The sequence below is a fragment of the Panthera pardus genome, unplaced genomic scaffold (assembly GCF_024362965.1).
Source record: "Panthera pardus isolate Hobbes unplaced genomic scaffold, ASM2436296v1 HiC_scaffold_2, whole genome shotgun sequence".
Lineage (NCBI taxonomy): Eukaryota > Metazoa > Chordata > Mammalia > Carnivora > Felidae > Panthera > Panthera pardus.
In genome coordinates, this window is record NW_026526765.1 from 39,657,983 (window position 1) to 39,939,459 (window position 281,477).

The following is a 281,477-nucleotide window of genomic DNA, read 5'->3' on the forward strand; positions in this document are numbered from 1 at the left end:
TTTTATAGACAGGTATGGTAAGAGCTAGAAATGTTACAGTTCTGTAAGCTTTTGGCTCCCAAAGGATTGAGACTGGCCAAAAATGCAGGCAAACAAAACACCAGCTGAAAACTCCTCTACAAGAATGCTTTGGAATATCACACCTGGATTTTGGCTCCAAGCCACCACAAACAGAGTATGTGGGCTTACTGGCATTGAAACAAGAATATCCGTGAGAGAAATCAGGGCAGTCAATGGCTTAGGGGCCTGATAATGGGATATGTTTTGCCTCTTATCTTCTGGCTCATATTCAGCCCAGGTGGAAAGTAACTAAAAATGGCTACCTCATTGTGGCCCCTGGGCTTAGGCGTCTCCACTCAGGTCCTAGTAAACAAGGATCCACCTCCCTCAAACAAAAGGCCCAAAATTAGAAACTAGAAGCAAATGTCTAACAGATCTGCCAAGAATTCAATGGGCCATAAATAACAACAACAACAACAACAACAATAATAATAATATATAATCAAGAGAAAAAAGAAAGAATGGGGATAAAAAGCCTCCTCATCCTAACAGGTGATTCGAAACTGGCAAAAAGCTATCCTTACGGTAAATCCATCTGGGGTATTGAAGAAAGGCTTGTGTAGAGAAGCACAATTAAGGCATGAGGTCAGTTACCACATTACAAGGTAGTCAGCAACATGTCAGCCTCAAATAACTCTCAGGTGGAAGGAGATGAAACATAGACTTAACTGGACACCTGACTAATACATGAATGTTTGGAGCCACTTACTTCATCACCTCACCCATAAAGTTGTCCTTCATTTCCAAATTCCTAAGCTACTACCATGCTTCTAGGTCAAGTTTTCTCAACCTCAACACTAGCACCATTTTGAGGTGGATAATTCTTTATGGCTGTTCTGTGCATTGTTGAGCAGCGTTGCTGGCCTCACCCCACTAGACAGCAGTAGCAGTCCCAACCTATCTTGAAATTGTGACAACCCAAAACATCTCCAGACGTTGCCAGATGTCCCTGAAGGGGAAAATGTGCTCAGTAAAGAACCGCTGCTCTCAGATAAAAGACCAAATGAGGTAGTAAAAAGAGCATGAGCTCTGGAGCCAGCAGATATAGGTGTAAGTCCATATCTCACTTTCTGTCTATGTGACATAGGGCAAGTTAGTGACCATTGTGGGCCTCAGCCCCCCGTATGTGCCACTACTACCCTGTCAGGAGATTGCTAAGATTAAATGAGATACAGCCTGGTGCATGGCAGGTGTTCAGTTTTCAGTTTCTTTCCCTCCTGCTAAGGCCCTCTCAACATACAGACACCTTCCATATTATTCTAACTTCTCTCCCACTCCAGCTGTCCAACAAATTTCTTAATTCTTTCTCCAGTCTGCCCCAGTGCATAAACACTGACCTGAAATCAAAGACTTGGGAATTATTCCTTAGCTTTGCACTTACTGACCAGATGAACTAAGAAGTTATTTAACCTTTTTTGGATTCTCTAATATTAGATCAGTATTATCATCTTGGTACCTACAAAACCGCAGGAGGTTATTGTTCCCCTGCTCAGAAGCCCAACCTGGCCTACTATTGCTGTGTGAGTCATGGAAAACATGGATTGCAGGCTACCTTTACTCAACCAAGTTTACGTCTTATTTAATTGATTCACAAACATCTCTATGCATTAAGATGTCTTGAGAAGATTTTCAAAACAAAACAGAGGCTCCAGGCACCACCCCCAGAGAGACTTACATAGGACTGAAGCAACTATGGTTTTTTTAAACTTCTCAGATGAGGCTGCCAAATGGTGAGGATTGAGACCTATAGTCCTAGACTCAGACTCTCCAATCTAGTTAAGTGCACCTGCTCACCATCCCTAATTCATGAGTAACTCCCTCCCACCTCCAAGCTTTACACAAATTATTGTTATTATTATTATTAGCACCTGCACTGCTTCCCAACTTTTCTCAGCCAGTCCTTGGCTTTTCCCTCTTTCAAAACTAACTCCCTCGGGGAATGTCTAGTTGGCTCAGTCAGAAGAGCACACAACTCCTGATCCCAGGGTTGTGAGTTCAAGCCCCATGTTGGGTGCAGAAGTTACTAATAAATAAAATTCTTTTAAAACGAAAAATCTAACTTCCTTCAGAAGGCTTCTCTAGTAGTAGGGCCTGCTCACCCATGAAAACTCTTCGTACATCCATGATATGTGGTTCTTAGAAAATGGAAGTTTACTTTTGATCAAAAATAAGCATTATAAAGTATTGTTATATATTACTGTACTTCAGAAGAGAAATTCTGTAAGGGCTTCTGCAAAGGACATCAAACATTAGTTTGAACCCTTCTTGTTGAATGGTTGTTAAAGACAGTTTAGGAGTCATACAAGAAAAGACCATGTCGTTAAAATCTACAGTTTATCAACACACCTTGCTCACCAGACATGGCTCTAAATATATTGTTGGAATAAATCAGAGTTCCAAGTCGATTGATTACTTGGATAGAAACATTCATTTGAATAAATAAATTATGATATGTTTGTTTTGAAAAAAGTGTCACTATCAATCAAAACATCTTATTACTTTAAGTTTAATTACTATTACTAGCTTGAAGGCTGTTTGATTAGTGATTCTCAATGAGGGGACATTTGGCAATGTCTGGAAATATTTTTTATTGTCACATCTGGAAAAGGGGTTGCTACTGGTCAAAAGTGCCATGGTCAAGAACAACGGATTCGATTTTTCCATGGCTCTATGGCATGCTTTATTGTATATTTTGATCTGTTCTCTCTTTAGAAGACATTTCTTCCTCATCATACCACTCAGTACAGAGCTGTACAGATGAAGGCACCAGGGGAAATGCTATGTGACTGACTAGCAATTTTTTTTCTGATAATCGGAAATCCCCATTAATCAGAGGTCACTGTCCCAAGAAGAAGGTGTGACAGACAACAGCAAAATGTTGTGGTTTGGAATGTGGGCTCTGAAGTTAGCCTGCCTGGGTGTGAATCTCAGCTCTGTCATTTACCAGCTATGTAACTTCATATGATTTACTTAACCTCCCTATGCCTAGATTTCTTCTTCTGTAAAATGGGAGTAATACCATTTCTTACCTCTTATTATTTTTGTGAAAGTAAAATAAATTGTAAAGTGTTCAGTGCCTAGCATATAAGAAGCACTCAATAACTTTCAGTGGTTGTTATGGTCATCACCACCACCACCAACATCATCATCATCATCAAAATTAAAGAGTTACATATTTGCGGAGAGTACAAAGCCAAATAAACTCATGTCTGAAATTGATAGGGCACTAGAGCAGTGCCCCTTAACCTTGACTGGATATTAGAATCACCTAGGGAGCTTTTAGAAAACCGCAAAACCCAGGGCCACACTACAGACCAATCAAATCAAAATTCCTAAGGGACCCAGGTATCAGTGCTTTTATAAAGCTCTCCATGTGATCCTAAGCTTGAGGACCACTGCACTAAAGTTATTAACAAAGTATATCTCTCAATGGGATGACAAAAGAGCGTATTAAGAAAAGAAACAAAGGTTTGTGAAAGAAGTAAGAGATGGGGAATAATCTTGAGTTAATAAATGCACTCAGATTAACAGAGATACAAAGATAAGTATGCCACAGTCCTTAACCTTTGAATAATTTAGAATCCCTTTACCAACAAAATATATACGGTGTTATGGAAGCAGGAAGAAAAAAGCACTGAAATATGGCTATATGAGAAAGTGACAGCAAAGCAATTTATATTGCGTCGAGTGACACAAGAAAAGTCCTGTAGAAAGTTGGGGAGGTAGGAACACCCAAGATCGTTTAAGACTGGAGATATGTCACCTAGAATAAGGTGACAAAACTTTCAAAATTAAAAAGCAATCACACTGATAGTTCAAAAAGGAGTTCCAAATAACAAGGAAAAGGGATTTGTTGTTATTTTTCTAATTAATTTCACAGAAATGAAGTACTTTATTTCCTCATCCCAGAAGTGCAGCAAACCAAACATACAATCTTAAAAACTGGCCTAGTCCGTTGAGCCCCATGTTTCAAAATATTGTGCCAACGCTGTACAGGATAACAACCCCCAAGGAAACCCATACTCACCAGTTTAAACGCAGACCACTAAATGACCAGTGCTCAATCAAGTGAATCCATTAATGAAAACAAATGGACACTTTCTATTCTTACCCCCAGAATCAAATACAGTGGATAACATTTTGCATACAAAAGACTTACTAACAACCAGGACCTAACCACCTTTTAAGGGCAATAATACCAAAAAACACTGGTAACAGAAACTTACAACCTGTTGACCTGGGTGTTAGTCTCTGGAACACTAGAGTTCTTTTTCTTTAATTTTGCCTTCCACTTTAACTTAAAATAAAAGCATGTGGAATCTTTACTTGGTAACCACTAAAACAAGTGGTTCTATATACTGGAAGAAATTTTCAATTTGTACATTTGCCTCTCCAAAGCCCTATTAAACAACAGCTAACTGTGGGAGCAAAGCCACCCCCGCTCACTGGAACCAGACACAGCCTTGATATCTTGTTTTATGTCTCTATGTGCATCCTATTATGGACCTATGTAACAATGCAAGACCACCACACGGGGTGGGGAGGGGCTTGAATTATAACAGCTGTGGTCACAATGCAGGAACTGCAGCTCACTGTGAAATTCTCCATAACTCTGGATCACAATTAGAGTAGCACCTGTGCAAAACAGGTTTTTTCTGATCCCCTAGAAAGCCCTCTATTTTATGCAGGCCCAAATTGTGTTTGTTGTTCTTAAGCCAGTTCCCTGCCTTGGAATTTAGACAGTGGTTCCACTGCTCAACTTCATCCCTCTAAAGCAATCCAAAGAGTTCATGGGAGATATATCAATGAGTCAGTTCATTCCTGCCTCACCCAACCTTTCTCTATGTGACTCCCTGGGAAAGAGAACTTTTCCAGGGATGAAAAAGAATATCCTTTGTCTATGACACAGAAAGGCTTTTCATGAAGTCAAATCTTCTACAGAATTGATGGCATGGAGGAAAACTGGGGGAAGGGTGCAACCCCTCCATGCCAGTAGGACCTACTCCACAAGTGAAAGAGGCACAACTGCATGCCCCAAAGGAAATGGTCACCAAAATTGAGTCTATCACTTAATGCTGAAAAAATGTATGTGGTTTCTGCTTAAAAATCATCAGAAGAATGTCATTCTTGGACACCACTGAAAACATGATTAAGACAACTCTTCAGAGGTCTATAATAAGGACAGGAAATGTCAGAATCAAATCTTCAGGCTCAATTATTCATCTCATAAATAAATTTTGAAGATGGGTTTATCTTATGAAAGTTGAGAAGTATAGTGTTTAGCAATTATGCAAACCCTGAACACTTGGCTCCCTGAAACCATTTCTGTTAGTCTTGGAATGCTCTCTGGATCCAAGTAGCTGACAACGTTTTTTATTATTATTATTAATAACACAAGGCTTTAAGGAAGGTATGAGCTCTTTAAGTGAGGAAAGAGACTCTGGCTTAATTCCATTTTCCAGTCTTACTATGGACCAATGGTTGCTAATTTTCCACTTATGCTTTGCTCTTGTCTCTTTTCTAGTAATAATAATTCATTATTCAGTGCAGATGAATGCAAAGTCAAAATATTGGGTCCTTTAAGAAGCCTTACAAAAATATTTGCACAAAGGAAAATCAGTTAAAATCTCAGTAGGTAATAATTGTAATAATTGTTCTCCTGGCATGCTTGGCCACTGAGAGTACAGCTACAAAACAGTTCATTGCTATTTCATATCCATCATAAATTATCAGAGCAAGCATGCGTCCCATGGAGAGTTTTGATGAGGTTTCCAGTACTTTCACGGTCCTCATTGTTCAATATAGTCAAATAGACCAAAATATATAAAGCTCTGTGAAAAACAACAACAAACAAAAAAATAAACACAAAAAAACACCTGCAAGCGCTAGGCCCCGCCCTCTAGGGGCTTACATTTGCACATAGCTAGCAATACATGTTTAAATGAAATGCTTACTTTGCACTCAGCATTGTGCTAGGTACAGTGGAGGTTCCAGAAGTATGAAACATGCTTCATCCTCAAAGAAGAGTGCAGTGGAGTTAGAGACAGGAAAAATGCTGAGAAGCAGATCAGCAAGAACTGGAAGAAAAAAGTTCAGGCAGAGGTGTGCCTTTAGGTAGGCCTTGAAGGATAGATAAGATTTGAATGGAAGAAAGGCATTTAGGCAGGCAAAGATAAAAATGTAAGGCAGAAATGAGTATGGCAGTCACATGGAACTTACAAGTGGATTCCCTGCTCCCTTTTTTTTCTGGTCTTATTAGAACCATCTGATGGGGACAAGGTTAAAATTATTTGAAAGAATTTTGCCTCATCTACATGAACTTCCTATGGAAACAGAAAGAGAAGGGAGCCTTTGAATGGGGGGAACACTGATCGCTTGGTGGATTAGAGATATCTGTGTCTGGGGAAAAAAAAGTTGAAAGGATTGTAATTATAATATTGTACATAAAGTGCTGCCGTGGAAACATACAGTCCTGGAGCAGGAAGATTCCCAGGAAGACATGACTCCTTTTACTCAGCTAGGTGACCACACACACACACACACATATCTATCACAGATCTGGTTAAACCTGGCTGTCAATTATACAGACTATGAAAGTGCAGAATTCTGGGTAATGTCCAAGTTTCTCTCCTCTCTGGCTTCATTCATATATATTCCCACTGATTCCACACGGAACCTCTTCATTGGCTTCCACCAAAAATCTGTTCATGCTCAAGCGTTTCTCGAATTTATTACCTTGATTACAACTTTAAAGTCATGAAGAAACTGCATTATACAACATGTGACCCTCTGTCATTGGCAGGGAGTCCATCAGTACCAGTCTCTCCTTTCCTCCCCTCTAAGAAGTGAGCAAGTTCTTTGCTTGTCTAGCTCAAAAGAGTTCCATCCATATCCCTGGAATCTCCTTCTATACACCCCAAGCACTTTCCCTAAATGGGACGTTTACCCATCTAAATGAATTCTAGTGAATGTACTTTTCTCCATCTTATTAAAGTTTCCCCTAAGTGAAGGTGAGAAGGGGAATATTAGCAGCCTTTATGACTTTACCAAGTTCTCCCCCAGAGGAAAAGGTGAGGAGAAGACAAAGCATGTTGATTACCTGGTTCACAGTTTCCCTCAGTAGCACAGACCTTCTTCGCTCCAAGCCTCAGCATCCTCCATTCTTCTCCTCTGGCCTTAGAGGAGAAAGTCCAGTTTCCAGTCTCTTAAGATCCTGTTGGAATCCTTTTCTGGCTTCACCTCTTCATTAACTTGAGGGGTCTCTCCCACTCAGCCCAATCACACAAGGCCCCTTCTGGTAGCAAAGGTGAAAGAAGTCTATGAATGCAGCACTATTGTTAATACAGTCAACAGCGCCACGCTTAAGGGAGCCCCAGGAAGGTGGTAAAATTCCCAATCTAAACCGTATGCCACATTTTCTTCACCCTCAGAGTCAGAGACCACCCTGTAAGGGATATTGTTAAATGGGCACCCCACTCTCTGCAGCTTTTCCTTCTAGGGCCTCATCAACATACAAAAAATGTTAAGTGTTCATATGAGCACCTTTATTCATGGTGCTGGAGTAGTCGACCTCTCTGGCTTCTTTCATATTTCCTGAACTTGATTCCTGGAACAGCAATGGTTTTTCCTGCTGGTAGAAGTTTGCCACAAAATGTCTCTTTTCTCCATTAACAAAACCACACTGCATACCAGGAAGTCCTATGTATGTTCTTATGTCTCTTATACTGACAGAAGTTACCACCCATCTTGTTTGTAATTCAGCATATACCTGGCTTCTTTCCGAAATAGCCAATATTAAACAGTGTACTTTCCCTGAAGGCTATATTGCTTATCTCAGAATGGTTTCCACAACTTTGCTCTAAATTTAAATGGAATCTCCAAAATCATCAAAATTTTAGCCAACCCAACAAACCCCTAATCTCCCTATACAATGCACCCTACAGTTTAGACGTCAATTTAAGGCTGTACTCTTGGTTCAGGTCTGCCCCTAATTCAATGATACTGGACAGGACTCCAAAATGAAACAGATGTCAAATAGGGAACTTAGAGATGTATTTAAACTTGGAGAAAGCCAAATTCTATAGGACTGTGAAAAGCAGAGTCCTCCTTGTGATTCTTGTGAGTGCTTCAGACTGGTTTCCTTGGGCTTCTGCTTCTATACTCCCACACTAGACTAGGCAGGAAGCCCAGTCTATTTACTGGTTTCTACCAAAACCTACTCCTAACACCTTTGTGAGAATTTGGGAACAGTTTCGTGGGGCAGGATCATGTGCCACTGTTCTCCTTCTCTATTCTCCCTCTCTCTCTTGCTCTCTCCTACTCTCTCCCCAGAAACAATAGAAGGAAAAGAATATGAAGGCAGAGAAAATGTGCCCCTTGAAGAGAAAACAAGGGCACATAGTAAATTAGTGGGACAAAGCTAAATCCCTCCAATGGAAGTGCAAAGGGGAAAGATTTCTGATATAAATATTTTTAGAACCAGCAAAAGGAAATACTGAATAGTGATTGGTGACTGAAACTGAATCTATTAAGCTGAACCATATGACATTGCTAACATTCAATTGTTTTTGTCCTGTGGAAATAACAATGCCATATGATTCAACCCAACCTAAATAACCAGGCAATTCAGTAGATGATTACTCAATTTGAGGAGGATGGTGGGAAATAATTGTTTGATATGTGATTCATTTATTTTTTTGCCTAGCAGTTTTAAGTTAATAAAAATACAAGCAGAGATTGAAGTTACCACTAAACCATAACAAGACCAACCGTTTGTATTTATTTGTTTCCATCCTTAGTATTTATCAAATATATATTAAATTATATTTATAATTATATGTAAATTATATAAAGTATATATTAAATTATATTTTATATTACATATATTATGTATTAAATGTACTATAAGTTTATATTATATAATTTATATTAAATTTTAAATTATGAAGCCAAGTGTACTATATTACAATCTCATTAACAGTCAAGCAAGTAGCCACTTGGAGGACCAGGTAGTTTTTTCATTTTAATTTGTATATAATAACATGTCCAAGTTCTATGGAGAGTAGAGTAGAAAAGACGTCACAGTTGTCATTCAGCAAAGGCCAGGGAATAAAATGACAGATGAGTCCTATGTTGGATTTTTTCCTTGTTCTAAAATGAAAATAAGATGGGGGAGGGGAATTGCTAGAATTGGGTGTAGGAAAACTAGTATATTGAATCTATATCCAAATAGAAACACAACTCTTATCAGAGGAAAATATTGCCCATGGAAGCACAGACATCGCTATTCTTCAACGCAGCCCACTAATGGAAGAGGATTCTGTGCCAGTGAGTATAAAGTATAATAATACCATAACTATGTATATGGCTAGCTTGAGAATTTCTGTTTTGCAACTTTACTTGCTCCAAGAAATGATAAGTTGAAGTTTAACAAATACAATAATTTTTGGTCTTTGTTTATTTCCTTTTAAAAGAAAAAGAAAGAACAGAAACTTCACAGTTGGGAATAGAAAATACCTTATGGATATGGATTTTACTGCAAGCTATGCATCTGAGTTAAAGATGTTAATGCCGAATTCGCCCACCAAGATCAAAACTCCTACAAAACTCTTCCAGCTGCAGCATTTATGGCTCCAGGTTTTGTTTCAGAAAGTGAGGAATATGTTCCAGCATTATGATCTTATTTCTCTTTCTTGCCTGTTGTAAGCATAGCCACAGTCTGCTCTTTTAATGCTATGGAAATGTTCAGTTGGCATTGTTTTTCTCACAACCATGGAAACACCTGCTTCCAAATTAATTTATAATCTATTTTACACCTATGGCTGCAAGCCACATCTAGTTGTGTTTTATTTTTTTTAAGAATTTTGGTATAAAGCATACAAGAAAGTTTGTAATGTCTGCTTCTTCTCTTTTCTGCTCTTCATGACATAATGTTGGCTTTTACACATTTCATTTTATGTCCAGCTTTTTAAGATGTTAATAATATGTAAAGATATGTGATATGTTAAAATGTATGTAAAGTTTTTTTCAGTCTTTCAAAGCATATCCCAACACAGATATTGTACACTACACATACTTTTCTTGAATCTTGGTCCCAATTTCTCTTTTTATTTGGCCAGACTAAACCATGCTTTAAAGTATCTTTGGAGTTACTTTAACAAAGAAAGAAATCTGAATGTGCCCTCAATTTCACTAACTTCAAATATGAATGATTCGCTTCTGTAAAAATATTTATTTCCCCTTAGATTTTACGGTAAGGTAAAGGGAAGATGTGTTTAACATATTCCAGATGATCTGATGGAAGAAGGATTATGAAAATCAATTTAACTACTGTTTCCTTGACTTTACAGAACTCTGTATCTAAAACAATATTTAAGCTATTTTAAATCTTATACTAAGACTGGTATTGAGTTGATATATGTTAATTTTTTAATATTTTTAAATGCTTTATAAAAGTAAGTATTCCTTTTTCACAACCAAGGAAACGACAAAAAAATACAAAAGCGAATCAACTTTAGTTAAACAGAAATATCTAGTCTGACCAAAAAAAAAAAACAAAACAAAACCCAGGCAACTAAAATCAACGACGTCACGTTGTCTTCAAACATCTGTCATTATTACATCAAGAATGGTAATATTATGATTACTATCCACAGAAAAGCAAAAATTAAAAATGTTCAAGTTTAAAATGTTTACTCCTTTTAGTCCTGAACTGTATAAAGAAAAGAGCAGAGAGGAATGTGGGAATGGAAGCACTTGCTTCCGATAGCAAAACCTGAGCTTATAAGTCAAGGATAACACTATTTAACAATTATAGGTTCCCAAAATGGGGATGACTCATAATTCACGAACATCAAAACTAAAGATGATCATTTATTTTTTTCCATTACTGAAAGATGGTCTGTGTAACTTAAGAATAGAAACAAATATGTTTAGCCTCTAAGGATTTCACAGGGCATTATTATAAGAGGAGACATTTTTGTTGCAGTCATTGCCATCATTTCCCTACAGGTTAATAAATAGAACAAAGAGGTAAGAAATTAACTTTTTAAGCTAGTGTCTTAGGGGCTTTTGGCCAATATTGAATGGTATTCATGTCTTTCTTATTAAATTTCCATTGCAGACGAATACATACTGAGTTACAAGAGATCGTTGATATTTAAGTTTCTGTAATGTGAGATGTGGGTCATAATCACTTCAAGTCTCCTGAGTTATGTTCTTGTTGCTTCACCATTGTTTATCATACCAGCCTGCAAGTTCACACAAGAGTGTCAGCAGAGGATGCCTTTACGATTCATAGACCAAGACTCATGGTTCAATCCCACAGAGTCTCAGAGCATTCTTTGCTTCATTTGTCTAGCTTAGTAACCCTTTTAAATGAAGAAGAAAAGGATTCTAATGTGGAAAAAACAAATATCAGGTACATCAGCAACCCTGACTTTATGAGAAGGGATTAGTAACGTTGCCTTGTAAAATGATGAGGAGCCATTGCCTAATTAATAAGCCATTCCCTCCAGATCACAGTATTAGTCATCTATTTGTTTACTTTTCGTTTCATGTATTATATTTGCTTACTGGTTTTTCCCTGTCTAAAGGGCCTTCATGCCCTGCCACACTGGTCTTGTTCATGCTAGAGTATAAAACCTCAAGATCAGGGGCTGTGGCAATAGAGGGACACAACAGCTTTACACAGGGTGAGTAGATGCGTTCGTTGTGAAATAAACACTTCTACAAAGTCTTTGGTACTCATAAGGTACTCATTATTTGGGGCACTGTAATTTTAATGGCTCATTTGGTGTGGTGAGAAAAATAAATTTTACTTTGGTTATTCATTTCTGGGCAACAAAGTTGGTTCTTTGCTCTTTCAATTAGCAAGCTTCCAGATACTTGTAGAAACTGTCTTAAGATATTGCCAGAGAAGGGGTGCCTGGGTGGCTCAGTCAGTTAAGCTTCCAACTTTGGCTCAGGTCATGATCTCGCAATCTGTGAGTTTGAGCCCCGCATCATGCTCTGTGTTGACAACTCCTCCTTAACCCAGCTCCAAGGTTAAGACCTCAGGCTTTCATCAATTCCTACGTCTTTAAGGGTTAAATAAAAGCTTCAATTACTAGAGTTATGCTGGTGACTCCCCAATATACATTCCCAATCCTAATTTCTCATAAGAATTATTTGCCTACATTTCTCAGAAAATAATGCCACTGTAGTGTCCAAATCCCATATTTCCCTGACAACTAGTTCTTTTTCCAACACCCCCCACTTCAATTACTTATTATTGTAACCTCTTTACCTAATCGCAACCCATTCTCCTTCTCTGCTTCATTTTTCTTTAAAGAACTTACCACCAGCTCATATGCTATAAGTTTTACTTTTTACATTTTTATTATGGGTCTCCCTCTCTTGAATGTAAGCTCCATAAAGTCAAGATGTTTTCAATGTTTTTGTTCACTGTATCCCAGTATGAAAAACATGGTAGGTACTCAATAAATATTTGTTCAATAAGTGAAAAAAATAAGTGGATAAATGAAAGAATGAAGCCATAATTATTCAAAACCTCTAGACCAAAAAAATTAGAATTATATTTGAATCTGATCTCTCATCTGTCCTGAACATCTAATTAGTTGCAAGTCCTATGATTTGTCCTTTTTACATTTCCTATCCACTAAATCTAAACCCTAAATGCCTAACACACACATGGATTTAAAACAAAAAGTCTCTAGGCTCCCTCCATTTCAATCACTTTCTCCAGATGAGTCTTTTTAAAACTTGTTTTCATCACTCTACAGAATACATGTTATCGTTTATAAATTTCATACAGCCTCCTTGGTATAATCTCTAAAACCCTCCATAACCTGACCCCACTTTACTGACACATTCAAATTCCCAATTACTACTCATTGCTCTTGTTTCTCTTCCTCTTAGGCTGAACTTTTGACCAGCCCCTCTTAGATACAATGCTCATTCATACTTTCTGCCTTTACTTAGGTATACTGCCACTAGCTAAAAATGGCCTTCCTTCTCTCTATCTGTGCAAATCCTGTCCATTTCTTGAGATCTGACTCCCAGCTATGTTCCATTAAACTCTTTGAAACCTTCACCAACAACCACAGTCCATATTAATTCCTGCTTTGTCTGGTCTCTGGAAATACATATTGTCTGCACCTCACAGTCCATCGTTCTGTTTGCCAGTGGTTTAATGGCTTCATTGTGGCTCCCCAGTAAGATGGTGAAAGAAAGCTGAACTGTTCTCATGACCAGTCTTAGTACTGTATCCAACCGAAACAGAAGTCCAAAACTCAAAGATATACTTTAAAATATCTTAAATTTTTACTGAGATTTTTCAAAGAGACAGCAAATATCCTTAAGATCCTTTTTTCACATCATTGTCTCTTGTCTTCATCACAGCTGCTCAGTAATCACTCTTCTCTCTTCCTCTCACTTATCGTCTCTACCCTTACAACTCTAGCCTGTACTCCTGCTTTATTTCTCTCAGGGTCCCTTCTTCTTCCTGAATAGCTCTCTGCTCTGTGTCTTGGATATCAATTTAGACTTTGGGGCTCCTTCAAATAGTACACCCCAGACATTAATCAGAACAAAACCCCAGTTCCTGGGACAATTGAAGCAAAAACAAACAAACAAAGAAACAAACAAAAACTCTTTTCCCTTCAAAGGCAGAGAAAAGAGGAAAAGGCTAACAGTATCTAGCAGGTAAATTTTTTTGTTCCTGCCATACTTTCTACCTTGGTAGTTATTTACAAATAAGAACATACTGCATGTTCCCCCAGGGGCATTTTCCATCAGATCCCAAATCTCTCTTACCTCTCTCCTACTCCTGAAGAGTTGGAAGACTTATCTTAACAGAAAACACTGAGCCAGACAGTGAACTCTCTCCCGAAGCTCCAGCTACACTCCCTCTACTAGCAGCACAGCAGTAATTTCCATGCCTCTGATTTCCAAACCACATGTAAGAGCACATCAGATGAGTGCCGTGCTCTAAATCAGCCCTTCCCTCCAGATGCTTTATCCTCTGCTGGAGAGAGATAATCTAGACACCCAGTTGTTTTTCTCAAAGATCAATGGCACTGTTGCATCTGTGGACAAACCAGGTCATGATGTGACAATGGAATAGCCTCAGTGCCATGGAGTATTGCAAGCCCAACCCCTAGAGACATGGGGAGGTGTAAACATCCACAGCAGTAGGCTGGTTGCGGGGGAGGGAGGAGAAAATGGTAGACACAATGTGGCAAATGGAAGGGCAGTGGCAAATGCAAGATGATTTTCATGAGTACTAGGGGATACCCCCATTTTCCATAAAACCGGGGCGGGGCGGGGGGGTTGGAAGAACTAAAGTCTGTCAAGAGAGGCAGTTTAAGTACAGAACTAAGAATACAATGATACTGTTTATATGATTCATATTTTACCCCTTAGCTCTGTAACTGGGAAAACAAGGGATAAATGAAAAATAAAATAAGCACATCCATGTCGAAGAGTTCTTGTAAAACTCATAATGTGTGGCAAGTGTGAACACAGGGCCTGGCATCTCACAGGAGCATAATGGATAATCCTCTCCCTCTCTTCTTCCCAACCCCTCCATAAACAGAATCCGTATTTTCCAAATGTTATTCATTAAAAAAATATTCATCAAGCATTTACTAGATATTGGAAATACGGTGGAGAATAGAACAGAAATAATTGTACCTTACTAGAGAGATGGGCACAGAGCACATGCTTAATAAATAATTGTTCATTGACAAGATTAATCCCTAGTAGTCCCATCTCAGAAATCCTTCCACTAGAATCCCCGGACCCCAGAGAGCTCTAACCAGGGTCTGTTGTCACAGAAAGTAGTTAACGTTGACTTTATGCTGAAGGATAACCAAGAGACGGAAATAAAAATATGTGTCCAGGGAAAAAGAGATGACTGACAGAACTAGCTTAAAAATGACTTACTAAAATTTCTATCCCCATCAGTAGGAATAAAATCTGACAAATTGAATAAGGGGTAATATCAACATTTACCAGTAAATCAATCATAAACCAAAGTAGGAAAGGGTCAAACAAAAATTTTTACTAATGAGATTTGTCAGAGTTTTGTGTGTATCATTCGAGTTATGCAAGTTAATTATCATAGTTTATAATAAGCTTTATAAGAGGTCAGTTTATAATTGGATTCCATTTAAACAAAGAATACTGAATAAAATGGAGCCTTATATTTTAAAATATACTAAGTTTTAAAATATACCAATAAATTATGATTTCTTAGTAACTTGAATCTGTTTGGCACAGAAGGACCCATAATATATACCATATCTTCTTGGGTCCCACATTCCAAGGAGACATTTTCTCAGTCAACAAACTATTAACTTCCACTTAACAGGTACCCTTCTATTCTCTGGAGAGATGATGATGACTAAAACAAAATATCATGTGATGTGGCATTTATAGACTAGTGTGGAGAAAGCTAAAGAAATACAATGTAACCAATACTCTGATAGAGTATGGAAAGAACAGTAAAACCTGGGGGACAAAAAGAAATCAGACAAAGTGTCACAAGAAAAATCGTTCTTAAATTAAGCCCTGAAAAATAAATAGGAATTTTTCAGGTAGATGTGAGTAAAGGTGAGGAACAGAAGGGGCACCCAAGCCATGATAAAGAAATATGAGGATGTTCCAGATGGCCAAAAGGCACATGAAAAGATGCTCAACATCGCTCCTCATCAGGGAAATACAAATCAAAACCACACTGAGATACCACCTCATGCCAGTCAGAATGACTAAAATGAACAAATCAGGAGACTATAGATGCTAGCGAGGATGTGGAGAAACGGGAACTCTCTTGCACTGTTGGTGGGAATCCAAACTGGTGCAGCCGCTCTGGAAAACAGTGTGGAGATTCCTCAAAAAATTAAAAATAGATCTACCCTATGACCCAGCAATAGCACTGCTAGGAATTTACCCAAGGGATACAGGAGTACTGATGCATAGGGACACTTGTACCCCAATGATTATAGCAGCACTTTCAACAATAGCCAAATTATGGAAAGAGCCTAACTGTCCATCAACTGACAAATGGATAAAGAAGATGTGGTTTATATATACAATGGAATACCACTTGGCAATGAGAATGAATGAAATCTGGCCATTTGTAGCAACATGGATGGAACTAGTGAGTATTATGCTAAGTGAAATAAGTCAGGCAGAGAAAGACAGATGCCATATGTTTTCACTCTTATGTGGATCCTGAGAAACTTAACAGAGGATCAGGGGAGAGAGGAAGTGGGGGGGGGGGAGTTACAGAGGGGGAAGGAGGCAAATCATAAGAGACTCTTAAACACTGAGAACAAACTGAGGGTTGATGGGTGGTGGGGGAGAGGGGAAAGTGGGTAATGGGCATTGAGGAAGGCACCTGTTGGGATGAGGACTGGGTGTTATATGGAAACCAATTTGACAATAAATGATATTAAAAAAAAGAAATATGAGGATGTAGCAGAAACCACAAACTGAGAAACTACAAATATTAGCTATATATGGTTGTTTCAAAGGGTGAACCTACCAGTAGAGAGTATTATCAATAAGGGCAAAGAAAGTACAACCTTATTCACTATGTTTCCAAAAGATCCCGTCATATAGTAGGTGTTCAATAACTATTTATTAAATGAACAATATCTCAAAGCATAGAGAAGTCCCAAATTACAAAGGATTTTATATGTTGTGCTATAACTTGATCCTCTGTAGGGTACCTTGAAGAATTTTAAGGCAAGAGAATTACATGACTAGATTTGGATTTTAGACATCTAGTCACTAAAGGGGAATAAGAAAGAAAGTAGGGAGATCAGGTTGAAAGTAACTGTAAGAACTGATGAGACCTGGACCAGAGAATAGCAAAGGGCTGAAGAGAAGGGGAATATTGGGAGAATCTTTGGGAAATAGAACTATAGTGCCACAGGACTATTTAGTTGGGGGTATGGCAGAAGAAGGCAGACTAGAATAGCTCTCACATGTCCAACATCCATCACTAGGAAAATACTATTGCAGTTCAACAATATAAGAAATATGGACAAGAATCCTCTATAATACTATTTATTAAAAACATATTCAGGGGCACCTGGGTGGCTCTGTGAGTTAAGCATCTGACTCAGTTCAGGTCATGATTTCCCAGTTTGTGAGGTTGAGCCACAAAGCCTGCTTTGGATCCTGTCTCCCTCCCCCCTTGCACTCTCTCCCCGCCCCCTCAAAAATAAATAGACATTTAAACACACACACACACACACACACACACACACACACATTCACACATACGTACAAAAATTCCTGGACTAGATATGAAGATACATGTTGGAAAAGTTGGATTGTTTCATGATTTATTTATTCATTCAAGGAATATTTAATGAGCTCCTGCTTTGTGCAAGGTACTGTACTATGTAGTAGCTGGGGCAACACTTGTGAGGAAAAAGCAAATATGGTCCCTACTCTCATAGAGTTTACAGTTTTGTGTGGAAAATAAGCTATCAATTATATTACAGGCAGACAGGTGACAAATCATGTGAGGCTTTAAAGACCATATTAAGGAGGTTATCTTTATCCTAAGAGCTATGGAGGGCCATGGAAGAGTCTTAGGAAGTGAAAGGAGAGAGATGCCCAGATAAGATTTGCACTTGAAAAGACTACTCTGGCTATTGTGCAATGAATTAGGGTGCACTGCAGTGTTAGGAGGCCCTTACAGGGTCCAGGCCAGAGGCAATTGGACCTTAGATTCCAAATTAAAGAACTGACAGTATAACTATTTTGATTGCTTAAAACCAGCTTCCATTCTGATAGGTCAGTGCCTTGTGCCACCTATTAAATATTTTGAATATAAATCCACTGCTAAGGAGGTAGTGGTAAAGATGAAAAGAGGTAGATGGATTGAAGAAGTTCCTAGTAGAGCTGATACCCATTCAGCATGCCAACAGGTTTTACCACTGGTCACCAGCTTCCTCTGGCTATTGACCATCAGCGGTTGGAAAGTAGTAAGGACACAGGAGAAAGAAGAAAGAGCACACCCATATGGCAGCAGTAAACAGTCACACTCTTTCTTATTTCTATTCCCCACACTGGCACTTGGCCATCTCCATTGCCAGGGATAGCAACACTTAGCCTTTGGTTTATACATGAGGAAAATTAGGTGTTAGAAAGTAACATTTCCCCAGGGCACCTGGGTGGCTCGGTTGGTTGGTTAAGCATCTGACTTCGGCTCAGGTCATGATCTCATGGTTCCTGAGTTGAAGCCCCACATCAGGCTCACTGCTGTCAGTGCAGAGCCTGCTTCAACTCCTCTGTCTCCCTTTCTTTCTGCCCCTCCCCTACGTTCTCTCTCTCTCTCTCTCTCTCTCTCAAAAGTAATAAACATTTAAAAGAAGAAGAAGAAAGAAAGAAAGTAACATTCCCAGGCTAGTTCTAGCCTATCCTGAAACAAATTGTTCGATGCTTGTTTCCCCACACAGAAAGGTCAAATACGTATTCAATGATACACCTCACATGTGTTGCTCTTTGGCCAACATGACTAAACAAAAGCTACCTGTCCTGTGCAGGTTCTTTGCTTCTCCTTCACTCTGACTTGTGTTCCTTGCGCTATTCACAGTAGCCAAAGTAAGCAGAGCAAATGAAACTCACCAATTTGTTGCTTATTGCAACTCAGCTCACATAAAAGGCTCAGTTGATAGGGGGATAATTAAACCTTTGTTCTAAATGAGCTTATAGGATTATCTCTAGGTTTTAGTTCCCCAAGCCATCTTTGTCTCCAGGTGCCATACATAATCCCACATTGGCCAGAAGCAGGACTGGGGAAGCAGGAAAATTGTGAAGCATAACTAAGGCAAAAATCAATAACCAGACAATATGTTTTTATTGAGCAGATGCTCTTTGGAAGTCATTATTCTAGCTTCTCTAGAGGGTATAACCTATAGTACCGTCAAGAAGCAAACAGTCTTACTAATTAAACACACACACACACACACACACACACACACACACACACACACACATCTACTAAGCAGCATCAAATGAAGCACAAACAGTAACTGCTTGAGGATCCTGAGGAGATTGAAGTTTGGGAAGTGGCCAGAAACAGGGACAGAGCTGTCAGTGATGGGAAAGGTGACATAAAAAGGAAGTTGAAGGTAAACATAGTCCAAAATCGGTGAACAGAATCTGGAAGGACAGGAAAGGGGTGGGGGGAAACTGGCTTTTGGAAAGATTCAGAGATTTGGGGGAGAGGGTTTTTTTTGTTTTTTGTTTTTTTTTTGGTTAGTTGGTTGGTTGATCGTTTTTCAGATATATTTTATCTATATAACTGTAATGTTGGGAGAGGAGTAAGAAGCAGAAAGAAAAGGCCTATATTGTCTACTCTGACAGATAACTTAGTGTTTAAGAAATTTTTTTTCTCAGGGCACCTGGGTGGCTCAGTCGTTTGAGCATCCTCCTCTTGATTTCAGTTCAGGTCATGATCTCACAGTTCATGGGTTCAAGCCCCACATTGGGCTCTGCACTGACAGTGTAGAGCCTGCTTAGAATTCTCTCTCTCCCCCTCTCTCTGCAACTCTCCTGCTCACTCACTGTCTCTCTCAAAAGAAATAAATAACCATTAAAAAAAGAAATATTTTTCTTATTTTTGCTCTTTTTGCCTGTGCTTTTGGTGTCACATCCAAATTATCATTGCCAAGACCAATGTCAAGGAGCTTTTCCCCCTATTTTTTTAGGACTTTTATGGTTTCAGATCTTATGCTTTAAGTCTTTAATCCATTTCAAGTTAATTTTTGTGAGTGGTAGAAGATAGGAATCCAATATCATTCTTCTGCATGTAATTATCTAGTTTTCCCAACACCATTTATTGAAGAGACTATCCCTACCCCCTGAGTATTGCTGGCTCCCTAGTCATATATTGGTCAACTGTACAGGCGCCTCATTTTATTGTGTTCCACTTTACTGCACTTCACAGATACTGTGTTTTTTTACAAATTGAAGGTCTGTGGCAACTCTGTGTCAAGCACCTATTGGCACCATTTTTCCAACAGCATTTTCTCATTTCTTGTCTCCATGTCATGTTTTGGTGATTCTTGCAGTAAGCTTTGATGTAAATATTGTAATTATTTGGGGACGCCACAAATCATGCCCAGAAAAGACAGCAGACTTAATCAATAAACGTGTGTGTTCTGATTGCGCCACCAATCAGCTGCTCCCCATTCCTCTCTCTCTCTCTCTCTCTCTCTCTCTCTCTCTCTCTCTCTCTCTCTCTTCAGGCACTCCTATTTCCTAAGACATAACAATATTGAAATTAGGTCAGTTAATAACCCTACAATGGCCTCTACATGTTCAAGTAAAACAGTCACATGCCACATGCCTCTTACTTTCTTTTCTTTTTTTTTTTTGAGAGAAAGAGAAAGACAGGGGAAGGGGCTGAGAGACGAGGAGACAGATTCCCAAGCAAGCTTTACGCTGTCAGCACAGAGCCCAACACAAGGCTTGGTCCCACGAACTGTGAGATCATGACCTGAGCCAAAATCAAGATTTGGATGTTCAACCAACTGAACCACCTAGGTGGCTCTTAGTTTAAATCAAAAGCTAGAAATGATTAAGCTTAGTGAAGAAAGCATGTTGAAAGCTCATATAGGCCAAAACATAGGCTCTTATAACAGTTGATCTGCAAAGCAAAAGTTCTTAAACAGAATTAAAAGTGCTACTCCATGGGGCCCCTGGGTGGCTCAATCAGCTAAGCATCTGACTCTTGATCTTGGCTCAGGTCATGATCTCACAGGTCGGTTCATGAGATGGAACCCCACATCAGGCTCCAGGCGCTGACAGCACAGAGCCTGCAGGGAATTCGCTCTCTCCCTTCTCTGTGCCCCTCCCCTGCTCACACACTCTCTCTCTCAAAATGAATAAATAAACTTTTAAAATAGTAATAAAAGATAAAAGTGCTACGCCAGTGAACACACAAATAAGAAAGTAAAACAGCCTTATTGCTGATATGGAGAAAGTTTTAGCGGTCTGGATAGAAGATCAAACCAGCCACACACTTCCTTAAACCAAAGCCTAATACAGAACAAAGCCCTAACTCTCTTCAATTCTATGAAGGTTGACAGAGGGAAAAACCTGCAGAAGAAAAGTCTGAAGCTAGCAGAGGTTGTTTCATGAGGGTTAAAGGGAAAAGCCACCTCCATCACATAGAAGTGCAAGGTAAAGCAGCAAGTGCTGATGTATGAGCTGTAGCAAGTTATCCAGAGAATCTAGCTAAGATCATTAATGAAGGTGAATACAATGAACAACAGATTTCCAACACAGACAAAACAGACTTTAATGGAAGAAGATGCCATCTAGGACTCATCTAACAAGAGGGGAGAAGTCAATGCCTGGCTTCACAGCTTCAAATGACAGGCTGACTCTCTTGTTAGGGGCTAATGCAACTGATGAGTTTACATTGAAGCCAATGTTCATTTACCATTCCAAAACTCCTAGAGCCCTTAAGAATTATGGTAAATTTACTGCCTGTGCTCTATAAACAGAACAACAAAGCCTGGATGACAGCACATCTGTTTACAGCAAAGTTTACTGAATGTTTTAAGTCCCCTGTTGAGACTTACTGCTCAAATAAAATGATTCCTTTCAAAATATTACTATTCACTGACAATGCACCTAGTCATCCAAGAGCTCTGATGGAGACATACAGTAAGATTAATGTTGCTTTCATACCTGCTAACACAACATCCATTTTACAGCCCATGGATGAAGGAGTAATTTTGTCTCTCAAGTCTTCTTAGTTAAAAAATACACTTTGGGGGTGCCTGGGTGGCTCAGTTGGTTAAGTGTCCGACTCCAACTCAGGTCATGATCTCATGGTTCAAGAGTTCAAGCCCCACAGTGGTCTCTGTGCTGACAGTTCAGAACCTGGAGGTTGCTTTGGATTCTGTGACTCCCTCTGTCTCTGCCCCTCCCCTGCTTGTTCTCTCTCTCTCTCTCTCTCTCTCTCTCTCTCTCTCTCAAATAAATAAACATGAAAAAAAGAGGGGTGCCTGGGTGGCTCAGTCGGTTGAGTGACTGACTTCAGCTCAGGTCATGATCTCAGGGTTTGTCGGTTCGAGCCCCACATCACGCTCTGTGCTGATGGCTCAGAGCCTGGAGCCTGCTTCAGATTCTGTGTCTCCCTCTCTCTCTGCCCCTCCCCAACTTGTGCTCTCTCTCTCTCTCTCTCTCTCAAAAATAAACATTAAAAATAAATAAACATTTAAAAAATTAAAAAATAAATAAATACGCTTTGTAAGGCTATAGTTGCCATAGATAGTGATTCCTCTAATAAATCTGGGCAGAGTAAAGTGAAAACCTTCTAGAAAGGATTGACCACCATTCTAGATGCCACTCAGAACAGTCGTGATTCATAGAAAGAGATCAAAATAACAGGAGTTTAAAAGAAGTTGATCCCAACCCTCGTGGATGATTTTGAGAAATTCAAGACTTCAGAGAAGAAAGTAAGTGCAGGTGTGGTGGAAATAGCAAAAGAATTAGAATTAGAAATGGAGCCTGAGGATGTGACTGCCATCTCATAATAAAACTTTTAGAGATGAGGAATTGCTTCTCATGGATGAGCAAAAAAAGTCGTTTCTTGAGATGGAATCTACTCCTGGAAGATGCTATAAAGATTGTTGAAATGACAACAAAGGATTTAGAACATAAACTTAGTTGATAAATCAATGGCAGAGTTTGAGAGGATTGACTCCAATTTTGAAAGAAGTTCTATGAGTGAAATGCTATCAAACAGCATCACATGCTACAAAGAAATCATTCATGAAAGGAAGAGTCAATGAGTTAAACTCCATTGTTGTCTTATTTTAAGCAATTGCCATGGCCACCCCCAACCTTCAGCAGCCAGCACCCTGATCAGTTAGCAGCCATCCACACTGAGACAACACCCTCTACCAACAAAAAGATTAAGACTCCCTGAAAGCTCAGATGATGGTTAGCATTCTTTAGCAATAAAGTATTTTTAACTAAGAAGTATACATTCTTTAAACATAATGCTATCACATTTAATAGACTATAGCATAGTGTAAACATAACTTTTATAGGCACTGAGAAACCAAAAAATTCATTTGACTCACTTTACTGCAATATTCACTTTATTGGGATAGTCTGTAACCAAACCTGCAATATGTCCAGGGTATGCATGGATTTATTTCAACAAATGGGACTACATCAAACTAAAAAGCTTCTGGATAGGAAAAGAAACAATCAACAAAATGAAAAGGTAATCTATGAAATGAGAGAAAAGAGTTGCAAACCATCTATCTAACAAGGAGTTAATATCCAAAATACATAAGGAACTCATACAACTCAACAGCAAAAAAACAAACAGTCCAATTAAAAAATGAGCAGAGGATCTGAAAAGACATTTTTCCAATGGAAACATACAAATGGCCAAAAAATACATGAAAAGATGCTCAACACCATTAATCATAAGAGAAATGCAAATCAAAACCATAAGGATATGTCACTTCACAACGGTTAGAATGGCTATTACTAAAACGATAGATAACAATACCGAAGAGATGTGAAGACAAAGGGACTTTTGTGCACTGTTTGTGGGAATGTAAATTGGTGCAGCCACTATGGAAAACAGTATGAAGGTTCCTCAAAAAATTGAAAATAGAATGACCATATGATCCAGTAATAACACCTCTGAGTACATAACCAAAGGAAATGAAATCAGGATCTTGAAGAGGTATCTGCACTCTCATGTTCACTGCAGCATTATTTAGAACAAACCAAGACATAGAAACAATTTAAGTGTCTATCTACAGATGAATGGATATAGAAAATGTGGAATATATACATACAATAGACTTTATTGAGCCATGAGGAGAAAAAAGGATATTTTGCCATTTCTAACAACATGGATAAAACTTGAGGGCATTATGCTAAGTGAAATAAGTCAGACAGAGAATGTCAAATGGCATATATCACTTATATGTGAAATATTTAAAAAGCCAAAGTCATAGAAACAGAGAGTAGAATGGTGGTTATCAGGAGATGGGAGTTGGGGAGATAGGGAGATGTTCATCAAAGGGTAAAAACTTCCAGGTATAAGATTAATAAGTTCTGTGGATCTAATGTATAGCATGGTGACTACAGTTAATATATAACTATAATAATAATACTGTATTATATATCTAAAAGTTGCTAAGAGACTAAATTTTAAATGTTCTCACAACATACACACACACACAAAGGTATTTATGTGAGGTGATGTAGGTGTTAACTAACCTTACTCTGACAATCATTTCATAATATTTACAAGTATCAAATCATCATTTTGTACACCTTAAGTTTATACAACGTTATATGTCAATTATATTTCAACAAAACTGGAAAAATAAGAAACTTTTTTCTCACTCTATCAAAGAGTTCTAATCAATCTGTGTTCCTTCTCAACATTCTTAAAGTCTATTGGGGTTCCCAATAGTAACCTTTAACAGAGAGAGTGTGAAAGGTAGGATATAGAAGAATTTCATGGAAAAAGCTCCCCTGTATGGTAACACTTTGAGAACCCCTGGGTTAGAACATATGTGAGAGGCTGTGGCTTGTAGAGTGACACCAATCAGAGATTCCTAGGTGTAAGTATTTATGCTCATGTTATAGTTTGGAAGTTGAAAAGGGAAGAGTAGACTATACCAGAAGTTCATTCCTGGGGGATCTCAGAAATTAACAGGGGCACCTGGGTGGCTCAGTCGGTTAAGCGTCTGACTTCGGCTCAGGTCATGATCTTGTGGTCCGTGGGTTCGAGCCCCACATCGGGCTCTGTGCTGACAGCTCAGAGCCTGGAGCCTGTTTCAGATTCTGTGTCTCCCTCTTTCTCAGACCCTCCCCTGTTCATGCTCTCTGTCTCAAAAATAAATAAATGTTAAAAAAAAAAAAAAAAAGAAAAGAAAAGAAAAAGAAAAAAAAAAGAAATTAACAAACCAGGAGCATAATTATCAACAGACTCCTCAATCTAGAGAATTCTTGTGCAGAACAGCAGAAATTAGCAGCAATGGAATAGCATATCAGAAAGCTGGAGAATTATGTTGGCATCAGGTCCAAGACATAGCAAAAACCCATAATATGGTAGAAGCTCCATGGTCCCACCAGGTAGGACATTCTGAGCTGGTCCAATTGAGACTTCAAAGCTTTAAACCAACAAAGTGGAACTGAAGGAACCATGTGCCTTCCAGCAAGAAAATGTCTCTGGGGATGGTTTGGGCTCAAAGAGGGAACCACTTCAACACTCAGGTAAAGATCACTAGGGGCCTGATCCTGAGAGAAACCCCCTCCTGAGTAGGCAGTGGATAGCATATTTATAGATCACAGCTCCTCTTCTTGCTCATGGTCCCCTTATTCTAGGGTCACATGAGTAAGGGCTGTATCTTAATCTCCCACCTCTCTTGGAACCCTAAATCCAAGAAAATCCACACAAATACAAAGGCAGAAAAGCATTGTGGGCTATAGTATCATGGAACATTTTCATGCAAAAATAATATAAATAATAATAGCTACTCTGTGTTGAACATCTATGGTTATGGGGGTTGTGCTTGGCATATTTCCATATTATCCAATCCATTTTTTTACAACTCTATGACAGAATGAGTATTTTCAGGGCTACTAATAAGTAAGATTCCAATCCCAGCCTGCCTGAAACCTACTGTCTTCTACTGAACTCTAAAGTTTCAGTTCAGAGAAGCTGTTGAAGGGCTTGGTATGACTTGATGCAGAAAACAACAGGAAGAAGAAAAGAAAGGGAATGGCCAAAGTGACCCAGTGGAAAAGCACAAGGCAAGTCTAAATGAAGTGAAAACACAGAGGAGGTGAGGTTACAAGGGTAACTGGCAGTTTTTGAGCACCCACATTAAGGAGAATAGGACATGTAGGTGACCACATGAATGGACTGGTAGGCTTTAGGAAGATAAGGAAGAGTGGAAACATAGTCAAGAGAGATACTAACACAAAGAGAAGTTGGTGAGTGTCCCAGGGCTGGGTTCCAACATGACAGGCATACTTGGCTTGACAAACCGGAAAGTGTCTGAAAGAAGAAAGCCTGGATGGAGATGAAAGGAAAGAAACAGACACACCCACCTGCTGGAAAACAGAAATGGACCTACAGCAACAGCAGCTGATACCCAGCATTTTCAAACGGACTGAGCCCTAACAAAGGAGTGACAGATTGTCAGCAACTGTTTTCAAAAGAAAGACTGCAATCACAAGGCACAGGACATATCTGGATCTACACCACATGTCACTAGAGCGAGCACAAATGAAACCCCTATGGGCTCAGTTAAGAGAGTTTATCTCTGAGAATTCTTTGTTTTTCAATGCATTCTAATGGGCTAGTACTGCCATTTCCAAAAGGTTTTCATGTCTCTCATTTTCTTGATGAGGGAAACTAGTCATAGAGTCATTAACCATAATAACACTAACTCTTCTAGGGACTGACCTTGGGGAGAATCATGAAAAGCCTGAAGTTCAGCTTGATATCTCCCATTTACCCAATCTCTGCTCTCCTTCATCACGGAATATTCTTTTGTCCTCCTCAGGTGCCTATCCTGTATTCTAAAGGGTTTTGTTCTCAGAGGGCTCTCATTGTATCATTTCAGAGATTCTAGAACTTCACTGGGTAAAAGAATCACTATGGTTTATTCATCTCCCCACCCTGAGATTCTGTCCAAAGTAGTCTAGACAACTACAGACAAAATCAAACATCAAAACCAGTCACCACATAGTAAATGACCATACCTCTATTCTTCATAAGATTAATTACCTACACCTTTTTCTATTTTATTAATTTTATTTTGAGTTATAACATCTTTTTTACACATTTATAACCACTTGTATAACATAGGTCTTAACCAACATGAGCTGATAACAAAAAAGAAAGGATAATAAAATGTTAAATGCATATTCTATGGGTCACATTTGACCTTTACTCTTTCTACTTTTTCTTTAAGTTTATTTATTTTTGAGAGAGAGAGAGAGCAGAGGAGGGACAGAGTGGAGAGGGGGACAGATGATCTGAAGCAGGCTCTGCACTGACAGCTACAAGCCTGATGGGCGCTTGAACTCACAGCTCAAACTCACCTGTGACAAGCTCTGACCTGACAAGCTCTAGGTCATGATCTGAGCTGAAGTTGGACACTCAACAAAGTGAGCCACCTAGGCACCCCTATTCTTTCTGCCATTTCCATCACTGCTTTAGAGAAATCTGAGAAAAGATACGGAATTTTATCGAACCCTTGACTGTAAGACAAATCTCTATTAGAACCTCTAGGCCTAAATTTCAATAAACTCCACTAGAGGGCAGTTTTCCAGGTTCGTGCCCCATTAGATTTAATCAGCCAAGACTACTTTCAGTTGGCTAGTTGTTCTTTTTTAAACATATCCCTTTAGTTGGGGAAGGGATGGCAGAGGGGAGGGGTCATAATTCCAAAGGGCATATTTTCAATCCTACCTGTCATTGATCAAATTACCATTTCCAAATTTGGAAATTTTGTTTATTTTCCCAAAACCTCTAAAGATCAAGTATATGACATTCCTATCACATTCTCCTCTGAACCAGAATGCACTTTCTTTAAAAGTGTACTTTATAAAACCAATCATGAATCACTTGTGAATCACATTGTGAACACAGTTAATTTATACAAAGTAAGGCTACTAGTTATCATTTAAAAATAATTAGTAGAGTTCATTTCAAATAAATAACCTTTATATTCTAAGACCTACCTCTTACCTTTTAGAAAAGTTATTAATAGAACATATTGCTAGAACATCCTGAGAATGAATTTTTACAAATTCAGAGAGTTAGGCTTCTAGTTGGGAAAGCTGTGGGAAGAGCAAAAGGGTAAAGACTCTCTAGAACTTCTCTGTTACTCCTTTTTAGAGACTCCACAGAATCTGAATATGTACAAGTCATAAAAGATGCTGGGATTCTCTAACAGTGTTTTCATCTGAGAAGGGAAACTGTGAGTAGCCTCCACCTGCCAACTGTTATTACCAAGAAATCTTCCAACATCTCTCTGAATTGAATCAGGTTCATTCACTCATTCAACAAATATTTATTCAATACTTTCTAGTGCCAGAATGGTGTAAAAGAATCAACAATGCATTAATCAAACAAAATTGACCTCATCTTCATCTTCAATTGGTTGGGATTTTGGGAATGTGATCAAACTAATTCTAAGACTAAGTATTCATAGGTTAAAAAACATATTTTTTTAAATTTTATCCTTTTAGAAGTGAAATTCTGTAACATGACTTTGTTTAGATATTGAAAGTTTATCAAATCATGACCTAAAACTTCTCATCTTCAAGCCATTCGCTCCAGGAGAGATCCATTCATCTATCCCTGGAAATGCTGCAAAAATGAACTAAGGGGCACCTGGATGGCTTAGTAGGTTAAACATCTGACTCTTGATTTCGGTTCAGGTCATGATCTCATGGCTCGTGATTTCCAGCTCGCATCAGGCTCTGCACTGACAGCCAGAGACTGCTTGGGATTCTCTGTCTCCTGTCCCTCTCTCTCTCTTACCCCTCCCCTGCTCACAAGCTCTCTCTCTCAAAAATAAATAAATAAATAAATAAACATTTTTAAAAAAACAAATTAGAATAGGGATTCTAACATATTTAAAAAGAACTATAAAATATTATATAATTATTCCTCCCAATTCTCAGCGCCTAGCTCAAATATCATCTCATTGTTAAAATCTTTCTCAAATTCCGCTAAACTCCTACAAACCAGAAATAACCTTTACCTTTGGGGGCTGCAAAGTACTTATCACATGCTGCCTTATATCATGATCTAGGTGTGCAGCTGTACATTTACTTACCTTGTACTGAGTAGCCAATGTTAGAAGTAGTGCAGAGCAGTGCAGTGGTTCAGAGTCAGGGCTCTGGCCCACATTTCCAGAGTTGACTCCCTTTACCGTATGACCCTAGCCTCAGCTTTCTTATCTGTAAAAAAAATAAATGAATAACAGTCCTACCACATGGAATTATTGTGATGATTAAGAACACTACCATAAATCGTCAGAGCCAAGAGCAGCCTAAGGAAATGTGATGACTAAACGTATTGTGGTATCCTGGGTGGGTACTAGAATAGAAAAAAGAAATTAGATAAAAACTAAGGAAATTCAGGGGCCCCTGGGTGGCTCAGTTGGTTAAGCATCTGATTCTTCAGCTCAGGTCATGATCTCATGGTTTGTGAGTTTGAGCCCTGTGTTGGGCCCCTCACTGACAGTGTGGAGCCTGCTTGGGATTCTCTCTTCTTCTCTTTCTGTCCCTCCCCCACTTATTCTCTCTCTCAAAAATAAATAAATAAACTTAAATTTTTTTTAAAAAACTAAGGCAATTCAAATAAAGTATGGACTTTTGTTAATAATAACATATCAGTATTGATTCATTAACTGTGACAAATGCACCATACTAATGTTAAGATGTTAATAATAGGGGAAATTAAATGTCAGGTAAGTGGAACTTTTTGTACTATCTTTATGACTTTTATGTAAATCTTAACTACTCTACAATAAACAGTTTATTTAAAAAATAAAAACTAGAATTAGAAAAAATTTTAAACAGTACTATAGGTAAAGCATTTGGAATAGTATATGGACTTACTTTACTTACTCTAATATTGTTAAAATGTCCAAACTATTCAAAGTGATCTACAGATTCTATGTAATTCTTATCAAAATCCCAATGTCAGTTTCTTTTTATGTTTTATTTTTTATATTTGAGAGAGAGACAGAGAGTGAGTAGGGGAGGGGCAGGGATACAGAGACAGAATATGAAACAGGCTCTAGGCTCTGAGCTGTCAGTACAGAGCCCAACGCAGGGCTCGAACTCACAAACCATGAGATCATGACCTGAGCCTAAGTTGGACACTTAACCGACTGAGCCACCCAGACGCCCTTCCAATGTCAGTTGTTACAGAAATAGAAAAAACAATTCTACAATTCATATGGAACCACACAAGACCACAAATAGCCAAATGAATCTTGAGAAAAAACAACAAAGTTGGAGGTATCACACTTCCTGATTTCAAAATACATTATAAAGTACAGTAATGGTATCATCATAAAGACAGGCATACAGACCGACAGAATAGACAAAAGAATTCAGAAATAAATGCATGCATATATTGTCAACTGATATGCAACATGAGTGCCAAGAATACATAAAGGGGAAAGAACAGTCTTTCAACAAGTGTTGGGAAAACTAGATATCCACATGCAAAAGAATGAAACTGGATCCTTATCTTATACCATACACAAAATATCAACTCAAAATAAAGACTTAAATGTAAGACCCGAAACTGTAAAACCCCTAGAAAAAAACATAAAGGAAAAGCTTTATGACATTGGTCTTGGCAATGATTTGACACCAAAAGCACAGGCATAAATAAATAAATAAATAAATAAATAAGTGGGACTACATCAAACTAAAAAGCCTTTGCACAACAAAGAAAACAATTAATAGAATAAAAAGACAACATATAGGATGAGAGAAAATATGTGCAAACTATCAAGCTGCTAAGGGGCTAATAACAAAAATATATAAGGAATTTTCACAACTCAATAGTAAAAAAAGAACTAATAACCCAACTTAAAAATGGGATAAGAGCTTACATCATTATTTATTCAAAGAAGGCCTACAAATAGCCAATAGGTATATGACAAATGCTCACTGTCACTAATGGTCAGGAAAATGCAAATCAAAACCATAATGAGATACAACATCACACCTGTCAGGATGGCTATTATCAGAAAAATGAAAGATAACAAGTACTGGCAAGGATGTGGAGAAAGTGGAATCCTTGTACACTGCTGGGAGAAATGCAAAAATGGTGCAGCCACTATGGAAAACAGTAAAGAAGTTCCTCAAAAAAATTAAAACAGAACTACCATATGATGCAGTAATCCCACCTCTGGGTATTTATCCAAAAAAATTGAAATCAGGATCTCAAGGAAATATTAGCACGCTTATGTTCATTGCAGCACTGTTTACAATAGCCAAGATGTAGAAACAACCTAAATGTCAGATGAATGGACAAAGAAACTATAGTATATATATATATATATATATATATATATATATATATATATATACACACACATATATATATATACACATATATATATATACACACACACATATATATATATACACACATACACACACACACACACACACACACACACACACACACACACACATATATATATATATACACACACACACAATGGAATACTATTCAGCCTTTTAAAAAAAAGGAAATTCTGCAATATGCAGCAACATGAACTTTGAGGACATTATACTAAATGTAATAAGGCCACAGAAAGGCACATACTACATGAATCCATTTACATAGGATCTAAAAGAGTCAAATTCATAGAATCAAAGAGCAGAATGGTGTTTGCCAGAAGATGGTAGGGAGGAGGAAATAGGGAGTTACTAATCAACTGGCATAAAGTTTCATCAAGCAAAATAAAAAAGCTCTAGAGATCTGCTGTACAACATTGCGCCTATAGTCAACTATATTATACATTTAAACGTTTGTTTAAAAGGTAGATCTTTACATTTTAGTGTTCTCTCTAGAGTAAAACATTTTCAAAAGATAGATATATAACCCATTAGCAGGAACTCAATAAAAGCTAAGGAGCAACTGGTAGTAGTAGTAGTAATAATAATAATAATAATAATAATAATAGAAGCCAGCAAAAGCTTTTATGTAAAATCGCGAACTTCTTGTTCCTTATGCCTTTTGTTTCGTTTTTATGTTTCTTTTGGGGGTTTTCTTTTTTGTACAACATTTAGCAAAAAGCTGTGACTGTAAATAAAACTACTATTTAAGCTATTATTTTTCAGATTTATGGTTTCAGCATTATATAGGAAAGGGTTTGGCGTGCCAAAAACTGTGTAATGTCTTTTGGTCAGAATGATCTGCGGTGTGATTAAATAGGCATGCCTGAAATGTCAACAGCAACTGTTTGAGAAGCTATGAGTTTATTCCATAGGCTTTCTTTAACTGGGCTTTTTTTTCTGTTTGTTTTGTTTTGCCTTTTTTTTTTTTTTAATCGTATGATTCCATTTACATAAAACGTCCAGAATCAGCAAATCCATAGAAACAAAAAGTAGATTAGTGGTTGCCTCGGGTTGGAGAGAAGAGAGACTAGGAACTGACTACTAAAAGGTACGGGGTTGGAAATGCTCTGGAATTAGATATCCGTGATGGTTACACAACATTATGAATATACTAAAGCCCACTGAATTGTACACTGTAAAATGGTGAATTCTTTGTTATATTAATTGTGTCTTAATTACCCCTGTAGGTGGACAGATTTGCCTGCAGTCTAAGAGAAAACTGTCCAGGGGCTGGTCTGCAGCTGGGCTATGGCTTCCTTACCTAGTCTCAAAAGGGGGTTCCCCTCCCTTTGCCTAACTCGGAGATGGCCTGGCTCACCTGTGAACGGCGTGTACCTTTATAGACAATGCCCTAGTCACCCGGTCTGGAGGAATCCCAGCTTCCAGTGCTGTCCACACTTCTCCATCAGCACCATCCCGATAGGCAAAACCTCAAGCCAGGTGGTCATCAGGCTCCTGTTCTGCGTCTGAGGGGCTTCGCCTGCTCATCTGCAGGCTGCTTTTCGAGTTGGGGAGTCTGCTCCCAGAGGAATCTCTCGGTGTGTCCCACAGGGACTGAAGAAGGTATCTTCAGAGTCAGAACTGTCACTGTCTCAAAAGAGGGATGATGGGAGAACGGTGACAGAGCTGGTCCATTTCATCGTCTTGTTAGAAATTTCAGAAATAGCGTTAAGCTCTCTCCTTGAGCCTCGAAAGATGACTCCAGCAGTGTGTCAAAGGTCTGGGAAGCTCCACCATCTCCGAAGGCAAAGTTCCGCCATGGGGGCGGAATTTGAATGCTGCTTCAATACTTTTGCCAGTCTAGACAGAAGGTGATCGTGTTTGACCAGGTGATGGTCTGGCCCTCAGATTTACAGGGCTGGAAATTCCATCATGACCGAGAAGCGTGTTTCTCAGTAGCCCTTCGGAAACTTCCGTGGCGGCCAAAAACGCTGCGCGCACATCCTGTACCTTGAGGCAGGACTGCGCCTGCGCCTGCCGGAACTGCTGTTTTAATTTGCGATTTACAATTTTTGTATGTACTTCATAGTAACCATTACAGATGTAGTCGTGTTTCATGGCCTTTAATGACTTTAAGGATCTGGGTCTAAATCTCTTAATATGTCATTCTAGTACCTGCACGATTTAATCTTCCCAAACTCCAATCAACGACCTACGCCGCAATCCAGTGCTCTTCATACATTTATACTGCTTATTATTGTGCTTTTGCCCGGAATATTCACGTAGCCATTCTTCTCGTAATGAAGTAATTCCCATCTTTTGAGGTCTTTTCCATGTGTTACGACACTTGAAAGTCTTCAGAAAAAATTAATTACTGATCCCTCCATCCTCCCATAGCATTTTATCTCTAGAGACTATAAAAATTATAATCTTCTGGGGAACACTATGATTTATTCATCTTTATGTTTATTTTTTAATTAGATTTGTTGATTTCAAATGATCCTTTCTTGGAAACTTGATGACCATGATTAATAAAGCTAACAGATCCACACCAAGTGTTTTCCTATCTTGAATTCCTTTGAATTATGTGTATCATGTTCACCACATTGTTATGCACTCGGCTTTAGGTTGCTTTGGGAGAAGTCCATTGCTGTTCAGGTCTGTGCTCTCTACCTTAATTAGATAATCCTTAAGGGATGAGATCACATCTATGTCTTCTTTTGTTTCCTTGTGGGTCAAAGGCCTGAGTCACAATAGATGTGTATAATAAAATGAATAGCCACATATTTGTGAGCATAGGCAACCTTCATTTTTTATTTAAATATGTTAACTCTTAGTGTTTATTCTCTTCAATTCTGTTTCCGAGGATTGATGAACCCCAATACTCAGGGTTCTCTCATCTGACCAAGAGTCTGCCTAAAAGTGTCTTGTATCCTTAGGCACCTGAGCATCCATAAAATATGCTGCTTCACTTTATATAGGGCTTGGGGTTTCCTCAAAGATAACCAAAGATAATTGATAAACATATGTATTTTTTCTTTACAAAATTAATATATTGATTACAAAAATTCAAATAATACCTAAAAGTAGGGAGGCATATCCCTCTTTAATTTCCTAATATTGCAATTTATTGCAAAATGTATAAGACATTTCATTTCTATATACACTGAATGTTTCATATTTATTCAATATATACTTTTTCTAATTTTTACACTCATATCAACCACTCTACTTAATAAGTAATAGAAATCTTCCTTTATCTATACTTCATCTCTTTTATTTTTATTTTGACCAAGCCATATAAACCTATATGGAAACTTACAGTTTCAATTAAAAATTACAGTTCATTTAAAGCAGAATATGGAATATGGTAAAGAAAACAAATATCCAAATGTCACATGTGTCTTATAGACATGTTCTTTTCCTCAGTGAAGCAAGAGGACCAAGTTCTGTGGTATCAGAGATGATCCTAAAAAATCGCAGAACTTAATTCTTAAACTTAATCCTAACCCACTTTATTTCAATATCTTTGATACTATCGGTTCAAGGTATTCTGTTAGCCTAACTCGGATTCTTACACCAGATTCTTAACAAGTAGGTATCCTGACAAGAAAATTTCCCTAAACTCCTAAAATAATAATGAAGCCAGCATGTTAGATTTGGTGGCAGACTTTACACCAGCTATGAAATCTGCTCTCCACCACCAGTTGAATTTGGGTACATCTATTTGTGCAGTGTGCTAGACAAAACCATGTTTCTAAAAGCCAGAATCAGACTATGCCCAGCATCCTCTTAAATATCAAGCCAGCACAGAAGGCAGTATCATACAACATTGGTGCATTCAGGAACTTCTATATATTCAGTGACTATACTTCTAAACCCAATGTGCAAGAAAATACATTCAATTCCATGGAATTTTGTCCTAGATGATGCAAAATCATACCAATGTAAAAATGTAATCTGAAGCCTGAGGTGATGTTACCATCCTCATGAAGGAAATTTCCAGAAATCCACGGGAAGAATTAAATGCAAATTTCATCTCCTAGGCAACTTTTTCAGAGATGCATGGGTAGCCTTTAAAAAAACAAACAAACAAACAAAAAAAGACACCTTCAAAAAATTCCTTTCTGTAGACATCACCTCAAAAGGACCAAGGCATGGCACCAAGCTGTCAACTATAAAGTAAACCTGTGCACAGTAAGCATCCCTCCAAAGGAAGGGCAGTAACTTGGACTCTCACTTGTTTCCCACAGCAATCTCCACAGCATCACTCATGGGACGTAATTAACATCAGTGGAAACACATGAGTGCCAAAAACAAAGATCCAGAATGTAGTCACTCCATCAGGGTCTAAGCTGTGCTCATTGAATCTCTGTCCCTGGACATATGCATTAACCACAGCAGCTGCACCCACCACAAGCCAAAGAAGCTTGATTAGAAGCAGGGTCAACAAAAGAGAAGTGAGAAGAATGTGTAGAAGTTCAACAGTTAGCGATGCCGAATATCCTCCGACTCCCGGGAGCCATAGCAGGCAACAGATAAATGATGCCGCACACTTCAAACGTACAGAAGCTTTTGTCAACCAAGATTTCATGCAGCCCCACAGGTGAAGAGGCAAAGCCACCGCTGGTGATAGACAGACTGTCTACATGTGTACTTAGACAAGATGTGACTATGTGTCATTAATGGAGCGGCTTTGAGCCCCATTCACACACATGAATAGTAATGCTGTCAGTGGCAGCATCTTCTAATACTAAGAACAAAAATAAATACTTCAACATGAAGTATAGACACAAGCCAAGACAGGTCTCTCTAGAGTTGAATTTTCATCATGGACTAAAGATGATTGATGGCGATGGTGCTGTGGTTAATGGACACATTACTGTATTTCCCATCACTTTTCCAGTACATGTTCCTGATCCCCTTGATTGTTTTCAGCCTTCACAAATGTTCTTTTTCCTGAAATCCCCACTCCACTTTCTCAACTGCTTCAGCTAACCAGTGGTTTCACTGAGCCATCTGTGTGCTTCCTTTCATTTCTGTCCACGTAGCATGTAAGCTTTCATTGTTCAGCTACCTGAGCATTTTTCTTTGCCCCAGCACCCTCCCCCAACCATTTCACCCAGACTGTGCTAGTCTATCAAGATGAAAGCAACACTATGACACTCGGAACAAACTTCTCCTGTCAGATGCACACAGGGGCCCTCTGTTGCACAATCTGCACTTGTCCTGCATGCAATAGAGATTCAACTGGCAGATATGAGATCCAGACTGCAGATCAGAAGGGAGACTGACTTCTGCCCTTCATTTGGGCCAAAGAATACTTATCTCCTTATTTCCAACTTCTTCTCAAGTTGCAGCTAGACCTGGGGAGATGTAAATATGTAAGTAAAACCCAAGACTATATTCACAGGTTATCCCTTTCAAAATGCCAGCACTTCTCAGTTGCCTTATCACAGGCTGATTCAACTGCTTATTCATAAAAGGCCAATAGCAAGAAAAGGCAGCTCAGTGTGTCAGGAGGACTGCGGGAGTTACTGCCATATACTAATCTTTTGTTCTGACACATTGGTGTGTGGGATTAGGCTGTGGGCAAAGTTTCTATGTCTCTCTTTCTTGCAGTTCCAGGCTATCCATAATCCATAGTTCTGCTAAAGAAGTCCTTTCTGGAGCAGACATAACATAGGAAACTTCAACGATTGTTGTTGGTGTTTAATATTTATTGAACACCCACCACTGGACCAGGCTCTCCACTGATGTATAGCTTGCATCTTATTAGAATTTTCTGGGGCGGAGGGAGGGGGGAGGGGGGACACTTTGGCTGAAACCTAAAAGCTCTTTAGCTATTATAAGGGCAACAAGAACACACATTCCTCAAATATCTCCAATTGCTTCCCATAACACAATGCAATTTTCTGCTTCTACCATTAAAAATAGTCATTAACATACTCAACTAGGCCCACTAATAGCTTGAGATGAAAAAAATCACCATGTTAGTACATACTTTTAAAGATTTTTTTTCCAGAAAAAGTGTAATATAATTAGAAATACTCATTTTCAACCTGCACAATGTTAGCCCTTGTTTTAGTTGCCTGTCTCTCTTCCTCAGAATCCAAGGTTGGAACCTCTGATGAGCTCCATGGGTAGAGGCCAAGTCTGTCTGCTTTCCTGAGATAGCCCTATCAGGAAAAAGATGCACATAGAAGCCATAACCCTACCATTCTTGTAGAGCTTGGCAATACATCAGTTTCCTCAGACCCACGAGCCTTCCATCCTGTCCTCCATATTTTCTTTGTTGATAGACAGACCTGGAACCCTGCTCAAAACTCAATCTGCAGGCTGAGAACCTTCCCTGAACACTACTTCCTACCAGCCTTCCTTCTCAGAGCTAGACCTTGCATATTGATAGGAATCTTGGGAAGTTAGAAGTATTTCCAGAATGCCTAGATCTTTGTTGGCAAAGTTCTGCCTGCCTGATTGGACTGGTATTGGTGATGCTCTGAATTATTGCTTTTATACTTGGAAAAACTCTGGATGAACATACACCAAAGCATTAATAATCAGTATCTCTGGGTGGTAAGGAAACATATGATTTTAATTTTCTCCTTTACTATATTTCCACATGTTCTGCTGTAAAACATATTATTTTGTACTGAGGGGGAAAAATGTGTTTTGCTTAAAACTACCAAGATATACCATTACCCTTCTCCTGTGTTTCTGCTTCAGTAAATTCTCCTTTCTCTTTTCCAAATCTAGCCTGGTGAAAAAGAACTTTCTCTCCACAACAAAAAAGGCCAAAATCTAAGAACCAATTCTAAAAGAAACATTGATTGATTTATTTTTAATGTTTATTTATTTTTGAAGGAGAGAGAGACAGAGCGTGAGCAGGGGGAGGGACAGAGAGAGAGAGAGAGAGGGAGACACAGAATCCAAAGCAGGCTCCAGGCTCTGAGCTATCAGCACAGAGCCCGATGTGGGGCTCAAACCAACCAGCTGTGAGATCATGATCTGAGCTGAAGTCAGACACTTAACCAACTGAACCACCCAAGTGCCCTGAAAACTTTTTTTAAAAAAGGTTTTAGAATCTTTTGTAACATAAAAAAGTAAGACTTTGAAAATTTTTTATAACATAGGAAATGGAAGATAAGTGATTTATTAACAATATAAAGAATCAAGATTTTCATGGTACCATGAACATTATAAAATAAAAATTTAAGTTAAAATTTACAAAACAATAAATTAATGTAATGTGATTTTTAATGTTAATTTTTTTGAGAGAGAGCATGAGTTGAGGAGGGGCAAAGAAAGAAGGGGACAGGGGATCCCAAGTGGGCTTCCCACTAACAGCACAGAGCTGGATACAGGGCTCAAACCCACAAACCGTGAGATCATGACCCAAGTCAAAGTCAGACTAAACCACCCAAGCACCCCTAATGTAATGTAATTTGAAAACTGAATGAGAAAATGTAAATCAAAGCCACAAAGATGAGAAAGCAGGACACAAAACCAAATGACCTTCAACTTCAGAAATCACCCCCTCCCAACCTATGCACTCATTCTTCCAATGCTTTAGTTGCAAGACTTGGATATTTCTGTATTGATAGGAGGTTACCTTCTTGTAATCTCACAGCTTTTCACTCTACCTGAAAAATATATTTCTTCCTGAAATGGATTATTTATGCTGTGCTGCAAGTTCTACAAGCTACTTTTCCCAGCTGCATCCACCAGTACCAAAGTTCACTCTTGTGCATTTAAATTGTTTTACTTTGAAATTTGTAGATTGCTGTCATTTGTTTCCTCACTACAAAACGTCTTTACATGACTTTAGCTTCAAAAGGAATTTATTATTGAGGGGAGGGGGGACATAGATATTACTTCACACTTATTAAGATGGCTATATTCCAAAAGACAGTTAATAACAAATGTTGGGGAACATGTAGAGAAATTGGGACATTCATACTTTGCTGGTGGAATATAAAATGGTATGAACAGTTTCCAAAATACTCGGGGGCTCAGTTGGTTGAACGTCGGGCTCTTGATTTCGGCTCAGGTCATGATTTTCACCGTTGGTGAGTTTGAGTCCCTGGGTCAGGCTCTGCGCTGACAGCACTGAGCCTGTTTGGGGTTCTCTCTCTCCCTCTCTCTCTGCCAATCTCTCTCTCATAACAAATAAACAAACATTAAAAAAATACTGTTTGGAAAATGATTTGGTAGCATCTTAAAAGTTAAGCATAATGTTATCGTATGATCCAGTAATTCCACTCCAAGATATATAAACTCAAGATAAATGAAAACATGTGTCACACTAAAACTTGTATGAGTATGTTCATAGAAGTAACAGCTAAAAAGCAGAAACAACCCAAATGTCTATCAACCGATGCATAGAAAAGCAAAATATGGCATATCCACACAATGACATATTATTCAACCATAAAAAAGTAATGGAATACTAGTACAGGCTACAATATGAACCTTGAAAACATTATGCTAAGTAAAAGAATCTAGATACAAAAGGCTATAGTATGACTCCATTTACATGAAATGTCTAGAATAGGCAAATCCACAGAGACAGTAAGTAGAATACTTATTGCCAAGGGCCAGGGGAAAAGACGAAAAAGAGTGACTGCTAATGGGTACAGAGTTTCTTCTTAGAATAATAAAAACATTTGGGAATTAGATGATAGTAACATTTGTGAATATTCTACAAACCACAAAATTGTACCCTTTGAGAGTGAATTTCATAATAAGTGAATTATACCACAATGAAACCATTATTTTTTTTAAACTGCATAGGAAATATCAAAATAAAGGTATTCTTTTAACTTATAAATTTTTTTCTCTAGCTCTATCCATTGAAATCTCCTAGAAATTTTCCAATGTCACTGTCATAGCAATGAGCACATCTAGCACCCAGATTTTCACCCCTAGTAACGTTATCGATTGAAAACAAAACAAACAGATGAACATAAGGGAAGGGAAGCAAAAATAGTATAAAAACAAGGAGGGGGACAAAACATAAGAAACTTTTAAATACAGACAACAAACTGAGCATTGCTGGAGGGAGTGTGGGTGGGATCATGGGCTAAATGGGCAAGGGGCATTAAAGAAGACTTTTGGGATGAGCACTGAGTGTTATACATAGGGGGTGAATCACTGGATTCTACTCTTGAAATCATTATTGCACCATATGCTAACTAACTTGGATGTAAATTTAAAAAATAATTAATAAATATATTTAAAAAACAAAACAGGGCTCCTTAAAGAAAGACTGATTCCATGCCTACACAACAGCAAAGATATAAGGTCTAGGACAATGTGTGCCATAAAGCAAATAAATTTTTCAAGATTAATAGGATTGCATGAAAAGGAAACAGAGGCTACCTACCTTGAAGGGACTTCCACTGGCCAAAATTAAGATGACTTAAGCTGTAAAAAACCAATGATTGTAGTTGATGGAAAATCACCAAATCTATGACTATTCATGAGCTCATAAATATATTCTTTGAGAACTAATCTTTTAGAAAGAAAAAAAAATTCAAAAAAAAAAACCCTGAAATCATCAACATCACTTGAAATAGCCATTTGAACAACACCTTACTTTGAAAAAAATGTAAAGGAGGAAAACATAAGCATTTATTCTGCCTCTGCAGTATAAACTAGGTTTCAAAATAATCAATAGCCCTGCTTATAAATACATATAATTTATCATCAACTTTTGTTATATATCATAGATGGATAGATAGATAGATATCCTCCCTAATATTTGAGCAGAAACCAGAAGGGAGTAAGGGAGCAAGCCATGCACATCTCTACAGTAAAAGGTAGAAGGAGCAACAAATGTAAAGATTGTAGGAGAGGAGCATGTTTGGAAACCAGTAAGATTGCGGAGAAATAAAGAACATTAGATGATGGGGTCAAAGAGGCTGTGGGGGGAAATGCCCATTAAACACTGTCTATATCACCTGAAAACAGTGACCCTTCCCCCCCTCTCTCAGTGTATGTAATTACCTCTCATCCCAGTGGATTTGTATGACACCTTAATCACCTTTATCTTTTAGTCTAAGGATGACAAACATGGGTAAATGACACACTTCCATGTGGTAGCCAAAATAGATATTGCTAATTGTTTATAGCCTTAGAATCCTTTTCAGCTCTCGTTAAATCAAATTTACCTAGTTGTCATCTTTGTCCTATAATCTTAGGAAGTGTATATGTGTAAACATCATCCAAACTAAGCCAAAAAGTTGAATACATAAAAAAATACTATATAATCTAATGGCCTCATTGGTTCCTTAAACCTGTTAGCAGTGTCTCACTTGTTCTCAGTTTTAGTGTGGGACCCCTAGAAAGCAAAACCTGAAAGAAGGCTTAAGTCCAAGGTCTTTAGTGGATAGTGTGGTTCAGGAGTGAATTGTGAGGGATAGAAGAGAGAGGGAAAGGAGAGTTTATACAAAGATGCATTATCCAGCTGACATCCCTTTACTGTGACTAGTTGCTCAGTCCCACAGAATAATCTGAAATCTTTCTCAGGACCAGCTATCTGGGGGATGGAAGGCGGGTATTTATCTGTAATCTTCCATTATTGATATCATGTCAGTTGTTCTGTAGAACGACTCACCTTCTGAATTTGATAGTATCCTGGAGGTATAGTTCTTCTAGCTCCTGAATCTCCTATAAATGACGATTTAGAGCCAATATCTTGATCACATTTGATTTACACATTTTGGACTATAATTCAACATAGGTGATGTTATTTCTTTGCATTCCATTACATCAGGATACACCTATAGCTGATTGCCCTACCTTTGTGATACAAAGATTCACAAGGGGATTTGGATGACAGCAGCCTGATCCTCCATTCTGCTGTGGTTTCTCTCTTAAATTAGGAACTTGTCTGATTTCCTTGGCACCATATAAATGTCAATTCCCCATCAATCATACATCTAATGATTTCACTGTCAATTGGTACTCAGTTATACTCAGTTAATTCTTTACACACAACAAATACTGTTTAATGTGTGAATAAATGTCAGAGATAGCTGGAGATGGATTTCTCATCTTCCATTCTCTACATCCCCACGCCAGGCACTGCATCCGAGATGGTAATGCCTACTGGAGACTGAGATCACTTCACACAGGACAAAGATTCCCACACAGTTGTATATCTTGAGAGGGTGCTTGGTCCCCTTTCATCCTATCCTTGTGTAAGTCTTGTATCTTGAGTTGCTGCTACCCTTTAAAGTTAGTACTTAAAAAGGGCAAAGAGGTGGGCGTTTGGGGGAGGGGCTGGCTGGCTCACTCAGTTGAGCATCCAACTCTCGATTTTAGCTCAGGTCATGATCCCAGGGTCGTGGGATCAAGCCCCACATTGGGCTCTGTGATGACAGTGGGAACCGTGCTTGGAATTCTCTCTCCCGCTCTCTCTCTGCCCCTCCCCTGCTTGCACTCTCTTTCTCTCAAAAATAAATAAACATTTTTTAAAAATGGTTTTTAAAAAAAGTGCAAAGGGGAATATGTATTTTCTTGGGTATTGGTCTATGAAACAACCACCCATTCTCATTCATTTGTTTGGTTAGTTCATCCCAAAATGCTTTATATTCTTGGTTGTAATTAGTCACATCTAGGTAGATCTGGCTGTTTCCAGGGTGAGAAAAGAAAACTAATCTTTGTTACCCATAATAGATTTATTCATAAAGATAAGCTTGGCGGGGCACTTGGGTGGCTCAGTCAGTTAGGCATTCAACACTTGGTTTCAGCTCGGGTCATGATCTCATGGTTTGTGGGGTCAAGCGCCACATTGGGCTCAGCACTGACAGAGCAGAGCTTGCTTGGGATTCTGCATCCCCTCCCTCTGTCTCTCTCTGTCCCTCCTCTGTTTGTGCTTTCTCTTTCTCTCTCTCAAAATAAATAAACTTAAAAAAAAAAGATAAGCTTGGCAATCTAGAGCATTCAAAATTTCTTGAGTCCCATAGGATCCTTAAACACAGTACCAAATAAAAACCTGCCCCTTCTCCATTATCATCTATCTCCGGAAATGATACCACCACTCACTCATTTATTCATACTGGAAACCCTAGAGTCATCCTTGTCTCCTCCTTTTCTTTTATCCCCCACATTCAGTCAATCAATAGAACCTATGGATTCTACCTTTTAATCATGTCATGAATCTTTGTCTTTAACCCAAGTCTCACCACCTAATAGAGTTCTGCTACTGGGATGTCATTCTAAAAGTTGGCCTTTCTCCATGGCTAGTGCCTTCTAAATCTATCTCTATAGTTCACACAGAGAGAGCATTTTTAAGTGAAAAATGGCACTTACTTAAATATTCCTTACTTAAAATATTCCCATAGATTTCCTCTGGAAAACCAATAAACTCAAGGTTTTTACAATAGTTTACGTAATCTGTGCCATCAACTTCTTCCATCTCCTCAATTTCCACTCTTCCTCTCAAAGTATGTGCTTTGGTCATCACCAAATTTCTTTTAGTTCTTCAAATGATTCCTCTCTTTCCTCCTGAACTTTATAAATATTATTCCACTATCTCCCTCAAGCACCACCTTCTCCTGGCCAACCCCTCCTCAAATGTAAGGTCTCAGCTAAATGTCACTTCATCAGGAAGATCTTCCCTGCCATCTTCTTCACAATTTATTACACATACTGATTTAATATCTGCCTTTTCTGTTATTCCAAAATTCCAAGAAAGCTGCAACTAGATTTATCATATTTGCTTCTCTATCCGCATCACAGGATCTGGAGAATATAACAGATATTTAATAAATATGTGTTGAAATTATATTGGAAACTAAGCCACAAAAATGTTTGGGGCTATTTTTGTTAACATATTTTGTGTGCTTCAAGTGCAGATTTTATGAGTAATCTAGGTATAAAAAAATTATCTGTAAAATTATGTTAAATTGCTTAGAATACAGTAGTAATCACAGAGCAATTTCTTTTTCTCATTACTCCTTGGAAATCCTACAGTAATAATCCCTCCCTAAATGCTGGGCTATAGAGTTTTCCTGACTCAGCCTTTTTTTATGTTTTCTGGAGGGATCTAGGAAATGGTGATAATAATACCTACCTGGTATAAAATACATGGGCAAAACACTTGGGCAGACATTTTACAACAGAATCGATGTAAGTGGCCGGTAAACACGTAAAAAGGTACTCACCTAGTCATTTAGGGAAATGCAAAGTAAAACCAGAATGTTGGGGAGCCTAAGTGGCCCAGTTGGTTAAGCATCCAATTCTTGATTTCGGCTCAAGTCACGATCTCACAGTCATGAGACTGAGCCCCGTATTGGGCTCTGCACTGACAGCGGAAAGCCTGCTTGAGATTCACTCTCTCCCTCTCTCTTTGCCCCTCCACTGCTCATGCACACACTCTTTCTCCCTCAAAATAAATCAATAAACATTTTTTTAAATGTAAAAAAACCCACAATGATATATCATTTCACACTCACTCAAATGTTTAAAACTGGGAAAACTGAGGATATTGGTGGGGAGGCACAGCGACTAAAATCTTCCTACTTTTCTGGTAAGAGTATAAAATAGTATAGCTACTTTAGAAAACATTTGACAGTTTCTTATAAAGTTAACTACATGGTTATTTTATGATCCAGCAATTCCACTCCTAGATATTCCACAGCCACCCAAGAGAAATGAAAATATATGTTCTTTTTTTTGCAATAGTCCTAAATTGGAAATGACTCAAATGTCCATCAAAAAGTAAACAAACAAATTGCAGTATTTTCACAAAAATGGAATACTGTTTAGCAATAAAAAGGAATAAACTACTGGCTCACAACAACATGGATGAACCTCTGACTCAACAATCCACTCTTAGGCATAGACCTAATTGTATATACTTCAGTGTTTATATGTGCACCAAATATAGTACAAGAATATTTATATCAACATTATCATAATAGTCAAAACTGAATCAACTCAAATGAACTTCAAGAACAGAATGAATAAATGGTGATACATTCATTTAATGAAAAAGTATAAACTGTTACAACAGTATGAATGAGTCTCATAGCAGTGTTGAAATATATATATATATATATATATATCTGAACAGATAGTTAAGAAAATTGAGATGATATATTGCACGTGCCTGGCATGGAATAGGCACTTAATACATATTATTAAAGAACGAAATAATAGACAGATGTATTTTGGAGTATGTGTCTCTGTTTTGAACTCTCTCAAGACAGTTGCTATAATGGTGACATTGGTTAATTTTTTAAGACACTCTAATACATGGAATTGTTCCAGAGAAGGAACACTGACTGAGGTCTGAAGTGTTCTTGAAAAGCAAGTAGACTGATTAGGGTATACTGGCAGAATAATCAGCCCATTTAGCAGTTGAATCTTTCAAAAGCAGGGTTTGTGACCTGGAGTTCATGGAACCCTAGAGGATCTATGCATGGACTTTTAAATGTTTATGGCCTCCTTAAAAATGAAGGCAAAATTTTGGGTGGGTGTATATGTGTTTGTGTCTGTGCACTGTTCTGGGGAGATGGTTCATATCTTCCAATAGCTTCTCAGAGGGACTGTGAATAAGAAAAAGTTAGGAATCACTGCCTAAACATTTCTTCAGGAAATCTGGTGCTCTGGCAAAAATAAAAATGTTGACAGTGTGATGGTTGTGTCATCTGGCTGGCCAAAGCAATGTTTTCTGCTAAAGCAAAGATTAGAAGTCTTGAGGCCAAAATGATCTCAACTAAATGGTTCTTCTACACTGTGTTTCCATCTGCCCAGCATGTGAGCCATTAACACATGGTTCCTGTTGATGATTTTCATATCCTTATTTGCAAGGAAAATGCACGAGACCAGTTCAGAATAATCATTTATCTTATGTATTGGAAAACCAAATAAATGAGTCTCCTTTACATACTAACAATTTTATATTGCTAAAGAGTGGCCATTGGTGGGAGATTATTAAGCACACATTGACCAAGACTGTCTCTAAGTCATTCCTTTACAAATGTTCATAATATATATATTCATATTCTAATCCAAAAAATAGCAAGTCTCGCCATGTGTTGAAATAATTTATTTCAACACTTAATGCATCATCTGTCCTGTATTTCCACATGTTGTGTCATCACCATTTGACCTCAACCCATTGTTAAATATTTAATAGTACGGTTGGATAAACAATACAAAGTATAGTTTACTTTTAAATGTAACATTTACATGAAAAAAAAATAAACCAATACATGCTGCAAAAGGTACAATTTTAGGTTATAGTACTACTTCTTCTGGTGGATGGAAAATGAGATATAAGAGGAAAGGAAACTATGGGGAGGATGAATGAATCAGGGAGAGCAATGACAAATGAAAAGATGCCATAACACTCCAATAAAAAAATAAAGGCAGAAAGTAACTGCTACCCAAATGTTGCCTCAATGGGAACTGCATGTTTCCACTGCTTAAACTTAAGAATAATGATACTTTTTTTCGCATAAAAATGATAAAATAATATTCAACAAAACACTAACCATTAAAGGATCATTTTTAACACTCATTTTATTTTTTTAATGTTTTATTTATTTTTGAGAGACAGAGCAAGAGCAGGGGAAGGGCAGACAGACAGGGAGAATAGAATCTGAAGCAGGCTCCAGGCTCCAGGCTGGCAACACAGAGCCCGATGTGGAGCTTGAACTCACAACCCATGAGATCGTGACCTGAGCCGAAGACAGACACTTAACCACAGAGCCACCCAGGCACCCTGATTTCTAACACTCTTTAAGTGTAAATGTCATTGTGACAGAAATTGGTCATTTAAAGAAGTGACTATAATCTAAGAGAAACACTAAAAGAATCCATGCAACAGATTTTAATGAGTTAGCATACCACTCCTGGGAAGTATGCTAGATACATTTTTGACTGGCCATAGACAATCAACTTTAGGAAATGAGACAAGCATAACCCTGCACCAGAAAATCTTTGTAACCCATTGAGCTATTTTGAGGTAAAGAGCTGAAAACTGCATTTATCATCCTTCAGCATGTTTTTCAATGACAGCCAAAATACAAAACAGATCTACAAATCATAGTTGAGAGAAATGAAAGAAAACATAAGTAAATGGAAAGATACACCATGCTCATGGTTTTGAAGACTCAATATTGTCAAAATTTCATTTCTCCCCAAATTGATGTATCCCCGTCATAATTCCATCAAGCTTTTTTTTGTAGAATTCAACAAGCAGATTCTAAAATATATATGAAAATGTAGCCAGAATATCCAAAGCAATCTTGAAAAAAAACAAAGTTGGAGGAACCATACTACCTGACTTCATTACTTACTATAAAGTCACAATAATCAAGACAATGTGGTATGCCATAAAATCAACAAACAGATCAATGGAACAGAATAAAGAGCGCAGAAATAGATCCACACATATGAGATCATTTCATTTTTTACAAAGGTGCAAAGGCAAAACACAAAATGGATTTGGAATTAATTCCCCTTTGAGGAAAGATGACTAACTAAAAATTTATATAAAGACGCAATAGGATGTCTAAAGTCATGTATAAACTGCCTTGTGAACTCTGGACCTTTCATAAACATAATATTTACTTTTGGGGCAAATTCGACATCGGAAATGAGATAGGATTCATGTTAAATAAAAAATAAGCAGAGATGACAACATGGATGATCAGACAGCAATCATCAACTACTGACTGCAATATTAAATAGGCAAACACTTAAAAAAAACCTAATTATTGGGGCGCCTGGGTGGCTTAGTCAGTTGAGCATCCAACTCTTGGTTTTGGCTCAGGTCATGATCTCACAGTTTATGGGTTCAGGCCCCACATCAGGCTCCACAGTGTGCAGAGCCTGCTTGGGATTCTCTCTCTCTCTCTCTCTCTCTCTTTCTCTCTCTCTCTCTCTGCCCCTCCCCTGCTCTATCTATCTATCTATCATCTATCTATCTATCTCTCAGGATGGAGGAATAAACTTTAAAAAAAAAAACAAAGACATTTATAAAAACAAAACAAAACAAAACACCTAATTATTAAATGTGCAAACCACTGCCACTCTATGGAAACTTAAATGAGGTAACAGAAACCAAAATATACATAACTACAGCATGCCAACTCACCCTCAGCCAATGAAGAATCCAGGAAAGTGGCTCCTAACTTTGATTGATATGTTGTTTCAATCATAAAGTAAGAAAACAAAACAGCAAGTACTGATTTGCTCTCCTCCTCCCCTGTAAATGGTATCAGGGGTTAAAAGTGCTAAACATTAGGGGCCCCTGGGTAGCTCAGTCAGTTAAGCGTTGGACTCTTGATTTTGGCTCAGGTCATGATCTCAAGGTCATGGGATCAAGCCCCATGTTGGGTTCCACACTGAGCATGGAGCCTACTTGGGATTCTCTCTCTCTCTCTCTCTCTCTCTGTCCCCCACTGCACCTCCCCTTAGTCATGCTCTCTCTCAAAAATATAAACAAAATCTTTTTTAAAAAATGTTTAAATAAAAATAATATAAAAATTTTTTAAATCTTTAAAAATAAAGTGCTAGAGACACGCCTGGGTGGCTCAGTCATTTATTCGTCCGACTTTGGTTCGGGTCATGATCTCACAGTTCATGGGTTCAAGCCCCATGTCAGGCCCTGTGCTGACAGCTCAGAGCCTGGAGCATGCTTCTGATTCTCTCTCTCTCTTTCTCTCAAAAATAAATAAACATTAAAAAAAATTTTTTTAAAGTGCTAGGGGCTCCTGGGTGGCTCATTTGGTTAAGCATGACTCTTGATCTCAGTTCAGGTCATGATCTCATGGTTGGTCAGTTCAAGCCCCACATGGGTCTCTGTGCTGACACTGCAGAGCCTGCTTGGGATTCTCTCTCTCCCTTTCTCTCTGCCCCTCCCTCACCCATGCATGCACTCCCTCACTCTCTCTCTCTTTCTCTCTCAAAATAAACAAATAAACTTTTTAAAAAATGTCATACAAAGGGGTGTCTGGCTGGCTTAGTGGGTAGAGTTTGCAACTCTTGATCTCAGGGTTGTGAGTTCAGGCTCCATGTTGGGTATAGAGATTACTTACAAAAAAAAAATCTTTAAAAAAAATGTTATACAGAGACAGGTAGTATCAGAAAGAACGAGATGTCCATGATGACTGGCTCTACATAACATCAATGCAATAGTGAAAAGAGAAAAGTTCAGGTAATCAATTGTTTTCTCAGTACTATATTAAAAACATATATTCTAATGACTTTTTTAAAAACTTAATCAATTGGTTTGGACATCTTGGATAAACATTGCTTTTATGTACTCACATTTCTTAACTTTTTAGTTCTGCAACAATTCAGCTAATACAGAACTATTATCCCCCACCCTACCTCAAATCCTCATTCTAGCCTATGAAGTTGCACAATTTCAAACCATGACGCATTAAGTAGATGTTTATGTACCTAGAAGAACAAAATCTGATTTTAAAATCACTTCAGCCTACTTATCAAGTGTTTAAATTCTACAAGATTATTTCTTTGCATTTGAAATTTTAATATTCATTTTGCCAAACACCTAATTTCAAAAAAATCGAACACTTAACTTTAAGGCAAAAAATAAAAGCTACACAGTTTATGACTTTCAAATTTTCCATACATAACTTCATCCCACCCCCTCCATACATATTCCCTTATTAGAGATTGAAATTTAACCAGGTCAGTTCTGGTCTCAAACAACAATCATATGATTTCAAGTAGATATCTTCAGAGCTAGATTGAATCATTTGCTAAACTCTAATATTTTAAATTTATAAACTTCAGAAGGAAGACAGCTTTTGAAGCTGACAAAAAAACAATCAGAGAACAGCAGTCTTTTTGTGTGCTGCCCAGAAAGTCAGTTACAAAGTGGTCCTATTGTGTTTCTCATAATTTACATTTACTTTTTTGGCAGAGCAGAAAGGAAAAAAATAAGAAGTCAAACTTAGAGGCATACAACAAAAATGAAAGAAGGCATTTTTATTTTAAAATGTCCCCTTGACATTTAGACATCCACAAACCCAATATTTAACATTTACAGGAAATAAAACAGCAAAAAAAAAAAAAATAGCAGCTGTTTTTCTGTGATGGCATTGAACAGGTGTGATAGCATTTCATACCACAGAAATTGGATGGGTCTCTTGTTGATGCCCATAGGAGGCCCATATGGAACCAGTATTGACCTATGTCTCATTTCCTTGAATTGGCCAGAAGATAACCCAGACCAACAAGAGTTCTGATGACTGATCTGTGCCGATTCAGAGCAGACATTCTCCCAAACAGATCAATACTATCCAAGGTGCAGCTGAAAAACAGGATGAGCTTGTATCATTAAACAAACACCAAGCTGCTTATTCACAAGGGCAAAAGCAACACAGCATTTGTGTTTTCCACAGTGTGTTTGCTAGTGACCTCAACCCTGACCTGCAGGGCCACCCTCACTGGGGCGAGAAGTAATCCTGTATTGGGTCTGCCTCTAGTACTGGAGCACTCTTATGAGAGGTGACATTTTTTTTTTTTTTTTACAAGGAGAGCTCCTGTGTCTGTTTGGGCCAGCCTAGACAATTACATGATGCCAAAGCAACTAGTCAATGCACTTGATTTTGTCAAATGACCAGTCCGAGTATTTGGCATTACGTAGACAAAAAATAAAATGGAAACAGAATTTTTACTTCTTATCCATCATACAGAATTGTGTAGACACACCTTGGATTAAATGAATTTAGAAAGTGTTTACTACACCAGTTGCCTCTCTACGTGTAAATTAACTACCTACATAAACCAAATACTTTTGCTCAAAAATCCAGATAAATATTTTTATTAAACCCCCCAAAACTGACTCTATTACAAGTTTTATTTAATCACATAGATCCCCCCCAAAAAAGCCATATTGCATATAACTGTTATGCTCTCTTTATATTAACATACTGTATATGTACATGTAATTGAACAAGTTAAATCTAATAAGAACATGCAAGCTACATCACCATTTTCATTGTTATATGTTATAAAATATGAAGAAATGATGGTCTCTAGAATCATCTTTCCAAAAGGATTGGGAAAATAAACCATGGATTAAAATGTTGTCTTATACTCCTCTAAGCAAGATGACTTCATATATGACCAACCACAAGTAAAATTTTAATGTTTTGTATGGTCCTAGGCTGTAAAATCTAACTGCAATTAGATTTTCCAAACTTTAAGGGACTACAGTAGATTTGGGAACAATAAATGTCTTTAAACAGGGGACAAATACAAGTTCATATAATTACTTTTGGGTCTTAAAGTTTTTCAATGGCTATTGGTAGCACTGCCATAAGATCCAACCATCTACCAGCCAAGATCTTTTATGTATTTAGAATATCTAACTTATTTTCCAATTCTAGATACATGGTTTGATAAGCCTAGCTAAAACAAAAGCTGTGTCTCTTGCTGCTATTAAGACAAATTTTTACACACACACAAAAGTCAAATAACAGTAATTGTTAGCTTTCCTCTTTCTTCCGGCTGTTATCCTGGGGAAAAAAGACTTGAAGGGAAGCAAGCAAAGTTTCCCTCCAGCACTTTACTATATATAAGCACTATATCCACCTCCCTGAATAAAGAAGAAATAAATTCAACTTTGGAACTCTGCCATTGAGGGGCAGCTCCTGCAATGGGGACAGTTTGCTATTAATTGTTAATGTCGTCTGCCATTAGAGGGCACTAAACAACTCTACATTAATGCTGCGTTGGAGGGAAGAAAGAAAGGAAGACGGGAAAGAAAGAGGGGAGGGGGGAGTTTGAGCAGACTCGGGGACGAGGGAGGGAAAGAGAAAAGAGAAGGAGTGGGCGGACGGGAGGGAAAGAGAAGAGGGAGGAGAGAGAGAGAGAGAAAGAATAAATCTGGAAATATTAAGAAGGATGTGGAGACCCCAGAGCCGTCTGAAGTCAGCAGAAAGCCAGCCCCCCACCCCCAGACCGCCCGCACCCCTCCTCTCCCGTCCTCAGGACGGTAATTATAAAGCGAAAAGCAGCGGCGAGGTCACCCGTTTTTACCAGCCTGCTGCACCGAATGCGCGCGGTGCAGGTGCGGCGGCCGCGGGGCTTTGTGATTCATGCCCACTTTCAAAGGGGGGCTTGGGCCCGTCTGAGAGGCACCCAAACAACTGTCTTCTAATATTAGCACGGCTGTATTTCGGGATCTATTATAGTCTGTCCAGACAGATCCCATTGTAATGGGATCTTTTATTAAAAGATTAGCACTATCTCCTGCAGTTGGTGGAAAAAAATCTGTTATCACTGAGTTATTTGCAGTTGTGGAAAGGGGGGGGGGGGGTGATGTTGGGTGGGGGGAGGGCGAAAGCAGGAATGGGGGGGGCAGTCTGGCGGGGGGAGGCTTGAGGGAGGGCGAAGAGGGGCGGATTTGAAATCCGTGGAAGAACAAATCCCAGTGACCTGCGAATGTCCAAGAATTTTGTCTGCATACTTCGCTGTCTGTTGTCCTTCGGGCTCCAGAAGCGAAAAGAATGGAAATTTAAAAGGCAGCTTTGGAATAAACAATATAGCATTTTCCGTGAAGTAATCGTTTTATATAAAAGGAAATATCGCCTCCTCAGTTTCATTCAGCAGTGCCAAAAATGTTATAAATGAGAGACCCGCCAACTTTCAGCGAAGAATGCCAGGCACTGTGCTTAATAAACTGAGGCTACAGAAGTTCATTATCGATGTTGCAATCTTTTTTATTCCGCGAACCGAGAGAGACAGAGAGAGAGACAGACAGACAGAGAGAGGGAGAGAGAGAGAGGGAGAGCGAGCGAGCTGAGAAGGAGACTGAGAGACAGACAGGCACACAGGACAGAAACTGGGGAGTCTCCGAGCCGGGGAGGGGGGGCAGACCGCCTACGTCGGCGCCCCCGCTCCAGGCTCCGACTCCAGACGCCGCGAAGTGAAAGGGGAGAAAAGAAAGGGAGAGGGCGAGACTGTGACGGGGGGGAGGCCGGGCCCGAGGTGTTAAACATTTTTGTTTGCTTGTGACTCGTCGAGACCGAGGGCCGCGTCTCGGCCCCGCTCAGCCAAGGTGGAAGGCGCCGGCGCTGGGGTTCTTAGCCCCAACTCCGGACGGGGGGTGGCCGCACAGTCAGGCACGCACAGACCCAGACACAAAACCTCGCCGGTCCCGCGCCCAGGCTGCGGGGGCCTAAAACTGCCGCGCGCCCCGGCGGAGCGGCGGGGCCAGCGCGCTCCGACCCGGCCGCCACCCGGGTATTTCAGCAGCTCCGGGCTCTCTGGGCGTTTGCAAAGTCTTTCTGGAGCGGAGGAGCGGGAGGAGAGACAAACTCCCGGGTTCCCCCCCACCACCACCACAGCTCCGCTCCGCCCGCCGCCGCCGCCGCCGCCTCCTCCTCCAGCGCCCCCACCGCGCCCCCCTGCGCGCACACACACACACACACACACACACACACACACTCTCTCTCACACACTCACACTCACACAGACACGCCACCCCGGACGCGCCGGCGTTGCCTGCGAGCGGCGGCGTGCAGGACTTGAAGTGGGTGTTCTTCCCCACTCCCCACCCCCGAAGCGTCGCCCCCACCCCCCGCCCGGCCGCCTTCCCCCTCCCTCTCCCTCCTACGCAAATAAGAACTCGGCGATTCCCCTCCTGCCGCTTTGATTTCGGGCACCTCCAACAGATAATTGGGAAGGGTTTCCAGAAGGTGGGAAATGTCACCTGATTCACACTGAACTTTTAAAAGCTCCCCACCCCCAAGGAGCCGCGCACACCCTTGCTCGCGGCCGCCCTCCCACTGCCCCACACACTGGGAGACCGCCCACCGCAAACCGCGGAGACCCCCGTCTAGATTTAAAGCGCGGCTGCGCCCGGCTTCTGACGTCCATTGAATCGCGCGGGCGGCCGGCGGCGAGCGCGGGGCTGCGCCGGGATCGCTGCGCCCTCCGCCGCTCGCCTTTGCGACGCGCGCCGCTCGCCCGAGCCACCCGCCGCCGCGCCCGCTCCCCGCGCCGCCGCACTCCTCGCCCCGCGTCTGCCCCCACGATGGTCGGTCCCAGGCACCAGCCCGGCGGGCTGTGCCTCCTGCTGCTGCTGCTCTGCCAGTTCATGGAGGACCGCAGCGCCCAGGGTAAGCGAGGGGGGATGCGCTGGGAGGCTCGGCTGCGGGCAGGGGTTTGTACTTTACTGTCGTCTGCACCGGGTCTGTTCTAAGCAACGCTGCTCTCGGAAGATTTTGGACCAACTTAGCGACTCCGGGATGGAGTGAAGTGGGAAAACTGAAGGCAGTGACACTTTCGGACTGCCAGCCGAGTTGGGAGCGCGGTTATCCTTTAAAAGGAAAGGGAGTAAGCTGGAGCCTCTCTCAGTAGTTAGGGTTAGATGCTCCAAGTTCTGGACATAATGAGTTTAGATGTTATCTCCCCTATTTTGGCTCTGAAGAAGGGGACAGGCATCAGTAGCCTGGAGATTTCAGTCGATCCATTTGCACTGTAACCTCTTTCCCTCCCACATCTTTTGGATACTTTAAAAAATGACTGGGGGTTGGGGGTAGATACTGAAATTTCTTCAGTGGCCGGGGGACGTGGTTTCAGCAACTTTGCCCAAACTTGGAGATGTGGGTGCTGAAAATTTTAGAGGGAAGTAGTTTTCTGCCTAGTGGATGCTTCTTCCAACCCCTTCCCCCCAACCCCGCAAAAAAAAAAAAAAAAAAAAAAAAAAAAAAAAAATTTACCCCGGAGTGTTTTGAGTAGTTCACAATTTTTTTTTCTCTGTGCCTCATTCCTCCGACTAACTTTATGGAGAACAGCGAGGAAGGACCTCACAACTTCTTTAATTTCTGAGATGCATTAAGAGCAAATTTCTAAAGTTTGGGTTTTTTTTTTTTTAATCAAATTTATTGCAGTGAGTCTTCGGACACAATTTTTAAAAATAATAATAATAGCAGCTTGCGGTCCAATGATTGTTCAAATTGTATTGATGGTTCCTAAGAAGACTTCCTGACCCAAACGCGAACCTGGGAAGGCGGGGGGAGGGGGGGGAGGGGAAAGTACTTGCAAAGATTTCTCTCGGTAGGTATGAGCTAGGTATATGTTGCCGTGAAATAGTAGGAAGCCGCCCCTTCCCCTGTTCTTTTTTCCCCTACACTTTCCTGGAGACAGACGTGTAACTTTCCTTCTTTAGCGTTACCGTTTTGAGTGTGTTGTGAGCTGTCCCCCTGGGCACTGCCCCCTCGCCGCCCTCACCTTTCGGGGCGAGGCGCTGCCTGGGTGCCGCGGACGTGGGCGCCGAGAAAAGCTGCCCTCGGAGATTTCGAAAGACCGCGGTGGCCGCGGGCGTCCTCTGGGTCTGGCGGATTGCAAAACGGGCCGGGCGGGCGGGCTGCGCCTCGAGGCCGCGCGGGGCAGCTCCGGGCAGGGCCCGGCTGCTTTTTTGCTTTCATTTTTCACAAGTGCCTTTTGCTTGATCTGTTCCTGTTGTGTGTGTCTGTCGGTCTCTCCCTCTCTCAAGTTCTCCTACTCTCTTAACCTCTGTCACAAATAATACTCGTACCGCCTACATGAAACCAACATGTAAAAACATCCGTCGCATCCTGTTTTTGTCAGGTTCTTTAATCTGCTCTTCGAGTCGCTGCAGGTTATGAAATGGGACGAATAAAAGTAAACAGTCTAGTAAAAGTCAATGCAAGCTGCACGTGTTGTGTCTGGGTCACTGGTAACTGACATTGATATGGCTGGGGCGCTCTGGCTTCTCGCTCTCCTTCCCCCTCACCCACCTCCCACCTCTTCAACCGTCTCCTCCGCCCCCCTTTCCCCACCCCTTCACTCCCTTCCATTTATTTTCTGCTTTTCTCTCCCATGTCTCTCTACTCCTCCACAGTCACTCCCGCCCCATCCCCGCTGGGTCTCCTCCTTCCCTCGCAAGCTCGCCACCTCGCCCCCTCCCTCCCCCTACTCCGCCTCTCCTCTCGCTCACCCACCTCCCCACCCCTGTCTCCTCGCAGCTGGGAATTGCTGGCTCCGCCAAGCGAAGAACGGCCGCTGCCAGGTCCTGTACAAGACCGAACTGAGCAAGGAGGAGTGCTGCAGCACCGGCCGCCTGAGCACCTCGTGGACCGAGGAGGATGTAAATGACAACACTCTCTTCAAGTGGATGATTTTCAACGGGGGCGCCCCCAACTGCATCCCCTGTAAAGGTAGGACTCTTCCTCCCCAGTTTCCAGGCCCTCAGTAGAGGGCGTCTTATCCTCACCTTCCCCGTTGCCCAGCTGGGGTGCGTTCGTGGGTTCCCTCTATCTTCCCGCAGTCCCGGTAAGACTTTCGGGTTGAATCTTGCCTGGTACACACTGCCGGCAAAACATGGTTGCCAGAGGTTCCTGGACTCACTGGCCAAGTGTGGTGGTGGAGCCAACCAACTCGCACTCTTTGAGAGAGATTTGAGTATAGGGTGCAGACCACTGACCCCACCCCCATCCCCACCCCCTCCTCAACTACTAGGAGAGAGCTGGACCCCTCTGGCGGGAACTCTTGGCCACAGGGTGGGTCCTGCAAGGCCTCCACAGCCCTCCTGGCTGACTTGCATACTGCCTGGCCCTGGCTTTGATCCATCCCTCTTTCCAACCCTTAGAGACATGTGAGAACGTGGACTGTGGACCCGGGAAAAAGTGCCGAATGAACAAGAAGAACAAACCCCGCTGCGTCTGTGCCCCAGACTGTTCCAACATCACCTGGAAAGGGCCAGTCTGCGGGCTGGATGGGAAAACCTACCGCAACGAATGTGCACTCCTCAAGGCCAGATGTAAAGAGCAGCCGGAACTGGAAGTCCAGTACCAGGGCAAATGTAAAAGTAGGTCCTCCCTGGTTCCCCCCCCTCCAGCTTTCCACCTGAGGTGGACCCACTGGAAGACCCCTGGGGTGTGGTATTGTCCACCCTAAGAGCCTAATAATGATGATGATGCAAAACAAAGCAGACTTTTTTAATGTTCTGAAGACTTCTTAAGAACTCAGACGGGACCAACCTAGGGTCATAGATTTTCTCTTGAAACCACTGGGTTCCCAAAGTGCTTGTTGAAAAGCTGGGTGCTTCCTTTTATGATTTCCTTGATAATATCAAATGCTCACTCCCGAGCAGCCAGGAAGTGCCTATTGTTAATGTGTATTTCTTTCCTTCTTTATTTCAGAGACATGTCGGGATGTTTTCTGTCCAGGCAGCTCCACATGTGTGGTGGACCAGACTAACAATGCTTACTGTGTGACGTGTAACCGGATTTGCCCAGAGCCCACCTCCTCTGAACAGTATCTCTGTGGGAATGATGGAGTGACCTACTCCAGTGCCTGTCACCTGAGGAAGGCTACCTGCCTACTGGGCAGATCGATTGGATTAGCCTATGAGGGAAAGTGTATCAGTAGGTATTCTGGATTAAGGAAGGAAAAGTGGAAACATGGTCAGAAAGGCTAGTTCTACTGGTAAAGCTGTGAGGTCAATCAAATAAGCCCAGATTTGCCCCGTAAGGCATAGTTTCACCAAAGGGGGAACTAGTCTCCAGTTTGGGTAAACTGTGGTAACCACAGCATTCCTCAAGGAAACAGTTATCTTCTGGAAGCATTGGCATATATGTTGAAATGCCAGCAAGAAATGGGAAACAACTTTCTGTCTTGGAAAACTTAGAATTCACTCAATTTTACACATTTTTTAGGTGCTAGACTTGCTGTAAGCAAGAAATAATTGCTTAACAGTTACTGAAAATCTGTTATCAGATTCTAATACTGATGGAATTCTTTATTTTTCAAAAGATTTCACTTGAGGGAAATAATGAAATCCTTATTAATTCCAGGATACTGTGGTAACCTGTTCCCCCAAAATACTATTTTTGTGTACTAGTAGGGAGTGTAGGGACCGTGTGTGTTTAAGTTTCAGTTTTATTGTCAAGCATTTTTGCATGAGATCTCCATTATCCTGTTAGCAAATCATAAGCTATATGTTTGTCTTTACTGACAGAGGACTAAAGAAAGGGAAAAACAGGGAGAGGAGGGAAAGCAATTTACTCATCACAGGTGTATTATATCCTAGAAGCAAAGTCCTGTGAAGATATCCAGTGCACTGGTGGAAAAAAGTGTTTATGGGATTTCAAGGTTGGCAGAGGCCGGTGTTCCCTCTGCGATGAGCTGTGCCCCGAGAGTAAGTCCGAGGAGCCTGTCTGTGCCAGTGACAATGCCACTTACGCCAGTGAGTGTGCCATGAAGGAGGCTGCCTGCTCCTCAGGTGTGCTGCTGGAAGTCAAGCACTCCGGATCTTGCAACTGTAAGTACAGTTTCTAACCTTCGCCGCAATGTGAGGCCTTCCCAGGCAAGCCCTAGGGAACGGAGACCTCAAAAGCACGAAAACCTTCCAATATAAGCCCATTTCTGTTTAAATTGGGTAGCTGCTAGGGGCACCTGGGTGGCTCAGTCGGTTAAGTGACTGACTTTGGCTCAGGTCATGATCTCACAGCTCGTGGGTTCGTGGGTTCGAGCCCCGCATGGGGCTCTAACAGCTCAGAGCCTGGAGCCTGCTTCCGAATCTGTGTCTCCCTCACTCTCTGCCCCTCCCCCGCTCACACTCTGTCTCTGTCTCTCAAAAATAAACGTTAAAAAAAAAATTTAAATTAGGTAGCTGCTAAATTTCACCAGCAATTCAGTGGTCCACAGAAAAATTCCCTGGAATGTTTCCCAGCATTAGGACTTGTCCAATGATCATCAACGGGCTTGCCTCTAAAAACCTAGCTCTAGTCATTTGCCCTTAATTCTTTTGCTGTAGTAATGTGCTTGGCCGTTTGCTTTATTAACACTTGAATCTAAACTAACTGCTTCAAAAGTTTTTTGTTTTTTTTTTTTTTCTTTTTCAAAGACAGCTGTATATGATCACACATGGGCTGCTGCTTTTCGCAGTTGCCTCTACTAACTCTGAATTAAGGACCCAAAGCAGTTATACCTAGAACACGAGCGCTTTTTATCTAATTTCAGGAATCTGCCCGTAAAACCTGAGCCATTGATTCTTCAGAACTTTCTGCAGTTTTTGACTTCATAGATAATGTTTACAAACAAAATGCTTTTTAAACTTATTGCATAACAGCAGATGCCAAAAACAAAGCATCTCACTGCAAGTCCCATAAAAATGCAACGCTGTAATATGGCTGTCTCAGAGGGCTTTGAAAACATACACTGAGCTGCTTCTGCGCTGTTGTTGTCCGTATTTAAACAACAGCTCCCCTGTATTCCCCCATCTAGCCATTTCGGAAGACACCGAGGAGGAAGAGGAAGATGAAGACCAGGACTACAGCTTTCCTATATCTTCCATTCTAGAGTGGTAAACCCTCCACCAATGTTCAGTGTTGATATAGCCTTTGGGCAAAAAAAAAAAAAAAAAAAAAAAAAAGAAAGAAAAAAGAAAAGAAAAGAAAAAATATATTGTCCATACTGTAAATAAGTGTATGCTTATTTATTTGGGGGGAAAACTATACATAAAGGACGTTTGTCCTAGAGCTCTCTCCCAGGCCACCTTGTTACTCATTGGACACGGAGAGGCAGTCATTGTGAGGTCTACTGGATGAGGCCCATAGTTGAGACTTGTAGACATTTATTTATACTGTGTCATGTTTTATAATTTATACATAAAATGTCTGGTTGACTGTACACCTTGTTTTTGAAGAAATTTATTCGTGAAAGGAAGAGCAGTTGTTATTTATTGTGAGGTCTCTTGCTTGTAAAGTAAAAGCTTTTTTTTTTTTCCTTGTAAACCATTTAAGTCCATTCCTTACTATTCACTCACTCATCTGTCTCCCTTCATCTCACTGTTGTTAGACTCTTTTCCACTTTAACAAACTTGCATGTCAGTTTCTGTCATGTTTTTTTATTTATTGGATTCTCTGCTGCCTGTTCTGTACATACATGATCCCTCGGGTTTTGTTTACAAGGAATCTTGACTGACCAAAAGGCATTATAACTGACTCAAATAGAAGGTACAGAGGATACATCTTTGAGGAAACTCCTAGTTCAGTTCTCTTGTCATGATTTGGGAGAGAAGGGGTGATAGAAATGTTAGAATTCTAATAATGTACTTTTAAGATGTTACAAATCCAAAGAAATTGATATGGGTACCCGGAGACTGAAGGAAGGGAATGCTATACATTCAACCTTTTGTTAGGTGTTTCCTGTAAGCTACTCTGCTGTACCTTTTAAATTAGTTCCTTTTCAAACAACGTGTCGCTAAAAGTTATATCAAAGCTTTATCAGTTCAAGTTTCTTGCTTTTCATAATACTTTTTTCTGATGCAATTTTATATTTTCAAACATGGCAAGTTAAATATAAATTCATTTAAATATATAGTTTTGTACTTTTCTACCATGTAAATGTGCAATGTATATAAAAGTTATAATGTGTATTTGTAAATAAATGATGAGTGAAAAAATAAAAAAATTTTAAAAAGCCAATGGTCTCAATTGTTGATGTTAGAGAAGTCGTTTGGGCTTTTGAGTTAAAGTGCATATGATATATTTGCTAAGAAATAGAGTGAGCCAGGACAATACAAGCTCCAAAGCAAGGTAAATTGCAAATCACCTCAGTGGAGTCTGACACATAAAGGGATCTGAGGTCCAGCAACCCCTTGACAGGAGTTACTACATACCTAAAAGCACCATCATCTTGCCTGTCCATTTATATGGTCTTCTCCATAGCAGGGGAACCCTTTCTTTATCTTCCTTCATCTAAATAAAATGGATCATAGATCTTTAAAAAACAAAGTGCATCCCAAGGAAAAACGAAAATAGCCTAATATTTGACAAGCACATTTTAGAAATCAGAATATCAACTACAGAACTAGGCATTAATGTTGGAGTTCTTGGGACTCGGGGTGAGGATGAGGCAGAGGTGGATTTCCACAACCACATGCATGGTTCATCAGGATTAAGTGATGACACTCGACTGTGTGTCAATATTTTGCAGGTTACTTTAAGACAGACGAGTCCCACTATTAGAGCCTAAGATTTCATACTGGCATCAATTAGTGGTCCTTACACATAATACATAACAAGGTAATACAATTTTTCAATCCATTGAGTGCTAATTCATTGCCTAAGTGTATTAAAAATATCAAAGGAATGCAAGATGCAAAGAAGTGAGGACTGGGTCTGTGGGAGGGAAAGAGCAAAGAACAGTCAATATTGCCAACATTGCTCAACAAGTAGATAACGATCTTTCTTTCAAAAACCATGACCCAAGATCCTTTTAAGTTTGGATCTTTTAGGGTACCTGGGTGGCTCAATCTGTTAAGCGTCCAACTTCGGCTCAGGTCATGATCTCCCAGCTCGTGGTTTCGAGCTCTGTGTTGGGCTCTGTGCTGACAGCTTGGAGCCCGGAGCCAACTTTGGATTCTGTGTTTCCATCTCTCTCTACCCCTACCCTGCTTGTGCTCTGTCTCTCTCTCAAAAATAAATAAAAATTAAAAACAAAAAAATTTTTTAAATGTCCCTTTTGTGAAAACCCTCCTTAATATAACTATTAAAAATGATTATAGGAGACTCTTGGCTCTCAACTGTGGTCACCAAATTTGGTGGAGGCGGAAGGGCCTTTTGGGTAGGCAGTTTATATAATGACTGGGAACCTGTAGGGTTTGTTAGCCTTCAGCCCCAGTTTCCCAGGGAAAGGTGAAAGGGAGGTGCAGAAGACCAACAGGCTGCCATTAACCCCAGCAAAGACAGGGTCATAACTTCTCCAGTGCCCAGAAGCTACTGGCATGCCACTGGGGATGGGCTTTTGGGAAAGGAAAGCGCCAGCAGATATAGTTTCACAGCCCTTCCTGGAGTTGATTTGTTACTTTGTCCTGGGATACTACAGACGCTTTAAAGCTGCCATTGACGATCAGAGTAAAAATGTCAGATTTAACAGGCACCAATGTGTGTCTTAGCAAGGGGGAGTGATAAAGTCAACAGCTTGCCTTTTAAACAACATCCTGATTATTTAAAATTTATATTTTATATTTGTTAGCATCAATCATTCCTTTCAGACACTAGACAGTATCACATTTTCCTTCTTGGAGTTTCCTATTTTTCAGTAATCCTGTATTAAACTAATTAGTACCAAAAAAATAGAAGTCTCTTCTAAACTTAAAATTAGATCAATATCATTAAGCTATTGTTAGAATTTCAACTATGATTCAAAATGTCTAAAAAATATCTAACTTTCTTTAGCTTAGGCATACAATATAATAGAAACAGTTGCTAGTAGCTAGTTAACTCATTAAAACTAGTTTTAATTAGTATGACTACATCCTAATCATCATTAGGGATTCTAAAATATCAAGTAATAGCAAAAAAAATCTATCAGAAGTCTAATTTCCATCAGCTGTCCTCCTAAATTAAGATTTGTATATGCTGTGTGGAGATGGTTTCTAGAATATGATAAAAATAAAATCTGGCATAATTAGAGTTATTCTCAAATATGACAGCTAAATGCAGTAACTGACCTTGGACTGGATCCTGTACCCAAGGAGGAAAATGCTATAAATAATGTTAATGGGCCAATTGACAAATTGGAATACTGTTCATAGATTAAAGTATTGAATCAATGTTGAATTTACTGAAATTTATTACTGTAATGTGGTCACAAAAGAGATTATCCCTATACGCGGGAAATACACATCAAGGTATTAAGGAGAAAGGGCCACAAACTATGTAACTAACCCTTAAATGATTTAAAAGGAAAAAAAATAACTTTTTAGTTTTTTTCCCATATGTATTCAGAGAAAGCACACAAATGGAAAGAATTAGAGTAAAATGTAAACAGTAAAGAGAATTTGAGTAAAAGGTATATGGGTATTTTTAATGCTATCTTTATTTTTGCAACTTTTCTGTGAGTTTGAACTTATATGCAAATAAAAAGTTTAAAAATCTAAAATCATTCTCAAGAAGGAGAGGTGCATAGTACATTGCTTCTCTCATTCTCTAGGAAAGCAAATGACAGCTCAGAGTCATTTAAAAAATCATTTGTATGAACAAAAGTCTCTGGAAAATAATTCCAGTGACTTTACCAAGGCTACCTGAAGAATCAAAATTGGCAATGAGAGAGTTCCTGGCACCTAAACCATACCCAAACTGAGAAACAGCCTTTTCTTTTCTGTAATCATCTTAAAATTTAGAGTCATTAGTACCTTTGCTAAAACACCGCAAACACTCTAAGCCCTGGTTTTCTCCACTGCTTGCTAGCTGTTATTTAGACAAGTAATTTAATCTTTCTGTGCCTCAGTTTCCCCATGTATGTAGTCAGGATAATTAAAGTGTCTCCCTCATAATAATGCTGTGAGGCTTAAAAGAGATACGACTTGTAAAGTGCTTAGATGGGTGTCTGACACATTAAAAAGTCAGTCAATCAGCGTTCTCTAAGATTATAATAATTCTTACTAATTAAAGAAAAGCAAAGGTGGAACTGTGGCTCATCAACCAAACTCTATCTTGAAAAATGCAATGAATGAGGAATAGCACTAATCAAGACCAGACGCACAATTGTGAACAGTTTTTAAATTAAAGGTAAATAGGGGCGCCTGGGTGGCTCAGTCAGTTGGGCGTCTGACTTTAGCTCAGGTCATGATCTCACGGTTTGTGAGTTTGAGCCCCGTGTCAGGCTCTGTGCACAGCTTGGAGCCTGCTTTGGATTCTGTGTCTCAGTCTCTCTCTGCCCCTCCCCCACTTGTGCTCTGTCACTGTCTCTCAAAAATAAATAAATGTAAAATAAACCTTTTAAAGGTAAATATAATTTTAAAGTACTTCAGCCATGTTAATATTTAACAAAATTCACAAAGTACTAGGTGGTGTAGAAAGAGTATACAGTTGAAAATAGCAAGTTTAAATACACTATTTCCTATAGAAATTTTTAAAGATTCACTAATCCACCAATATTTCCAAAGCCACAAAATATGTGTATCTTTTGTCCTTTTGCTCACACACCCAATTTAATCCCAGGTAGTAAACTAAATTAAATCAATCTTCTTTCATTTTGATATGATTGCCTACCCTATCTATAGTCTCCTAAAGATAGCAATAAACTATTTTCAAACTATCAAAAATCCTAATGTAAATTGTATAATTCCAAGAAATAAAAAGATGATATATTATTTAATTAATAAACTCATTTCTTAAAGAACATTTATCAAAACCTGAGTCCTAAGACAGACACATTTCTGTTCTTCCCATTCCACTTTCCATTCAGATCAGCGTACACTCATTCTTCAGCCAAAAGTTGTCATGTAAATAGACTCCAGGCATGCCTGCCCTGCATATTCAGCAGACCTGCCCAGACATGTCCAAATCCCAGCTTCTATTTAGCTGGAATCCCCCATGAGTACTAAATGGTCCCTGGGTTTTGCCATCCTTGGACCTCAGATATCTTGGCTGGTACCATCAAGATTCCTGTGGCTGAGTCCTTCAGACACTTAAAAACATATTCTCTGGATTACACCAAATGTAGTTTTGGCAAAGCTGTAATTGGTCATTTTTCTATTTTAAGAATATGGCCCAGGAACCAACTGGTACTGTTGGAAGCCAGATACACTCCCACCGAAAGTCTCTTGTATTCATTTCCTAAGGACTCAGGTTTCTGGCTAAAGAATGAGTATAAGCTTTTCTCAAGAATTTGAGGCAAGCAGGGGTGCCTGGGTGGCTCAGTCGGTTGAGCTGACTTTGACTCAGGTCATGATCCCACGATTCGTGGGGTTTGAGCTCTGCATCGAGCTCTGCACTGACAGCAAGAACCGGCTTCAGATCCTCTGTCTCCCTCTCTCTGGCCCTCCCCTGCTCTCTCTCTCAAAAATAAATAAACATTAAAAAAAAAAAAACTTTTAATAAAAAAAATGGAGTTTGAGGCAAGCAAAAAGAGGAAACGTTACAATCCTGGTGAGGAAGAGGGAGCTTTAGATTTTTCTAGTTTGAAAGTTTGAAGAAAAAATCTTGATAGATCGCTGTCTTTTTCAGCACCAAAAAAATTCATGGGACAATTTCATGGTCATGATACAACCCATAAAATCCAGTCTCTATAGTTTCTTGAGATCTTTTGGGATCTGTGGCCCAATGACAATAGGTAACAGAAGGATTAGATCACTCAAAAGGCCAGTAATACCTAGAATTCCTAAGGTAGAGTCTTCTGCAGGATCAGAAACCCAGGAGACATCATCAAAATAGACTTAGGGCAATTTATTCATTGGATATGTGGAACCAGAATCCAGCCAATAAAATTCCCAAACATAATTGGTGCTACATAAATGGTGTAGTGCCTGGACCAGCAGCATCAACATTTCTTGGGAACTCGTTACAAATACAAGCTCCCAGGGGCTACCCCAAAACCACTGAACCAAATTCACTGAAGTTAGAGTCTAAGAATCTACATTTTTTAACAAGCTCTTCAGGTGATTCTTTACCATCCTGAAGTTTGAGAACTACTGCCCCAGAATCATTTCAAGTTCCAAGTAAGCCCTGGCTACCTGATGGTCCAAAGGCAGCTAGAAAACCCATGTGTAATGGGTCTCTGGTAGAACTCCAGGGAAGCCATGATCAGCCCTGTTCCCCCAGGCTGACCTGGCCAGGATTCTCACGCATAATGTGGCCTTCTTCTGCAGGAGTGCGCCTACTAGTGATAAAAGCACTTAGCCATAGACATTCACAAGGTCCATTTTTCCTAATATTCTCATCCTCCACTATATTAAGGGAGGTCTTTCCAGTGAGGCTTAAGCTGAGCTGGCTAAGAGTTGTGGACTTGTCTCCACCATCCCTTCCAGCAAGATGTGTTAAGGAATAAGTTTATCAGGAGATACTTGATTTTTTTTTTTTTTTAAAGAAATTTCCTTGCTCAGCATGGGGCTTGAACTCACAACCCTGAGATCAAGAGTCACATGCCTTACTGACTGAGTCAGTCAGGCACCCCTAGAGACTTGAATTTTGAATGAATAGTATTGACTTTCCAATCCTGATCCTCCCTTAAATTGACATTGGGTCCATTTCCCTTCCTGGGCACTTGCTGGCAACTTCCAGATGTTCTGCATCATCTTCTTCAAGTAGTACTTCAGTTTCATCCATGGATCAGAAAGCAAAAACTGCTACTCATCTTGCCCACCTCTTCTAAGAACAGGGAGATCTAAGCAACTAGATGCAATAGACATACAAGCTTGAAACAGTTTAAGTGACATCCTCCGATGGACACATCCAGATGCAATGTCTCAAGGTTCCTAGCCTGAACCAAGAGTAGAATGACCTCTGTTTCTATTCCCTGCCATTTTACTCCCTCCTAGTCTCCTATTGTTTCCTACTTCAAATACCTCAATGATTCTCTTCCAGAACCATGGTTCTGTGAATTCCAGCCCATTTACCTACGTCCTCTGGCTAAAATCTTAACTATGGATCAGTGAAATCACCTTCTTCACACTTATACTTATGCTGCTGAGCAAGGAATGAAATGCTCAAAAAGTACAAATTAGTGCCCCTACACAAGTATGGGATCTAATTTGAAATGGGGTTCTTTAGCCTCCCAAACAATATTTCATATACATGTCTCTTTCCCATTCCCTTCTGTGGCATTTCCAAACCCTCACCACTGTGCTCAAACAACATATCCACTCCCGTTCTCCCCACTTTCAGTATCTCATCTGCATAACTAGAAAATTGTTGCTGCAGGAAAGAATTACCTCAGCTTCCTCCACATCCACCAGCATGACCCAGGAGTCTGCCTGATTCCAAACCATTTCTAATTGTCTTCCCTCCAATCCAGAGAATCTCATTTTCGTATCTGTGTTTCCACCACACCCCCTCCCAATCTCCTCCAGAAATTCACTGTTAGCAGCTTTTCCTGCATTGTTTTTAATTTCTCCCTCTACAGTGGTTTTATTAACCTGAGCCTATAAATATGCTTCATAAACTTTTTAAAACTAAGGTTATAGAGGGACGCCTGGCTGGCTCCATTTGTAGAGCATGTGACTCTTGATCTCGGGTTTATGGGTTCAAGCCCCATGTTGGGCATAAAGCTTACTTAAAATAAATAAATAAACAAATAAATAAAGTTATAGAAAATTGAAATAATATAATTAGGAAATCTTGCCTCATTCAAAGATATACATACCTGCACAAGCACATAGGTAAAAAAGCTTTAGCCTTGGCTAGGCTTTCCAAAATAAATAAATAAGCCTTCTTGTGTCTCTGGGAGTAATCTTCACTCCATCTCCATTGGCTCACTCCTCCCTCATTCCTCAACCCTCTGCAGTTTGGTCTTTTCTCCTATTATTCAGCTGAAGAAGTTTGACAAAGGTTATCAATGACTTCCAAGCTCCCAATACAATAGACACAATGGACATTATTCTGTCCTTATCTAACAGACCTCTCTTGGATTTATACACTGTTAACCAGACTCTACTCTTGTCAATTCCCCCTGGCTTTTGTATTCCCACACCCTCCTACCTCACCATTCTTCTTTATGAGCTTGTGTTCTCACCAGTAACAGAGATCAAAAACCGTCAACCTGTGGACTGTATCTGACTTATATTTTATGGATCACCCAAACCTGTAAAATAATTCTGAATTAATTGAGAATATTTAAAATTTATGAAATTCCACCAAAAAAATCTGAATTTCTACTTTCTCTTGAAAAATCTGAAATCCAGATATCACTGGGCCTGTGTACCACAGCACAATTACTGGGAACGGAGCATACAGTGGCAACTCTCTCCTTCAAATGGGTGTGCTTTCCCTAGTTCGCTGCATCTCCCATTTCCCCATTGTCCTTCACCTGATTTGCTTCACACACCTATATGCTCTGACTGCCCTTTGTAGGCCAAGAGTTCCATTCTCCACTCCCTCGCTTTTCAGGCTGTGCAGTCTTCTGCACCTTCCACACTATTCCAATATTATCATGGTTTGCCCTGCAATTCACATGCTGGTGACTGCAGAACTCTATGACCAGTCCTGACATCATATAGAGCTCCAGATTATACTTTCTCTTCTAAGATAAAGAAATTACACCTCTACAGTAGGCCCATAAAACCTACTGCCTCGAACAAAAGGATGCCCCTCACCCCACTTCTTTCCTCACAGAGGTTCCTTCCAAATCAAAACTTTACAGGAGTACATCTGACTGGTGAAACTAAGTCTCTAGAGAAAGAAGTTGGGAAATGCAGGGTTAAGTTCTAAGTTGGGAAGGTGGATAGAATTCAGTAGAGAGAAATATAAGGTAGAGAGGGTGTCCCAAAGATCTTGGCAGCCACAATGGCAGGTAGATACGATCAACTAATCTTTTTTTTTTTTAATTTTTTTAAATGTTTATTTATTTTTGAGAGAGGCAGAGACAGAATGCGAGTGGGTTGGGGCAGAGAGAGAGGAAGGCACAGAATCCGAAGCAGGCTCCAGGCTCTGAGCTGTCAACACAGAGCCTGACACGGGGCTCCAACTCATGAGCTGTGAGATCATGACCTGAGCCGAAGGTGGACTCTCAACCTACTGAGCCACCCAGGCGCCCTATGACCAACTAGTCTAAACAGAAATAGGCATAAAGTGGTTAAAAGTAGAACTGCAAGCCAGAAGGAAAGTACAGAGTTCATCAATATCAGTTCAAGGGTTATTTTCTCAGAAGCACTCAACGAAGAAGGCATTCACAATCTAGTACCAGTCAAATGCCCCATCCAATAAGATGGCCGTCCCCAGACAGTCTGCATTGTCCCAGCACAGTTCAGAGGAACAAGCGAAGGGCCGAGAAATAAAGCAGATAATAACAACATCAAGCAAAGACAAACACAAGCAATTCCCAAAGAACAAACAGTAGTTAACATTTAGCATAATGTTTTGCAAGTGAAAGCTTCCTGAACTCCAGCCTCTGGTGGAACAGTGCAGGAGCTAGTGCTTACAAATAAATACATCACTGAGGAGTCTGAACACAACCTCAAGCAAAGGCTGGTGAAAAACTAAGAACATTCTGACATTAGCAAAGACCCTTATATGGGAAAGTCAGATCTCCGGTGCTGATAACATGGGCCAAAGATCCAGGTAACAAAACAAAAAGGCAGGTTAAAATAAATATTTCCCTGGGGCACCTGGTGGCTCAGTCACTTAAGCCTCCGACTTCAGCTCAGATCATTGATCTCCTGGTTCGTTTTGTGAGTTCAAGCTCTGCATAGGGCTGTCTGCTGTCAGCGTGGAGCCTGCTTCAGATCCTCTGTCCCCCTCTCTCTCTGCCCCTCCCCTCCACACATGTGCGGGCACTCGCACTCTCTCTCTTAAATATAAATGAACATTATTAAAAATATATATAAATATTTTCCTTCACCAATATCCAGGAGCAGAAGGAATGAATATAGGCTAATATAACATTTTAAAAGTTGCTTTACTTCCTTGATTATCTGTTTAAAATTCTCCTGGAAGGTTCTAGATTTTATGGGCCAATATTACATCTCAACAAAAACCCACAGGGGCCATTTATCTATATTTTATGACAGCAGTTTTGGGATCAACTATAAGCTTTTCAAAAATCTTATATATGACCTATTAAATTAATGCAAAACTTCAATAGTTAATGAGGAGGAAACTATAGATAAATTTATATCAATATGTAATAAATAAATAAAAATAGATAATCAATAATTCAGAATTTGTTAGAGAAATATTGCACCTTTAAAAATTTGCCAAGATGTCCAGAATAGACAAATCTGTACAGACAGAAATATTAGTAGTTGCCAGAGGCTGAAGGAATAGTATGGAAATGGGGGTGACTGCTGACGGATATGGGATTTCTTTTTCAGAGGATGAATATGTTCTAAAATTGATTGCAGTGCTGGTTGCACAGCTCTGTGAATATAGGAACACCAATGAATTGTACACTTTTTTTTTTTAAGTTTATTTATGTATTTTGAGAGAGACAGAAAGAAAGTGAGTGGGGGAGGGGCAGAGAGACTCTCAAGCAAGTTCCATGTCATCAGCACAGTGCCCAACTTGGTGCTCAAGCCCACAAACTGTGAGATCATAATCTGAGCTGAAATCAAGAGTCAGAGGCTTAACTCACTGAGCCACCCAGGTGCCCCTGAATTGTAGACTTTAAATAGATACATTGCCTGGGTAGGTGAATTTTATCCTTAGTAAAGCGGTTTGTTTGTTTGTTTGTTTGTTTGTTTTGATTACCCAGATCATTTAAATGGAAGAATTTCACAGTTCCACTTCACTTGAAAATTGCTTCAGTTTTATAATTTATAAAGAGACACACATCATTACACTTTAGCACATTCTAGTTGTGTACTCTATACAATATTTACTCTACATTTCTATTCTCTTAAATACCAGTTTTGAAGGTGATAAATATAAGTCAAGCATTGAAATTAGAAATGTAGACAATTTAGTCCTTTTATATTCAGCGGGAGAAAAACTAAATATCTTCACGGATTAAAAATATGTCACAATTTCATACCATTTTGTGACTATAATAACTATGCCAGTAATAGAAGGTGGGGAAAGGAGTCAGAATTCTATGGGGAGAAAAAGATTTATTTTACCAGTGTACATTTCTTTTAATATTGCTAAGAAAATTCTCAGATTAGGAAAATGGTAAAAATCCCAGTCCTATTATATACCACTTTGTACTAAAAGCATTTAACATCAAATTAAAAGAACAATAACCAAATTCATATAAAAACTTTACCAAAAGAGAGAATAATTTTGGTCCCACCTGGCTATTAACACGGTCAAATAGTCTGAAAGCATTAATTATGTTGTGCTTCTTATTGGTGTGCTGCCAGGACAGAAGTTATTTCTTTCTGTTTTCGATGTAAAGTATCACTGGAAAAAATAATTATTCATATAGAACAGTTTAATCTTTTGCAATATTTTATTTTTACTTGTACTGCATCTTGGAAATGAAAAGTTTGCAACTTTTTTTGGCAACTATATTTATACACCACCATTCTTTCTGATAAGAGCAAATTATTCCTTCTTTAAGAAAAATGTTCACATCCAAAATAAATATGCTTTAACTTTCCACATCGAAACTAAGTAGAGGGGTGCTTGGGTGACTAAGTCAGTTAAGTGTCCGAATCTTGGTTTCCACTCAGGTCATGATCTCCGGGTTCATGAGTTCGAGCCCCATATCAGGCTCTGTGCTGGTGGTGCAGAGCCTGCTTGGGATTCTCTCTCCCTCTCTCTCTATCTCTCCACCCCTCCCCTGCTTGTGCTCTGTCTCTCTCTCTCCCTCTCTCTCTCAGAATAATTAAATAAACATGAAAAAAAATCTTAACAAAAAAAAAGGAAACTAAGTAGAAAAGTTGAAAAAAGAAAAAAAAATAAATACAAAATTAGACCTTACCATCCAAATGCTGATTTTCCTTAATTTAAATTATTTTTCACAAATTACAGTTTTGAAATTGCAGCTTTCCTTTTCGGCATGTGGAAGAAGGAAAGAATTAACTATCTCTTTTCTCCTGAATATGATCTTTCACAAAATCCTTCAATCTTACTCAGATTCTTGTTCTTTAGTTAAAGTTGGATGTGTGTTTTTTTTTTTTCTCTCCAGATTTTAATGTGATCATTCAATTCCTCTGGGCAAAAAAAACTTGAGAATTTATGCAAGCACTTGGTTGTTTATCTAGAATATTAATTATATATCCCTACATATGATATGCAACATCCTATGGCAATGATGCATATGCATATATAATGAACAGATATCCAGAGAGAATCTTTCCTCAAAACCCTACCTCAAATCACATAAGGATCCCTTATGGAGCTCCTGGGTGGCTCAATCAGTACAGCATGTGACTCTTGATCTTGGGGTTGGGAATTTGAGCTCCACATTGGGCATAGAGATTAATTTTCTAAAAATAATACATTAAAAAAAGGGGGCATCTGCCTGGCATATAGGATTTCCATAATCACCCAAAGCTGGTTGGGGTTTACACAAACCAAGGTTACTAATAGCTTACTTGTCAGAGAAACACATATCTTGCTCCACGTTTGAATTTTTGCAGAAAATTGACTGTGCTAATTATTCTGTTACACTTCTTTACCCCATCCACTCTTCATTCTCTTCTCTCCTGCTCTGTGCCCTGGAAAGTTGAACCCTGTGGACTGCATCTCTCATACCCGCTTTGGGAGCTGGTTTTCCTCTAAGTTTAGCCAGATCCTGAGAAGAGAGCAGAGGATGGGAGAGAGATGGGGGTTATTTATTCCTTGCTCCTTCCTCGTTTCAGCATCAACTCTCTGACTGTAGCCGCTTCCCTCCATGACTATCCACGAGAAGCAGGGCAGCCCTATCTACACTTTCCCAGCTCTCTTTGAGTTCCAGAAACTACTTCCTTCCCTTGTCCCTTCTGTGGGGAAAGTAAGGGCTTTCTACGTGCTTCACATAGCTTGCTTACTCCTCTTCCCATACCACAGTCCCGTCCTGAACCTAATTCTGACAAAACTTATCTGGGGTAAAGTCTCTCTTCTTGCCAGGACCCTGACTAACACAGGAGATATCTAAGACTTCCTTTTCATACCCGATTTTTGGTTAATCAATCTTCAATTCATACAGGAAAAAGAAGGAGAAGACACTGAGGAAGAGAACAATTTCTCTACCACAGCCTGGTGTGACTGCTTCTCAGTTTGATCCACCTCATTTCACACAATTAAAAAAACACTGCTTTTGGGACCCCCTGGGTGGCTCAGTCAGTTAAGCATCCAACTCTTGATATTGGCTCAGGTAATGAACTCGCAGTTTCATGAATTCGAGCCCTGTGTGGGGCTCTGTGCTGACCCCACAGAGCCTGCTTGGGATTCTCCCTCTCTATCTGCCCCTCCCCCACTCACGCTCTCTCTGTCTCTCTCAAAATAAATAAATAAATTTTAAAAAACAGGAAAAAAAAAAAAAAACCCTGCTTTTGCTGACCCTGCTTCTAATCTTTGGATCCTTACCCAATATACCTGAATGTGTGCATTTAGTTTTTTGTGCTTAATTTAGTGAACACAGTACTTTCATGCTCTTAGATTGGGACTTAGCAGCAAAGACAGGCAGCTTCCACCAAAAACCAAAACAGACATTTATTGTGGCCCGTTTACTCGTTATATTTACACACTCCAGTTTGGGAACTAAAGCAATCTATTCCACCCCCCCCCACCCCCACCCCACCCCACTCCCCACCCCGCTCAGACTCGTCTCTAGGACCACAGTACCAATTTGCTTGAAAGCACAAGTTTTTCTATTGTGTGTTTGATAATGAGTCCGCTATAAGCACTGTTTATTTCTTTGCACAACTGAGGAGAAAAGTCTAGACTCAGAATCTGCTGCATTTTATAATTAACAAGGGAATTTATCCTATTTACATAATGGAGAGGATAGTTACAGTAAGACCAGTAAGATCATATCAATGTGTTCATTATCATAAGAAGATAAGTATATTAACATTGTAAGACAAACATATTTATTACTTTGAGTAAATGTAATTTTATACAAGTATTCTAACGTATACAGTTTCTTTTTCTTTCTTAGAAAGAGAGAGCATATGAGTGGGGCAGAGGGGAAGAGAGGGGGAGGGGAGGAATCTTAAGCAGGCTCCACGCTCAGCACAGAGCTGGACACGGGGCTCGATCCCACAATCCTGGGATCATGACCTGAACCTAAATCGAGAGTGGACGCCCAACTGACTGAGCTACCCAGGCACACCTAACATACAGTTTCTTAGAGTAAGCATACTTAAACATGCTTTGAGCTTAACATAGACTTAAGATTCTAGGTTAAGATTGTTAACCAAAAAATTAACATTTATATTTAGAAGATGTATATCATATTAACAGATGTGTATAAGGAATCACAACTGAGTTTAAATGAGGCAAAATTTTACAAATTTAAAGTGGAAGAGCTTTCCTCCTCTTCCCTCCCTAAACTGTGTCATTTACACATCATGTTCTTAAAACCATTTAAGAACTTTTTTAAAGCCATGTTTGATTTGAATAGGAAATGCATACATGTGCTATGAAATTCAAAGGGAATAAAAAGATGTTTAGGGAAAGTATGTTTCTCTCCCACCTGTATACCCTGGTCACCAAGTTCCTCTCTTCTGAAGCAACTAATGTTATCAGTTTTCTGTATACTTTTCAGAAATATTCACTGCATAGGGACGCCTGGGTGGCTCAGTTGGCTAAGCGTCCAACTCAGCTTTGGCTCGTTATGATCTCGAGGTTCATGAGTTCAAGTCCCACATCGGAGGCTCTGTGTGGACAGCACAGAGCTTGTTTGGGATTCTCTCTCTCTCCCTTGCTCTCTGACCCTCCCCTGTTTCCTCTGTCTCTCTCTCAAAATAAATAAAGGAACTTAAAAAAAGAGAGAGACATATTTACTGCATAAACAGCATGTACCTGTATTTTTGTTTTGTTTTGCATAAATAGAATCATACTATAAATTCTATTGTGTACTTTATTTTGTTCACTGTTTATATCCTATAGACTGTACCCCATTGGTATAGAGCTGGCTGATTTTTTTTTTTTTTTTTTTTTTTTAAAGACGAAGTGCTGGGGCACCTGGGTAACTCAGTTGATTCGGTGTTAGACTTTGGCTCAGGTCATGATCTCACAGTTCGTGGGTTCCAGCCCCACATTGGGCTCTGTGCTAACAGTTCAGAGCCTAGAGCCTGCTTCAGATTCTGGGTCTCTCTCTGTCCCTCCCCCCCCCCCCCATGCTCTGTCTCTCTGTCTCTCAGAAATAAACAAAAAAGATTTAAAGACGAAGTGTTAAGTTGCATAGACGTACCACAATTTGGTCTACTTTGTAAGACCCTTCTTGTTTTGGATGCCCTATGCTAGCTACTCACCAACCCTTTATTTTCTGTCCACTTTTTTGGTTTGTTGCTTTGTTTTCACGTATATAGCAGGAAAGATATAAACAAATATGATAATGATGATGGTGATGATGATGATGATAGAAGGTTATATAAAAGTTAAGAGACAATTTGTTTCCACTGAGGATTTTTCAGTGTTGTGCTGGTAAGTGTGATTTAACAATCAGCTCTCCAGGGAGAAAAAGACCTGAGTTGTGGCATTTGGTAACTATCCTATCATATTAATTTCTCGCTACCAATGCGATGTCACTGAACCCAGACTCTCTGAATAGATACAAAAGATTTAACCTCATCATCATACACAGCATTAAAATAATTACGAAGTGATCAGTTTTAAAATATGTAGTACTAGGGTGTCTGGCTGATTCAGTCAATTGAATGTCTGACTCTTAATTTCAGCTCAGGTCATGATCTCACGGTTTGGTTCGTGAGTTCAAGCCCCACATCAGGCTCTGTGCTGATGGTGTGGAGTCTGCTTAGGATTCTCTCTCTCTCCCTCTCTCATTGCCTGGACCCCGCTATCACTTTCTCTCTTAATCAAAATAATTAGTGAATTAATTCATTAATTTCGTTCTACTATAATTTATTTAATACACTTTATACGTTTATATAGCTTAACTTTGAATAACAGCTTCTTAAACTTGAACAACTAGCTCACCAAATTCCTGAAAATGTAATGATCCCCTCTCAGGAGCTGGTGTAAGCCAACTCTAACACACCTCTAATTGTGTTTATATTTACTGAGGAGGTACCTACATTAGTGTATATCTACAGACATCTTCTCTTGACACATAGTCATCTCAAATTGAATACATTCAAAACCAAATTCCTGATTAGCTCCATTCCCAAACCTCCCTTCCAACAGTCTTCTCTAGTCCAGCAAATAGCAACTCTGTTCTTCTAACTGCTCCAGTCAGAAGCCTTGGAGTCATCACTGACTCTTTTCTTTCACCCACTCCATCTAATCTACCCATAATCCTGTTGCCTCCACTTTCGAAACGTATCCAGAATCCAATCACCTCTCACTACCTCCACCTGGTCCCTCCTGTATGCCCAGCACCAAGAATGTGGGCTAGCACACACTAGATACTGAACAAATATTCATTGAATGACTAAAGATATGAATGCAAGGCCGAGTATTTTTTTTAATGTTTATTTCTTTTTGAGAGAGTTTTATTTATTTTTGATGAGGGGAGGAGGGGCAGAAAGAGAGGAAGACAGAGAATCTGAAGCAGGCTCTGCACTGTCAGCACAGAGTCCGATGCGGGGCTTGAACTCACAAACCACGGGATCATGGCCTGAGCTGAAGTCAGACGCTTCACCAACTGAGCCACCCAGGCAACCCTAAGACAGAGTATTTTGAAATAAATGTATCTCATTTTTGTGTGGTTTCACTTTCTTTTGTCATTACCTAATCAAAAACTTTCAATGGGCCTTTATTTCCTAGAAAAGTATTTGCAGTTTGTAAGCTACTAAGTTTGCAAGGGTCTACAAACCCATGTACACATCAAACTTTGAAATATGTCTGGTAAAATGTGAACACCCATTTTTTCCTATGTCTGTAGATGTTTTGGTGATAAGTAGAACACAAATTTATTTTAAACTACTGAATTTAGGAGCGCTTGGGTGGCTCAGTCTGTGAAACGTCCGACTTTTAACATCGGCTCAGGTCATGATCTCACAGTTCATGAGTTCCAACCCCACATAGACTCCAGCTCCGTGCTAACTACTTGGAACCTGCTTGGGATCCTTTCTCTCCTTCTCTCTCTGCCCCTCCCCCTGCTAATCCTTGTGCATGCACACATGCATGTTGTCTCAAAAAATTATAAACTTTAAAATAAAATAAAATATTGAATTGATAGTAACTTTTTTGTTATTATAAAATTTTATAGGAAAGCCTAAAAAATATGATTATGAAGGAGTTATTCTACTGGGAAAAAAATTTTAAAACTAGCCTAGGGGAACATGTCTTATAATTTAAAATTCACAAATTATGGGATACCTGGCTAGTTCAGTTGGTAGTGCTTGTAACTCTAGCTCTTGGGGTCGTGAGTTCGAGCTCCAGGTTGAGCATACAGTTTACTTAAAATAATAATAATAATACTCACTAATTAAAATTGGTTTATATCTACAGTACAAAGGAGTGTTCGGCTTTGTGAAGGATAACAACATGAATAGGATATGTCCTTGATCCTATAAGAATTCTAATCTACTTGGGAGGGAGGTAGACACAATTCTAAATAATTCTACCATGAGTTCTATTGTCCAAAGTTTACAAAGTGTTATGAGGCTATCTGAAAAAGAGATTAATTCTACCTACAGGAAAAAGACTTATCTGAAGAGACGGGACAGTCTGATCTGGGCCTTAAAGGCTGACTAGCTAGAAGGTAGAAACACATTCCAGGCAAAGGGGAAAGTTTGAATTAAAGAATGTGGATGACAGTGGAGAGTGTACTCAGAGAACCACAACAGAATGGTTTTGATAGCTAAAGGTATATGGTCCAAAGGAGTAGAGTAATAGATAAGCTATAAAGATAAGTTGAGTCAAATGGCTGAAGGTTAGCAATTTGGTCTTTGTTCTGAAAGTGAAAAGCAGTCATTAAAGTTCTACAATTGTATTCAACATATATCTACTATGTGACTGGTAGTAAGCCAGGGGCTAGAGATGCAATGGTCACCAAGAAAGACAAGATGTTGCCTACCTTCAGTCTTTGATCAAGAGAATGGTGTCACTTGATCTATAGTTTTGAAAGATAAATCTGTAGAAAAGCTTGACTAGCTTCTTTTTCATCCACTTGTAAGAGGAAATTATTTTGATCAGACAAAATGTCTTTGCTACTAACAATTCCCCTTACCTGTAATTCCCTCCAACCCTTTTCTTTCTTTCTTTTTCTTTTTTTTAAAAATATAATTTATTGTCAAAAGGGCTAACATACAGTGTGTAAAGTGCTGCTCTTGGTTTTTGGGGTAGATTCCCATGGTTCATCACTTACATACAACACCCAGTGCTCATCCCAACAAGTGCCCTCCTCAATCCCCATCACCCATTTTCCCCTCCCCCCATCCACCCTCAGTTTGTTCTTTCTATTTAAGAGTCCATTATGGTTTGCCTCCCTCCCTCTCTGTAACTATTTTTTCCCCTTCCCTTCCCCCATGGTCTTCTGTTAAGTTTCTCAAGATCCACATATGAGTGAAAACATATGATATCTGTCCTTCTCTGACTGACTTATTTCACTTATTTCAGCATAATACCTTCCAGTATCATCCACGTTGCTGCAAATGGCATGATTTCATTCTTTCTCATTGCCAAGTGGTATTCCATTGTATATATAAACCATATGTTCCTTATCCATTCATCAGGTGATGGACATTTAGTCTCTTTCCATAATTTAGCTCTTGTTGAAAGCGCTGCTATAAACATCCTCCAACCCTTTTCTGAGGAAGATAGACTTAGTCTAAGAGTCTTTTCCATATGGAAAAAGATGAGTAGGAGAATTGGTATAGGTTGAAACATGTGCTGTAGTCCTTCTCCCAATACATCAGAATGTGACTTTATTTGGAAATACAGTCATTGCAAGTGTAATTAGTTGAGATGTGGCCATTTAGGGTGGACCCTAATCCAATTGTGTCCTTACAAAAAGGGGACATTTGGATGCAGATGCACACAAGAAGGCCATGTGATGAAAGCTGAGACCATGGTGATTCTTCTACAAGCCATAGAATGCCAAAGATTGCTAGCAAAACCACCAGGAGCTAGACAAGAGGACTGGGACAGATTTACCCTCACAGCCCTGAGAAGGAATCTGTACTGCTGATACATTGATCTTGGAGTTCTAGTCTCTAGAACTATGAGACAATAAATTTCTCTTCTTTAAAGCACCCTGTTTATGGTACTTTGTTATAGCAGTTCTAGCAAACTAATACGAGGAGGGAAGCTAAAATATTCCACATTAGAAAAGAAATAGAGAAAGCCCCTCATTGGCATGGTGAAATCAGAGTGGTGAAGGCTAGGAGACTAGGAAGCAGAACAGGCTGCTTGGAAGGTCAAAGGTAAGACAACAAGCTAAAAAGGAACCTTGAGGGGAAGAATGGAAATGTCTAATAGGAATTACCTTTTTTTTTTAATGTTTATTTATTTTGAGGGAGAGAGGGAGAGAGAGAGAATTCAAAGTAGGCTCCACAATGTCAGCATAGAGCCCAACACAGGGCTTGATCGCACGAACTGTGAGATCATAACCTGAACAGAAATCATGAGACTGAGCTACCCAGGCGCCTCCTAATAGGGATTTTCAGTTCAGTTTTACTGTGAGATATGTGATGCTTCTCTTCTTCAGCTCTCAAAAAAACTATTCAGTAAAATCTATATCCTTTCTTCAGAGGCTTGAACTTACAACTCCTAGATCAAGAGTCACACAGTCTATGACTGAGCCAGTCAGACACACATCTTAGGCGATTTAAAGTTTTTAGAGGAAACAAAAAGCTGAGTCCTAGTTCAAGGCAAAAATAGAGGCAACAACAAGGTTTCCCATTGAGCTCTGTCACATCTACATTACAACCTTATTCATTCCAGAGATATTTATTAAGCACCAGCTATGAGTCAAGCACAATGCCAGGCATACAGAATGTAGTAAGAAACAAGATAAACACAGTCCCTGCCCTCATGGACCTTAAAATTGAGTGAGAAACATAGGCAATAAACGATTCATCACATTTGTATTTAAATTAGTATTGGTTTGAATAATTGTACTTATACAAGGAATATGTGTAAAGGCAAAATATACCTAACCTAGACTGAGACTTGGGGTTTGAGGAGAAACCAGCCAGTAGTGGTGGCTTGGGTTGGGATGGTGCTGGTGATGAAGACCTTCTCAGACAGACAGAAACAGCTGGTGCTGATAATCCTCTGAGGGATCAAAGAGCTTGGTTTATTTGAGAAACGGCAAATACGACATTGAGTTTGAAATTCTGTGAGGGAGGCTAAGAAAGTAGAAAATAAGGCTGAAGAGGTGAGCAAGAACCAGAATATGCAGAAATTTGTAGGATTTCAAATTCTATCCAAAATTCTATCCAGTTGGAAGTCAAAGAAGTTGGTTAGGGCAAGGATATCATCAGATTTTGATTTTCAAAAATTCTACTGTCAGCAGAATTGAGGAAGAAGAATTGGGGAGGAAGGCGGAGGAGGAGGAAAGAGGAAGGATGGGAGTAGGTAGAGGAGGCCAGAGAGAACGGTCTCAGTTAAGGATGAAAGTGACTTAGCCTAGGGGAGGTAAATTCTGGGCATTGGCTTCAATACACATGCAACCATTGTTGGCTGTATTTATGGTTATTTGAGGAAACTTTGCAGTCTTCTTCAATTCTGCTTGTACAGGGATTGCTGCTTCCCATGCCGACCATAATCTGGTAACTTCTTTGGTGTTCTCTTTAGAGAAAGTAGAAATAAGGTAAATATCTTTCTTATAAATTCTCCTTATTTTCATTTGTGTTTTCTTTCTACATCTCGATTGTGACTTGCACCATTTCATTTCCATTGACTGGAGAGCATTGCTTATTAGACTCAGATCCCCCTTGGCAAAGACAATTGATGCCTGTTTATTTTTTATTATACACTTACTAATGTTCATTCCATTTGGTTTCTTCATTTTTAAAATATTTGATTCTACTTAGATCATTGCTTAAAAAAAAAAAAACTTCAGGGGCATCAGGTGACTCAGTTGTTTGAATGTTTGACTCTTGGTTTTGGTTCAGGTCATGATCCCAGGGTCGTGGGATCAAGCCCCATGCCAGGCTCCACACTGAGCTTAGAGCCTGCTTAAGATTGTCTCTCCCATGGGGTGCCAGGTGGCTCAGTTGGTTAAGTGTCCAACTCTCAGTTTTGTTTCAGGTCATGATCTCACAGTTTGTGAGTTCAAGACCCACCTCGGGCTCTGTGCTGACAGTGCAGAGCCTGCTTAAGATTCACTCTCTCTCCCTCTCTCTGCCCCTACCCCACTCATGCTGTCTCTCTCAAAATTAAATAAATAAACTTAAAAAAAAAAAGATTCTCTCTCCCTCTGCCCCTCTCCCTTGCTAATGCTCTCTCTCTTGCTAAGAAAAAAAAAAAGACTTCAAAGCAATGGCTGTTTTCTGCAAACGGGAATTTTTTATTCTTAAATTTCCAAATGTTTACATTTATTTGAATTTCTCCTCTCTGTGCTGATTTGTAACATGCTTCAGATTCAAATGAAGGTCATATCTATAGAGTTTTATCTGAATTATTAAAAAAGATTATAAAACTAGCAATGTTTTTGTGAGATACTTGTTATCTATTTGCTGTAAGCATATAACATCTTTCCTCAACATCATAGTTAACTCTAGTCTTAATACTTTAGTTTTCCAAGGGTCTCAGTCAACGAATGAAGACTTAAAAAAATAGGGCTGCCTGGGTGGCTGAATCTGTTGAGCATCCAGCTTCGGCTCAGGTCATGATGTAGTGGTCGGTGGGTTCGAGCCCCGTGTCGGGCTCTGTGCTGACAGCTCAGAGCCTGGAGCCTGTTTCAGATTCTGTGTCTCCCTCTCTCTCTGCCCCGCACCCACTTGTACTCTGTCTCTCTCTCCAAAATAAATAAACATTTAAAAAATGTTTTTAAAGACTTAAAAAATAATTTTAAAAAACACCCCATATTTTTTCAATACTTAAATATTTTTCTGATGTTCTGAGAAATGTGTGAAGAATGAGATATAAAAAAAGAGTATGCATTTTCCCCCAGCCTAATTTTAACAGCTTAAAAAAAAGAAGTGTCTATTATAAAACATTATTTAGACTGAAAAGAAATCTAAGCAAACCTTCAAGAAATCAGTCTGTACTTTAAACACCAAACCAGCCAAGAACTTGAGATTTCATGCTTCCTTTGTTGTGAAGCTAAATATTATGGGATGCAGTATGTAATATACCTGACCTAAAACTTGATTTCCTTTCAAATGAAATATGAAAAAGGAAAGTAAATCAATGTTTTATTTGCCATCACTTTAAGGAACATTGTATGTACCAGCAAAACTCTAGTCACCTAAGCTAAGACTAAGAAGTTAATCTCAACCATTCTATTCAATATATTAGTATCTGCTAGATTCTAAACTCCCAAGTTCAAGAACAATGTCTGTCTTTTTCATCACAGCTCACCCAACACCTAAGACAGTGCCTGGCACATCGTAAACTCTCACTAGATATTTTTAGAATGAATAGCTACACCCAGTTTTAGCATAATTGATCATTACGTAGGTTTCTGTATCTAGATTTCTTCACTCCAAAGATTTGCCATCTACCTGCCTAATCCACTAACCCACATTACTCCCATTAGTTGAACCCACTTAAAAAAATTATTCAGCTTAAGTCATTCCTTAAAGCATCTGAGAAGTAGAAATCATAATTACTAAAGTAGTCTCAGTCTTTGACCAGGTACAATGCCCTTTAAACTGAATTTCTCGGGGCGCCTGGGTGGCTCAGTCGGTTGAGCGTCCGACTTCAGCTCAGGTCATGATCTCACGCTCCGTGAGTTCGAGCCCTGCGTCGGGCTCTGTGCTGACAGCTCAGAGCCTGGAGCCCGCTTCAGATTCTGTGTCTCCCCCTCTCTCTGCCCCTCCCCTGCTCATGCTCAGTCTCTCTCTGTCTCAAAAATAAATAAAAACATTAAAAAAATTTTTTAAAAATAAAAATTAAAAAAAATAAACTGAATTTCTCAACAAAGGTCCAAAAACCTTTCTGGTCAAAGAATTATTACTCCAGCACACACACACAAATGAACAGCATAAAGATGATTTAACTGACAGAATATCAATATCAAAATTCTCTAGATAGGGAAACGAGCAAAAAAGCCATGTGCCTGACAAATGTTAAAGGGCTATGATTAAAAACAAATGATAAGCTCAAGGTTTTGTAAAATCATCCAAAATCAGAACTGAGGCTATAACCTTATTTAGATATCTTTATTATCTAACAATGTGCCAGAAGGACTGAAATCACTCCCCAGAGTGCTAGAAGCATTTTTCCTTGAGCACCGCTTTGAATAGCACTGACGTATTATAGTGCTGCCGTTTCTGAAGTATTTCATATTAAAAACCTGTATGTCAGTATGTGTATGTGCAAAACACACATGGAATACTTCTTTGGTAGGGATTTTCCTCATGATGAGTCAATTTGTAATACATCATCATACACCTTACTGACTTTGCCTTCATTTCAGTGGGCATGCCAATGTTTTCTTTTTTCTTTTTACTTTTACTTTTCTTTTTCTTTTCTTTTCTTTTCTTTTCTTTTCTTTTTTTTTTTTTTGACAGTGAGGGGCAGAGAGAGAGAGAGAGAAGTAGGGCTCACCCAAAGCATGGCTCCACCTCAACCGATGCAGAGCTCGAACTCACCAATGCCGAGATCATGACCTGAGCCTCATGACCTGAACTGAAGTCAGATGCTTAACTGACTGAGCCACGCAGGTGCCCCGAGAATCTGTTTCTTGAGCACAGTAACAGTGAAGTCCAAAAAGTGGGAGGGAGCGCTTGGCTGGTTCAGTCAGAAGAACATGTGATCCTTGGTCTAGGGGTCGTGAGATGGAACCCCATTTTGGATATAGAGATTACTTAAATCTCTATACTTTAAAAACTTTAAAAAGTGGGAGAAAGCCATTATTTCATGTTTTGGTGAATAGTTTCAGCTCACGTTCATTGATAAAAGATGGCAAATGGGAGAACTGAGAATGTCCCAAATGTGCCCCTCGTGAGTCATTTTGGATGTTCAAATGCTTGAGAAGGATGAGTACCTACTAGGAACTAGTGGAAGAAATACATGGCAAAAAGCAGAGCCATTTAGGGATGGATGGTGACCACCCTCGGTCCTCACTACAGCTAAGAAGAAATGACCAACAGCTTGATGAACAGGGGTTGGGAGGATACACGGGCAGGAACATTCTTCAACTCAGAATATTCAGGGAGAGTAGAATCGAAGCTGTCAATACACTGCACAGAATGTAACTGTGTGTAATTCTCTGCTTGCAGTTAGCATTCCCCTTTCCATAAATGCATCCATGAGCTAACAGAGTATGACTACATTAGAATGACTTCATTTGGCTATGTTAATTTTCAAACGGGGGGGCGCCTGGGTGGCTCAGTCGGTTAAGCGTCCGACTTCGACTCAGGTCATGATCTCATGGTTCGTGGGTTCGAGCCCCGCATCGGGCTCTGTGCTGACAGCCTGGAGCCAGAAGCCTGCTTCAGATTCTCTGTCTCCCTCTCTCTCTCTCTTATCCTCCCCAGATCGCACTCTGTCTCTCTCTGTCTCAAAAAAATAAATAAAATGTGTTTTCAAATTTTCAAATGGAATCATCACAGACGACTTGGTTGATTCCATTCAAGCAACAAGTATTTTTTTGAGGATTAGTCTCAAGCCCAGCACTTCTCTGAATGCATCAGGTTTATAAAAGAAATAAAAGTTTCTTCCCATGAGTACAGTGGGAGTTCACTGGTGAGATAAGAAATTTTCAAAGAGAATAACTGGAAAAAAATACTAAAGAATATATAATTAGGAGCTAAGCCATGTAATGTGAACCACACAGTAAGTTTTATTTAAACTGAGCAAGTCCAGACACAGTTGACGATGAGGACACGACTTACATCAGCTCGTGAAATTTGGACAGAATCAGGTTCAGAACTGAGGATGAAGGTATTCTAGATAGGGGAACATCAAAAGTAAAGATAGAGCCTTTGCACATCGGGGCGGTGGAGAGGCCTTCTGTGGTCCCCTCTGCAAATGGGCTCCCCAGTGTAGGGTCCGGGTCCCCTCCACCCGTGATCATGTGCCTAAGCCCGCGAGGGGTCGCCGCTCAGGTTTCCACCAGCCCGCAAGCGACAGCTTGGCAGCCCTCCCCTCCAGCGGTTCGGCTCGCTCATGGCCACCCACGACTGTCACCGGCGCCGCCTGGGTTCCACTTTCAGGAACAGCTTCTGCAGAGGAGCAGAGCATCCTGGGGAAGCCATCTCTCACCGCCCTGGCCTCCCCAAGGCCGACCCAGGTCACTGGTGAGCAAGCTGCTTTTTCGGGAAGTCCACTCTCCAGTTTGTGGCTACATGTTGGGGTCCCCAGAATGAATGCTCGGAATCTCCCCCAGACCTCCAGCAGCACCATCACCTGTGGCTTGGCTCTGGAAGCCATGAGGAAGCAGCCTGACGGTCAGCCTGGCAAAGCCTCACTGGCCCCAGTCCTGGGTGGCCTCCCCAGCCACCAGACTTCAGAAGGCGCTGAGCTCATTAGAACCCCTCCCTTCCCGTTCTGTCCCCTCCCTGCTTACTAGGCAGGCTTCAGCAAGCAGATGCAGTTGGGTGCTTTTATATCAAAACAGAAAAACACCAAAAAGAGAGAATCCTGCTCTTTACTATCCAGGCCCCATGCAAGCCTCCCTGACACCCTGCAACGGTGTGCCTTAAACCAAGCGGAAAATAAACTCCAAGAAATGAGTAAAAACCAAAACAAAGCAGAAAAATGAGAGCCAACCTGGGAGGTGCAACACAGTAATGAAAACAGCTTAGAGAAGAGGCTTAGAGCTTTTTTTTTTTTTTTTAATGTTTATTTTTGAGAGAGAGAGAGAGAGAGAGAGAATGGGGGGAGGACAGAGAGAGAGGGAGACGCAGAATTTGAAGCAGGCTCCAGGCTCTGAGCTGTCAGCACAGAGCCTGACTCTGGGCTTGAACTCATGGATGGTGAGATCATGACCTGAGCAGAAGTCAGATGCTTAACAGACTGAGCCACCCAGGTGGCCCAAGGCTTGGAGTTTTTCTAAAGCACTGCACTAGTGCTGACATGTTGTTTGAGACTAAGTTACAAATCTCATGTCCCCCAAGAAACCCAGTTCCCAATTATCATAACTTGTTTGCAGTGACTACCATTATAGGTAGCCTTGGCTTTAGATTACAAGCATCTGGAGGGTTCAAGCAATACTGCCTTAACTTTTGAAGAACTATGCCTAAACACAACGCGATGAATGGTGTCTTATTTCATCAACATGCTTAGAAATGGCTAGGTTCCCTCATAGTAAAAACAGTTCTCCATCTTTGGTAATATGGGTTGAGATGTACCCAGTATTCATTAGATGTACAAAAAATGATAATTTCTTTATTTTACATGATCTCATCTTGTCCTTCAGTCCTCACTACCACTGATCATTGAAGAAAAACTTGGTGTCTAGTTAAAATTAACTGTTTCTCTTGTTAAAAGTCTCCTAATCCAGGGTGCCTGGGTGGCTCAGTCAGTTAAGCGGCCGACTTTGGCTCAGGTCAGGATCTTGCAGTTCCTGAGTTTGAGCTCCGCATCAGGTTCGCATCAGGCTCTCTGCTGTCAGCAGAAAGCCTGCTTTGGACCCCCCACCTCCTTCCCTCTCTGCTCTTCCTGCCTGCTCTCTCTCTCTCTCAAAAATAAATTAACATTAAAAAAGTCTTTTAATCCATAATCCATAATTTTAACTCCCTATCAAAAACATTTCTTACTGTTGGAAGGGTCCCCTCATCTCTCTTCCTTGCCAAGATGGTCTGAGAAGAGAAGGAGGCTTGTGTGTTTATGACGGTGGGAAAGAGATGGGCCTGCTGTTCTCTGTATCCATGTTGTCCTGTACAGTGGTCCCCAGCCACAAATGGCCACTGAGCACTTGAAATGTGGCAAGACCAAATTCAGATATGCTGTAAATGTGAAATACACACTGACTTTCAAAGGCTTAGTATGGAAAAAAAATGTATATAAAGTATCTCATTTTTATGTTGATTAAAAGTCGAAATGAAAATATTTTGGATTTGTTGGATTAAATAAGATACAGTTGACCTTTGAACAAACAGGGCTTAGGAGTGCTGACCCCTGCACAATTGAAAATCCTAATATAACTTTGACTCCTTCCCTCCCCCCCACTGAACTATTAATAGATTACTGCTGACCAGAAGCCTTACCTATAACATAAACAGTGGATTAACACATTTTTTGCAGGCTACATGCATCATATACTGTATTCTTACAACAAAGTAAGCTAGAGAAAAGAAAAATTGAAGAAAAGGAAGAGACAATACATTTGTAGCACTATGCTGTATTTATTTTTTTTTTAATCTTATATAATTTGACCTACACAGTTCAAACCCGTGTTGTGCAAGAGTCAACTGTATGTTAACTTTTTTTTTTTTTTAAAGTATGCTTTAGGCCCAACATGGGTCTTGAACTCACAACCCTGAGATCAAGAGTCACACGCTGTACTGACTGAGCCAGCCAGGTACCCCTGTGTGAAAGTATTAAAATTAATTTCATCTTTAAAAAAAATTTTTTTTTTAACTTATTTAGTTTGAGAGACAGAGCACACACAAGCACAAATGGGGGAGGGGCAGAGAAAGAATCCTGAGCAGGCTCTGTCTGTACTGTCAGTGCAGAGCCAGACGTGTGGCTTGAACTCATGAACCATGAGACCATGATCTGAGCTGAAACCAAGAGTGGGCACTCAACCGACCGAGCCACACAGCTGCTCTGATTTCATCCTTTTTTTTTTTTTTTTTTTTACCTTTTCAATGTGGCTACCAGAAAATTTTTAAATTATATTCATAGCTTGCATTATATTTCATTGGACAGCACTGCTCTGGGTATTCTCTCTCCAATGCAGTGTGATTAACTTGTTTCCTTAGCAGTGGGCATAGGCATCTGCTGAAGAGTCTCTGGGCCTTCATGTTAACTACTGCTAATGACTACCATCCCCATCATGGCTTCTGGTTGTAAGTCTCCCCAACTCCAGCTTTCTTTTCTCAGGCCCAACCACTTTGATCTGTCAGTCTGTGATATTGGGATTTATAATAAGACATATATATTTGATCTTTGTCCCCATTTCTGGCACAGAGCTTCTAAAACCCTTGGAATTTCCTGTGATGAGAGCAGATACAGGTGTCTCTTATTATGTTAATGAGGCAACTTTGGAACCTCACCTAAGGATGGGGGCTGGTTGCAAGAGTACCAACCCTGTGATTAGAGGGTTGGAACTTTCAGTTCTGCCCTCATCAGCCCTCTGGGGAGGGGATAGGGGCTGGAGGTTGAATCAATCATCAATGGCTAATGATTTAATCAATCATGCCTGTGTAATGAAGCCTCCATAAAAGGACCAAAGGACAAGATTTGGAGTGTTTCCAGGTAAGTAAAATGTCCAGTAAGTAAAATGTTCTTCTGAGTTTTGTGAGCCGCTCTAGCAAATTCATTAAACCCAAGGAGGGTGTCATGGGAATCTCTCATGTATGGTCATTTGGTCAGAAGCACAAGTAACAACCTGGACTTCCCATTGGCATCTGAAATGGGTAGATGTTGGGGAGTAAGAGAATTGGGGGGAGGGTAGTCTTGTAGGACTGAACTCTTAGCCTGTGGAGTCTAACACTAATCTCCGGGTAGTAGATGGTGTCAGAATTGAGTTGAATTGTAGGACATCCGGCTGGTGTCTGAGAATTTCTTGCTCGGTGATGTGGAGAACTCCTCCCACACACACCCACTTTGGAATTGAGTGTAGAATTCTTACGATCTTTGAGCATCTCTGCATCATATTGCTAAGTAGCATGTGAAGGTCATAGCAATGATAGATAAAGCAGAAAGTCAGACTATGAGTCTGGAGGTCCAGATTCCTCCTCAAGCTATCTGGGTTTCCATCATCTTGCCACAGCCACCCAAGGCCCAGAATGATGACTCAGCAAATCCCTCTTTAGGAGTCCAATTATACTTCTTGTCTCTCTGATTGCATTCCTTCAAAACCTGTCTCCTTTTCTCCCATCATATAAAACTTTCTTTCCTCTTCCTGTCTGATAGTTAATTTCCATCCCTCATGTTTTCCTCATTCTTTATACTATGGGCTATAAAATCTGTAATCTGAGTTCATGAGATTGGCTCTTGGTATTCAAAGGATTTTTTTTTTAAGTTTTTAAAAGAAAATTTGTTTAAATAATCTCTACACCAACATGGGACTTGAATTCATGACCCTGAGATCAAGATTCACATGCTCTTCTGACTGAGCCAGCCAGGCACCCCTCAAAGGAGAATTTTCAGAAAATAGACTATAGAGGCACTAAGCTCTACCAGAGAATACTGTATCATCACTAATGTTGGTAACATAAGTGGGTGATTTCCATTTTGCCTAGACTGTTAGTATTTCCTGAAATTCTATATTCTCTTACATAATAATTGCTTCTAGTTTTCACATAAGCAATTTCATTCCTTCCTTTATTAGATGTTAAAAATAACTTTAGCCATATATATGGTAAAATTACACATATTTCATTTTAGAAATTTAATGAGAACAGAAAAGCCAAATAAGAAAAAGCAGCCCAAATACCAACACCTAATGATAACTGCTGCTAACAATTTTGTGAATATCTTTCTAGACATTAGGATTCCAGAGTAGTATGCTTAATAATCAATTTTAAATAAATGGAATTATTCTATATGCACTTTTTCACTGATAGAAGCTTTGGATATATTTTCACATGAATTAATATAGAAACATATTAACTTTAATGGCTACAGAGTATTCCACTGTGGAATTGTATGCTAGTTTTCTTGTCCAGTTCCATATTAATGGATTGGGAAGAGACTAAAAAAAAAAAAAAAAAAAGAAAGAAAGAAAAGAAAAAGAAAAAAAGCCAGAATGGACATTCTAATAGATATATCATTATGCACTTGTACAATTACCCCTTGGAATAAATTCTAGAAGATTGGTGGGTCAAAAGCTATATACATTTCATATTTTGATACATTGTGTCAATTTGCCTTAAAGGAAAATTGTATTGATTTATGTATTCCCATGAATTAGAGGGTCTGTTTTCCTTCACGTCCTACAACAGGGAGTCATTTCAATCTTTTAAAACTTTATAGATGTGGAAATTATATTTCACAATTGTTTTTAGTTACATGACTTTGATTATTAATGAAGCTGGGTGTATTGTCATTTTTATGTACCAAATTGTGTTTTTTTCTTTTTTGTCTTAAATGTTTATTCATTTTCATGGGGCGCCTGGGTGGCTCAGTTGGTTAAGCATCTGACTTCAGCTCAGGTCATGATCTGGGGAGGTTGGGGGGGTGGTGGGCATTGTGAATTCCAGCCCAGCATCTGGCTTTCTGCTGTCAGTGCAGAGCCTGCTTCATGCTTCAGATCCTCTGTCTCCCTCTTATCTGCCCCTCCCCTGCCCATGCTCTCTCTTTCAAAAATAAACCAGCATTTATTTTTTATTATTTTTTAAGTGTTTATTTTAAGAGAGATAGAAAGTGAGCAAGCGCTAGTGGGGGAGGAGCAGAAAGAGAGAGGGACAGAAGATCTGAAGCAAGCTTTGCACTGACAGCTGCGAACCCGATGTAGGGCTCTAACTCACTCTGGGGCTCTAACTCACTCTGCGAGCCTGATGTGGGGCTCTAACTCAGATCATGACCTGAGTGGAAGTTGGATGCTCAACTGACTGAGTCACCCAAGTGCCCCTACCAAAAATGTTTTCTCATGTATCACTGGCTTATTAAAACCTATTACTGATTTTTTTCTATTGAATTGTTATTTTTTATAGATTTATTCATTTGTACATTATGGCTATTAATCTTTTAACATGAGTTGTGAACTTTTCCTATTTTTTATTCATCTTTTGGCTTGTTTATGGTATTCTTTACCATAAAGATGTTTTAAAATTTAATTCAGCTTCTAGTTTCTGTGATAATTTCTGACCAATGAAATATAAATATATACCCTCATATTTTATTTAAGTTCTTTTTTTTCCCTTTCATCCCTCATCTTGTTCTTCAAGTTCTTTTACATTTAAATCATTGATTTATCAAAAAAAAATAAAGAAAAAAACAAATCATTGATTTATCTTTAAGTTTATAGGGATCTAAAAGTAGGGATTTAACTTATCTTTTCTAAATCACTAACCAACTGTTAAAATATCACTTGGACATAAAAAAAAAAAAGCGGGGGGTGGGGTGCTCCTGGGTGGCTCCGTCGGCTAAGCGTCCAACTTCGGTTCAGATCATGATCTCACGGTTGGGGGATTCGAACCCTGTGTAGGACTCTGTGCTGACAGCTCAGAGACTGGAGACCGCTTCAGATTCTGTGTCTCCCTCTCTCTCTGCCCCTCCCCTACTCATGCTCTGTTTCGCTGTCTCAAAAATAAAATAAAATAAAATATCACTTGGTGAATAATTCACCTTTTGTTCCACTGTTTTGAAATCACCTTTACTGTATAATAAATACATGTGTATATACTTTGTCCTATTTTTAGACAAAACAGGGTTTTCTATAAACCTATTTATGAGCCAATAATGTACTTTTTTTTTTTATTGGTAGCTTTATGGTACATTTTAATGTAGGGCATGTCATAATTCTCCAGATTCACCTTTCTCCACCCTGATCTGTCTCCAGGAGGCTGATCTGTTAGGAACCACAACACAGATTCCTTTGCCTTTTGGATTCTGGTAAAGTGGCCAACAAACAGAAGGAAGGGATTAAGGAGAGTGAGGTCTAAGTGTTTTTCTCCCACCTCCCTACTTGTGGGTCCCTATGAATTGCTGGGTCTCCTATCCTATCAAAAGTCCCTGCTCCTAAGAGTGCCTGGGTGGCTCAGTCGGTGAAGTAAGCATCAGACTCTTGATTTCGGCTCAGGTCATGATCTCATGGTTTGTGGGATTAAGTCCCACATAGGGCTCTGTGCTGACAGTACAGGGTCTGCTTGGGACTGTCTCCATCTCTCTTTGCCCCTCCCCTGCGCTCTCTCTAAAATAAATAAATAAATATTAAAAAAAAAAGTCCCTGCTCCTAAAAACTAGCCTCTCCATGAAGCTTTTTAAGTCTCTGAGTTCCAGTAATTGTTTCCTCTTTTTCCCACTTTAGTCCTGGGACTGATAGCAGTGCTCTGGGTTACCAGCCTGGAGTGTTGCACTCTATCTTACTGTTTCCCTTATTTGCTGCCTAAACCGTTATAAATATTCCTTTGTTACTTTCTCTTCTCAATATTCCAATCTGAGTGTATCATCTGTCTCCTGCTGAGAACCGTAACTGCTACAACTGGCAATCATGAATACTTCTGTCTAGTCCATGCATAAATTGGAAAGCTTCTAGCACTTCACTGTTAACCATCCTGTAAAATAGCTACAATGAACCCTCTATGCTGTCCTTGAACATGTACTCTATCATCTCTTCCCTCCTTATCAGCAGATGGTCTCACCCGCTATGGTACAGCATCTGTAAGCTTACACGTCCTTCCTTTCTTTCTTCCTCCCACTATGGAGGAGAGAGTTCTCCTTCTGTCTCAGCTGAATTCCTCCAGCTATGTTCAGGATTCCATCCTTTCACTTTTCTCGGGGATCTTGGGCTATCACACTTTCTTTCCATTCATTCCTAAATTAGTAGATTGAAAAATGTCATGCCTGCGCCATCTTAAGGAGAAAGTCCCTATTGGCTCAAGTACCCTCTCCAGTTTCTAGCCTCTCCCTCTTCACCATTAAAGGTCTTGAACTTTACTGTGCATTTACTCTTCAGCTTCCTTGAATTCCTCTAATTCCACAGAAATTTTTGCAAGGTCACGTGTCAAAGGTGGGCAGAGTGAAGAGTGCAAGAGGTTTATATGGGAATAGTGCCTGTGAATTATGAAAGGGGGAAAAAGCAGGATATGGGCATGGAATGCATTCAGATGGTGGTGCAAATCTGAGAAATTCTCAGTCAATTCAACAGTAAGCGCTGGAGCAAACATTGCTCCTTGAAAAAGCCCTGTGCTAGGCAGAAATGCCCTGACTTACCTGATGCGCTTGTCATGCTCCATCATTGGCTGCAGGCTTGGTCTCAGTCTGAAAGCTGAGGCATATTCTGAAGATACTGCAAGCTGGCCTCTGTCAGCCTAATGCTGTTGATCGCTCTGTCCTTAAAAAACATTCTTCTCAGTTTTGCCCCCTCTTACTCTCCCAGCTTAAGATTTTCTCTGACCATCCCTCTTATGCTGTTCCTCACTGTTTTGTCCCAAGCCTTGTTTGTTTTGTACCCTGAGCACTCTATCTAGAAAAGTCTCATACATGTGGATAGCTTCAAAATGCTGATGACTTACAAGTGTATGGCTTTAGCCAAGATCTCTGTCCTGAGCTCTAGATATAGCCAGCAACCCCTTGGACATGTTCACATGCATGTCTCACAGGGCACCTTAAGCCATTCTAACTGAATTCTTTATTTTTCCTCCAAATCTGCTTCTCTTCTTCCATATTTTCTATCTCAGTAAATGGCAAAATCACCCACTTAGTTGTTCTTTCTCCTCATCTTCTCCCTCTTCATAGTCTTGTGTAATCAATCACTAGGTCTTGTCTTTTTATTTTTATTTTATTTTAATTTCTATTTTAAGTAGGCTCCATGCCCTACATGGGTTTCAAATTCATGACCCTGAGATCAAGAATCGCATGGTCTACCCACTGAGCCAGCCAGGTGCCCCTAGGTCTTACTTTTTTAAACTTCAGCTATCTCCCCAGTCTGTTTTCTTTATCTTTACTCCACTATCTTCTTTCAAGCCATGGTGTTTTTCTCTTCTAAAATACTGCCGTAGCCTCCAACTGGTTTCTCTCTTTTCTGTTTTATGTCCCATTTTCATCCGGTCTTATTATTCATTAAATAAATAAAATTTAAAACAGTCATGTCTTGGGGTGCCTGGCTGGCTCAGTCAGTAGAGCATGTGACTTTTGATCTTGGGGTCATGAGTTTGAACCCCATGTTGGGTGCAGAGATTACTTTTAAAAATTTTTTAAATTTAAAAATTAAAAAAAATAAAATATGTCTCTGGTGAGGGAAATGCAGATGAAATCAACACTGAAATATGATTTTTACCTGTTGTATTCATTTCCTGTGACTGCTATAACAAATTACTAGAACCTAGTGGCTTAAAACAATAGAAATTTATTCTCTCACAATTCTGTAGGCCAGAAGTTCAAAATCAAGGTGTTGGCAAGGCTACTTCCCTTCGGGAGCTTTGAGGAAAATCTGTTCCTTACATCTTCCATCATCTGGGGACTTCTCCATGGCATCCCTGGGTTGTGTTCCCATCACAATCTCCAATCTCTGCCTCTATCTTCACGTTGTCTTCTTTTCTCTGTGTCTGCCTCAAAATTTCCTCTGCCTCTCCCTTATACAATGTGTAAGATACCACTTATGGCCCACCTGGGTAATCCAGAGTAAATCCTCCTCTCAAAATCTTTAATTTCATCTTTTGCCACATAAGGTAATATTCACAGAGTCTGGATATTAAGATGTAGATTTATCTTTTGGGGGGCCACCATTCAGCCCACTGTTCCTATCAAATTAGCTTTAATCAGAATGAATATTCAATGTAAGCAAGTGACCCAAAAAACAGAAGGCATACACATTCACAGCTGGTGAAGCTATAAATTGCCACAAATCTGTTCTGAACAATGTGATAGCACTTAAGACCACAAAAAATATTCATTCTCCAGGAGCCTGGCTGGCTTGGTCGATAAAGCATGTGACTCTTAATCTCAGGGTTGTAAGTTTGAGCCCCACGTTGGGTATAGAGGTTACTTAAAAATAAAATCTTTAAAAAAGTTCATTCTCTTATCTAGTAATCTCACATCCAGAATCTATCTTAAACAAATATATGTAAATATGGACAAACAGAAGGTTCATATATATATGTATAAAAATTTATTTACATGTGGAGAAAAGGCTAGGAAAAATGCATCAAAATGCCTATCATGGTTATCTCTGGATAGTTATGTTATGGACATAGTTATTCATACTTGTCTATGTCTTAAAAATATTTTATGAAGAGCATGCATTACTCTCAGAATCATTTAAGTTTATTTTCAGGTTTAATCCTAGGAAACGTAGATTGGAGTTTGACTCACAATGAAGAAATACATGACTAAGCCATAGAAGATTTATGAATTACTTTCCAAAATATTTCAAATCCTATTTGTCTATATTTCCACAACCAAAGCAAGACAGACTAAAAAAATAGATTCTGGAAATCAAACTTCTGGGATTTTTGAGTAATCCCCTGTTTAATGTGCTGGGGTTCATCTATCTCCGGAGAAAATTAAAAATAAGAGAGAGATAAGTAAAGCTGATATGGTCTGCTAGGATCACCCTGTTATGAGGCTAAAGCAGACTCAAGAAGTCTTGTTCATTTTATTACCTAAAGGCAAGCTGCTGCACTCTAGAGAAATATAAAAGTCTCTTTTAAAAAAATGTATTCTAGAAAGAGAAATCCAATATCTCCATTGGGCTTCCAAGTTCTTAAATATATCAATTATATTTGACAATGTTCTGCAGGTTAAGTAACAGGAGGAGAGATGTGAGTCTATGAATTTTCTTTTGGGAACAATTAAAGAAACAAAGGAGAGACTGTTCCTTTGACTCTGTGTTAAATCTAGCTACATACAGCATGAAATAATTTTATAATTCTATTTCTAAGAGACTTCTGTATGAACTCTGGTTTAAGATCAAGATATTAGGAACAAAATAATTATTAAGCAAAAGCCTGTCTCTATGTAAAATATGGTGGAAAAAATAAAATTCTCCCTACAATAAGAAAATTTTTTAATGTGCCAAACCCAGCTAGGAGTAATGTTGTTCAACCTGCATCATCAGTTGAAGAAATTGCTCAGTTCAACAAGACAAATGCCTTTTTCATTATGAAATGTTGTCACATATAATTAGATATAACCTGAGGGTACCAATTAACCTTAAAATATAGTTACAGAGAACTTATTTAGCATGTGCTTATTTAGTAATTATTAACTTCATCTATTCAATGCATTACTCAATAAAATCACCAAGAAGCAAATATCTTGCAGATTCTGTCCCAGGAAGCCTTAGAAGAAATGATGGCTTCCCCATTCACTCCACACAAAACATCTTAAGGATTAAGACAATTGTAGTCAAAGGACTCTCCTCTTCCATTATGTACAAAGATCCTCAAAGCCTTTAACCTCAAGAGATTATGCAGAAAATGTGCATACAGTTTCCCCAGAGGAAATTCAGTTTGGGTGATTAACTCCATGAGAAGATGAAGCACAAAGAAAGGGACAAGAATAACCAAGGAAGACATGCTGAAGTTGTGCATTTTTTTCTGAGAATTAAGATCCAGTTAGGTGTATTCATCGTCAAGACAGCGGTTACAGTTCGGAAAGACAACTTGCAAAGGAAATGACTGTGTCATAAGTAGATACCTTATGCGGGCTTGATTTGCAAATAACCTATTATCTGATGGAATTGCTAAAGATATTTGTTTTCTTATCATAACCTGTGGAGAGGATAATTTTACATCAAGAGTAAGACTTAAAAATAAATATGGCAATACATATGTCAAGCATATATACATATTGTAAACATACATTCATATATGAATACATAAACTCATAAATATGTACAAGGACTGTCTTTTGCAGTTTGCAGTCAAAAAATCATGAAATGTCAGAAATACTTATGTTTGGAGTAAACTTGAGAAAGCTTCAGTCTCCAAAGATTGGTGTGGGGATAAGATACTGAGAAAGGCCATAACAGCAATGGTTAAGTAGCCTAGCACTGCAAAAAGAAATACTAGACAACTATTAAAAATGATGATATAGATATATTTGTTGTCTGTGACATCTTTCTATTATAAAAAAGCAAGTACTAGAACAGCATGTATGGTATGTCCTTGTTTACATAAAATTGTGTGTGTGTATGTGTGTGTGTAGAAAGATGTCTCTGCCATATAGTGAGCATTGAATAAATATTTTGTTCAATGAGCAGCATTAATTTCCGGTTGATAAGAACCTGGGGTGAATTTTAGTTCCGTCTTTTTCTGTTTCAATATTTTTTATTTTTTCCAAATAAATAAATATATTTAGAACTATGAAAACATTTTCCTTTTTTTAAAGGAGAAAAATAGTAACAACAGTATTACTCCCCTACATGTGACTCAGTACTGCAATATCCTTGAAATACCATTCATTTTGGATTTCAGTGGAATTCATGCTGCTGTTCCAGGTCTTCTTTTGTTAAAAAGCCCTGGCTTCAGAGCTTGGGGTTTTTTAGAGCTAGAAGAATTTGGATAAGGAAAACTCATTGAAGATAATGGTGTATATACGCGAACTACTATAAAGCTAGGGAAAGAAAACAAAAAAAAGATTACACCTTTCTGTGTGTTAATTCACTATTTCTCACACTTTTCTACTTAAGCACCCTAGCTGCAGAATGAAAAAATCTGCAAGGCCCTCACAATCCTGAAATTTCTTCAAAGTCTCATGTTTGAATTAAAACATTATGAGAGTTTTGCATTGTATTCCATAAGATATCTGTAATTTTAATGCAAAATGAGGTTTAAACATCCTTATGCTAGCGCAAAACTGATGCTCCAAAGAGAAATTGGCCACGTTTTTCTTGTGGTTTGAGTGCCTGGTGGGCTGAGCGGGTGGAGTAAAAAAATCATCCCAGTAGAGAAGAAAGTCCGGCTGGAAAGTGCAGTAAGTCGTCATCAGTATCACTGAGACCAGTCACTCTTGGGAAATGAGGCTCCAGCTTTGCCCGGGGTGTCTCAGCACCTGATGGAGATCGCAGGAGAGGCAAGGAAAACATGTGATAGAATGTCATAGAATGCCTTCGATCATAGTTTTTAAAATACTGTTAATTTCACCAGTTCTCTTTAACATTCAAGTCCCAAAAAGAAAGTAATATTTTTAAAGGTGTGGTAGGGCAATATTTTAAAAGGTATGGACTGGTAAGGTAAGCAAAACATAGTTACTAAGAATTCGTTTCAGCACATCAAAAAATCAGGGATAAAGCTGAAATAATTTTTTTTTATTATTTCAAAAGACTTTATGTATGTAGCAATCTTATGGGTATTTTCACAATATTATACCTTTATTACAAATGTTTTGTACAATTTTAAATGTTTACGGATGCTTACTAGAAAATGAATAAGCCCCAGATTTCAAATTTAATCACCCACAATATCAAATTTAATTTTACAATAAGGTGTTTTTCCCTCTCTTCCAGAACAATAAAACAAAATTCATAACATGTATCTATCCTCCAGATAATGTTATCCTTCAAAATATACATTTCCCTCCCCTGTTAAGAAAACTGCCCTCACAGTCTTTGAAATTAAGAAAAGAAAAACTTTCAATAAAGCATTTAATAATTTCCAACCTATTCATGACTGATATCAGTCTTTTGGTTTAGAAAATAAAAACCTAATAACCCTGTATATCGCAATAAGAGGGAAGCATGGAGTAATAAAGATACCAGTTGGGGAACATTAAATTAAAACCATGTGGAAACTTGGCAAGAGGGTCAGGACAACCAAATTACAATTTAAAAAATTAATTGTTTTAAAATTTTTGATAACTGAGCAATCAAGAGAAATAAGTTCTATAGTTCTACAAACTAGTTGCTGCTCAAAAACTCTGAAATAACCTATCTTTTTGCTCTTTTTGCAAGAGAAGGTAGCTGGAGCTGAGGTTCTGGGGAAGGTTTTCAGTGCTAAATGAAACTTTAAAAGGCTTGTCTTTCTTTTGCAATTATTCATTTTTGGGTTCAGTGAAATGTGTTAGGTCCCAAAGAATGATCTTATTTTATTTTTCTTTTTCCCCAAAAAACATGGTGTTATACAATTAAAATTATAGAAGAAAAATTAATCTACTTCCAGCAAAAAGGGACATTTTAAAAATGAACCAAAAGTAGTGTTTCACACTAAAAAAGCAACTCAATGTAGTAAATTACTGTATCTGAATATCCTATTTTTGCACCACATTTAAATTGTTGGAGCCTGAAAAAGTAAATGCCAACGCTTGATTCAAAGAGATATTTATCACATTCTCTAAACCGATGGGAAGAATACACAGACACAATAGGGATTACAAGTCTCTTTGATGAAGTCTCCCTGATTTGAACCTGTTTTTTCCTCTTTCATGGAACAAGAGATAATCTCCCTGAAATAAATATTTCCCCCTTTGAAAAATGATTCAAACACAAGATAATTGGACAAAATAAGGTACCGAATACAGAAAGTGGGAAATAATAAATAAATATAAACAGATAAAACACTGGTTATATCTCCCTGTTTTTAAAAGAAAAAAGGTAATGAGCAGACAACCACTTGTAATTTACCAGCCGAAGTCTTCTTTTGACAGCCCACGGATCAATTAAATCCTCTTCAAATTAGTTTTGATGTGTTAATGTGTGAGTTCCCCACCTCCCCAAGTTTCCATGGACTATTACTGGGTTTTTATGCTGCCTTTCCACTGAATTGTTTCAAGTGTTTTGTTGCATGTTAATACAAGGTCATTTAAAGCTGCATAAATACAGAGAAAAATAACTCTAAAGCAGATTATTTCCCACTTGGCTTTATTTTCTCACACTACCTTCCAGCTTCTATTAGCTAAGGAAAGGTAGAAAACACTTTGAATCTTGATCAATTTTTCTTAGGTAGCTGTAATCTTTAACAATATTTAGATTATCAAAATACAGCAGGTAGCCGTATCCCAATCTTCACGACCTGTTCAAAAACACCTAGATTCTCAAAACTGTTAACCTTAACCTGTCACAGATACTTAAGCTCTAACATAGAGTGGCTAACAGGTAAAGAAAGAATATTTTAAATTTATGACTGGGTCATTCTTGTCACATATGATGGAATCCAAAACAATACCTCAGTTTTATCTGACAGGGAATTACTGTCACGTTTGCCTCTCCAATGCTTCCTGTTGGGGGTGAGTGGTCTATTCTTCAGCATGACAAAGTCTGATTTCTGAATGGCTGCTAGTGTCAAAGGGCCATTAGTATGCTAAGCCTTTTAGTGGCATGGGATAGCTCCATCCTGCTTTCCTCAATTGTTGCCATTGGGCCACGTGACTAACTGATGATTTCAAGGCAAGCTTTGGAATCTTGATGTCTTCCAGAAATTAATATTCCTTCTGGTAATATAATCTATTGGCTCTTTTTGCTCACTTCTTTAATGCCCGAAAAGAGGTACAGTTTTAGTGGAACTCCTGAGCAGTGAGAAAAAAAAAGAAGGCTCGGCAAATAAAAATGCTAGCTTCTCTCGTGATTAGGTTTGAAGAGTTTAAAAAGACAAATCTAATCTGTTTGGAAAAACCTTTGGCAGCTTTTATCATGTTCCTCATTTTTAAACGTTCTACACAGAGCAGTGACAATTACACTTTGAAAGCAAGTTTTCAAAACTGAATTAACTATAAAAATGTTTATAGCACTTCCCTTTCTTTCTCTTTCTTTCTTTCCTTCTTTCTTTCTTTTTTGTATAGTGAACTCTTTATTACCCAGCACTGATTTCTTTTGCATATCTTGAATATGTCCTTTTTGTGCCTGTTAATGACCAGCACCCATAGTATTGAAAATTAAAGAAAGTGGACCAGATGATATCGGATTCTATACTCACTAGTTATGTTTTTTAAGTATGTTTTATTTTTCCTTTACATTTAGCCAGCAAACCAACAGGGAAGTTTATTGGAATAGAACATTTCATTCCAAAGAAGATTCAGGAAGTGATACACTTTAGATTAGTCTGCCAGTGTTACCAGAGGAAGAGCTGGTGAGGGGTGACTGAATTACAAACCTATCAGTTGCTCAGCCTTACAGGAATGAGATCTATATAATGCATGTTATTTGGTGAGAGGGATATTCCAAGAATACCAGTCACATACATATTCAAATGCGGAGAGAAAATACCTATCAAAGTTTTGATGAACAATGCTTTTTAGATTACCGACATTTATATTATCCACAAATTTGCCTTTATTTCTAATGAGTGAATAACTGAAAACTAAGAATATCTTGTTACTTCTGGGACCTAGTGTTGCAGATTGGCTGGCTTTTCAGAAAACTTGTTTCTTCTTCCTTTTTTTTTTTTTTTTTTTTCTTTTTTTCCCCTGGGCACACAGCTAGACCATTGATCCTTCCCTGCCTTCCTTGCAGTTAGGTATAATTATGTGACTGAGTGTCAGCTAATAGGACGTATTTAGCCAATAGGATGTGCTTCATTGCCAGGCCTGGCCCATAAAAGTCGCCTGCATATGAATTTTTCTGCCGTTTCTCCATCTGCCAGCCTGACTCTGAACATGGCGACTTTGAAAACTTACCATCAAAAGGGCAGAGCCACAAGACAGAACTAGCCTCCATTCCAGAAACACTGCAAAGAGGAGAACGGCCCCCCATTGAGGAATACATATTTGGGGCTTTACGTGAGTGACAAACTTCGATTATTGTTGAGCCATTGCACATTTCGTATTGGGAGTGGGATACAGCCAAAAATAACAATTGAAAATTTGTGAATTGCCTTAGTGGTTGAACATCACGTAGTGAGGAAACTGTTATCAGGGGCTGGACACAGAGAATTATGTTACATAGAAGCAAAACACATGGCCAGACTATCTCCAGTGATAGCTTGAAAGAAGACCATATAAGCTCTGAATCTTTAGCACCAGCAGAAGTGATGGGAAAGTAATGGCGACTACGTTCAGCAAGCTATCACAAGAAACCAATGTACTCAGAAAAGAATCACAGTTTGTAAACGGAAATGAAAGAGGATAGAGGCCAGAAACTTAGTTCCTGTAAAAATCGCAAAAGTCAGCTACTTCTAAACTCTTTGGAAAAGGAACGAAGACTGAAAGAAAAAAAAAAGGGTTTTGAGTAACAAAAGGCTATAAAACAACTGCTGTGTTCTAGTTTGCTCAGGATAGTCATAGTTTACATCTGTTGTTTCTGCCTAAATATTAATAGTATTACTACAACTCATTCTGAGGCAAAAATGAGATTATAGGTGTGGCCTTCCTAGTCGAAGTCCAGGTGCCCTGAAGGTAGTTGGCCAGTTACAATTATCTATTGCTGTTTCACAATCAACCCCCAATTTAGTAGATTAAAACACAACCATTTATTTATCTGCTAACAATTGTATAATTGGGAAATAGCTCCGTGGGACATCTCATCTCTGCCTTGCAAGAAATCAGTGAGGGGCACTCAGTAGCTGCATTTAACTGGAACACTATTTACTACAAGAGGCAAGGAAGCAAAAAATAAATGAGGCTTGAGAGTTACGTCTAGAAAGGACCTTTAGGTGTGGCTACTGACACATGGAACTGACTGAAAAGAACATAAATCAGAAATGTACTGTGATTTTGAAGGAATTGAACTGTTAACACAGTTACAAGCCCAAACTTGCACATCAGGAGCAGGCAGTAAAAAATGAGAACAATAGACAAGGGACTTTCTACTAGAAAGAAGAATCAGGATTTAATCAAGGTAAGGACTTTCATAATGTCTGCTCAACAAAACTTCAAAGTTGCAAAGAGTGTTGATTGCTGTGTATCTCTAATCCTTTCCTTTCCTGAATAGGAATGTTGATTGCAGTTATCTGTCCCTATTCCACCATCGTAATTTGAATGTATAGGATGATGGCAGCGGGGGACATAAAACTCGTCTTTTTAGTTCATGTTGGTAGGCTACATGTTCGTACATCAATATCAACTTCATCGGGATGCAGTGTCTGCATGAAAATTTTTGTTTCGTTTTGTTTTCCTTGGGAAGGGAATGAGTGTCTTCTTTGTATAAGGAAAAAAGAGAAAAGAGATACTTAGTGATCAGAAGAGTAAACTGTGGCAGAGACCATCATGTGTTAACCAAAGTCCATTTCCTTTTCCTTCAAAGCACATAGATAGACTACTTTCCCCAGAATTCCTCTTGTAGTTAAGTATGAGTATATGACTGAATTATGGACCTTGGAATGTGGATAGAAGTGATGTGTGCCACTTCCAAGTCTGAGAGATTAAAACCTTTCCACGTCATCAGTCTGGTATCTTTTCTTATCTACTTACTAAACGCAAAGCTCTCCAAGGTCCTTGAGGAGGATACAGCCTGGGTCCCTGGCCTGACTGGGAACACTTTATGTTAGTGACATGTGAGAAATAAACTCTTCCTTTGCTAAGATACTAAAAATTTAGGGTTTATTTGTTGAAGCCATTGGCATCATCTTAACTAATAAAAGGAAAATAAATGTACCAGAGACAAATGTTATCTGATCTACAAATAACTACAGGTCAGTCTTGTTTCTCAATAAACCCAATTGTGTTCATCATGAAAAAACATTTTAAAGTCTTTATTTTCTTTTATGGGTTCAGGAGAAAAATAAAACCTACATCTCTTAGGCAAAAGTTGGGATATCTACCTGGGTCACACAGTTTCCTTAGAATTTGTTTTTTTCTGAAGGGTGGGCAAAGGCAGCCATACCTAGTCCATGGAGTTCTGCCACCTAGTGCAGTTGATTGGCAGGAGTGGAGATCTAACCCAAGATGGGCTAGTCTGCTTCCTTGTACTGGGTACAAGTTGGTACTGGGAAACGACTCCGTAGGAACTGAGCATAACTGAGTTATTTTAATCGTGGGATCCTAGAATGAATTCTATGAACTTCTGCTCATTAATGAGTTAAATATATGATGTCCAAGATTTGCCTTTTTTTTAAAAATTCTTTTTTAATGTTTATTTGTTTTTGAAAGAGAGAGACAGAGTGGGAGTGGGAGGGGGGCAGAGAGAGAGAGGGAGACACAGAATCTGAAGCAGGCTCCAGGCTCTGAGCTGTCAGCACAAGCCCGATGCAAGGCTTGAACCCGCCAACAGTGAGATCATGACCTGAGCTGAAGTCAGATGATTAACCAACTAAGCCACCCAGGAGGTCCCAAGATTTGTCTTAAAATACTTCAGTAAAAAAAAAAAAAAAAAAAAAAAAAATGTTTAGGACATGTGTGCATATGAGTTTTAACTTTAATTTTTTTAATAAAGTTTATTTATTTTTTGAGAGAGAGAGAGAGAGAGACACCTGGGAGGGACAGAGAAAGAGAGAGAATCCCAAGTAGGCTCCACACTGTCAGCGCAGAGCCCAACGCAGGGCTCAAATCCATGAACCATGAGCTCATGACCTGAGCCAAAACCAAGAGTCAGAAGCTTAACAGACTGAACCACCCAGGCGCCCCAGATTTTAATATTTAAAACATATGAGAATAGTATAATAAACCCATAAATACTCATTAACCAGTGTCAATAATTATCAACATTTTCCATTCTCGGTTCTATGTGTGCGTATACACGTTGTATACATACACACATACAAAGATTTTAAAAGCTGTGTATCTCTCATATGGTTAAAAATATGGATTCTGGGATGTGATGGACTGGGCTTCATATTTTGTTTTTGTCAGTATCTAGCAGTAATCAGCTTGTTCAAGTTACTTAGTCTTCTGTACAAGTACAATATTCATATGCAACACAAAGAAAACATTTGTACTCACATTGTAGGGATGATTAAAGATTCAGTGAATGGGGCGCCTTGGTGGCTCAGTGAGTTAAGCGTCCAACTCCTGGTTTCAGCTCAGGTCAGGTATGTTAGGCTCTTTGCTGTCAGCGTGGAGCCTGCTTGGGATTCTCTCTCTCTCCTCTCTCTCTCTGCCCCTCCCCGACTTACTCTCTCTCTCTCTCCCACAATAAATTAAAAAATTAAAAAAAAAAAAGATTCAGTGAAACATGTAAAGCACTTAACACATTATTCAGCACAGAGTAGGCATATAAGATTTACTCTTTTATTTTTAATAGTGTCATAATAGAAATTTGTATAAAATGCAGTAGTGGTAGAAAGGAAAGACTGATGGATAGATAGATACCCATGGTGGGGTGGGAAGGACATTAAATGAAAGAACTTTTAAGCTGAGTCTTGAAGGTTGCATTGTACTTTTCTAAAAGGACGAGATAGTGTAAAGGGTATCCAAGAGAAAAAAGTTACAGACTTTTGGATATATACAAATATACCATGAACATTTGTAATTTTTTGGCTGCTTAGCATGTAAATCCCCTTTGCATGTTTGGAAATTACCACCTTATAAATATTGATGAGAAGTGTAGACTGCTTCTCACCAGGAAACCTAAAAATAACATGTACCCTTTCCCAGCCTGCTATGCAACTAGGATACAAGCATGTGCATATCCAGACTCAGGCATTCAGACGTATTTGCCCTGGATTTTGAATAAGGAGCCATTGATCCTGAGGGCCCAGGGCAGCAGAGAACCTATTATGGAGACAGATGGCAGTAGTGGCAGCAGTGATACCCAGTTTTCATGGACAGAGTTGTCATGGTTCCAGTAGTGGAGTCTAGTGTCCGGTGACACACAAGGCAACTGTGGATCTATGTTTAACACAGCAAGTTTCTGTGGCATGCTTTAGATTTGTCCCTGCTTTCTGTCTAGCTTCCCATGTTACTGCCCCTTTTTAGTTGAGCTCAGGTCTTCCGACTTTCTGTGATTCTATTTGCTACTCGATGTTTTCATTCAAACTTCTTTTTTTATAATCACAATAGGCTTTTTGTTGCTTATAACCAGGAATTCGGATAGATAGGAAAATAGATCAGGGTAAAGGTTACTGGTAGTATGTGGTAGATATGGGGTTTGGGATCTTGCAATTTTAGATAGGGCGGTATGCTGAATTTTCACCAGCTTCTCCTAGATTCCTTCCCTGACTTACCTGCTCTGCCATTTCATAAGGAACAACATCTTCCAGGTTCTCTTGACTTCAGGCTTTTAGATGGGTTCAGTTAATGGGAGACAACTGGCAGACTGGAGGGCAAGTTGAGATATTTATCTGCCCCCTTCTCCAGCATGGGGCGTGATCTCTGGCACTTCTTCCATGATTCTATTCCCATTCTTATTGGATTGCTTCTCCTTCCCTGGTGCCAGCTCCTGCTCAGCATCCCTTGCTCTGGGTTCAGATCCCACTGGATTGCCCCCACTTTGGACCTTTGAGAAAACCATTTATTTCCTGTGGTGCTTAGCCCCAGAGGTGACAGCAGCTCCTGATGATTCTGATATCTGAGTTGCTTCATGATCTCCCTTGTTTGGCTCTTCAGCAATTCTATCACCTGGTAAACAATTCCCTGAATTAAATTTCTTCTGTTTGGAATGGTAGTTTGTTTTACCGGCAGGACATTGATGGATATGTATGTCAGGGGAAGTCTTCATTGAAAAGGTGACATTTGATCAAAGACCTATCAGAGGAAGGAGTTAGCCATGTTGATATCTGGGGGGTCAGCGGTGGGGGCGTGGGGGGGGGGAGGGTGGAGTGTATTGCAGGTAGAGGGAACAATCAATGCAAAGGTCCTAAGGTGAGAAAATGCCTGGCATGCTGAAGAAACCAGAGTGAGGAAAGAAAGAATAGCAGATAAGGTAAGACAGGTAGTAGAACCAGATCATCTCTAATGTAAGGACCCATTGGAGGGTTCTGAGCAAGGGGGTGACATGAGTTGCCTTGTATTTAAAAAGGACCATTGTGGCAGCTGTGTTGAGAATACAGTGTAGGGGACAAAGACAAAGAAGGGAGACATATTAAAAGAAGCTAACAGCATTCTAGGCAAGAGATGATGGTAGCTTGGATCTTGCAGTAGAGGTTATGAGAAGTGGTCATAGTAGAGTTATACTTTGAAAGCAGAGCCAAATGAATTTATTGGGGTGAGAGAGAAAGAGAGGAGTTAAGGAAGACTCCAATGATGTTGTGAATCTCTAACTAGGGATATACAAAGTGGTTAAAAGTCTGAAAGCATGGTAGTGAGGAGTTACCTGCATTTGCTCCTCTAATATCTGCACAATTTTTTTTTCCTTATGTTCATCTGGACATCATTCAGTGCTAGTGGTTGAAAGTCACTAAAGAAGTTTCTGGTAGCTGTTTTTAGGTCTTTGTTGTAGAATCTTATGTATAGGGACTTTTTGTGCCCACTCTATAGTATGGAATTGTTTTCAGAAACATCCTAACATGTTTCAGAACTAGCATTCCTGAGAGAAGGGGGAATCTAGAGTTTTGTTAGCTTGAACAACTGAAATGACAAAGTTAAGATGGAGAAGTCTATAGGTTGAACAGATTTTGGGGAGATCAGAAATTCGGTTTTGGACATGATAAATTTGTGATATCTATTAAATATTCAAGTGAGGAAATTAAGTAAATAAGTGGAAATACAAGTCTTCAATTCATGAGAAAACACTCAGCTAGAGATAAAGGTTTGATTGCTGTTGGTAGATAGATAATATTTTAAAGCCATGAGATTGAGGTTAAGCATATGACTCTTGATTTCAGCTCAGGTCATGATCTTGCTGTTGTGAAATCAAGCCCCATATCAGGCTCAGGGTGGAGTGGGAGCCTGCTTGGCATTCTCTCTCTCTTCCTTTCTCTCTGCCCCTCCCCTGCTTGTGCACACTCTTTCTCTCTCAAAGTAAATAAATAAACTTAAAAGCCATGAGACTGAATGAAGTTGTTAAGGGAGATAAAAAGAAGTCTGAAGGTTGAGTCTTGGGGCACTCCAACATTAACCAGTTTGGGAAAGAAGGAGGAACCAGCACTGGAGTTTGAGAAGGGGCATAGAAATGAAGTAGAGGAAAACCAGGACAGTAAGGTGTTCCAGAAAACCAAGTGAACTGGGTGTATTAAGCACTGAGTAATCAATTGTGCCAAATAATAGGTCAAATAACATGAAGTCTGAGAAATGATCACTGGCTTTAGCAACATGAACATTGGTGACCTTGAAAGAGCAGTTTCAGTGAAGAGGTGGGAGAGAAAGAATGCCCATGTGAGTTGAACAAAGAATGGGAAAATTGGAGACAGTGTATATAGACAACTCTTCAGAGGATTGTTGCTGCAAAGAAACGGGGCAGTAGTTGGTGTGATAAATTGAGTCAAGGTAAGTTTTATTTTTTTAAATGGGAGAAAGGCTGACTCAGTCAGAAGAGCCCACATTGGGTATAGAGATTACTAAAAATAATAATAATAATAATAATAATAATAATAATAATAATAAACAACTTTAAAAAAGAATAAAATAAAATGGGAGAAAGGACAGCATGCTTATAAACTGAGAAGAATGTTTCATGAAAAGGTGAAATATTTATGGTATAGAAAAGAAGGAGCGGAATTACTGGAACAATATTCTCAAGCAGATGGTTCTAGATGGGATGGGACTTGGTACACTAGTGGAGAGATTTGCTTTATATAAGGGCATGAATAGTTCATCTGTGGTAACTGGGGGAAGGCAGAGTAATATATAAGTGTCACTGCTGGTAAGTGATATGGTGGTGGGTGTCCAAAGAAGTCTTCTTCTGATTAATTCAATTTTCTCAGTGAAGTAGGAAAGTCATCCAGAAGAAGTGAGGATAGGGGTGCCTGATGGACTTACTTGGTAGAGCATGGGACTCTTGATCTTGGGGCTGTGTAATAAAAAATAAAGCTGAAAAGAATAGGGGCTGCTGGGTGGCTCAGTTGGTAGGGCATCCAACTCTTGATTTCATCTCAGGTCATGATCCCAGGGTTGTGGCATCCAGCCCTACCTCAGGCTCTAAGCTGAGCATAGAGTCTGCTTGAGATTCTCTCTCTCTCTGTCTCTCTCTCTCTCTCTCAAAAAAAAAAAAAAAAAAAGAAAAGAAAAAGTCTTAAAAAAAGAATAGGCGAAGAGGTAATAGAAGTTTGAGGAGAGAGAAGGTATGAAAGAGTCATTTACTAAAATGGGAGAATGAACAAGGTTAGGAATGTATGAATCTAGAATATAGGAAAGTATAATATGATTGTCAAATAGTGTTAAGGGTCAATTGGAGGTTTGTGGTCAAGAGAGAGAAATCAGTATGGTTTTGTGCTTTTCCCCAGTCATGTTCAGCTGCATGAGTGTGGGTGCAGGATAGAAAGAGAGTTGGACTTAACTTAGGTGGCAGTTTTGCTGAGTACAAAAATACTGAGAGAGGGGCAAGGGAGTTGTGAGTGTAAGCAAGAAAATGGACATGATAAGTGGCCAGGGAATTTAATCTGAATAAGGTGGGGAGAGCCTTCATCAAGGAAGTGAAGACCAGAGAAATGGTGGCGGAATCAGTGGATGGGCAGGTCTTATGGAATCAAAGGATGGTTGGAGTATCTAGTCTCCCTCTACCTCATTATTTGCTCATCATAGAGATCTTGACTTTATGATCTGAGTCTTCACATGTGTACTGAGGTAGCAAGATGATAGAAGTAAGTAAAGAGAAGGGGGAGGAAAGGAAGTACAACTGCTCTCTCTGTTTAAAGGAAATGTCCCAGAAGTTGTCACATGATCCTTTTTTCTTACATTTAATTGGCCAGAACTTGTTACATGGCTATTTTAGCAATGCAAAGGCTGAAAAATAAGGTCTTTTTTTCTAGAGACCAGTAAATAATGGGTTTCTAGTATTAAGAACAAAGGGGAGAAAATAGATTAGATTAGGCAATTGTTGTATTTCTTTGCTCCTAAAATGCACATTTTCCCACATTTTGCCTCTCTGAAATCAGTATATATAATACAGTTGGTAATGTGTCATGGTTTAATGGCTCCATTTTTCTGTAGTTAACAGTATAGAAAATAATGATGTATTTTACAGCTGATAACATCACATATTGGAAGAAAGATGGTGGTATTTTGCCAAGATAGACAATACTGCATGGGAAGAATAGATATGCTTTGGGTAAGAGAAAAGGAAGGAATACAATTAGTTTGGTTTTCTTTACATGTTAAGTTTGAGAATGACCTATAAACAGTTGAAAATTTAGGATTGGAACTCCAGACTGTGATGGGGCATGTGATCATATGTATGTGGGAAAATGAGTTCTTAGGAATTTTGATTGTCTGTACCCTTTGTTTTTCAAAAATAATTTCAAGTGGCAGTTCTTCACTCTAGGTAGAAATTATTTCGTTTGTTGCCAAAGCCTCAGCAGTCCTGCCAGATGTCATGATAATTTTCTAAGAAGATAAGGTATTAATTCAAGGTTTTCAATTAAATTAGCAGTGAAAAATAAGATGTGATTTAAAATATTAGTTTGTAGCCAATAAGTGATAGTGGAATTTTTTTCATGTCTGTAGCGATTGCATGTGAAACCTCTGATAGAAATGTCTGGTTTTAATTTATTTTCTTCTGGATGCTTTATTGAAGACCCATGTGCAAGGGGAAAAAATTAAAACCAGACAACTTCAGATCCACTGTAAATTTCACATGCCATCAGAAAGTCTAAACTAAATGTTTCTTTTGGCCACCATGCTTGAAATTCAAGCAAAAAGTAAAATCAGTTCACATTTTAATACTTCTATATGAAATAATAAAATGGTATTTAGACCTAGACATCTATTAATCCTAGTGGTAGAATCTATAGATTGGGTGCAATTGAAAAAAACAATATATGCACACAGCAAATTATTTGTGTTTCATTTCAGGCCTCTATCCTGTATTTGAAATGTGAGAAATAAGGAAATGAAAGGGGTTATTAAACTCTTTTTTTAACGCAAGCCTAGTAAAAGGTAGATTTATGGTTTCAGGCCTCTTGCCAACAACATGGGCCTCAACCCCCAACATCCTACCACCATCTTCAGGAAATGGCATTTGATCAAAGATGAAATATTAGAAACCAGTAAGATTTGCGAGAGAACAATCACATTAAAAAAAATTTGTACAACCTTTGTCTAAGCAAAAATAGCAAAGAGAAAGTGTACGCCCCCATTTCCCACATTTTTACAGTTCCAGTTAGCTTCATTCATTTATTCATTCATTCATTCACTAACTCATTCATTCTATGCATTCTTTGGTGCCTATTATGTGTCAGGGCCTTGGCTAGGTGCTGGGAAAATTATCAGTAAAAACAGATATGATCCTTGTCCACATAAAACTTGCTTTACATTCTGGAGAAAGAGATAATTACACTGCATTAATACTGTAGCATGGGAGGGGTTGCCTGGGTGGCTTAGTCAGTTGAGCAACTGACTCTTGGTTTCAGCTCAGGTCACCATCTCACGGTTTGTGAGTTTGAGCCCCACATTGGGCATTCTCTCTCTCTCTCCCTCTCTCTCTCCCTCTTTCTCTCTCTGCCCCTCCTGCTCTCTCTCTCTCTCTCAAAATAAATAAATAAACAAATAAAAACCTAAAAAAAAAAAAACAAAAAAGACAGAAACATGGGAGGTACTCTGAAGGAGAAAGATATGGTGCTACGTGGGTTTACAAGAAAAGGAGTTGGAGTGGTCAGGGAAGTCAGAGAAGCATTCCTTGTGTAAGAGGATCAATAAAGATGTTTTCAGCTGCAAGATATCTAACAGATGAAAGTTTAAACAGTTAAAACACTTATTTCATACAACAAGAAGTAGGAGGTATTTTGATTAGGGGTGATTCAGAAGCTCCATAATGCCATTAAAACCCTAGGCTCTTTCCTCTTTCCCTCTCTCTGCTATTCCATTCTTTCTTGGTGAGTAGATTTTTATGCTTGTTCCCTAGGCATTATGTCCTCATACAATTGCATCCAAAGGCAGGAAAAGAGGTATTTCTCTTTGTGTGTCTCCTTTTTTCAGAAACTTTTTTTCCCACAAGGAATTTCAGATCCCCTTGGCCTTGGGCATGTCCATATGTTGCTTGAAAGAGCATGGGAAAGCAACTATCCTATATTATTTTAGTCTTTGTAGGAGGAGTCAGGCTCTGCCAGCAAGGAAGGGAAAAGTGGGATATGTCAATAAGATACCTACAGTTTCTACCACAGGGAGTGACTCTCTAGCTATGATCTGAACAAAGAGGATGACTAGAGAAAAGGTAAGGAAGAACACTCCAGTTGGCAACAATCTGCAAAAGGCTCTGGGGCAGGACAGAAAGACAGTGGTGAAGGTGGAGGACAAACCATGTGGAGCCTGTCAGATCAGGATAAAGGATTTTATTCTGAGGGAAATGGTAAGCCATTGGAAGGGATTCATATAGGAGACATGATCATGTGTTCATTTCCAAAGTGGAGTACAAATTGGAGGCCAGAATGATTATGGGAACCCAGTAGGGACCAGTGCAGATCTCCAGGTGAAAATAAGATAAAAAATTATACAGGTTACTGGGGCTCCTGGGTGACTCAGTTGGTTAAGCGTCCAACTTCAGCTCAGGTCATGATCTCATGGTTCCTGGGTCCAAGCCCCGTGTCAGGCTTTGTGATGGCAGCTCAGAGCCTGGAGCCTGCTTCAGATTCTATGTCTCCGTCTTTCTCTGCCCCTTCTCTGCTTGCACTCTGACTCTATCTCTCTCTCAAAAATAAACATTTTTTCTTTTTTATTTATTTATTTATTTATTAAAAAAAATTTTTTTTTAACATTTATTTATTTTTGAGACAGAGAGAGACAGAGCATGAACAGGGGAGGGTCAGAGAGAGAGGGAGACACAGAATCTGAAACGGGCTCCGGGCTCTGAGCTGTCAGCACAGAGCCCGACGCGGGGCTCGAACTCACAGACCGTGAGATCATGACCTGAGCCGAAGTCGGCCGCTTAACCGACTGAGCCACCCAGGCGCCCCAAAAATAAACATTTTTTAAAAATTGCACAGTTTACTAATTTTGTAAGTTAAGTACAAATTATTTCATTTGATCCATATTTATTGCATAATTAGAACAATTGTTCCTGGACACATTACTGTGAAAATAAAGTTTATGTTCATAGCTGGAGGGAGATTGTCCTTATTTACTGGGGGATTTTTCCACCTTATAATTCATATTTACCAAAGGAAGTTCATAAAATACTAAACTTACAAAAAAATGTTAAGGAGGAAAAATAAAGCAAGGAAGATATAGGGGCTAGTGTCAACATTTTAGATAAAGTAGTCAGGAAGGACCTGACTGAGAAAGTAACATGTGAGCAAAGACCTGAAGGAGGTGAGAGAGACAGACAGACAGACAGATGGGCAGATGTACGCATGGGCAAGAGACAGAGATGGAGACAGAGGAGTATTCCAGACACAGGGGAAAGCAAGCACAAAGGCCTTGAGATAGAAGTGTGCCTGGCATGCTGCAGGGATACCAAAGATGCCAGTGCGTCTAGAACGCAGTGAGTAAAGGGATGGACGGTAGGTCAGACGGCCCTTAGGGTGCCTATTGTACAGGGCTTTATATGTTATAATAATAAGATCTTGGGCTTTTACCACGAATGACACAGAAAGTCCCTCTACCGTTTTGAAGAAAGGCGTGGCCTGACTTTTGTTTCAATTGCTTTGATCGCTACCCGGAAGCTATTAGAAGCCTATTTCAAGAATCCATGCCACAGGTGATGGTGGCTCAGATCAGAGTGGCAATAGGAGAGGTAGGGAAAATGGTCACATTCTGAACACTTCTTTAAAAAGCTATTTATTGGGTTGCCTGGGTGGCTCAGTCAGTTAAGCATCCGACTTCAGCTCAGGTCATGATGTCATGGCTTATGGGTTGGAGCTGGGCTGACAGCTCAGAGCCTGGAACCTGCTTCAGATTCTGTGTCTCCCTCTCTCTCTGCCCTTCCCCTGCTCGCACTCTGTCTCTCTCTCTCTAAATAAATAAATAAATATCTGAACATAACTTTTAAAAAAGCTTCTTTATTTAAATATTTATTTATTTTTGAGAGAGAGCTTAGTGGGGGAGGGACAGAGGGAGAGGGAGACAGAGAATCCCAAGCAGGCTCCCCGCTGCCAGCACAAAGCCCAACACAGGGCTCAAACCCATGAATGGTGAAATCAAGAGTTGGATGTTTACTTCTCATAATAAAATTCTCTTCAGAAAAAAAAAAAAGAGTTGGATGCTTAACTGACTGAGCCACCCAGGTGCCCCAAGTTTGTTTGTTTGTTTGTTTGTTTAAAAGCTTATTTATTTATTTAGAGAGAGAGAGAGAGCACAAGCAGGTGAGGGCAGAGAGAAGGAGAGACAGAACCCAAGCAGGCTCCACTCCACCAGCACTGAGCCCGCCGTGGGGCTCGACGTCACAAACCATGAGATGATGACCTGAGCTGAGAGCAAGAGTTGGATGCTTAACTGACTGAGCCACCCAGGCTCCCCAGTTTGTTTATTTTTTAAAAAATAATCTCTATACCCATCATGGGGCTCGAACTCATGATACTGAGATCAAGAGTCACATGCTCTTCTCATGAGTTGAGTCCTGCATCAGGCTCTGTGCTGACAGCTCAGAGCCTGGAGCCTACTTCAGACTCTGTGCCTCCTCTCTCTGCCTCTCCCTTGCTCATGCTCTGTCTCTGTCTCTCTCTCAAAAATAAATAAACATTAAAAAAAATGTTTTTTAAAGGATCACATGCTCTTCCAACCAAGCCAGCCAGGCATCCCTGTACACATGTTAAAGATTGGAAGTGGAAGGTAAAAGAAAGAAGAATTGAGAAACACTCCAAGATGTAGCACAGGGCTGGCTCAGTCAGTGGAACACGTGACTCTTGATCTCAGGGTTGTGAGTTTAAGCCCCATGTTGGGTATAGAGCTTGCTTTACAACAAACAAACAAATAAATAAATAAATGGGATTGTGACTTAAAAAAAAAAAAAAAAAGACTTACTCCAAGCTTACCATATGATTCAGCAATTCCATTTCTGGGCATATATCTGAGGTAAACGAAATCAGTATCTTTGAGAGACATCTGCACCCTCAACTTCATTGAAGGATTATTTCCAACAGGCAACACATGGAAATAACCAAAGTGTCCAGTGACAAATGAATAGATAAAGAATACACACACACCCACACACCCACACACACACAATGGAATATTATCCAGACACTAAAAAATTGGATATCCTGCCATTTGTGACAAAATGGATGAAACTGAAGGACATTATGCTAAATTAAATGTCAGACAGAGAAAGACAAACGGTGTATTTTAACCTACATGTGGAATCTGAAAAACCGAACTCTTAGAAATAGAGAAGATAGGTGATTTCCAAGGTGAGGCGGGGGTGTTAGAGGTGGGGAAATGATGGGGGAGGGATGGGTAAAAGTAATCAAAGAGCATAAACTTCCAGTTATACTATAGATAAGTTCCAGGAATTTAATGTACAGCATGGTGACTATGGTTAAAATATTGCTGCATTATATCCTTGAAATTTGCTGAGAGTAGACCTCAAAAATTCTCTCCATACACACAAAGGTAACTATGCGACGTGCTGGATGTATTAACTAACCTTACTGTGATAACCATCTGCAATATATGCATATATCAAACCATCATGTTTTACACTTTGAACTTACCAAATATTATGCCAGGTAAATCTCAATAGAGCTGGAAGGAAAAAAATTACCCCAAGTTCTGGAATATTAGTAGTATGGAATCAATTTTTAGGAGCACCAGTTAAAGTCTCTCACAACTAGTGTTCCTTAGAATACCACTTGGGAAATGAGGTTAAAGATACTCAGTGAATTAAAAGCTATGCCAAACTACAGAGGAGTCAGATAAGGTTACATGGTGAGTACTAATTAGCAGTAGAATAAGTGTCTGAGATTGCTATTTTGTTTAATAATGATGAGCTGCTCAGGAGGATTTTGGTCACCAAGCATGAAATGCAAACAAAAAGTATTTTAAATACTTCTATTGAAATATTTAGACCTAGACTTTTTTTTTTTTTTTTTTTTTTTTTAGACCTAGACATTTTATTAAGCTTAGTGGTAGACTCTATAGTTTAGGTGAAATTGTAAGTAAGTAAGTAAATAAATAAATAAGTGCACATGGCATGTTAATTCTGTTCAGTTCTTAGGCCTATATATTATATGTGAGGTTAGCAAGGACTTCAGGTATGGGCAGTGGAGGGAATCCAACAGAAGATCAAGGAATCAGAGGTTCTACAGGAATGTATTGTTGGCAATGCTGATTTTGGATCAAAGGCTGTGTAGAAAGGAAAACAGATCAGTGAAGTCTTCCCTTGAGATTCCAAATTCACAGAAGGAAGAGACTAGAATAGCTGGTAGGTGGAGAAGTTGAGTTTTGGTCAATGGGACTAGGAGCAGGGCTACGGTAAGTTGCCCTGATGAACATTGGGACAGATCATAAGTTACTTCTTAAAAATGAAAACATGTTTATTAAAATTTAACCCTACATCAAAACCACCCGAGGGCTTAAAATTCCCTTTGAAATAGAGAACCCAGATACAGTATGGCCAAATTGATTTTTTGATAAAGGTACAAAAACAATTCAATGGAAGAAAGATAGTCTTTTTAATTTTTTTTAACGTTTTTTTAATTTATTTTTGGGACAGAGAGAGACAGAGCATGAACGGGGGAGGGGCAGAAAGAGAGGGAGACACAGAATCGGAAACAGGCTCCAGGCTCTGAGCCATCAGCCCAGAGCCCGACGCGGGGCTCGAACTCACGGACCACGAGATCGTGACCTGAGCTGAAGTCGGACGCTTAACCGACTGAGCCACCCAGGCGCCCCGAAAGATAGTCTTTTTAATGTAGAGTGCTGGAGCAATTGGATACCCACAGGTAAAAAAATTGAAACTTGACCTAAGCCTCACACCTTATTGACTAAGTATGCAACTCAAAAAAAAAGGCCATAGACTTAACCATAAAAGGTAAAACTAAAAAAACCTTTAGAAGAAAACATAGGAGAAAATGTTTAGGACATAGACTTGGTGAATAGTATGAGGACATGACACCAAAAGCAAAATTCATGAATTAAAAAATGACTAATCTGGACTTCACCAAAATTTAATACATTTACTGAGCAACAGACCCTGTTAAGAGGATGAAAAGACAAGCTACAGACAGGAGAAAATATTTGCAGACCACATATCTGATAAAAGACTCATATTTGGAATATATAAAGACCTCTTAAAATATAACAGGCAAAAACAAATAATGCAATTAGAAAATGAGCACAAGACATGAGGCATTTAACTGAATAGAATATACAGATGGCAAATAAGCACATGAAAAGATATTTGATATTATTAGCCATTAGGGGAGTGTAAAGTAAGGCCATGATGAGATATCATGACATACCTACTACTAATGTTAGCCGAGATAAAATAAGAAATAGTGAAATAGCAAATGCTAGTGAGGATAAACAGAAACTGGTTCTCATATATTGCTAGTAGGAATGTAAAATGGTATAACTGCTTTGAAAAATCATTAAGTAGTTTCCTAAAAAAACAAATATACATGTATCACATGACCCAGCATCGTGCTTTTGAACACTTATCCCAGAGAAGTGAAAATTTATGCCTACACCAAAAAATGAGTATTCATAGCAGTTTTATTTATTTTTAAAATGTCTATTGTTTTGAGGGAGAGAGCAAGTGTGCTCCTGCACAGGCATATGTGCATGAGCAGGGGAGGGGCCTAAAGAGAGGGAGAGAGAGAATCCTAAGCAGACTCCATGCTCAGCGTGGAGCCCAGTATGGGGCTTGATCTCACAACCATGAGATCATGACCTGAGCAAACCCCAAGAGTCTGATGTTTAACTGATTGCGCCACCCAGGTAACCTGCAGTTTTATTTTTAATAGCCCAAAACAGAAAACAACAAAAATTTTTACAATAGGTGAATGGTTAAACAGATAGGCATGCTCATACATTTATCTTACTGTATTTGCTTTTCTGGAGGGTCCTAATACACAAGGAATGTTACTCAGCAATAAAAAGAAATGGACTGTTCATATATGCATTAATTTGAATGGTTCTCAAGGGCATTATGCTGAGTGTAAGAAGCCAATCTCAAAAAGTCATATACTACATGAGTCAATTTATGGAACATACTTGAAATGTCAAATTATAGGAACGGAAACAGTACCGTTGAACTTTGAACAACATGGGTTTGAACTATGCAGGTCCACTTATATGTGAACTTTTTTTCAATAAGTACAGTACTGTAAATGAATTTTCTCTTCCTAATGATTTTATTTTTTCCTTTTAAAACAAACTATTTTTTTAAGTAAATTCTATGGCTAACATAGGGCTCAAACTCACAAGGAGTTCTTAATAATATTTTTTTCTCCAGCTTACTTTATTGTAACAATACAGTATAAACTATACAAAATATCTGTTAATTGTTTATGTCATTGGTAAGTCTTCTGATCAATAGTAGGCTATTAGTAGTTGAGCTTTGAGGAGTCAAAAATTGTATGTGGACTTTCAACTGTGCAGGTCCCCTGAGCCCCTGCATTGTTCAAAGGCCAACTGAACGGTGACCAAGAGTTGTAACTTGGGAGTTACTATAAAATGGTAGCACTCTGGAGATCTTTGTGGTTTTTGAAATAATTCTGAATCTTGATTGTGGTAGTGGTGTCATGAATTAACACATGTGATAGGATGATACAGGACTATCCCAACATTTTACATCAATGTCAGTCTCTTGGCTTTAGTATGTACTAGAGTTATGGAAGATACGATCCATGGGAGAAACTGGCTGAAAAATCTGTACTATTTTTGCAACTTCCTGTGAAATCTATAATTGTTTCAAAATAAAAACTTCAAAAGAAAATTCCCTCTGAGACATTTCTCCTTTGCCTTCCTTCATCTTTCTGTTCATTTCTCTTTTCCCTTGACATGGCTTTCTCTCCTTAGAGCTAGGTGTAAGGTGCTACAGTGTTGAATCTCTTTCTTTTCCTTCTTTCCTTATATATTTTCTTTTAATTCGTCATAATGCGGAACCAAGTTATCCCCCATCTTCCTGTTAATCCTCTTCTTTTAATAATTGTTATGTTTCCAAGGGCTTAATGTTAAAAGCAGGAATCTTAAAAAAAAATCTCTTTAAAAACAAAACCCCACAAACTAACCTTTTATTTTCAATAATTCAGTTAATCGTTTTTAAGGTCAGTAGCTTACAATACAAGGATGTTTCCAACACTTGTCTCAGAAGATAATTTTTGTTTTATATACATGAAGCATTAATAATATTCTTGGTGTGTACGTATTATGATCGCACAATCAGAATTTACTGGGAAGGCAGGGGATTTCAAATATTGTGTTCTATTAGTTTTTCATATGAACCTACACGTCAAAAAAATAATCCTTTTCCGGGCCATGTGTCCAAACTGGAAAATATGATCGTTACAACTAGACAACATCAAACTAAATACAGCCCTTTCCTGAGGGCTTGCATACTGAATCTGGCAACACTTTGGAAAAGTACTACTTTAGGTTCTCAAGAACCCAAAGAGCCCTCTGGCTCTTCCAGTGGGCTCAGCCCTAAATATGCTCAGCCCTTTGAAAAAATTATGAGTTGCAGGTGTTTAAAATTTCCATGTTTTTTGCGTTTCTGTGTGTGTATGTGTGTGTGGGGGGGGGGGGGGAGGGTTCTTTTCATTGAATAACCAGTAAACAACCAGTCCTAGCAAAAAACAAGGATTACAATTTGTGGATGTAGTATTTACACAATGCACTGCTGCATTTTCTTCCATTCATTTTCCTTCTAATCTCTTTCAATCAAACCTATTACCTCTATTCTGAACTCCAGCATTGAACAAAACGCCAAACAAAAATGAAATTAACAAAAGCCCACTTCATTACGATGTAGCCACAGAAGCTTGAGAACGAAGGAAGTTTGTCCCTTCCGGTGATCCGTTCTGGCGTTTGCCTGCAGCAAGATGGCGGCGGTCTCAATGTCAGTGGCGCTGAGGCAAATGTTGTGGGGGAAAAGGGCAGTGGCTGTAGCGGCCATTTCCGCTTCCAGGGTTCCTACCAGGTAACAGGATTGTCAGGCTTCTTCTTCAAGCTTCTGGGGTCTCTCCACTTTTGGGGAGGTCTCTGCTGGCTGGGTTCCGGAGAAGGCCTCTGGGAAAGCGTTCTCTGCTGACCCTTTCCTCCGGAGAGGGCGGTTGGATTTGGGACTAGCTGCTTTTCAGGGGCACTGGCCAGGCGAGTGGGGGTGTGAATGCGGGGATGAGGGGAGGAGGACCTCTGGTTTCTTGGAAACTTTGGGACTATTGCTGTGAGAGAGGGTCTGTGGGGTGGGGTTGTCTCCAGGGCTGCGAGCCGAGCCCTAGCCCCCAGAGAAGGGGAGGAGTCTCACTGGTTTTTCTCCCCACTTTACGCACCCCCTCCGTTTTTCACCTGTTTGTCCATCACTCCAGGCCTTGTTGGGGTTAAATCCTTCTTTCCCTTACATGGCTTTAAGTGGTATTAGTGGGTTTCTGAACAGAAAGATTGTTTAATTCATCAGCCTGCTTGGTTGGAATTCAATGTTAGTGAACATACCATTGCTAGTAATATTGGAAGGTAATTTTTAAAAGGCTGGTGGTAATGCCGGGAGGTTTCCTATCAAGAATTTTATTAAAGCTTCACAATAATTCAGAGATTGTTGCTGTTGTTTTGCTTTGAGCGTTTTTGTGATGGTGCTTTTTCTCCTGACTGCATTAATCCTCGATTTCCCTCTTAACGCGAATTTTCCTGACTGTGGTACTAACACAATAGCATGTAAACACGGTAGTGTGTTTATCTGCAAAGCATTATGTTTTATCGCTATTTCGCTACCTAGTATAAATCAGGGCATGTATTGAATGCCTTTTGCATGCTCTGGAGACTACACTGAGTGTTTAGAATAACACGGGAAGACTGCAGGGACAGATGGGGGTGGTTAAAAATTGAGGGTCTGGTCAAATACTAATTAATTTAGTGTTAAATATAAAGGGAATCCCGGGCGTTAGAACTAGAGTTAATTAGAAAGGATTTGTGAGGTAAATTTTATTAAGGTTTTAGTGTGTTGGGGGGGGGGGGGGGCGGAGAAGAATGTCCTGAATAGGGTCAGTGGCTTATGAAAAGCTTTGAAGGCAATAGTGGATACATACATAATATAGAATTGTTGAAAAATAACGATGCTAAGATTGGGGAAAGGTAAAAAAAAAAAAAAAAAAATTGTAGTGAAGTATTGTACATATGACGACTTGAAGAATGGGAAGTGTTTCTCTAAATAAAATACCCGACTGGTTGACTTAGGGCTGTAAGAGAGGTGATCCAAGTTAGTTATTGTTCTCCTAGACATTATGGAGAATAATTTTGCATTCCCAAGTAATAATGTATTCACAGTAGCCCTAGAACTCAAAACAGAGTTGAAGGGGCCACTGGTGCATGGCTAATTAAGACATGACTGTGTATCTAACTAAATTCTATATCTAAGTCAGCCATTTTGTCAGCAGTTATTGTAGTTGAAGTTAAGATACTGGATTTTAGAAACTGATGATACCTAGTACTACTTACGCAAATTTGAAGAGTTTCTGTTTGCAAATGTGTTAGAGATTTGAAAATAAAATATTAAATTATGTAAAGTGATCTTTGTTTCACACTTTAAAAAACGTAAGAGACCAAGAAAACAAATTTTAACCACAAGTCAAATGACACATTTATTTGCCTTTTAAAAATTTTATTTTTTAAGTAATCTCTACACCCAGTGTGGGGCTGGAACTCACAATCCTGAGACCAGGAGTCACATGCTCTGCTGACTGAGCTAGCCAGGTGCCCCCATTTATTTGCTTTCTGTAACACATTTTTTTGTCCAGAGAACTAGTGATGTTCATCTCCCCTTGAGGGAAATTTATGGCCCTTCTCTCTTACCTATTATTGGCTTTTCATCCTTAAGCATTGTCTTTCCATTATGTTTTGAAGGTAATGAGGATCTGAAAAGGTTGTGTGTGGAAAGAGTACCAATTAATAGGATAATCTAAATCGGTAATTCATTTTATTGTAATGCTTAGAAAACATTTGCAAATAATGTAACCTATCAGATCACTTGAATAAAATGAAGGGTAGAATCAGTAAGGCAGTTGGTAAGGAGGGAGTAGTGAACAAATACTGAAGAAAGTGTGAGTAGAAGGAAAGAAGCTGTTGCATTAACTTGTATGAAATTACAGTGTATTAGTACAAAACCAGAGTAAACCAAAAAAACCCAACAACATACACACAAGGAGAAAAATTGTTTAAACAGTGTAGATGATTCCGTTGATCCAGTTACAGAGCTCGTGTTCCAGAGTGAGTCTCAGTTTCCATGTGCTTCTCATTTCTCTGGACTGAATGAGAAGGGGGAAAAACCGGATAAATGGCCCACATTTATTCTTACTTTCCCTGACTTTCTGACAGAATTGTCCAGGGTGAGTTTAACTATTTAGGATTTTAATCTAAAAGCTAGATAAAATGGTGCTCTTTCAAAATAGCAATACTTCGGACTCCATGTTTGATACAGTGTTTTTTGTTCTGTTTTGTTTTTTTAACCTATTTGTGTATTGCCTAGCCCTGTTTCATCACTTTTCAATTTGAACTGAATCTTGTGTTTACCTCGAACACAGTTCCTTAGGGTCTGCATAGGGTGTTAATTAATTAATGACTGTGGTGAGGACTAAGTGTATAGACTTTTTTTTTTTTTTTTAAGTTTATTTATTTATTTTGAGAGTGAGAGCACGAGCTGGGGAGGGGCAGAGAGAGAGAGAACGAGAGAGAAAATCCTAAGCAGGCTCCACACTGTCAGCACAGAGCCCATCGCAGGGCTCAAACTCATGAACCATTAGATCATGCCCTGAGCCTGAGCCAAAATCAAGAGTCGGATGCTTAACCACCTGAGACACCCACCCAGGTGCCCCGTGTCTGGATCTTTTTTGTGAGCCTTATTTTGTGTTTCAATCTCTGGCTCTATTGTGTCACACTATTTCCTTTTTCAGCATTAGATAAGCCAGGAACCTTCAGTGAGTAAGATGTGCTAAAGTTGACAGTCCTAAGGTTGACAAGGGTTCTGTGTATATTACACCTTACTGGGAAACTGAGCCCAAATTTGAGAAACATTTAGGACATTTAAAGGCAGTTATTGGCTTCTACTTCAGATAAGATGGATAAATTCCTCTCTGAAAAGCAGCTACTTTTGCTGTCTTTGAAATATATCAAAGCCAAGTTTAGTGAGCTTGAAATATTTCTAAAATACCCTTTAATAGGTTTAATTCTTTTGCTTATTTTTCTCATTAAGAAATACCCATAATGGTTCATGAGGTTTCAGCAGTAGTAGAGATCTTTGTTGAGTTCTTAGGAGAATTAAATATTTTAATACTAATGAATATTAGAATAGTGTCTGGCACATAGTAAACTTTACCTAAATAAACACTACTTTATTATTGGTTTGAATAGCCTGAGTATTTTTCTTTTCATTAATCTTGGTGATAGATATTGTGGTAGATGGTAGTATTGTTGAAAATATTTGCTTCCATTTTCTGTGACAAGATTATACATTGCTGCTCCATTAGTCAAGTGATTTGTTTTGGCCAATGAAACGTTACTGGCAACAATATGCCATGTCAGGCAGAAGCTTTAAGAGCTGTCCCATGTTTTGCCATGTCCCTTTTCCCTTCGCCTATAGGATAGACATTTTAGGTGGGATTTTTTTCTTTTAGTCTAGATCCTGGAATGAAGATCACATGGAGCAAAGCTAGAAGCTGATTCTTACAGGTTATATAAAATATAAAGTGACTAAGAAATAAATCTTTGGGATGCCTGGGTGGCTCAGTCGGTTAAGCATCCAACTTCAGCTCAGGTCATGATCTCACAGTTCATGGGTTCAAGCCCTGCGTTGGGCTCTGTGCTGACAGCTCGGAGCCTGGAGGCTGCTTCCGATTCTGTGTCTCCCTCTCTCTCTGTCCCTCCCCCACTCATGCTCGCTCTCTCTCTCTCTCTCTCTCTCTCTCTCTCTGTCAATCTCTCTCTCTCTCTCTGTCAAAAATAAATAAATGTTAAAAAAATAAAAAGAAATCTTTGTTGTGAGTTACAAAAATGTTTGAATTTTTGGTTGCCTCAACATAACCTATATTGACCTTTTTTACACACACACACGCATGCATGCAAATGAGCAGGTTTTAGCACATGGACTAATGTATCCGTGAGGTCACAGGCTTTTGAAGGGCTGGAAAAAATTTTTATTTATTTTTGTATACTTGATGGCACCTAGTGTAATGGTTCACAAATAATAGTAAATGTTGATCACGTACGTGAGTAAATACGTATTTAGAGATGTGTGATTGTGAGGAAAAGCAGGAAGCCATAGGTGGTAATTCTGTTAATAGGCTCATCAGTGAAAGCCAAATACTAACCTACATAAGCGTGAATATAAAATATCTACTACATATATTCTTTTCTAATTACTTGCAGTGGTCTGAGATTAAAATATTGACCTGAAACTCTATTAACATCTGGATTGAAGTTGACTTATGAATAGATTTTTTTTGTACTCAGAAATTTCTTTGACAAGTGTCCTGACTCTTTTGTATTCAAATTTTATAAAGAGGTAGAAATGAATTTATTTGGGAAAGGGTGTTCATGGAACATGATAACTTTCTTGGCATAATAGTAACTAAATGTGATTATCAGACTTGCCTTCTGGAAGTTATTTTACAGGAAGTTTTTAAAAATTAATGATACATTGAGCTTAATGGAGAAAGAAGATGCAACTTGGTTCCTTTGTTAGACATGTTTGAAGAAGTTTCTGGGCATGGGTGAATATAGAACAAGACGATTTCACATGGAAAAGCTTCTAAAATATATCCCTTGGTTGTCTAAAGTTGAGAATCATTTTTATAGTATTTGTTCTGAGCACAAATTAATAATAGGTGACCTTTATTTCTCATTGTGTATTAGCCACTGTGTATTAGCCAGTGACTTTACCTGCATTATCTTACATATTTCTCACAGTGATCCTATGAACTTAGGTGTTATTTTTCTCATTTTTCAGATGAGGAAACATTTTAAAATTTACATTGCTAGGAAATAGTCTGGTTTAGCAGCCAAGGAACATGTTGACTTTAGTAATGAGAAGTATATGTCTGCTAAGAGTAAAACCTCAGTGTCTTCTCTGTTTTTCTTTTAGCAGGATGTCTTTATTTGAGAAACTATCTGATGCTCTTTACTTTCACTGTTCCTTTTTGTACAGTGACAGTCTCCAAATGAGGAATTTGTTTTCTTTTTTTTGTAATAAGGATTTTTCCCCCTAAGTTTGGTAATTATTTTTGCTGAGAAACTTTGTATATGTGACTTGATTATGATACTTTCTTACCCCCTTAAACAAAATGCAATAAATACATGTTTTAAACAAGGTAAATGGAATATATTTTTCTTTTTTTCTTACTCCAGTGATCATTAGGAAAAAGTTATTGTATTCTGATGCCTTTAAAAACTATCAAGTGTCTGCTATACTTTCTGAGTTCTTTGTCTGCTTTTTAATAGTGTTTTTGTGTCCTTCCTTGACTGGTCTGCCTCTCTTTAGCAGTTTCACTACCCTTTTTCATTTATCATGAGTTTGAATACCAACCAAGTAAACCTGTTAGGATTTGAGTAAAATAAAGTAGGCTTAATGAAGCTCTGATGATGGCTGAAATTTACTTTGTTGCGATTAAAACCTTAAGCTTTTTTAAGGTTAATAGATAATTACATATAATACATGAACTCCTATTATAACTTTTCTTTTTTAGTTTGCAGTGTCCAAAGACCCTGATGGAACTTTATTGTACCTGAATTTTGGAGTGGCCAGATTCTTGACAGTGACTTTCATCTAAATATTTTTATATTTTAGCAAACTATTCTAATTCTTTTGCCTTTTATGTAGTGGCATGAGAGCAGTTCAGAATTCCTGTTTCAAATTTTCTTTCTTTTGTCTTATTTTGATAGGTGAATACAACCTTAGGTTCTTTAGAACTAGTTAGTTGCTCAAATGTGACCTTTTTGCATTGACTTAATTTTTTTCCTTTATGGGATCATGCTCCAGTTTAGTGGTTTTTTAAACCCTTGCTGTACATCAGAATCACCTGTTGTGTGCATAAAAAATTCAGATGCCTTGGCCCCAATATGTATTAGTTCAGTAAGTTTAACTTGAGGCTTAACTCTGGTGATTCTGATGGGAAGCTAGGTCTGAAAATTACCGTTTGTGTGTTTTAAAATACTTTCCATGCTATATCATGAAAGATTTCAAAATGCATTTTTCCTTGGGGGTCGGGTGGAGATTTCCAGAAACAAACAAAAATTCTTCCATCTTTGCACATTTCCCTAATCTAAATTAAGCTTTATGCTTTTCACCCATGCACTGGATGGAAGCTTTTTCTTGGAGAAATTTTCCTTTGAGGGAGAGCAGGCATTTTGGTAATTTTGGAGAAAGCAGGCCATGTTACTCGCTCTCTAGAGACTCTTGTTCTTCCTTTTGGAAGAGCTCAGGTTTAATATAGCGCAGCTGTTGAACTCTGCCCTTCAAAGTTTTAAGAAGAAAGTGTTTTATCCTTTAAAATGGAAATGCCTTTTTTAGGGAGGTGGTCTTTGGCTGGATATAGTTCTCTAAGAAAGTTGCATGCTTTTCTAGACTTCTTTTGTTTCAGTGATTTCTTAGAATTGTTTCAGATGTTGAGGGCACGGTCTCAGAGTAAAAATCTGGCTGCTTTGTAATATGTTTTGCTGTATCCTTAACAAAGCTAGATGAAGAGTTTATTTCTTTGTGTTTTCTAGGACTCGAAAATATGTTCTTTCCTTTATTCAGCCACTCTATACATAAGTAAATGGTCCTTGAATAGGGTTTACTAGACAAAAGATCCTGTTCTAGATGACTGTTCAGCAAGCCATATGCTTCTCCTAAAAATGTCAGTCTGTCTTGATGAGCTTTAAAGTGAATACAGATGTTTTGGCTCTTTTGAGGACTACCACTTTTTGTGTGGAAAGAGCACTTCTTTTTCAGGAGATTTCTTCAATATACTTACAGAAATTTGCATGAAATTTATATTTATAACTTTTGTCTTTTAAGTCTAATGAAATTAGATTTAATTAGACATTAATAATTTGAGTTTAATTTTAATATCCTTAGTATAAATGAGATTTGGGAAAATAAAATAGATCTCAATATGGCTTTTGTTAAGATTTTGTATTTATTTAGTCTTTTTAAAAATTTGGAACTCAAATTTTTACCTTGTAATATTTACCTTTATGCAATGAAAGGTGATATTTTGGCAGGAAGGGTTACCTTTTTAGATGTTCAATACCTTTTACTTTGCTAGGTTAAGGCTAGAAGTAATAGTCATTAGATTCATACAGTGTTTGAGTTGGGAGAAAACTCTAGGATCTTCCTGCCTGACCTTTTGTGTATGCAGGAATCTCTAGAATTTCCTGTTTCTTGATTATCTAACACTTGAGGAATAAATGGTAAATTTCTGGTAACCCTAGAAAACGTTCTACTTTTAGATTCGTTGGTAAGTGATATTCCCTTTAATATTGTGTAGAAAAATTCTAACCCCCATGCACATGTCAGCCTTTCAGATAATTTAAGATATTTGTCATTACTCATTCTCCCCTTTAAGTGTATGCTCTAGACTTAGCATATATTGTGTGTTGTTTTGTTTTTTTACCCTTTATTAATTTATTACCAGATTTCTTAATGATTTACTACCTCTTGGTACTCCTTAGGATATATTCCATTTTGCCAATATCTTTCTTTGAGCTGTATACTGTTAACTAAATGAAATTACCAGAGGTGATAACTTAGTGAGTTGAAATTGAATTAAAGAGAAAAGTTGACTTTAAGTCGGAATTTAAAAATTTTTGTTTTTAAAATTATAAAGAAAAATTCACTTTTTCCTTTTGGTGAACAGTTTTTAGAATTTAATACATGTATAGATTTGTGTAATCACCACAGTAGTCAGGGTACAGAATATTGAAAGAATTCATCACCCTGAAAGACTCCATCACCCTGAAAGACTCCCTCATGTTATCCCTCCTGACTAGATCCTGGCAGTAAGTTATCTTTTCTTCATCTCCATAGTTTTGTAGTTTTGAGAGTATAATATAAGTGGAACCAGGCAGTATACAATTTTGTGAAGATTGGTGTCTTTCACTCAACATAATGCCTTTGAGATTACCTAAGTTGTTGTGTATATCTATAGTTTATTCTTTTTTATGGCTAAGTAGTAAATATTTTGTGGATGTACCACACAATTTATCCATTCACCCCTTGAAGGACCAAATGGTTTTTTGGTTTTTGGTTTTTAATACTTATAAGTAGAGCCACTATAGTAAATACTTGTGTACAGGAGTTGTATGAACGTGATTTCATTTTTCTAGAGTAGCTACCCGGGAGGGAGATTCCTGGGTCATTGGTAGTATTTGTTTAATTTTATAAGATACTAATAAACCATTTTCCACAGTGGTTGTATCATTTTCCTTTTTCACTAGCAATGTACGAAAGTTTTGTCACTCTGTGTCTCATTAACAGTGATATTGTCAGTATTTTTTAATTTAGCCATTTTAATAGATGTATAATGATATTTTATTGTGGCTCTTTTTTTTTTTTTATGTTTATTTTTGAGAAAGAAAGTGAGCAGGGGAGGGGCAGAGAGAGGGGGTGACAGAGGATCCTAAGCAGGCTCTGTGCTGTCTGCTCTGGAGCTTGAACTCACGAACTGTGAGATCATGACCTGAGCTGAAGTTGGACACTTAACCAACTAAGCTACCCAAGTTTGTGGTTTTTTAAATAACAGTTTCATTGAGATATAATTTATATTCCATAAAATTCACTCACATAAAGTAAAATTTGATGGTTGTTAGTATATTCACAGTGTTGTACAACCATTCATAGCCAATTGTAGAACATTTTTATGACCCCCAAAAGAAACTCTGTGCCCACTAGCTTTTACTTCTGTTTCTCCCTTTCCCCCAGTCTTAGGCAACCAAGAATCTACTTTCTGTGTCTGTAGATTTGCCAGCTCTGGACATTTCATACAAATGGAATCACATATGATCTTTTGTGACTAGCTTCTTTTACTTAGCATAATGTTTTCAAGGTTTATCCAAGTTGTGGCATCTATCAATACTTTATTCCTGTTTATTGATAAATAATATTCCATTGTATGGACATACCACATTTTATTTATCCATTAGTTGATGGGCATTGGGGTGGTTTCCACTTTTGATTATTAATGAGTAATGACCTATGAAACATTTGTGTATAAGTTTTTGTTATACATATATTTTTATTCTTTTGGGGATATACAGAAGAGTTGAATTGCTGGATAATGTTGTAACTCTCTGTTTAGTCTTTTGATTAACTGCCAGACTGTTTTTCCAAAGTGGCTGCACCATTTTACATTCCCATCAAGAGTAAAGGAGGGTTCAGTGTCTTCACAACCTTGCTGACACTTGTAATTGTCTTCTTTATTATAACCATCCTAGTGAGTGTGAAGTGGTATCCGGTGGTTTTTATTTGTATTTCCATGATGGCTAACTCATTGTGGTTTATATCTGTTTCCCTAATGGCTAATGATGTTGAACTTTGGGGAAGTGTTTGTTTATATATTTTGCCTATTTTTTAATTGGGCTGTTTGTTTTTTTATTGTTGAGCTCTGAGAGTTCTTAAACTATTCTGGATATAAGTCTTTTGTCATATATGTGGTTTGTAAATATTTTCTCCCAATCTGTAGCTTTTCTTCTTTTAACTGTATCTTTTACAGAGTAAAAGTTTTAATTTATTTGAAGTCCAACTTACCAGTCTTTTTTTTTAATGGATAGTACTTTTGTTGTCCAAAGAACTCTGCTGAACCCTGTCAGCGAGCCCTCTTGCTCAACTATAGACCCCAACAGTTACTTATGGTACTTTCTTGAGGCCTTGACAAAGAATTTTGCAATGACCTAAACATTCCAACCACCAGACCAGAAGAGCCCAGATAGTGGTGGAATGCCTAGAAGACCACACCTCACCCATCCCCTTCTAGCCCATGATCATAGGCTAAACACATACTGACCCCTACTCATAGTCGCACACTCTTTGCCTCTCTTGAACTTACTCCTCTGAACTCTCTCTTCAAAACTCTAGGTGTCCATCTTGCTGGTAGAGGTAGATTGTTAAGGCTCAAGCCTGCCATCTCCCATGGCTGCTGAAATAAATGTTTCCCTTTCTCTTTTCCAAACCCTTGTCTGTAGAGTTATTGGCTTCTCTTGTCGAGTTTATCCCAATTTGTTTGCCAATAGTGTCAACATAACCAATTAGCAATACCTCTGATTTGTCCAGGCCCCTCAGGATTCCCTGGAAGGAACAGAAGGCTGTTGAAGCTCCAGGGCTTACCCGTTTCCTGAGTTTCCTGAGTTTGCAGCTGTATGTTTGGGAGCAACCGCAGGTTGAAGATTTTTTTGTATTCTCAAAGTTTTGAAGTTTAATATTTTACATTCAGATCTATGATCCATTTTGAGTGAATTTTGTATGAAGTGTGAGATTAAATTTGAGGTTAATTTTTTTTGCATGTGAGTATACACTTGTTCAACACCATTTTGTGTTTACTGTGAAGACTATCTTTTTGTTTCTGTTTTTTTAAGGCATTATTTTTAAGTAATCTCTACAACTGATGAATTTACAACCCCAAGATGAAGAGTTGTGTGCTCTACCGATTGAGTGAGCCAGGCGCCCCTAAAGACCATTTGTTTTCAGGAGTGCCTGGGTGGCTCAGTTGAGCATCCGACTCTGGCTCAGATCATGATCTCACAGTTTGTGGCTTTGAGCCCCATGTCGGGCTCTGTGCTGACAGCTCAGAGTCTGGATCCTGCTTCGGATTCTGTGTCTCCCTGCCCCTTCCCTGCTCGTGCTCTGGCTCTCTCAAAAATAAATAAACATTAAAAAAAAAAAAAGACCATTCTTTTTCCATTGAATTGATTTTGTACCTTTGTCAGCAGTCATTTGGTTATATCTGTCTGGGTCTGTTTTTGTATTCTTTATTGTGTTGCATTGATCTAAATCCCTTTGCCACTACCACACAGCTTTGATTACTATAGCTTCAGAGTAAATGTGTATTAAAATTGAGTGATTGTGATTCTTCAGTTTCATTCTTTTTTTTCAAAAAAATTTTAACTATTCTAGTTTCTTTGCCTTTTCATCTAGATTTTATTTTATTTTTTATTTTTTATTAAAAAAATATTTTAATGTTTATTTTTGAGAGAGAGAGCATGTGAGCAGAGAAGGGGCAGAGAGAGATGGAGACCGAATCTGAAGCAGGCTCTAGGCTCTGAGTTGTCAGCACAGAGCCTGATGCGGGGCTCGAACCCACGAACTGTGAGATCATGACCTGAGCCAAAATCAAGAGTCAGATGCTCAACCTACTGAGTCACCCAGGCACCCCTAAAATTTTCAGTTTCTAATTGTATATAGAAATAGGATTGATTTGGGGGCTCCTGGCTGGCTCAATGGGTGGAACCTGTGACTCTTGCCCTTGAGGTCTTGAGTTCAAGCCCCATGTTGAACGTAGAGCTTACTTAAAAAAAAAAAAAAGATCGATTTTGTGTTACGACTTTTTATCTTATAACCTTGCTAAATTTACTTGTCCTATATGTATTTTGTAAATTCTTTGGGATTTTTAAAAGTAGATGATCATGCAGTCTGTGACTAGCGTCGGTTTATTTCTTTTGTTTCAGTCTCTGTCCCTTTTGTTTCTTTTCATTTTCCCAAAGGATGTTCAAAAAGAATGGTGACATTAGACATTCTTCCCATTTACCAGGCTTTGAAGCATTTAGGTTTTCACCATTAAGTAGAGTGTTAGCTAAGGTTGAGGAAGTTTCCTTCTACTACTAGTTGGCTAAAGTTTTTATCATGAGTGGATGTTCAATGAGACTTCCTCTCATTGAGAGAGAGACAGAGCATGAGCAGGGGAGGAGCAGAGAGAGAGGGGAGACACAGAATCTGAAGCAGGTTTCAGGCTCTGAGCTGTCAGCAGAGAGCCTGATGCGGGGCTTGAACCCATGAACCGCGAGATCATGACCCGAGCCGAAGTCAGAGGCTTAACTGACTGAGCCACCCAGGTGTCCCCCCCTTTTTAATGTTTATTTAGAGAGAGAGCTGGGGAGGGGCAGAGAGAGACAGGGAGTGAGAATCCCAAGCAGGCTTCACGCTCTCAGCACAGAGCCCAACATAGGGCTCCATCTCACCAACTGTGAGATCATGACCAGAGCTGAAATCAAGAGTCAGATGCCGAATTTAATGAGCCACCCAGGTGCCCCGAGACTTCGTCTTTGATGCATAAATTATTTAGAGGAGTTTTGTTTAATTTCCAAGTATTTGGAGATTTTCCTCTCATTTTCCTATTAACTAATTTTGAGTTTAATTGCATTATGTTCTGAAAATCCAGTTCCCTGGGTTTCCCTTTTCAGTTTCCATCCAGAAGTTTGTGACTCTTCTTACCCTACTCTGTAGTCAGGGGCTAAGAGATGGAGAGACGGAGACTAGAAAAAAACAAAAACTACAATAGGTGTTGGTCCTGTTTTTTGTTTTGTTTTGTTTTGTTTTTGTTTTTTAGAATCACAGCTTTAGTAACTGAAGTGATGGCTCTTTCAGGTTTCCATGTGACCACGGGATTGCCTATAGCTTGTGCATGGTGCATGGGAGAACAGAAATGGGGAAAAACATGGGTAGTTTCCATACTTACACATTTCTGTTAGTTTCCTTTGTAGATCTTTGGGCCAGAGTGATTGTTCTGGAGGAATGCTCACTCCTAGGTTTCTGGCTACATGAAATTCAGGCAGGGGATACTGGAGAAAAAAAAATAAATTCACTTCTGGTTGAGTGGTATTTCACTTCCTTGATCTGCCTGCTGTTTGCTTTTTAGCAAAAAGCTGTTCTGTGTATCCTGTCCTGAGTTTATGGTTACATTTAGTGGAAGAGACAGGGTGGAGTGTGCTTACTACATCTTACCAGGACCAACCATCTTAGGATGAATTATTTTTTAAAGTCAATTGTAGTATTTCTTGCATTTTAGCATATCTGAATAGATTTAAAAGATGTAAAAATGGCTCCAAAAAGTTCTTCATACAGATTGTAAACCATTGATTCTCAGCTGTTGGAGGAGGAAGGGAGGAATTAACAACATATCAGAATCTTAGAAGTAGAGAGAGGATTTCAAAATATATGTGCCTGTGGTTGAAAATCATGGCATTTAATAAAAGGTGGACATTTGTTGCTCATATAAATGGTCAGAAATATACATTAAGTTACTGGCTTAGACCATCAACTAATAAATCTAAACTTTAGAGGATATGGTAGTCAGAGATTTATTCTGACAGAAATTTTAGTATCTTCTCTCTAGAATATGTACTCTTATATACAAAATCAGAGTTTTATTTTTAGGGGATTCATGGATCTCATACTTTCTAGCCCTTCCATAGAGAGTATTAGATCTTATACTATGTTTATACTAGCTCTTGTGTTAGACCTTTCTCAGTTACCAGTGACAGAAACCTAGAAACTCAAATGACTTGGCTTAGTCAAGAAGAGGGAATTGGTTTATATTATCAAGCAAAGGAAAAGGTAAGGATACAGCTAAATGGTCCCAGGGACCAGAGCTAGACAGGGACCAGGCTCTCTTTCTAATTTGTCTCTGTCATTCTCTGAGTGACAGCTACTACTTGAGATTGTTTTTTCCTATGTGGCAGATACAGCTAATGAAAGTTTTTTTTAGACTTATATCCCATATCTTTATCACCAGGGAGGGACTGAAAATCCTTTTCTTTGGTACCAGGTTTTATTTATTTATTTATTTATTTATTTATTTATTTATTTATTTTTATTTCTTATTTTTTAAAGTAATTTTATTTATTTATTTATTTATTTATTTATTTATTTATTTTAACATTTATTCATTTTCAAGAGAGAGAAAGCCTGAGCAGAGAGGGGCAGAGAGAGAGAAACACAGAATCTGAAGCAGGCTCCAGGCTCTGAGCTGTCAGCATAGTGCCCGATGTGGGGCTTGAACCCATGAACCGTGAGATCATGACCTGAGCTAAAGTCAGACGCTAAACTGACTGAGCCACCCAGGTGCCCCTGGTACCAGGTTTTAAAAATCTTAGGGAAATAATCAGTGAGTCATTAGACTAAGGGTTTACTATAATATGTAGTCATTGTATAGTCATAGTAATTCTGCTTATATTGCTGTGTCATATGCATACATGGGAACTCTGGAAGTCAGGTGTAATGATAGGTAGGCCTTCTCAAACAAAAATTAAGAATAGTATTTTATATCAAGATCTCTTTAGGGATTTTTAAGGAACAAATAATGTTTGTGTATACTGTGTAGGCTGACTTATCTTTTTTCTTAATGAACTCTGGGATTTTGCTTGCTAAAGTTTATTCACTCATTCAGCAAATATTTGCATTTTTTTCTACTTTCAAAAGGCTGCATTTCTACAGGCTTTACTAGAAACATCTGTCTTGGTGTTCCTTGGAACATCTGCTTTAAGGATGAATGTGTAGGATAGAAATATTCAAGCAAAGTCTAGATGATCATCTTTTGGGTCTTGTGATTGGGCTTTATCTTAGATTGGCATTTCTTAAAGTAGAGTGTAGATGATTTATTTGAGTTGACCCAGGAACTAGAAATGAGGAATTTCTAGACAAGGAAGGAAAAAGTATGATGCTGAGATTGCTGCTGTAAGCACTAGAAACTCAGTTCCACTGGAACCTCCTAAGAAATATACAGAATGCCTCTCAGTATTGTCCATTTGAAAGATGGAAGGTTTGAACATTTATCCACTATTTTTCATTCTCCTGTGGTTGAAAGTATAGACTTTTCTGTTCTTTGAGCTATACCTGTGCTCCTGAAGACCTGAGGCATACATAATGGGCTGGTTCACTTGAGATGGAATGTTGGTGCATAACCTGAGTCTGAAGGTCTGTAATGGTGGCAAATGACAAATTGGCCAGAGGGGTGACATGAGCACCAAAGGTGTTGGTTACAGGCTTCATTATAACTCAAGGGTCTCTATAACTGATTTTTTTGGAGAGGGTGCTAATAATTCTATTAGCTATTATGTACTGAGCACTTAGGCACTGAGGTAATTGCTTTCTGTATGTTATTTCATCTCATGACAATGATCTCATTTTCTTTTTTTTTCTTTTTAAATTTTTATTTTTGAGAGAGAGCACGAGGCAGGAGGGGCAGAGTGGGGGAGAGGCAGAGAAAGAGGGGGAGAGAGGGTCCAAAGTGGGCTCTGCGCTGACAGCAGAGAGCCTGATGTGGGGCTGGAACTCACGAATTGTGAGATTGTGACCTGAGCTGGAGTTGGACGGACGCTTAACTGGATTAAGCCACCCAAGCACCCCTGAATGATTTCATCTTAGATGGTCTATTGACAATTATAGTTTAATCTATTGCTAGGGTTGTAAATAACTCACATTTATTGGAATTTGCTTTATTCACCAGTACTCTGAAGGACATGACAAAGGATTGGGAAACTGAGGTCTTAAAACTCACTTAACTAAATAGTAATAGAAGTCTCTAGGAAAGGGATGGTTTCTTCCGTAAAATTTCATGTTTAAAGAATTCATGATGGTGGTGCCTGGGTGGCTCAGTGGGTTGAGCGACTGACTCTTGATTTTGTTTCAGGTCGTGATCTCATGGTTCATGGGATTGAGCCCCACATTGGGCTCTGTGCTGACAGCACGGAGCCTGCTTAGGATTCTCTCTCTTCTCTCTCTCTGTCCTTTCCTTCTCCCCAACTTGTACATGTTCTCTCACTCAAAATAAATAAATAAACTTTACAAAATAAATAATTCATAATGGCAGAATACTTCCGTACTATGTACCAGGTAGTTGACCAGAGATTGTGTATAATACCCCAGTAAACAAAGGTCAATTTACAGATTTTTCTTTGAATTTGAGAATGTTAACAGATAAGTGTAGTGGCTGGTAACCTTCCTAATCTCATTCTCTGGATTATTTTCTCTTCACTGATACTGCTGAATAATTGTAAGATAGTTAAATTATTTTTTCTACAGCTGCATTTTAGGCTCTTGCTCCTGTCCCACTGTCATCTTTGACTGTTAATATGGTGGTAGCCTGGTCTTCCATCTTCTTCTTATTTTTTAAGATTTTATTTTTGGGTGCCTGGGTGGCTCAGTCAGTTAAGCATCTGACTGGCTCAGGTCATGATCTCACAGTCTGTGAGTTTGAGCCCCATGTCAGGATCTGTGCTGACAGCTCAGAGCCTGGAGCCTGCTGCAGCTCCTCCCCTGCTCATGCTCTGTCTCTCTCTGTCTCTCAAAAATAAATAAATGTTAAAAATAAATTAAAAAAAAAAGATTTTATTTGTAAGTATTCTCTATATTGAGCTTGAACCTGCAATCCTGAGATCGAGTCGCACGCTCCGCTGACTGAACTAGCTAGGCGCTCCTTGTCTTCCATTTTATTAATGTGGTTCGGCATACCACTTTAGTGCATAGCTGGTACTGGAATAGATACAACATGCATTTGAGGTCATTTTAGAAATTTCAGTTTCTTCTTCCCTTGAGACTTAAAACATGGTTGTTCTGTTGCTGATGAGTTCATGGTTTAAGTATATCTTAGTTAATGCTGATAAGTGATCCCTTATTAGGGCTCAGATTTTTATTTTGGTCTCAAATTTAAACTTTCAACTTCAAGTTCAAACTGTTAATTTGGCCAGTCCCCTTAACAATGGCTTAATAGTGTCCTTGACCCAAGCTTCAGGAAAAACTGCTTTCCAGAGATAGACATATTAACTCCTGATATTAACCATGCTGTCAGGCTGTATTCTTAGCTTCATACTTGAACTACTTTACTTCATGTATCAGTCCAGTCTACCATCTCTGTCCAACAGCAGTTAGGAGCACACATTTTGGTCAGATCCACCTATATTTGAGTCCTACCTATGTCACTTCCTAGCTCTGTGCCTTCTTTGTGCCTGTTTTCTGTTTCGTAAAGTGGATATCATAATCTCTCTTTTCAAGTTACATATATATATATATATTTATATATAAATACAAATTTATAAATATATATATAAATATATATATATAAATATATATATATATATATATTTATATATATATATTTATATATATATATATAAAATCCCAAGCAGGCTCTGCACTGTCAGCACAGAGCCCCAGGGTGGTGCTCAAACTCAGGAACCATGAGATCATGACCTGAGCCAAAAACAAGAGTTGGACCCCTAACCGACTGAGCCATCCAGGTGCCCTATTCTTTCTTTTGTGGCTTCTTTCTTTTCCTTTTTGTTCTTTCCTTTCTCACCTTTGTTTTTTTCCTTTCATAAATCTTACCTAGATTCTAGTTCTTCTTCCTGGATTATGAGAGCAACTTGGATTTTGTTTGTTTATTTACAGTATTTTATTCATGTGTATATGAAAGAATTATCTGCACCTGGCTTTTTCCAGATTGTGACCTCCCATGCACTCCTCAGCTCAATGCAATCTATTTTTGGCATCCACCATTCCACTGAAATAGCTTTCATCAAGGTCGACAGTGACCCTGTTGCTAAATTAATAAACTCTTCTCAATCCTTATCTTATGTGACCTTTGCAGTCCCAAAAGATGACTTTCTTGTAATTGAAAGATTCTTCCTTTGACTTATACTTTGGCTTTTCTCCTTCTCAGTTCCCTTTGAGTGCCCCATCATCTTTTGCCCATTCCTTGAGCTGTCAATATTTCTCATTTGATTTAATAGCTCTTTATTCTTTTAAAAATGTTTTACATTATATAATGTTTTGTATACACTTGAATATATGTAACATACATATTTTAGGAAGCATACTGACAAAGTGAATTTATGTGGACCCACCATCCAGTATAAGAACTAGAGAATTACCAATACTGTTATTTGCATTCTCTCTGTGGTAGGCTGAATAGTTGTCTCCTTCTTCCCAAATATATCCAATGTTCTAATCCTCAGAGCCTGTGAATGTTACCTTAGGTGGCAAAAGGGACTCTGCAGATAGGATTAAGTTGAGGATATTGAGATGGGAGGTAATCCTGGCAGGCCCGATGTAATCACAGTGGTCTTATTAGGAAGGATGTATTATGAGTCAGAGGAAAAGCAAATGTCACCATGGAAGCAGAGACTGGAGCGATGTGACCGTATGCTAAGGAATGCCACCAGCCTCTAAAAGTTAAAAAAGATTGGGAACAGATTCTCTCTTGGAGCTTCCAGAAGGAACCAGTCTTGCTTGACACATTATTAGACTGTGAGACTCATTTTGGACTTCTGACGTCTAGAACTGTAAGAAAATAAATTTATGTTGTTTTAATCCACTAAGTTTGTGGTAATTTGTTACAGCGGCAGTAGAAAACTAATAAGCTTTCCTTGTATCTCATCTACCATGACTTCAGTTACCATCTATTTGTACTCAAGCCTAAATGTATATGGTTCATTTGCTATAATATATACTTTTCACTCAAGCCAGTCAGCACACAACTTAAAAAGGGTAAAAGATGTTTAAAAACATTTAAAAATTCAACTGAATTCTCTTATTATTCTACTTAGTTATTATTTAGTACTCAACCAAGAAACAGCAGTTGTTCCGGTGCGAGATGACTGGCTTATTAAGAGATGGTATGGGGCACCAGGATGGCTCAGTCAGTTAAGCAAGCAGCCGACTTCAGCTCAGGTCATGATCTAGCAGTTTGTGGGTTTGAGCCCCACATCGGGCTCTGTGCTGACAGCTCAGAGCCTGGAGCCTGCTTCGGATTCTGTGTCTCTTTCACTCTCTGCCCCTCCCCTGCTTGCTCTCTGTCTCTCTCAGTCTCTCAAAAAGTGAATAAAAATGTTTTTTTAAAAAAAAAAAAAGAACAAAAAAAAGAGATGGTATATCTTTACTGGTAAGGGGCTTCCTAAAGGATTTCCAAAGATAATTCTCATTCTTTGTAGTTTTTGCCTAACACACTGACTTTTGGACCTGCTTTCCTTTGAGATGTAACTCTGCATCCTTTTCTTGAATTCTGGACTTCTAGACCCTTAGATCTCTACTTGGATGTCTCCACTTGGATTTTTTATAGACCTCTCAATCACAGTATATCTGAAACAATTTGATTATGATCATATCCTCTACGACTCCATTCTTTTTCTCCCTTAGTTCCTGTTACCAGTAACTTGCCAGTTACCTAGCTAGAAACCCATGTATTGTTGTCTCCTCCCTCTCCCTCTGGCCTTCCCACACTCGTTCGTTCTCTCTCTCTCTCAAAATAAATAAATAAACCTAAAAAAAAGAAAAAAAACTCAAAACGTTGCCTGTACTGTCCAGATACTTTTGTTTTCACCAAGCATTCAATGCTGCAGGATTGAAAAGGGAATTAAAAAATGTTTAGCATATTACTTTGATTCATTCCCATTAAGTGCCTATTATGTGTGGTACAATCTTGGCAAACATGCTCATAATTTATTTTAAAATTATATATAGTACCACAAAACAGTTCAAATTTTAGTTGAAAAATCATGAATTCTTTCCCCCCAAATATTTATTTTTCCACCATTGCTTCATATTTTGCCTTCTCCCAACTCCCTCCCAGTAAATTAAATAAAATTCAACAATACCTACAATATTCCAAAATGCCTTAAACCCTAATAGATTCCATTTTTTAATTGATTTTATTTCTAAAACAAATAGAACTGAACAAATTTAAGTAAAATTATGTGGTTTGTTTAATGTGGGCTGTAACAGCAGAATGTGTAATTCTCATTCTTAAAAGTCAGGGTGTATTCTGCATTTTGAGCATTTTGAGCATTCAGCAATTCCAAAATCTATAGTATAATAGCTGTGTAGCTATTTATTACAGAAAAAAAATACTTTTGGCAGTATTTATATGTGCAATATATGTTCATCTTTTCTAGCTTTGATGAAAAATTTTGGAGTCCTAGTGAAAACTCAAGTTGCAATGAAAGCTGTCTTTCTGACAAAATTCTCCTTACACATTTTAGTAAACGTTGCCATAAGATAAAGTCTGCGATACTATTATTCGAGAAATGGAAGAGGAGGATGTGTCATTAACCTGTAAGTCATCACTTTTCAGTAATCTGTGATTTCACTGACCATGATGGCTACATTTAAAACTCTAGAGAGTTGGTTCATGAGGAAAACAAAAATCTGAAATGCTATCCTGCTTAAGGAAATGGCTGCTATGCAATATTTTTAAATGTTTATACTATTCCATAATCAAATGAGCCCATAGGTATTTACTGAGTATCTTTTCTTTGCTGAAGATTGTGTAATGCTGTGAAACACAAAAGTGAAGAAGAAACAGTTCCTGCTCTCAAAGAACTGACGTCTGGTGGGAAGCAGAGACAAGGAAATAAGCAATCACAATGAAGCATAACAAGCACTAGAAAAAGTAAAAGTTAAAAACAGAGTACTCTAAAACCACATAAAATTAGTATTATAGTCTAAGCTTGTAAATTCAAAAGATGCTCCATAGAGAAAGTGATGGTTAAACTTTTTTTTTGAATTTATTGATTTTGAGGTAGAGAGCAAGCTGGAGAGGGGCAGAGGGAGAGGGAGAGAGAATTCCAAGCAGGCTCTACACTGTCAGTGCAGAGCCCAATGTGGGGTGTGAACCCATGAACCATGAGATCATGAGCTGAGCCAAAGTTGATGCTTAACCAACTGAGCCACCCAGGCGCCCTGTGGCAACATTGTTAAGGAAGTTTTACTTGATAGTCCTGCCATCTGCCACAGTACTTCCCAGTGCCCAATACAGTTGTTCTTCCATAAATGGAAAAGCACCTAATATGTACCATTATCATAGAAATTACTACTAGCATTCAAAGCAGTGACATTGATAGTATTGTTTATATGTCTGCCTTTATCCAATAAAAATTTTAAAGCTAGCTACGGAGTCTAGCACTGTGCATAAGACATAGATGCTTGTTTCTTTTTCTCTTTCCCTTTCTTCCCTTCCTGTCTGTCTGTATCTCTCTCTTTCAAGATTTTATTTTTTCTGTGCCCAATGTGGAGCTCAAACTCGTAACCTCAAGATCAAGAGTTGCATGCTCTACTAACTGAGCCAGGCAGGTGCCCCAACATAGATGTTTTAATTAATCATCATTTTTGATTAATTGAGAATAAGAATTAGAATTTTGGCTTTCTTTCTTTCTTTTTCTCTTTCTTTCTTTCAAGATTTTATTTTTAAGTAATCTCTACACCTAATGTGGGGCTTGAACTCAAAACCCTGAGATCAAGAGTTGCACACTCTACCAACTAAGCCAGCCAGGCATCCCTACATTCTTAAATATATGGTCAGCAGAGTTCATCTGGGCTTTTTGAACATAGATATACTACTTTGTAATTGAAGTATTAGCTCTTGCCAGATCATTAGATTTTTCTTCAAAGAATATTTTATTGCCTGGATATTCGTCAGGAAAATGTAAAGTCAAAGCATCTTTTTAAGGTATAGCATAGTGACTATAGCATATTTGAAAGTTGCTAAAAGAGTAGGTCTTGAAAGTTCTCATCACAAAAAAATTTGTAACTGTGTGTGGTGATGGATGTTAACTAGACTCACTGTGATTATCATTTCATAATATATACAAATAGTGAATCATTATGTTGTATACCTGAAACTAATATGCTATTTATGTCAATTATATTTCAAAACAAAATCTTCTTTAGGTGAATATTTTTAAAAGATGGAATGTAATTATGAAAGGTCAAAGGAAAAAGTACTGGTTTCATGTCTCGTTTTCTTATTGATTATATTAGTTTTGTGATTGAAATCAAATTGTATATACACCTGACAATAGACTTAGGTGTTTAGCTAAGTAATTTTCTGAAGTCAGTGCAATTTTTAATTACTTTGTTCAGGATTATCAGTCTGCAGTTTTACTGACTGGATTTGGATACATTTTACAGTGATTGTTGTTTTTTTTTTTTTTTTAATGGTATCAGTGCCTATAAAACTATTAGTTGAATAATAACAGCCTATTTTCTTTATTAAGCTAACCACTATGAAGTTTTCTGTGTGTGTGTGTGTGCCTTTGTTTTTATGTAGCTTTTTGTGCTCTTGTGCATATATATTGTTGTGTTATGTTTATGAAGTGGTAAGTCTAGATTGTATTTTACACTTTTGGTTTTTTTAGATTCTATTTGAATTTGTTTAAACAAATTAACTTTACAGACATACATTATTTTAAAAATAATACTGTATTTCAAAGTTGCACTGCTTTGCTAAACTAGTACAGAATATTTTCAGTTTTTCTTTTATTAACTCATCTTTAGACATAGTAATTTATTACTAAATCTTTCCTTTTTTTAACGTTTATTTATTTTGAGAAAGCATGAGGTGGGGAGAGGCAGGGAGAGAGGAAGAGAGAATCCCAAGCAGGCTCCCCAGTGTCAGCACAGAGCCTGATGTGGGGCTCAAACTCACCAACTGTGAGATCCTGAGCTGAACGGAAGTCAAGAGTTGGCTGCTTAACCAACTGAGCCACTCAGGCACCCCACTAAATCTTTCTTTGATTTGTTCCTGATGTCAAAAAATGCTCTAAAACAGGTCACAGGTAGCAAACATCTACTATAGCTATTTTGGGAAATTAATTGTTGTTTAGTTATTTTTAAAGCTTTTTTAAAAAAATGTTTATTTTTGAGGTGGGGGGAGGGGCAAGGAGAAAGGGGGACAGAGTATCCCAAATGGGCTCTGTGCTGACAGCAGAGAGCCCGGTGTGTGGTTCACATTGACAAACTGTGGGGTCATGATCTGAGCTGAAGTCAGACACTTAATTGACTGAGCCACCCAGGTGCCCCCAATTGTTTTTAATCTGAAATTTTTTTGTTTTTAATGTGAAAATTTTTTTGTAGTTGAATCCATGTCTTAGAATTGGTATGAATTCTAGGGTTAATCTAATAAAAACTTAAAACTTCTAAATGGAATTGTTGATTTAACAACTTTAGTTTCTCAAAGTAATAATGATTGCTGGTAATTTTACTTGGAATAGATTAAAAACTGTGTTAAGTGCTTATTATCATTTATACCTCATTTAATCTTCTTATTAGCTCTATGAGGTGATGCCTTGGTTCACTAAAGGTAGATGGTACCGACTTCTGATGATAGGAATTGTTAACAAAAATTCAACCAAGTAAATTTTAAAGATCTAATTGGGTTTATTCATGGATTGGTCAGCATGCTGTCTAGAAAGGTGCTCCAGAGAGTACAGAAAGGCAAAGGTTTTTAAAAGCACGACAAGGAAGTTACAAACAGAAGAAAGGATGGGGCGCCTGGGTGGTTCAGTTGGTTGAGCATGCGACTTTGGCTCAGGTCATGATCTCACAGTTCGTGGGTTCGAGCCCCGTGTCGGGCTCTGTGCTGACAGCTCAGAGCCTGGAGCCTGGTTCAGATTCTGTGTCTCTTTCTTTCTCTGCCCCTCCCCTGCTCATACTCTGTCTCTCTCTCAAAAGTAAATAAGCCTTAAAAAATTAAAAAAAAAAAATAAACAGAAGAAAGGATTTTTTGGGGTAAGGTCACCTACCTTGGAGTGGGGAGAGGGTCTTATTAGGTTGATTATCTCATCTTCCTTTGGGGAATGGAGACAGGCCCATATTACCTCATTGGTGCTGACCAGTAAATTCCCGACTGTTTAAAACCACATTTCTGGGGGAGGCTGAAACTGCAATTAGTTGGATATTAAGCCCCAGTTTGGTGACTTGGCCCCAGCATAAATGACTCCATTTTGGGCCTGTGGTGTGGGTGACAGAATGGTGTGCTGTCAAGTCAGATAGCAGGGTCCTCCATGAAGACTCTGTGATGAGAGACTTGGTTCACTAAAAGATAAACAGTAGCAGTAGTCTGATAGCAAGAATGGTCATGTTAGACAACAGTGGCTTCTTTGAAGTGGGAGATCCTGGGCCCAAATGGTACTGAGTGTTGTTCGAAAAGTCTAGGCTGCTGAGCTTGCTAAATTGTTAAACTTTCTTAGTGGTGCCCACGTGGTTTTCCTAGCAGTCATATATTTCAAATTCCAGTCATTTCATCAAGGAAAAATAATTTCAGTCTTGCCTTTGACCAATCAAAAAAATCCTTCGATATAAATGTTGATAGTGGTGATTTGGAATTCATGTTCATAAGTAGTCATTTCTGGAGAGCACAACTAACCATCTGAGGGTGTAGATTAAAATTAACTGGTACATATTAGATGGTACTATTAATACTGAAGATTTATTTTTTTTTCAACAGCTGGACTAGCTAACATTTACTGAGCCTTGACCAAGTGCCAAGCACTTACTAAAGCTTTATATACATTGTCTCACTTAATCCTCACAGTATGCAGTGTGTAAAACTATGGTCAACATTACTTTTCAGTGTAATATTTTAAAGAGATAATGCAGTCATAGAATTCTGTGTATGTAAATTGTATGAGTCTTTCTCATCTCTGTTTCCTGTTTGCTCATTTCCCACTGCTTTCCCCACCCACCAAGAAATCACTGTTAATAATTTCCTATGCTTGGAGTTTGTGCATATTCAAGTAAATACATTTTTACTCTTTCCATTTTTCCATAAATAAAGCATACTAATAATATTTTTCATTTTGCTTTTTCAACTTTTTATAAGGTTTATTTTTTTAAGTAATTTACCCACAGCATGGGGTTTGAACCTACAACCCTGAGATCAAGAGTTGCATGCTCTACTGACTGAGCCAGCCAGGCACCCCTCAGGTTTTCAAGTTTTTATTAAAATCTTATACAAAAAAGTTAGACTACAATGAATCCATAAACCCACCACTTAGGTTTATCATTGTTAATATTTTGCTGTTTTTTGCTCATTTTGCATTTATGTATTATATGTATAAAATTTACATATATGACTGTATATGCATATGTATGTATATGAGCAAAATGGACATACACGTATATTCTTTTTTTACCTAAGCTATTTGAAAGTAAATTATATATATCACAGTACTCCATCCATATTTTAAGATAAATTACCACCAGCCAATGAAGGATTTTAAGTAGTGGAGTGGAATGATTGGTTGTAATTACTTGGTGATGTGGAAGATGCCTTTAAAGATGATAAGACTAGAATCAGGGTCACCAATTAAGTGATTGTTTTATTGGTCAAGGTGTGGTTGTTTTATTGGTCAAGGTGGGAGGGAATAAGGACAGGAGTGGATTTGGTAGTACTTTATAGTGAATTGGACAGAAAAAGGAAAGTTAGCTGTTTACATTCTTTAGAGAAAATCTGGAAAAGATGTGTTTGTCAATCTTTTATAGGGTTCCCTTTTCTCTCTTGCCCCTAAATGAGCTGATAATGTTGTTAATGGGGGGAAGAAGTGAACATTTCTGTACACCCCACACTCCATACCTGTTACTTAACAGGCTATGTAATTCTGCCACTCATTCTGTGGGTTATTATTATCCTTATTTTTGCAGATGAGGAAATTGAAATGCAGAATTGTGAAGTAATTTGTTCAAGATCATATTACTCTTTAAGTGGCAGATCTGAAGTTTTAACATGGGTCTTGACTGATTTACTGAGTTACTACATGGCTGTTTTCCCAATTGTGTCATGAAGTTAAAAAAAAAAAAATTAGTGATTTTTTTCTTCTAAATGTATTTGTAATTACTCTCAATCATGTAATCATTGACTTTAAGAAATTGCGTGCCCAAGAGTGCTAGGTTTGCTAAAGGACGGATACTTTATCTATGAATTGAAGAGTCAGCAGCACCTACCAACTAGCTTTCTCTTTGATGGTTATTGCTAGATGATGAGTGCTAGTCTGTTCAGTTTTCATGTCTTATAATTTCAGCACATTTTCTGTGATGGAATTTTATTTTAAAATATATTTATGATTCAAACATAATCCCAATGGTTTTATGGCAGTTAGAAGTTTTAAACCAAAAGATTCCTAAACTGGAGCAAATAAGCGACAAGTTGGAATACTTCAAAGTGAAGATAAATGAGGATAAAATACATTGCTTTTTTTTTTTTCTTTTAAATTAGATAAGCTGTCCAAGATGAAACAGTAGCATTAAAGCTGGTGTGAAGCAAATTGTCTCTTGACTTTTTGATCCGTTTTTTTTCCTTTGAAGCTATAAGAAAATAAATCACGTGGCCCTTAAAGACCAAAAATGTGCTTTTTAAAAGGGACATCTTGATTCACTTGAAAATAGTAAACTCTCAATGTGTAATACTTCCAACCTCAAACAGTCAGTGTGAAACAGGCATTATACAACTTAAGTTCTCATATGGCATTCCCTAGAGAAGTACTTGAAAAGAGAATTGCTTATCAAGCTATATCAGTTAAGATACCAAACCCCACAATATCTGTGGCTAAAACTAACAGATTTATTTATTGTTCATGTTTCATATCCCTAGTGGGACAGCCAGAAGCTCTACTTCTCCACTGTTTGTCCTCACTGACCACTGTTGTTTTCTCTGACAGAGGAAAAAAGGCAATTGGTTTCTCTGACAGGGGAAAAGAGATAGGCAATTATGCACTGACTTTTAAAGCTACTAAATAGTGCCACTTCCTTTTCTTTCATTGGCTGAAATAAGTCACATGCCCACACCTAACTTTAGAGATGGTGGTGAAGTGTAATCTTGCCATATGCATGGAATGAGAACTAGAATACTGGGCACAACTGTAATGGTTCACACATAAGCCTTGTGAGGAACATAGAGAATTTTGTGTGGTTGATTAGCAGAATCTTTTTTTGTTTTGTTTTGTTTGTTTGTTAAAGATAGTACCTCTGAAGTAAGAACTACTGTGATGAATTAAGGCTCTTGATGCTAAAAGGTAAATGAGGTAGGTAACCTCATTGAAAATGTCCAATAGTTACTTGACTAGAGTGGTCAGTTTGTTCATCCTGGGCTTGCTTTTCCTTGTGTTCTGTTCTTTATAATCATTGATATATTAAAGAAAATTTGCTCTATTGATAACATGAAAAGTATCAATTATTATTATGAAAAACATGTGTTGAATAATGGTGCCAAAGCAATGGTCTGAAAAATCACTAGGGTGGTAATTGGTATTAGTATGTTAATAAAGTATCACTTATTTCGTGTTACATAGACGTGCACTTGACATGCATATTTTTTTTTGAACAAATTTTTAATGTTTGTTATTGAGAGACAGAGCATGAGCAGGGGAGGGGCAGAGAGAGAGGAGGAGACACAGAACCTGAAGCAGGCTCCAGACTCCCAGCTGTCAGCACAGTGCCCAAGGTGGGGCTTGAACTCACCGCGAGACCATGACCTGAGCTGAAGTTGAACGCTTAACCAACTGAGCCACCCAGGTACCTCCAGACATGCATATTTTTTTTGGAAAATATGCTACCTGAGGCAGTACAGATGAGTAATCATATTGAAGTTCAACATCTTCAATTTGATCTTCTAAAAATTTGTGAAGAGATTGGTGTGCCTGGGTGGCTCAGTCAGTTGAACATCCAGCTCTAGGTTTCGGCTCAGATCATGATCATAGTTCATGAGTTCGAGCCCTACGTCAGGTTCTGTGCTGGGGAGCCTGCTTGGAACTCTCTGCCTCTCCCTCTCTCTCTGTCCTTTCCCTTCTCTCTCTCTCTCTCTCTCTCTCTCTCTCTCTCTCAAAATAATAAATAAAAACTTAAATAAAAATGTGTGAAGACATTGATTATATATAGACCTACGTACATACGTGAAGAAGCTTTCTCTAGGCAAAGCTATAAATCAGTAGCTTTGACAAACTTGTATGGGTGTATTCCTCTTTGTTAGTAGTGTAAACAAGGTAAACAGTTTCTTTACAAGGCGTATATTTTTAAAAATTGTAAAATTTACATAATACAAAGTTTACCATTTTAACCATTTTTAAGTGTAGTTCAGTGACATAAGTACATTCATATTGTTGTGCAACCATCACTACCATCACCTCCAGAACCTTTTTTCAACTTCTAAAACTAAAACTCTATACCCATTAAACAATAACTATCAATTCTCCTCTCCTCCCAGTCCCTGGCAACCACCATTCTACTTTTTGTTTTTATGAATATCACTACTCTACGTACTTCATATTGAGTGGAATCATACACTGTCCTTTTGTGACTGGCTTATATCACCTAGCATGTGATATAACCCTTTCTTTAGGGTTCCTCGGTGTTGTAGCATGTGTCAGAATATCCTTTCTTTTTAAGAGTATTTTGTTGTATGTATATACTAAATTATTTTTTTAATATTTACTTTATGAGAGTGAGAGTGAGCATGTGCGCAGGGGAAGGACAGAGAAAGAGGGAGAGAATCCCAAGCAGGCTCTGTCCTGTCAGCACAGAGCCCAGTGGGGGGCTAACCATGAGATCATGACCTGAGCTGAAATCAAGAGTTGGACACTTAAGGGGTGCCTGGGCAGCTCAGTTGGTTAAACGTCTGACTTTGGCTCAGATCATGATCTCAACGGTTTGTGGGTTTGAGCCCCATGTCAGGCTCTGTGCTGACAGCTCAGAGCCTGGAGCCTATTTCACATTCTGTGTCTTCCTTTCTCTTCGCCCCTCCCCTGCTCATTCTCTCTCTCAGTCTCTCTCTCTCTCTCTCTCTCTCTCTCTCTCTCAAAAATAAACATTTAAAAAAGAAAAGAGTTGGACCCTTAACCAACTAAGCCACCTAGGCACCCCTACACTAAATTATTTTTAATCCATTCATCCCATCTGTGGGTTTCTTCTGCCTTTTGGCTAATGTGAATAATGCTGCTCTAAACATTGGTGAACAAATATCTAGTCAGATCCTGCTTTCAGTTCTTCTAAATATATATCCAGAAGTAGAATTGCTAGATCATTTGGTAATTGTATTTCTAATTTTTTTTTTTTTTGTTTATGAATTGTCACACTGTTTTCCATAGCATCTACACTATTGTACATTCCCACTAGTGGTTCCATTTTCTTCACATCCTTGCTAGCACTTGCTCCTTCCTCCCTCCCTCCCTCCCTCCCTTCCTTCCTTCCTTCCTTCCTTCCCCTTTCTAATGAGTATGATGTATCTTTTGGTTTTGACTTGCATTTCCCTGATAATTAGTGATGTGTTGAACAGTGGTTCATATGTTTATTGGCCTTTTGTGTATCTCCCTTTGAGAAATGTCTGTTAAGTCATTTTCTCATTTAAAAAAATATTTTAAATGTTTATTTTTGAGAGAGAGAGGCAGAGAGAGACAGAGGAGCTGAAACAGGCTCTGTGCTTAAACCCACGAACTTTGAGATCACGACCTGAGCCAAAGTTGATCGCTTAACTGACTAAGCCACCCAGGTGCCCCTATATTCTGGATATCCCTTGTCAGATATGTAATTTGCAAATACTTTCTCCAGCCAATTTCTTTTTCTCACTGAATTCTATTCCATTGTATGGCTCCACCACAGTTTACCAGTTGACCTATAGAAGGACATCTTGGTTACTTTCAGTTTTGGGCAATAATGAATAAAGCTGTGATAAATAATCCTTGTGCAGATTTTTGTGTAGACATATGCTTTCATTTCAATTGGGTAAATAACTCATAGCACAGTTGCTGGATTGTATGTTAAGTTTTGTAAGAAACTGCCAAACTGTGCTATAAAGTGGCTGTGCCGTTTGCATTCCCACTAGCATGAATGAGACTTCTTGTTGCTCCACATGCTTGTCAGTATTTGGGTGTTGTCAGTTTTTTGGATTTTAGCCATTCTAATAGGTGCATAGTGGCATCTCATTGTTTGAATTCAATTCCCTAATGAAATATGTTGAACAACTTTTCATATGATTATTTGCCATCTATATATCTTCTTTGGTGAGGTATCTATTCAGATCTTTTGCATACTTTAAAACTGGACCATTTTTTTTGTTGAATTTGGAGAGTTCTTTGTATGTTTAATGTTTATTTTTGACAGAGACAGAGCATGAGTGGGGGAGGGGCTGAGAGAGAGGGAGACACAGAATCTGAAGCAGGCTCCAGGGTTTATGCTGTCAGCACAAAGCCTGATGCGGGGCTCAAACCCACAAACTGTGAGATAATGACCTGAGCCAAAGTTGGATGCTCAATCCAATGGAGCCACCCAGGCACCCCTTTGTATGTTTTAGATTCAAATTCTTCATCAGATATGTGTTTTACAAATACTTTCTTCCAGTCTGTGCTTGTCTTTTTATTGTCTTAAAGCATCTTTTGCAGAGCAGAAGCTGTTAATTTTTAAAAAGTCCAACTCATCTATTTTTTCTTTCATGGATTTTGCTTTTAGTGCTGTATCTAAAAACTCAAAAGCAAACCAAGGTGCCTAGAGTTCTATGTTAATTTCTAGAAGCTTGATAGTTTTGCTTCTTCCATTTAGGTCTATGATCCAGTTTCAGTTAATTTTTGTGAACAGTGTAAGGTTAGTGGGTGGATAACTTTTTCTGTATGTGGATATGTTGCAGTTCCACTTAATAGAAAGATTACCTTTTTTCCATTGGATTGTCTTTGCTCCTATCTCAAAGATTGGTTGATTATATTAGAGTAGTCTATTTCTGGGCTACTTATTGGTATGTTCTATTGATCTATTTGCTTATTCTTCTACCAGTGCCATGCTATCTTGATTAGTGATGTGTGTAATGAATCTGAAATCAGTGTTTAGTCCTCTTACTTTGTTATTCTTTTTCAGTATTATGTGGACTATTTGGGGTCTTTTGTCTTTCTTTTTAAAAAAGGATTTTTTAAAAATGTTTATTTTTTTTTTTTTTTTATTTATTTTTGGACAGAGAGAGACAGAGCATGAACGGGGGAGGGGCAGAGAGAGAGGGAGACACAGAATCGGAAACAGGCTCCAGGCTCCGAGCCATCAGCCCAGAGCCTGACACGGGGCTCGAACTCACGGACCGCGAGATCGTGACCTGGCTGAAGTCGGACGCTTAACCGACTGCGCCACCCAGGCGCCCCAAAAATGTTTATTTTTGAGAGAGAGAGAGAGCGTGTTTGTGCAGGTGAGCACGAGTGGGGGAGGGCAGAGAGAAAGAGAAGGATACATAGAATCCAAAGCAGGCTTCAGGCTCAGAGCTGTCAGCACAGAGCCTGACATGGGCTCGAACCCAAAAGTCATGAGATCATGACCTGAGCTGAAGTCAGATGCTTAACCGACTAAGTCATCCAGGTGTCCTGTGTCTTTTGTCTTGCTTTCCACATGAATTTAGAATTCGCTTGCCAATATCCATGAAATAACTTGATGGAATTTTGATTTGTTGTGTTGGATGTGTACATCAAGTTGGAGAATTGATGCCTTAACAGTATTGAGTCTTTCTATCCATGAACATGGAATGTACCTTCATTTATTTAGATATGTTGTGATCTTTCATCAGTTTTCTGGTTTTATTCATATAGATCTCATATGTATTTTGTTAGATTTACCCCTAAATATTTATTTTTTGATGCTAATGCAAATGTATTGCATTTTAAATATCAAATTCCAGTTATTCATTGCTAGTTGTATAAGAAGGCAGTTGGTTTTATGTATTAACATATCCCACAAATTGCTATTTAATTACTTTTTAGCTCTAGGTTGTTTTTTGATAATTCTTTGGGATTTTTCTTTACAGACAACGTTGTCCTCTGTAAACTAGGACAGTGTTATATTTTGTATCCCAATATGTATACTTACTATTTCATTTTATTGTCTTATTGCCATTAGCTAAGACTTCCAATCCAGTGTTAAATAGGAGTAGCGAGAGGGGATATCCTGCCTTTTTCCCAGTCTTGGGAATAGTTACCTTTAAGTATGTTAGTTGTAGATTTCATGTATGTGTTCTTTATGAGTTTTGGAAGTTCCCCTCTGTTCCTAGTTTGATGAGAGTTTGTAGTATGCATGGGTGTTGGATTTTGTCAGATTTTTTTTATGTGACAGTATGATCACATGATTTTTCTTTTTTAGCATGTTGATGTACTGGATTACATCAGTTGATTTTCAAATACTGATCCATTCTTGCATACCTGGAATAAATCCCATTTGGTCATGATATATAAATCTTTTTATACATTGTTGGATTCAGTGTGTGAATATTTTGTTGAGGATTTTTGCATGTGTTCATAAGAGATCATGGTCTATAGTTTTCCTTTTTTTAATGTGTGTGTGTGTGTCTTTCCCCCTTTGTGTTGGTATTAAGATAATGGTGATCTCATAGAATATGTTAAAACATGTTCCCTTGCTTTTGTTTTCTGGAAAAGGTTGTAGAGAATAGCACTGTCTAGGCCTGGTGTTTGCTTTTTTTTTTTTTTTGGAATGTCATTAATTACTGATTCAATTTCTTTAACAGCTATAGGCCTAGTCAGGTTATGTCTCCTTGTGTGAGTTTTAGTAGTTTGTGTTTTTCAAATAATTAGTTTATTTCATCTAAGTTATTACATTTTTGGGCACAGAGGTATTTATAATATTTTTTATTATCCCTTTATTTTTAAATTTTTTAATGTTTATTTTTTAAATTTTTTATTATTATTTTTTTAATTTTTTTTTTTAACGTTTATTTATTTTTGAAACAGAGACAGAGCATGAATGGGGGAGGGGCAGAGAGAGAGGGAGACACAGAATCTGAAACAGGCTCCAGGCTCTGAGCCATCAGCACAGAGCCTGACTTGGGGCTTGAACTCACGAACCGCGAGATCCTGGCCTGAGCCGAAGTCGGACACTTAACCGACTGAGCCACCCAGGCGCCCCTAATGTTTATTTTTGAGACAGAGAGAGAGAGAGAGAGAGAGAGAGAGACAGACAGACACACGGAGCATGAGTGGAGGAGGGGCAGAGAGAGAGGGAGACACAGAATCAGAAGCAGGCCCTAGGCTCTGAGCTATCAGCACAGAGCCTGACATGGGGCTCAACCCATGAACTGTGAGATCATGACCTGAGCCGAAGTTGGACACTTAACCAACTGAGCCATCCAGGCGCCCCAGCTGAGCCACCCAGGCGCCCCTATTTTTTATGGTCTCTTTAATATCTGTGGTGTCAATAGTGATGACACCTCTTTTGTTTTTGATACTGGTAACTTTTGTCTTCTCTCTTTTTTCTTGGTTAGCCTGGCCAGAGACTTATCAGTTCCTCTGATCTTTTTAAAGAACAGGTTTTGGTTTTGTTGATTTTTTTTTTTAACCAACTTCCTGTTTATAATTTCATTGATTTCTGCTGTAATTTTTATTATTTTTTCTTCTGTTTGCCTTAGTTTTATATTGCACTTTTCTAGTTCTTTTTCTTAAAAACTTGGATTATGGAATTTTGACTTTCTTTGTAATGTATGGGTTCAATGTTGTAAGTTTCTAAACACCCTATTTGCTGCATCCCACAGATTTTGAAAAGCTGTATTTTCATTTTCATTTAGTTCAAAATATTTTAAAATTTCTCTGAGACTTCTTTGACCCATAATTTATTTAGAGGTGTATTACTTAATCTCCAAATAATGAGGATTTTCCAGTTTTCTGTTATTGGTTTCTAGTTTAACTCCTTTTTTGACTACTGGCATACATTGTGTGATTTCTCTTTTAAATTTGTTAAGGTGTGTTTTATGGCTCAGAATGTGGCCTATCTTGGTGAATGTTCCATGTGAGCTTAGAAGGATGTGTATGCTGCTGTTGTTGGATGAAGTATTCTGTAAATGTCAATTAAATCCATTTGATTGATGGTGCTCTTCAGTTCAACTGTATCCTTACTGATATTCTGCTGGCTGGCTCTGTCAGTTACTGTTAGAAGAGTGTTGAAGTTTCCAACTACAATAAGGAATTTGTCTTCCTTGTAGCTCTCCTTGTAGCTCTTTGTAGCTCTTTGGATTTTTGCAGCATATGTTTTGCTATGCTCTTAGGCATATATACTTTAAGGAATGTTAATGTCGTCTTAGAAAATTGACCCTTTCTTATGATATAATACCCCTTTTTATTCCTGATAATTTTTTAAAAGTAATCTCTACACTCCATGTGAGGCTCAACTCATGACCCTGAGATCAAGAGTCTTTACCAATTAAGTCAGCCACATGCCCCTATTCCTGATAATTTTCCTTGTTCTGAAGTCTAGTTTGTCTGAGATTAATATTGCTATTGCAGTAAGATTTGATTACTGTTAGCATGGTATGTCTTTCTCCATGTCTTCAACTTAAGAAATATATTTATTTATTTTGAGACAGCAGGGGAGGGGCAGAAGGTGGGAGGGGGGAGAGAGAGAATCCCAAGAAGACTCCGTCCTGTCAGCACAGAGCCTGACTCAGGGCTTGATCCCATGAACCCTTAGATCATGACCTGAGCCAAAATCAAGAGTTGAATGCTTATCCGATTGAGCCACCCAGGTGCCCTATCCATCTCTTTACTTTTAATCTGTCTGTGTCTCTGTATTTAAAATGGGTTTCCCTTAGGCAACATATAGTTGGTTCTTGGTTTTTTTAATCCACTCTGTCACATTTCCTCTTTCAGTTGGTATATTTATACCATTCCTAAAGTGATTATTGATATAGTTAGTGTTAATATCTACCATGTATATTTTTTCTGCTTTCTTTTTTTTTGAGGGGTGGTTTTTGCCTTGTTTTCTAAGAGTCCTTTATATATTCTAGATATTAGTGTTTTATCTGCTTTGTATGTTGTATTTATTATTTCTGATATTTCCTTTATTTTAGTTCATAGTACCTTCTGTTGTTCTGAAGTTATTTTTCTTTTCATGGTTTGTAGGTACTGTGCCATGTGTGTTAGTTAAGAAAACTTTTCCATCCAGTATATTTGATTTCAGTAATTTATATCCAAAACTGTGTGTGTGTGTGTGTGTGTGTGTGTGTGTGTGTGTGTGAGAGAGAGAGAGAGAGAGAGAGAGAGAGAGACGGAGGGAGGGACACGGAGGCAGAATCCATTTGGAATTCTTTGGTAGATGATTTAACTATACAGGATTCAAACATTTTTCTTCCATGAAAGGCTAGCCAGTTTTTTCAGTAATATTTATTAAATAGTCCATCCTTTAACCACTAATATGAAATTGCACTTTAATTGTATAATAGATTTACAAATCTATATTATCTGTTTTTGTACTCTGATCTGTACTGTTTATATGATACGTGTCTGTGCCTGTGCTACTACCATATTTTAATTACTGTAGCATATTAGTTGGCAAGGCATATCCTACCTTCTAGTTGTTTTTCAAAACATTCTTAGTTATTTTTGTGAATTGTTTCTTCCCAATGAGAATCATCTAATTACATAAAAATTCGGTTAGAATTATTATATTTAACTTGTAGATTAATAATTGACATCTTTATGGTGAATTTGCTTCCAATTATTTACAAGACATTCTAAAGTACAGCAACTAAATTTCTTCCTTTAATGCATTTTAAACCAGTAGAATTACTCTTTATTGGCCAGTATAACTCAAGGATTTGACCTTCTTAAATGTGAACTTTTCATATATTAATTGTGTTTTGTAATATAATTACTTTTATCACTATGACATCTATGTTTCTTATTCTCTTTATTTTCACCTCATTTATATTTATTTTGATAACCTGTTGTTATAAACTTGGGTATATTTATTTCTTTTTACATTTTCTATCATGCCCTCCAGTTTCTTCATTATCATCCTCCAAAACCTTGCCCACATTCTCCTTTTACTCCTCAGTTTCATTCCAAAGTCTGTTTATGTAAGCATAATTACCCTTATCCTTCTTGCACAAATCTTTCCTTCATCTGTTAGATGACTCTCAAAGGATTAGTTTGAGTTTTTGGCTTGAGTTGTGTCCAGAGGCACAACTGCTATTAGTCTGTGCTCCAAGTTCCACCTGACTTAGAAGAATGGGAAAAAAGATAACTGTAAGCAGGAGAAGGAGATTATTAATTTTTGCTCACCTGACCAGTGGAACACTTTAAGATAATATTAAGTCCTGTAGGTAAAGATTGGAAATTTTGTGATAAATCTGAATTAGAATTGAGGAACTTATTTATGAGTAGATTATAAACTATTTTCACTGTTACTTCCACTGAACTTAACCAGAGCATTTGTAGTATCCTTGATTTTCCTTTCACTCCACATGTTTTCCGAGAATATTAAAATGGTCGCTTGACCCTTCATCTTTATTTTTTCCATTAACAGTTAGTTCTTGCTTGCTTCTGTCTAGTGAGTACAATATGATGACAGTTTAAGTTTTCGCTATTGATTCAAGATCTTGAAAAGCTTCAAGATCATTAACTTGAAGGTGATTGACCCAAATGCCAACATATTTGAAATCTGAGATAATTATTGTGACATAGAAAATGTGTACACATTTTTATTTTAATGTTTCAGTTAGAATTCTTAGTAACATTTTCTTACGATTTAATACTTCTTTATGGAACTAAACACTTTCTGATTTAATGTGAATTTGGATTAATTCAATTTCCAGTAAATTGACAATTAAAAATTGGTTTATTCAGAAGGTTAAGGATTTGATTCCTTAATAATTTCTATAAGATTAAGAATTTAACTTTGTCTAGAAGTTGAACAGATCATTTCTGATCTTTTGAAGTTACTGGTTCAATTTTAATGTTTATAACATCATCTTCAATTATTTGTAGGGATGTTTTCATTCTCTATAGTTGGACACAAACTATCCCAATACTCAGTTGCTTAAAACAAAAACAGTCATTTGTTTTGCTCACAAATCTGCATTTTAGGCAGGGTTTGGCAGGCATGTTTGTCTGTGTTCCATGTGGTGTCTGCTAGGATTCTCAAATTGGGCTAGAGGATCATTCACATAGCTGGCAAAGTGACATTGATTATTGATTTTTCCTGACGTGGATCTCTCTGTGGGCACCTTGGACTTCCTTACAACATGGTGGGTGGGTTCCAAGAGTGAATATCCCAAGAAGTCATGTTCTAAGAGACAGGAAATGAAAACTACTAGTTTTTTAAGGCCTGGGTCTGGAAACACACATATTTTCACTTCTGTATTATATTGACCAAGCAGTCACAGGGTTCAGATTCTAGGAATAGGGAACCTGCAGCTCTTGGTGGGAGGGAGGAGAGTCAAAGAAATTTGGAGTCGTGTTGTCTTTCTTTCGTTCGTTCGTTCATTCGTTCGTTCATTTATTTATTTTGAGAGAGAGCTTGTATGTGCACACACGAGCTGGGAAGAGACAGAGGGGGAGAGAGAGAAAATCCCAGGGAGGCTCTGTGCTAACCAACTGGGGCTCTATCCCAAGAGCCATGAGAGCATGACTTTAGCCAAAATCAAGTGTCTGATGCTTAACCCACTGAGCCACCCAGGCACCTCATGGTGCCATGTTTTCAAAGTGCTACAAGGGTTATGGGAATTTTACTATTCTTAGTTGATAAAGTTAATTTGTTTCAAAGGGAGAATAGTGTTAGTACTTTGAATCAGTAATGTTTATTCTTATTTAGATATTTTCCAATGCAACTGGTTTCTTTTTATCTTTTCACCATTAAGGCTTTTTGAAGAGTATATTTTAAAGTAATAAAAACAGTATTTGCAAGATCTATGTGAGAAAATTACAAAACTCCAACCAAAGAAATCAAAGATCCTAGTAAATATATATGGACAGGAAGACTCAATAATGTTAAGATGCCAGTTCTTCCCAACTTAATTGGTGGATTCAGCACAATCCCAGTCAAAACCTCAGCAAGCTATATTGTGAGTATCAAGAAACTGATTCTAAGCTTATATAGAAAGACAAAAGACCTCAAATATTCAGTGTAATAGTGAAGAAGAATAACAAAGTTATAGGTCTGATCCTGACTTTAGTGATCAAGACAGTGTGGAACTGGTGAAGAATAGACCAATAGATCAATGGATAGAATTGATAACACAAATTTCAACATTTCAACACAAATAGATTACTGATCTTTGAGATAGGAGCAAAGACAATCCAAAGGAAAAAATAATCTTTTTATTAAGTGGAACTGCAACATGTCCACATAATCTACCCACTGATCTTACACCATTCACAAAAATTAACTCAAATGGATCATAGACCTACATGGAAGAAGCATAACTATCAAGCTTCTAGAAGATAACATAAAACTCTAGGTACCTTGGTTTGCTTTTGAGTTTTTAAATACAGCACTAAAAGCAAAATCCATTAAAGAAAAAATAGATGAGCTGGACTTTATTAAAATTAATGATCATGACTTGAGCTGAAATCAAGGAGTTGGATGCTTAACTGACTGAGCCACCTGGGTACCCTTAATTTTTTTCTTACAATATATAGATTTAGTTAAAAGGATTCAGAATGTTTTTATTGTCATGTTATTCTCTTAACGATTTCCAGAGTAAATAGATTTTTTTTTTCTGAGAGAGAGAGAGAGAGAGATGCATACAGGGGAGGGGCAGATAGAGAGGGAAAGAGAGAATCCCAGTCAGGCTCCACACCCAGCGGGGCTAGATCTTATGACCATGAGATCATGACCTGAGCTGAAATCCAGTCCCAGCTGTTCCCCCTGCCCCCAGAGTAAATAGATTTTTGAAAGTGCTAATTATACTACTTTAATTTAACAACCAGAACATATATTTTAACTATTTGTATAAAAATGTAAAATAATTTCCATTTAGATGTATTTCGTGAATATGTATTTCTGAGCAGGGTATTTAAAGTAATAGCTAATTATTAATTTTGGGAAATAACTGACATTTAAAAAAGTATATGTTCATAAAGCAAAAAAATCTTCTCTATTATCAGTTAATAATTATGCTATTAGTAGGTGGATTTTCTATAAAGCTGTGTATACCATAGCTGTTGAAAGTTGAACATGAAGTTTTGCATCAGGAATTAGTATTTATGTTGTGTCAGAATTATGGTGATTATACTTTATTTGAAAAAGAAAGAACTCAATACTGTATATTCTATTGGTTTTGAAGTTTGAGTCACAATTGTAGGTGCTAACTTTCGAAAAAGAAATCTACATTGGATGGCTTAATATTTTGGAAAAATCTCAAATGCTAACTTGTCACAATCAGTGACAGCTCTGACATTCATTAGTATAAACTACAGTGTGTACATGAAATTAAAAAAACCTGTTTTAGGTAATTTCTTTCAGGTGAGGTTGGGATGATGCTAATATAAAGGAATTAGATTTGGTGCCCATTATATTTCTGAGTTAATATTTCTATTTTAACTATTTAGAATTTCTTCAGTTCTGTGAATGGGATATGGGACTAGACTAATAACTAGTTAACTAATAAACCAAACTGTTAGTTAACATGATCATACCAATCATTTCTATTTAAATTACTTTTGTTTTGAAATTAAAATGAAGAAACTTTTTATTTGTTAACATGATATAATTTTACGGTCACTTTAGGCCATTAAGAATATGATTGAGATTTTTCTTTTTCTTTCTGATGCCATCATTTAAGAATCAGTATTCCAGAAGAGTTGATACAGCTTTGCATTTTTCTTCCTGGTAGTGACAAACCAGCTACTATAGACTCACAGTGTTCAGTACTTGTCATTGACAGCCTTTCTGTGACAGAGAGTCTATAGACTGACATAAAGTGCAGCCTGTTGTGAACTCCTAAGTGAGTCTGCCAGAAACTCAGCAGATAGAACTAATTGGGGAGGAAAGGATTTTTGTGCCTTCTCTTTCTTTCTGTTCTTTTTGTTTTGTAAGATAGATATTGTTAGTAGCTTGTTTATGTAAGATTTTTCTGCTTCTCTTTTCTCATTGCACGGATCATTTTTTAACTTAAAGTCTTGCACTGCAGGTCATTAAGCACTTCCACATGGAGGCTGGCACAGGACCCAGCTCGAGACGCACAGCTCATAACAGTTGATGAAAAATTGGTAAGAATTTTCTACTGTACATGGCTGTGATTCTGCCTTCAGGGTTATTTTTGTATAACAGCTTTTCAGTATCGTGTTCTGGGTTCTTCTAGGAAAATGATTTGAATTTAAATTTCTAGATTGTGTGTAAATTTTAAGAAGAAATTTTCATCACAAAAAGATAAAGACAATTTGTGTTAAGTGTAATACACAAATATTAAGTCATATAAAGATATTAAGAGGTTAAAATGGCAAAAGGCTTCATTTTTGTGGTGTTTATAAGTAGCAATCAGAACATTTTAATTTAACAAATACAAATTGAGTATACTTATGAATGAATATGTAATTTTTATTTTCTCAGCTACACTCCTGTTTAAATTGTAAGACACCAGGTGGTACCTAAAATTAAGTATATTGGGTTTTTATGGGACCAGTTATTGTATTGTTATTATATGTATATATGTACACACAAATTGCATTTCTACATTATGCATGAAAGGTTACAACTAGCAACAAATAATACTCTGTTAATCAGTAGCAGATAGAATTTTGGTAACTGTCACTTGTAAAATTTTTCAATGTGTGCTGTTACTTTAGATACAACTTCTTGTTTATACCTATATTGTAAAATAGCATACATTTTGTAAAGTCTCTAATACTTATAAAAATGTGTAATAGTGTAAGCATACTTCTCATTTTTTATCTGGTTTACCATTATCAAATGTGTGGGTATCTTTTTTAACTACTTTTCCTCCAATTGTACATTCTTTTATCACTCAGTAAGCAAAATTTAATTTTTCATTTTTTTAAACGTTTATTTTGAGAGAGAGAGAGAGAGAGAGCATGCACCTGAGCAGAGTAAGGGCAGAGAGAGAGAGAGAGTCCCAGGCAGGTTCCATGATCAGTGCGGAGTCCAACTTAGGGCTTGATCTCATGATTGTGAGACCATGACCTGAGCTGCTAAACAGACTGAGCCACCCAGGCACCCCAGCATAATTTATTTTATTTTATTTTATTTTTAAATTTTTTTAACGTTTATTTATTTTTGAGACAGAGAGAGAGCATGAACGGGGGAGGGTCAGAGAGAGAGGGAGACACAGAATCTGAAACAGGCTCCAGGCTCTGAGCAGTCAGCACAGAACCCGACGCAGGGCTCGAACTCAGGGACCGCGGGATCATGACCTGAGCCGAAGTCGGCCGCCTAACCGACTGAGCCACCCAGGTGCCCCAGCATAATTTAAATAATAGGTCACACTTAAAAATGATCTAAACACCATTTATACCATTAGAGATACTAACAGATACATAAACAAATGAGTTAACAGACAAGGGACAGATAGTTTGGAAAACTCACATGTCAGGCTTAAGGCTGGTTGGTTTTATCTTTAAACTGTCTCTATCTGCTTGCTCACATTGCCTTCATCTTGGTCTAGGCCAGCATCATCTTTCACTTAGATTGCTACAGTAGTTTTTAAATTGATCTCTATAGATACTTCAATCTTCCTTTAATTCATTTTCCAAAGGATAATCAGAACAGACTTTTTTAACTGCTGTTTTTGTCACTTCTTGTGTGTAAAATCCATTGGTTTTCTTACTGACCTAGAAGTTAACATTAAAATCCTTACATGGTTCTTGAGGTCTTGCATGATTTAAGGCCTGCCTTCCTCTCGAGGTTTATCTTGTAACACTGTCTTTTATACTCTGTGCTCTAGCCACACCAAGCCTGGAACTTGTTTTCCTGTTTTGGGGCATTCACATTCCAGTTCATTCTGCCTAGAGGCTTTTCACCAATCCCTTAGTTCTTCAACCAGGGGCCATCTACTTACTCTTCAAATAGTAGTCGAACACCACTTGCTTAGTCAAGTATAAAAGAAGTGAGAGAGGTATGTGTGAGAGGAGGATGAATTACCCATGTCATGGGTTCATTAATTAACGACAGTACTGCTTGAATTTTTCCAATGACTATCTTCTAAGCACCAAGAGACTGGCTTCTTGTTCTAATATTATGGGGTTTACTCTCTATAATAAATTTTCAAATTTTATAGAGTTTATCAGTAATGCTTCTGAGTTCTCTTCTTTCTGGTTGGAAGAATGAGTGAGGTAGCAATCTGTTGTTCTAAACAAGATGCTATAAATCCTACCAGAGAGGTTTACAGACCGCTTTGAGTTTTGCATTTTTTATCTCATATCAGTTGCATACTTTCAATGAATCTTCTTGCCCTGTGTAGATTTTTCTCAGCTTTGTTATGTCTTGAAGTGCATTAGTGAAAATGTCAGTGTGGTATTCCAGCTGAAATCAATTCAAGTCTTACACATAAATTATTCATAGCTATTGAAGTAATATTTGAACAGATAATTCAAACCTATAGGTAATTTTCAAACCTGAGGTTTAGCCATTGATTTAGGTTTATATTAAAATGCTGTATTAAATACTCAAATAGGTAACATAATGCTGATAAGGGTTTCAGTCTTCTTGTTCCTACACATTACTAGATGTTTCAGTTGATAGAGTAATGACATGACCACTGACTGAAGGGTACTTTCAGAAATATTGAGCAATTGGACTTGATTATATATGCATTTTGAATAAGAATGATTCATTCCAAGACCCACAGTACATGCCTGAAACTATGGATAATACCATATATGCTGTATATGCTATGTTTTTCCTATACATACATACCTATGATAAAGTCTAACTTAGAAATTAGGCACAGTAAGAAATTAACAACAACAATAATAAAATAGAACAATTGTAACAATATACTAATAAAAGTTATGTGAATGTGGTCTCTCTCTCTCTTGTGATGATGTGAGATGACAAGATGCTTACGTGGTGAGATGAAGTCAGGTGAATGATACAGGCTTTGTGATGTAGCATTTGGCTAACACTGACCTTTAGATATGTTAGAAGGGCAATCACTAGCTTTCTTCTTCTTCTTTCTTCTTCTTTTATGTTAGTACAAGCAGGGGAGGGGCAGAGAGAGGGGGAGAGAGAGAATCCCAAGCAGATCCGTGCTGTCAGCACAGGGTCGCATGCAGGTCTCAATCTCAGGAACTGTGAATCATGACCTCAGCCGAAACCGAGTCAGATGTTTAACTCACTGAGCCACCCTGGTGCCCTGAGAATCACTAGCTTTCGGACTGTGGTTGACTGTAGGTAACTGAAACTGCAGAAAGCAAAACTGTAGATAGGGTGGTGTGGGGGTGGGGGATCTTCTGTATATTAACATTAATGATAAGAATATTTCAAAAATGTTAAGTAAATATAAGTATTTTAGAAGGAGATGTGGAAGCAGCATTTTAACATGATATGTAATGTAAACCAATTTATTAGCTAAGTATACCATCTTCATTAACTGCTCAACACAAGATTACTGTTATATTTGTACCCGAAATTGGATGAAAGCTAAAATCTTAATGTAAGGTAAGCTAATTGGCCATTATCATGATTTCTATTGGATATTCTTATATAATGTATTAAAATTAATACAGGTGATAACCTATTATAGCCGAGGGCTTTAGCATATGGACTAAGCTTAGTTGAGGATAAATTTTTGTGGTTATTGTAAAATGGATCCTAGGAATTTAAAACCAGAGGATAACTTTATTTTTTTTTTTTTAATTTTTTTTTTAACGTGTATTGATTTTTGAGACAGAGAGAGACAGAGCATGAATGGGGGAGGGTCAGAGAGAGGGAGACACAGAATCCGAAACAGGCTCCAGGCTCCGAGCTGTCAGCACAGAGCCGGACGTGGGGCTCAAACTCACAGACCGCGAGATCATGACCTGAGCCGAAGTCGGCCGCTTAACCGACTGAGCCACCCAGGCGCCCCAAACCAGAGGATAATTTTAAATGTTACCTAGTTTTATTACTGAATCCAATTATTTCTCGTTTGAAAGATTGTTCAACCTTTTATTCAAGATAAATTGTATGGGGAAATCCAGTAAGTAATTAACTAGGTAAAAGCTGAACTGTTGGAGGGTAAGGGTTGGGAACATGAAGGAAGACTTGTAAACTTTCCCCAAGAGTGCCTTCTTGGGTAACTTCATAGAGTGAGATTTGGAAAGATAATTTAATCTTCTGTCCTTTTTATTAGACCAAACAACTTGTTCTCAAACTTCTGTTTTAAAAATTTCCAGTTAACTGGTTCTCATTTCTTTTGAGGTTACTCTTTATATTACTCATCAGCCATAATTATTAGAAAGCGATTTATTACTGAGAAAAAATAGTCTTTACAACAAATGAAGATGGAACAATTGTATACCCAAATGCAAAACAAAACAAAAACCTTCATCTATACTGTGTACCATATGCAAAAAGTAACTCATACTTCTAAATGTAAACTCATAGTTCTAAATGTAAAACTAGAAATTTTAAAACTTCTAGAAAACAATGTAGGAGAAGCTCTCTATAACTTTGTGTTAGGCATATATTTTATAGATACAAACTAAATCCATTTTTAAAAAAATTATGAAGTTGTGTTTCCTTACAATTAGAAATTTCTGCTCTTTGAAAGACATTGTTAAGAGACAGAAAAGACAAGGCACAGACTAGGAGAAAATATTTACAAAACATACCTGATACAGGAGTTGTATCCAGACACTAAACAACACTTACAACTACAGGATCTCATGGTTGGTGAGTTTGAGCCCTGTGTCAGGCTCCGTGCTGAACGAGCAGAGCCTGCTTGGGATTCCCTGTCTCCCTTTCTCTCTGCTTCTGTCTCTCTCTCTCTAAGATAAATAAATAAACAAAACATTAAAAAAAAAAAACAAACTACAGTGAGATACCACTATACCGTGATATACACCATACAGTATACATTGAATGGCTTAAAAAAATTGCCATACCAAGTGCTAGCAAGGATGCAGAGCTACTGGAACTCGCATGCAGTGCTGGTGGGAATGCAAAATGGTACAGCCGTTTTGGAAAACAGTGTGGTAGTTTCTTACAAAGTTAAATATATACTTATCATATAACCCAGCAGTCCCACTTCTCAGTGTTTACTCAAGTGAAATGAAATCTTACGTTCATATAAAATCCTTCATGCAAATGTTTTTAATAGCTTTATTTATAATTCCAACAACTAGAAACACCCCAACTATACTTCAGTATACCTATACAATAGACTTTTCCTCACCAGTTAGTAGCAAATGTGGGTGAATCTCTAGTGCATTATGTTAAGTAAAAGGAGCCAGACTGACAGGCTGCCTACTGTGTGATTCCATTTATTTGACATGCTAGAACAGGCAAAACTCTAGGGACAAAAAATTGATCATTGGTTGTCAAGGTTGGGTGTTGGAGGAGGAATACACTAAAAAGGGCATTAGGAAATTTGAATGGGGTGATGGAACTATTCTATATGTTGATTATGGTGTTCTTTTTAAAACATCCTTATTTATATTGATTTGTTTAAAAAAACCCATGTAACTGAACACTTTAAAGGATTAATTTTATTGTTTATAAATTGTATCTCAGTTTTTAAAACAAATATTTATTTTTGAGTAGAGAGAGAGAGAGCACACTTGTGCTCACAAGCGGGGGAGGGGCAGAGAGAGGGGGAAACACAGAAACTGAAGCAGGCTCCAGGCTCTGAGCTGTCAGCACAGAGCCCGACGTGGGGCTCAGACTCATGAACTGTGAGATGGTGACCTGAGCCGAAGTTGGACGTTTAACCGACTGAGCCACCCAGGTGCCCCATCTCAGTTTTTTAAAACGGAGAAAGAGTGTTTCTTGATTTGGTGCTAATATACTTCTTTCTAACTAATATCCATTGGTTCAAGGTCTGCCCTATTATATAGGACATGCCATTTTTTTTACATGACAGCCTTCTGTATACGTGAAAACAGCTCTGGCCATCCTAAATCTGTGGTTCTGAAAGAGTGGTCTGGGCAAGGTGGGGATGGGGAATAGCCCAAGACCCTTAAGAGTCCACAAATCAAACTATTTTTATAACTATACAAAGATTATATTTTCCCTTTTCACTGTGTTGACACTGACACTTAAGATACAGAAGCAGTTGTGTTACATCTGTGGTACTAGTCATTTTATTCACTTTCTTGCATTCGAGATTAAAAAAAAAACAACTAAAAAAAAAAAAAAAAAACAACTAGTTTGACTTAATGTCCTTGATTAATCAGCAAAAATTTTTAATTAAAAAATTTCAATGCTGCAAATGCAGCTTTTTTTTCTTTTACATACACATCTTTTTATGTTCCATGTAACAAAACAAGTCGTACGCATAAAACACTTCTGCTGTATACCTAAGTTGTCTCGAGGCAAAGCACCTGTATGGTTGAGTTGCTTTTGCAAACTGAACCTAGCCACTTTTTTCATGGAACACCTTTTAAGTAAAAAAACAGCAACAGATGACAGATGAACTATGGCTTTTTAGTCTTCCTTACATGGCAGACATTTTCTCAAAAGCTAACTTCAACAAAGTGTTGCCCATGATAAACTTCAAGCTTTCAAATGAAAATTAGAATTTTTGTAGAACTTGATTCTGCCACTGATCTGATTGAGCTTGACATCTTTCCATTACTTAAAGAGTGTTCTAATAGGATTGGTGGTAGTGTTAATGAATGTGATTTTTAAAATATTGTGTAATGAAATATGCTAACATTTGGAAGATCTGCATACTTCTATGAAATAGTATTTTCCATATGGCCAGTGTATGATTTTATAAAATCATGCGTGGGTAAAAGTTTCATGTAAAGTGCAGGAAAGAATAATGAATTTAATGTAACTAAGTGAAAAAATATTAAAGCTATTAAAATATTGCTCGCTTTTCTAATTACATATTTGAGGATAAATTTTCTTCATTTATTGAAACCAAGAGAACTTAGCACAACTGTTTGAATTAGGAGCAGATGTTAGAATTTAGCTGTCTTTTATTAAGCTGGATATTAGATATTTTAAAAAATGCAAATCATTGCAACTCTTAGTTTTTGAAAAGGTAGTTATTTTTCGTTATAATTATAATGTTATTTATGTAAGTATGTATTCAGTTTATTTATTTATTAAAAAAAAATTTTTTTTTAAACGTTTATTTATTTTTGAGACAGAGAGAGACACAGCATGAACGGGGGAGGGTCAGAGAGAGAGGGAGACACAGAATCTGAAACAGGCTTCAGGCTCTGAGCAGTCAGCACAGAGCCCGACGCGGGGCTTGAACTCACGAACCGCGAGATCATGACCTGAGCCGAAGTCAGACGCATAACCGACTGAGCCACCCAGGCGCCCCTGTATTCGATTTATTTTAAATTAAGTATATATTTTTCTCCATTTTATTTATTTATTTTTTTAACGTTTTATTTATTTTTGAGACAGGGAGAGACAGAGCATGAACAGGGGAGGGTCAGAGAGAGGGAGACACAGAATCTGAAACAGGCTCCAGGCTCTGAGCTGTCAGCACAGAGCCCGACACGGGGCTCGAACTCACGGACCGCGAGATCATGACCCGAGCCGAAGTTGGCCGCTTAACCAACTGAGCCACCCAGGCGCCCCTATTTTTCTCCATGTTAATTAAAAAACATTTTTTTTTTAATGTTTATTCATTTTTGAGAGAGACAACACAGAGCATGAGCAGAGGAGGGTCAGAGAGAGAGGGACACACAGAATCTGAAGCAGGCACTAGGCTTCGAGCTGTCAGCCCAGAGCCCATTGCTGGGCTCGAACTCACAAACAGAGAGATCAGACGTGAGCCAACTGAGCCGACCTCCGATGCCCAACCGACTGAGCCACCCAGGCGCCCCTCCATTTTAATTTTTTTTTATGGTGAATATCTAGATACATTTCACATAAGTGAGACCTTGTTGGGGTCTCAGTAATTTTAAATATATAAAGGAGTCCTGAGACCGAAATAATCATATCCTAAGTCTTTTCTGGGTTAAACATCCTGAGGGCTTTGATTCCTTTCACATGAGTTCCAGTTAATTCATCATCTTGATTACTTTCCAGTTTGACCGAATCCCTTTTAAATGTTGCTGCCAAGATTTCTTATGATACTCCAGATGTATGGTGCAAGGTATGGCAGGGATTATCCCTATTCCTTTTAGTCTTAGCAGTTCTAGTAAGGAAACTCAAAATTTAGGTTCTCATACTTCTTCCTTAATGTGGATTTCATGGAGAACTAAAACTCAGATCCTTTTTTATTTGTACTGTTATCAAGTCATATTTCTTTCATCTTAAATATATGCTGTTTTTATTTTCAACTAATATTCTTAGATGAGCTCAAACAGCATGTTCCCAAGTGAAGCTTAATTTTTTTCTTTCTGCTTTTTTTTGCTATCACATCTGCCAGGCAGAATTTAATAAAGTGTTTTATTCTGGGCATCAATTGTATATTGATAACATGTTTCCTATTTTTTTTTAAGACATAGAAAGTAGAGGGGAAAGTGGCATTTTCTAATGTAAAGAATGTATTCAGTAATTTTACAACTACACAGTGTTGCCATCGTTAGAGACAAATCTTCAGAGGATGAAGTTGTAATTCCTGGATTACCGTTAATAATAAATTTGATACCAGGGCACATGGTAAGTTTCTAATTGGTCAATCTTAAGAATGTCTTTCTTGTTCGTTGTGTATAAACTGTTATCTTTTTCATTTACTAATAAATGAATTAGTAAAAATTTAAATATAAAAGAGTAGATGACAGCATTTAAAAATAATCTTGTCAATTTATGTAGAAGCACACTGTTAAAAAAAAAAAGCCTCTTTCTGGGTTGCATCATTATTATTTCCAAATATGAGATACTTCCTACAAATAATAAGGAAAGCTTGCACATGGTTGTTTGACCCTTCGTTTTTGTTGCAGGAGTTGCTGTGCCATGGAGGTTGGGGGAGAATGTCTTTGCCTTTGTGCTTTATTAAGAGAGTGACTTTTCGTGTTTTATGCCACCTCACCTCCCATCTCCTTTCAGTACATTTGATGAAAACCCAAGTCCCATCAACGTGCTGTCTTTCTGTATTTACTTGGAGTATAAAAAAGAAGTTAAATTTTCAGTACTCTTTAAAGATTTTGAGGAGGTGCTCCCTCACAAAATAACCAAAGTATACATTAAGCCTTCATAGGTGTATTTTTTATTTATTATTTTTATTACTTTTCTTACCTCTTTTAATTTTTTCCCCAGATAATTCTGATTTTTTTATTTTTTTTAATTTACATCCAAGTTACTTAGCATATAGTGCAACAGTGGTTTCAAGGGTAGATACCTTAATGCTCCTTACCCATTTATAGCCCATCCCCCCTCCCACCACCCCTCCAGCAGCCCTCTGTTTGTTCTCCATATTTAAGAGTCTCTTATGTTTTGTCCCCGTCCCTGTTTTTATATTATTTTTGCTTCCCTTCCCGTGTGTTCATCTGTTCTGTGTCTTAAAGTCCTCATATGAGTGAAGTCATATGATATTTGTTTTTCTCTGACTAATTTCACTTAACATAATACCCTCTAGTTCCATCCACGTAGTTGCAAATGGCAAGATTTCATTCTTTTTGATTGCTGAGTATTACCTCTTTTAAATACTAATTCCTGGTTGTCAGAATTGTATTAACTACCTACTTCTATAGCTAAAATTATAATACAGAAAGAAAATACTTTCATAATATGTAAGAATTATTTCAATTTATTAATAGAAGTGAAATGAGCTTTAATAGCTTGTACATCAGTATATTCTGTAAAATTATGTTGGCTGCCATCTTTCCTTCAGTTTTCATTTCTTTATTCAATAAATACTTATTGGGCACTTAGTGTGCCAGGCACATGTATAAATTTGAGTGGCTTGTTTTCTTTTAGATGCTTATTTTGGTTAAAACCTATTAAGCACCACCTGTTTTAAATCTTACAAAGGTATTATGGTTAGTTATACATGCATCCTCAACACAAATGCATATGAAAAAGGAAACTTTATTTAGCAGTCTATAATACAGCCTCAAATCGGTGGGGTGAGGAGGATGGCTGTCATTTCTAAGCTTTTACTTGAGAAATTACAGTACACACTATTAATGTAAAATCCTAATGTTTTAGAAATTTTAAGTAGTCTGTATTTATATCTTTAAAAATAACACGTGCATGTAAAGTAGAGTCACTGTTTGAATGTTACCAGTTTGTTGTTTTACTACTTGACGGTTTCTTCCAAAGAGCAATAACACAGCAGTTAAAGCTTTGTTACTTGCTGATATTTGCAATATGTAATTGCTATTTGATTAAGCACATGGTATTAGCAGCACACTCAATCAACTGCATGATAATATTGCGGTTTTAGAATGTCTGCAAGCAGCAACAAGCTATTTAGTAGAATTTTTTGTCACTTTAATAGGTTTGAAATTTTTTCGTTGCTTGAACTCGCTCTAAGAAATTTGTAAAAATGAGTGATTTTTCAAGGCTTCAGAAATAAAACAATTATGTTTGCTACACAAGTATTTGTTTTATGTTGTTTTCACCTCCTGATGTACTAACAGTTTATAGATGAAAACTTCTTATAAGTCTGCAAACTTGAAATAAAAATGAGTCATTAAGAGGTGACCTGCACAAAAAGATAAACCTAAGTTAAAGGCTTACATTTGCTTTGACTGCTTGCTTTTTTCGTAGGGGTGGGGGAGGTCAGTTTTCTTTTGGTGAGATTACTTCTGGTGCATGGCAGCGCTATCTCTGCTAGATTATTGGAAGGACTAGTGTCTGCAATTGGGGTTATACAGCCTTCTAGCATCTCAAGTGTCTGTTTTGTCTGGACTTTCCTCACGCAGCATTCTTGTGCAAAAATTTCAAGGCTTTAGTCTGAAGCACTGGGTCAAAGGATATGTCTCTTTGAAGGGTAGACAGGAGTTTTTTATGTTTTATTCACTAAGTAGTATTTCATTTTACATCAAAGAATAGCAGCCTTTGAGACCCTTCCATGGTGGCAGTTTAGCATGTGAGGTTTTTTTTCTTTAAGACTTTCACTAAATATGGAGTAATGTTTCTTCATGTTTTTTAGTCTACAGATGCTTATTTATGTTTTTGTATTTAGATGAGACTATTAAAATAAAAAGAGAAAAGCACTGACTAAATATATATGTTAGTTTGCAATATAGTTTCATGTTTTAAAAACAACTATAGTGTTTGGTTTTTTTTACAATGTACTTCTCTCTGTGGTTTCACACTATCCATGAGCTACTGAAAAAGATTGGTGAATAGCCTTTAAAATTGTAGCAATATTATTGCTTAGAATTCTAAAGAAGTAATGACTAATGATTTTGGAAGTGTAAATTTTATAATGAAATAGCCATTCTTTAGTTTGCCTTTTTTCAAATACTGTGTGTGTGTGTGTGTGTGTGTGTGTGTGTGTGTGTGTGTGTCAGAGAGAGAGAGAGAGAAGAAAGGGAGGGGAAAAGATACTAATTTTGAAAAATATGAAAAACTCAAGTAATGAAAAATGTTAAGATTTGGTATGGCTTAGAAGTAAATGTTGTTCCTACACTTTTGGGATAGGTTAATCAGTGAATGCACTTTGTACCAAGAATATTAATCACGTAAATGATTGCTTAAATGTTTAGAAGGCTATTAAACCGCATTTAGTGTTCTTATTGCATGACATATATACCTTAGTATGTGGACTAATATTAAAATGGCTTAGTTTTATGTTGACAGATAAAACATGCTCTTAAATTACTGGAAATTTAAATAGAATACATTGATCATTTAAAATAAAAATATTTCTACTCATTAATAATATCATTAATTTTAAAACAACTTCAGTTAACTCTTACATTTAATATTGAATATTGATTAAAACAAGTCAGATCATTTATATGGTTATTTTAATAAAATTGTATTAAGTACAGAACTTTGTTGTCTAAAATATACTGCCAATTAAAATAAGTTACTTTCAGATATTATATTATCAAGCTATATGAAACTTGTACTTATTAAGTACTTACAGAGGAAATGGATGTTAATAGTAGTTTTTATATGCAGACAGGAACCATTTAAATTTAAAATAGAGAATGATCTTTCTATATTAAAATTGTTTAAGGAACAAAAGATCTTTCCTCTACAGTATTCAGCCATCTCTATTATCTGTGATTCTTCAGCAATTAAAGCTGATTTATTTTCCTCTTTGTTCCTACTTGGAATACTTGAACAATGCTGGAGAATTGAAATGACTGGAATGTTTTATCTTTCAAAAGCTTTAAAGTTCTATGTACCAATTAGCAAAATACAGTAAAGGTTTAAACTGTTAATAGCCACAACATCTTTAATGCATAGATCTGTAGTATGCTAGCGCTGTATAACAGTTCTCCATTGTATGTCTCTTTTAAGGAGAGTAACTGTGTCAGTTCTTTTCTTGCTTTACTACCTGCTGTGTATGGAAATTTTGTGTGGTACTTGACACTTGCTTTCACGAATTTAAAATTCTTGCATGTTATTATGTAGGAGCTCTGGCTCTCAATAAAGTAGAATTGATAATATTTTATTTGTTTGGATTTTAATTAAGATTTTTGGGGTCATATTTTAGAGATTATATAATTTATATGCGAAAATTACCTATTTTTCTTTAATGAATTAAAGGTGCATAAGCTGTATGTTATCTCCTTGGAAATTGCTTGTCTAATTTTATTCCTTTGAATATAATTGAAAAGAATCATCAGTGTTTATATCAGAATATGTAGATATATGATGTTTTATATCCTGTGTTTGAATATAGGCGGGTTGCTTGGTGGTTGTTTCTTTGGTAGTAGAAAGAGTATTTTGTTTTTTAGTTACTGTTTTTTTAATTGGCCTACCTACCAGATAATTTCAAAACTTAAGAATTCATCCAGATATCTGCTTTAAACTTGTTAAAGCCTCATGTTCATCATCTTACAGTAAGTTCTTAAAGAAGGCAGGGGTGAGAGGAAGTGAAAAAAATAGGAGTAATATCTTTTGGTGACACTTTTTTTTTTTCCTCTTTAAATCATGTATTTCGAGAAACAGAATTAGAGCAAAGGGAAGTTCGAGAATGCAGACCTCAGAATTTGAGACTAGCAAACTTTGATTCTGTTTCTGTGTTCAGGCTTTCTAATTTTATATGACTTAGTCTGTACTAATTCTAACTCTTCAAAATACCACTTGCAAGCTTGCAAATATCATTCATGTTTTATGAGATGAGGACATTTAAAAAAGGGTAGTGATATGGAACCCTTAACTGTATGTAGTGTACTGTTTTCACAAAACTCTGCTTCATAAGGCACACTTTTCAAGAATATATGAATAAGCTTTTTGTTCCATTCCTGTTTCATGTTTAATACTTCTTTCAGTGTAGAGTATATCACATATTAATAATTGAGTGTTTTTTTTAATTTTAATGCTTCCACTAGAATAGGTATAAGAAATGATCTTGGCTTTCTCTAAACAACATATACGACATATGTTGGGCCGAGAACACTAATGTAATTTTAAGAACTGAGGATCTGATTAGTGTACAGATTTGTATCTATTACAATGACTACTAAGCATATATTATTATAGTTAAAGTCTGTCAATTAAAAAGATTTTTAAGGGGTGCCTGGGTGGCTCAGTCAGTTAAGCATCCGACTTCAGTTCAAGTCACTATCTCACAGCTCATAAGTTTGAGCCCCGTGTTGGGCTCTGTGCTGATAGCTCAGAGCCTGGAGCCTGCTTCGGATTCTGTGACTCCCTCTCTGTCTGCACCTCCGCTGCTCATCCTCTGTCTCTCTCTGTTCTCAAAAATAAATAAACATTAAAAAAAATAAAAGATTTTTAAGCCTAATTGAGTAGTTTGAAATTTGACATCCGAGAAATTAAAATGAGTTCCTAGTTTAGTAAGCATTATGATGTATTAAACATTCAAATATGGCTGACATGGCCTATGCCTAGAGTGTTTAGAGATTAAAACTATTCTAGGGCTACGAGTTTTCAACTATGACAATCTGTAGTTATTTGTGAAGATTCTGCAAGGGATGTATTTTTACTTGTCTCTTATTTATAATACAAAATCTTACTGTACTTTTTTATTTGTTTAATCCATTTTTTAAGTGTATATAGATGCATATATATATATAGCACCACTGTTGAGCACCTATGTAGTTTGAGCATTTAGCCATAAATATGGAACAACATTGTTGCCCTTAGAGCTTATATTCTTATGTATAAGCATATGCCAGCTTTCTAAATAATTAAGGTACTTTCATAGATTAATGAATGTTACAGAAAAAAATGAGAGGTGATGGGATAGAGAGTAACTGGGGAGTGGATGGGCAAAAAAGGGGTTATTTGTAGGGCAATCAAAGCAAGCCACTTTGAGAAGGTATGATATATGAACTAAAATCTGAATGATGAAAAGGAGCCAGGTATGTGAGAATCCAAGAACCTACCAGGTAGAGGAAGAAGCTAATGTCCTGAAGTGTAAACCAGCTGGTAGTAGTCAAGAGAAGGAACGCTGTGACATAATGAAAAGGGGGCGAATTAAACTCAATGAGGTAAAAGAGGTAGGCAGGGACGGCATCAGGTACAATTTTTATGTTCATGGTAAGAAGTTTGAATTTTATTTTTATCTTAATTATAATGGGAAGTCATTATAGGGTTTTAAGTAGGAAAGTGATTTTATCTGATTTACTGATCAAAAAAGCTTGGGAATTACTTGGCTTTTATGGTTAAAGGTCACTTGAAAGAAGCTCAAAGGAAGTGGTTAGTTTGTTGCCTTTTTTATTCACTCCTAAGTGAATAAAACTTTCCTAAAGTTTTCTACAAGTGATTAGATTTTGAACAGCCATTTAAAAAAAGATCCTGATTGGGGTGCCTGGGTAGCTCAGTCAGTTGGGCATCCGATGCTTGATCTTGGCTCAGGTCATGATCTCTTGGGTCCATGGGGTCAAGCCTCGGTACACTGACAGCATGAAGACTGCTTGGGATTCTCTTTCTCCCTCTCGGTCTCTGCCCCCCCCCCCCCATCTCTCTCTCTCTCTCTCTCATTAGATAGATAAACATTTAAAAAACAAAAGATCCTGGTTTTTGTCTTTACATTTTAGATTTTACATATGGTATAACAATTCAGTGATGCTTGATTCTTGTATTCTTTATCTTCTGAATTTGAGAGCTTTTTGTTAAAGATCATATTGGGACCTGAAATAATAAATTCATCTCATTCCTCTAATTCACCACTCTCCCTGGTCTTCCCACACTCGCCCCACTCCACCCCCAAAAGGGAAGGGTAAAGTGGAGAACCGTCATCACTGTGAAGGAAAATAAATGAACTGAGCTGCTGTCCACCAAGTAGGTGCTGACAAAGCCCCAAAAACATTTAAGTTTCTGTTCCTTGCTTCAGCTGGTGGCATGGGCAGGTGGAGATGGTTGTCTGTCTTCATTTTAATTTTGACTTCTTTCTGCCATTCCTTTCTCCCTCTTTCTGTCTGCTTTTTTGAGATTTGTCTCTCTCTCTCTCCAGTGTTTGTATAACTATTTCCCTCTGTCTTTGTAACTCTGTGTTCATCTTTTGCTGACTATGAAGCTGACAGTCATCTTTTTCTGGCTGCTTGGTTTCCCCTTCACCCCTGTCAGTTTCCCCTTTCAGCAGCCTTTATAAAACTATAAAGGACTTCATCAATTCCTTTCCTTTTCCTACCCCTTTGTCTCTTTTACTCTTGTTCTTCCTCCCTTTCTCTTCATTTTTCCACATTTCTGTTACTTTTGTCCTTTTTATTCTTTCTTTATTTCTTCTCCCTTCTCTCAAAATCCTGGGAAAGCCATGTCAGACCTAGAGAGGAGAGACAGAGATGGCCCCTACCTTCTAATAGCTTTTCTTCCCTCATTGCCTTATTTCCCCCCTTGAGAATATATAGGACTTTTGAAGACATTTACTAATTGGAAAAAGAAACGCCATGATTTGTACATTATATTACTTGAAATTTTCACCCTAGTGAGAGACTTTGGGATACTAGAAAGAGTATGGACTGATTTTATAGCTACAACATTAGGTTTTTTAAATCCCTTCTTTAAGCTGTAAGACTTTGAGCAAGTTATTTAACTTCCTTGTCCTTATAAAATGGAAATGACTTTTCAGATTTGTTTTGCAAGTTAGTTTGAGAATACATTAAATAAGAGGAGATATAATATTTTACTTACTTCATCATTCAATAAAAGCTCTTTTCCTCCCCCCCCCCCTTTTTTTCCTATGTGGAGTTGTCTGAAGAGAGAAGCAAACTGGAATGATGTTTGTTATCCTTAACTGAATCTGAAGTAATTGAGAAAACTACTATTATGAGTCACATTTCTATTCAGACACTGAGTGCTAGGGGATTTTGGAGCAAAATACTGACCTCAGTTACAATGGTCTTATGTTAATATATTAGAGGTGTTCGTTTGTGTATGTATGTGTGTGTGTAGTTAATGATTTTTGTTATGTAACTTATCTATTTCTAACAGCCTTTTGCATTTTACTAAATCACCTTTGATATTACTATCTCGTTAGTTTCTGACAATCGTTTGACAGTCTATACAATTATCGTTTCAATGAGAAATTTCTTTAGTCACTTATAACCTATTTTTTTTTTAAGTTTATTTATTTTGAGAGAGAGAGAGTGCATACAGGAGGGGCAGAGAGAGAGGATGAGAGAGAGAGAATCCCAAGCAGGCTTCGCAAGGTTAGCACCAGCAAGGAGCCTGATGTGGGCCTCCTTGTGGATCTTGAACTCACAAACTGGGAGATCATAACCTGAGCGAAATGGGCTTGATCACGTGATGCTAAGATCATGACCTGAGCTGAAATCAAGAATCTGATGCGCAACTGTGGAGCCACCCAGGCATCCCTATAACCAGTTTTTAATGGGAACTTTAAACTGTATTACTCCAAATAAGTTTCTGAAGGCCTTAATTCATTATACGTTCTATTCAGTTATTAAACTATATGTAATTTTAAAACTTTACTGATTTTAACTGTAAAATATGCACATTATAGAAACATTAACTTGGAAGTATAAAAGTACAAAGAAAATTAAAATCATCTTTAATTTGAGTCTTGGTGATATTACTTCATTTTTCTATGAATATTTAAACAAACCAACCATATTTATATAGAACACATCATGCTTCATAATTTGATGTACTATTTTTTTTCATTAATGCATACTGTATTTGCATTATATTTTGAATATCTTTAAAAGTATTCAAAAGCACTACGGTGCCTGGGTGGCTCAGTCACTTGAGTATCCAACACTTGATTTCAACTCAAGTCATGATCCCGGTATCATGGGATCAAGCCCCCCATTGGATTCTGCACTTAGCGTAGAGCCTGCTTAAGATTCATTCTCCCTCTCCCTCTCCCTCTCCCTCTCCCTCTCCCTCTCCCTCTCCCTCTCCCTCTCCCTCTCCCTCTCCCTCTCCCTCTCCTAGTGCCCCTCTTCCCTACTTATGCTCCTTCTGTCTCTGTCAATCAATATTATTCAAAAGCATAATTGTAAATGGATGTATAGTCTCCCATTGTATGGCTATACCATAATCATACCTATTGTTATACTTCGCATTATTTAAAATTTTTCACAATTACATGCAATGCTAGAATGAACAACTTTATACCTAAGTCTAATCTTTGATAGCATCTTTATTTTAGGATTGATTCTATGAGTTGAATTACTAGATCAAAGGGGTTAATATTAATATTTCAAATATTTTTTGATACCTAAAGATAATACAGGATACTTCTAGAGGTTACTAATTAACTCTATATAATTTTAGAGGTGTGGCTCTTCATAGCCTTTTTTTTTTTTTAGCATACATGGTCCAGTTCTGTGGATGCCTTTCAGAGTCTGACACATGGGTATAACAAATTCTAAGAAGTGGAATACATACAAGAAGTAGAAAACAGTAAAAACACCTTTAATATTTTAATGTATTTAAAATATTTAAATGCATTGAAAGTACTTCAAAGCTTAGTACATCCTGAGGGTCAACATTATGAAGTTAGCTATCATTGTACTATCAATTCATGATACTCAGGTTGATGAGACTTCTATCATAAATATATGTAAAATGCATAGCAATTAGTACTATTACTACTGTTATTTTATAATGCATTATAACAGTTTGTTATATAAAGACTGTATCTGAGGAAGTTATGAAGCATTCTCCGTATCTTACATGTCAGTCTGTATTCTTTCTTATTCTTGTTATAATGCCTTTCCAGAACAATGTAAGCTAATCCTTTAAAAAATGTCTACAGTACTTACTTTGTCATTTATTTGGTGAACTATGTTAATATTGATTTTTTATTTAATTTATTGTAGTCAGAAACACACTCTGAATTCGGTTTTGAAATTTCTTAAGACTTTTTTTTTTTTTAATAGCTCAGAATGTCATCTGTCTTAATGTTCCCATGTATACTTGGAAAGAATGTGCATTTTCTAGTTTTGGGGTTTGGTGTTCCATAAATTTCAATTAAGTTTTATGTTGGTATATAGAGTTCAGATTTTCTTCATCCTGCCTAATAATTTTGTTTACATCTTTTGTCCATTACTGAGAGTAGTGTTAACATCTCAAACTTTAATTTGTCTGTTTCTTATGTTAGTAGTTCACTTTTTTGCTTCACTTATTTTGAAGCTCTACTGTTAGATGCATAAACGTTGAATGTATAAACACTGAAGAGTGTTATGTGTGCTTAACAAATTGATGTTTTTATCGGTATGTAAGGTCCCCCTTTTCTTGGTGCTAATCCTTATTCTGAAGTCTATGTGGGTGACATTAAACAGCTGCTCCTTTCTTCTTAGTTTTGCATGGTGCATCATGTTTCACTCTTTTACTTTTAACCTGTTTGTGAGCTCATGTTTTAAGTTTGTCCCTTGCACATACATATATTTGGCTCTTGCTTTTATTTTACCTAGTTTAACAGTCTCTGCCTTTTAATTCCCATTTGACTTTTTTCCCCTTCCTTCTTTCCTCCCTCCCTCTTTCTTTATTTCCTTTCTTTCTTTCTTTCAACTTCACCCATTTCTTTCACTCTAGCCCCCCATCTCCGACAGTCACCAATCTGTTCTCTGTATCTATGGGCTTGGTGTTTTCTGTTTTTTGTGTGTGTGTTTTGCCTTTTTTTTTTTTTTTTAGATTCCACACATAAGAGAGATCATGCAGTATTTGTCTTTCTCTGACTTATTTCACTTAGCACAATTCATGTGAGGTCCATCCATTTTGTTGTTAATGGAAAGATCTCATTCTTTGAATAATATTCCATTAAATATATATACATGTTAATATATATATATATATATGCACACACACCTATATGTGTATATACAAACCATACATACATACCACAAATTCTTTACTCATTCATCCATTGGTGGACACTTAGGGTGTTTTTATATCTTGGCTATTATAAATAATGGCTACAATGAACATGGGGGTGCATATATCTTTTCAAATTAGTGTTTTTGTTTTCTTCAGATACATACCCAGAAGTAGAATTGCCGATAGTTTTATTTTTAAATAAATAGTAGTTTTATTTTTAACTTTTTGAGGACCTTCCATGCTGTTTTCTACAGTGACTGCACTGTAGTTTACATTTCCACGAACAGTAACACAGGTGTTCCCTTTTCTCCACACCCCTACCACACTTGTTATTTCTGGTCTTTTTGATAGTAGCCATTTTAACAGGTGTGAGGTGATAGATCATTGTCGTTTGATTTGCATTTAAAATCCCTGATCACTGATGATGTTGAACATCTTTTCATGTACCTTTTGGTCATCTGTATGTCTTCTTTGGAAAAATGTCTATTCAGTTCTTCTGCCAATTTTTTAGCCAGATTTCTGTTTGTTTTTTTGTTTTTGCTATTGAGTTGTATACATTCTTTAAATTTTTTGGATATTAGCCTCTTATCAGATATATGATTTCCAAATGTATTCTCTCATTCAGTAGGTTGCCTTTTTCATTTTGTTGATGGTTTTCTTTGCTGTGTAGAAAGTTTATAATTTGATATAGTCCTGTTATTTACTTTTACTTTTAAATCTGAAGAGTCATTGCCAAGACTGATATCAGGGAGCTTACTGTCTGTATTTTCTTCTAGAAGTTTTATGGTCTCAGGTCTTATGTTCATATCTTTAATCCATTTTGAGATAATTTTGTGTATGGCATAAGATCATAGTCAGTTTCATTCTTTTTCATGCGGTTGTCTAGTTTTCCCAACACCTTTTATTCAAGAAATTGTCCTTTCTCCATTGTGTATTTTTGACTCTGTTGAAAATTAATTGACCATGTATGCTTGGGTTTATTTCTGGACTCTATTCTGTGACATTGGTCTATATGTGAATTTTTATGTCAGTGCTGTTGCTGTTTTGATTACTGTAGCTTTGTAATATAGTTTAAAGTCAGAGTGCATGATTCCTTTAACTTTGTTCTTTTTCAAGAATGGTTGGCTATTTGGAGTCTTTTTTAGGACTGTTTGTTCTATTTGAGAAAACTGCCATTGGAATGTTGATAGGAATTGCATTGAATCCATAAATTACTTTGAATGGTGTAGACATTTTAACAATATTCTTCCAGTCCATGAGCATGGAATGTCTTTCCATTTATTTCTGTCTTCATTTTCTTTTATCAATGTCCCATAGTTTTCATTATACACGTTTACATCCTTGGTTAAATATATTCCTAGATAATTTTCTTTTTAATGCTATTTTAAATGAGATTGTATTCTTAATTTCTCTTTCTGATAGTTTATTTTTAGTGTGTAGAAATGCAGCAGGTTTGGGGTGCCTGGTCGCTCAATCAGTTAAATGTCTGACTTCAGCTCAGGTCAGGGTCTCATGGGTTGTGGGTTCGAGCCCCTAATTGAACTCTGTGCTGACAGCTTGGAGCCTGAAGCCTACTTTGGATTCTGTGTCTCCGTTTCTTTCTCTGACCTTCCCCTGCTTGTGCTCTGTCTCTCAAAAAAAAAAAAAAAAAAAAAAAAAAGTAAAAACATTTTTTTAATTTATAAAAAAAGAAAAGAAATGCAGCAGGTTTTTGTGTGTTGGTTTTGTATCCTGCACCTTTGTTAAATTCATTTTTAGTTCTAATATATATTGTTTTAAACATTTATTTTTGAGAGAGAGAGAGATCACGAATGGGGGAGGGGCAGAGAGAGAGAGAGAGAGAGAGAGAGAGAGATCGTGAGTGGGGGAGGTGCAGAGAGAGAAGGAGACACAGAATCTGAAGCAGTCTCCAGGCTCTGAGCAAGCTGTCAGCACAGAGCCCCATGTGGGGTTCGAATTCACAAAACATAAGATCATGGCTTGAGCCGAAGTCCGACACTAAACCAACTGAGCCACCCAGACACTCCTAGTTCTAATATTTTTTGATGGGATCTTTTGGGTTTTCTGTACATATAATACCACGTCATCTAAAGAGTGACCATGTTATTTCTTCCTTTTCAATTTGGATGCCTTTTATAGCTTTTTCTTGCCTAATTGCTCTGGCTAGGACTTCCCATATTAATGTTGAACAGAAGTGGCAAGAGTGGGCATCTTTGTCTTGTGTCTGATCTTAAAGGAAAAGCTTTCAGCTTTCCACCATTGAGTATGTTGACTGTGGGCTTGTCACATGCTTTTATTATGTTGAGGCACATTCCCTCTAAACCCACTTTGTTGAGTTTTTATCATAAATAGATGTTAAATTTTGTCAGATGCTTTTTTTGCATGTATTGAGTTGATCTTATAATTTTTATCTTAAATTTTGTTAATTTAATATATCTCTGTTAATGTGTAATTTCTACGTTTTAATTCCCATTTGATTTCCCTCCCTTCCTTTTGCCTTCTCCTTTCTCTTCCTTTTTTCTTCTCCTCTCCTTTACTACCTTTGTCATCATGATTTTAGACTGAATACATTTTTAGAAACCCATTTTATCTCTCCTATTGATGTTTTATCTCTACCTCTTTTTTTAGTGAGTCTTTTAGGGATTATAGTATGCATTCTTAAGTTTTTATATTCTGCTATGAACTAGTAATATATCACTTTACATATAACCTTGAAACAGTGCTTCCATCTGTTACACTAGTCCTTTGTGTTAATGTTGACATACATTTTACTTGCCAATATAAGCCTCATAGTAAATTATTAATATTGCTTTAAACAATCAGTCATCTTTAAAGAAATTAAGAAACAAGGAGAAAAATCTTTTATATTTACCCACTGATTTACCATTTTTGGTGTTCTTCATTCCTCCATATAGATAACAGATTTCCATCTGGTATCTCTTTCATCCTGAAGAACTTCATTTTAACATATCTTATAGTGCACATCTATTGGGACAAAATGTCTTAGTGTTTGTGTATATGGAAATGCCTTCATTTTGCCTCTGCTTTTGAAAGACTTTGCTTTAGCTCAGGCTGCCGTAACACCATAGACTGAGTGGTGTCTATAACAAATTTATTTTCTCATAGTTTGCGAGGCTAGAAATATAAGATTCAAATGCCAGCATGTTGGTTTCCTGTTAGGATGATCTCCCAGGCTTGTAGATGGCTGCCTTCTCACCTTGTCTTCACATGGCGAACAGAGAGAACGAGAGCAAATGTGAGTGTGCAGGCAGGCATGAGTAAACAAGTGCTCAGGTGTCTCTTCTTATATAGGCACTAATCCCTTTATAAGAACCCCACATCTTGATTCATCTAACTCTAATTACTTCTCAAAGGCCCATCATGTTTCCAAATGCCATCCTATTTGGGGTTAAGCCTTCGATACACGGGTTTGTGGGGCAGAGGGACACTGAATGTTACAGACATTCTGCTCATAACAACCTTTTCACTGGTTATAGAATTCTAGGTTGAAGGTTTTTAACACTTTAAAGATGTCATTCCATTTTTTTAAAAATTGTGGTAAATACACATAACACAAAATTCACCAACTTAGCCATTTTTAAGTGTACACTTCAGTGGCCTTAAGCTTATTTACAATGTTGTGCAGCCATCACTAGTGTCCATTTCTAGAACTTTTTCATGGTCTCAAACAGAAACTCTGAATCCATTAAACATTAACTCCCCATTACCCACTTCCCCAAATATCTGGTAACCTTTATTAGGCCTTCTGTTTCTATGAATTTGCCTATTATTCGTTCTTCTTATGAGTAGATTCATGCAATATTTGTCCCTTTGTTACTGGCTTAATTTTTACATAATTCTTATAATGTGTCAGGATTTTACTTCTTTTTAAGATTATCTAAGTTGCATTGTGTATATATATGCTACATTTTGTTTATTCATTCATCTCTTGGTGGACAATTTGGGTTCTTTCTACCTTTTGGCTGTTGTGAATAATGCTGCTGTGAACATGGATGCACAAATATTTGTTCCAGTCCCTACTTTCAGTTGTTTTGGATATATGCCTGGAAGTGGGATGGTTGGATTATATGATAATTCTATGTTTAACTTTTGAAGAACTGCCATACTGTTTTCCACAGTGCCTGTACCATTTTCACATTCCCACCAGCAGTGCATAAGTGTTTCAATTTCTTCACATCCTCATCAACACTTACTTTCTGTGTTTTATATAATAGCCATCCTGATGGGTGTGAAGTGGTCTCTCATTGAGGGTGTCATTTGCATTTTCTTAATGACTAGCGATACGGAGCATCTTTTCATGTGCTCGTTGTCCATTTGAATATCTTGAATATTCAAGTATTGTTCACATTTTTTATTTGGATTGTTTTTTGTTTTTTTTTTAATAAATATATTCTGAATATTAATCCTTTATCAGATATATGTCCTGTGCACAAATGTTTTTATTTTGATGAAATCCAGTTTATTTTGCTTTTGTTGCACATGCTTTCATTGTCATATCCAGGAAGTTCTCCTTAAATTCAGTGTCATGGAATTTCCCCCCAGTGTTGTGTTTTCTTTCTTTCTTTTTGTTTTTTAAATTTTTTTAACGTTTGTTTATTTTTGAGAGTTCGCTTGCAGTGGGGGGAGAGGAGGGGGAGACAGAGAGAGGGAGTCACAAAATCCGAAGCAGGCTCCAGCTCTGATGTGTCAGCACAGAGCCCGGTGCGGGTCTCTTAACTCACAAACCACGAGATCATGACCTGAGCCCAAGTCAGTTGCTCAACGGACTGTATCACCCAGGTGCCCCAACCCCCCTCCCCACTCCCCAGTGTTTTCTTAGGAGTATTATAGTTTTAGCTCTTACATTTAGGTCTTTGGTCCATTTTGAGTTAACTTTTGTATTTGCTATAAGGTAAGATTCCAATTTCATTCATAGGCATTTGGATATGCAGTTTCCTTGGCTTTGGATATGCTTTCTTCATTGAATGGTTTTGGTACTTTTATTTTCCCCCCATCTAACCTTCCCAACACTTGTGTTGTAAATGCCTTTCTCATGTTTCCTATAGAGGTGTTGCCAGCCAAGATAAGGGAGAATTAAGGGTTGCACATACAGACAAGAAGTAGGTTTGAGACATTTAATTTTAGTCTCAATAAAGAAAGAAGGATTACTCTGCCACAGAGAGGTTCCAGTTCCAAGAATTTTGACCTGATGGAGTAATGTAGGTGGTGTATATATAAAGTGGACAGGGCCCAGGGAATGGATGGAGACAATTATGACAGAAGTGACTGGTCAGAAAACAGGTGTTTTCACATTTTGTTAGCTACAGTATAGACCCTAGAGCTGCCTCATTTCCTCTCCTTCCCTGCTCCCCACACCTGGTTAGTCCTTCCTAGAAGCCCTTGCCTTGGCCACTTGGGCCCACTACAACTCCTGCTGCACCTGAGCCAGGGTCTTCCCCTGTAGCGCGGTCTGCTGTTCAGGATCCCAGAGCTGGGATTTGTATTGCTTAATTTCAGCTCTGATATAGTCCAGCCTCTTTCCCACTGTGTGGCCCAAGCTTCTCCCATCTCCTTTTGACCAGCACAGGACCCAGAAATTTAAAGACCATGTTGGACTGAACCAGCAGGGCCAATTCCTCCTTAATGATAATATTTTTATTAGTTGCACCTCAGGCTTCTGCTGCCCAGACATGGATTTAACTCAGGTCCTTCTGTAGCTGCTGCTATCTCCACTTCTCCCTGTAGCTTCTTCTGGATTAGTTTAGCCATGGCAGGGATGAAGGCCTGCATGGAGTTGGAGAGGGGCTCTGGGTCTCATACTCTGGAAGGTACCTGAACTCGCCTTTCTGCCTGACATTCTCCCTTCACTATTAATTGAAGTATACCAGTCTTGGCCTCTTGTTGAAAATCAGTTGACTATATATGCAAGAGTTTATTTTGGGGCTGTCTGTTCTATTTCATTGGCCTGTATCTGTCCTTATACCAGTACCACACTATTTGAAATGCTACAGCTTTACATAAGTTTTGAAATCAAGATATTTGAGTCCTCTTTGTTCTTCTTTTTCAAGATTTGTTTTGAGGCCAAAATTCCATATGAATTTTGTGATGAATTTTTGTTTCTGCAGAAAACATAACTGAGATTTTGATAGAGTTTGCATTAAATCTGTAGGTTGATTGGGTAATGTTGTCATCTGAACAATATTAAGACATGCCAGTCCATGAACACGAAATGTCTTTCCATTTATTTTTGTGTTCTCTAATTTCTTTAAACAGTGTTTTGTAGTTTTCAGTGTACATGTCTTTCACCTTCTTGGTTAAGTTTATTCCTAGGTATTTTATTCTTTTTAATACTACTGTAATTGGAATTGTTTTCTTAATTTTCTTTTCATATTCTTTATTGCTAGCATTGAGAAACAAAACTGGGGAGCACATGGGTGTGTCAGTTGGTTAAACATCCGACTTCTGTTCAAGTCTTGATCTTGTGGTTAGTGAGTTTTGAGTCCCACATTGGCCTCTCTGCTGTAGCACAGAGCCTGCTTCAGATCCTCTGACCACCCCCCCCCACCACCTCCCCTTCCTTGCTTGTGCTTTCTCTTAAAAATAACTAAACGTTAAAAAAAAAAAAAAAAGTTAAAAAAAACACACAACTGGGTTTCTGTGTGTGTGTGTGTGTGTGTGTGTGTGTGTGTGTGTGTGTGTGTGTGTTTATCTTGGTACTTTGCTGAACTTGTTCATTAGCTCTAACAGGTTTTGTGAGTGTGTATGGAGTGCTATATATCTATGAACAGAGATAATTTTACTTTATTTAGAATTTGGATGCCTTTTATTTATCTTGGGTAATTGCTCCTTTTCAGAACTCTGCCTCAAAAAGGTTTGTTACCTCAGCAACCCTAAGCTCCTAAATCCTACTTTCTCTGCTCTGATACTAACTACTGTGTTGTGCTTAGGCTTCACCATGGTCTGCAGTGTGCTTCCAGGCATAAAGCTGAGATAGTTAAGGACTACATCATGAATTCTCCTTCCAGGGATTACACTGTGATTCTGCCTACCATCCAGTTGTCCAGTATCTGAAAATAGTGCTTAAAGTAACTTTCCCAGTTTTATATGTCAAGGGCAGTAGTCTGGTAACACTTAATTCCATCATGGATGGCAGTGAAAGTCTATTTACATACTACATTGTGATGATTCTTTTACAATAATGGCTTTGTTAATGAATCTGTACTTTTTTTTAAACTACCTTTAACAGTTTGTTCAGGTACTGATTCTCTCAATTCTTTCTGTAGAACATAGAACATGTTTAATGACACCCCAACACACTACATACTATGGCTGAATTTAGGTTTCATTTTAGTATACAGCCAGACTTCAGCTCACAGTAATTGAGTCATGCTTACCAAGACCCAGTTGTGTTTGTTTCCATAAGTTTCTATGCTAGTTTTCCTTGAAATTGTGATTATATAATTTAATTGAATACTATGATCTGATTGCTATATAGGGGACAAGGAGTTCTTTCTGTGACAGTTCTGTTGAATACTTTGAAAAGGCAATATAATGGAGGGGCACCTGTGTGGCTGGCTCAGTTGGTTAAACATCTGGCTCTTGATTTCTTGATTTTGGCTCAGGTCATGATTTCACGGTTCATGAGTTTGAGCCGTACATCGGGCTCTGTGCTGAATGCACGGAGTCTGCTTGGGATTCTCTATCTCCCTCTCTGTCTGCCCCTGCCCACTTGTTCACACACTCTCTCTCTCTCAAAAAATAAATAAACATTTAAAAAAAAGAAAAGACGATAATGGTGAATTTCTTTTAAAAAAAGTTTTTTTTAAACGTTTATTCATTTTTGGGAGACAGAGACACGGCGTAAGCAGGGGTGGGGCAGAGAGAGAGGGAGACACAGAATCTGAAGCAGCCTCCAGACTCTGAGCTGTCAGCACAGAGCCTGATGTGGGGCTCAAACTCATGAACTGTGAGATCATGACCTGAGCAGAAGTCCGATGCTTAACGACTGAGCCACCCAGGCACCCGGATGATGGTGAATTTTTAATGAATTCTGTCAAATTAGGTGGAGGTGAAACAATTACAAAAGATTATAATGTAAAAAGGAAATCATAAAATTCTAGACAGATTTTGGACTCTGATTGTTTCACAAATGTCTTTGCATTCTAACTTCACAAAAAAAACCCCAAACTAATAAATTAACTTATTTTCCTGGTAACTTGTCAAAGAAACGACACTTAGAATTCTAATCATTGGACCCATACTCAAAGAAAAAATACTGGCCCTATTATCAGATTATTAGAAGAGTGTACATGTATGCTTTTTAAGTTAAAATACAGTGTATAAGGTGTGAATGTATATGTGTGCACATGCATGCACATCTGTGTGTATATTTACTTACTTAGGTGGTCCCCTGTCATCACTAGAACTTTCAGCTAACTGACTGTCAATTCCTGAGTCAGAAAGGAGACTTCTGTTGGGTAATTTCACTTTTATTCTAAATTAACAAGGAATTGTCTTACACATCTTAATGTGCCTCCTCACAGTCTGGTTTGATCTTCACATCTTTGCCTCTTGAATATTGCTTTGTTAAACAGAAGCATTTAGGGGCTCCTGGGTGGCTCAGTTGGTTAAGTGTCCGACTGCAGCTCAGGTCGTGATCTCGTGGCTAGTGAGTTGGAGTCCCTCATCGAGCTTGCCACTGCTGTCAACGCAGAGCCTGCTTCAGATCTTCTGTCACTCGCCCCAACCCTGCCCCTTCTCCGTTTGCATTCTCTCTCTCAAAAATAAATAAATCTTTAAAAAATCTTAAAAAAAAAACGATTTACCTTTGGATCTGTTATTTTTTATTACTTCCAGCCTCCTTTGCAGATTTAATTAATTTCATTTATTGCTTAAACTATTTCTTGATTTTAAGAAGTTAATTTACCTTCTGTTCCTTTGCTTTGATATTTTTTCAACAATTATTTGATATTTGGTTCTTTGCTGCTATGGCTTTTGTTTTCATAGTTCTTAATGTATGTTGTGTGTATGTCAGCCTTTTAATTTATTACCAGGGTATGAGGAGGACTGTTTGATTAAAAAATTGGATCTTTTCAGACTATTCCAAGTGCTCTGTGGCCACACTTTTTTGTCCTTTTATTTCGCCTTCTGAAAAAGCTCCTACATACCTGATAACTACATGACTTAGTGATTTAAAAATCCCAAAACTTCTGGAGCATTGGATTAAAAAGAAAAAAAAAAAGTCGCCTTAACTGTTACAAAGTTGATCATTATTATTATAGCTTTCTTCTTAAAATTATTAGCTTAGTAACTTTCAAAATGACTCAGAGAAGCATGTTGGTTTTCACTGACACAATATTGATCATTTAATTTGTGAGGCATGTTTTTTTTTGTTTTTTTTTAGTAACTTTCAGTTGTTTCAAAATTAATAGAAACCAAAGATTGTTTCGTGTGTTTCCTTGTATAAAAATGAAGTCTCCCAATGAATTTTCCTGATTTGAGGGGGGGAAAGTTTTAGCATTTTTTAAAAATTGTACTATTCTCTCATAAAATAGCTGATTAGTAGACTTGATTTGGCTATGCCATATGTTAAATCATGTACTACAAAATTAACTATATACAGTACAAATCTGAAAATATTTGCTATCTGCACACCATTGTGTTGAGAAGGAACAATTTATTTTGCCCTTCAAGGTCGCTCTGGATGGACCAAGAACCAAGTTGACATGAGACAGATTAACAGGAGACAATAACATTTCATGGTGTACATTTGGCAGTTCACATAGCCATGGAGTTCCAAAGACAGTTGAGCAACATGATGCCTCTTTGAGCTAAGGAGAGGGTGGGAATCTGAGGATACAAAGGGGAGAAAGACTGTTAGCAGGAAGGTAAGAAGAGATGTTTAAAAAAACAAGAGTTGCCTTATTATATAGATAAATTTCTTAGGTAAAGAGGAATCTATGTTAGTAGCTCTCTTTCTAGTACAAATAGGCAGTTGAGGGAGAGGTAAAGAGCTTTTCCTGAATGTGCTGGGTTTTGATTGCTTTTAGTTCAAAATGATGTCCATGCCAAATTGACCCATATTGGTGTGGCCTACCCTGGGCCCCTACAATTACAAAGAGATTGTGTGATGTTTCAGAGTTATATTTTGGGCAGTTAATTAGATTTTAGATGAGTGTTAACCTTTTCATGGCGGTTTCTTTTGGTAGCTGCTCTTATAAAGTAATATAACATCATTTAGGTCATTTTTGAGGAAAATTTGTTAAATTTTTGGTATATTTTTACAAGTCAAAAACCAAACTCATCTTCTGTAGTTTTGCATGGAAGAACGCACACTAAATAAATCCAAGCCAATTAATATATACCTGTGCCTTGAGAGGATAAATGGAAGTTGGCTTCCCTTTTGGTGGCAATACAAAATTTGACCACAGTTTTGGAAAGCAATTTGATGACATATTACAGACCATGAACATTCTTATAACCTTTGACTTTATCAGTTCTACCCTCAGTTGTGGTTAAAGGAATTAAGTTACAGGGATTTTCATTGCAGTATACTGGAAAAGCAATAATAACAAGACAGTGTGATTTTTCAATAATGAAAGATTGCTGATCGATCTATCATGGCCACTAGCTCAGGAAATGAATGGGTGAGTCCTGGTGCACTGCCTCAGCCAACTGCTCCATCCCAGGAGATTCCTGAGGGGGCTGGACAAATTGGAACCATAGCTCCTGGCTGCATTTGCCAACACTGTTGCTGAACAAACTTGTTGCAAGAGAAGCCAATAACTCAAGAGATAAGGGTTTGGAAAAAAGAAAGGGAGAAATTTCAGGGGCCAGCAGCCATTGGAGGTGGCAGGTTCAAGCCTTAACAACCTACCTCTCTGCTGGCAAGATGGATACCTGGAGTTTTATAGGGAAAGTTTGTGGTGGGGGGTGGTCCATGAAAGAAAGCAAGCAGAGAGCTCATGATCACAGGTGGAATTCAGTATGTGTTTAGCCCATGATCATGGTCTGAGAAGGGGATGTGTAGGGTATGGTCTTCTAGACACTCATTTACTATTCGAGCCTTTCTGGTCTGGCAGTTGGAATGTTCAGTCATTGCAAAATGTCTTCGTCAATGCCTCAAGAAAGTGCAGTAAGAAATAAGCACAATACGTTTTAGTTAGAGTGTGAGTTAAGCAGTCTTGTCTACTTCTGGTTTTAACCATTGGCGTCTGTAGTTTAGTAAGAGGGCTCATTGACAGAATTGGCTAAGACATTGTGACATATTAACTTAATAGACTATTAATGAGGATTATGGGGCACCTGGGTGGCTCAGTTGGTTGGGCATCTGACTTCGGCTCAGGTCATGATCTCACAGCTTTTGAGTTCGAGCTCTGCATTGAGCTCTGTGCTGACAGCTCAGAGCCTGAAGCCTGCTTTGGATTCTGTCTCCGTCTCGCTCTGTCCCTCCCCCGCTTACACTCTGCCTGTCTCTCAAAAATAAATAAGCATTAATTTTTTTTAAATAGACTACTAATAAGGATTAAAACAAGTATGAAAACTAGGTCAAAAGAATCAATGCAAAATAACTGTATTATTATAACTATGTAAAGTGGAATTGTATATGGATATTTATTGGTAGGTAAAACAGTTAAGAAAACGGTTGCTAGGGTGTTAAGCATATGGATATATTTTTATAAATTTCTCTTTAATATTATTAAGTGTTTACCAGTATCGTTAAAATCTTAAGTATCCTGAAGGAATCATCTTCTCTGTCCCTCTTTGGTCAGATATTTTCTGATACTCTTTCACCTTTAAAATTTGATTAAATTTTTTTTATTTAATCCTTCCAAACAGTGCTATTACATAGCTTCTGTGATACAGTTTTTATTTATTTATTTATTTATTTATTTATTTATTTATTTATTTATTTTTTAACAATTTAAACTTCTTTTTTTTTAACGTTTATTTATTTTTGAGACAGAGAGAGACAGAGCATGAACGGGGGAGGGTCAGAGAGAGGGAGACACAGAATCCGAAACAGGCTCCAGGCTCTGAGCTGTCAGCGCAGAGCCCGACGCGGGGCTCGAACTCACGGACCGTGAGATCATGACCTGAGCCGAAGTCGGCTGCTTAACTGACTGAGCCACCCAGGCGCCCCAGTGATACAGTTTTTAAAGGAGGAAATGAACATAGAGTTTAAGCAACTCGTCAGTACTGCATAGGTAGCAAATGGTGGTCCTTGGGTTCCTCCAGATTTATCTGAATCCTACTTGCTTTGTCTTAACCAATATTGTATTTTCCATTGTGATTATTTAGTTATTTCTGCCACGCATCACCCCTACCATGGGTGCACAAATTGTAAACTTATTTAGGAATAAAATTTTGTCTTTATATCCCCTGCAGCCTCTGGCATGGATAACTTGCCATAATAGGATCTTTCAGTTTGAGTTGAAATAAAGTAAATTATATCTTATTCTTTCAGTTTCATAAATGTCGTAGGCTTACCAGTATGTGTTTTCATACTTAACACAACCCATTTAACATATTTTACTCAGTGTTTTTGATGTGTACAACAAATGGGACATTCAGCCCTTGTTTTTAAAAAGCTACATTTTTCTCTCCTCCAAACTTGAAGCAGCTTATGGACTCTAATTACAAAACCCTTTGTTGTATTTTGATTACTAACTCGTTTTTCAAGGAAGATGGGAGATTTTCTGTATCTTAACACCAGCTTCCCATTACTTATTCACTCCGTTCTTTTTAAAAAGTTCAATATTACATTTTATGAGAATAGAGATGATGTCTGTACTGTTTTGAGCATTATGTCTAGTAACTAATACATAGTAGGTGCCAAAAAATACGTTGAGTAAATGAGATATATTCTTTTTATTGTCTAAGGTAAGCACTTTATATTTAGTCCTCATTTTACTTCATTTAGTTAATTTTATAGATGGTGAATGAAAAGAAGTTTATTTGCCCAAAGTTGTGATTTGGTATTCTTCTAACCCAGTTTGACTCAGCCCTTTGCTTTTAACCATTGCTCCTGTTCACAAAGAGCTAGGAGTAATGAAAATAGTTAGGGATTGATACTCATGTGTAATTCTTAGTTTGATTACGTGCTACATGATTTTCAGAGTCATTTGCGTGTCACTGTTTCTATCTTAGCATTTTATTTAAAACTGAACTTTTGGTTCCGTGATAGCCTTGCCCAGTATACAGAATGTAATGTTGCATTCCAATACTTGTTTCATTACCTGGTTGGATTCCCACATCAATGTGTTGCTTTAACAGACAAACAAAAGTCAGTTCTACTAGCACACCTCTAATGTATTTTTACAGTTTTTATTTGTATCTGAATTTTGATGACCACTGACTTTTTAGAAGTGCTTAAAGTTCTTCCATGATAAGTAAATACCTATAGTTATGCTGTCAACTCTTTATATTGTTCAAACTATAAAATTTATTTTGTAAACTATCCTTCATTATTTATGAGACCACTTAGTGAGTTTCTTGTGCAAAGTATCTGTAGGGTACTTGAAAGGAAGTTTTTATTACAGATTTTTTTTTAACATCTTTCATGGTAGAAGTAGAATATAAATGCAGTCTTCAAATTTAGATCAGTTTTAGCCCTAGAATAAATTTAAATACATAATTGGTAACTAAAAGCTTGCAGTAGAACAAGTTTCTATAAGCAGTATTTGTACTTAATGTTCCAGCATGTGCTCTATTAAAACTTTTCAACATTGATCCATACATGCAATTTATTGACCTTATTACCCAGAAACCTGGTTAAAATTTTGGCTCTTCTGGATGTGCTGGGAGATCTGTCAAAAATTCACCAAAGTGGTGAAAACCTTTTTCATTTATTTCTCTTTATGACAAGTGTAAACTATTAAGGTTAAGTGGGTGGGGCAACTGGAAGTAATTACTAAGGCCAGTGGCATTTTTGTGGTTTAATAAAGGCAGAAGCTAATTATTCAGTTTTTATTTAAGTGAAATGGTGCCAGAAAGGAGGTTCCTGCAGAGCAGCTGCACTCCTTCAGTGTTACCCTAATTTACCAAAGACACAACTGTCACAAACAAAACTTTTAAACTTGATATATAACCACAAAAGTAAGGAGGCTTTTGTTTGGAGTGCATGCAGAAGAACTCCTTTATACAAATCAACCGGCAGATGACGGACAATGATGAAAATTTGATTCTTTGAAGTCATAATAGTCATTGAAATGTGTGAAATTCTGGTATTGAAAAGAGAGCGACCAGCAAGACTCTAAATCCTGGGTGGTTGCAAGAAGCTTGCTGGGAGGTTTTTCTGCATTTTGACACCAACTTCCCATTGCTTGTTCCCTGCTTCCTTTGTTAAAAAAAAAAAAAAAAAAAAAGTTGAATTCACACAACATAAATGGGGACAGTTGATAACCGAATCATACAGTTTTTATATGGAAAACAAATATTTTATAATGGAAATTGGTATTTGAAAGAATAAAGTTCATTTACATCTACTGGCATATACTTCCTTAATGATTTTTTAAATTCCTCTTCCGTTTAAGTAGACTTGTGAGATAGAAGGTCAGCTGTAAGCTCTTCCAGAATTTAAGACTGTGGAGGAGATGGTGCTGAAAGAGAGGAACTTTGGAATTGTGAGGTGCATCTTTTCAGGAGCAAATATTTATCTGAATGCCCTTCGGTCTATGAATCATTAGTCACGTTTCTTAAGATCGCATTATGGTACATATGATGGGTGTTTGTGAAATTTTATTAAGATAGTAACATTATTTAATAATTGGAATACAGGTTTTATGCTTGACTCAACTGTTTAAAAATTAAAAGTTTTAAAACTCAGAAAATTAGTGTATATTATCTAAAGGATAACTTGAGTTATGAGAATGTATACATAATTATTAGCTAGTGAGTGTTGAGTTTCTTTAGGTAAAAACTTGAAGGCTTCTCATCCAATGTGATGTAGCTTTTTTGTAGTCATAGAAAATTATGAATTGTTATTTATAAATACGTATTTTGCCAATAAAACGAGAAATCTATTAAAGGCAATATTGACATCAGCAAAGTGTTTGGATAAGTAGGGTTTTCTTTTTAGAAAACCACCGGTGATCCAATATTGCAATACAGAAATAGAAATCTAGACATAATGTCTTTAGTTCAATGTAGTTTAGTTTGCAGATGTTTTATTTATTTATTTTGAGGGAGAGCAAAGAATTCAAGACACAAGTAAAGATTTCAACATAGTGCTTCATAGTTCTTTTCAAGTATTACATTGTTTTAATGGAATCTTGGAGTGGGAGCTTTTAGCCCATTGAAATGTGGCTTAAAGGACAGGTTCTTCTGTCACTAGCTGAAGCCGTGTGGATGAAATGATAACAATAGTGTCGTAATGCATTTTAAAAGTGTGAGAAATCAGTTTGTCTAGACTGAGAGTGTGCCTACAGGGACTAGGAATTTTAGAGCTTCTGTGCCCTTTAGGTGTCAAGTATGTGAGAGATGCCAAGCCTTTTCATTCTCGGTCTTTGGCAGCAGCTCAACTCTGCTGCGGCACCTTACATGTCTTCTGCAGGCAAGAGCAGGGACTTTGTCAGAACAACTTGGGCTTCAAAATTCAGAAACTTTTTTGTGCCAATGCCAACTTTAAATTGGGGGATGAGATCAATTAAAAAAATGTCATACTTGGAGAAGCTATGGAAGCACTGGTAGTTGTTCAAAATAGAAAGAGCTCCGTAACATTTTAGCCACTTAAAGAGATTTTCCATCCTAAAAAATCATTCTGTCCCCTTCTATTTTAATAGTACAAATCAAGAAATGCTGTTTCTTTTTTTAAAAAGTTTTATTTTCTATTACTTTGTCATATATATACATCACAATGTAGAAGGTAAAGAAAAAGTAAATCTGTTCCCTATAATCTCATCTTCCTGAGCTAAATGGTATTATAAGTGTTTAATGTCTCCTTTCCTGTAAGTCGCAAAGAGTAGCTAACTTATAGTTCTATTTTTTATGAACTTTTATGGAGGGTTTGCTGTGGAATTTGGAAATGGTGCCTCGCCCTGTAATTTTGTAACACACTTATATTGTTTATTTATATACCACTTAAGCTCTAGCTGAGGAAATAGGACTTTAATATAAAGATATGTAATATTAAATAATAATATGACAGATTACAAGTGTTATAGTGAATTCAAAAGAAATAAGCATTGAGGACTTCCCAGGAGTCTCTTTTAAGCTCTTGAGTAGAGAAATATGCTTCAGAAAGTGAACAAATGTCATAAAACATGAAATTTCTTTGAAATTGAACTTGACGATTAAAAATTACCAATTAAAACTTACATTCATACATTTAGAAATTATGAACCAATTGCATTTATTTTATTTAAGAAACTTTTTAAATGTAGGCACATACTAGAAGTGTGTATTTGTGTAAATATTTATATGGATTATTTTGATAGTTTCTCCAAACAGACAAGCTGTGACAAAGTAACCACACCTACTTATTGGTGCAGGTGGAAAGGTATTGTGTTAAGCAGAAGATTGGTTGCCAGCTAAAGTAACTTTAAACAGTGTTTTCTTAATCTGTGAGTAGGAAGACTAGTGAAGTCAGAAATGCGCTTAGTATTTTCCCAGTATATGTTGCCGCACTAAGTGTTGACAGTAATTATTTGGTCCATAGCATTGTTTAGAGTGGAACTATAAATTAACATTAGTCTTCTTTAGGGGATATGTTACAATGAAATAGAAATTCACAAAATTTTCTAGTTTTCACAAGTTTGGTGATTTTTTTAATGTTAACTCTGTTGTTTTTAACCAGTTTTTAAAAATTTAGTAAGTGAACCATGGTTTTAAAATGCTTCATTTTTAAGAATATGATTAACCCTGATATGATCTTACTTTGATCAAATATTCTACCATTACTGAAAGGAGACTTAAACTCTGAATTACTTTATTATTTTGTGTCCAGACTGCTACTGTGTTTGATAAATATGTCTAATCTGGGGCATCAAAATTACAGACATTTATCACTTTGAGCATTTGTTAAAATTATTAAAAAAAAAAAAGAGAATCAAGAAAGTTACCATTGTTTTCATATCACATTTCTACAAAAACTGTGTAACTTTTATGGCTTACCTTTGCAGAATAAATTTGGTGTGGGTTCTTTTCAGTAGATTTCACTAAAAGGAGATAAATCAAAATGCTAATTAAAGTTTATAATTGATTTTATTTAACAAAAGGTTTAGGCCTTCCCCTGAAGGAAATGACTTCTTGTAAGCAGTTTGACACAGAAACCACTGATAATAGATTTTTTTCCTATTTAAAAGTAACTTTTTATATGCCCTTACTTTTTAAAAAATATATATATTTTGAGAGAGAGCACACGTGTGTGGGAGGCACAGAGAGAGAAGAGGACAGAGGATCTGAAGCGGTTTCTGTGCTGACAGCAGCAAGCCAGATGCAGGGCTTGAACTCACAAACCAAACTGAGATCTTGACTTGAGCTGAGGTCTGAGGTCGGATGCCTAACTAATTGAGCCACTGAAATGCCCCTCCCCCTAATTTTAATATCCATTCACATTCTTTCTCTGCTTACTAGTTACACCTGCTCATGAAATAAGAGTCTATAGGCTCTTCTACCAGCAAACTCTTCAGAAATTATCAATGCTTTATTGGACAAAAGGGACCTAATTTTTTTTTTCATGAACCCTTTCCCACTGTACCTTAACACTCCTCCCAGTATACCTTTTCCAGATATCAAAATAGCAGTTTATATGGTAAAAGCAGAGTAGTGAAGTCAGAAAGCTAAAAACCCCCGTTTATAAGTCTGAATAGAATTGCATGAACATAAAAAGCAGCAAAAGTACATCAGAGTATATGTGAGCTGTTAGAAATGTGTTTGCTTCTTTTTCTGTAGGATATCACTACTTTAACTGGCGTTCCAGTAGAGCATATCAAAACTAGAAAAGTCAGGATCTTTGTTCCTGCTCGCAATAACATGCAGTCTGGAGTAAACAACACAAAGAAATGGAAGATGGAGTTTGATACCAGGGAGCGATGGGAAAATCCTTTGATGGGTTGGGCATCAACGTGAGTACTTTGGTTTAATTTGAATATTGTTTCTGCTTTTTCTGTGTGGGTTTTCCTTGTAAATGTGTTAAATTGTAAATCCAATATGTTGACAATACTTTTTGAGACCATTTGTGTAGGTATAATGTTAAGTGATAGACCTATATATTGTATTTACATGAATATGTATTTAATGGTCATGTAAGGGTGGCCCAGCACTAAAATCATAGAAACAGTCTTTTCAGAGAACTATTTACTGGATAAAAATGGCTGACGCTAAGCATTGTTAGCATGGCCCCAAGCTGTTTAAGACACACTGTGTGAATAGTGTTAATAATTTAGTGACACTTTTGTTTACGTATAAATTATTTTTTGTTGTTGTTTGTAAGGAGAAGAGTGAGTTTAGAAATTAGATATTATGGGGTGCTTGGGTGGCTCAGTCGGTTAAGCGTCTGACTCCTGGTTTCATCTCAGTTCATGATTTCATGGTTAGTGAGCTTAGACCCCTAGTCAGGTTCTGTGCTAACAGTGCAGAGCCTGCTTGGGATTCTGTTTCATTCCCTCCACCACTTGCACATGCTCTCTCTCAAAATAAATAAATAGATTTTTTTTTAAAAAAAGAAAGAAATTAGGGGCGCCTGGGTGGCTCAGTCGGTTAAGAGTGTAATTTTGGCTCAGGTCATGATTTCACAGTTCATGAGTTGGAGCCCATGTCGGGCTCTGTGCTGACAGTTCAGAGCCTGGAGCCTGCTTAAGATTCTGTGTCTCCCTCTGTCTCTGCCCCTTCCCTGCTCATGCTCTGTCTCTCTCTCAAAAATAAGCATTAATGAAAAAAAAAGAAATTAGCTATTTTGAGGGAAACTTGCAGGTTCCTGAGATTTTGTGATTAACAAATTTATAGTGCATTGGAATAAAGTGGTTGTAAATTCAGTGGCACCAATGAAGTCAGTAACCTAAATCTCTGTGGTGGAATAAAACTCAAATGTTAAATGGCAGGACTGCCTCTAATTGAATAAAAGCTGCTGTTTGTTGCTGCTACTAGAGAAAACAGCCAGATAAGCTAGAAAATTGTCAATCTTATTGAGACTCCTAGAGCATTTTATGTGTCCAGTCTTTAGTTGAAGGTGGTTATCAGTTTAAATTATGTCTAACTGTAAAAAAGTCTGATATTTAACATCTTTTCTTACAATGTACCTGGGGGAGTTTTTGTTAAAAATGTCTGCCATGTGCAGTTTAAATACAATTATATTTTATTTGACATGATGATATATAGGTAGTTTTTTAGGTGTCTGTACTCAGTGTTTTAAATGCTGTGATTACTCTTTAAGTCACATGAGATTTTAATGTTTTCCTCTATTTGCAAGATTCATCCATTGCACTATTTATTAATGGTATTTGTGTAGTTTTATTAATAAATTTAAAGATCAAATAGGCTTTATTCAGTGATATATGAATCAGGTAGCATCCCATCTAGCTAATAGAAAGGAACTCTAAAGAACTATACAAAATGGAAGACTTTTTTTTTTTTTTCTTAAGATTTTATTTTTAAGTAATCTCGCTGCATCCAGCGTGGGACTTGAACTCAAAACCCTGAGATCAGGAGTCACATAGTCTACCAACTGAGCCATCCAGGCACCCCCAAAATGGGAGGCTTTAATTGGCAGAATGGTCAGAGATAGGGAAAGTATGGATTACCTCTTCTCTGCGGACAGAAGGGGGTCTGGTCTATTGGGTGGATTACCTCACTATTGCTGATGGGGAAATTCTAGAATTGACTAGTTTAAGGTTACATTTCTGGGAGAGGTTGAAATTACAGTTAGGTATGCAGTCTTGCTTTGTTGATGTGAGGCTTAGTGCAAATGACTCCATTTTGAGCCTATTTTGATTTTTTAAAAAATTAAATCAGACTCTCAGCATAACTGAGAGATAACATCAAAATTAAAGGCATTAGCATCACTCCCAGCTACCACTTTGAAGTTCTCCCAGCTTTTTCTTTTTTTAAATGTTTATTTATTTTGAGAGAAAGAGAGAGCAGGAGCCAGGGAGGGGCATAGAGGCAGAGAGAGAATCCCAAGCAGGCTCCACACTGTTAGTTCAGAGTCTGACTTGGGGCTCGATCTCACAAACCAAGAGATCATCACCTGAGCTGAAATCAAGAGTCTGATGCTTAACTGACTGAAACACCCAGGTGCCCCTCTCACAGCTTTTGTTAATCCTTTGGGTGGTATTCACAGGTCTTAGTGTCTGTGACAGACCACAGCTTCAGGTTCTTAATTTTTTTTTTTTAATTTTTTTAAGTTGATTTATTTTGAGAGAGACAGAGAGAGAGCAAGCGGGGTAGGGGGAGAAAGAGAGACAGAGAGAGAATCCCAAGCAGGCTCTGCACTGTCAACGCAGAGCCCAATGCGGGGCTTGAACTCATGAACCATGAGGTCTTGACCTGAGCTGAAGTCGGATGCTCAACCAGCTGAGCCTCCCAGGTGCCCCCGGTTCTTAATTTTTTTTAAGTTGGTTATTCTTTTTGTTTTTTTGGTTTTTGTTTTTAATTTATTTTATGTTTATTTATTTTTAAGAGTAAGAACATGAGCCGGGGATGGGCAGAGAGAGAGGGAGACACAGAATCTGAAGCAGGCTTTAGGCTCTGAGCTGTCAGCACAGAGCTCGATGTGGGGCTCAAACTCATGGAACATGAGATCATGACCTGAGCCGAAGTTGGACACTTAACTGACTGAGCCACCCAGGTGCCCCCTTTTGGTTCCTTTCAGTCTTAGGAAGATCATTTGCTTGTTGGGTAGAGGATAGGAACATGCATTTAAAGTCTTTGAGAGAATACATCATGCCAGGAAAGATTAGTATGATTATAATAAACAAGACAATTCCCAGTGTTTGGATGGGACTTTAGAACCATGGTCTCCAAGATGCAAACCAATCAAAATCAATTCAGTCAAAGACTCCATGGAAAGAGTCAACCGTTTTATGCCAAGTGGCTTTCTAGGTGATCTTATGTAACTAGTTTCAGCTTCCCCAGAAGTAATCCACAGCAGGTGGTATTGACCAGGGAATTAGAGCCCTGCCTGCCAAAGGAAGTGAATCCTGAATGCCTCCCAGTAATTCTCATTTTAATCTGTGGCTCCAGACTGGAAAGTGACAGCCATGGAAGCCAGTTATATTTTAATGGCCTGTAGACTACACAGGCAGTTTTATTCTGGTTACCCTTTCCTTGTATTCCTTTCTTTTTCTTTTTCTTTTTCTTTTATTTTTTTAACATTTATTTTTGACAAAGAGACAGAGCATGAGTGGGGGAGGGGCAGAGAGAGAGAGAGACAGAATCTGAAGCAGGCTCCAGGCTCTGAGCTGTCAGCACAGAGCCCGATGCGGGACTCGAACTCACAGACCGCGAGATCATGACCTGAGCCAAAGTTGGATGCTCAAACGACTGAGCCACCCAGGCACCCCGGTATTCCTTTCTTTATAGAGAACCTAGATGCAAAGTTCCCCAAGTTTTGAGGTTATTAACTAAAGACAGGGAAATGGACCAAGGGCTCTCTAATATATAGACCAGAGTTTTTGTGACAAGAAGAGAGGATTTTAGCTAACGTATGAAGTATTGATCTGGGATCTTGGGAGGAAGTAATCTACATCATTGTCACCTACTTCTCTTCTTCAATCTGATTTGAAGGTTTCCAGCTTTTGCACATTATTAGATATTAGGCAAAGCCTTTTTCAGCTGTGAAATATGTGCCTGAGATTCTAGTCCTTGAAGTTCGGCTCCATCTAGGTGGTGAGGAGGAACGAGTAGAGCCCTTTCTGAGGAGATTCAAAGGCAGTCTTTGTTCTCAGTGATTCCAAGTGTGAGGGAAAATGGAAAATATTAATTTGGAGAGTTGTAGTCAGATAATTGATGAAACTAGAAAAATTTAGGATCCAGTCTAGTTTATAGGAATACAACAAAACCTCAAAAATAGTTCATAGGGCTAGGATCCAGCATTTAAAAAGGTACAAACATTATCTTATGCTCTACAATTAATTCCATTTTTTTAAAAACCAAAGATAAACACAGTAAAACTAATCGGCAGTAAACTTGGCCTGATTGTTTACATAAGTGCAGTGAGAATAGTGACTTACCATATGAGCTTTTTTTGAACACTGCTTTGCTGAAACTTTTCATAAGGAATCTCGAACTGTGAAAAGCTTCCAAGGGACTGGCCATCAGATTTTACCTGCAAAATCATTCCTATCAAAGCCTTGGTAGGGGAGCCTGGGTAGCTCAGTCAGTTAAGCATCCGACCGGCTCAGGTCATGATCTTGCAGTTTGTGAGTTCAAGTCCTGTGTCGGGCTCTGAGCTGAAAGCTCAGAGTCTGGAGCCTGCTTTGGATTCTGTGTCTCCCTCTCTCTCTCTTCCCTCCCCCGCTCATATCTGTCTCTCTCTCTTTCAAAATCATAAATACACATTAAAATTTTAAAAAAGGCCTTGGTGATATAGCCAGTGTTTCCAATTGTGTCTTGTTATAAGGAGAACAGATTTTTAAAAATTTTTTATAGTGTTTATTTTTGAGAGAAAGCCAGGGAGGGACAGAGAGGTGGGGAGACAGAGTATCCAAAGCAGGCTCCATGCTGACAGCACAGAGCCCAGTGTGGGGCTCATACTCACAAACTGTGAGATCATGACCTGAGCCAAAATCTGACGTTTAACATATTGAACCACCTAGGTGCCCCAAGGACTTTTATTGAAGTTGTGTAAATAACTAGCTATATTGCTATGAAAAGAATATTTCAGAGTTTCATCTTTGTTTACAAAGGTATACTTAACCAAATTGTTGTAAATCATTAATAGCTTAAGAGAAAAAGTTTGCAAAGTCTGGAAAAACAAAACATTAAAGAACCAGCAGTATTTCAGATAAGAAGTTCTATAAATTATAATTTTTATCAGTCCACTCAGTGCCATGTTACTAATCCTTTATTTTTTTTTAAGTAGGCTCTACACCCAATGTGGAGCTCAAATTCACAACCCCAAGATCAAGGGGTTGCATGCTCTGACTGAGCCAGCCAGCACCCACCATGTTATTAATTCTTGAATCCATTTTTTTCTAATAGTTCTGGAAATTCCTACCCAGTTTAGTTTTATGATCTTAGTTATGAGAAACCTGTACTTGTCAGGGCGCCTGGCTGGCTCAGTTGGTACAGCATACGATTCTGGATCCCAGGGTTGTAAGTTTGAGCCCCACATTGGGTATAGAAATTACTTAAAAAGATAAAAATCTTTAAAAAAAGAAACCCGTACTTGTCAAAATCCTTTCCATGAATCTCCTTGAAAATGGTAGCACTTTCTTAGGAACACTGAAGCATCAGAGTAAAACAACGTATCTCTGTAAATGGAATTGACAAGGAAATTTGGTTATTGTGCTACACAACATTTTAAGAGAAGTAGAATTATGAATGATAACATTACACCAGGACATCAGATTTCTAGAAATTTTAGAAAACTTATAGTACATACCTATATAAATTACATAAAGAAGGCTTAATATTATTTTATCTGACATGGCTTCTCCTGTCAGTTAACATATCAAATAAGCCTAACTAGTTTAACATCTCCCTTTTTATAAGAAGAGAATACAAATCTTTTGCAATTTTTTGGGACCCTCTAGAAAAATCCTAAAGTTAGTTCAAGGTCAAAAATACTTCATTTGGAGTTTGAATTTTGGAAAGTTGATAAAAAATATCAAAGGTTAAAAAACACTTGGTCAAGTTGGATCGTAGGTTAGTGTGAAATAATACTTAGTTATCCAGTTAACCATAGGGACAATTAAAGACTCTGAGAGCAAATACAAAACGTTAAATTAGGGGGCACCTGACTGGCTCAGTTGGTAGAACGTGACTCTTGATCTCAGGGTTCATGCCCCATGTTGCGGCATGGAGCCTACTTTAAAAAAAAGTTAAATTATTGTAAAACAATAAGCTTAACTTTTTAAATAGGGAAGTAATTAAATTTAAGTAACTAAAGGTGTGATAAACAAAAACAACATGAAACACAGGAAATTATTTTGACAAGACAAAATCTTTGATTTCTAGGCAGATTAGTCAAAACGGTAAAGGAATAATAATTTTTTTTACTATCTCTTATCAAAAGCAGACCAACAGTCCAAGAAAATTTTGTCCTTTTAACAGAGAAAAACCACATTCTAATTTCTTACTAGCTTACTTGTTCACTTAAATTTATTCTAATCTTAGCCAGTCTTGACCATGCCTAATACTCGTGTCCAAAGATTCTTTTTCTTCCACAAACCTTAGTGGCTTTAATTACATATGTTAGAATTTTTAACCCTAAAAACCTTTAAAAAAATTATGTAGGCTCCATGTCCAATGTGGGACTTGAACTCATGACTCTGAGATCAAGAGTTGAATTCTCTACTGACTGAGCCAGCCAGGTACCCCTAAAACTCTTAATTTTTAATGAAAATAAGGAAGTAAACAAATGGTTATGAACTGTCTCTTACACTAGCATTCTGTAGATTGGCAGACATAATTTTGTTATATCTGGGAACACATGTTTTCTCATAGTAAATTTCTCAGGCACAAAACATGTTTACTAATACATCCAAATACCTTGAGTTCCTCTATAAAAGGAAGGTAAAGTAGATAAACCTATATTCAGTAATTAAATGTTTCAGTATTTTATCTTATTTGCAAATGATCTAGATATGTAATGATTCTCCATCATTTAACTTAGCAAAACTTTAAGGTTTCGGGTTACCAAAAAGATTTGGGAAACTTAAAAAATCTCATCTAAAAATCTTTATCCTGCTTACATCTCTGTAATTCACTCGTTCTTAAAAATTTTGTTTAGATCACTTCTGAAATTTCATCATCCCAAGTTATTTTTCTTGCTGATAAGTTTTGTAACAGATAATGTGAATGTGGACTAGTAAACCCAAGTTAATAAAAGTTATATGTCTGCATTGTATTCACTATTGATAATTCTAAAGACATGCCTATTTTAATTAAGCCAACAAACTTAAATTGGCTTTGATACTGAATATTTTCACAGATCACATGAGTCTGAAAAGCATTTGAGTTTCTATTGTATAGCTGAGAATTTTAGGAATGCCTTAATTTATAGAGGTGCTTAATTTTCTTCAAGCCAATTAAATACAACTCTTTTACAAATTAATTTTACCAATACCATTAAGAGATTTAAAAAAACCCACCTATCTGTAACACATATATTTTGACACATAGACATACAGACAGATGTAAATGTAGAACTTCTAACTTCTATTTTAAAATTACTTGCACGGGGGTACCTGGGTGGCTCAGTCAGTCAAGCATCCGACTCTTGATTTCATCTCAGCTCATGATCTTACAGTTCCTGAGATTTAGCTCTGTGTCTGTCTCTGCACTGAGCATGGCACCTGCTTGGGATTCTCTGTTTACCTCTCTCTCTCAAATAAATAAACTTCGAAGAAAAATAAATTACGGCCATCAATCAGGTACAGTAATACACAACTCATTAGTTATAAAAGAAGTTGGATCTAAGTTGTTTTTCTGGTAGATGGTATAGGTTAAGGTTACTTGTTCAGATGGCTAAAACTTCTTACTTTTCTGGAGGAGACATCTACTTCACTGAGTTGATGTTCACAGATTTACATAGGACCTGTAAATCTTCATAGATTTTGAAGACACATTTTTTCCATTGTCCTGTTTGATTACAAATGAAACATCAACACTTGGGCCATGGTTTGATTGTGGACCCCTAGTGGGGGGGGGGGTGTGATGTGGGGGACCCAGGTGTTATTTTAGGTGCCTGGCCTTGGAGTTATTATATCTCTATGGCCAGTATCTTGGCAGACTTTTGTTTGTGGTCTTGTTTCAAAGTTCCTTCAAAGTGCTCAGCTATGGTCACAGGTTCAGTCAGTCAATTGTCTCCATCCTGTTTTGTGCTTATCAATTCACTAATCTCAGGAGATACTCCACTGACAAATAGAGCAGCTAGAGCAAGTTGGGTGACCTTATTCTTATTCTGGAGCCCCAGAATGCTGTAGGAAGAAAGCTTCCAAGTGGACTTAAAGTCTGCAACAGCTTTGTCTTTGTTTTGTTTGCATGTTTGAATAATATACAAATAATAGATAAATATACATGTTTGAAGGAGGGGGACACTAGGAATGGCTTTTAAAGATTGGTTGCTGTTCTGTGAACCTTTTCTAGTCCAGGAGGGGACCAGATTGAAGGTTAAGGATCTTGGATATCATCCTTGGGGTTATACCATCTTGCTTCCTGCATCCATTTTTGGGCTTTACCAGGTCCCACCAACATGTGCACAAGAGGACAAGATCTGGTAACCTGGCTCTAATAACTTCTTCAGAAAACTTTTGGGGATCATCCTTGGGTTTAGGAAATTCTTTTAACTATGGTTTTAATTTAGTCTTTGACCAAGGAGTGAAAGAGAGTCACCCCACAACCTCAGGTGTTTTTATTGTAAAAGATAACCTTTTAATAGTCTCTTCAGAGTGGAAAGGCAGTTCAGATACAGGATTTAGTAGAGTGTTGAGTACTCAGGGAAAGGAAGATTTGAGGCGAGCAGTAGGAGTTTTATTGTCTTTTTTTTTTTTTTTTAAGTACCTCTTGTGTCTAATTTTTCATTAGTCTTTTGCTTCATTTTTTTAATGAAGCATTTTTGGAATCTTGATGCGTTTTGGAAGCTTCTGAATACCAATTAAAATAGATAACTCATTCTGTTTGTTCAGTTTAGGAACCCTTGTTTTCAAGTACATTTCTTAAATGAATGATCTCATCTAATTGGAACGTTCCGCATAATGGCCATTGTAATTAATTCTAGGTTGTCTCTAATAACATTTTGACAATCTTGTAGATATTTATAGCTTCTGAGACAAAATATGCAGGTGTGTCAGAAGGTGGCATGCTTAACTTTTTAGAATTTAAGGATCCTTTCCCTTTTGTTGTTATTCTAGCTAAGCCTTTGGGTCTCTCAGAACCAAACTGAAAGGGATACTTATACTTGTAAGGGATGTGCTGCTGCATTGGGGGTTTTATGGTGTTTTGCAGTATACCTCATTGCACAGAAATGTTCTTGAGGTTGACAGTGACTTAGTGTCAATCTAATCCATTCTGTAGCCGACTTATACTAACATGGGGATCTCTGAGTTAGGTGGTGATTGCTCTAACAGCTTTTAAGTGCCTAACATGTTCCCACCAATTTTTGCAGCTTTTTGGCTTCCATCATCCCTATTAACATTAACCTTTACACAAAACAAGACAATCAAACATGTATACCTTACTATATTGGCAATAACCAAGAGATAGTACTGTGTGCACCGCCAGTAATTTCTATCATGAAACCTTGGACTGGGGAAAGGATTGAACTAGCAGACACCAACAAATGGGGACTGGAGGCTCCACATCAGTGGGAAACTGCAACTGCCATTAACAGTTCCCCCATAGGTCTTGGGACAGAATTAAGGACCCTGGGGTTTCAGACAGTTAAACCAGAATTGTGGCCTGAACTACCAGCAGCTCCCATGGAACTTACTGGTAAGCCAATTAGATTTGGAGCTTGACGCAAAGAGAGCAGAGATCAGAATCAGGAACTTACCTATGACTCTTAGAAATGGTGGAAAAAAGGGTGCCTGAGTGGCTCAGTCGTTAAGCATCTGATTTGGGCTCAGGTCATGATCTCACAGTTCATGAGTTCAAGTCCCACATTGGGTGAGCTTGAGCCCCACTTGGGGTGAGCTGTGCTTCTCTCTCTCTGCCCCTTACTCACTTCCACCCTCTCTCTATCTCAAAAAAAAAAAAAAAAAAAAAAAAAGTGAAAAAGACCAAGAATTCAAAAGGATTCGTGGGTACCGCCCCTGTTTCTCATTGTCCCTAAATGCCACCAGAAGTTTGCTTCATATCCCATAGCTGCCACCAAATCTGTTAAAAACAAAATTCAACTGAGTAAATTTAAAGATCAAATTGGCTTTTATTCAGTTATTCATGAATCCAGCAGCATTCCATCTAGCAAATACAAAGAAGCTTCAAAATGCTGTGCAAAATATAGGAGGCAAGGATAAGGAAACAGCAGATTTCCTCATCTCTCTGATTGTTATTCCAGATTGACTATTTTAAGATTACATTCTTGAGAGAGACTGAAATTGCAATTAGGTATGAAGTTTTGATTTGCTAAACACAAATGACTCCATTTTGGGCCTGCTATCTTTTATAACAGTTTTCAATTGGGGGTTATTATAATACTTAAAATGAAGATTCTTATACATATCTCTTGGTGAACCTTTGACTTCATATTAATATGCTGATTGACCCCTGATAAATGAATTTCTATTCAGTATCATTCTTTAATTCTCTATCCTTATGCCTATTCAGTTAATGACACTGGTTATGAGAGAAGTTTTGTTTTAGCAGACAGTGCAGTGACTGATAGATTACCTTGAATTTATGGAGGATATATGTTTTGCTTTGTTAGGGTGGGTATGTTTCAATTTTACTCTGGTCTTAGCCCTAGAACACAGTGTTAGAAAATAAAAAGGCATGGCTCTTTTGAGGTTTTGTTGGAAAGTACGAAGTACTTACCAAGTCCTTCTAAGTCTGTGGGACTCCAGACTTAGTCTTCCCTGTAGCAAGTAAACAGCAGTTGAAACCTCTGCTTAGTTGTTTCAGCCTTCTCAGTTGTTGAGAGTCTTGCCCATTTGTGTGCAGTTCAGAATTTCCCTCCTCTTCAGATTCCTCCTTTTTACTGTTTCTTCCCCTAACTTGCCAGCAGCTCTGGCAATCCTAAACACTCTCTCCAGATTCCTTGTGCTAATAAGACTGTGGCTTTCTGCTTGACTTCTTGATGGTCCTAGCTATCTAGACCAGAGAGTACCTTTAAGGAAAAAACAGTATCAACTTATCTAAACCATTGTGTTTCCCTTCTTTCCAAGGTTCAATTCTTCATTTTCTTTCCTGCTTTTGGTCACTCTGTTCCCTTCAAACAGTTGGTTTTTCATTTTGTTTTGTCCATAGTTTATAATTATGTAATTGTTAGGCAGGTAAGTCTGATTTTAATGACAGGTAAATCTGCCATTATCCAAATTGGAACCTCAGTAATTGGGAATTGAGCAAATAAAGTTTAAAAATAGAAGTACAGGGGCGCCTGAGTGGCTCAGTCAGTTAAGCATCCGAATTCAGCTCAGGTCATGCTCTCACAATTTGTGGGTTCAAGCCCGCATTCAAGCCTGCTTGGGATTCTCTTTCCCTCTTTCTGTCTCAAAAAATAAAATAAATATAGAAGTACAGATTATATTTGGTAAAGATTAAAAAGATTATTTATAGATGGAGGAGGGTAAACTGTAAAAGACTTCATGTAAAAGATTGGTATTCATTGAAGACCGTGAGAGATGGTTGGGGTGGACTTTGATATGCTGATGTGTTCTGGTCTCCCTCTGTATTTCTAGTGGAAGGAACAGATTCAGCTGGTGGGAACGTATAGGTTGCCTTCAGAGGAACACTTAGCAATCTGTTTGAACAGTTTGTTACTTTCAAGGGAAATAATTAAAAAGAAGACTGGAAAGTGTGGGTTTTGATCATATTGTAGAAGGGCTTGAATGCCAAAGTGTAGGAGATTTTGAAATTAATTTGGTAGACAGTGGGAACTATCTTAAGTTTTAAAGTTGGACGATGAGTTTGAGAGTTGAACTTTAGGCAAATTTGGCAACAAGATGAAGGGTAGATTGGAGTCAGGAAAGGAGGCAGAAAAATTAGTTAGGAAAGAATAGGAAGTTTGAGGAAGGAGAAAGGGTGACTGGTGGTGTGACTGGTGGTGGCAACATACTTAGAGAAGAATTGCACAACATAGGAGACAGAGACGGAAAAGGATGGAAACTGATACAAGTTGTTACTGTTAACCTATGTGTGTAATTCTTCATAAATAAAGTGAGCAGAAGAATAAAAGCTGTACCACCTTTGCAGAAAGGAGAGCTCCTGGCTCCTGAGTTTTTCCTACAGTTTTTTTTGTTTCCTGTTCTCAGCTAAGCTGACATGAATGACAACACTCACCAAATTACTGGATCATATTTATGTTGACCATTTATTTTTAATAGAGGATTTTTTTTTTTTAATGTTTATTTGAGAGAGAGAGAGAGAGAGGCAGAGAGAAGGAGACAAGAGAATCTGAAGCAGGCTCTAGGCTCTGAGTTGTCAGCACAGAGCCCAATGTGGGGGGCTCAAACCCCCCAGCAGTGAGATCATGACTTAAGCCAAAGTCAGGTGCTCAACTGACTGAGCCACCCACACACCCCAGGACAATTCTATTTTTTAAAAGTTTATCTTGTGAGAGAGTGAGCGGGGAAGAATCTCAAGCAGGCTCTGCACTGTCAGTGTAGAGCCTGTCATGGGGCTCAAACTCACAAACCATGAGATCATGACCTGAGCTGAAATTAGAGTCAGACGCTTAACTGACTAAGCTACCCAGGCACCCTTTGTTGACCCTTTTGTTCTCAGTATAGTTTCTCTAAACTATCAACTGAGAAATCATATGTGCTTTGAAGAGGAGGGATCGATATAATATTATTATTCATTATTGGTGCTAATACAGCTCACTAACATGAAGTTCTTTTGCTTACAAGGTGGGGGAAGTGGTATGGTAAGAATACATATCATAGGATCTCATAAGGAGCCCCAGAACAGTAACCATAGTGGATGACTGCAACTTCAGCAGCAATTTGTGAATCTTCATTTCATTGAGGGCTCCTTCCCATATATTCTCTTCAGTGTATATCTCATACCTTCCCACTATCCATATTACTTCCTAAATCTTATTTTTTACTTCCATATTTTTAAAGTATATTTATTTATTTTTAGAGAGAGAGACATTGGGCATGCACATAAGAGGGGAAGAGGGAGGGAGGGAGAAAGAGAGAATCCCAAGCAGGCTCTATGCTTCCAGAGCACAATGTGAGTCTCGATCCCACGAACCAAGAAACCATGATCTGAGCCAAGATCAAGAGTCAGATGCTCAAACGGCTGAGCTACCCAGGTGCCCGTTCCACATTTCTACACGATGTTTCACGGAATGCTATATTCACCATTGAGAGATTCATAATAAACATTTGTAGCAAACAGTGTTCTGCCTTTTTATAAATGTACTAATAAAACTGATATTTCTGAAGTTATATGTATGGCAGCTTGTGAAGAGTCTGTGTAGATTTGTAAATATTACCCTTTCTTAGATTGAGGAACTCAATTAGATGTCAATTCTTGGAGCTTTATTTTGTCATGTGGCCATATGCTTATTGCCCATAATGATAGAAGGTTCATTAGAAGAGTGGGTGTTGTTGCCATCTATTGGGGGGGGGGGGGGAGTAATGATAGTAGTACTTACAGTTGCACTCACCAGTAATTTTCTTGGTAATAAATTTATAAGGTCAGTTTGAGTTTGAGAATTCTTTTGTTTTTTTTTTTAATTCATTTCTACTCTTTTTTGAAGAGTTGAATAAATGATTTTATTAAGGAGTAAAAAAATTGCTGAATGTCTTTGCAGTTACTAATTTTTTTTAATGTTTTATTTATATTTGAGAGAGAGAGAGAGAGAGTGCAAGTGGGGAAGGACAGAGAGAGAAGGAGGCATAAAATATGATGCAGACTCCAGGCTCTGAGCTGTCAGCACAGAGCCCAAGAGGGGCCTCAAACCCATGAAGCATGAGATCATGACCTGAGCCAAAGTCAAACGCTTAACCGACTGAGCCACCCAGGCACCCCTGCAGTTACAAATTTTTTAATTTGACAATACATGTTAGAAAATCTCAGTTTAACACAGGAAAAGATGACATTCAAAGAGTTAAGTTTTAAAGAGACTGTTTGAAACAAGGTATTTATACTTATCTCATACAGCAGCTGTTTATTTTCTAAATGTTTTAGTTGATTTTACATATATATTTTAAAATATATATTTAATGTTAAATCCTGGAAAAAAATGGTCTCTTACAGGGCTGATCCCTTGTCCAACATGGTTCTGACCTTCAGTACTAAAGAAGATGCAGCTGCCTTTGCAGAAAAAAATGGTATGTTTAGGTTATATTTGTTTTGCTTTGACAAATAAAATGAAAGTAAGATTTTATGTTCTTGACCTTAATCAAAATCAGTCACGAATACAGAATTTGAGTTGAAAGAAATCTTGTAGTAGGTCTGTCTAATCCCGTGGTTTTTAGATTTTTTACACCATCAAAACACCTCCCCCATGTAAAAAAATCTAAAATAGAATGCCCACATAACACATAAAAGCCAAACTTCCCCTAATTTGAAATAGAAGCAGGGAGAAAAACTATTTCTCCTACTCCTACCTTGTTTATGGCTCCCTCTGCAGAATTACTAACATTTGGTTTTTGAACTCATTGAACATCTCATAAGATAGCCTGTTCCAGTCGATACCTCTGTTTATTATTTTCTTTATTACTTTGAGCCAAAATCTCAAATCTGTAATTCTGCCTAATAGCTCTTCCCTTATTTGAAAAATAGTTATCATTACCTTATTCTCTATAAAATTTCATGTAAGCCTAAATGTTTGCCACTTTTCTAGATATGGTGGGGATAGTACCAAGCATAATCTGAACTCTAATATTAGATTAATGCAGTCTAAGACCGTATTAGTTTTTGAGGTAGCCACCTAAAATTTCTTTATGTTGATATTGCTATCAATGAAAATGCCAATTCTTTTCTCCTCATTTTCTATTAAGCCATGCAACATGGTGGTCAGTCATGGGAGTCAGTCCAGTCTGAATTCTGATCCTTGTTATGCTACTCTGAAGCTATATGATTTTGGATTAATTTCATAATGGACTTAACGTTTTCTCATGGTTGAAGTCATGGTACTTAAGTCATAGTGTACCTAGTCCAGTACCTTTTACCTAATAGTTACTTTGAATCTATTAGTTCTCACCCTTACCTCTCTCCATCTGATATTTCTGTTTGTCTCCTTTGGATTTAAAAGCACTACTATATATTTGTACCTAATGCATTCTTTTGTTCCAGTTGGTCAAACTCAGTTGGTCAAACTGAATTTGAATCTAAACTATCTATTTGAATGAGATCGTGTCTATTTAAGTATATTGTTACTATAACGCAGTAGATCAATGTAAAAGATTATTAGTGTTCTGTAACATATTTGACATATATTATTATCTAAAATATTCACTTTACCCTTAGTATTATGTAGCTTATGAGTAAGAGTGTGAAGCCAAACTGCCTGGCCTTTGGATCCATGTTGGTCTCCTATTATTTGTATGTCTTGTGCTTCCATTTTCTCCTATGTACAGTGGGAATTGAGGATTGCCTTCATTAATAGAAGTGCTTAGAACATAGTTAAGTTATAATTGTACATAAGTTTATCTTAGACTTTGTAGTAGGCTTTTTAAAACTTAAAAAAAAAAATTTGTAAATGAAGCTCCTTATTAACATGTTCTTGGCAATTTCCAAATTTCTTAATTACATAATTATTCTCATGGTGGTCATAGTCTTTAAGATATTATTTTGATTTAAATTAAATTGCTTTTTAATTAAACTGTAATATAGCTTATCAAAAGCAGTTCTATTAATGTTTTCCATCTTTGCAGCCTACCATATTTCATGTCTGACACCTTGAAAATTATTCATTTGAGGTCTGTAATGTGAGTTTAATAACAGGAAATCTAATTAAATTGTTAAATCTCTGGTTAATGTCTAAGTGGTCACCAGGACTGCATGACTACAGTTGTCATGTGAATTGCAGGTGTGAACTAGCTGCTGCTGTTGAAATCAGGTGCTTTCCCACTTTGATTTCTACCTCCCTGGGAAAGAAAACTGAGGAACATTATCAAAGTCAGTAAACAGTGTTAACTTGAAAAAGTTTAATGGAGAGTATCTTATAATACTGTAGACTAATAGTGGGTCAGGAATTTTAACCTACAAGGTAGTAGGAATTCTATCTGTCTTAGTCACTGCTTTGTCCTCAGCACCTAGCACAAAACCTATATAATGGACATGTGGTATGTGGTAAAATTAATTGACTTTCTAAAATACATCTTTCTACTCATCTGAGAGAGTTCTCACTGATTATTACACCCTTGAATTCACTGTAGTACTTGTGATCTGTCTCATTTATTGAACATTCAGCATTATATATCATGTAAAGAGATTTTATGTATATAAAGTCCTGTTTCTCTAGGTATTGAGGCAACAAATCATTGAAACGGTACAGAATCCCAAATTACCCACATCTTACCCATTCTGATTTGCCTCTCCTGGGTGGGTGGATAATGGTGGAGACATACAAATGGATCCCCTCTCCCCCCACACCTAACATCATTCCATTGTGAACTAATGCTGGTGAAGGTTGGGTGAACCAATGTTCTGGTTAGTAACAACATTAAGAAGAAATGGTTTAGAAGCACTAATATGTAAAGACTATTGGATTAAGAGGCTGGTAATTAGGATTCTCATTCCATAACTGTCAGCTTCACAGGAGATCTTGAGCAAGTCACGTTTCACTATACTTTTGATAAACATGTATCTTCATCTTTGAAATGAGAAGTTGGATGGGTAATGCACAAAGACTATAGACATAAGGTTATGTGTCTTTACTTTTTAGCCCAGTACCTTATTCATTATATGCTCTAGGGGGAAAATGTGTTTTTGTTGATACAAATAAACAAAAAAAAACCTGGCAAAGTGTATCCTATTAAATGTTTGCCTTTTGGGCGTATCTAGAAATAGGAGGTTAGTTTATATACTCAGGGACTATTCCAAAAATGAACAACCTATACCCTTCATCCCATTCTTAGTTTTGTTTCCCTTACTTTTAAATGGTTCTAAGAAAAGTCATGACCATCAATGTCTTTGACATAAAGGATTGTATTGTAGAGAATGAGTACAGTGAGGAACAAGATTTCCAGATTCATTTGCTTCCTAGAAACCATTTTTAATGCCTTCTAATTATATTTCAGACTCAGGTAATGAGTATCATCATCACAAAAGCTAATAAGGCATGCGTTTGTCACTATGTTTAGTGCTTTTCATCCTTCTCATTTAATCCTCACGCAACTCTATGAAGCATGAACAGTTATTATCCCCATTTTGTAGATCAAGGAAACTGAGGTTTTAGAGACATTAAGTAACGTTAGCTAACAAGGTCATAATACCTATAAGTGAATGAGCAAGTTTTATTTGAACACAGTCGTAGTCATTCATTTATGTATTGTCTTTAACTGCTCTTCAGCTGCAATAGTAAAGTTAAAATAGTTGTAATAGAGACCATATGGCCCCCAAAGTCTAGAAATATTTTGTTTCTGGCCATTTGCAGAAAATAGTTATTGACCCATAGTCCAAACCATTACACACACACACTGTCTGAATACCAACACCCTTTCCTCTGTGACTTTTTCTAAATCCAAAATATTCTTTATTCAAACATCGTGTAGGGCCTGTGCTTAAGAAATATGCTGCTCAACTGATAATTTAAAGTTCACAATGTAAGCACTAACATCGCTGGAGCACTGACCTAGCTTTCTTTTACTGTGTCCCAATTCTTCTTTCTGCCCTTATCGCCAGGCTTGCTAGATCCTTTCTCTCATCTATAACCTGACTCAGGCTGTTCCCTTTCTCATACTTATTGCTGTCAAGAACTAGGATCTAGCCTTCAAAATATAGTTTAAACATTAACTCTTTCTCGGTCCCTTTTCTTATTTTCCTTTCCCACCTCCATCTCCCACCCCCTACTGGATACACTTTCTCTCTTCCTTTTAACTCCCACAATGATTTATTCCTTTCTTACAGCTTTTATAGTACTGTTTTGTATTTTTTGTGTTGCATTCCATCACACACTATTGTTGCTGGCACTGGTGGCTGGTCTGGGGATCAGTAGTTAAATAAGGCCTGCCCTTGTACTCAGACTGTTAATATTTTATCAAACTTAATATTTTATCCTGGATTATAAGCACCTACATGGGAAAAAACATCCAGTTCCACTCATCTTTTAATGTGCTTAATAAATATTGGTGAGTTTGAACTATACATTTGGATGTCTTATAAATTGTTCTCCAAATCATGTTTTAACTTTTCTGTAAATCACTTTTATTTGGCTACTTGTTATGCCTTTTATTATAATTAATTCCCTGTAACTAGAAATCTGAAGAAAGGAAATTGTAGTAGAATGATTAACAATCTCTTATATTCTGATGTGTTGGTAAAATACAACCAATGTTTTTCTAATTTGGAGCTTATCCTGAGTTTATTAATGGATAAACTTAAGTATATCCCAGTGTACTTAAGATGATGATTTCATAATGTTAGAGCTGTTTTCCAAGGTGTATGTTATTTGTCCTAAACTCTTTTTTAAGGATATAGAGGCCTAGAAGTTAATAAAACAAGACCAAGATCAATCACATAGCTCTTAACTGATAGAGCCCGAGTTCCTAAATTTCAAGTGCAGTATTTTTTATGCTATGCTGCTAGTAGATCTTAATCATTAGGTCAGCACTGTCCAATATGGTAGCCACATGTGTCTGTATAGCACTTGAAATGTGTCTTGTGCAAATTAAAATGTGCTGTAAGTGTAAAATATTCCCTGTATTTCAAAGACTTGGTGTTAATATCTAAGTTTTTATATTGATTATGTATTGGGGTAGGAAAAGAGGATTAAAATAAATTCTACCTCTCTTTCTTTTTTTTTTTTTTTTTCCTACTATTTCTTTAGTCATTTATTAAAGTGGCTACTAGAAAGCTTAAAGTTATACTGGGGCACCTGGCTGGCTCAGTCAGAAGAACATGCAGCTGTTGATCTCGGGCTCATGAGTTCAAGCCCTGCATTGGGTGTAAAGATTACTTAAATAAACAAACTGAAAATTTTAGAATATATGTGATTCAACCAGATAACCTGTTTATATGCTTGCATCCCTATCCTATTGGAGTGATTATAAACATGAGCTAGTAAAAAAGGAAGAATAATCCAAAACTCACATCAGCTCCAATGTTTTGTCAATGTTGGCTTCTTAAAGGAGTGTGAATATTGCTTAGGTGATTAGATTCAGGAAAATCTGGAATGATAAAATAGTGTTCATTAGCTACTACAGAAAATCCATGTTTAGTCCCCAGAAAATATAGAACTTCATTCATATGCTCAGAAGTTTTTGTTTCATAGCCAGATTCAGAAGGTGCTTTCAATGAGAAAATTCATCTGTGGAAAATAAAAAGAGGACGATACAGGAAGTGATATACCAACCATATGCATCCATTTACATTTCTGCCATATGGACTGGGCTTGAGCCCTCTTGGTTAAGGGTCAAAAGTTATTAGAACTACTGAAGTTCTGTCTTTCAGATCAGAGGCACAATATACCTACCAGGATTCAAAGTGTGACAGACTTGTTGAACAGGTACTTTTCTCTCTCTCTCCATGGAACCCAGTTTAGGCACCAAGAAGGAAGGAAGCTCTGAAAACATGGACAGCAAAAATCAATGATGATTTAAAGAAAAAGAAAAAGAATGATGAGACTTCCCTGAATGGCCTTTCAGGCGTAAGATTTGGAAAAGTAGGATCTAGAGCAGGAGAGAAATAATCTGTTCTGAGGTAGAAAAGAGTGCATCAAGGAACTAGAAGAATCAGCTAGGGCAGAGTGAGGACATGAATTCCAGGAAATGAGACGTAGGGGGTAGACAAGAGTCATTATGCAGAGCCTTGTAGCTTGAGGTAAGCATGGGTGTAGTGGACAATCAGGCAGGATTATTTACAGAAGTCTTATATGGGAGGCTTATAGATAGATACATGCAGGAAATGTATATTATTTTCTTTTGTATCTCTTATATATAAATACAAAAAGGAAATGTTCATTCAACTTGGTCAATTACATACTTTGCTATTCTGAAAGCTATCATAATAGTTGAGAACTTGTTAATTAAACTCCATTATATTTGCCTTATTTTAGATACTTCCTAATGTACCTATAGGACATTCAGAATTATTAATGTAGGTATAATTTCACTAACCTTGAAAAATCAAATATAATGTCATTATAACCTGTATCAAATTTTATCACTCCTTACAATCATTAAAGTTCTGGTGTTCAAAAAAAATTATATGTGATTTACATTGTTTCTATTGGACAGCACTAATCTATAGTATTTAGCAGTATACAGAATATACATTGTTATATGATGTGAAAATATTGGGGTTCAGGAACGAATAATCAAAGATTCTTGATGTCTTTGGTGCAAAAAGGTGGTTTTATTAAAGCAGGGAAATAGGACCCATGGGCAGAAATAGCTGCACTTTCAAGTTGGGAGGGGGCTCAGGATAGCATAAGCCTCTGAAGAATTTGGAAACAAGATTTCTAAGACCTTGAGGGGCTGCTGTTAGGAAAAGGTCATTTACTATTGTCTAGTAAAAACTTAAGCCTTGAGACCCTTCAGACGTGTATCAGTAGGCCTTATGCTTGGAGGATGATTGCTAACATATATCTTGGGGTTATAGAGATAAAGGAAGTTTCCAAAGAGATTTTTACAGTATCCTGGAGGTCGGGGTAATGTCAAGCTAAGGTTGCCTTTTGTTTCTAGCAAAGTATTAACATTAAGGCAGTTGAGTTCCTGGAGGAAGGTCACCCTGCCTGTCCCAAGTACGTGTCAGTGGGTTGTAAGTTTTAAGGAATTTTAATTTTTTTTTTCTTTTGCCTTGTTCTCCACATCAGTATACAGATTCTAAATATTTTACTTATATTCTATAGTTAATATAAGAAATAAGAAAACCTTATCCAACTTTGAGGATTTCACATTTTATATTGAAGAAATATAGTTCTATTCTTTACTCTTACCCAGTATGAAGGATAAGTGGAAATCTTATGTTACACATAATATAATGATGAAATAAAGTAGCTAAAAGAGACCAAGAGTATACCACAAAATCCCATTAATCGCCTATTTTCAGTTTCTTAACCAAATAAGGTATTGTGCAGGTTCATCTTTTTATCTAAGAATATATTTCTGAGACTAAAAGAAGCTCTCTTCTTCCTGCTTTTAATAACTCCTATAACTACCACCCCCCCACCCCCGCTTCTGTTTTGCTTAGGTCTCTCTTCTTACCATACCTCACTTCTTCAAAGTTCTGTGGAATTAGGGAGTGGGAAAGGAGAAGAGACCGAATACTATTCTCCCTGTGGCTTCCCCTCTTCTCCTTACCTTCCCCTTTGCCAAATCTTACTTCTCAACCTCCCCCAACATACACACTAAGTAAAGGAAATATAAATACCCTGGGTGTCTTGGGTTTAACCCCAGGGCCTCATCCTGAAGGTCTCCTCTTTGAGCTCAGCAAATACTCCAGAGGAACTCTTCAAAGATAACCTTTCTTTGTAAAAAGAGAAAAGAGTATCTGGGGTTTCCTCTGAAATGTAGATGAACCTTACTTTAGTTCTTTGTGTACTGAAAAGACCCACCTTTCTCACCCATTGTGGCTTTTGTCTTTTCCTGGTGTTTCCTGAGGTGGTTGAAGGCGGGGAGGAGAAGGAAGCTGCATCACAGAGAGAGGAGGAGTAAAATAGTTGTGGAAAAGTGGTCGAAGACTAGGATCTACTACCATTTACATGCTAATGAAAACCAGAAATGGCCTTTTCCCTGTTTGATCTGATTTGAAACTTTGTGACTTTCCTCTGGTAGGTCATTTTACCCCCTGTGTTTTTCTCATTGTTGTTAGCTATAAAAACTCTTTGAAATTCTCAAAATAGTGGAGGGTTTCTTTCAGGAGCAGGAGGATAGAGGATAAACTGTGAAACTGCATTCTGTCCACAGTGGGTCTGTTGGAGAGGAAAAGCTGCCTCCAAAGTAATAGAAGGTAGAACAGGGGAGGAAGTAGACAGGTCGAGCCCTTGATTCAGGAAAATAAGGAGGTAGGATTTAGAATTATCCCAGAAGTAGACCCCATCAGCAAAGTCTGGACTTCTACCTAACTTAAACCTTCGAATGAGGGTCTCAACCTCACATCCACACACCTGTTAAAAGATGCCTTTGTTTTGAAAGCTAGGAATCATGACTCCTACAGATACAAAAGTTCTTGTTAAAGGATTCATTTTATCATGTGATATAAAGGAAGTAGGTAGATGTTATAACCAGTTCAAAAAGTCAAAACAGCACAAAGTATGTAGAAAAAAGGAATGCAAATAGAGACAGATGGAGGTTTTGTGGGGGAGGGGAGTTAATTAAATCACCACCAGTAGGACACAGGACATAATTTGCATATCTATCATACAATTTAAAAAGAAATAAAATAGCCGAAAGACAAGGAATTAAGCTGGAATCTGTTAACCTGGAAGGGGTAGGGAGGGCATGCTATAGATAACGCCATTTTCTACTGAAACAGAATTTGTTTCCACTCTTCCCCTTTTACGATTAAAAAAAGTATAAAGAAAGATTATGATCACAAAATGTTGGGCTAATAAATGACCTGATTATTTATTTATGTGTAGCAAGAATGCCTAATTTGCCACAGTAGGAGAGGAAAAATAATTTTCCCTCTAACTTTCTAGGTTCTTGGTTGAGACTCCGCCCCCCCCCCCATAATGAAAAGATTAACAAACAAGTTTAATAACATTTATACCTCCTATATACCCAGGAACACTGAGTAATTCCAAAATGGCCATTGCCACCACCTTAAGTATTATCTCCAGCTAAAGACAAAAGATTTGGGGTGGGGGCGGTGCTAGGGAGAGTGAGTTTGGAGGTTATCAGGCAAAGCACCATAAACAAGGGTTTAATTGTTATGCAGATTTAATTTCAAGACTTCTCCATTGGTGAGTTTCCCAAGTTTTAGTCCTCCTCCTCTTCCTAGTACTGAGAGGGAGGCACCTTTACAAATGGAGATTTCCCTTATAAATGTAAATGTCCCTCACAAAAGGCCAATTTCTTCATTTTCAGAGATTTTACTGCTTCTGAAAAATAACAAGCTCAAAATAATCCTTATGCCAAAAAGGCATTTTTGGGGGCAGCAGTTCTGCTCTTTACCATGTAAGCTTTTGTAAGTTTGCTTTGCTGTGAAATTTTTCATAAGGAGTCTCAGATTAGACTTTTCACAGCCAATAACTACCAACCAGATTTCTTCTGTGTGATGCCTATTAATTTAGGCAAATTCTTTCTCCCTTCTCAAGGACCCCAAAATATCCTAGGGTCCTCAGAATAAGGTTCTTTACTACCTTGGGGAACTTTGTAAGCCTGGTGCCAGGCCACTTTTCCTGGAAGGAGTTTGTAAGCATTGGCCTCATAAAGTCAACTTTAGTTCTTTTAAAGTGTCTGGTCATATCTGATTAAATGAGCATCATTGTCAAATATGTCGATCGAGGTAAGAACTTCATTGCATAACCATTGTTTACACTAATGTTCTAATAAAAAGGACATATTGAACATGTACAAATAACGGTATTACCATGAATATAAGAATATTCAATAAGAGTTCCCAAATTCTGTAGGGGTCATTCAGGGAGACTCCTGTCATTTAAGAATGATGTAAATTTTAGTTTACAAAACAGAGTCTACTAAATTGTAGATACCTCAGAAGAAAGGGAAAGGACTTCCTTAAATGTCCAGAAAATAGAACATTTTAGGCCCTATCAGTGCATTCAGTCCTATATAGTTAATTCTTGTTTCACTGGATCCTTAATTTATCTGGTGCTCAACTAGAGTTCTGGAAATGTTGACTTAGTCCACTGGTCTGGTCTTACAATTATTTATGCCATCAGAAGCCTAAAGCCAGGAATAACAGTCCTTCACAGAGCTCTGAGGCAGTCTCTCTTTGTTGAAGACAAAGCACTCAGGCCTGTAACTGATTTCAGGAGCTTTCAGGGAAGCATCAGAGTAAAACAAAACAATCTATCCATAAATGATAAAAGACTTAAGATGGCCGTAGTTAACATTACTGGTAAATTTCAGAAGTGAAATATTTGTAACAAGGATAATGCAACTTAAAGTCATACCAAAAATGTTATAGACAAAATATCTGTAAACAATATTAAAGACTCTTTTCAAAGAAGACAGTGAATGTGCATCTAATTTATAAAAATGGATGAACATAATACTTCCAGAGAAATATAATAATCCTGAGATATATTTCCTGAATGCACCAAACATTATAGTAAGAATATACCAAAAGTATATCAAGAAAATCAAGTAAAGAGATTCAGTAAGTCTGGGGTAGGTCCTAAGCATTTGTGTATTAATAAAACACCAGTGATAAGTGATAGGATTCCTGATTTACATATACTAACCTTAGGAGATAGGATTTCCAAACTAAGGAAGATGAAACAAAGTTGTTATTATTATTTCTTTAATGTTTATTTTTAAGAGACAGAGTGTCAGTGGGGCAGGGGCATAGAGGGAGACACAGAATAGGAAGCAGGCTCCAGGCTCTGAGCTGTCAGCACCAGACCCTGATGTGGGTCTCGAACTCATGAACTGCAAGGTCAAGACCTGGGCCTAAGTGGGATGCTTAGCCGACTAAGCCACCATGTGCCCCCCGCCCCCACAAGTTGCTATTTTTAAAGAAAACTGAAATTGTGTCTGATAAGTAACACAGCATGGACAGTGAGGGCACTGAGAACCTATACTTAGCATATAGCATAAATTTGTGAAATATTTATATTAATAATATTTTACCCATACACATTTAACCTCAGGAGGGTTAAGCATCTCTTCTGACTTGATAATTCTTGTAATGCTACTCATCAATAATAACGTGTCAAATAAACCTAGTTATTTCCTCTCTTTTCACAAGGTTGAAAGAATACATCTTTGTGATCTTCCAGAGGCCCTCTGGGGAATCTCAAAGATAGTTTTAGGTACAAAGATAATCTGAATGTTTTAGTTTACATTTAGGCTTTTTTATTTTGAGGAGGCAAAAAACAAAATGTCTGTAGATATGCACACTTAGGATAGGAATAGGATCATGGGTGCCAGACAAACAGTACTTGGCTGGTCACTTCATAGTAAGGATAAAACTTACAAATATAAGCGCGCCTGGGTGGCTCAGTCGGTTAGGCATCTGACTTCAGCTCAGGTCACCATCTCCTGGTTGGTGGGCTCGAGCCCCAGGTTGGGCTCTGTGCCGACAACTCAGAGCCTGGAGCCTGCTTCAGATTCTGTGTTTCCCTCTCTTTCGCTGCTCCTCCCCACTCATGCGCGCTCTTGCTCTCTCTCTCTCTCTCTCTCTCTCTCAAAAATAAACATTAAAAAAAAAAAAAACTTACAAACATAAAAGGTAACGTAACTGTAAAAAACCTGAGCTCTCACAGAAGTCATCAAGGACGTAAAGCATATAGGGTTCATATGTGTAAAACATCTAAGGTTATTGTGGTAAACCACAGAACCTTTGAAATCTAGGCAGATGAGACAAAAAGAATTAACCCTTCATGTTGAGGCAGGGAACAGTGAACTAATGAAATAAGCCTACCAAAACTTAGCAAACTTTGTGAAGATTGTAAACGTTTCATAGCTTTTCAGACTTATTTTTTAGACATGTAAGGCAAATAAAAGTGGGGGTTTTTTTGTTTTTGTTTTTTTTACAAATCTTATATAACTTTCTGTATTCATTCAGGTTATGTCCTTCACCATTTTCTTTCTCATTCTGGAACAGTTATTTACTTTAGGACCTAACTGTGAGGGGACCGGATCAGATGGGGAGGTCATCAAATGTGGGGCAACCCAATCAGGCAGAGGCCAGTGGTGCAAGCGGTGTAAGAATTCACCCAAGGCAGAACAGAAGTTTATTGAATACACTTCAAGGGAGCAGCAGGCAGGACAGCGAAGGAGAGACCGTCTCCTATGCGGTGGTGGTGAGGGGCCACAGTTACAGGACAGAGTGAGAGAATATAGAATTTTCCCTTTTTTGGTAATCTTCAGAACTGTGCCTGGTTGTAATTGGTCAGTTAGGGCCTGTGGCTATTTAGACGTGGGTCACTCAGGGAGCCTGTTTGCATTCAGCCCTGTGGTAGCTGTGGGCCGTTTTGCCTTGATCAGGTTTCCAGTGTTCAAGTTGGTTGCCTAAAAGCAGCCTCTATACTCACTGTTCTCTTTTTCCATTGGTAAACAGAAACACATCTCATTACCTTGCATACCAAGTTGCAACTCTGCCACTACCGCTCCTAGTAGAATTTGATTCATGTATATTAATTGTATCTTTTAATGAAAGTTACTTGGATTTCATAGAGAAAACAGAGATCATTGAAAACTGTTACACACCAATATTTTTGTAAACTAGCCAAACGTAGAAATTCACATAACAACGAGCCACCTAGGTGCCCCTGGAAGTTAAGTTTCAATGTGACATACTACAAAACTATTACTGTTAAAATTACCAGAATAATGAATCATTTTGGATAAACACAGATTTATATGTTTTAGGATTATAAACATTAAGCAGAAGTAATACTAGCTCATTCGATCAGTAAATTTATATAAGCTCACAAAGAATATATATCGAGGTAGAATAAAGATCTATGTGTTATATTTAACACTATTAAAGAAAACATAGCTTCTTTTATTAAATCAAAATTATTAAATTTGTCTTGTTTGCCAAAGATTCATCAATTTTTTTTTTTTTTTTAATTTTTTTTTATTCTCTACACCCAACATGGGGCTGAAACTCACAACCCAGAGATCGAGGCTGGCACGCTCTTCCGACCAAGCCAGCCAGGCACCCCAGATTCACCTATGTTAATCTAAACTTGAATTCTTAAACAAACGTTCCTTAGGTCTTCAGGGGCACCTGGGTGGCCCAGTCAGTTAAGCACCCAACTCTTGACTTCAGCTCAAGTCACAGTCTCACAGCTCAGGAGTTTGGTTGGGCTCTGTGCTGATGTTGTGGATGGAGCCTGCTTGGGATTCTTTTTCTCCCTCTCTCTGTGCTGCATGTGGTCTCTCTCTTTCACATAAATTGGGGGGGGGGGGGGAGAAAACTTTTTAAAATCTAGCACATTAAGACTATTTAGAAGTTGAATTTCCTTGTTTTCTAAGAATTCTTTTATTTTTGTTCTTGAGAGAGAGAGAGAGAGAGAGAGCAAGCAGGGGAAGGGCAGAGGGGTGGGGACAGGTAGAGGATCCAGAAGTGAACTCTGCACTGACAGCAGAGAGCCTGATGCTGGGCTCCAAGTCAGGAACTACTCAGGAACCATGAGGTCATGACCTGAGCCAAAGTCAGAAGCTTAACTGACTGAGCCACCCAGGTGCCCCAAGATTTTTAGGAATACTTACACAAGCACTTATTTTTCTTTATAAGCCAATCAGAACAGAGCCTCTAAAAGAGATTTTTGTAATCTAATTCATTAATGTCATGTAGAGGTAGAAAAACATTACCCACACATATGAGAGGTAAAGGCCCTTCTGAATTAATAGACATGTAGACAGACTAATAGTCACAGAGAGCTTACAACTTCAGTTCTAAAATTTCAGTCGTGGTTTAACAGTTAACAGAATTATGAAATTGACTAGTCCATACTAAAGAGCTGTTCTAAGTGAGTATAAATTCTTCATTTGTTTGAGTCAAATAAACCTCAAAGACCAACAAACCAGATTTTCTGTCTTTTCTCCCGCTATTTAAAATGAGAATAGAGGAGCACCTAGGTGGCTCACTCAAACTTTCTACTCTTGATTTTGGCTCAGGTCAGGATCTCCTGGTTCTTCAATTCTTGCCTGACATGGGTCTCTGTGCTGACAGAGAGGAGGGAGCCTGCTTGGGATTCTCTATCTCCTCTGTCTCTGCCCCTCCCACTCATGCTTGCAAGCTCATAAACAAACAAACAAATAAAATGAGAATAGATCTCTAAAGCCATTAATTCACTTAAGGGAATCATCAAATAATTAGACCATAAAACCAATTTCCAGACATAGTAGAGAGCAAAGTTAAAATTAGAAAAATGGAGAGTCAGCAAAGTTCTCTTGTATTTACCAAGAAAAGACATACCTGCGCTTAAAATAAGGCACGCAACTTCTGGTGTTTTGGTTGGTGGATCTATTATTAGGTGTCTCAATGGGACCTCCAAAATTGTTAAAAGAATTTCCTGAAAAAGATAAAATCATGACTCTAATATAGATATAAATGAACGTTTTTAAAATTTATTTAAATTTATTTTAGTCATGAAATAAGGGAGCCAGGCAGATATTGTAACCAATTCAAAGGAAAAATCAATATGGCACAAATTTATATAAAGGAAATTTGAGATGAATTACAAATGGAAACAGACTTTTTTTTTTTTCAGAGGGGGTAGGGTGGAGTCACCAGACAGAATTTATGTATCTATTACAGTTGGTTCTCATTATTCATGATAGTTATGATCTATAAAGTCCCAACAAACACTAAATTAGCAAATACGGAAATACTGCTCCTAGGAAAATACAAAATTAAATTCCTGCAAGCCCCTGATCGCACTACTTTGTTAGCCAAGCAATACGTAACCTTTTTAAAATGTGATTCCATTCACATGTTTAAAAACACCTAATTTAATGTATATCGTTGATTCATGAACATTGAACTCATAGCCAACAGCACTTGTAACTTATGCCTGAGTGAAGCTTACCTGATACACATACTGGCATATCAGAACCTTTTTGTGCTTAGGAACACTAGAAAGCACTGAAGCACTATACTTGTGGGGCCATTTTAAACAGCAAAATCTTCAAGGAAAAAAATACAATGTGGCTGTAAATAGAACACGAAAAGGACACTTGTTTACAATATGAGGTTGGAAACAAGAAGGCACAGAACATTACCTTACTTGACCTCAGCTGGAAACATGTATGTTGGGTGAATCTAATTTTAAAGGTCTGTGCGTGTCACTAATGACCATGAAAGCATCATGAACATTGATTTGGGGGTTACAAGTAAATTTTAGTGAGTAGGCAAATTCACAAATACAGAATCCACAAATTATGAGGACTGTTTGTACCTACATTTTACAGGGTTTCAGAATAACTCAAAGACCATGATCAGGGCTGAGATCTGGTATACTATAGATACTACATTATTTTCTGGTGAAGCCCCAGTTTTTTTCTACATAACTTTTTGTTCTCAGTCCCCAGTTGTAGGTACTGGCTGTCTTGTAGCCTGGGAAGTATTCAGCTTGACTCCTGACCTGTTGAGGCACCTGAGAGACAAAGATAGACATGTTGGAGGGGGTGGAGGAGAGATAGATTTCCTGTTGGAGGTCTGAAATAATTTTTCTCTTGGCGATCGTGTTATATGTACATGGTGGCTTAGTGAGGTGCCTAGTGTAATATGGGATTTGGAAATTCCTATGCACAGACATCTCATTGATTTTTGGACATTTACCACTGTTATATAGTTTCTTTTTCTAGAAAAAATGTGTTCTCAATTTCTAATGACTGATTTTCATATGTACTTTTGGAACACAAACCAGTTTGTTTTGTGGCAAATTCTGAATAATGTGGTTCCAATTACTGCTTTGGAAATAAAAATAATACTGTAGAGCAACTGTATTATTTGAAAAGATAAAATTTAAGGGGGTCATTGACTATCACATCAAAGGTGGGATTTTATTTTGAGGTGTTGCAGCTGTGGCAGGTGTAGGGTGTTACTAATCTAATAAATATTTCAGGTGCCTCACATTTTTACCTTATTTGCTTGTTTAAATAAGTTCATATAATTTTTGTGGACAGAATTGCTTTGCTAGTGTATCCCAACGTTATTTCTCCTCCATGATATTTTCTAAAAGAAGATCTAAGATACTTTCAAATTAGTCTGAACTCCCCCACCCCCCAAATATTTATTAGGTACTAGGGAATTTCAAAATAGAGGGACTTTTAAAGTGAAATTCCTCAAAGGCTATCAGCCCCCTCCTCTTTTAAATTATATTTGAAAAGTTTATGCTTTGCTTTTACTCAGGCATAATATGGGTACATAGCCTGGTGAGGAACTTTGAAACCTTCCAAGTATCAACATACCTTCTTTGGCTTCCCAAAGCCTTTGCTATTCTCATCCCATGCCTCTGTTAGCAATGACCGCCAGTTATGTCAGTTTGTGCCAAATTATGTTGTGCTTCTTGCTTTGCACACAAATGGACAGTAGGAAAAATCATTAAACTGTTCACTTCCGAACTAATGTCAGGGTTTGAGATTAGATTGTTACAGGTGAAAGACATTTTATAGGGCTTGAACCAAAGTTATTAGAGGTAACATATTTCACAAGCAATAAAAGCACCGATGAATAGTTTGCATTACTGGACCATAAATAAAATGGTTCTGTAAATAAAACTGAATGGAATTTTTATGTCTCATACATAGAATTCACAAGTTAATTGTTGTGGTCTGGTTTTGTTCAGAGGCCTTATGTGGTTGGTTTTTGAGTTTGGGGCCTTGGGCTTTTTTAGGTACATTTGAAAGATTACCCCAAACATTCATATCATAGGAAGTAGAGTATCCCAACCACTGCCTGGAGATCAACAAAATAAGTGGGCATATTTCCAAAAAAGAAATTAAGCATGAGATATTACAGGTCACATTTTATGTTTACTAGAGTATTTGCCAGAGGTACTTCTCTGATACTAGGGCTTAAAGATGAAAATATCTTTGTGAAAGCATTCCAGTGTGTGAAACAGCAAAGGGAGTCAGCTTCTCATCATTTAGGTGCTGGTGGTTGGATTTGTGGTTAATCCGTGCCATATGGCTGCTCTCCTCAGTGGGAAGTGACGGCAGCCCTAGGAGCTTACCCCATCCCTGGGGCAGCTGCTTTGGACTCAGTTGCTTTGATCATCTTCTGTTGCACAGCTGGGAAGAGTAAGGAGTGGTTTTCAGTGTCCTAATGGAACAACATATTGGGACCACTGTCATAGATAGACTACATCTTCATTTTGAATAAGCATTCTTCAGATAGTGCAGGTGTTTTCACTTCCATGATCTCATTCAGAAACTCAAGTTTGAGTTCTTTAAAAAAAAAAAAAAAAACTAAGTGTTGAAAAGCAAATTCCTACAGAAATTTAAACATTTCACAAATAAAATTCCATTCTTAAATTTTTACGTCCTATTTCTTGCAAGTTATATTATGTTCTTTTTGTTGTTCTTTCTTTTCAAGAACTGTCAAAAAGGAGGTAGAAAAGGAGCATAATTCATGTACCTTACCCATTAAGTACAAATGTTTAATGCCCTTTCAAGTGTGGTGTTATTCTTATGGTTATCTTTTAAGCTAAGGCTTACTGCTTGCTCCAGTAGCCTTCATATTATCACAATATTATAATAAATAACTTGGGAAAGATTCTCATATGAAGTATAGTGGAACCAGTAAATTTGTTGATCCAGGCATTATAAGGTTAAACACTTGGGAGAAGGATGCTTGGAAATGTGGTCAGACTCTTGATAGAGTTCCCCAAAAAAGAGCAAATTTTCATCACAGCATCAGATCTATATCTTCTCCATGATGGATAGAAAATCCAAAAGATTTATGTAGACTCTTACTTGAGTTTCAGTCTCTTGTGAGTTATCATTAGATTTCCTCCAACCCTTTCCTTTTACTTAATCAGAGAAGCTTAAGTTGCTTGTGCATCTTTGAGAACAAAATTACTTCCCCAGAAAAATGTGAGAACAGACTTTTTCCTCTATATATCCTAACATCACAGGTGGCTGTGGTAGAGTAATAACATAGAGATGGACGCTGTTAGCAAATGCTGGTTTCTTCCATGTGTGTTTTTGTTTGTTTTCCCAGGGTGTTTTGCCCATCCACATTCCAATCCCTATAATGATACTTCTATTTATTGTTGTTATCACCATCAACAGCAACTATAATCTGGCTCACAGTTTCTAAGAGCCAGGTCACTCCTTAGTTACCAGGAGAAAACCCAAACCAGTTGTTCTTTCATGTGTACAAAATCCCAGTCTTCTCACATTGCAGTGACCCTAACAGCATGTTGAGACTCCATGAACGAAACAGATAATAGAGCTATGTCTGCATTCTGATGCAGTAAAAATTTTTTTTTTCTCCCTGATGGTTGAAAGATTAACCATGTAAATGAGAGAGTAATTATCAGGTATCTGTCCGTGTATAATAATGTCTTTATTGGACTGGAGAGTGTGTTGGGAAGAGGCGGTGGGGAGGGGGACAGAGTAGGGAGCATAGGGACTCTCACCCATCACTTGGCAAGAAGAGATCATGGAGGCCTTGGGTAGGTGACTTACCAACAGTCCATATAATCAGACAATTCTCTAGAAACCTTTTCCTTTCTCCACAACTTGGGTGGGTATGGAGGGACATGTATGAGGGACATAGACTTTCCAGGCATTCTTGAAACAGTCTTTTCAACACATTTCTAAAAATCAAGGGGGAAAAATATCACAAAATCACAAAGATTGAAAGGAAATGGGTGTGAAATAGATAAAAATTGCAATTATAAGATGCTTCTAAAGAAAAGGTTTTGTTTATGAGGTGGTTGGGTGCATAGTTTTAAAGTCAACCTCAGTGAAAACTCTGGCTTTGCCACTTAGCCATGTGGCTTTATGCTGCTTATTTGTCTTCCCTGTGTTTTATTTTTCCTCATGATTAAATACAAAATCAGGGTGTATATATAATGCCTAATCCATAAGCCAAGCAACCTATGATCTCAGTTTTAAAACTCTATAAAAATACATTGAAAGCACTTAGCACAGGATTTTGAATACCGGGGACACTCACTCCTGCCTCCAGGCCTTTGTACTTGTTCTTTTTGCCTGCAAGCTCTTTCCCAGACCTCCACCTGTCTTACTCTCCGACCTCCCTCAGGTCTTCAAGTCACATGTGACCTTCTCAAGGAGGGAGGTCTTCCCTGTCCACCCTCTCTAAAGTGTTTTCTCTTTAGTGCTTGTTAGCATATAATATGTATTTTTTAATCTTAGTTATTACTGTATTAGCACCTAATATACTGTGCATTTATTAATTTCTCTTCTACTAACTTAAGGAAGTTTGGGAGTTTATTCACTGCTTTACCTTTGGTGTCTAAACAGTCCCTGACACAGAGTATGCAATCATTAAATGAATAGCAAATGCTGAGTAAATATCATTATACCTGCTTTATTGAATTGAGTATTTTTTATAGTTAACAGCATCATTTGCTAGCTAATGTAGGAGGTGCTTGAGAAGTTTATAATGTTAAAGTTATGCTCAGTTTACAGTATTAATTTGCTTACAAAATTCCTTTCTATAGTTAATTCAAAATTATTAGGTTCCAGTGTGATGAAAGTTTTATTTACATTAATACTTCATGTAGAAAATGTGTAGCTACAAACTGGCAGGTAAATCTGAGAGAGAAAGAATAGCTGAACATTTATCATGTGCTTGCTGTAAACACAAGAGACACAATATTAGTTAAGGCACAGGCTCCAGAATCAGGTTGTCTTTGTTCAAATCTTCATTCTGTCCCTTCCTGAGTGAGCTTGTGCTGGTTACCTAACCACTCTGTGCCTCAGTTTCCTCAGTTATATAAAGGACATAATATTAATTCATATAAAAGTTTTAGAAAAGTACCTTTTTCATAGAATCAGTAAATGATTAAGTGCCAGGCGTTTTCTGAGCACTTCACGTAAGTTTGTTTAAATCTCATGACAACGTATGAGGTAGGTACTATTCTTAGGCCCCTTAGTACATTTTTTGAAATGCAAATAGCTACTTGTTAATGTTCAGATCCTCTTAAAGTAAGACCTAGCTTTGATTTTTTTTTTCCTGTTTTAGTACATTAAAAAGTACTCAAAACTTTCCCCTATGAAAGTAAGGTTATGTTTAAGCAAGCGAATCAGTATTTTGTGTCCTGGATTTTGAGGTTTCATTTGTATTTGTATTTTTAAAGAGAGAGCAAAAGCAGGGAATGGGGCAAGAGGGGGGTGGGAGATAGAGGGAGAGAGAGAGGGAAATCTTAAGCAGGCTCCATGCTCAGCGCACATCACAACAACCAGCCCCTACGACCCTGGGATCATGATGTGAGCTGAAATCGAGTCAGATAGATGCTCAACTGACTGAGCCACCCAGGTGCTCCTCATTTGTATTTTTAAACCATTTGTTACATTTGCTTTCCTGCTTCTTAGTTTCCTTATATAGCACGTGGACTTTCATGGAAGATGGAGTTCTAGCAGTGGAATTATTAATTATTTCCTCTTTTTGGACACTGAAATAGGCAATAGTAGTAATATACTTTGATGACTTGATTTTCATAGGCTTCACTTTTGTGGCAAAATTGCATTCTAAGGGGCTATTGAATGAAAGCTTTGTGGCAGCAAATTCTATACTCACCAAGAGGCACTAGAACTCATGACTCACAAGATCCAGAAGTTTACTTAATTATACCTGTATTATTCAGTTTGGGCATTTTATACATGGCTACATGATTCAGCCATGGATCACATGTTTCAAGAGGAGTTATTTGAAAAAAGCCCTCAGATAGAATAAATTACAGGTATGGAAAATGAATCTTATGAAGTAAAAGTTAGAGGTTTCTTAGACTAGGGAATAGAAAGATGACTTAATTACATCTTCAAGAAGGAGCATGTTGAATAGTTGTTCTCCATACCTTAGAAGAACTGAAGAATTGGACTTACAGCAGAAAACATGGAAGTAAACAGTCCCAGCCCCCTACCAGAGATTCTGATCCAATGGGCCTTTGGTGAGGGCAGAAATTGTGCATTGTTATCAAGTATGTCCCTGGGATTCTAAATAGATAGCACTTGAAGCAAATGCTGAAATTTTTTTTGTACTTAATCAGTAGCCTGTCAAAATCCAGAGAGCTGAACCAAGTAATCTTTTATGGTCTGCTGCAACTATGTCATTTGTATAAATAACTAAGTATATAACTATGTTTCCTGTATTGCTTCCAGTGAGATCCAAACTGTTGTAAAGGCACTAGTTTTTAGAAAACAGTGAAACAGGTTATATTGCTTAATGCTCCCTACTGCAGTTATTAAAGAAGTCACATGTTAAATGACTTACATGTTGGAGAAATGGAAAATTTTATGCGAATATGTAACCATTGATAATTGAATTAGGAATATTGAGCAAGGAGAAGTCAAATCATGGGTCACACTTTTGAGATATGGTAAATCATCTTCAGACAATATATTGGACCCTCTTATCACACAGGATTATAAGGGAACACATTACTAAGTTTATTTCAGGTTGCTGAACTGCACTCCTGATAAGTAAACATTAAATTTATGAAAGTTAGCTTCTGCTTGCTGTGCTCTTGAGGTATCCTCTTTAATTGTTTCTGTGGGTTTGTTTTTGTTTTCTAGGGTGGAGCTATGACATTGAAGAGAAGAAGGTTCCAAAACCCAAGTCCAAGTCTTACGGTGCAAATTTTTCTTGGAACAAAAGAACAAGAGTATCCACAAAATAGGTTGGCACTGACTATATTTCTGTGCTTGACTGTGAATAAAGTCAGCTGTGCAGTATTTATAGTCCATGTATAATACATTTCTTAATCTCCTAATAAATTCGACCTTTAATCACAGATACATTTTGTGGTGTCTATTTTAAATGTTTAAGTCTCAAAGTGAATATATTTCCTATATATAGTGGAGATTTGAGGTGATCATACTTCTAGGTAATTTCAGTATTTAACATCTATTAAAAAGAATGCTTGAAATCAACAGCAACATTTGAGTTTTACACTTGGTTCTTTATAGCCATTCTCAAGTTAATAGTGCTTATAATGGTCTCCTGGGTGGCTCAGTTGGTTAATCATCCGACTTCAGCTCAGGTCATGATCTCACAGTTTGTGAGTTCAAGCCCTGCTCCAGGCTCACTCTCTGCCTCTTGCTCACTCACACTCTGTCAAAAATAAATAAAATTTTATAAAATAGAATTAAATAGTTAAAAATTATTTTAATGTTTATTTATTTTTGAGAGACAGCAAACAGGAAGGGGCAGAGAGAGACACAGAATCAGAAGCAGGCTCCAGGCTCTGAGCTATCAGCACAGAGTCCAATGTAGGTCTCGAACCCGTGAACCTGAGGTCATGACCTGAGCTCAAGTTGGACACTCAACTGAGCCACCCAGGCTCCCCTGAAAAATTGTTTATAAATTACCAGCCATCATCGTTATAATGCTGTCTTAGAAATTCCCTGGTTTTATCTTAGGTTAGAGAAATTCAAGATTACATTGCAGTTGATAAATCTCATTACTGAAGTTCTTCTTTAATTAGAATTCTTTATCTCGAAGTTTGAATCCAGATGAATTGTGTTACATACTAAACTCTGCCCAGGATTTCACGTTCATGACTGTGAGGGGTTCAGATGAAGATTTTATATTCTTATGAATTCAAAGACTGCAAGAAAATAATCAGTTCATTGATGGAGATCTTTTTGTATTCGCTATTGGTTTTATAAAATAGAAGTAAATAGATGCTCTTGCTATGTGCTAAATCATTTAGGTCATCCATTGTGAGTTATCAAGCACATACTCCCATCAGTCTCTTCGTTAAACAGTTTTGTACACTAATCTTTATCATAATTCTGTTAGGCACTATTATTTCCCCCATTTTGCAAAGACCTAAATCAAGGCTTAAAGGACTAAATAACCTACTGAAAATTACACAGGTCCTAAATGCCAAAGCTGGGACTTGAACCCATATCTGTCTTCACATTCCATACTTTTAATTACTTTAGTTATAAAGAAATATGATCAGTGGCAGATGATTTTTTTTGGTTGCTAATAAATTCTTTGATTTTTTTTTTTAATTTTTTTTTAATGTTTATTTATTTTTGAGACAGAGATATAGCATGAACGGGGGAGGGCCAGAGAGAGGGAGACACAGAATCTGAAGCAGGCTACAGGCTCCGAGCTGTCAGCACAGAGCCCAACGCGGGGCTTGAACTCACGGACTGTGAGATCATGACCTGAGCCGAAGTGGGCCGCTCAACCGACTGAGCCACCCAGGCGCCCCAAATTCTTTTGATGTTTTGAAAGTTATATACTAATTATGTACTTTCTCATGATATTTCTTAAAAACACTAATACCACATTGACCTAGCCCAGCAAAGAAGACACATCAAAGTATAAATTTGTACAATCTTCTTTTGAAGAGCCATAATGGCAATCTCTTTCCAAAATGTTAACTGTATATTCTATTTTTATTTATTTTGAGAGTGCATGTGCACATGTAGGGGAAGAGCAGGGAGGGAGAGAGAGAGAGGGAGGGAGGGAGGGAGAGAGAGAGAGAGAGAATGAATCCCAAGCAGGCTCCACATGGTCAGTGTGGCACTCAAACTCACAAACCAGGAGATCATAACTTGAGCCAATATTAAGAGCTGGATGCTTAACTAGCTGAGCCACCCAGGCGCCCCCTGTATATTCCATTTAATTCTAAAAATCCTCATCTAGACAAATAGCCCATGGATATACACAGAAGTGACTGTACAAATATACTACAGAATGGTTTCTAATAACCAATAAGCTGGAACAATCTAAATGTTTATTAAAAGAGGAATTGAGATAGGTGGGATATTATACAGCTATTAGAAACAAGATGGGCGCCTGGGTGGCTCAGTCAAGTATCCCACTGGATGTCAGCTCAGGTTGTGATCTTGTGGTCATAAGATCCCATGTTGGTCTCTGACAGTGCAAAGCCTGCTTGGGATTCTTTCCCTCCCCTCTCCACCCGTCCCCGGCTCATGCACACTTTCTCTCTCAAAATAAATACTAAAAAAAAAAAAAAAAAATCTATGTGTTTGGAATGTTGTTAAAGATATATTGCTAAGTAGAAAAAAATAGCAATAGTAGATAACATCAGGGGGCGTGCAGCAGCAGGTACTTATTACATCTGTGTACCTAGAATGTTTTGGGAAAAACACGTAAGAAAGCAGTAATGTGATTTTACCACTGATTGTGGGAGAGTTGAGTCTTGGGTCTTTCAACTTTGAAATGTATTACCATAAGGTTGTATTATTTGTATAATCAAATAGACATAAATATACACTACAATTCAGATCTTGTAATTTTAAGCTTGAAATATATTTTAATGTGATTTTAATTAGAATTTTATTTCAAGGGAGCTATAAACTCTGCAAAATGTTACAGTATGGCTGTGAAGAAATTCCACAGAGGGCACCTGGGTGGCTCAGTTGGTTGAGTGTCCAGCTTTTATTTTCGGCTCAGGTCATGATCCCCAGCGTCATGGGATTGAGCCCTGCACTGGGCTCTGTGCTGAGTGTGGAGCCTGCTTGAGACACTGTTTCTCCCCTAGCCCCTCTCCCTCTCTCACTCTCTCTCTCTCTCTCTCACTCTCTCAAAAAACAAAAAAACCCACATATACTTCAATGAATATAAGTTTAAATTTCAGTAAAATAAACCTACTTTGATCCCATACAATAAGGCAATACAGGCAAATTTTCCTCAAAAAAAGATACAGCATTCCACCTTAACTTTGGCTTTTAACAAATACAGCACTCTATTTCTGTTAACTCTAGTAGAACTAACTTCCTAGGCAACCTCATGAATTGGCTAAAAAAATTCAGTATTCTTTTCTCTTGCAATATCTGGTCCCTTTTACATAATAAATCAGTGAGCCTCTGCTTCTAGGTTGTTTCCATCTTTCTCATTACCCTATATAGGTGCTGCCCATGCAGTGACTTTTATAATCATATTTAGTATAATTTATAATTTATTTCTGTAAGACTAGCATCAAGGGGCCCCATTTGTTGTTTTTTAATAGATTTTTTTTCCTTTGGCGTATGACAGATCTGAAAAGAAAGAATAATCCAGACAGCCCTCGTTTTTATAGTATATGTTTTATGTTAAGTAAACCTGTATGTAAAAGAAAATTTATAAAAATCACTCTACCAATAATAGTCCTACTAAAGTATACTATTGCCGCAAATTTGTCTTACTTTTTTCACACTATTTTAATGTAAAAATTTTGGCGTTATCATTTCAATTGTAGATACCAAGCTATTGCCTTTATTGACTGAATTTGAAAGGCAGTTTATCTAGTTTTTAGTTGTAAACTGTAGTGACAAAGAAGTGACCTATTCATTAACATAAGTTTTTATTTAAAAAAAAAAAAAAAAGAGGTTAGAGTGGGAGAGAGCCAAAGCATAAGAGACTGTTAAAAACTGAGAACAAACTGAGGGTTGATGGGGGGTGGGAGGGAGGGCAGGGTGGGTGATGGGTATTGAGGAGGGCACCTTTTGGGATGAGCACTGGGTGTTGTATGGATACCAATTTCACAGTAAATTTCCTATATTAAAAAATAAAAAAAAATAAAAACATAAGTTTTTATTTGATGACTACTATGTGCTATGTACTACATTATATACTATGTTGCACCCTGGGGTCACAGTGGAACAAGTCTGACAAGGTCCCTGCTCTCCTATTACTTGTGGACCTAATGTGGGAGCTTCTATTCTGCCAGCAACACTAGTCATTTTGAATGAGTAAAGATTGAATTATGGTTCAACCACTCACTCAGTGATCCCTATAAAGTTAATTAAGTATCTCTAAATCTCCTGTTTCCTCATCTCCAAAATGGAGGAATTTATCTAATGGGATAGGTGAACATCAAATGATATATTCACAATGGCCAAAGAGCACTCACTGTGTCATATACAGGAAACTACAACATTGTGTGGGAGTTCTGTATCTTGAAGGAAGAGGTCTTTGAGTGCTCCAGCCCTATGACGTTCAGACAGAACTGACAGGACAGTTTGGTGCTTAGCATACATTGCTGTGTACTTTAAACTGTGTTTTAGAATTCTTTTTTTTTTTTTTTTTAATGTTTTATTTATTTTTGAGACAAAGCCAGAGCCAGAGCATGAGCAGGGAGGGGCAGAGAGAGAGGAAGACACAGAATCGGAAGCTGGCTCCAGGCTCTGTGCTGACTGCTCGGAGCCTGGAGTCTGCTTTGGATTCTGTGTCTCCCTCTCTCTGCCCCTTCTCTGCTCATGCTCTCTCAAAGATCAATAAACGTTAAAAAAAAAATTTTTTTTTAATAAAAAATAAAATATTTGTACTCTGATTATAAAAGTGTTGCAAAAATACTTGATCTAGGGGCACCTGGGTGGCTCAGTCAGTTAAACGTCTGACTTTGGCTCAGGTCATGATTTCCCAGTTCGTGAGTTCAAGCCCTGCATTGGGCTCTGTGCTGACAGATCAGAGCCTGGACCCTGCTTCAGATTCTGTGTCTCCCTCAGTCTCTCTGCCCCTCCCCGTCTTGTTCTCTGTCTCTCAATAAGTAAACATTAAAAAAATTTAAAAAATACTTGATCTATATAGAATTCAAAGATGAGTATAATCACAAATTCCTCCCATTCCAAGATGGCCATTGTAATACAATTGGTGTGCATGTATTTTTTCTATTCCCTACATACACATGTTCTTTTTAGAAAACAAATTACAATAACAATGTACACATATTTTTTAAATAAAATATTTGAGAGAGAGCATGCATGTGAGCAGGAGAGGAGCAGAAAGTGAGGGAGACAGAGAACCCCAAGCAGGCTCCATACTGTCAGCACAGAGTCCCATGCAGGGTTCAATCTCACTAACCATGAGATCATGACCTGAGCCAAATCAACAGTTGGACGCTTAACTGACTGAGCCACCCAGGCGCCCCTGTACGTATATTTTCTAAAACAAAATTTAGTATCGAACACTTTTTAATTGAGTGTATGTTTTCCCATGACATTTTTCTATAACATGATACCTAATGGAGAATTTAACTTCGTTTTTTAACGTTCAGATTTTTCTAATATTTATCTTTTGTATTTTTATAAATCTAACTTCTCTCTCCAGTCATACTGTAAATGTCTAGAAGAGTAAGAATTATAGTTTCTGTCTTCCACAAAGTCTCACTCATTCCTGGGAAAACTGAATAAACAACGGTCAGTTTGATTATTTAGAGGATTCTGAATACAAACCATACATACATCTACTCTCTCCTGGTTTTCACTTGATACTTCTTTGAAATTGTTAGTGGATATTTACTGGGATTCTAGTCAATAGCTGCTTGTGTCGATGTTGTTTACACCCATCTAAAAATTGCACCAGGCACTAATGAGTTATTATTTTTAAAGATTTTATTTTTCAGTAATCTCTGTACCCAATGTGGGGTTCAAACCAACAACCCCAAGATCAAGAGTCACATGCTCCACTGACTAAGGCCAGCCAGGTGCCCCAAAGAGTTATTTTTAAATGCTTTTTTTTTTTTAAGTTTAAGACTCTAATATTTTTTAAACCGTTTTGTCACATGTATTTACCTTCCCTTCCACCACATAAGTTTCATTTAAAACTAAGATGCATACATCATGATGTCACCTCTAAATACTTCAGGATGTGTCTCTCCTGAAAAAGACATCATTCTTCTGTATAACATAATAGCATTATCACAATAAAAAAAATTTAACCACTGATACAATGGAACAATATTCTTTCTGATCTAGCGAGGTTGCTCCAATATTTTTTTGCACTAATTTTCTTAAAATCTGGATCCAATCAATAATCTTGCATTGAATTTACTTTTTTCTTTTTTTAATTTTTTTAACGTTTTATTGAGAGAGAGAGCATGAGCAGGGGAGGGGCAGAGAGAGGGAGAGACACAGAATCTGAAGCAGGCTCCAGGCTCTGAGCTGTCAGCACAGAGCCTGATGCAGGGCTCGAACTCACAAATCGTGAGATCACGACCTGAGCTGAAGTAGGTCACTCAACCAGCTGAGCCACCCAGGAGCCCCAAATTTACTCTCCTTTAATCATGAACAGTTCACCTGCTGAATTGTTTCTTTCATGACACTGGGCAATTTTAAAGATTTCAGTCTAGTCATTTCATACAATGTTTCACAATTTGGCTTTCTCTCATTGTTTCCTCATGAAAGGTTCAAGTTAAACATTTTGGTAACAATCCAAAGAATGCCAAAACAATCTGGTGAAACTTTGTTGGAAAACAGAATTTATGCAGTCTCAAAAATCAATCCATAAATGACTTACTAGCCAAAAGAGATAAAAGTACTTTTATGGGGGTGCCTGTATAGCTCAGTCAATTAAGTGACTCTTGATTTCAGCTCAGGTCTTGATATCAGGGTCATGAGTTCAAGCCCCATGTGGGCTTTGCTCTGGGCATGAAGCCTACAAAAAACAATTATGATGAAGAAGTCTGGTATGTACCACTTTAACCAAGTGATCATACTTAACATCATCAGTAATGATTTTATACTCTCAAAGAATCACTTTTGGTGGCACATAAGATCACTGTCCAACCACCCCCCCCCACACACACACACACACAAATAATCTCCAATTTCATTCTAGTTGCTCAGAGTTGCTCTTCTGCACCCCATACCCCATTTCATGTTTTATCACCCTTCTCTCACAATGAGAATCCTGCTACCTAACATCAATGCATTATTCATTTATTCTACAATACACACAAAACTGTATTAATTACTGTAGTGATTTTAGTATTAAAATCACTAATACCACCAGTAACAAGCTACCAGTTAAAGTTCAAGATCTCTTCACAATTCTTGTCTTCAGATAAAAACTCACACAGAGTCAGAGTACTGTGTCCCAAGTTACTTGAATTAAATGTTCACATTGTCAATTTTCATGTACAATTAGGTTCATTTGTTCCTTTGCATTCATCTGTGTGTTTTTTCTTGGTGATTTTTAAAAAATATGTAAAATTACGGGGCGCCTGAGTGACTGTCGGTTAAGCATCAGACTCCAGCTCAGGTCATGATCTTGCAGTTTGTGGGCTCCAGCCTCACTTCGGACTCTGTGCTGACAGCTCAGAGCCCAGAGCCTGCTTCAGATTCTGTGTCTCCCTCTCTCTGCCCTTCCCCCACTCATGCTCTGTCTCTCTTAAAAATGAATAAACATTAAAAAAAATTTTTTTTAATATTTAAAAGTATAACTTGTTCAAAAATCAAAATTGTATTAAAAAGTTGTACTCTGGGGCCATGCGTGGCTCAGTCAGTTAAGCATCTGACTTCGGCTTAGGTCATGAACTCATGGTTCATGGGTTTTGAGCCCGACTCGTGTTCTAACAGCTCAGAGCCTGGAGCCTGCTTCGAATTCTTTATCTCCCTCTCTCTCTGCCCCTCCCCATTCACATTCTGTCTTTCTCTCAGCAATAAACATTAAATAAATAAAAAAAAGTTGTACTCCAAGGAGTCCCATTCTCACCTACTCTATGCAGTTTAACCAATTTTATTTTCTGATTTATCCTTCCTATGTTTCATTTTGCAAAAGCAAATATATATACATATTTATATTTTTCCTTTCTTACACAAAAGGGAGCATATGTACTCTTTTTTGTTTTGATTTTTCCTTACTATACCTTAGAAAGTGCTCCGTTAGTTCTATACTTAAAATAAGTACATCATAGTGTATGTAAATTATACCTCAATAAAGTTGATTTAGACATGAAAACAAACCTCAGTATGATGTCAAAGCATCACTGGGTGAAGTTCATGATCTATGAGCATTTGATAATAGAAAAGCAAGCATATACAAAGTTTTTGAAACTTGAGAAAACTGTATTGTTACAATTTAAATACAGTATAGTCTAAAACTCAGATTTTCCATTCCCGCAGTCATTTGCACCATAACGAGGTTGGAACAAAGCAAAGTGAAGAAATGCTGAAAAATATTACTCAAAATTGACATCTGCAAAACCCCCCAAATCAGATACTTCTCTAGTTTTCCATTATTGTGTAAAACAAAACAAAACAAAACAAAATTCTTAACATGCCTTATTTGATGAAACATTCATTTCCTGGTGTGATTTGGTTTTCTGTTTATAAATCTATCACGGGATGATGAATTCATTTCTAGTTATGTTGAATGCTGGATGCCAATGAGCTACCCCGCTGAAGATTTACAGCAGACCATTAGAAATGTAGGTCTGGAGATCAACAGATGGGCCTAGAGAATTTGCTGTACGTAATCAAGCTATGGCAGTGAATAGAATGACAAGTACAGGATTATGAGGAAGAGTGAGAAGTCAAGGACAATCCCTTGGGAAAAATATTTTTGGTAAGCAAAAAGGAAGATGTGGCAAACAAGGAATAGAGGAGGCCAATGTAGGATTTTGTTTTGTTTTATAATGAAAAGGGATGTCTAATAAAGCTAACAGGCTGCATACTTCTTTGTAGGTTGCTAGGTGCTTAGGAGCAAGATTACTAGAATATCAGAAAAGGAAATTGAATAAAATTAGATGCAATTTCATAAGGATAATGTGGTTCTGCAAATCAGTAGAAGGCTATTTAGTTTTGTATTAGTTTCTTATGGTTGCTATATCAAATTGCCACAAACATGGTGGCTGAAAATAACACACAGTTATTCTGTAGTTTTAGAGATCAGAACTCCAAAATCAGTTTTGCTGGGCCAAAAATAGGGTGCTGGCAGGACGCTCTACACAAGATCTAGAGGAGAATCCATTTCCTAGCCTTTTCTAGTTCTAGAGCTCCCTTTCTTGACTTGTAGCCCCTTCCTCCATTTTCGAAGCCAAGGATATTTTGCTTTTGTTGCCCTATTTCCTTCTTACCCTTAGGTCAAATTTCCTTCTGCCTCTCTTTTGTAAGGACATTGTGATTACATTTAGACCCCACTCAGATAATCCAAAACATGGGAAAAGCCATGAAAAGTGTCCTAGAACTACCTCACTCCTTAAACGGTCAATCTCTCTGACCGGTTTGTTTGGCACTAGGTAGTTATCAGTATGTACATGAATGATTACATTTTAGAAGGACCTTCAAAGATAATAGATCTAATTGAAACTTGCAGGATAGGGAGTATCTTATACAAGTTTATAAAACCAATTTTATCATACGGCCTCTCCTTTTGAACAGTTCCCTAGAATGGTCACATGCCCATTTTTATCAGACTGTGATAAAGTTTGGCCTGCTTAAGCCAAGAAAAGGCATCCAAATGGTAAGCGGAAGCAGTAAAAATGTCACTATACATTTACAGATGACATGATACTATGTATAGAAAATCCTAAAGACTCCACCAAAATATATAGATTAAAACTTATAAATGAATACAAAAAAATAATATACAGAAATCCATTGCATTTTTAAGATTTTTTTAAGTAAAGTCTATGCCCATCATGGGGCTCAAACTTACAACCCTGAGATCAAGAGTTACATGTCTACCAAATGGGCCAGCCAGGCGCTCCTATTGTGTTCCTATATACTAATAATGAAATAAAAAGAGAAATTGAGAAAACAATCCCATTTACAATTTCATTGAAAAGGAATAAAATACCTAGGAATATATTTAACCAAGGAGGTGAAACACATTGATGAAAGAAATTGAAGATGACACAAACAAATGGAAAGATATATCATGCTCAAGTTTTGGAAGAATATTGTTAAAATGCTCATACTACCCTAAGCAATAACAAATTCAATGAAATCTCTATCAAAATGCCAACAGCGTTTTTCACAGGACCAGAACAAATAATCCTAAAATTCGTATAGAATCACAAAAGAGCTCAAAAAGCCAAAGCAATCTTGAGAAAGAAGAACAAGTCTGGAGGTGTCACAATTTCAGAGTTCAAACTAGTCTACAAAAGTATAATAATCAAAACAGTATGGTATTGGTACAAAAATAGACATAAAGATCAATAGAACAGAATAAGGAGCCCAGAAATAAACCCATGCTTATGTGGCCAATTAATCTGTAACAAAGGAGGCAGGAATATAAAATGGGGAAAAGACCGTCTCTTCAATAAATGGTGTTGGGAAAACTGAACAGCCACATGTAAACTGGATTGCTTTCTTACTGCCACCAGACACAAAAATAAACTCTAAATGAATTGAGGACGTAAATGTGAGATCTGAAACCATAAAGCCTAGAAGAAAACACAGGACAGTAACCTCCTTGACATCAGTCTTGGCAGTGACTTTCCACATCTGACAACAAAAGCAAAGACAAGAAAAGCAAACATAAATAACGACTATACCAAATTATAGAGCCTCTACACAGCAAAGGAAAGGATCAACAAAACAAAAAAGGCAAAATACTTCGATAAGGGAAAATATTTGCAAATGATATATGCAGTAAGGGGTTAATATCCAAAGCATATAAAGAACTAATACAACTCAATGCCAAAAAAACCAAAACAACCTGATACAATTGGGCAGAGGACCTAAGTAGACATTTTTCCAAGGAAGACATACAGATAGCCAACAGACACATGAAAAACATGCTCAACATCAGGAATCCTCATGGAAATGCAAATCAAAACCACAATGACACATCACCTCACACCTGCCAGAATGGCTGGTATCAAAAAAACAAGAGATAACAAGTGTTAGCAAGGTTGTGGAGAAAAGGGAACTACACTGTTGGTGAGACTGTAAATTGGTACAGTCACTATAAAAACGGTATGGAGATTCCTCAAAAACGTAAAATTAGAAATACCACTCAATCTAGTCATTTCACTTCCGGGTATTTACCCAAAGAAAGCAAAAACAATAATTCAAAAATACATATGCACCTCTATGTTTATTGCAGCATTCTTTACAATAGCCAAGATAAGGAAGCAACCTAAGTGTCCACTGACGGATAATGAATTGATAAACAAGATGTGGTGTATGTGTATGCAATGGAATATTAGCCATAAAAAAAAAATGAAATCTTGCCATTTGCAGCAACATGGATGAACCTAGAGGGTTCATTTCATTATGCTAAATGAAATAGGACAGAAAAGAAAATGCCATGTAATTTCACTAAATCTAAATCTAAAACAACAAATGAACAAAAGAAAACAGAAATAGACTCAAATACATAGAACAAACGGGTGGTTGTCACAGGAAAGGGAGGGAGGGAGGATGGGCAAAATAGTTGAAGAGGATTCAGAGGTACAAACATCCAGTTATAGAATGAATAGGTCATGGGGATATAAAGTGCAGTACAGGGAATATAGTCAATAATACTGTAATAACTTTGTATAACTACACATATCCTGATAAGCATTCCATAATGTATCAATGTCAAATCACTGGTACGCCTGAAAATAATATAAACTGTAAGTCAAGTATACTTCAATTAAAAATCAGTAAAAAATAAACAAGTAAATAAATAAATAAATTTATCAGTTTTTGTATCCCTTTGGAGGAAAACAAAAAGCACAGTATTCTTAAGACAATCTTTAGATCAAAAGTCAGATGTGACACTTATACTTGACCTCTACACTTTAGGTGTTATCAAATGAAATTGAATAAATAAGCACTCGTAGATACTTCATAAATGTTGGGCACTCTCCTTCATGAAAGTTCACATCACTCATTTGTGGCCAGGCATTAGGCTAAATTTATGTGTGCCTTCTAGAGTTTCTATTTAAGTAATTTTTTTTTAACCTTAATCATAATGGGAGAAAGATAAAGGAGGATCAGGATGCCTACAGGTAGGAGTAGGACTTAATAATATACAGTTTAACTTTTAAAATTGTGTTTATAATTAATAAACAGGACTTAGCTGACCTGTTATGGATACTTGAATATAGTCAGTAATACAGGGAATATAGTCAATAATATTGTAATAACTTTATATGATAACTACACATATCATGATAAGCATTCCATAATGTATAAATGTCAAATCACTAGTACACCTGAAAATAATATAAACTGTAAGTCAATTATACTTCAATTAAATGGTTTTATGGAAAATCAATGAAATAATGTATGGATATGGAATGATATGAGATAGTTAGATTTGTTAATATCTAACTCAAATTTACTCTTAACGTGAAATCCCTAGAGAAAACTGCCAATAGGTTACAATGTAATATCTGCTGACATTTTTCATTATCAATACATAATTATCAACTCCTAAAACTTCAAGAGCTTGAATATGGAGATTTTATAATCCTTATAATAATAAAGTATGTATACATGAAGGAAATTATATTCTGTCTAAAGGCAAAGAAGATAGTCACAAGGTGGAACTGAGTCTATCTTTATAGTTTTAAACCATCATGTCTTCAGTATGAGCATCATTTCTCTTTCTTTTTTTTAAATACAACTTATTGTCAAATTGGCTAACATACAGTGTGTAAAGTGTGCTCTTGGTTTTGAGGGTAAATTCCCGTGCTTCATCACTTACATACAACACCCAGTGCTCATCCCAACAAGTGCCCTCCTCAATGCCCATCACTCATTTTCCCCTCTCCCCCACCCCTGCCAATCAACCCTCAGCTTGTTCTCTGTATTTGAGAGTCTCTTATGGTTTGCCTCCCTCCCTCTCTGTAACTATTTTTTCCCCTTCCCTTCTTCCACTGTCTTCTGTTACATTTCTCAAGTTCCACATATGAGTGAAAACATATGATACCTGTTTTTCTCTGATTGAGTTATTTCACTTAACATAATACCTTCTAGTTCCATCCATGTTGCTGCAAATGGCATGATTTCATTCTTTCTCACTGCCAAGTAGCATTCCATTGTGTATGTATGTATATGTATGTATGTATATATATATATATATATATATATATATACACACACACACACACACACACACACACACACACACACACACACCACGTCTTTATCCATTCATCAGTTGGTGGACATTTAGGCTCTTTCCACAATTTGGCTGATGTTGATAGCACTGCTATAAACATTGGGGTACATGTGCCCCTATGAATCAGCACTCCTGTATCCTTTGGATACATTCCTAGTTAGTGCTATTGCTGGGTCATAGGGTAGTTCTGTTTTTAATTTTTTGAGGAACCACCCCACTGTATGTCAGAGCAACTGCACCAGTTTGCATTCCCACCAACAGTGCAAGAGGGTTCCCCTTTCTCCACATCCTTTACAACATCTGTTGTTTTGGGAGTTGTTAATTTTAGCCACTCTGACTGTTGTGAGGTGGTATCTCAGTGTGGTTTTCATTTGTGTTTCCCTGATGATGAGTGACACTGAGCATCTTTTCAGAACATCATTTTTCTTTAACAGTGATAGATTCCATGAATGGCTGCATTGTAGTCTCTGATTAATTGATGTCAGGAGTTTATATACTATATTCCTGTCTTTGTCAGTTCAGATGGGTATAGCAAACTACCACAGAATAAATGGCTTATAAACATATATTTCTTGTAGTTCTGGAGGCTGGAAGTCTGAGATCAAGGTGCCAGCGTGGTTGGGTTCTGGTGAGGGCCAGCCTACTTTAGAGTTCATAGACAGTTGTCTTTTTGCTATATCCTCATATGTCAGAAGGGATGAGACAGCTCTCCAGGCTCTTGTAAGTTTACAGATCCCATTCATGACAGCTCATGACCTAATTGCCTTCCAATGACCTCCTAATACCATCGTGTTGGGAGTTAGAATTTCAATATATAAATTTGGGTGGGGAGAACACAAACATTCACAAACACAAACATTCATTCCTTAACACTCCACCACCACACTTTTATGCCTTTCTTGTATGCAAAATACATTCATTCCGTCCCACAACCCTGAAGCCTTAAGATGTTTCCCCATCACCGCTAAAGTCTCATCTACATCTAAACCAAATAGGAGTGAGATTAAAGATATCATTCATCCTGAGGCAAATTTCCTTCTACCTGTAGACCTGTGAAACCAAACAAGTTCTATGTTTCCAAAATACAGGCACAGGCACAGGACAGACATTTTATTCCAAAAGAGAGAAATAGGAAAGATAAAAGAGCTTACCTGGGTCCCAAGTAAGTCCAAAACCTAACAAGGGAAATGTTAAACCTTAAGGCTTAAGAATAATTTACTTTGGCTTCATGTTTTACCCTCTAGACCCACTGGGGTGGAGGTCCTATATTCCAGATCTACTGATATGGCAACATTACCCCCACAGTTCAGAGATCATGCCCACCTGTTGCTCTTTGTAGTGGTTATGCCCATGCTATGTTTCTCCACAGTGTGGAGGTTATTCCCCACGACTCTGCCAGATGACTATTCCCATAGTTTCACTAGGCATTGGTACTGCCCTTTGAAATCAAGGTGGTGGCAGTCCTGCCTCCTGGGCTCCTGCACTCTGGGCCTGTGAGGAGGATGATGTCCTAAATAAATGATTTTCATGGAATTATGAGAATAATTGACAAAACATGAGCCAGCCAATCTGAAAGTGTTAATACGATTTCAAGTAAAGCCTACAAGTGAAAACCAAACAAAATTGGTCTTGATACCAGTTTACAATCATTAAATGGGGGAAAACATCTTAGAGATGTAAAACAAACGAGTCTTAGGGATTTCCATGTGAATCTAAAGCAATATATGCCATAGTTAAAGGATGCTTTAGTCTTTCTTACAAATGACAATTCATCTAAGGACACACAATGCAGTACATTTGGGGATTATAAATTATACAAATGTAAGACAGGGAATGATTGAACATTACATAAGAAAGAAGAAAATTGTCAGTGGTAAGAAGGAGAAGGATCAGAGAGGACCATAGCTCAATACGAAATAAGTAAACATGTAACGATATGGAAGCACCTTGGGGAGTACATAATGCAATCTCATTGTGTATTAAACAAAGGATAAATTGAAGAATTGCTTCAGTTAAACTTCCAAAGAAGAACGTACACATTGCATTCTGCTTTAGATTATACCACTCAAAGAGGTATATGGAGAGAATTCTAAAGAAGAAAACAACAAAAGCCAAATGTCAAAATGTAGATCATACAAAAAAAAAAAAAAAAGTTCTGGAACAACCTTATCTATTTGGAGCCATTAAAAATAAAATAGTCTGGGGGTGCCTGGGTGGCTCAGTTGGTTAATCAGCTCAGGTCGTGATCTCACAGTTCCTGAGTTCAAGCCCCAGGCTGACAGCCGAGAGCCTGGAGCCTGCTTCAGATTCTGTGTCTCCCTCTCTCTCTGTCCCTCCCCCATTCTCTCTCTCTCTCTTTCTCTCAAAAATAAACAAACCTTAAAAAAAATTTTTTTAAATCAAGATGATGAAAATATAATGACTGAACTGAAAAATACACTAGAAAAAAAATACACTAGAGGTACTCAATGGCAGACTAGATAAAGCAGAAGAGAGAATCAATGACTTCGAAGACAAACAGTAGAATTTATCCAATCAGGGAAGGAAAAATACATTTTAAAAAATGAAGATAGCTTAACGTATTTATAGGATAACACCAAACAGACTAATATTCACAAAATAGGGCTCCCAAAAGAAGAAGAATAGAGAGAGAAAGGGGCAGAAAACTTATTTAAAGAAATAATTACTGAAAACTATCCTAATCTGAAGAAGGAAACAGACATTTAGATCCAGGAAGGCCAGAGAGTTACAAATAAGATGAACCCAGACACCCACACCAAGATACATTATAATTAGAATGTCAAAGACAAGGAAAGAATCTTCAAAGCCACAAGAGACAAGCAACTTGTTATGTACAAGGGAACCTCACAAGACAATCATATTTTTTTGGCAGAAACATAACAGAATAGTGTGCTATATTCATAGTGCTGAAAGAAAAATACTTTCAAACAAGAATACTCTAACTGGAAAAATTATCACTCACAATTGAAGAAGAGATAAAGAAATTTCCAAACAAGCAAAAGCTAAGCCTCACAAGAAATATTAAACGTAATTCTCTAAACCGAAATAAAAGGCACTAATTTATAACAGGAAAACATAAAAGTGTAAGTTTTACTTGTAAAGGTAAATATATAGCAAAGATGGCAGAGTAATCGCTTATAAAGCTAGTATTAAGGTTAAAAGACAAAAGTTGTAAACATAATTATAATATTAAGGGATACACAAGATAAAGAGATGTAAAATGTGACGGCAGAAAATAAAACATTGGTGGAGGGGGGGAGTAAAAATGTAGAACTTTAGAATTCATTCAAACTTAAGTTTTTATCAGATTAAAGTAAATTGTTATAAGTTGTTATATGTAAGCCTTACAGTAACCACAAACAAAAACCTATGTAGATACACAAAACAGAGAGGACTCTAAGATACCACTGAAGAAAGTCATCCAACTATAAAGGCACAGAGCAAGAGAAAAAGGCACAGAGGAAGTATAAAACAGCTAGAAAACAACAAAACGTGAATAAGTACATATTTATCAATTATTACTTTAAATTTAAATGGACTAATTTCTCCAAACAAAAGACATACAGTGGCTGAAAGGATTAAAAAAAAAAAAAAGACCCATTTATATGCTGCCTACAAAAGACTCATTTCAGATCTAAAGACATACAAAGTAAAAGGATAGAAAAAGATATTCCATGCAAATGGAGATCAAAGAAAGTGGGGAAACGTAGACTTTTATCAGACTTTAAAACAAAGATCATAGTAAGAGACAAAGGGTACTACATAATGATAAAGGGATCAATCCAACAAGAGGATATAACATTTGTAATTATTCATGCACCCAACATAGAAGCATATGGATATATAAAGCAAATATTAACAGATGTAAAGGTAGAACTAGAAAGCAATACAATAATAGTAGCGAAATTTGATACCCCAGTGACATCAATAGATAGATCATCCAGACAAAATCACTAAGAAAACATTGGCCTTAAATGATCATTAGACCAGATGGATTTGAAAGAGATATACAAGGACTTTCCATCCAAAAGCAACAGAGTACAAATTCTTCTCAAGTGCACAATGAACATTCTTCTGGAGAAATCATATACTAGTCCACAAAAACAAGTCTTAATAAATTTAAGAAGACTGAAATCATATCAAGCACTTTTCTGACTCCTGTGTATGGAAATATAAATTAATTATAAGAAGAAAACTAGAAAATTTATAAAAATGTGGAGATTAAGCAATAAGCTACTGAATAATCAATGGGTCGAAGAAGAAATCAAAAGAGAAATAAAAAAATATCTAGACACAAAGGTAAATGGAAAGAATATACCAAAAGTTATGATATGCAGCAAAAGTAGTTCTAAGAAGGAAGTTTGTATCAATAAATGTCTACATCAGGAAACAAGAAAAATCTCCAAATAAACTTACCCCCTAACTTTATACCTTAAGGAACTAGAAAAAGAGCCAATTTAAAGTAGAATAAGAAGAAATAAAAAAGATCAAAATAAAAATGAATGAAATAGAGACTGAACCGACAATAGAAAAGATGAATGAATATTTGGATATTTGAAAACATTTGTATATTTGAAAAGATACAGAGAATTCACAAACTTTATCTACATTCACCAGGGGAAAAAAAGAGAAGGCATATAAATAAAATGAAAAATAAAAGAGACATTATAGCTGCTTCAGTAGAAATACAAAGGATCAGAAGAGACTACTACAAACTCTATATGCCAACAAATTTGACAACCTAGAAGAAATAGATTTTTAGAAACATACAACCTATCAAGAGTGAATCATAAAAAATAGAAAAACTGACTGGTTTGATTACTAGTAAGGAGATTGAATCAGGAATCAAAAACCTTCGAACAAATTAAAGTTCAGGATTAGATGGCTTTACTGGTGAAGTCTTCCAAAGATTCAAAAGAATTAAAACTAATCATTCTCAAGCTTTTCCAAAATATGGAAGAGGACGGAACACTTCCAAAGTCATTTTATAAGGCCATCATTACCCTGATTCCAAAACTAGACAAAACACCACAAGAAAAGAATATTATAGGCCAATACCTCTGATGAACATAGATACAAGATTTCTTAACAAAATCTTAGCAAACTGAATCCAACAATACATTAATAGGATCATACACCATTATCAAGTGGGATTTATTGCAAGGATGCACGGATGTTTCAACAACCCTAAATCAATGTGATAACCGTATAAACAAAATGAAGGTAAAATATATGCAATCATCTCAATAGAAGCAGGAAAAGCCTTTGACAAAATTCAACATCCATTTATGATAAAAACCCAAAGTACTCAATGGGTAAAGATGGAAAGCTTTTCCTCTAAGATCAGGAACAAGACAAAGATGCCCACTTTCACCACTTTTGATCAATATACTACTGGAAGTCCTAGCCACAGCAATAAAACAAGAAATAGAAACAAAAGGTATCCAAATTTGTAAGGAAAAAGTAAAACTGTCACTATTTGCAGATGTTAGAATACTATATAGAGAAAATCCTAGACTCCACCAAAAACTATTAGAATAAATGAATTAAAGTTTCAGAATACAAAATTAATACGTGGAAACCTATTACATTTCTATACAATAAAATAGCAGAAAGAGAAATTAAGAAAATAATTCCTTTTACAGATGCACCAAAAAAGTACCTAGGAATAAACTTAACCAAGGAGGTGAAAGATCTGTATTCAAAAAACTATAAAACATTGATGAAAGAAATTGAAGATGACACAAACAAATGGAAAGATATATCATGCTCATTTTTGGAAGAATATTGTTAAAATATGAAAACTACCCTAAACAATCCCAAATTCAATGAAATCTCTATCAAAACATCAATAGCATTTTTCACAGAACTAGAACACATAATCTTAATATTTATATAGAACCACCAGAGAATCAAATAGCCAGAGCAATCTTGAGAAAGAAGAGCAAAGCTGGAGGTATCACCGTCCCTGATTTCAAGATGTACTACATAGCTATCATTGATGAAAACGGTATGGTACTGGCACAAAAAATAGACACACAAATCAATAGAAAAGAACAGGGAGCCCTGAAATAAACCCATGCTTATATGGTCAATTAATCTATGACAGAGGAGGCAAGGATATGCAATGGAGAAAAGACAATCTTTCAAAAAATAGTGTTGGGAGGGGCACATGGGTGGCTCAGTCAGTTAAGCATCTGACTCTTGGTTTCTGCTCAGGTCATGATCTCTCAGTTTGTGAGTTTGAGCCCCATGTCAGGCCCCACACTGACAGTGCCGAGCCTGCTTGGGATTCTCTCTGCCCCCTCCCACTCATGCACATGATCATGCTCTCTCTCAAAACAAATAAATAAACTTAAACAAAAAAGACAAAAGCAAGTGTTGGTGGGGATGTGAAGAAAAGGAACCCTCATGTACTGGTAGTGGGAATGTGTTGGTGTAGCCATTATGAAAATAGTGTGGAGTACTTCAAAAAATTAAAAATAGAAATACCATGTGATTCAGTAATTCCAATATGTGGTACTTACCCAAAGAAAATGAAAGCAATAATTTGAAATGATATATGCACCCCATATTTATTGCAGTTTTATTTGCAATAGCCAAGATACAGAAGCAACCTATGTGTCCATTGATAGACGAATGGACAAAGGACATAAAGATGTGGTGTGTGTGTGTATGTATATATACACACATGTATATATGTACGTATGTATGTGTGTGTATAACATATACACACACACACACAATGGAATACTGTTCAGCCATAAAAAAAGAATGAAATCTTAACCATTTGCAACAACATGGATGGACTAGAGGGTATTATGCTAAGTGAAATAAGTCATTTAGAGAAAGACAAATACCATATGGTTTCACTTATATGTGGAATCTGAAAACAACAAAAAAACAAAAACAAAAACAAAAAACCAAAATGAACAAAAAGCAGAAATAGATCCCAAATACAGAGAACTGGTGATTTTCAGAGGGGAGGGGGTGAGGTGATGGGCAAAATGGGTGAAGGGGAGCTAAAGGTACAGACTTCCAGTTATGAAATTAATAAATCATGGGATTGAAAGGGAATACAGTCAATTGTATTGTAATAATGTTGTATGCTGACAAATGGTAGCTACACTTGTGAGCATAGCATGATGGATAAAATTCTTGAATCGCTACGTTGTATACCTGAAACTAACGTGACATTGTGTATAAGCTATGATCCCCACCCCCCAACTATACTTTAATAAAGAGGAAAAGTGGGTATGGAGGAACTTATCTCAACATAGTTAGGCCCATATAAGACAAGCCCACACTAACATTATACTCAATGACAAAAAGCTTAAAGTTTTTCCTGTAAGATTAAGACAAAGATGCCCATTCTCACCACTGTTACTAATATTGTTTTGGAAGTCCTAGTGTCACTATTTGCAGTTGATGTGATATTATATATAGAAAACCCTACATACTCCATGAAAAAAAGTGTTAGAACCAATAAATGAATTTGGTGAAGTTTCAGGATACAAAATCAATTTGCAAAACTTCATTGCATTTCTCTACACTAACAACCATCAGAAAGAGAAATTAAGATATTAATTTTACAATTATATCAGAAAGAATAAAATACCTAAAGGTAAATTAAACCAAGAAGGTGAAAGACTTATACACTGAAAACTAAGACACTGATGAAAGAAATTGAAGAAGGCAAAAATAAATGGAAAGATATTCCATGTTTCTGAACTGGAGGAATTAATATTATTAAAATGTCATCAATATGTAAAGCAATCTACAAATTCAATTCAATTCCTACCAACATTTCAAATGCAGCTTTCCCAAATAAAACAAAGAGTCCTAAAATTTATATGAAAAAACAAAAGACCCCACAGAGCCAACCATTCTTGAGAAAGAAAAACACACCTGGAGACATCATGCTCCCTGATTTCAAATTATATTTCAAGGCTATAGTAAGCAAAACAAATGGTATTGGTGTAAAAACAGACACATAGATCAATGGAACAAAATAGAGAGGCAAGAAATAAACCCATGTAAATATGGTTAATTTACAACAAAGCCAAGAACACACAATCGAAAAAGGATGGTCTCTTCAATTAATGGTGTTGGGAAAACAGGACAACCACATGCAAAAGAATAAACCTGGACCACCATCTTTTGGCACATAAAAAATTAACTCAAAGTGGATTAAAGACTTGAACACAACACCTGAAACCATAAAACTCCTAGATGAAAACATAGTAAGCTCCTTGACATCAGTCTTGGCAAAAGTCATTACTTTTTTTTTTTTTTTTAATTTGAGAGAGCACGCATGAACAGGAGAGAAGCAGAGAAAGAGGGAGAGAGAGAATCCCAAGCAGGCTCCGTGCTGTCAGCATGGAGCTCAGTGAGGAGCTTGATCCCACAAAATGTGAGATCATGACCTGAGCAGAAATCAAGAGTTGGACAGTTAACCAATTGAGGCAACCAGGTGCCCCAAAAGGCATTACTTTTCAGTCTGACACCAAAAGCAAATGCAAGAAAAGCAAAAATAAATGATGTAACTACATCAAACTAAAAATGTTCCGTACAGTAAGGAAACTACCAACAAAATGAAAACGCAATCTGCTAACTGTGAGGAAATATTTCCAAATCATATGTCTGAAAAGGAGTTACTACTATCCAAAATATATAAAGAAGGCATACAACTCAGTACGGAAAAATTCCAATTAAAAAATGGACAGAGACCCCTTTTGTTTCACTGCATCCAAGAAAGCAAGATGGATCACCAGCAGCTCTGCTGTAGCCATCCAAGGAAATTTGGCCAGGATTCTTCTTGCCTTGTCTGCTCAAACCAGCATGGTTTGATCCAGAAATATGGCCTTAACATGTGCTGCCAGTGTTTCTGTCAATACATGAAGGCTATAGGCTTCATTAAGTTGGATTAAGTGAACTTTCTTGAATGGGTAATCCAAGATACCTACCTTAACTGCAGTTGGGATAAATTACCTTAATCCCAACTCATTGTACATAAAATAAAAATACTTCAATTAAAAAAATGGGCAGAGAATCTGAGTTAGATATTTTTTCCAAAGATGCTATATTGATGGCTAACAGGTAGGTGAACAGATGCTCAACATCACTAATTACCAGGGGAATGAAAACCAAAACCACAAAGAGCTATCATCTCACACCTGTTAGAATGTCTACTATCAAAAAGACAAGAAATAACAAATGTTGGCGAAGATGTGGAGAAAAGGGAATCTTTGTGCACTGTTGGTAGGAATGTGTTTCAGTATAGCACTATGGAGAACAAGCATGGAAGTTCCTCAAGAAAATAAAAGTACTACTAACATATGATCTAGCAATTATACTTCTGGGTATTTATCCAATGAATAAAAAACAGTTGAAAAGATATATGTATCCCCATGTTCACTGCAGCATTATTTACAATAGCCAAGATACAAAAACAACCTAAGTGTCCATCAATGTATAATGGATAAGAAACTGTGTTATATATACACAATGGATTATTATTCAGACATAAAAAATGACATCTTGCCATTTGCAACAATGTGGATAGACCTCAAGGCCATTACACTAAGTTAAAGAAGTCAAATACTGTACGATCTTACTTATAGGTGGTTTCTAACAAACAAACCAACAAACAAAAACAAGCTCATAGATACAGAAAACAAATTGGTTTCCAGTGGCAAGGGGTTAGAGGTGGGTGAAATGGGTGAATAGCTTCAAAAGTTACAAACTTCCAGTTATAAAATAAATAAGTCATAGGGATGTCATGTACATTATGGTGACTATAGTTAATAAAACTGTATTACATGTTTGAAAGTTACTAAGAGAGTAGATCTTAAAAGTTCTCATCATGAGAAAAATATTGTAACTATGTATGGTAATGAAATTTAACTGGACTTATTGTGGTGACCATTTGGCATATATATAAATATCAGAGAAACATCAGAGAAGCAGAAAAGTATCATAGAAGGATTAAAGCAAAATAAAATTGGATATTTCTCTTTCTTTTTTTTAATATAATTTTTGTCAAGTTAGCTAACATACAGTGTATACAGTGTGCTCTTGGCTTTGGGAGTAGATTCCCATGATTCATTGCTTACATACAACATCCAGTGCTCATCCCAACAAGTGCTCTCCTCAATACCCATCACCCATTTCCCTCCCCCCACCCCCGCTCCCGCATCAACCCTCAGTTTATTCTCTGTATTTAAGAGTCTCTTATGGTTTGCCTCCCTTTCTTCTTGAAACTATTTTTTCCCTTCCCTTCCCCCATGGTCTTCTGTTAAATTTCTCAAATTCCACATATGAGTGAAAACATATGAGATCTTTCTCTGAGTTATTTCACTTTAGAATAATATCTTTCAGTCCTACCCACATGGTTGCAAATGGCAAGATTTCATTCTTCCTCATTGCCAAGTAGTATTACACTGTATATATATACCACATCCTCTTTATCCATTCATCAGTTGATGGACATTGGGCTTTTTTCCATAATTAGGTTGCTGTTGAAAGCACTGCTATAAACATTCGGGTACATGTGCCCCTATGAATCAGCACTCCTATATCCTTTGGATAAGGTCCTAGTAGTGCTATTGCTGGGTCATAGGATATTTCTATTTTTAATTTTTGAGGAACCTCCACACTGTTTTCCAGAGTGGCTGCACCAGTTTGCATTCCCACCAATAGTGCAAGAGAGTACCCATTTCTCCACATCCTTGCCAATAGCTGTTGTTTCCTGAGTTGTTAATTTTAGCCACTCTGACTGGCATGAAGTGGTATCTCAATGTGGTTTTGATTTTCATTTCCTCGATGATCAGTGATGTTGAACATTTTTTCATGTGTCGGTTGGCCAGCCAGATATCTTCTTTGGAAAAGTGTCTATTCATGTCTTCTGCCCATTTCTTCATTGGATTATTTGTTTTTTTGGGTGTTGAGAGTTTGGTAAGTTCTTTATAGATTTTGGATACTAACCCTTTATCCAATATGTCACTTGCGAATGTTTTCACCCATTCTGTCAGTTGCTTTTAGTTTTGTTGATTATTTCTTTCACTGTGCAGAAGTTTTTTAATCTTGAAGAGGTCCCCAGTAGTTCATATTTACTTTTATTTCCCTTGCCTTCGGAGACATGTCAAGTAAGAAGTTGCTGTGGCTGAGGTCAAAGAGGTTGTTGTTGTTCCCTGTTTTCTCCTCTAGGGTTTTGATGATTTCCTGTCTCACATTTAGGTCTTTCATCCATTTTGAGTTTATTTTTGTGTATGGTGTAAGAAAGTGGTCCAGGTTCATTCTTCTGCATGTTGTTGTCCAGTTCTCCCAGCATCATTTGCTAAGAAGACTGCCTTTTTCCATTAGATACCCTTTCCTACTTTGTCAAAGATTAGTTGGCCACACATTTATTGTTCCAATTCTGGGTTTTCTACAATACTCCATTGGTCTATGTGTCTGTTTTTGTGCCAATACCATACTGTTTTGATGATTACAGCTTTGTAGTACAGGCTAAAGTCCAGGATTGTGATGCCTCCAGGAATATTTTTCTTTTCTTATTTGATCTAAAAGATAACTGTTTAAAGCTATAATAAATAGTAACAATGCACTGGGAGATTATGACACATAGATGAATGAAATGAATGATGGCAACATTAATAAGACACAGGAGGGAGAAATTATGAATATTCTATTATAAAGTATCTGCCCTGTATGTGAAACAGTACAATTTTAGTTGAAGGTAGACTTCAACTAGCAAAAGTGCACTGAAAGCTCTAGAGAAACAGGGGTGCCTGGGTGGCTCAGTTGAGCATCTGACTTCAGCTTAGGTCATGATCTCACTGTTGATGAGTTCAAGCCCCATATCAGGCTTGCTGCTGTCAGCACGGATCCTGCTTGGGTTCTCTCCCTCTCCTTCTTCCCCCCACTCACCCTCTCTCTTGCTCCCTCTCTCTCAAAAATAAACCTTTAAAAAAAACTTTAAAAACTCTAGGGAAACAACTAGAAAGATAAAAGAAAAGTGAACTCAGTGACACAAAATCAAATAACCTGATTAAAAATGAGCAAATGGCTTGAATAGACATTTATTCAAAGATGATATATAAAGTTCCAAGAAATGTATAAAAAATGCTCAATATCACTAATCAAAAATGCAAAATCTAAACCACAGTGAAATATCACCTTAAACCCATTATGATACCAGATGGTTAAAAACAAAACAAAAACCACAGACAATACCAAGTGTTGGTTGGGATATGGAGAAAATGCATTTGCAGGTGGGAATGTAAAATTTTCCTTGAAAATTAAAAATAGAGCTATCATATCATTCAGCAATCTCACTTCTAGGTATCCATCCAGAAGAACTAAAAGAAGGGTCCCAAAGAGATGTTTGTACATCCATGTTTATAGCCACACTATTCCATGAGGTGGAGGAAACCCAAATATACATCCACATATGAATTCATAAATCATGGTGTATACATTCAATGGACTGTTATTCACCTTTCAAAAGGAAAGAAAGTCTTCCACATGCCACAGCATAGATGAACCTTGCAGACATTATGCTAAGTGAAATAAGTTTGCCATAAAAGGGCAAATACTACGTGATTGTACTTCCATAAGGTATCCAGAGTAGGCTAATCCATAGAGACAAATTATAGTAGCAGTCACCACAGGGTGGGGAATTATTATTTAATGAGTATAGAGTTTTAATTCTGCAAGATGAAAAGTTCTGGAGATTTGTTTCACAACAAAGTTAATATAATTTAACACTACCAAGCTGGACACATAAAAATGGTTAAGATGGGAAATTTTATGTTATTTGTTTTTTACCACAATAAAAAAATCAATAGAATTTAGATACACAAATAATAACCAGCTATAAGTTATAATAGATAACCCTATTTATAATAGCAATAAAGAAGATAAAAGATAAAGTACTTAGGGATACATTTAATAAGAATTATCCAAGGGGCACCTGGGTGGCTCAGTCAGTTAAGAATCCTGATTTCAGCTGAGGTCCTGATGTCATAGTTTGTGGGGTTGAGGCCCACATTGGGCTCTGTGCTGTCAGCTTGGGATTATTTCTCTCCCTCTCTGTGTGCTCTTCCCCTGCTCATACTCTCTCTCTCTCAAAATAAATTAAAAAGAATTGTCCAAGATTTCCATGAAGAAAATTATAAAATATTCATGAAAGACAAAAATAGAATCGAACAAATGAGAATATACCCTTTGTTCTTTGACAGGACATCTCACAATCATGAAGAGGTCAGTTTTCCTCAAGTTAACTTATACATTTAATGTCTTCCCAGTTAAAATTCAGTAAGTTTGTGTATGGATCTAGGTAATTTCACAAAGCTCATATGAAAAAATAAATAAATAAAAAATAGTAGCTAGGCAAACACTGAAAAGAAAAGCAAAACAAAACTCTGAATGAAGTCTACCCCTTTTAGATATTCAAACATAGTACAATGTCTATAATTAAAGCAATTTGGTACTCAGCATGAATGGACAAGCCAATGGGATAGAAAATACAGACATAGACCAACTACATATAGAAATTTGGTGTAGGATAAAGGTGATATCTCACATCATTTGGGGCAAAGATGATCTTCTTAGTAAATGCTATCAGGACAACTGGAGATGATGAAATTCCTCATTCCTCATACCATATACAAGAATAAACTTTAGATGGATCAGAGTTTTAATGGAAGGAAGGGAGACAGGGAAGGGGAAGGAAATATGTATATTCTAAAAGAAAACATGGGTGAATTTGTCTATAGATTTAGTAGAGAAAGAATTTTTGGCTATGATTCAAGGCTTTTTAACTAGAACTCAAAACCCAGAAGCAACACAAAAAATTATTGATAAATTTGACTATAAAAAATAGAAATCTCTTATAAGCCATAAGCAAAGTTGAAAGGCAAATAAATTGGGCGTTATTCTCTACATCACCTCCATCTCAGCGCATTCCATCTCATCCCCTCCCGGCTGCTCTGTCAGGACCTATCAGCCTTACCAATAGACCAGCATCCTGGGATACTTCACTAATAACTTCTCAGTGGACCCTGGGAAAACCAGGGGACCAGGGAGCAGCAAACTCAAGTTTGCCAGAAGCAACTATGATAAAATGCTTATGTGATGAGATGAAGTGAAGTGAATGATGTCAGCATTGTGACCTACACTAACCTTCAAACAATTTGTCCTATTTTTGGACTGTAGTTGACTTCAGGGCTAATACAATACAAGATGGCAGAGTAGTATGGAAGCTTTTTGCAACTCTTGTCCCTGAAATGAAGCAACATTAACACCAAACCATCTTGCACACCTAGAAAATTGATCTGAGAATTAACACAACAATCTGCATAACTTGAACTATAGAACTTGGCAAGTATATGGTGCAGAGAGAAGCCACAGAGGGTAGGGAGCTGCTTTTGCTTATGGTGAGAGGACAAAGTCAAGGGGGAGAGTACAGGAAAAGCACATCCCCTGCAAGCAGCTGGAGAGAAAGGGGGGGAAACACCATAAGAGACTGAACAAGAAAGGAGAAAGGAGAGGGTTTGTATACCATTAAGACTCTATGAACAGGGAATGGCTAACATTAACAACTCAGGCAACAACAGATGTTGGCGAGGATGCAGAGAAAGAGGATCTCTTTTGCATTGTTGGTGGGAATGCAAGCTGGTACAGCCACTCTGGAAAATAGTATGGAGGTTCCTCAAAAAACTAAAAATAGAACTACCCTATGACCCAGCACTGCTAGGCATTTATCCACAGGATACAGGTGTGCTGCTTCGAAGGGACACATGCACCCCATGTTTATAACAGCACTGTCAACAATAGCCAAAGTATGGAAAGGGCCCAAATGTCCATCGATGGATGAATGGATAAAGAAGATGTGGTATAGGGGCGCCTGGGTGGCGCAGTCGGTTAAGCGTCCGACTTCAGCCAGGTCACGATCTCACGGTCCGTGAGTTCGAGCCCCGCGTCAGGCTCTGGGCTGATGGCTCAGAGCCTGGAGCCTGTTTCCGATTCTGTGTCTCCCTCTCTCTCTGTCCCTCCCCCGTTCATGCTCTGTCTCTCTCTGTCCCACAAATAAATAAAAAAACGTTGAAAAAAAAAAAAAAAAAAAAAAAAAAAAGAAGATGTGGTATATATATATATATATATACATACACATACACACACACACACACACAATGGAGTATTACTTGGCAATCAAAAATAACGAAATCTTGCCATTTGCAACTATGTGGATGGAACTGGAGGGTATTATGCTAAGTGAAATTAGTTAGAGAAAGACAAATAACATGACTTCATTCATATGAGGACTTTAAGAGACAAAACAGATGAACATAAGGGAAGGGAAACAAAAATAATATAAAAACAGGGAGGTGGACAAAACAGAAGAAACTCTTAAAGATGGAGAACAAACAGAGGGTTACTGCAGGGGGTGTGGGAGGGGGGATGTGCTAAATGGGTAAGGGGCATTAAGGAATCTACTCCTGAAATCATTGTTGTACTATATGCTAACTAATTTGGATGTAAATTTAAAAAAAAATAAAATTAAAAAAATAAAAATAAATAAAAAACAAAGAAAAAGACTCTACAAATAGGGGAGTACAGAGTCTGAAACTCTGAAGCTGGATACCGAGTGGTGCTCTGGTGGGAAGGGCGAATCCCCAGGAACAGACAGCAAGGTCCAATGGGTCCTTGGGCAGAGGATAGGCAGCTCCCTTGCTGAGAGGGCATATGGTAGAGGCTGTGTGGCCTCCCCACAGGCAACGGTCCCAGCAGTCTCCAGAGAATAGCCATGTTTGCTGGTGTTGGAACAAAAACGTTAAAGGGCAGTGAAGTCTGGTGCTAGATGTGTGTTATGATTTACCATAATCCCTGAAATGCTGCTGCTACACAATCCTGCCAACTTTTTCAGGGGCTGCCTGGCACCAGCTGTAGTCTCTGGGCATCTGCAACAGCATGGTCATGCAAACATTCCTGGGGGTAGGCCGGCACTCAGCCATTGCTTGGTGAGGCCCTTCTCCAGGGGATCACAGTGGGTCAAAGTGCAGGTCCCTCAGAAGTGAGGGGTTTGCAAACACAGCCCCATCTGAGATAAAATTTGGGAGGGAGGTGCCACCTAGCAGGCTGATGGAATGGTCACAGACAGTGTGGAAGTGGGGAGTAGATGGACGCTGGAGACAAAGGAGGGATGCTTGATTGCAGCTGGGAGAGAGCACAGACTTCTGATACTAGAGACTGGGTAGCTGGGTGACACCATTTTCACCCCTCCTGCCCATGTGCATACACGTGTACACATGACACAACGATCCACTCCCGTAAGTTAATCGGCACCATCTAGTGCAAAATGGATCCATTACACCAAGCTTCATCCAAGTGTGCCAACCATGCTCTAGGGGGAACATGACATGTCTCTCTGCCTGCTCAGTTTACTGACTATAATGTGGTTCATAGTTTGATGTCTAGGGGAAACTGGAAGCAATTTCAGTTGTATCTCACTCTGTTCACTGGTCCATCGATTCAGTTTTGTTTTCTTATTCTTGAATATAGAAAAAATATTCATTTTTATTTTCCATTATTATAAAAAAGATTTTTCTTTAAGTTTTTCCTACTATATTTTTTCTATTTTTGGGTAAATTTTCTCATTCCACTTTACTTTCATCATTTCATTTTATTTTATTGTATTCATTTTTTAAATTTTCAAACGTTTTCCTTCTTATTTCCTTTTCTTTTCATTCCCTTTTTTCCCCCTCTATTCTATCAAGCTTTTTTCAACAACCAGAACAAAACACACCTAGGATCTAGCATCCTTTATTTGATTTTTTGTGTGTTTTCAATTTTTATTTATTTATTCTATTTTATTAATTCTTTTATTCCTCCAAAATGATGAAATGAAGGAATTCAACGGAAAAGAAACAACAGGAAGAAATGAAGCCAGGGTCTTAATCAAAACAGATACAATCAAGATATCTGGAACAGAATTTATAATCACAATAATAAAAATACTTGCTGGGGTTGAAAAAAGCATAGAGTCCCATTTTGCAGAGATAAAATAATTAAATCCAGTTAGGATGAAATTTAAAATGTTGTAACTACGATGCAATCTTGAATGATTCCCATGGCAGCAAGGATGGATGAAGCAGAGCAGCAAATCAGAGATATAGAGGACAAATTTATCAAGAATAATGAAGCAGAAAAAAAGAGGGAAAATAAAGCAAAAGAGCATGATATGAGAATTAGAGAACTCAGTGACTTATTAAAAGGAATAACATCTGAATCACAGGGGTATTAGAAGATGAAGAGGGTGAAAAGGGGGTAGAAAATTTATGTGAGCAAATAATAGTGGAAAACTTTCCTAACCTGGGGAAAGATACAGACATCAAAATCCAGGAAACACAATGAACTCCCATTAGATTCAACAAAAACTGACCACCAACAAGGCATATAATAGTCAAATTCACAAAATACAAAGACAAGGAAAGAATCATGAAAGCAGCAAGGGAAAAAGTCTTTAACCTACACGGGAAGACTGATCAGGTTCACAGCAGACCTATCCACAGAAACATGGCAGGCCAGAAAGGAGTGGCAGGATATATTCAATATGCTGAATTAGAAACATATTCAGCCAAGAAATCTTTATCCAGCAAGGCTGTCATTCAAAAGAAGAGATAAAAGTTTTCTAGATAAACAAAAACTAACAGAGTTTGTGACCACCAAACCAGCCCTGCAAGAAATTTTAAAGGGGACTCTCTGAGGGGAGAAAAGATGAAACAAAACAAAAAAGACCGAAAGCAACAAAGACTAGAAAGCAACAGAGAACAGCACCAGAAACTCCAACTCTACAGGCAACACATTGGCAATATATTCATATCTTTCAGTACTTACTCTAAATGTCAATGGACTAAACTCTCCAATCAAAAGACAAATGATAACAGAATGGATAAGAAAACAAGATCCATCTATATGTTGTTTATAAGAGACCTATTTGCAACCTGAAGACACCTTCAGATTGAAAGTAAGGGAATGGAGAACCATCTATCATGCTAATGGTTGACAAAATAAAGCTAGAGTAGCCACACTTATATCAGACAATCTAGATTTTAAAATATAGAGTGTAACAGAGATGAAAAAGGGCATTATATCATAAATAATGGATCTATCCACAAATAAGACCTAAAAATTGTAAACATTTATGCGACCAACATGGTGTCATCCAAATATATAAAATTAATCACAAACATAAAGAAACTCATTGATAATAATACCATAATAGTAGGGGGCTTCAACACCCCACTTACAACACTGGACAGATCATCTAAACAGAAAATCAACAAGGTAACAATGGCTTTGAATGACACACTGGACCAGGGGCTTAACAGATATATTAGAACATTTCATCCTAAAGCAGAATACACATTCTTCTCAAGTGCACATGGAACATTCTCCAGAATAGATCACATACTGGGACATGAATCAGCCCTCAAGTACAGAAAGATCGAGATCATACCATGCATATTTTCAGACCACAACGCTAAGAAACTCAAAATCAACCACAAGAAAAAATTTGGAAAGACAACAAATACTTGGACACTAAAGAACATCCTACTAAATAATGAATGGGCTACCCAAGGAGTTAAAGAGGAAATTAAAAAGTACATGGAAGCCAATGGAAATGATAACACTGCAGCCCAAAACCTCTGGGATGCAGCAAAGGCAGTCATAAGAGGGAAGTATATAGCAATCCAGGCCTTCCTAAACAAGAAAGAAAGGTCTCAGATATACAACCTAACCTTGAACCTTAAATCACTGGAAAAAGACCAGCAAATAAAACCCAAAACCAGAAGAATACCAGGAAATAAGATCAGAGCACAAATTAATGCTATCAAAATAAAAAAAAAAAAAAATAGAACAGATCAATGAAACCAGGAGCTGGTTCTTTGAAAGAATTAACAAAATTGATAAACCCCTAGCCAGTTTGATCAAAAAGGAAAAGGACCCAAATAAATAAAATCAAGAATGAAAGAGGAGAGATCACAACAACACTGCAGAAATACAAACAGTAATAAGAGAATATTATGAGCAGTTATATGGCAATAAATTGGGCAACCTGGAAGAAATGGACAAATTCCTAGAAACATATAAACTACCAAAACTGAAGCAAGAAGAAATAGAAAATTTGAACAGATCCATAACCAGTAAGGGAATCTAATTAGTAATCAAACATCTCCCAAAAAACAAGAGTCCAGGGCCGGATGACTTTCCAGGGGAATTCTACCAAACATTTAAAGAAGATATTCCTTTCACACTGTTCCAAAAAAAATGGAAATGGAAGGAAAACTTCCAAAATCATTCTATGAGGCTAGCATTACCTTGATTCCAAAACAGACTAAGATCCCACTAAAAAGGAGGCAATTTCCTTGATGAACATGGATGCAAAAATCCTCAACAAGATACTAGCCAACCAGATCCAACAATATATTAAAAGAATTATTCATCATGACCAAGTGAGATTTATATCTGGGATACAGGGCTGATTCAATATCCACCAAACAATCAGTGTGATACATCACATCAATAAAAGAAAGGACAAGAACCACAAGATCCTCTCAATAGATGTAAAGAAAGCATTTGACAAAGTACAGCATCCTTTCTTGATAAAAACCTTCAAGAAAGCAGAAATAGAAGGATCATACCTCAAGATCATAAAAGCCATATATGAAAGACCCACTGTTAATGTCATTCTCAATGGGAAAAAACTGAAAGGTTTCCCCCTAAGGTCAGGAAAATGACAGGGATGTCCACTGTCACCACTGTTATTCAAAATCGTATTGGAAATCCTAGCATCAGCAATCAAACAACACAAAGGAACAAAAGGCATCCAAATTGGCTAAGAGGAGGTTAAACTTTCACTCTTCACAGATGACATGATACTCTATATGCAAAACCCAAAAGATTCCACTAAAAAACTGCTAGAATTGATCCATGAATTCAGCAAAGTGGCAGGGTTTAAAATCAATACACAGAAATCGGTTGCATTCCTATACACCAGTAATGAAGCAACAGAATGAGAATCAAGGAATCAATACCATTTACAATTGCACCAAAACCCACAAAATACCCAGGAATAAACCTAACCAAAGAGGTGAAAAATCTGTACACTGAAAACTACAGAAAGCTTATGAAAGAAAGTGAAGAAGACACACACAAAAAATGGAAAAATATTCCATGTTCATGGATTGGAAGAACAAATATTGTGAAAATGTTGATACTACTCAAAGCAATCCACATATTCAATACAATCCCTATCAAAATAACACCAGCATTCTTCACAGAGCTAGAACAAACAATCATAAAATTTGTATGGAACCACAAAAGACCCTGAACAGCCAAAGTAATATTTAAAAAGAAAACCAAAGCATCAGAATCCTGGACTTCAAGATGCATTACAAGCTGTAATCATGAAGACAGTATGGTACTGGGACAAAGAAACAGACACTTAGATCAATGGGACAGAATAGAGAACCCAGAAATGGAGCCACAAACATATGGCCAACTAATCTTTGACAAAGCCGGAAAGAATATACAATGGAATAAAGACAGTCTCTTCAGCAAATGGTGTTGGGGAAACTCTACAGCAACATGCAGAAGAATGCAACTAGACCATTTTCTTACGCCATATACAAAAATAAACTCAAAATGGATATAAGATCTAAATGTAAGACAGGAAGCCATCAAAATCCTCTAGAAGAAAGCAGGCAAAAACCTCTTTGACCGCAGCTGCAGCAACTTCTTACTCAACATGTCTCAGGAGGCAAGGGAAACAAAAGCAAAAATGAACTATTGGGACCTCATCAAGATAAAAAGCAGCGAAAGGAACAATTAGTAAAACTAAAAGGCAACTGATGGAATGGGAGAGGATATTTGCAAATGATATATCAGATAAAGGGTGAGTATCCAAAATCTATAAAGAATGTATCAACCTCAACACCCAAAAAACAAATAACCCAATGAAGAAATGGGCAAAAGACATCAATAGACACTTTTCTAAAGATGACATCCAGATGGCTAACAGACACATGAAAAAATGCTCAACATCACTCATCATCAGGGAAATACAAATCAAAACCACAATGAGATACCACTTCCCACCAGTCAGAATGGCTAAAATTAACAACTCAGGAAACAACAGATGTTGGTGAGGATACAGAGAAAGAGGATCTCTTTTACTCTGCTGGTGGGAATGCAAACTGGTGCAGCCACTCTGGAAAATAGTACGGAGGTTCCTCAAAAAGTTAAAAATAGAACTACACTATGACCCAGCAATTGCACTACTAGGTAGTTATCCAAGGGATACAGGTATGCTGTTTTGAAGGGGCACATGCATCCCAATGTTTATAGCAGCGCTACCGACAATAGCCAAAGTATGGAAAGAGCCCAAATGTCCATCGATGGATGAATGGATAAAGAAGATGTGGTATATGTATACAATAGAGTATTGCTTGGCAGGCAAAAAGAATGAAATCTTGCCATTTGCAACTATGTGGATGGAAGCAGAGGGTATTATGCTAAGTGCATAATTCAGAGAAAGATAAATATCACATGACTTCACTCATATGTGGAATTTAAGGTACAAAACAGATGAATACAAGACAAGGGAAGCAAAAATAATATAAAAACAAGGAGGGGGACAAAATATAAGAGACTCTTAAACACAGAGAACAAACTGAGGGTTTCTGGAGGGCCTGTGGGCGGGGGGGACGGGCTAAATGGGTAAGGAGAATTAACAAAGACACTTATTGGGATGAGCACTGGGTGTTATGTATAGGAGATGAATCACCAAAATCTACTCCTGAAATCATTATTGTACTATATATAAGTACCTCAGATATAAATTTAAAAATAAAATTAATTTTAAAAAAAGACAGGCAAATAAACTGAAAAAATATTTACAACATATATCACACTTAGATGACTAATCCTGTATATACTTGTAAAGAATTAAGGGAATGGGGCACCTGAGTGGCTCCGTCTCTTAAGTGTCAGACTCTTGATTTCAGCTCAGGTCATGATCTCATGGTTTGTAAGTTTGAGGCCCACATTGGTCTCTGCACTGACAGTGTGGAGCCTGCTTGGGATTCTTTCTTTCCCCCTCTCTCTGACCACCACCACCCCCCACCCCTCCCTGCTCATGCACACATGCACTCTGTCTCTCAAAATAAATAAATAAATATTAAAAAAAAATTAAGGTGGGGGAAAAGACAAAAAGTCCTGTAGAGAAATGGGCGAAAGTCATAAACAGTGAATTCAGACACATAAAAATGGCCCTGAAACATGTAAAAATTTAACTTTAATCCAAAGAGGGCAAAATGTTAATGAAAATTATCTTGTGATACCATTTTTCATCCACTGGATGGGCATCAACTTTGTTGATTAGGCTCTGTAATACTAGATAGTCTTGCATTGCTGTGAATGCTAAATTGCTAAATGGTATAACAGGAGAAATGAGGAGGAATTCAGCAACAAGTAACAAACTAAGTTTGTGTTCTTTGACTCAGTAATCACACTTATGGGAATTTACCTTGAAGATACACTCCAACAAATATAAAAATACGTATGCCCAACTTTATTAATCAGGTTTTTTGAGAGAGGGCACATGCACACGTGAAAGTGGGGGAGGGGCCGTAGGAGAGGGAGAGAGAATCTTAAGCTGGTTCTGTACCCAGAGTGAAGCCTGACAAGGGGCTCATTCTCACAATCATGAGATCATGACCCGAGTCGAATGTAAGAGTTGTGTGCTCAACCAACCTGGCTACCCAGGTACCCCAATCACAGCTTCAATTGTAATAAAAATCATTAGAAACTACATAAATATCTAGATATAAGAAACTGAATGAATGAAGTATGGAACATTCACATAATTTGGTATTATGCAACTATTAGAAAGAGTGAGGAAAATTTGTATGAATGGATATGGAGTGATTTCTAGCAGATACTGTTTACTGAAGCAACAAGTATAAAGGAAATATATATATTGTTTAGTGTAAAAAGAACCGAAACTGGAAAACAACGCCCTCTTTATCTACAGTGGATAAATGAATACCATAATCACACTGAGGGGAGAAAAAAAAAAAAAAAGAACTTACCCAAGTTACTCTGAACACAGCATTTGATTATATACCTGTAGTCTTGGATGGGGTGGAATGGTTGGGGTGAATTGCAAGTATATCCTTAAATCTCTCTCTTTCTTTTCTTTTCTTTTCTTTCTTTCTTTTTTTTTTTTGTAAGTTTTTTTTTTTTTTTTATGTAGTAGTATGGGCAATGAAGTTCTGAAGCAAATTTGGATGTATCATAAGATTGAGCATATGAATAAATATATTGTTTTCACTGAGGAAGAAGGGACATACAAATTTAGAATGAGGAAACACAAGAACTAACTTTGTGGGGATGAATTAGAATCAGCGATATTAATGTAAACTCATGATTTCTAAAATATGTATGTGTATTTATATATTTGTATATTTATTTGTACAGAAATTTCCTAGTTTTTGCCCATTGAAGGACAAGAATCAAGATTCTCCATATCTGAGAGTACACTTAGCATCAAGTACTTGGTCTGTAATAACATTTCTAAATTTTTTTAATGTTTATTTATTTTTGAAAGAGTTAGAGACAGAGTGTGAGCAGGGGAGGGGCAGAGAGAGGAGGAGACACGGAATGCAAAGCAGGCTCCAGGCTCTGAGCTGTCAGCACAGAGCCTGACGCGAGGCTTGAACCCACGAAATGCAAGATCATGAGCTGAGCCGAAATCGGATGCTCAACCGACTGAGACACCCAGGGGCCCCGGTCTGTAATAACATTTCTAAGTGAAATCTACTAGGGAAAAAAAAAAAAAAAAGTCTTGCAATCTGGCAGGATAAGTAACAAGATGAGTCTAAAGCATCTTAGTATAGCAGAAAGTAAGAAAACATTCCAACAAAAATGATACACAACAATGAAGAATTCAGCTTGCAGGGACTCTGGTCAAATCTTGACAAATTGAGCTGAAAAATTACTAAGTAATTATAATGAAGTATAAATCATTAGGGAAAAGCATAGCAACTCATGAATCCATAGTGATAATAAATACAGATAAATAAGAGAGAACAAAGGGCTCTTGTTTATAGTAGAATGCCAAGTGCTAAGTGATAAATTTGGTGAGAATGCTAAAGTTGGAAAACCAGTACTTTGCAATCATCATAGTCAAAATTTGATTAGGCAGTGAGATTTCTGAAATATCTACGTGAGAAGCTTAACAGGGCCTCTCCTCAGAGAAACACTGGTGAAATGAGATAACTACATAAATTAGTATTTTTTAAGTCTCTGGAAATTGACCAAAGGGCATACAACAAACTGAGAAGCAATTGCTCAAGAAAATCTACGCATCTCAGTAAGAAAAGTACGAGTTTGTGTCATTGAAACCAGGGGCTGCTCCCATCATCCCTACCTCTATTTTGCAGAAATTTTAACTATGGGTAGGGCAGCTTATGAGAAATGACAGCTCCTTTCCTCCCTCACAGATTCCACTCCAGGACAGCTGGGACAGGTTGGGAGGACTGGTGGCTCCCATCTCCTCACTCATGGCTCTGGTCTTGTGTTGTGGAGGTTCTGTTTAAGGTAGGCATGAAGCATCCTGAGGACTGGAAGCTGCCTGGCCTTGCTTACAGGGGCTAATTTTATTTGAAATAGAACATGTAAAAAGCCATGCACACTAACATTGTCAAGAATAGTAGAGATCAGTGACAAATAACCAAGAAAGGTTAACATCTCTTGCTACATTTGACAAGCTGTGCACATGAGCAAGACTATACACAAGTAACCCTAGAAGTTACTGGTCTCTGGCTGAACGTGGGGCAGGCTTGTAATTTTGACTCCTAAACTTTAAAAGCAGTCCACATACTACAAACAGATCCAACAGCAGAGTGGAAGCATTACTGGCTCCGTGGGCTTAAGCATAACCTCTGACAAATCATTGACCACTCAGCTAAGCTGACCCAGGGGTGATGTCTAGGAAGCTTAAAAAGGAAAAAGGAAAACAAATGAAGAGAGGAAACAGACTTCACAAATTTTGTTTAATCAAGCCACTGAAGAAAGAAACAAAAAACAGCAACAACAAACCTGGAGTAGAAACATAGAATAAGAAATGAGAATTGCTACAATATATTTTCTAATGTCCAGATGTCAGCAAAAAATTATGAGATGAGCAAGGAAACAGAAAAGTGCACCCCATACACAGGGGAAAAAAATCAATCAATAGAAATTGTGTTGGGGGGCACCAAGATAGTGGAATTAACAGACTTCAAAGAAACTACTATAAATATGTTTCAAGAACAAAAGCAATCCATATTTAATGCATTTAACAAAAGTAGGATAATAATGCCTCTCCAAATAGAGAATATTAATAAAGAGATGGAATTTATTTATTTATTTATTTATTTATTTATTTATTTTGAGAGAGAGAGAGAGAGAGAGAGAGAAAGAAAGAAAGAAAGAAAGAAAGAAAGAAAGAAAGAAAGAACGAACGAACGAACCAGTAGGGAAGGGGCAGAGAGAGAGAGAGAGAGGGACAGAGGATCTGAAGTGGTCTCTGTGCTGACAGCACAGAACCTGATTTGGGACTCCAACTCATGTACTGTGAGATCATGACCTGAGCCAAAATTGTATGTTTAACAGACTGAGCCACCCAGGAGCCCTGAGATGGAATTTTTAAAGGAAAAGAAAAAGCATCAAGCGGAAATACTCGAGTTGAAAAGCATAATGACTTGAATAAAAACCAGAGAGGCTCAACAATAGATTTTAGCTGACAGAAGAAAAGATTAGTGAAGCCAAAGATAGATCAATAGAGACCATCCAATCTGAAAAACGAAAGAAAAAAGAATAAAAAAACATGAACAGAGCCTCAGGTATCTGTGAGACATCATCAAGCATACGATATGTGTAACAATAGAAGTGCCAGAAGGAGAGGAAAAAGGAATGGTATTGGTTTAGTGCTGGTGTCATAACAAAATTACCAAAAACATAGTAGTTCAAAACAACATTCATTATCCATCCACCCACTATTTGCAACAGTACTGGAGATTAGAAGTCAACAGAAGTCTCACTGAGCTAAAATCAAGGTGTTGACAGGGTTGCATTCTTTTCTCAAGGCTTTAGGGAAAATAATTTTTTCTTTTTCATTTTCTAGCTCCTACAGGATTCTGACTTTTCCTCACTCAAAACCCCCTTCCTTCATCTTTAAAACCAGCAATACTGCATCTCTCTGATCATTCTTTTATAGTCACATTTCATTCCAATATTGACCTCAGTCAGGAAAGGTTCTTTTAAGGACTTGTGATTTGGTTGGCTTCATCCAGATAATTGAAAATAATCACCACAATTCAAGGTCTTTGATCTTAATTATATCTGCAAAGTTCTCTTTTCCATGTAAGGTAACACATTCCAAGTTTCTATAATTAGGACATGGACATCTGCAGGGTGGGAATGGAGATAGGGGTGCATTATTCTGCCTATCACAAGAGCAGAGAAAAGCATTCAAAATAATAATGGCTAATCACTTCTCAAATTTTACTTAAAAAAAAAAGCTATGAGAATTTCAATGAAATCCAAGTAGGATAAGAAGAAGAAAAATCCAAATATGAACACATCATAGGCCGACAGTTGAAAGAAAAACAAAGAGAAAGCATGAAAGCAAAAAGACAACACATCGGATACTAAGTACCGCAATAAGAGTTGATTTCTTTATTTTTAAATTTTTTTTCAATGTTTATTATTTGAGAGAGAGAGAGAGAGAGACAGAGAGCAAGCAGGGGCGGGGCAGAGAGAGAAGGAGGCACAGAATCAGAAGCAGGTTCCAGGCTATGAGCTGCCAGCACAGAGCCCGAATAAGAGTTGATTTCTTATTAAATATCATGGAGGCCAAAACACAGTGGAATGACATATTTAAAGTGATGAAAGACAAAAAATTCTGTGTACAGCAAAATTTTTCAAATATGAAAACAAATGTATTTCTAGATAAACAAACTGATGGAATTTAAGGCTTTAAGAGAAATGTTAGTGGGAGTAAACTCACAAAGATAGGGACATAGGCCATTTCTAACTTTGCTCCCTCTCATAAGAAAAACTACTAACAACTATTTATGGACAAAACATTGCTGAGAAATCCTAGAACACAGAGGTGAGACTGAGCATTTTCTGCACTACAGGGACCAAGACAGACAACATTAGAAGGGTAATAGGAGTGGTTACATATGATGACTGCATTGCCCCTGCCCCAGACTGGCACAGAACAGTGTTGAGAGGTCTCTCCTGATCCTATGGTTCCTCCAGTGGGAAAAGAGAGCTTAATAGCTCAGATCTTGGCCGACTGAGTTCCTACCTGCAGAGCCCAGGTAGTGGTTACAACCAATAGTTTTGCCGATTCATAGAATCAATTTGGTAGAAAAGTTTGGCTGGACAACTTGGTAGGGTGCTGGTTTGCCTGATTCAGGTACTCAAATCAAGAGATTTGCCTGCCTCAGAGCCTTGTCTCCTTACACCCAGACACAAGATCTGAGTAATTGTCAGGTCTGCTGTTGAATGTAGCTCCTGACCCCATCTGACCAGAAATGCTGGCAATAACAGTGGAAGTTGTGTAGCCCAGCAACATTCAAGCAGAGAGTCTGATAAGCAGAATTGATAGTCTGCAGAGCAAAGCCAGTAGCCCTGTTCTACTAGGAGACTTGGGGGCACAAACCAGTTTGAGTTAAGAGCAGAAACAAAGAGCCTTTTTGACTTGGACTTGGTTCTTCCACTGCACCCGAGCAGGAGAAACTAATTCATAGCTCCACCCATTGCTGAATGTAGTTTTTAGTCTGCCTAATCATGGAATCTTGCCAGAGCACATGGAGGCCATGAATCTCATCCAATAGCCCTCCTTACAGGGACACTTGAACAGAGAGCACAGCCCATTTATTTTCCTGTCTGCAGAGTTGGTGGCCCTGTCTGGCTAGGAAATTCACTGCACAGTTTTTTCTGATTTGGGTCCCCAAACAATGAGCTAGTCAGGCCCTGAGACCCATCTTCCTGCCCTGCTAGGACAGAAAAGCTAATTCATAGCTCCACCTACTGCTGATTATAATATCTAGTCTTGACCATCTAAGTAAGACTGACCAGAGAATCCATACAACCACACTAGAGCCCATCCTAGAGCCTCACTTTGGCAGGAAACCAAGCCAGCTGTTCTACCCAACTATATAAACTATACAAGTGAAAAATGCTATAAAAAGAGAGCGAGAGAGAGAGAGAGAGAGAGAGACAAAGAAAGTCATTACATAATGTTAAAAAGATTAATCTATCAGAAATATATAATAACTGTAAATATTTATGTGCCCAACATCAGAGCCCCTGAATATATGAAGCAAAAACTAAGAAGAACTAAAAGAAGAAATAGACAGCAATACAATAATAGTTGGAGACCTAATGCCCCATTCTCAACAATGGATAGATCATCTAGGCAGAGAATTACAAAGAAATAGATTTGAACACTGTAAACCAGATGGACTTAATGGACATACACGGAATATTCTATTCAATAGCAGCAGTATACACATTCTTCTCAAGAGCACATAGAACATTTTCTAGAATGGATCATATATTAGGCCACAAAACAAGTCTTAGCAAGTTCAAGAAATTGAAATCATATCGAATATCTTCTTAAGCCCCAGTGATATGAAACTAAAAGTCACTAAGAGGAGGAAAATAGGAAAATTCAAGAATACATGGAAACTAAACAACACTCTCCTGAACAACCAATGGGTCAGAGAAGAAATCAAAGAGAAATGAAAAAATATCTTGACACAAATGAAAATGGAAACACAATACACCAAAACTTTTGGGATGCAGCAAAAGCAGTTCCATGAGGAAAGTTCATAGTAGTAAATGCCTACATTGAGAAACAAGAAAGATCTCAAATACACAACTTAACTGTATGCCTTAAGAGACTAGAAGGGGTGCCTGGCTGGTTCAGTCAGTAATCACATGTTACTTGTGATTTCAGGGTCATGAGTTTGAGCCCAATGTTGTGAGTAGAGTATACTTGATTTAAAAAAGTAAGTTTTTTTAAATAAAAAAGAAAAGAAACTGGAAAAAGGAGAAAAAACTGAGCCCATAGTTAGCAGAAGGAAAAAAATAAGAAATTTAAAAGCAGCAACAATGGAAATAGAAAACATACACAAAACAGATTAAGAATTGGTTCCTTGAAACAAAGAAAATGGACAAAACTTTAACTTCACTAAGCAAGGAGAAAAGAGAGAGGACACAAATAAATAAATATATAAATGAAAAAGGAGATATTACAACCAATACCACAGATCTATAAAGAATCATAGAGACTACTATAAACAACTATATGCGAACAAACTGGATAACCTAGAAGAAATGGAAACATTTTTAGAAATATACAACTACCAAGACTGAATCATAAAGAAATAGAAAATCTAAATGGTCCAATTACTAGTACAGGTTTGACTCAGTAATCAAAAATCTCTCTTGAAGAAAGCCCAGGACTAGATGGCTTCACTGGAAAATTTTACCAAATATTTAAAAAATTAATGCCAATCGGGGCGCCTGGGTGGCTCAGTCGGTTAAGCAGCCGACTTCGGCTCAGGTCATGATCTCACGGTCCGTGAGTTCAAGCCCCGCGTCGGGCTCTGTGCTGACGGCTCAGAGCCTGGAGCCTGTTTCAGATTCTGTGTCTCCCTCTCTCTGACCCTCCCCCGTTCATGCTCTGTCTCTCTCTGTCTCAAAAATAAACAAACGTTAAAAAAAATTAATGCCAATCTTCTCAAATTCTTCCAAAAAACCAAAGAAGAGAGAACACTCCCAAACTCATTTTATGAGGCTAGTCATTACCCTAATACCAAAGCCAGAAAAGGACACTACCAGAAAAGAAAACATATAGGCCAATATCCCTGATGAATATAAATGCAAAAACCCTCAATAAAATTCTAGCAAACCAAATTCAGAAGCACATTAAAAGGATCATTCACCATAGATGAGTGGGATTTATTCTTGGAATACAAGGATGGTTCAACATACTTAAATCAATGTTACGTCACATTAGTAGAATGAAAAAAAATCCATATGATCAACTCAATAGACACAGAAGAAGCATTTGACAAAATTTAACATCTATTAATGATAAAAACTCTTAACAAATTAGGTACAGAAGGAACATATCTGCAAATAACAAAAGCCATATGTGAGAAGTTCAGCTAATATACTCAGTGGTGAAAGTTTGAAAAATTTTCCTCTAAGATCAGGAACAAGACAAAGGTGCCTGCTCTCACCACTCCTATTCAACATGGTACTGAAAGTCTTAGCCAGAGCCATCAGCCAAGAAAATGATACAAAAAGCATCAGAATTAGGAAACAAATAGTAAAATGGTCTCTTTTTGCAGATGACATTATATATATATATATATATATGTACATATGTATATATGTGTATATGTATATATACACATGTGTGTATGTATTTTATATATATATATATAATGTGTATATATATATATGTGTATGTGTATATATACACATGTGTGTGTGTATTTTATATATATATATATAAATATATATATATATTTTTTTCTTTTGAAATTTTCTTTATATATATATATAAAACCTTAAAGACTCCATCAAAAAGCTTTTAGATTTAATCAGCAAATTCAGTAAAGTTGCAGGATAAAAAATTAACATACAAAAATCAGTTGCATTTCTTTACATTGAGTTACTGGAACAAAAATATAAAGGGGCGCCTGGGAGGCTCAGTCGGTTAACATCCGACTCTTGATTTTGGCTCAGGTCATGATTTCACGGTTGTGAGATCGACCCCCACATCCAGCTATGACCTGGGTGTGGAATCTGCTTCAGATTCTCTCCCTTTCTCTCTCCCCCTCCCCTGCTTGTGCTCTCTCTCAAAAATAAACAAACGTTAAATTTTTTTTTAATAATGAACTATCACATGTTAACATAAAGAAACTCTTTTTATGAAACTATATTTCCAAAAACAAATTATTAGTGAGAAAAGTGGTACTCCTGTACATTTTTGCTAATATCTTTCTGTAATTTAACAAAGACACTAGAATTCACGTATGTTTCTGCATTCAATTTGTCATAATATGCTGTTTTTGATTGAAGCTTATGAAGAAAATCCAGCTTTATAAAGATATGTAATTGGAAAAAGAGAAGATATTTTTAATAACATTTTTAGATAATTGTGGGTATTTGTCATGTGGCATTTTCTTAAAGGTTAATTGCAATATGGAGTTAAAAACTATATCAACAAACTTTTCTGTTGCATTAAAATCCATTGGCTTATCTTGCACTTTGAATGAATCTTTTACCCATGCATGATTTTGTAACATTTTACACTGATCATTTGTAAAATATTAGTTCATTGAATTATGCAAATTTTCCAAGTTTGACATACTACACTATATAATATTTTAAAAATCACATTCATTAATAGCAGTACCAATCTCATTAGAGAGCCTTTTAAGTACTGGGAAACAGTTAAACTTAGAGTATTGGGAAAATTTTTCCAAAATTCAAATTTTCACTTGAAAGTTCAAAGTTTGTCCCTGGCTAAAATATCAGTTGTTTTCTCGAAGTGACAAACTTACTTCATTTTTGTGAAAATATTTGCCAAATATCTAAGTCTAAATAACCAGTTTATCTGTCGGTTATTCTTTCAAGTAAACATTGTGTCCTTGAAAAAAGCAGCCAGTTCAGCAAATCACTCAACATAAGCACACACGTGCTTTTCCTTGAAATAACCGTCATACTCCAGTTTGTGACAAATGTGCTTCCCATTTCATCACACACAACATTAAAAGACATGTATTAAAGGGTAGAAATATTAATAAAAGTTGTATTGCTTTGTCAAGGACAGCTTTGAGTAAAATTATTAGATTTTCTTCGATTGCCCATGAAGACTACAATAACTAATGGTATATTTGGTGCTGCTGTCTCCTTTCATGTTAAGACACCAGTAATTTTTCTCTCCGTTAAAAAATATAATTTATTACAGATGGCCAACAGGAACACGAAAAGAATCTCCTCATTAATCATTAGTGAAATGCAGATAAAAACCATAATGAGATATCCTCACACCTGTGAGAATGGCTATTATCAAAAAGTCCAGAAATAACAAGTGCTGGTGAGGATGTGGAGGAAAGGGAGCCCTTGTACACTGTTGGTGGAGAGGCACGTTGGTGCAGCCACCATGAAAAATAGTATGGGGTTCCTCACCATATTTTAAAAATAGGACTACCATGTTATTCAACAATTCTTTCTGGGTATTTATCCAAAGAGAAACAAAATCAGTAACTCAAAGAGAAATGTACACTCCCCTTTTTGTTGCAGTATTATTTACAACAGCCAAAATATGGCAACAACTTACTTAAGTGTCTACCAATGGATGCTTGGATAGAGGAAACATAATCTATAACAGTAAAATATTAGCCACTAAAAAGAATGAAATTTTGCTATTTGTGACAAAATGGATTAAGCTTGAGGGCATTTTGCTAAGTGAAATAAGCTAGAGAAAGACAAACACTGTATGATCTCTCTTATATGTGGAATCTAAAAAAAAAGAAAAGAAAAAGAAGATAATACCAAGCTTATCAATACAAAGAATAGATTGGCTGGGGTGGAAGAAATAGATTTACTGTTTTACTGTTTCTATTTTTTTACTTTATTTTACTTATTTATATTTTTTGAGAGACAGAGACAGAGCGCTAGTTGGGGAGGGGCAGAGAGAGAGGGAGACACAGAATCTGAAGCAGGCTCCAGGCTCTGAGCTGTCAGCACAGAGCTTGACATGGGGCTCAAACCCACAAACCATGAGATCATGACCTGAGCTGAAGTCAGACGCTTAACTGACTGAGCTACCCAGGCGCCCCTATTTTTTTACTTTAAATAAATTGAATACAATTTTTTAAAAGAAAAACCATAGTTCAACTGATGTTCTCTGAAGTATAATTAGACTAATTCCCTTGCAAATCATTCATTCTAACTTCTTAGAAAAAAAAAAAAGTTGCAGGATGAACTGATTACACAATCTTCCTTTATTTACCATGGTCTGTGAGCTAGTTTTTTGTCAATTTATTCTGATTATGATTTCTTTTCTTTTTTCTTCTTTGTAATTTTTAAAATAATAAGTTTTAGAATAAAGAAAGGAGAGAAAGGGCACCTGGGTGGCTCAGTTTGTTGAGCTTCCAACTCTTGATTTCAGTTCAGTTCATGATCCCAGTGTTGTGAGATCCAGCCCCTTGTCGGGCTCTGCATTGAGCGTGGAGTCTGCTTAAGATTCTCTCTCTCCCTCTGACCTCACCTGCTCACATGCTCTCACTCTCTCAATAGATAGATAGATAGATAGATAGATAATAAAAGAGAGAAAAGAAAAATACAGTAAAACCTGGGATTTCAAGTAACTTGTTCTGCAAGTGTTCCACAAGATGAGCAAACATTTCTAATAAATTTTAATTTGATAAATGAGTGATGTCTTGTGATATGAATAGTATGTGATGCCAAATGTCACATGATGATAACTAAGCCAATCGTTCTCTCTCTGTCTCTCGCGCGCGCGCTGCAGGGTTGTAGGTGATCATCTCCCATGCTCAGATGCTTGGTCTCAGGCCATGGCATTTGGCAGAAATCAGTGATTTTTCAGAATGTTGGAAGGTGCCCACAACTGGAACTAGGGTATTTTTTATAATTTCAAAGCACCTATGGATAGTCCTCTGCTTTTCCATACAAGAGTGAGCTTAGGAATGCTTAGCTTCATTCTAGGTCAGGCTGCCGGCAGACGTAGACCTTTTCCTCTGCTGCCTTATTGCCAGGTACATTGAAAATACTATATGGGGCGCCTGGCTGGCTCAGTCATTTAAGCATCCGACTTTGGCTAAGGTCATGATCTCACGGCTTGTGAGTTCAAGCCCCATGTCAGGCTCTGTGCTGACAGCTCAGAGCCTGGAGCCTGCTTTGGATTCTGAGTCTCCCTCTCTCTCTGCCTCTGCCCTGCTTGCATTCTGTCTCGGTCTCTCAAAAAGTGAATACGTGTTAAAAATAAATAAAAACAAAACACAGTATATGACAAGAGTCTATTAATACCACACTGTAGTCAATATACATGCAAGGGTATACAATGGCTCCCATGCAGAAAAAGATTCCACTGAGCCAACAGATAGCAGTGATTCCGTTAGTAACAGTGAAAGTTGTCCTATACAATAACCCTTCTCTCTCGTCTCCTTCATACTAGCCATGAATGTTTTCAAAGGTAAGTACAGGTTAATTTGTTTTTCTTTATATTTTGTATTTTCTTTATTGTTTTGTATATTAAAGTATTGTAATTATGTTTATATGAATATTTTTGGATTGTAGAATGAATCTTGTGAGTTTCCAGTATTTTGCATGGAGAAATTCGCTTTGATATGCAAGTGCTTTGGATTACAAGCATGTTTCTGGAATGAATTATGCTCATAAACCAAGGTTTTACTGTATGTAGGATTTATTTTTTTCTATTTACAAATGGTACAAAGTGTTTCCTCATGTTTATAAAGAGTGCTAATTGTGACAACGATGTTAGAATATGCTTCCTTTTTTGGGAAATCTATTTTAACACAGTCAAGCAACAATTTTTTTGTATCATCAGTGCAAATAACACAGTGAAAAAGGCAAATGACCTTTTTGTTTATTATGAAAAGCTTTGACTTTATTTCCTGAAAGGCTTTCAAGGAAACACAGAAGCTCATGGCCCACTTGTTTTGAGAACCATACATTATACTACAATTTGCTCTGTATCTCCATGGAAAGCAGAACAAAAAGGAAGAAGCAGGAAGTGTAGGTTATGTGTACAAGCACATCCTAACTATAAGTAGTGTGAAGGAATTAAAGCAAGTCTCTGAAGAAGGTTGTTAAATTTTCTTTCATGTGATTTATTTTTTTTATAAAATTTTTGCAATTGTGAAAGTAGTGAGAATCCCATATGTTCCATTTAGATTAAACTGGTATTATTTTGCCATATTTGCTTGCATATTGAAGTAGTTTAGAGCAAATTCCAGACATCATGGCCTTTTACACTTACTATACTTTAATACCTAGTTCATATTCAAATTTCCCCAGTTGCATCAAACGCCATTCTATTGTCAATTTGTTTGAATTTTAATGCAAAAATATTTCACAGACTGTTTTGGCTATTATGAATTATTAAAGAGACCAGGTCAGTTTTCAAATAAACTCTCCACATTCTGAATTTGTCGAATTGCTTCCAAATGGGGATGCTTATCTCCTTACCCTGTTTCCCATATTTCCTACAAACTGAGATTTGATTTTAAGGTTTGGTAAGATTCAGGTTCAACATTTTTGGCAAGAATACATTATGGTGGTTCTGCCATAAAGACTCCTGAAACAAGGCAAAGCCTGATCTTGCTTGAAGGGTTTAGTGGCAGCAGCAGGATTACACAGATTTGCTTTTTCTTCTTCAGGATTTATACAACACAGTCTTAGAGTAGGAAAGATATAAAAGAATACCAGGGCTCCGTGGCCAGTCGACTGTTAGAACTGGAAGCTACCTTCAAGATAGAGATCTAAGCTAATTGGCCTACCCAGGGGCATGCAATGGTTTAGAGCTAATTTCATTAGCAGATTTGTGTAGCTGTGGCCATGAAAATAAAAAAAGTCAAATATTGATTTCCCAAAATGTTAGGTTTTTTTGTTTTTTCATTACCTTGCCCGATTATCCTAAAACATGGTAACTTGGTGATTTTCCACTTCATTAGGAAATATCTTTCAGTGATGGATAAATTGAGTTACTTGAAAGTTTGCAATTTATTTATTGAATGTTTTAGAATCACTGAACGAAAGATTCTTTACCTATGTTGTGACTGTGGCTTTGTGTGGGTGGGATGTTCGTAAGGTTCTGAATTAACGACCTTGGTTAAAATAGATGTTAATAAAAACCAAGAAAGTGATAAACAGAAAAGGGGATCAAAGGCTATGATAGCATTTTATGGTAGCATCGGCATAATGAAGACTCTGTTAGTTTTCTCAGAGGTTAATAATTTCACAGGGAAAATATGTTCAAGGCTGAAAGTTGGCATACACCTTTTGAGCCCAAAGCAATTCTTTTCAAGGAAAATATGATTAAGGTAGTCATTGAAGGGGGGGGGGGCGCGGGGAGGTTGCATAAACAGCTGATCTGAAACCATAGAAAGTATTTTTTTCCCTTTTAGAAGTCTTGTCATGTCTGGCAGTGGTGAGAAGGTAATGAAGTCTTGGGAGTTTACTACTAAAGAGAAACCCCCAGTTCAGTCTCCCCTTCCTATACCAATCCT

At 37.6% G+C, this 281,477-nt stretch overlaps 3 protein-coding genes and 1 pseudogene across 6 annotated transcripts; 3 read left to right on the top strand and 1 right to left on the bottom strand.

The window, feature by feature from the left end:
• The first annotated feature begins 53,798 nt into the window (after nt 1–53,798).
• Nucleotides 53,799–60,647, top strand: FST (follistatin). 3 transcript variants are annotated; one of them, XM_019464329.2, is made up of 6 exons: nt 53,799–54,311; nt 56,184–56,375; nt 56,807–57,025; nt 57,360–57,584; nt 58,253–58,480; nt 59,446–60,647. In XM_019464329.2, the coding sequence occupies exons 1-6, from the start codon at nt 54,227–54,229 to the stop codon at nt 59,526–59,528; spliced, it is 1,032 nt and encodes a 343-aa protein (XP_019319874.1). In that variant the 5' UTR covers nt 53,799–54,226; the 3' UTR covers nt 59,529–60,647. The 3 variants fall into 3 exon arrangements, with proteins under 3 accessions (XP_019319874.1, XP_019319875.1, XP_019319873.1); XM_019464330.2 differs by having other exon boundaries at nt 53,803–54,311; nt 58,250–58,480; nt 59,182–60,647; XM_019464328.2 differs by having other exon boundaries at nt 53,803–54,311; nt 58,250–58,480.
• Nucleotides 60,648–119,390: 58,743 nt separating this feature from the next.
• On the top strand, nt 119,391–232,024 carry NDUFS4 (NADH:ubiquinone oxidoreductase subunit S4). 2 transcript variants are annotated; one of them, XM_019464331.2, is made up of 5 exons: nt 119,391–119,523; nt 159,200–159,278; nt 196,405–196,577; nt 210,541–210,614; nt 231,807–232,024. In XM_019464331.2, the coding sequence occupies exons 1-5, from the start codon at nt 119,426–119,428 to the stop codon at nt 231,908–231,910; spliced, it is 528 nt and encodes a 175-aa protein (XP_019319876.1). In that variant the 5' UTR covers nt 119,391–119,425; the 3' UTR covers nt 231,911–232,024. The 2 variants fall into 2 exon arrangements, with proteins under 2 accessions (XP_019319876.1, XP_019319877.1); XM_019464332.2 differs by lacking the exon at nt 119,391–119,523 and adding an exon at nt 129,909–129,943.
• On the bottom strand, nt 183,893–184,281 carry LOC128778345 (prefoldin subunit 6-like; annotated as a pseudogene).
• Nucleotides 232,025–253,820: 21,796 nt separating the features above from the next.
• On the top strand, nt 253,821–253,988 carry LOC109276040 (40S ribosomal protein S29-like). The gene has a single exon (XM_053906984.1). The coding sequence runs from the start codon at nt 253,821–253,823 to the stop codon at nt 253,986–253,988; it is 168 nt and encodes a 55-aa protein (XP_053762959.1).
• The last annotated feature ends 27,489 nt before the right edge of the window (nt 253,989–281,477 follow it).

What these genes read in the sequence shown, in the direction of transcription:
- NDUFS4 (XM_019464331.2), top strand. Translation starts at nt 119,426, where the DNA reads ATGGCGGCGGTCTCAATGTCAGTGGCGCTGAGGCAAATGTTGTGGGGG. An exon ending in GCTTCCAGGGTTCCTACCAG is followed by an intron (nt 119,524 to 159,199) that starts GTAACAGGATTG and finishes CTTGCACTGCAG; the next exon opens with GTCATTAAGCACTTCCACAT. An exon ending in TAACAGTTGATGAAAAATTG is followed by an intron (nt 159,279 to 196,404) that starts GTAAGAATTTTC and finishes CTTTTTCTGTAG; the next exon opens with GATATCACTACTTTAACTGG.
- LOC109276040 (XM_053906984.1), top strand. Translation starts at nt 253,821, where the DNA reads ATGGATCACCAGCAGCTCTGCTGTAGCCATCCAAGGAAATTTGGCCAG.
- FST (XM_019464328.2), top strand. Translation starts at nt 54,227, where the DNA reads ATGGTCGGTCCCAGGCACCAGCCCGGCGGGCTGTGCCTCCTGCTGCTG. An exon ending in CAACTGCATCCCCTGTAAAG is followed by an intron (nt 56,376 to 56,806) that starts GTAGGACTCTTC and finishes TCCAACCCTTAG; the next exon opens with AGACATGTGAGAACGTGGAC. An exon ending in GTACCAGGGCAAATGTAAAA is followed by an intron (nt 57,026 to 57,359) that starts GTAGGTCCTCCC and finishes TCTTTATTTCAG; the next exon opens with AGACATGTCGGGATGTTTTC.